Source organism: Antechinus flavipes, chromosome 1, assembly GCF_016432865.1.
Source record: "Antechinus flavipes isolate AdamAnt ecotype Samford, QLD, Australia chromosome 1, AdamAnt_v2, whole genome shotgun sequence".
Lineage (NCBI taxonomy): Eukaryota > Metazoa > Chordata > Mammalia > Dasyuromorphia > Dasyuridae > Antechinus > Antechinus flavipes.
This window is the reverse complement of record NC_067398.1, coordinates 80,396,812-80,625,583: the sequence shown is the minus strand read 5'-3', so window position 1 is coordinate 80,625,583 and position 228,772 is coordinate 80,396,812. Positions and strand designations below refer to the sequence as shown.

The 228,772-nt window shown below is 42.3% G+C and overlaps 3 protein-coding genes and 1 long non-coding RNA gene across 10 annotated transcripts in view; 3 read left to right on the top strand and 1 right to left on the bottom strand.

Moving 5' to 3' along the window:
• Nucleotides 1-1,611, top strand: part of LOC127554096 (uncharacterized) — a 3,160-nt gene extending 1,549 nt beyond the window's left edge. Inside the window, exon 2 of the long non-coding RNA XR_007951897.1 lies at nucleotides 799-1,611. This is a non-coding gene — a long non-coding RNA (uncharacterized LOC127554096). The remainder of the gene's footprint in view (nucleotides 1-798) is intronic.
• A 15,381-nt stretch (nucleotides 1,612-16,992) lies between these two features.
• Nucleotides 16,993-165,260, top strand: DNAH1 (dynein axonemal heavy chain 1). Its single transcript, XM_051985319.1, has 78 exons — nucleotides 16,993-17,089; nucleotides 23,633-23,823; nucleotides 26,579-26,651; nucleotides 31,365-31,539; nucleotides 33,068-33,224; nucleotides 35,596-35,728; nucleotides 41,528-41,689; nucleotides 42,288-42,540; nucleotides 42,999-43,156; nucleotides 43,730-43,941; nucleotides 45,543-45,841; nucleotides 49,914-50,064; nucleotides 50,893-51,086; nucleotides 53,772-53,997; nucleotides 57,514-57,633; nucleotides 61,136-61,218; nucleotides 61,497-61,638; nucleotides 62,507-62,662; nucleotides 66,645-66,843; nucleotides 67,064-67,317; nucleotides 67,736-67,948; nucleotides 75,346-75,510; nucleotides 80,166-80,287; nucleotides 80,755-80,860; nucleotides 81,387-81,566; nucleotides 84,022-84,162; nucleotides 84,928-85,091; nucleotides 89,674-89,787; nucleotides 91,096-91,284; nucleotides 93,850-93,955; nucleotides 94,511-94,624; nucleotides 96,483-96,632; nucleotides 99,697-99,783; nucleotides 99,942-100,128; nucleotides 100,601-100,692; nucleotides 101,704-101,858; nucleotides 102,107-102,284; nucleotides 103,154-103,348; nucleotides 103,888-104,007; nucleotides 110,815-110,973; nucleotides 111,623-111,730; nucleotides 113,078-113,218; nucleotides 113,358-113,518; nucleotides 114,850-115,007; nucleotides 115,139-115,312; nucleotides 115,828-115,866; nucleotides 116,905-117,083; nucleotides 119,596-119,826; nucleotides 125,048-125,244; nucleotides 126,380-126,515; nucleotides 127,050-127,258; nucleotides 128,997-129,168; nucleotides 129,788-129,979; nucleotides 136,842-136,952; nucleotides 137,042-137,227; nucleotides 139,524-139,715; nucleotides 148,098-148,265; nucleotides 149,730-149,921; nucleotides 150,636-150,767; nucleotides 151,564-151,689; nucleotides 151,929-152,048; nucleotides 153,166-153,315; nucleotides 153,885-154,045; nucleotides 155,006-155,231; nucleotides 155,369-155,564; nucleotides 155,809-155,960; nucleotides 156,380-156,576; nucleotides 156,850-156,994; nucleotides 157,770-157,928; nucleotides 158,027-158,158; nucleotides 158,262-158,432; nucleotides 158,732-158,911; nucleotides 159,342-159,518; nucleotides 160,447-160,617; nucleotides 161,192-161,322; nucleotides 162,088-162,439; nucleotides 163,767-164,001; nucleotides 164,705-165,260. The coding sequence occupies exons 2-78, from the start codon at nucleotides 23,665-23,667 to the stop codon at nucleotides 164,824-164,826; spliced, it is 12,624 nt and encodes a 4,207-aa protein (XP_051841279.1). The 5' UTR covers nucleotides 16,993-17,089; nucleotides 23,633-23,664; the 3' UTR covers nucleotides 164,827-165,260.
• Nucleotides 165,261-167,152: 1,892 nt separating this feature from the next.
• On the bottom strand, nucleotides 167,153-179,491 carry BAP1 (BRCA1 associated protein 1). Of its 2 annotated transcripts, none has more exons than XM_051985143.1 (17): nucleotides 179,266-179,491; nucleotides 178,130-178,159; nucleotides 177,293-177,347; nucleotides 176,385-176,517; nucleotides 175,917-176,036; nucleotides 175,430-175,491; nucleotides 175,200-175,342; nucleotides 174,653-174,731; nucleotides 174,186-174,309; nucleotides 173,526-173,673; nucleotides 170,700-170,884; nucleotides 170,048-170,181; nucleotides 169,049-169,527; nucleotides 168,777-168,931; nucleotides 168,506-168,598; nucleotides 168,339-168,411; nucleotides 167,153-167,837 (listed from the first exon to the last, which is right to left on the bottom strand). In XM_051985143.1, the coding sequence occupies exons 1-17, from the start codon at nucleotides 179,300-179,302 to the stop codon at nucleotides 167,704-167,706; spliced, it is 2,184 nt and encodes a 727-aa protein (XP_051841103.1). In that variant the 5' UTR covers nucleotides 179,303-179,491; the 3' UTR covers nucleotides 167,153-167,703. The 2 variants fall into 2 exon arrangements, with proteins under 2 accessions (XP_051841103.1, XP_051841094.1); XM_051985134.1 differs by having other exon boundaries at nucleotides 168,777-168,934; nucleotides 179,266-179,489.
• Nucleotides 179,492-179,935: 444 nt separating this feature from the next.
• PHF7 (PHD finger protein 7) lies at nucleotides 179,936-210,693 on the top strand. 6 transcript variants are annotated; one of them, XM_051985156.1, is made up of 12 exons: nucleotides 179,936-180,048; nucleotides 185,688-185,897; nucleotides 186,321-186,373; nucleotides 201,874-201,965; nucleotides 202,381-202,506; nucleotides 202,814-202,938; nucleotides 206,271-206,430; nucleotides 207,079-207,185; nucleotides 208,767-208,883; nucleotides 209,392-209,504; nucleotides 209,752-210,032; nucleotides 210,551-210,693. In XM_051985156.1, exons 2-11 carry the CDS (start codon nucleotides 185,857-185,859, stop codon nucleotides 209,997-209,999), a joined length of 1,182 nt encoding a protein of 393 aa, XP_051841116.1. In that variant the 5' UTR covers nucleotides 179,936-180,048; nucleotides 185,688-185,856; the 3' UTR covers nucleotides 210,000-210,032; nucleotides 210,551-210,693. The 6 variants fall into 6 exon arrangements, with proteins under 6 accessions (XP_051841116.1, XP_051841124.1, XP_051841132.1 ...); XM_051985164.1 differs by lacking the exon at nucleotides 210,551-210,693 and adding an exon at nucleotides 210,283-210,410; XM_051985172.1 differs by having other exon boundaries at nucleotides 179,937-180,048; nucleotides 202,405-202,506.
• The last annotated feature ends 18,079 nt before the right edge of the window (nucleotides 210,694-228,772 follow it).

The following is a 228,772-nucleotide window of genomic DNA, read 5'->3' as shown; positions in this document are numbered from 1 at the left end:
ATAATAATATCGTGTTAGAAAATTAAAGTAAATTGAGGCACACATCTCTGAACAAAAGCAGTTTGCAAACAGTGGTGAATTGTTGTTGTTTGTCGTTCCTAGTGCTATCTCAGGATGGTGTCTTGACCTGTTTGAAAACTGGATATAAGTATTTGGAACTATGCCATTTGACCCAAAAGGGCCATTACTGGGTCTGTGTCCCAAGGAAATCCTAACGGACCCACATATACAAAAATGTTTGTGGCAGCTCTTTTAGTGGTAGGAAAAAATTGGAAAATGAGTAGATACCCATCAATTGGGGAATGACTGAAAAAGTTGTTCTTTTGCTCTATAAAATATTATTTTATATTGCTCTATACTATTACTCTATAAAAATGATGAACAAGCTGATTGTAGAAAGGCCTGGAAAGATTTACACAAACTGACGCTGAGCAAAGCAAGCAGAACCAGGAATACATTGTACACAATAACAGCAAGAATGTCCGATGATCAACTATGAAAGGCTTGCTTCTTCTCAGTGGTTCGGTGATCCAAAGCAATCCCAATAATCTTTGGACAGAAAATGCCCTCTGTGTCCAGAAAAAGAACTAAGGAGCCTGAATATAAATCAACACATGCTCAGTTCACCTCTTTTTTTTTAATCTCTCCCATGATTTTTCCCTTTTGCTCTGATTTTTCTCTCCCAACATGATTCACAAAGCAATGTATTAAAAATAAATACATTTGCTAGGGAAAAAAAAAGAGAGAATTGGATGCAAGTGAAGCAGAGCTGTACAAAATTGTCATTCTCTCTTCCAGAGTCATCAAGGCCTATTGTCAAGACAAAAGTCAAAATAATGGCTCGTGGTCCAGGATGCAGTGGAATATCTCCGTGTCTCTGATGTCTGCTCAAGCTATGAGACCTCCACAGGGTCTGGTTTGGCTGTCTTCATGGTGGGCTATTGCAACAAACTATTTTCACCGCCCATTTTTTGGCTGAAGTCTTCACATGATTTTTGTAGACTTCTTCCTAACTCACCAGTGGGTTTGGTTACTCAATCCAGCTAGGATGGTTTGTTATGCCATAGTTCTCTTTAACTGTCCTGACTCAGTTTCCCTTGTCTCAGTTTTTTACTGTTCTGTCTCAATTCCCTAAGCTGTAAATCCCCGTCTGGTCCATTAAGACTGAGGACCAATTACTCTAAGGTTCTAAATTGTTAGCACAAGCAAGATAAACAAGAGAGTAGGCCTCCTGACTCTTTTCTGTCCTCAAGAATTTACAATATCCCTCTAAAATATTCCAAGATATTTCACTGACATTTTTATCTCTGTGTATTCAGATATCCTGTTTCTGGGTTTTTTTAGGTTTATGGCCTCCCCTATCCTGACAGAGGTTTTCCCGCCTTTTCCCTCTTCTTTGTCTCCAAAAGGTGCTTAAAGGTTTGAGATTCTCCCATTCATTGCTGGAGGCTGGCAGCTGGATTCTTTGGGATGACAGTCTCCTCCAGCCCTGCGACCAACATGGATTCCTTGGTCCCAGTATACTTATCTCTGTCTGACTGGATAATTTGAGACAGAGTCCTGTCCATCCAATTTTACTCTCCCATTAATAAAATATTAAAAACTCTCTAATCTCTCTCCTGCCTCAGTTTCTCTGGCATTACAGGTTTTACCCCAGCTGGCCACTGTGTGCTCTACAGTTTCTAGGAGCCTCAGGTAAAACTTAAAGAAAGTAGGTCAAATTGGAAGTCTCTCGTAAGCCTGGGAGCTCAGTAAGGGCTTTTAAACTTCCTTCCAATGGGTCTGTCAGTACACCATTTGCATTTCCTCAGACAAAACCATTCTGATAGGTAGACATTTTAATGAGGAGATGGAATGAGGGAAGTTAAGTGAGAAGTGAAGTTGGTTATAAAGATAAATAATACAAAGATGAAGACTCAATGACAGAATTGAATCTTGAATGGAGATAATTAAGAGACAAAAGTTTGACCTTTAGGCAAGTTTCTCTAGGGTTATAGGTGAAGGGTGGAATTCCAAAGCTAATTTAATTCATGAAGGCTCAATTAAGTCTTAAAAATTGAATTAAAATCAATTATCAATTTTAAAATAGCTAATCTAGAGGATAACTTTCTCTTCCTGTTGTTTGCAACCAAGTCAGTCCCTAGAGGAGACAGGTTTCTAAAAACATGACTTCTCTCCCTCTTAGGGAGAACCTAGGTAACAAGGATGCTCATTCAGGCTTAAGGGATGTCTTTATTTAATTAATTTGTCCCCTTGGAATTCTTGATTGAACCCGATGAGCCACTCAATTACCGCATGTCAAGTCCATCTCTGGTACCTCTTTGGGGCTTAATGATGCCAAAAAATAAGAGCAAGAAGGGTTTTCTAAGGATCAAAGGTCTCAGAGCTGGTTAGTATTGGCCTGACCCCCTTATTTCATAATTGAGAAAACTGAATCCCAGGGAGAAGAAATGACCCAGCTCTTAACTCTCATTTTAAGAATGTTCTTAAGACATGTTCATTTATGATGGGAAATGCTATCCACATCCAGAGAAATTACTGATGGAGTCTAAATGCAGATTTAAGCATAGTTTTTCACTTTATTTTTTTCATGTTTTTTTTCCCCCTTTTGTTCTATTTCTTCTTGTGTAAGACAATAACTATTAACCCAAAATAATTCAAATAGATGATTCTCAGGGTCAGAGCAGAAAGCAGTTTATTCAGTTCCTGCAGGAAAGGGACACTGCCTTCTCTAAGATCTAGTGAAGGACAAAGGACAGTAACAGAGTAGGCTTTTTTATACCCTAAAACAACTTTATCATACCTTGGGACATTAGTACCAAGGCTCACAATCTGTACTCCACCCTCAGGGTACAAGAACTGGGGGATTGTAGATTGATTACAAAGTAGTTTGTATGTACAAGCAAGGGGGAGGTTTCTTGGAAGTGTGGGCCCAAACTATGGCAGGGGTTAGTTTTCTGAAAAAAATCTCATGTCCTCTGCATCCCACTTAATCCCTCCTCTTCTGGTGTCCATTTGAGGACTTCTCACACCAATCCTGATACAATTTTTCAACTTCTATATCTTTCTCAGCTTCAGGACTTCCCCTATCTTCTTGACTTATTGACTCCCATCTCTGATTCCCCATTAATTGGATGTTACAAAAGTTACAGGAGATGAATCTCTACCTCTTATTGCACATCCAGTCCCTGCTTCCAAGGAACTTACATTATTTGGGGAGAAAATAAACTTTGCCCTCGTTTATTCCTTGATGTCCTTGGGAGTTTGTTTTCTAATTGTTTCATTTTTCCAATTTGATTTTCATAACTGTGAAAAATAAATGCCCATCCATTTTTCACAATTTTACTTTTTTTCTTTTTAATATTTGGTTTCCACATCCTTTTCTAACCCCTCACATTTGGTGAAAATTTCTTAGATTCCCCTTCATAAAAGTCTGTTAACCCCTGCACAAATCTCCTTACACAGGATGGATAATTAATCCCTAAATTTTCTGCTAATTATTCTGATAGGACTGTACTAAGAGTGAAACTATTGAGGTTCAGAAAGAGACTCCAAAAGGTTGGGGGTCATAGACCAGTATCCCAAGGTGTCTTCAAAAGAATTGTCTCTTGAACCCATCTCTAAGTCAAGGGGCAAAGTTTATTATAATTGTAATGCTAATAGAAGTGGGCTAAGTTCCAAAAGAATTGAGCAAGAAGACAAATTTATGCAATTCTTCATGTCACTTTTTTGGTAATTTTATGGCTTACAGATAGATTTGAGGAGTAGTCTATTCACTATTGTCTGAGGAACTGTGTGGGATGGCAAACCCCAATTAAAAAAAATACTCAGAGATATCTCGGAGTGAAGAACAGAAATTTTATTAGGATCTTTCAAGAAACAGATAGTCCTCTCACTGAAGTCTCAGAGGGAGGAGGGTCGCTTTCACAAAGTTTATGAGAGAATTTAAATGGTCAGTGAGAGAAAAAAAAATTACCCACCCATTCTTATTAATCCTCCTAAAATCATTGACAAACTTGACTTTTATTCCTTTATTTGTCTCTGATAGATAGATAGGCTTTTTGTGACACTAGAGTCTTGGTTATGCAAGACTTGTTCCAAAAAAAGAGTTTGTTCTGCTTCTAAGGTTAATAATCACTTAAAATGGTGTAAGGAGATTTGGTTTTACGCCAGGCTTTTCTCAATCAGCCACTTTGTAGACTCTAGGACATTAAATAGTTAGTCATAGTCTTCTCTAAGTAGTTATGTAAAGCTCCAGGAAGTTATCACAGATGTTGCTGCTAGAAGAGTAAGTCTTTTGCTCTTCTTCCCAGAGCCTAATGATTAACAGATTGTTAGAGCTAAATCTGGAATTATCAAGTGATTATTCTGAGAAGTCCTCAGTTTCCCATTTCACTCATCTCTAACAGATTCTCTATCCGACAGTCAGCAATGTTTGTAGGACTATTCTAAGACTTTAGAATCGTTGACAGATTGTTAGAATAATAGCATCCAAAGGTTGGGGGATCTCAGGATCACTAATATATCTTCTTTAAAACCTAAGGGAAGAAATATTATTTTATATATATATATTATATCCCAAGGCCAGAAGACCTTTACAAACATTGACAGACATATTATTAGGACAATAGCACTCTGTTGGGGAACCTCAGGATCCTTGAATTCTAAAGCCAGCAGACTTTAGAATCATTTAGATTTAGATTTAGAACAAAAGCATACTTAGGTCAGAGGATCTTAAAATTATTGCTATATTTCCTCTAGAAGCTGCACCCTATCAAAGGTACTTCCAAGTATAACACATGTTCCTCTTCTTCCTGCCAATAACCTTTCTAGAGTCATTCTGTTTTCCCATGCCATTCTGCTAGTGGCATCTAACTATTCTGTTATTCCCTTCACTGCTCCTCTGTGTAATTGGTGAGTAAATATCCAACAATATTTGTTCACCAGAGGAGGAATGACCCAAATCCAGAACTAGATTTAGCTGTGAATTCTTCAGTTACTCTGCTTGTCTTAATTCTTCCCGATTCAATCTTTCTTACTCCATCAAGTGCCAAGATAAAAGAAATAACCAATTTGTTTGATGCACAGATGCCCACTCAGTTGCCAGGCAACTCTAATACCTCCCAAGGTTTGCTTGGGGTATGTTCATCCATGAGAATTTGCCAGACTCGGATATCTGACACTAGAATCCCTAGATTTTGGAATCTTTCACCCTGCTATGAAAGGCAAGCTGATTGATTTCCAGAGATAAGGGATTAGTATAAAGCATTGCAATGCTCCCTGGAAATGTTATTTTGGGAATAGAAGGAATTCACTTTCTTGTTTTTCCATACCTAAGGGGGATGGTACTTTCTGGACATGAGACAAGCTACTGTAGCACAGATACAGAAATTGCTTTTCCCTCAGACTTTTACAGAGTACTTTGCCAAATCTTCCTAAGAGATCTATACTTATTACATGTATAACCAACTTTTTGATCTGCATTTTCTAAATGTCCCAGCCCTTGTAGCAAATAAAACACTATTCCAAATTGGACAGATAGTTCCATAAAAACCTATTACTCTATGAGGACACAACTGTACTTTTCAAGGCTAGTCAAGGCTCTACAATTTTATAATTTGACAAACATCAAACTGAATTGTTTATACTATGCCCTTTCCCAGTAATAGTAATCTTTTAAAAAATTTTCATTTAACTTTTTTTTTTTGCTGAGGCAATTGGAGTTAAATGACTTGCCCAGCGTCACACAGCCAGGAAGTGGGAAGTGTTAAGTGTCTGAGGTTAGATTTGAACTCAGGTCCTCCTGACTTCAGGGCTGGTACTCTACCCACTGCCCCACCTAGCTGCCCTTATGTATTTTTAAAGATAAATATCCTTATAACTGAACAGGTTTCAGGAGAAGGAAGTTCAATGTCATTTTCAGAAGTCAAATGGGCTCCTAGCCTGAGACCAGTGAAAATTGATTTCACAGGACCCTTTGTAGTCTGTTGTAGACTTAAGAAGTTCCACTGGCTTAGCTCAGGGATTAGAAACTGGCCTGAAGGTGTTTAAAAACCACTCAAATTTCTATAAATTTTCTCATTGATGTAACAAAACATTCCATAAGTTATTTCCCTCTAAGAAAACTTGAATACACTAAAATCCTCTTCTCCAAACCCAAAATCAATAAAATAACAGGTCTCACAGGCAATTGTATCAGTTGTTTTTACCTTTATATAAGGTACTTAAAGGACCTTATTTTATACGGACACATACATCTAGCAACAGATAGACGACCAGCAAAATATTCATTTGTCTAATTAGAAAATATAATGACTACATATTTTCATATTGAAAATAGCAAAATATTACATACTTGATCTGTGTTTATGGCTTTTGTTGACCACTTACTCTGATTATAGACATTTGCTATAAGAGGAAAAAGCAGGGGCCTAATTATGATAGCATCAAAAGTGACCCTTCAGGGCTCAATCTGAGGGCACAATTGACAACCAATCATGTAATAACAATCCCATAATTCAATTCTCAAATGGTATGTTACTAACTTAATAATTCATCAGATAATCATTCCCAAATTCAAAACTCAAAACAATAACAGTTATAATCCCAAGAGATTTCATCTCAACAACAAGAAAGCTACAGATTTTATTCATTAAACAATGAGAACATGATGCACTTAATAAATAGTAGATAATTTTGCTGAATAGGTCTTTGCTGAATACTCATTTTCAGAGAATTTGCAGTTAATCAGAAATCTAACAAACTTCTCTTAGAAATTCCTTGCATTGCTAAGCAGTAGAACCTTTGATATAGCATCACTAATGACTTTACCGTAAAACAACCATCGAATAGAAGAATTGAACATGTTTATTAATATGTATTGGATTATTTGTCATCTAGGGAAGGGGGTTGGGGGCAAAGGGGAAAAAATTTGTAACACAAGGTTTTTCAAGGGTCAATGTTGAAAAATTATCCATGCATATGTTTTGAAAATAAAAAGCTTTAATAAAAAAGCCACAGACATAAAAAAAAAAACCATTCAGTAGTTATTCCTTCAAACAATAAAAGCAATTAATGTCAAAGTAATTTCATTTAATCAGCAAGTGGGGCAGAAGAAGTTGGGGGGAGGGTGAGCTCCAGTAGTGAGTGGATTTGTTTTCTCATTTCTAAGAAGCAGCCAGATTCAGTGGAGGAAGGGTGGACTAAGCCTTCACCTTCCTTCTCAGAGCAAAATGGCAGTGATTTCTCCCTAAATTTTGTATTCTTCCCTATGAACTGCTGTTCCAAGCCATATGATGATAGACCACACCCTTTTACAGACTCCAGAGTCCCCTAAGAAGTTGGGATTCTAGGGATTCAGAACATAGAGACCTGTTTAGAGTGAAATGGAGGCTGACTCCAGAACATGGGGTTTTGAGGGAGTCTACCTTTCTTTGGGAGTCTACCAGGCTGGACTGGACATAAGTCCACATGAGGCAGCTCTGTTCATTCCCAGTCCCTTCTAGAGAGAAAAATCTGAAAGCTTAAGAAAAATTCAGGTTATTTTGCATCAAGATTCACAAAACAAGTGTTTTTAAATCCTAAAATGGCCATTTCTTTTACTTCGTAAAAGGAAAAAGGAAAAAGTCAGTTCAGTTAACTGAGAAAAACATGGAAAACAAAATACAAACTTACATTCACACACAAACACAAACTTCTTTTGGAATTCCTAAAGTTTTGTATAGGAGCTTTCTTCTGAAAGGCTCCTTAGCATTTAATATGAATTACCCCAAACTTGGAGGATTTGTACTTGAGCCCAATAGTCTCTCCTCTTAGATCATGTTCTCCCCATATGGAGCAACAATATTTTATCATTTACTTCTTATTTTTTAAGTTATTTCACACTTTAATACTAAATTTGATACAAGCCCATTACAGAGGGGTTGCCCCTTCCCTGAGGCACACAGAGTGGCTTACTGGGCCCTTTCACTGGATCACTCTCTCCGATGAGCCCAGGGTCCCTGTCCAGCTCACCTTACTAGGTGATGTTCCTCTCAGGGACTCCTTTCAGCTTTCCCTGCAGGTATACATATGAATCTTGCATGACTGTTCCTCTCACCAGCCAGTTGGGCTTTCTATTTATTGGAGTTTTGATTTTTGCTCTGGCAAGGCCGTCTCTTCGGGCTCCTACTTCCCCACAGCGGGATTCCCCGACCCCCCCCCCCCATCAAATCCAAAGATTAATGGGTCGGCTTCCCAGACAGGCCCCTGCCTTTGGGAGTGATGACAGTCACCAGTGAGATAGCACAGATCCTGGACGAGCCCCCAGAAAATATGGGAAGTGACCATTGACCCAAAATAATTCAGAGGTTTCTCAGAGCCAAAATAGAAAACAGTTTATTCAATTTCTGCAGGACAAGGCACATGGCCTTCACCAAGATCTTGTAAAATAAGACAAAGGGCAGGGAACAGAGCAGGTTTTTTAATACCTCAAAACAACTTTATCACATCTTGGGCCCCCAGCTATCCCTGACTTAGTATCAAGGTTCACAATCTGTACTCCAAGAACGGGGTTGGGGCCTGTAGATCACAAAGTAGTTTGTGCAAGATTAAGCAAAGGTACAAGTGAGGGGGGGGGGGGTTTCCTGGAACTGTAAGCCCCAAACTATGGCAGGAGTCAGTATTTTGATAAGATCTCATGTCCTCTGCATCCCACTTATTTTTATACAACATAATTAATATGAGGTGATGGTAGGTACCAAAAGTTGGGGTTGGTCATGCAAAGAATTCACAAGAGCCATTCTCTTTGGTAAAAAGTAGACTTAATGAGGGATGAGCTTACAGAAAAATGAATGGATACAACAGACACCAGGAATGGTAAATATGAAAGAGTGGGAGAACCTATGAAAGACAAATTCCCCAGTGGAACTCACAATTACCCAATAGTAAGGGAGCACCCCATGACAGGAACCAACCCAGTCTCTGAAGGGAGGGACTGTGCCAAACTAACAAGTATAAAACTTCTCCTGCTTCTGTGCTCAGGGCTCTCTCTTCTGAAGAAGAACAGAGCCCACTTCTGGCCAGAAATGTTAAAACGATTCCGTAAGATGCTTCTTTAATAAAATTTTCTTGATATCTGATTTTCAGTTTCAAGAGTGTGTTTCTAACATCCTCAACAAGTGGGATGATAGATGAAGTCCTCTTAGTATTATAAAAATGTTTATACCAGAAAAGTATCTCTAATTCCGAAGGGCTTGGAATATCCTGCATCCTGCCTAATAAATGAAATTACTTTTGAGAACTAGAGTACATCATGATCATAACACCATACTTCCCCTAATAGAAATTAAAAAGTTATCGAGACCTCCAGACTAAAAGGGAAGTGGTTATCACCTCATCATCTGGTGAGATATGTTATGGAAAACATACATTGATTTTTTTTGCTTTTGTGCTGAGGTAGATTTCTACCTCTATGATAGAATATTCTGTTCTAGAACAGATTCTACCTCCTGAGACCCAGCAGATGGGTTGAAGGGAAAATGGGGAGGGGGAATTTATGGTTTTCTGAACACACTCGAGCACTTCTCTCTTAATAACACTTTGATGTTCAAAGAATATTCTTTCCCAAGAAAGTTAATAAACTTTCCTTTTTACTACACTTACTCTGAGGCTCTGGAATTATTGGCAAGCGACTTTATGGCCCACACAGTTAGATATAAGGAAGAGAAATAGAGTTGGGAAACATAATAGGGTTAGGGGAGATGCTACAAGGATTGGTGGTGTTAGGAGACGTTCCACATGGCCGGGAGGAAGGTGTAGGGGAAAGACACCATGAGGCAGAGTGCTGTGGCAGACTGATCAGGACAGCAGCAGCAAAGCCATGGCCCATAAATTGATTTTATAGGGAAAATTTAACTGCAGGTTCATGATTGGGATTTCTGAAAGGGCATGGCAAGGGGAGACTGTTAAAGCTCAAAGGAGACCCCAAAAAGTTGGGGTTGCAGACCGGTGTTTCAAGGTCTCTCCAAATAATTTTCAGACTTGAACCCATCTCCAAGTCAAGGGGCAAAGTTTATTGTAATTGTAACACCAATTGAAACGGGCTAAGTTCCAAAATAATTTAGCAAAGAACCAGGAATAAGAAGATAAATTTATAGGTAAAAATTAGAGATGGGTGCTTTATGTCACTGATATGCTAATTTTATGGCTTAGAGGTAAAACTGAGGAGTTGTCTGGTATGCACCTCATTATTGAATTTTATGGGTTAGTCTGGTATGCACCTCATTATTGTCTCAGAAACTTTGTTATTGCTGACCAACAGATTATTATCTGTCAGTCAGCTCTGTTTGTGGAACTGCAGCATTCCCAAGGCCAGGGGTCTTAGGATTACTGTCATATCTCCCTTAGAAGCTGCACCCCATCACCGGACTCTTAGAGTAGGCACTCTCCTGGGAGGGTGGGACCATGGAGCTATCCTGATTTCCCTCAATGTCTTCTCTCTGCTTGCCTCAGGGATTCATCTTTATCACTTCTTCTTGATGGGGTACGGCTTCTAGGGGAGATGTGACAATAACTCTAAGATCTTCTGGTCTTGGGAATGCTATAGTTATACAAACATTGCTGGCTATTAGATAACAATCTGCTGATCAATAACCTTAAGATCCCATAGCCTTGGGAATTCTGTAGTTCCACAATTCTGGCAGTCAGATAACATTTTGTTGGTTAGTGATAATAAAGTTTCTGAGAAGATAATGAGTTGCATACCAGACCACTCTTCAGATCCACCTGTAGGCCATAAAATTAGCCTAGCAGTGATATGAAGCACCTGATCTCTCCTTTTTCTACAAATTTATCTTCTTACTCCTGGTTTAGTGCTAAATTCTTTTGGAACTTAGCCTGCTTTAATTGACATTACAGTTATAATAAACTATGTCCCTTGCCTTGGAGATGGATCAGAGCCTGCAAATTCTTTTAGGATATCAGTCTGGAAACCCAACCTTTTTGGAGTTTCCTTGGAACCCCAACACTCTGCTAACCATATTCAATTGAACATATATAATCTATACCAAATAACTTAGCATCTTAGGAAAGAGGTAATAAAGGGAGGAAGAGAGAAAATCTGGAACTCAATTTTATTTATTAGGTGAATGTTAAAAATTGTCTTTACATGTAATTGAAAAAAATAAAATGCTATTTAAAAGAAAAAAGGGACACTTTCTTCAAATTTCTACAAGGCAGGTAATATGATATTATCCCAATTATTGAAAGTTTTGTTGACTAAGTTACTCAATGTTCAGGCTTGTTAACTTGTTAGTATTCAGGATGGTCTAATGGGGAAAGAAACATCAAATCTGCAGGCTTTTCTATCACCTGCTTTTTTGTTATCTACTCCTACCTGCAAATTGTTAAGTTCTTGTTATTTTGGAGAGGAACTGAAATACAAGGGCTCAACTTTTTTTTTTTTTTTTTTTCTGAGGTAGATCTATTTGAATTGCCTTAAAGTTATCTGTAAAAGCTGTCCCCATCTTGGAGTCATTGCTGATTATCAATGATTAGCCCATTAATGTATTGCTACCTTGACTTATGATAAAATCCTTTTAATTCTATTTGTCCTGAATTTTGCCTCATTAATCAGGGTAAAAGCCCAAATGAAGAGTTTTCCTTTCAACATAATTTTGCAGATGAAGAAACTGAGGTAGTTATTTGCTCAAAGTTAATAAGTTTAGAATGAGGTCTCGGTCTAGCTCTTCTGATTCCAATTCCATTGTTCTTTTTCCTAATATTATACTGCTGTTACATTGTCCTATTTTATTTTCACATCTTCCTTGAGAAGTAGATAATGTAAAGATGATTGCTCCCTGTTTACAGATGAGGAAACTGAAATCCAGAGAAAATAGGACTTCCACAGTGTTCAGCCTGGCTTTCAGGGTATTTGGTCCATTCTCCCATTATCATTATGGTGATGATGTAATCATTGCTAACATTTCTATAATGTTTCATCAGAAAACCAAAAATTTTTGTTTTATATATATATATAACTATATATATAACATATGTCTTCAAGATTTGCAGAGACCTTTATATGCCCTCTTTCACACACCTTTCACTTTAGCCTGATGGCTACCCTGACCCACCTTCATTCCTGATCCTCTCCCTTTGGGGAAGAATATTCTCTTCACTTCTAGACCTTTTCCAATCCAAAAAACTTAATTGAATTTGATTTCCCAATCTTCCAATTCCCTTGGACAAAAATTCCAGGGATAGAGGGTTTTCTCTAGGATCCATAATAAACATCCTCCAGCCTTGAGAGAAATCCCCTTCTGGCTTGCTCTTTCACTAAAGGAAAAAAAAAGGAGTATTGATATCTTAGGTGTGTCAGAGCCAACAAGGATCTCAGAGACCCTTATCAATTCTAGTCTAGCTTCTTCCTGATCAGGAATCTCCTTTATAGGGAGTACTTGACAAAGTTATTTAATTTATATAAAGACTTCCAGGGAGAGGAAACTCAACCTACCAATTCATCCCATTTATATCTTGCTTGTGCAGGTGCTTAATAAATGTTATTTGACTAATTGAGTAGAAGCAGGTCATTCTACTTTGGGGGTATATCTCAATGTTAGAAAATTTTATCTCTATAATTTTTGCCAACTGTTTCTAGTTAGAACTAATTTAATCTCTCACAAGGAATCCCTTCAAATCCTTGAAAACATTTTAAGTCTTCTATTCTTCCTAGTTATTGCAAAGAACTGGAAACAAAATGGCTCCCAATAAATCAAAGAGGGCTGAACGAATTGTGCTATATTATTACAGTGGAATTTTGTGTAAATTGATTCAGAGTGAAATGAGAAGAACAAGATCAATTTACATGATGATCATAATAATAACTTAATAGGAAAAGACTTCAGAACTTTAAACTGGTTACCAACTGTAAATTCAAAAGATACCGATATCTTGTACCTCTTAGTAGAGAAGTGATAGATTAAAGAGTAAGAATCAGATAACAAATTCTCCAGTATGGCTAATATCTTTATTTTTTTCCCCTTTGTTATAAGAGGATCATAGATATGAAGGGGGTAAAAGGGGTATCAACCAATATCTTAATGTGTGTTTTTTTTTAAATTCCTGATTCCTTCAATTGTTGTTTTTGATGAATTCTCATGTCCTGTGATTTCTAGATATCCTATTTTATGCACAATCCCAGCTTATCTGATGAGGTCGAGGTAGCAATACCTAATTTGAAATAAATATGTGACAAATTCACACTGGCCATTCTCTTTGCCAATAGGAAGATTTATTCAGGAAAAGAGTTTACAGACAAAAACAGGAGATAAAATAGGCACCAGGAATGGCAAATATGAAACAGTTATAGCGTATAATTAGAATTTATAGTTTATAGTTAGGAAAAAGACAAGTTCCCCTGGGGAACTAACAGTTAACCAGGAGAAAGGAAGTACTCCATGAGGTGAAAGCAAGCCATTGTCTGGCAGGTTATATGCCCAGAAGAGTTTAGCAGACTAACCAGAGTTAGAGTAAGTAGAAAGGTACCACTGAAAGGAAGACACAATGAGGGAGAGAAGAGGGTACCTCACAGTGGGCTTAGTCCTGAAAGGGACTTTCTTAACCAAATAGGGGAAATGTAGCCTTGGGGTTTCTCAAGTGCAAAGGTGGGAATCCACCTGCCAGATCAGCTCCCCAACCTGTCTAAAGATCTGCCCATCAAGATAGTCTGGGAATCTAACTTCCTTTTTGTATGCAATCATGGTTAATAGAGTTTATAACTGTCTTAACTTATGTATTAAGACAGTCTGGGAAAGCTGCATTCTATCAAGGTTGTCTCAAAGGTTGTTGTGGATGTGAATTTAAAGACAGCTAGGCTCGTTGTTTAAAAGTACTAATGATATCATGATTTTTCTTCCCCTCCTCTTTTCATGACAACTTTGGGGGCCAGAGCACTGGGTGGGTGAGGGTTGGGCTTGAGCATGAGAGCTGGACCTGGTCAGATCAAGGAAGACTGGGCTCTTTCTGGATGTATTTTAACCTGCTACCTCACTTAGCCTCTGGCTTCAAACCGAGGCTCTGAACTTGACCCTTTTCCTGCCCCCCCAATTAGAATGAGTAGGTCTGCCTCCCTCCCAGACTTACTCTCCTAGCTAAGTCGGTGGCTCTCATGCATTGGAACTTGAAAGGCGCAAAATACCCTCCCCTCCTGCCTCTCATGTCATTATGACCAGTCACAAAAGCCTGGATTGTGAGAAGACAAAGGGATGGGGAAATGAAAGTCCCAGTTGCCTTGGCAACATAGTCCAGTTACTGGTGGACTTACAAGGGGCTCAGCTTTGTACTCTGCTGCCACATTTGCACCGTGGGGCCCCAAAACTCTGGGGACAGATTCTTGGGATCCAAGTCCTAGCTCAGAGATGTTGGGGCTAGAAGGAACAGCGTGAACTAGCCCTTGAGAGCCCAGTAGAGGAGCTCTAGGACCCCCTATACCTCCAGCCCTGTTAACCGTCTAGCCTCCCTGCTGCCCCATTAGCCTCAGATCTGTCTGGCAGCTGCTTGCCAGCCTTTCCATCTGTCTTAGGTCCTCCTATCCAAGGTCCCTATTGCACGGTGCTCCCCTTCCCATAGACGGCCGTGGGATCCTGGACAAGCATTTCAAGCTCTAGTTACCTCAGTTTCCTGAACTGTAAAATGCAGAAAATAATAAAGCCTACCACCCAGGATTGTTGTGAGGATCAAATATTAATAAAAGCCCTTGATCACTATTTCTTACACATAGTAACTCTATATAAGCGCATTCCTTTTTCCTAGTCCCTTCTCTCTCTGCTTTGGAGGGCTTGTATCAAGGGCCATACCTAGCTTTGAGAGATCAAGATCCAGGAACTTCAAAATCCCTTCTATTCTTAAAAGATCTGCACCGGGAAAGAGAAAGGAACAATTATTTGCCTATTCTATGCTAGGCTCTGTGCTGAGTGTTTTACAAAAATTATCTCACCTTTTGTCCCATTCTCTCTTTTAAAAATTTAAATAAAATTTAAAAATATTTAATTTAATCATTAAGCAATTAAGCTATAATTCTATCTTCTAGCTACTTTCCTACTACCTTAGCTACTGAGGTGGAAGGGGAGGGAGTAGAGGAGTATGGTCTGCATGCAAAAAAATTAAAAAAGAAATGCAAATAAATTCAGGAGGGAGAGAGTTCAGATAACTGGAAGGCTGAAAAAAAGACACTTTGCAGGGGACCAGGTCCTTGAAGGCTGATCTTTGCAGGAAGCTATAGATTCTAAGTGAGAGCAGAGGATAGAATGTGTTCCAGGCTTGTGCCAGAGACCTGGAACCTGGAAGAAGCATAATGAATTCAAGGTGCAGTCTGATAGGAATTTAGTCTGGATGAAGGGAAAGGACCCAGGGAGGAAGAGGGATTTGTTCAGGGTTATACAGAAAGCTAGACCGAGGGATCTCAAACCCTTATTTGTATTAGGAGCAATTGGTCAAAGACAGAAAGGTTTGAAATAACAGTTCCCAGACAGAAATGTTCAAAAATAGAACAGGCTGCTTTTTAAGTGCCCTGGTGCTGGAAATCTTCAAATGGGGGGTAGCATCTTGGGGATTTTGCTGAGGGAATACTCGGGCACGGGTTGGCCAGCCGGGGTCCCAGCCCTGAGAGGTGATGATTCTAAGATGGCATAAGGAACAAGACTAGGGTTTGAGTCGGGAGGCTGGGCTCCCCAGAACCATCTTAGGCAAAGCCCCTCATTTCTCTGACAGGTTCCTCTAGAAACTCAGGGATTAGATTATCTCTAAGGTCCTTTCCAGCTCTAAATCCTATGAGCTGATGATCCTTTTTTTTTTTCTACAATGTAGGATACGATTTTAAGGACCTTGGAAAACCTATTTTTTCCTTCTCTTTCCTCTTCCCTCTCTTTCACCTTCTCTTTTTCTCTCCTCCTCTTTCTCCTTTTTCCTACTGGGCAAACCTCCATGGCACCCTTTAGCTGCTTCCAACGTTTTTAGATTTATATTTAATCTTTGCAGTTAATACCCCAATCCCCGCTCCCTCTGAATTTCTTGCTCTAAAGACCCAACCATTTTGGTATTAATTTCACGATATCACGTGATGATGGTGAAAATGAATAATTTTTAAAAAATAGAATGGTGAATCAAATCAGAAAAACAAGGGGCGCACCACTCAGCCCGCCTAGACCCAGCGGCCCTCAGCCACAGGTGGCTTCATAACTTGCCCTTCAGGGGACCTAAAGGGTCCCGCAACAAAGGCGGGAGAGCAGGGTCGCTGCTTCTGTTGTGGAAGGGGTGAGAACGGCCGGGGCTCGCCCGCATCCTCGCCAAAGCCCTGCCGCGCCAGGTGGGAGATCAAGCTCAGTGTCTCCAGGCTTAAGACCCCAATTATCAAAAATTGTCTTATTTCCGAGAAGAATGGGGAAGAATGTCTCAAACACCACGAATGAAAAAATAAATAAAAAGTGAATGGAATGAGCGGCTAAAGGAAAAAGCCATGTCTTTACTACGTGCAAAGGGTTGGAACACACATAAACAAGCTTTGCCCCTCACTCTCTGGGGCAGGTCCCCCTTGTGTGAGGAGAAAAAAGGGATTAGGACCGAGCGATCGCAAATCTTCTCCCGGTCCTCAGGTAACCAGCAGGGGGCGCTGTAGGAGTGTAGCGGAGGAGCCCCATGCTTCAGCACCTCCGGCACTTGAGCGCCGTGTCCAGGCAGGCGCAGTTACCAAGGGAGATGGGACTCATCCTGTGGTGGGAGAAACCAAATAAAAAGGATGGGGAAGAGAGCAACCGCTTTTATGTAGATCACTTCTTTTAGTTACTCTCTGACAAAGATAACAAGCAGAAAGGTATTTTAGAAATGTTATTTGTAACTCTCCAGGTCGGGATTGATAGAATTTGGGATGTGTTTGAGAAGTCTCTGCGCACATAGAGGAGTCCCCCCCTTTTCTGGACTCTAATGGATCCTCTCCTTAGCAACCGGCCGCCGCGTCCTCCCTTAGAAACAGGTTGAGCCTAGCTTGAGCTCCTTCTCCCTCCGGTGGCCGTTGCTTCCCTCGGCTACCCCCCGGACCGAAGCTTTTGCGGAGCGGGTAGGCGTGGGGCGAGCCAGGTGATTGGTCGGGAAGTCCCGGGCCGCTTCTTTAAACCTTCCTCCCTCCCCCCCACCCCCCCCAGTCTTAGGGAGCGGAGGGTGTGGAAGCAGGAGAGGAATGGGGGATGTCTTGTGGGGGTGTCTCCCCGGTCCCTGCCCGGGCACGGAGGGCAGGCCTGGGGGAACTGGTCCAGGTGGGCGGCGGGGGAGCCCCAGTTAATTCTACTTTTCTCCTTGGCTGAACTTCAGAAGTGCACCTCAACTCAGTGATCAGTGAATTCAGCTCCAGTCTCTTCAGTTCGACTCGAAGTGATTTGAATTAATTCAGTAAACATTTATTAAGCGCCTTCTGCATGCCAGACACTGTACCAAGCGCCGAGTTACTTCCTATCACTTCCGGCCAAAACATTTAAACACTTAACCTTTGGGGACGTCAGTTTCCTTATATGTAAATTGAGGGGGTTGGATTAATAAAATGAAGGACCTCTTTTAGCTTTAAATCTTGATTCTTTGAGCTCTTCGGCTTAAGTGAACTCACTTCACTTCGTCTCACTTGCCTTCGTTTCTAATTTTTCCCTTTGGTGCCATGGTAATAATTCTTGGGTGCTCCTGGGATCTAGTTCCTGCTCCAGTGGGGTGATTTTGGGCAGTGTAATGAATTATTATTTTAGCTTAGTGTTGTGACATTTATTAAAATAATGCTATAGGTTAATAGAAACAGCAAAAAACCAAAGTATTAAAATGCAAGCTATGTAAAATGCGAACTAAAACCCAATGCGTCTACTGTATTCATTCGGTAGCTAACTAAAAGCTAATATTCTAAATATAATAAAGTGCTGCAAAACAATTGGCAATTTTCAGTTATCAAAATTGTGGAGTTTGCATTTTGTATCCCGTTTTCAATCAGAAAAAAATTCTTTAGTAATGTTATATAACATACATGGAAAACAAGGTAGAATGATTGATTTGTAGAAAGGCTCTGATATCCTAGAAGGAACCTTGGATCTGGAGTCAGAAGACCTCAGGAAAAAGAATGAAAAGTAGGGACAGAAAGGAGAGGGAAAGAAAAAGGAAAGAGAAAAGAGAGAAGAAAGATATAATCTGGCCATTAATTCTATGTAGTGGGCAAATTGCTTAATCATTTGAGACTTCAATAGTAATAATTCCTGCCTCCCTGCTTCATAGATTTATGTGGGACATTTTATAGGATGTACAGCACTATGGACTGCTGTTATTATTCTTTGATTTTTTTTTTGTTTTTAAAAAAAACAAACTTTAATCCAAAATTGACTAAAACTTTTTTAGTCAAGTTTTGCAAACTTTTTTCTACGAATGGGATCACTATTACCAATCAAATGAATCCAAATATGATTGTTTTTCTGGGGAGTAGCAGATTGAGTTCAGTCCAACTCAACAAATATGTACTTTGACTTGAACCATAAACCTAAGGAAAATAGGGTTAGCAAAGAATTTTGTGCTGGGAGAAAGATAATACAGATGAAAAACAAAATTCCTGTCTTCAGGGAGATCATAGTTAATGGGATGAGGATATGGCATGTGCTTGTATAAATAGGATACGTGGTAAGTACAGAGAAGAGATAGAAATTTTGTACTAAAAAAATTTGATGATGTGGGGAGAAAAGAATTAACTACTTCATCTTGACACAGCAACTTTTAAGATTTACAAAACTTTTCTCACAATAGTCATGTTTGGTAGTATTATCTTCATTTTATAGAAACTGAGGTTTAGAGGAACAAAACGATTTGCCCATTATCATGAAGATAGTTAAGTATCAGAGCCAGGACCTAAGCCTCCTGATTTCTATATGAGCTCTAGGCTTTGGTACATTCAATGTTCCAGTCAGAGAGTTGTGCAGCTAGTCCTATAAGACTTGAGTTGGTAATCATATAAAACCAATTGTTTTTATAACTAGAGATAAAGATTTGACCTTGGAGAAAAAGTGTCATTTTGCCTGAAATTTGGAGATTGGATTAACATATTGTTCTGAATATAGTCCACACACCTAAATGAATTATCTTTATTTTTAAATAGCATTTTATTTTTCCAAATACATGTAAAGATAGTTTTCAACAAACTTTGCAAGATTTTGTGTTCCAAATTTCCCCCCCCCCGAACCCCTTTCCTCCTCCCCAAGACAGCAAGCAATCTGATGTAGGTGAAACATTGCAGTTCTTCTAAACATATTTCCATATTCGTCATGCTGTACAAGAAAAATCAGATCATAAAGGGGGGAAAAACCCGAGGGAAAAAAAACAAATGACAACAAAAGTGAAAATACTATGCTTTGATCCACATCCAGACTCTATAATTCTTTCTCTGACCCTCTCCATTACAGATCTATTGGAATTGCCTTGAATTGCCTCATTGTTGAAAAGAGTCAAATCCATCACAGTTGATCATCACATGATCTTGTTGCGTATAAAATGTTCTCTGAATTCTGTGCACTTTACTCAGCATCAGTTCATGGAAGTCTTTCCAGCTTTTCTTAAATCAGTCAGCCCACCATCTCTCTCTAGAATAGTTGAATCACTTCACAAAAATGAGTTATCTTTGAAAGGAAAGAAAAATATATCAATTAGAGACTATGCTCAGGTTTTACATAAGCTAGGTTTTTTGAGGAGATTGTCCTTTATATTTTTTCTTTTAGTGATATTTTATTCTTTCCCAATTGTATGTAAAAACAATTTTTAATACCCATTTAAAATTTTTTTGAGTTTCTCTCTTCTTCCCCTTTTCCTCCCTGAGATGGTAAACAATTTGATATAGGTTATACTAGTGCAATGATGCAAAACAGTCATGTTGTGAAAGAAAACAGACCAAAAAACTCCAAAACAAAACAAAACAAAAAAAAAACATGAAAAAATAAAAAGAGAAGGAAAAATGTTATACTTCAATCTGTATTCAGACCATCAATTCTTTCTTTGGAGATGGACAGTATTTTTTCATCAAGAGTCCTTTATTGTATTGCTGAGAATAACTGTCAATTATTGTGCACCAGTGTTGTTACTATATACAGTTCTGGTTCTGCTCACTTTACTTTGCATCACTTCACATGAGTTTTTCCAGTTTTTCTGAAAGCATTCTGCTTGTCATTTTTTATAGCACATCAGTATTCCATTACTATCATATACCATTCCTCAATTGAGGGGCATACTTCCAACTTCCAGTTCCTTGCCACCACAGAAGGAGCTACCAGAAATATTTTTGTACAAATAAGTTTTTATCCTCCCACCTTTTGAAACAAAAATCTCTTTGGGATACAGACTTAAAAATCTCTTTGAGATATAGATTTACTAGTGATAGTGCTGGATCAAAGGATTTATACAATTACTGCCTTTTGGGCATAGAATTTTGCTTTCCTGAATGGTTGGAAGAGTTCATAACTCTACCAACAATTTATTAGTGTCCCAATTTTCGCCACATGTATTATTTTTCTTTTTAGTCATAATTAGCCAAACTCATGGGTATGAGGTGGTATTTCAGAGTTGTTTTAATTTGCATTTCTCTTCAATAATAATTTTGAGCATTTTTAATATGATTATAAAGTTCTGATTTCTTCATTTGAAAACTGCCTGTTTATATCCTTTGATCAATGATCAATTGAGGAATGATTTGTATTTTTATAAATTTGACTCAGTTCTCTACATATTTGAGGAATGAGGACTTCATCAGAGACACTTGTTTCCCAGAATTCTGCTTTCCTTCTAATCTTGGCTGCATTGGTTTTATTTGTGCAAAACCTTTGAAATTTAATATAATAAAATTATCCATTTTACATATTGTAGCATTCTCTTTCTCTTGTTTGATTATAAATTCTTCTCTTTTCCATAGATCTGACAAACTATTTCAAGCTCCTCTAATTTAACTATGGTTATCACCATTTATGTCTAAATCATATAATTATTTTGACCTTATCTTGGTATATAGTATGAATGTTGATCTATTCCTAGTTTCTGTCACATGGCTTTCCAGTTTTCCTAGCAATTTTTGTCAGATAGTAAGTTCTTGTCCCAAAAGCTCAGATCTCTTGAGTTTATCAAATACTAGGTTATCATGATCATATAAATTGATCCACAGCTCTTTTTCTTAGCCAGTACCATACTGTTTTGATGATGACTATTTTGCAATATAACATCTGGTACTCTGTATAGTTTTCATAATTATTCCCTATATACCTTTACAGTGTCCCTCAATGCATTTCCCTGCAGTGGTCTATTCTGCTTACAATCTTGTTGCAGTGTAACAGGAATTTAACTCCAAGGAAGAGTTAACATGTCTGACCCTAATCTCCAGTGGCTTCTTAGTGGATCCAGAATTCCCAATCCCAGCCCAATCTCACCTTCTAGCCTCATTCCTTTTCCTCTCATATTCTGAGATTCAGCCAAACTGGACTCTGTTCCGTTCCTCTCCTAAAACCCGCTTCTCTGTGTTTGTGACCCTGGCTCTCCTCGGTGCCTGAAATACACTTTCTCTTCTCATTCATCACAAAGCACTTTGCTGCCAGTTATCCAGGGACTGTCAAGCAGGAAAGTCTAAGGCTATAAAAATGTGTGTCTATTGATGGTAAACTCAAGTGAAAGTCCAACTTTCAGCTATATTCCTATGATCATTACTTGGTCACGTGTGTTTTACAGGCTACTGTTATTCCTTTCATGGGAGTCCCAGGGTTTTTTGGGATAGGACTCTGTATCCACGTTAGTTTTTCTGACTTGTTAATCACTCTGAACTCATACTTGGCTATTGTCGGGATTAAAATTATCCAATCCACATTAAAAGAAACTGAGCTCATGGCATTTTATTAATAGCCTATGGGGGAAAGAGGGGATAATTTGGAACAGAAGGCCTTGCAAGGGTCAATGCTGAAAAATTATCCATGCATATGCTTTGTAAATAAAAAGCTTTAATTAAAAAAAAAAGAATACTTAACAGTTGGGGGGCAGTTAGGAGCTACAGTAGAAAGAACACTGGCTCTGGAGTCAGGAGAACCTGAGTTCAAATCCAGTCTGAGACACTTAGTCTATGTAACTCTGGACAAGGCAGTCCTGATCACCTAAAAATAAACCAAAACCAAAACCAAAGAGAATATATAGCAGTTTTTTTTTTACATTTGACAGATCATGCTAATGTATGTAAGTAACACAACTGGTCTAATCTGTTTCAGTGGAAAACTTTTTTCTGTACAATTACAGTTTAGGAAAGCTATAATGTAAAAATATATAAAAGGAAAAATATATCTATTGAATTCTTTAGTCATGGCTAGTGATTGGACCCGTGATTTTACAGATGGGGGAGACTTCTTTCCTTTAATGCACAATTTTCTCTGCAGTTAGTCTGAGAAGATTTCTTAGAGTAGTGAGCGATAGAGTGGGCTGGCCCAAAGTTCTCATGGCCAAGAGGAGTCCGAGATGGGCATTGAAACCCAGGTCTTTATGCTTCAAAGTTAGCTTCCTATTCATTACATTTTAGCTTGATCTGGTACTTTAGAGGAAGGGGAAATAAGCATTTACCAAGCATCAGCTCCATGTTGGTCACTGTACTAAGTCTTTTCTAAATATTATCTCATTTGCTCCTTAATAACCCAATGAGGTTGGTACTATTATTATATTATTATTATTAAAATAATAGTTTACAGTTGGAGAAACTGAGGCTGAGGTTAAATGACTTGATAAGAGGCCAGATTTGAACACTTGGAAGGCAAAAAGCAGATAGCCAGCAGTTAAATACAGCACACACAAACACACTGCCCGTTAAGGAGAGACTTTTCAGATCACTTAGCCCATGGCACTCCCTAATAGCTCAATGACTGTGTCTAGACTCTGGCAGTCCCCAGCAAGCTGGGCAAAAGCCTGGTCACCTGTCTTGGTCTTCTGTGCTTCCTCCTCTTCAGCAGGAGCACCTTCCTGTCACCCCCTTTTCTGCCCAGAGTCCATCCCCTGCACCGCCACTTAGCTGTGGGGAGGAGGGGACTGGCTGTGTCTAATGTCCAGCAGCTGCACCCAGACCACCGAACTGCTTTCCTGTGCAAAGGAAGACTTCCCAGAGCTGAAAATAAGGCCTCAGAAGGCTTGTTCTCGAGGAGTCATTAATGTCTTTGCCAGAGCAGCGCTGAAAACTCCAGTTCAGAGGTTAAAAAACTGGCTCAGTTTGGAACGATCCATGTGGTGGAACCCACTGTAGACCAGTGACCTTGCTGGTTAGAGAAGTTAGAGAACAGGTGACTTAGAAAAGAAGGGGAGGTGGGGCCTGCGGGCCAGCCACAACCTGAAAAGGAAGCTGGAGCTGATGAGGAGGATTAGGGATGGAAGCTACCCCAATAATGATGATAATAATAATAGCACAGTTTAGGAAATACAGGCATGGTGATGGAATGCAGTGCCTCACACATAGTAGGTGCTTAATAAATATTGATTGATTGAATTTATGAAGAGGAAACTCTCAGAGGGGTCTATAATGCTAAGAATAGAAGGATGACCGAAGATCTTTCACTAGAGATCAATCACCTTGTGGATTTTCTTACAGGACGTTTGGCCTCCTTTATATGAGAAGGCAAAATGGATAAGAACAAAAAGGAAAGACCGGGAACCTCCAAGAGCCCAGATGCTGATGAGGATGCTAATTCTCCATCTGACAAGTCCAAGATGTATCCAATGATTAAAACCCGTGGGTTTTATTCTGAAGTTCTTACTCCTGGGACCTTAAATATTTTAGGGGTAAGTATTTCCAGACTTTTTCCTGGCTATTGTAAGTATGGTGAGCTTTTAAAAATCCCATCAATGAGTTTCTCTCTATCTATTACAAATGGAGTTCTCAAGTGAGTTTGGTAATTGCCCATATTGCTTTGCAATCAGTCTATATGTACATCACTTCCACTGCCTTGCAGAGGAGGGGCATTGGAATTTAGGCCTGCTTTTCACACTTGAAATTAGATCAATTAAGTCATGGAAGTTAGTCTTCTGATTGTTAGCAACCTGCCTTTGTGGAGCATTTTAAAATTAAAAAACAAAAACAAACCACTTGATTTGTATCCATTCTCTTTATCTTTCCCTTAGCCCTATAAAGGAAGCAATGCAAGTTATGAGGAAGTCCAGAGAAGGGTCTGCCTCTTGCCCCTCCTTTCTCACCTAAGGTTGCCCAGCTTGTAAATGGTGGAGCTAGGGCTTGAAGCTTGGGCCTCTGATTCCAAGTGTGTCATAGCCCCATGTGAAAATGGGGTCTTGATGATTTCCTGAAGGTACCAGGAGGAAGGATCAGCATAGGGTCTTTTGAGTAAACTTAAGTAACAAAGCTGAGGAGAGGAAGAGTAGGTTCCTTCCCTTTCTTCTCCTTCCTTTTCCATGTGCTGGGCTTGGCAAAGGAGATATTACAAGTGTGACACAGTTCCTGCCCTGTTGGGAATTAAAAGTCCATGGGCACAGGAGGTCAGATAAAACAAGAAAATACAAAGGATGTCGGAGGAGATGGAGTGGGGTGAGATCTGCAGACAGGGGGTGTTAGACCAGAAGGCTGGCTGGGGCAGGAGGGACAGAAGGAGGGAAGCTGGAGAATGGTGGGGAAGTCAGGTCTGGTGGTTTGTGCAGGGAGGCTTGGGGAGGAGAACCACCACGGCTGCCGTTTGCTGTTTTTATTCCATATGCCCATTCCCCAGATTATTCTCTTGCTCCTATGGAGCCCTAGAGAGATCCCATCCTCTTCCAGGCAAGTTCAGCCACTGGCAAATCTGCCTCTAGAGCCTTCTTCCCTTCCAGCCTCTCTAGGACATAGCACCCTTGCCTGCTGTTGGGGCCTGGAACCAGACTTGGGAGAAAAATGGGTTTGTGGGTACCTGCGAGACCCAAATGCCAATTATGTGGTCCACCAAGGTGGAGGACAGGAGGTCTTTGTTCCCTCCTTCCTGCCAACTTCTGCTTTCCAGCTTGACCCTCTCCTCCTTGAAATGCTCATAACTCTTCCTCTTGGGCTGAGTGCGTGCGGTTGCCATCTGGGGACACAGTGATCCAGAGGCTTCCTTGGCCTTTTTCTCCTCCTGTCTAGACAGAAAAGGGCGCATGCCGCTGGGAGTTGGGGGAAGGTGGGGTTGGTTTTAGTTCGGTTCTGCCCTACCAACCTGAGTGTAGAAGGGTCTTGTTCATCTTTAAAATGAGGGCAGTGTATCTCCACAGCCTATCTCATATCTAAATCCCGTGATTCCATGAGAAATCCAGTAAGATACTTGAAGAAAATTTGAGGAGTGACAAGTAGAGGGAAGGATCTAGGAGGAAATAACATAAGCTCTCCATTCATTTTGAGATCAAAACAACCAGTAAGACTTGTTTCTAACTAATGTTTTTTTTTTTTTTTGGACCAGGGAGTGGTCTGAAAAATCATAGTTTCTACTTTTTGTTCTTTGTCAATTTTTTAAACAATTATATATTTTTATTTTTATTTTTTTACTTATCACAAATTTTTTGCCCTCTTTCCTACCTTTCTCCCCAATTTCCCCCTACCCCAGGAAAAAATAAATACAAATCCCTTGAGATGTATAAGCACAGTCAGGCAAAACAAATCCCTATATTGGCCAACATTCATCCTTCATATTAGTCCATTGCCTCTCTGTTATGAGATGGGCAGTATTCTTCATCATTGGCTCTTTAGACTCGTGGTTGATCATTGTGATTCAGATTTCTTAAGCCTTTCAAAATTGTTCATTTATTACAGTATTGATGTCCTATAATGTGTTCTGATTTACCTTGTTTGACTTCTTCCAGCTTTCAGTTTTCATCGCATTCCTATGCCATACTTGTTTATCTACTCCCCAGTTTCTGGGCCTTATTTCCATTTCTTTGCTATTACAGAAAGGGCTGTTATAAATATTTTTGTGCATATAGGTCCAGTTCTTCTTTTTAAAGAAATCTCTTTGGGATATAGTCTTCATGGCGGAATTGCTCAGTCAAAGGATATGCCCAGTTTAATAATTTTTATTGTTCCAAATTGCTTTCCAGAATGGCTGTACTGATTCACAGATTTATCGGCCTTTTCCTTTATGGGCCTGTTTTCCCACAGTTCCTACAATATTTGTCATTTTCCCTTTTTGTCAACTTTGACAATCTGCAGACGTGAGGTAGGACCTCAGAGCTGCCTTAATTTGCACTTCTATATGTATTAGTGATTTGGAGCATTTCTTTAATCTGGCTATAAATACTCTTCATATTATTATACATATATTGCTTTAAATAATTTCTTCCCTGTCATATAGTCCCATGACTATTCATGAATAAAAAATGATGAAATAACAGATAGGATAGACTCAGTCATCCTTGAAGGAGAGGTATTTGTAGTCCTGGAGGCCCAGGGCTTTGGTGGAAGCAGTGACCTGCTGCTCATTCTCCTGCTCTTGGGTCTGCTCTGGAGGGAGTTCATTCTGCCCCCAGTGAGGTCCTAGGGAGCTGCCCCCATTCTTCAGATGATGCTCAGTGTTTCTGATTTCAGAATGTCAGCGGCGGTGCCATTGTACACAAAGACCTCCTCCGACAGGCAGACCTGGATGAGTACACCCCAGATGGTAAGTCTTGTTCTGGGGACTTGGTGGCGTGCCGGGCGGGGGCAGGGGCTGCACAGGGGAGCTCTTCCTGCCCACCTTGCCTTCAGTTTGTTCAAGGCTGACGCCATGTTGGAATTGACCCGTGTGCTGTCTGAGTGTCCTGAGGTACCTCCTGGTGCTGAGTAACTTTGAGGAATCTAGGGCCGTTTCCCCTTTTAGGGACAAGCTGGGTTTCAGTTCCTGCCTCTGGAAAAGGAGGAAATAATCCCTGTATCTGGGTATGGAACCAGGCAGTGTGGTCTCTGTCACGAAAGCAGCTCTTGTTACCATCATCCTGAAGAAGAGCTGCTGGGCCAGGTGATGGGGCCTTTCCACCAGGCGTTCTGGGCCCTCACATTCACCTGGATTCAGTGATTCCCTGTCGTGTTCAGCAGCTCCGTGTCCTGGAGGCTTCCTGAGTCTCCTTGGGCAAGTGGAGCCAAGAGTTGCCCATCCTTGCTTCCTGTAGAGGGACAATAGCCTGGAGAAGCTGGGGAGGGTGGGCTGTCCCTAGGCTATGCTGTCCACTGTGACATTCAGGCCTGGCTTGTGGTTCTAGAGCCCTCTATGACCACGGCTAAGGCAGAACCAAGGTGCTGTGATAGGAGGAAGTGGGAGGCAGATTTTAGCTCCATAAGTAAAAAATTCCAAACATTTAAAACACATCCAGAAGGCAAACAGGTGCCTTGGGAAGTAGTGAGATCTGAAGGACTTTGTCAGGCCCAGGGGGGCAGATTGGACTGGAGATCCTCCCAACTCTGAGGTTCTGGGAAGCATGATTCTCTTCCTTGAACCTGAGATCCTGAATCTGAGAGGAAGGGAAATGACTTTGCCAAGATGACATACTGAGAGTTAATGGCAGAGGTGGGACTTCAGACCTGTCAGGGCCAGCCAGGAGTGACCAGGACGGATCCAGCTGCTCCTGCCCAGCAGGCCCAGCGCTTGGGCCTCTGTTTCTTCCTGGCAGCTTCAGTCAGAACAGTGTGACCAGTATACCAGGGAATGTTGTATTAGAGAGACACAGATAAAATGGAAGCCCAGAAAATAGCTCCAGTCACGTTGTTCTGGGTTCCCAGATCTGTTTGAAGCCCCTTCTTTACAGGCTGGGGTCTCCTATACAGATCTGCCTCACTCAGACCAACGCTGGGCTTCCTCTACTGTCCCTCAGTCTTGGCAATTGCCAGTTGCAGGCCTCCTTTCAAGCTGTTAGTGGGGTACAAGAGCCCGGGCATTCTGCTTTTGGTCCTATTTGGGCCCCAAAGACCCAGGCATCCGGGGACCTGTGACATTTTTGGACACCTCAGATTGTCTGGAGTTTTTCTCTCTCAGCAGTTTCTGCCCTTTGATGCCCTTTGGGGCTGACTGGAACCGGTGCTTTTTCCTTTTTCCATCTGGTAATTCTTCAAGTAATTGAACCTTGTCCCCTACTCCAGCCCAAATACTCCCAGTTGTTTCTTCTAGTGCTTGTGCAGCCTCTGGCATATTCTTCAGCATGTCATTGGCTTTCTTAAAAGGGAACGCCCAGAAATAAACCCAGTGCCCCAGCTAGTCCGACCAACGGGACTCAGCAGGAGAGCCACCAGGAGAATGGTCAGGAACAGAGGCTAGAGTCTTTCCTGTGGCTCAGTCTGAATCTTAGTGCAGGAGGCAGGAGAGCCACCAGGAGGATGGTCAAAGATGGAAAGTCTGTCTTCCAGTCCTTCTCTATGCCTTACTACAATTACATCCTCACAGCACCCTGAGTATGTGTGACCCGGAGAACTGTTACATCCCCAGGCTAAGTACTAAGTGTATATGGGAACGAGAGAAGCATCACCTCATCCATCACACTGCGTTAACACCTTGTTGCCAGCACACTTCTCCAGAGTTCCCACCCTCTGCACTTCCTAATTTCTCTCTGGTCATTTTTCGGTGCAAGGACAGCCCTGGTGGGGAGCCGCAGCACCTAGCAGGGCTGGCAGAAGGCGGAGACCCTCTCCCAGCTGAGGAGGGAGTAAGAGTGGGGCCTGCCACCCCACCCCCGGCTCAGGGCTGAATGGCTTCACTCCGTGTGAGTCTGGGGAGGAGGTGGCAGCAGGGAGCTCATGTATCTTTTCCCCATTTGGCTTAGGCAGCCCAGGTACCAAGGAAAGCAATGCTGGGTAGGAAGGTTTAGGGCCTTTGGGAAGTGGAGCTTAGGCTCTGGGACCCTTGAGACTAGTGGGGTGCTCCTTCCTGCCCTGCCTTGCAAGCTGAGTCAATGCTGGGGATATGCTGCCCTGAACCTTTTCTCTCGGCTCTGGCTGGGTGCTTGGTCTTCAAGCATAAGACCCCATTAAGTTGGCTTGGTCCCCCCCATGGACTGGGTCTGAGTCACAATATTTAGCTAATTCAATTTGACTCATGCTAATTTCAAGCTAAAGCTAACTTGGGGTTCACTCTTGCTCTGTAGGGGTAGCTCTTCCCTGGAAGTGCCCGTTTCAGCACTTTTATTAGTTGTCTCCCCCACTTCTGGTTTTGAAGCAGATCTGATCAATGCAGTCAGTGCCTTCCCTAAAGTCAGTGATTTTAAAATCACCGCCCTGGGATGTACTTCACCTGGGACTTGGACCACTCATAAATGACTTCTCAGATCCACCAGGAATAGAGGAAAGGCTCGAGGCTTGCTAAAGGTGGACTGCTTTGTGACCGTGAAAAAATCGTATAAAGGTGTTATTATTATTCTTACTGCTGCCCTTCTTAAATTCTCACTCTTCCTTTACCAGTGTTGGGGTCTGGGGTAGCCAGGTTGTCTAAGCACAGAGCCTAAAACAGTGTTAGGATTATAACTGAGGCAAGAAGAGAAGCAGCCATGTGATCATCTGAGTTTTAAGTGGGCTTTTGTTCAAGAGGACTTTTGAAGACAGTCCCACCCCAGGTGGAGATCTTTAGAAACCTCACCTTTACAAAATCTAACCAGAAAACCGAGTTATAGGTCAGCCTCCCTCTCCCCCCTCACCTCCCATTATGGTTCTCCTACAAAAGGTCTGCTCATACTCTGCATCTTTTTTAGGGCTAGATCACCATGGAATATTCCCTCACCATGGCATCTTCCTCTTGGTAAATTGTGAGTTCCACTAGGGAACTTGTCTTTCCCCTTGTTAACTGCTAAAATCCCTTTTCCTTGCTAAAGACTGTTATTTGTGGATTTATCCAGCTCTTAGCAGTGTAATAAAATTGTGGCTCCTTGAATTGGATAAAATCTTTATTTTGAAAATTCCAAAGCTATGAATAGTGTAGCCTCAGGGGCTGACTTTGAATGAAATGCCCCATTTGGCTCTGATGCTGTTTTGTGAGAGGGACATTTAAAGAGAGTTATCAGGTTTATAAAAATGCTTTAGGAAGCCAGCAGGACATCAGAGGTGGTGCAGGCAGTGCCCCAGCCGGTGGTGGCCCCTGGGAGAGAATGCTGATGACCCGGCAGCTGCCGCATGGACCCCAGGTTTGGCCTGGCGATGGGTAATCCAGGAAGCCAAGGCTCTCTAGCAGTCCGAGTACATGATAATCATTGATCACCTACAAGTACAAGGTGCTACCGAGATTGTGGTATAGCCAGAGCCTTTCCCCATGCCCCTCCCTTGTGACCCGGAGACCTAACTCTGATTAACAGACTTCTAGGTACTGGGAGCCACAGGAATGACAAGGAGATAGAGAGGAAACCCTGGGGGAGATTGTAATGCATTCGATGTTTGTAGTCCAGTCTTTACTTGAACAAGGAAGCCTTTCAGAGGATATGAAGTTGGGAAAGATACTAAGATTCTTCTGGTTTGGGGATAAGGCAAGGGAATTTTGATGGGATTAAATCATACTCTTAGATTGTACAGTAACTTGGGCTGCAGTCTCCATTGACAGTAAGCACAGTATTCAAGATTAGAACTTTGGAATCCCTCGGCTGCGTGGTGGAAAGAGCCTGGACCCCCACATAATGGCTTCCCTATTTGGGATTGTCCCAAGCTCAAACAAAGGAAGTTTACATCATCTTTACTCAGTACAGGCCAATGGTTCAGGCTTGGGAGAAGAACAAAATGAAACACTTATAGACCATCTAATAGTTAACAAAAGGAGATTTACTTAACAATAAAATGGAAAGGCTATTTTTTGGGGGGAGGGCCATGGCTCCCCTGTTTCTGTCTTTGCCAGAATATGTGCCAAACCTAAGGGAGGATCTCTAGATTTTGATATATAGGCCATAGGGAAGCCATGTCAGTGTTATGAGCTACATCCAATGGTCTGTTCAATCAATTAAGTCTTGAGAAGTGTGCTATATTGCCTTTAAGAGAAAAACTAATGTAGTCCGTGTGGCAGGGATCTTAGCAGAGATTGTTCCTACCACTCATGACCTTAATATAAAAAAAGAGGGAGGTTGAAACAGATGACCTTTTAAAGACCTTTTTAGTTCCTAAATCTATGATCTTATAATCTAGTGACTTGGGGGAGAGAAAGTTTTATCTTTTAACTAGAATCTAAGCTTTTAAAAGTTGTTAAAGCTTCTTTGAGGAATTTAATTTATCTGGTAAGCAGATGTAAGAAACAAGTTTTGCAGTAACAAGGAGAAACCTGGGAATCTCAGGCTTCCTGTGTGGAGTCTAAGGTCTGCCCTGTATGGTTTATTGACACCCTCTTTCCCAGCCACAATTCTCAGTCTTCATGTTTGACTCATAATTTTGTTTCCCCCAGCTTTGACTTTCCAGACTCCTGAAAATTTTGAAGAGCACTTAACTGAGGAAATGATTGGAGCTACCACTGAAATCTTGGTGAAGTCAGATTTTCCTCTCAAGGCTTTTGAACCCAAAGTTCAGGTGCCCTTCCAGACCCTTCCTGGCCAATGTCCAAGGAAGATTGAGATAGAGAGGTAACTCCTGGGGCCAGGCACAAATTGCTATGGGGATTGGGGTAAGAGTGGGGAAAAGAAGGAGAGTTCAGGGATTGGAAAAACACTTCTTTGACCCACAAATATTACTTCAAAATCTGTTCTGACTTTAATTTTTCAGATAGTCTGAAGGAAAAGGGGAGAGGGAAACCCACATACACTCATTTCCTTTCTTTTTTTTTTTTTTTTTTAAAGCTTTTTATTTTCAAAACATATGCATGGATAATTTTTCAACATTGACCTTTTCAGCACCTTGTGTTCCAAATTTTCTCCCCTTTCTTTAGGTGGCAAATAATGTTAAAATATATGTTAAATCCAATATATGTATACATATTTATACAGTTATCTTGCTGCACAAGAAAAATCAGATCAAAAAGGGGGAAAATGAGAAGGAAAATAAGATGCAAGTGAACAATGACAAAAAGAGTGAGAATGCTGTGTTGTGTTCCACCCTCAGTTCCCACAGTTCTCTCTCTGGGTGTGAATGGCTTTCTTCATCACGAGATCATTGGAACTGGCCTTAGTCATCTCATTGTTGGAAAGAGTCACACATTTTTTTAAAAGAAAAAGTCCTCTATGTGCCCTCTAGCATCTATAACCAAGTTCCCACATTATCTCTGGGAAAGACCTGGTAACAGAGGACTGGGAGGGATTAGGGCAAGAAGTAGGGTGTCCCCCAGGGCACAGTGCTGTCAGAAGTGAGCAGCAGTAGGAAGCTTGGAGGCAATGGAGATCCTTCTAGAGGGCTCCTTGGTCTCTTCTCCAGCCCACCACCCTGCCTTTTAACTCAAGCCAGAACCGTTCTCTGGAAGAGTCAGCAAGGGTATAGAAGTAAAGTTTTGGGGAACTGGCCAGGGGGTCAGAGCACAGCAGGGAGGCTCAGGGTCACCCTCCCTCCCCTCCCAGTCGGGCTGAGTCATGCCTTTGGCTTGGAGTAGGCTGGCAGAAGGCAGCCGGGATGAGAACACCCTACAGGGATGTTCCCTGTGGCTGCTGTTAGAAAGCAAGGGATCCACAGGTGGGGCCAGCAGCCCCCGGCCCTGCTTGGGAAGCTAGCAGCTGATCCTCCCATGACATCCACTGCTCCTGAGAAGGCCCCGGGCAAGCTGTCAAGGCAAAGGGAGGGACCCTCAGCAAGCGCTGCTGAGGGGAGCCAGGCGCCTTCCAGAGGGGTGTGTTTCAGCTGAGCAAAGTCCCCTGGCCTGAGGGTCGTAGTGTGGATCGCCAAGCACCAAATGTGTGCACGTGGTTTTTGTTTTAGAAAGCCAGACCCGTCAGCCCTTGGCTTCATAAAGCGCCCACAGTACTTTAGGGAGCAGAACTGGATTTAGATGAGAGAGACCCAGTAGGATGAGTGAGTACTCTGGGGACATCCCGGGGGCTCGCCCGTCTGTTCCTGGGCACCTCTGCTGCTCAAGGCCCGTTACTGGTCTCGCTGGTCTCTGTGAGGCAGTCGCATGAGTGACTACTGCAGTCAGCAAGGCTGGTCCTTCTACTCTCTCCCTTCTAGGAGGAAGCGGGAGTATCTACAGCTGGACATCCACAAGCTCCTCGCTGCAGAGGGTATAGACTCAAATATGCTAATGCCCAGACACCCTGATCCCAGGAACATACAGACCATTGAGCAGAAGCGTGACCCTCTCTTTCCCAATTATCTTCCATTGCAGGTGAGAAAGCCATTCCAGTGGCTGAGAAGGGTTGGCTCGGGGAAGAATTTAGCTGCTAGGGTAGGAAGCTGTTCTGAGATTTTGATGATGATAATAGGATGGCTCGGATGGCTAGAAACTAGGGCCTTTAGTCCCCTTCAGAAAGGAATAAGGCCAGTTAAAAATCAGCAAGCGTTCATGACACTTGGAGCTTATAGTTCACAAGCTTTCTAGCCCCTGAGCCTTGTGAGATCAAAGACTCTAAGACAGAAACATGGCTGCGGAATCTGTTCTCAGAACTCTCCCAAACATTAATTGGAGTTTCATAAGCAACAGAAAGAGTTATATGCAAATGAGGAATCTGGGAATCCAAGAGGTCACACGAACCCCAAGTTTTTCTCTGCCCTTCCTATATTCCTGGTGAGAATCTATGAAGATGACTCTATGCACCCAGTCCTCCTCTCTCCTTATCATCACATCGCCAACTGCCTGCCATCTTCACCTCTGCTTCTTGCAGCACAGTTTTAGCATCAGGCTTTCAAGACACTTTTTGTCATCTCTTGATCATTCATCCATTCATGAATTCATTCAACAAAGCATATCAGACACCCACTAAGTACAGTGATCTCTGTGATGGCACTAAGGAAAGAAAGTCCCTATTTTAATGATGCTCCATCTAGAAGGGGAAATAAAGCACAGACACAGATGAGTAGAGTGCAGGGCTCATTTGTACTAAAACTCACTTTGGATCACGTAAGTAACAGCCAGCCCTCACATTAATCTCTAGAGATTCAGGGAGCTTGCAGAGCCTAGTGGCTGCTATGGATTCGTCTGATGGCCAATAGCAAAATATATGCTATACTGCTTGATTTTAAAAAGTATATATTGAATTTAACAAGGTAGTATTAAAACTTTCCTCTTCTGTGTTTATTTTTGTTTTCTAATGTGTATTTTTAATGTTTTATTAATATTCTTGTTTCTCTCTTGAAAATCTCTTTATTATTTCCCATTATCTGTCATCCTACTATCAGCCCTCCCAACACTGTTATGTGCCAGAACATGAAACCAGTTACTAAGTCGAATTGAGGAGACAATGGTTAAATGTGGTTTAGCATTGCTTTAATCCTACAACAAATAATGGTTTCCTAGTGATATAATGATTGGTATATACTTAGTGTGGAATATATAAGGAGGAGCTCTCAGGGCCAAAAGGACAAGCGCTCTAGAAGCTCTTGGAGGCTGAGACAGATTCATCCCATCGTCCACCTTTGTTGTGGCTGGAGGCTGAAGCACAAACCTTTGGAAATTGAGGAGATTCAGAAGCCAAGGAAGGCAGTCGCGCAGAACTAAAGAAGACAGAGAAGTGGTGGCAGGGTGTCCTGTGGAGAACACTGAAACCAAGATCCGGAAGGTCTCCAGAAAACTGGCTGAGCCCCAAGTGAAGGAGATAAGATTTTGAAGGAGACAATAAAGGATTAGGACTTTAATCCCTGGCTGCACTTGTGATTATTGAACTGAAACAAAGGCTGCCTCCAGAAGCCCCCCAAGAATATTATATTTTAGAGAAGAATATTACACAACGCCATTTTAAGATTTTGTCATTTTGGCCAATCTGGTATGTGAGAGGTAAAATCTCAAGATTTGCTTTAATTTGTATTTATTATTATTATTATTATTTTTAGTATTAATAGTATTTGTTAGTATTAGCATTTTATTAGTAGTACTATTTTGGAGTTTTATTTTAGTAAATGTTATTAGAAATTTGGAGGGGTTTTTTAATATGGTTATTGACAGCTATATTTCATCTTTGGAAAACTGCTCACTAATAAACTTTGACCACTCTTATTATTCTTATATATTTGTATGAATTCTTTACATGTCTCAGTTGTAAATTTCCTTGTAAGAGAGATTTGTTGGAAAAACTTTCCCATTTAACTGCTTCTCCCCTAATCCTATCTGCATTGATTTTGCTTATACAGGAGCTGGATATTACAATTGTTCATTTTCTCTTTTTGATCACCCCTAGCTCTTGTTTAGGTAAGAATTCTTCTCCTAGAAATAGTTTGGTAGTTCTTTGAATTTTTTCTGAGGAGTGTGAGCTTGCCTATCAGGTCTAGGATTCTGCTAGCTCTATGAATTTGTCTTGTTTCAGGTACACACAAAGTTTGCAAAAGAAGTGTCTGGGTCCAGCTGTCCATGGCACATAGGGCAGCCTATCATTAGCATTCTGCCCCTCAGATTTCTTTGGGGTTAAATCCTGTTGTGTGACCAAGAAAATCTGATCATACATTTTAGTTTCCAGGTCACTTTTCCCCCATTTTCACTTGTTTGGTGGTTGTGAAGGCAGGGGAGATTCCTCATCCCCATCACTGAGTCTTGGTTTTTCCCCTAGGTATTTGACGATGAGGAGTTTGACTGCCGAACCCCTGAAGAGTGGATAGCAATGGGTCTGGAGCCAGAATGTGAAGACAGAAAACCAGTTCCTGGAAAAGCCCTTTTACCTACAGATGATTTCCTCGGTCATGGTAAGTGACCACAACAAAGTTGCCTCACCAGCTCTTACTCACAGCCTTGATAGGAGGTTCAACTAAAATAATGGCTCTGAAGGACTTTGTATATTTTAAGGTCAGCTGTTATTGTTACCTCCAGACTTTGGGCTGGATGATGTAGGGTCTTAGACTGCTGGGTCGGTCCAACCTCTCATTTTACAGGTCGGGCCATGGAGGGAAGAAGGAGGCTGTGACTGCCCGAGTTTCCACGGGTAGTAGACTCTCAGGCTTCTAGAGTTCTGCTCCAAACTCAGCCTTTCCTACCTCAGTGCAGGAGCCTGTGGTGGTTCTGGGGAGGAGGAACAGGCCCACAATAGCCCACCCTGCCTTGCTGAAGCTTATTGGCTAGTAAGAAAAAAAGACATGTCCGTAAAGTAACCACAATTCAGATCAGAACCAGATTAGTACATAGGAAAAGGGACACGCTGGAACATGCCACACGAGCAGCTGTTGTGCAAATGATAAACATCTAACTTGGGAAAGAGGAGGAGGAGGAGGAGAGAAACTGGCCTGTTCTTGGTCTCAGAAGGCAGAAGAAGGAACAATCTCTTTGAGAGAGAGAGAGATTTTGGTCAAACAATCAGAGCTGCTCAGCAGTACCCAGGGCTGCCTCCAGGTTTAGTGCATTTTGTTCAACCTGAGTCCGCAGTTTCCTGTTGAAGTTGTGGAACAAAAGGCTTCTGTGCTGGACAGTGACTGGGCCTGAGGACCTGCTCAGATGCCCCACATCACGTGCCCTAGTCTGAGGTCCAGGACTCTCTGGACGGAAGGAAGGAAAACCATACCTTCCCATCAAGATCTTCTAGTCAAAGACCAGCAACATTTGCACAGACCATAGGATGAGTGGACCCAACGCAACACATCCAAGTGAGTTAAGTGGAAGGCTAAGTCACACTCCTTATCTGCTGGCAGAAGAATAAGTGCATTAATAAGATAGTGAAGAAATGGTCATATCAGTTGCATTTAGACAGGGTGTGGCTTAGGCTGAGATTTCCTTCCCCTCCCCCCCATTTCCTCTTTAAATTTAATACTAGTATCAAGTTGTTGAAACTAGGTAGAAATGTCCCTCCCCCCAGACTGTGTATCTTAAATTTTTAACATAATTACTCAAATGATTTAACTTAATTGTTCCATTTGTTCTCTGATCCTGTTTGTTAAATCTGAAAGATTTGGTTCTTCTTGTATACACTGTTTTTAGACCAGCTTCCTTTCAAAGAACTTGGGCTCACAGATGTTCTTTGGACTAACTCTGAGCCATCCTTGATCATTAGTAATGGGCCCTTCTATGATGTGTGGATTAATTGAAATGACTAAGGTATTTATTTGTAGGTAGGTATTTATTGCTAGAGTATGCGATGGCACAGCAAATCAGGACCAGTTCCTCTGTGCTAGACGCTGGATCCCAAATACAGGGGGAGACAGATTTTTATGGATTAAAAGAAAACAATTAACAGTATATCAACCAAAATACAAGATTGGGTAATGTGATTTCTAATTGCAGAAAAGATTAGAGATTTTGCAAGTTGGGAAGGGAAGAGCAAATAGGTGCAATTCCCTGAAATAAGACAGAGTTCCTCCTTCTACCCCCTCCTCACATGTCCCTCCTCCCACTTCACCCTCCTCCCCCAATCAAAGGAACAAGGAAACAATAGCTGATTGACCAGTATGGGGCCAATTTTCAGATAAGATATTGGTTGCTTGAGATGTATAATTGTCAGAAACTATCAATCTTCTGGTCTGACTGGGTTTTGGATCAGCAAAAATTGTCTTTAAGCAATAAGTAAAGGTGGCCCAGGTTCTCAGTCACATAGGGCTGACTTCAAACAATGCAATAGTTTTCTCACAATTCCCACAATTGAATAAGAGTTTCTCACAAGACAGAAATGGAACCACACCCATAACTGAATAGAAGGGGCTAGATCCAGAATTGAGACACAAGATAGAGCAATATGATTCCCTCAATTCTCACAATTCCCATACTTCCACATTTGGGTTGCTGAGCTGGTGGATCATCTCAGGAAAAGGTTCTGGAAAGCAAGTATTTTAGCCAAGGGGAGCAGAACTCTTTCATAGATTGCTTTTCTAGACCACAGAGCAATGGTGTTACTTTCTGTAAGAGTTTGTCTCCCATAATTCTCATTTATCTTGGAAGCAGCCTCAGTGGAACCAATCAGTGGGGTTTTATGTATCCTTTTCCCCTTTTGATGTGTCCAGAGTTAGGGTTTTTAGTCGGGGTCCATAGACTCCTTAAGGCTTCATGGAGAAATCTCAGGAGGTTTGTGAATTTGAATGAGAAAAAGTTAGATTTTCATTTTCACTAATTTCTCATTGAAGTTTAGCATTTCCTTTAACTATGATTTTTTTAGAAACTATTATTCTAGCAACATCCCCAGACAGTCAAAGGGAATTAAAACACAAAGAAGCTTAATGAAGTCATTAACTTGGGAGACTTGTCAACTTGATTAAGGTTTCCCTTGATCAACTCTGAAAACATGGTTTCTTCTTCTGGGAAGTATTAGCTGTTCCAAGAAATCAAACTTGGGTGCTTTGGGGCACATTGGTCCATATCTCCAATTCTGAATGGTTCTCAGGGGTTCTGGAGAAGTTTAAGTACTATCCCCAGTCTCAGGAAAGACACTCCCCAGATTAGTGTCCTTTGTGGGTACAGACCTCCCATTGGAAATTACATTTAGCTCCAAATACATGATCATGAAATTTGAACAAAGGAACCTTTAAAAAATTATAGAATCTGAAAGTTGGAAGGGACCTCAGGGGCCATCCATTTCAACCTCTGAACAAAAGGAATTCCCACTATGACACAGCTGACAAATTGTCATCTGGCCTCTTCTTGGAAGCCTGCAGAGCCTGCCAGAGAAAGGGTTAGGGAAACCTAACCATTTTTAAGAGAACCTGTATCAAATTGAAACTATTACCACTCATATGAAAGAGTGTTCCAAATCACTATTGATCAGAGAAAAGCAAATTAAGACAGCTCTGAGATACCACTACACACCTGTCCGATTGGCTAAGATGACAGGAAAAAATAATGATGAATGTTGGAGGGGATGCAGGAAAACTGGGACACTGATGCATTGTTGGTGGAGTTGTGAACGAATCCAACCATTCTGGAGAGCAATCTGGAATTATGGCCAAAAAGTTATCAAACTGTGCATACCCTTTGATCCAGCAGCTTATATCCCAAAGAAATACTAAAGAAGGGAAAGGGACCTGTATGTGCCAAAATGTTTGTGGCAGCCCTGTTTGTAGTGGCTAGAAACTGGAAATTGAATGGATGCTCATCAATTGGAGAATGGCTGGGTAAGAGAGGACTGGCGAGACTTACATGAACTGATGCTAAGTGAAATGAGCAGAACCAGGAGATCATTATACACTTCGACAACGATATTGTATGAGGACATATTCTGATGGAAGTGGATTTCTTTGACAAAGAGACCTAACTCAGTTTCAATTGATAAATGATGGACAGAAGCAGCTACACCCAAAGAAAGAACACTGGGAAACGAATGTGAACTATTTGCATTTTTGTTTTTCTTCCCGAGTTATTTTTACCTTCTGAATCCAATTCTCCCTGTGCAACAAGAGAACTGTTCAGCTCTGCACACATATATTGTATCTAGGATATACTGCAACATATCTAACATATATAGAACTGCTTGCCATGTAGGGGAGGGGGTGGAGGGAGGGAGGGGAAAAATCGGAACAGAAGCGAGTGCAAGGGATAATGTTGTAAAAAATTACCCTGGCATGGATTCTGTTAATATAAAGTTATTATAAAATAAAATAAAATATATTAAAAAAGAGAGAGAGAGAACTTGTATCATTTTTGGACAGCTCTGTTTTTTAGGAAGCTTTTTCAGTCTAAACCAGCTTCTCTGCTACTTTTACCCATAGCTTCTTGTTCTCCTCTCTAGGGCCAAAGGGAACAAGTCTCGTCAGTCAGCCAGTCTATATTTGTTAAATGCCTACTACCTGGCAGGCATTGTGCCAGGCCTTGGGGATACAAAGAAAGTCAAAAAACAGGGGAAGAATCCCCTTCACATGACAGCCCTTTCAATACTTTTAAGGCAACGGTCTTGTTCCTCCTGAATCATCTCTCCTCCAGGTTAAAAGTGCCTATTTTCTTCAATCTGTCCTCAAAAGACACAGATTCAAAGCTCTTCACCACCTGTTTGTTTTCCTCTGATCATTTTCTGGTGATGACCTGTCTAGGTGCTTGTAAGGGCTTGCTTCAATTAAAAATAATTAGAAAAGTGGAAAAAATAACAGTTAATAATGGCAAGAAATAGATAAAATAAATAAAAGGGAAAAAAACCCATGCTTCTCTTCATAGGGTAAGTCCCAATGAATTTCTAAGGATTAGGCTTCTCAGAAGGGGACTCGCCACGTCCACACAGTAAATTATCAGCAGGAGTTGAGACTTGAACCCAGGACTTTTTTTCATTAGACTGTCTTCTCTCTCTTCTTGAAATCTCAAACTCTAATCATCACCCGGTGCATTACAGCACCCAGCTTATCACCCAGAAACATTAAAACTGAACAAGGTTCTGATGTGTCTGACATCTGGCAGAGACAGATGCTGTGACGGGCCAGGACTCAGGTTTCAGCTGGAGCTGATGCTAAGGGATGGGGAGCCTCCTCGAGCCGGTGGGTCAGCAGTAGTCAGAGGGCACCGCTGGGAAATTAGCTCTTTCTGGAAGAGGTAGATGAGTGTTCTCCAGTTTGCGAGGAAGAAAAGGAAGCTGATTCCAAGGAGACAGGCTAGCCTGGTCAAAGGGACTGAGAAATTAGGAGGGCATGAACTCAGGGATCTGAGTTCCACCATGGTCATCCTCAAGGAGCCGGCCACGTGTGGGAAGCCAGAGGGTAACAAGGCTCATCTCACAGTTCTATCAATGACCAGAGCAGAGACAAGACTAACTAGCCATTTTATATGCTAGAGAATAGTGTGTACTGTCCTCTGTGGAAATATCATCCAAGCTGATGCAGGGCAAATCTGTAAACCTCATCCCTGACTAGGCTCCTTTTTCTTATGGTACCTGCTAAGTGAAAATGCTGTGTCTCCTGATCAAGTGATAGAAGTGTTAGCTCAGTCTCTGCTTGGCCTGCAGTGATCAGTAGGAAAATGCCTTCCCATGCGCAGTGCACACAAGGACAAACAGCTCAGAACAATAAGGCTTAACGTGACTTGGAAACAGCCTTAAGTTCAGGTATTTATACTCAAAAAGAGCCCACAGCCTTCTCTCTTAGATGATTTGTCCTTCACCTGAACCCTCGCTGATTCAAAAAACATTTTAGTGCCTATTATGCATGAAACATTTGACTGGGGCTTAGGGACACAGAGACAAAAATAATGTCATCCCTGCCCTTAAGAGGCTTACACTCTATTCTGTAGAGATTGTTGCGGTCCCTTCCCGATGTCAGAATCTATAATAAGCAGAGTTGTGTGTTTCTCTGTAATTAGGATTTCTGTATTGTGGATTCTCCAAGGCCCAAATGGGGCTGTTTCCATTTACTTATTCCAGATGAGTTAACATGTGCTTCCTTCCCCTTCTCAGAACACATATTAGAAGGTAAAGAGGAATCAAGAGCTTCCTATATCTTGTTGCAACCTCTAGAGTTGTCCCACCAGTGACGATGCTCCTGCCCGTCCTGTCCCCCGGCACCTGGAAGGCTTCCCCTCAGAGAGGGCGGCACCTGGGAGCAGAGCTTCTCTGCCGTGGGCCTGATCTTGGGGGCGGGGCTCTCTCTTTCTAGCGGATCCCAAGAACCGCCAGCTGGTTTATAAATGGAATCTTGTTGGGGTTCTGGACTACGACCCTGACAAGAAATTGTATCTGGTGCATAAGACAGACAAGAGGGGCCTGATTCGGGACGACATGGGGAACCCCATCCTGAATGGAGGCATGACTCCAGAAGGTGCGTACCTGGGGCTTCTTGCAGGGCTGATCTTTTAGGCAGCAATCCCTCTTTTCCTAGGCCCAGGAAGGAGGTGACTTTTCTTACGACATCCTCCTGTTCTTCCAGATTTTGGGCAAAGGATTTCTGGGGTACCAGGCCCATAGCCATAGGTGGAAAGCAGTGTCTGAATTCTGGCCATTGGAAATAGGAAAATCTTGGGTCCTCCCTCCCCTTGCGGGCTCCCTTTGCTCCTTCCTTCCGCCCCTACCCTCAGACTTTGTACCTTGAAAGCCCCTGGCCTGGCCTGCCCTGAGTTTTCAAACCACTTCTGCATATAGGAATTTGTGGTTCTCAAAACAGCCCTGGGACGGAGTCGGGGCAGTGCCCACATTACCAAAGATGAGACGGAGCCCAAGAGATGGGAAAGGAGGGGCTCAGTCCCACAGCTGTCGAAGCTGGAGCCCCAGTCTCCTAACGGGGTCCAGAGGCCCTGAGTCTCGCTCCATGGTGTTGGTCTGAGGCGCCATGGCACCTGCTCCCGAGAATTGCCCCTTCTGGAATTCTCCGAGGCCCCGGCTCTGCTCACCTGTCCCTCCTGGTGTATGTCTTCCCACAGGCAGGTCCCTCCTCCTCCCTTGCCAGTACTGGGTGCCCCGGATCCAGCTGCTCTTTTGTGCCGAGAACCCCTATGTGTTTACAAAGCGTGTGGTCTCGGCCAACTCCCTCCGCAAGAAGACCGAGTCCCTCCTGCTGTATAACCTGTATGTGGACTGCATGCCCACTGAGGGACTGAGGGTGCTCAACGAGGAGTGCCTCAACATGATCAAGCAACGGACCTTGAGTACCCCCAGGATACGCAAAGGGCCCTTGTAAATATTGGCTTCCTTCTGCCCCCTGCAGGGGTGGGACGAGCCGGCCCGGGTTGGGGAGTGTTCCCTGAGCATCCCGAGGCAGCAGGCCCTTCCTCCGGGCTGCCAGATCCTCCAACAGGCTTGAGCCTAAAGTAACGGAGTTAGAGGCCCAGCCTCCTAAAGATGGGGCAAGCTGTGCCAGAACAGAGCCCCCTAGAAGGGAAGGTTCCACCAAAGCCACTGAGTGTACCTTCTGTGGGAGGCACTGAGGCCGGAGGTTCCCAGCCTTGGCTTTCCTGGGGAAGACACAGGCATTATCCGGCTGTGCCCCAGCCGGCATTGAGACAGCAAGCTCACTTCTTGTCCAGTGGCCCTTACTGCTGCCCCTCAGAGAGCTCCCAAGGCAGTTTCAGGGCAGGCCGGGCCAGGGGGCAGAGCTCCTTCCTCCCCTCACCAACTTTTCTCTTCTGTCACAGAGTTGTGGAGCAAATAAACACCTTGGCCAAGGAGGCAAACCTGGACTATGAACGGACCATGAATAAGATCAATTTTGATGAGATTGTGGCCTCCAAACCAGAAACGTTTGCCTATGTAACTTTACCAGATAAAGTGGAGGAGAAAGTGCCTGAAAAAGGTATGGGGCCGCCCCTCTTTCCATTAAGGGGGTCAGTTCTGAAAAGCCAGCAGTCGAGAAAACATATGGATGGGAAGGAGGCAGGAGAAATTTATGGGATCTGATGTAGCCAAAGGGTAGAAAAACCTGTTTGTGCCCACCTTTAGGGGTTCAAAGCCTTCCCTCAGCCTCTTCTGGCTTGTCAAAAACTGCTCTATAGGCCCTTCCTGCAGCTGGATTGAGCAAGGTTTTGAGCATCCTTACGCCCTTACTCCAGTCTTGGACCTGGAGGCTCATTCCTTCAGGTGGCAGAGAACTTTAGGCCTTGCACATTCGTGCTAAATAAATGTTTGTTGAATTGAATTGAGTTCATGTAGTCTTTTGAGAGAGTGCTGTTTGCCTGATGCCGTTCTCAGTTCTACTTCTTTATCATTTCAGGGAAGATCATTTTTTCCCTTACTGTCTTTGACCTCTCATTCTTGTATAGCTGAAAGATGTGTGCCTCTATGGTCCCAAAGGCCGCCTCTGGCAGCTATGCCGAAGCTCCTCCCCAGGCTACTTCCCTAAGCACCCCTCCCTCTTTCTTCTCCCCAGGGCTCATTCCTATGCCTAAGTATCCCTTCCTGGAACAGAAGGAGGCCTTCACTTTTGTGTCCCTGCTCACCCGGACAGAAGTCATCATGGCCCTTGGCAAAGTACGGGCTGAGTGTAACAAGGTGACTGCTATGACCCTGTTCCACTACACCCTGTCCAAGTCCGGGCGTCTGGAGGAATTTGAACAGATTCAGTCCCAGATGTTTTCCCAGGTGAGCCAAGAGGTCTAAGGAAGGTGAATGAAGATTGGTGGCAATTCATTCTTCACCTCTGTGAAACACCTGTGTCTCCCAGTTTGCATGTCATCCTTGAAGACTACTTATTCAATTGGTCGCTGAATTCAATCTATTTTGTCTTTGTGATAGCTCTTGTATATGTCCCCTTCTCTCCTCTGACACTGCATAATCTCGTGTAGATCCATATCACCATATACTTGGACCATTGCAATAGCTTTTTGGTCTCTACATCAAGTCCCTCTCTATTCCAAAGCATTTTTTACTCAGCAATAAAATTAATCATCCTCAAAACAAACAAACAAACAAACAAAATACATATAATTGGGATAAAATCAAACTTAAAAAAATAAAATTTATCACCTAAAGTGTGTGCCTGACTTTGTCACCCCTTCTCTCATCCTCCACTCAATAAATTCTAGTGGCTTCCTTTCATCTCTTTCAGGATCAAATATAAAATTCTCTGTTTGGCATTCAAAACTTTTCATAACTTGGCCCTCTCTTACTTTTCTAATCTTATACTTTGAGCCTCCCATATACTCAGTGATTCAGGGGGATAAAAATAAAATTTAAGAAATAGAACTGGGGCTGTGGGCTTGGTGAAAAGAGGTGGTATAGAGGAGTACAAATTGACCTTTTCAATTGAGTATTACTAGGGCTGAGCAGGTTCTTTTTTTTCTCCATTCCATAATTAGTAAAGAGGTATATGGAAGGAAAAGAAGAAATAGTAAAAGAGACCATGATGGAGAGAACTACATATAGTTAACAATCCTAACAGCGAATGTAAGTGGAATGAACCCACCTATAAAGCAGAGGAAGATAGCAGAACAAATTAGAAAGTAGAATTCAGCAATGTTTATAAGAAATATATTTCATATTTTACATGATTGAACATGTATGACCTATGTGATATTGCTTTACATCTCAGAGAGGGGACCAGGAGGGATAGAATTTGGAACTCAAAAAATTTTTTTAAAGAAAACAAATGTTAAAAAATGTTTTTATATTTGAAATATATATATATATATATATATATATATATATATATATATGACAATATAAACATAAAAATCCACAGGATTAAATTGAGGAGCCAAAGTAGAATTTATTATGCTTCAGATAAAATTTTTAAAAATCAAAGGAAGTAATCATGATCTTAAATGAGGCAACAGTGAACATAGACATAATTCAAAGATATAAACATAGAAACCACCAATACTATAATCAGTCAGTAAGCATCCAGCAGCGTCATTTTCATCATTACATATATGTGATATATATGATATATATAATATATATACACATATAAACACAATCATAACCAATGAATATTTCTATTTCTTCAAGGAGTATTTTGTAATTGTATTTCTATGGGTTTTAAGTGTGTGTCGGTAGGTTGGTTCCCGGATATTAATTTTGTAGTTATTTTAAATAGGATTTCCCCCCCATCATTTTCTTTTGGTTTTTGTTATTTCTGTTATTTTGTTATTTTCACATAGAAATACCCATCACTTTTATGGGTTTATTTTGTATTGGGGTTGCTTTCATTATATCTTGTTTCCTCTGCCTCTTTCCTCCAGGTCCAGATGTTCCTAAAGGACAGCTGGGTCAGCACTCTAAAAGTTGCCATCAGGAGTAGTTTGAGGGACATGAGTAAAGGCTGGTATAACCTCTATGAGACCAACTGGGAAGTATACCAGATGTCCAAACTTCACAAACTGATGGAACTGATCAAGTACACTTTGCAAGACACGATCCGATTCCTTGTCCAGGACTCTCTGGTCAACTTTACCCAGTTCATCCTGGACGCCTGCTGCAGTGTCCTGCAGTGTCCTGAGGACATGGTCTGGGGTCCTGATCTCATCAACAGTCCATACAAGTGAGAAGAGGGAGAGTGGCTCATTGTGTCTGCCTGCTTCCAGTAGGGTTAACAGAGATGGAGCGTCCCACATGGGTGCTGCTGGACAGCACTTTAGCCCTGGCGTCCAAAGGCAGGGCCTAATGTGGGAAGATAGAGGCAGCTGTGGTCCAGAGCCAGTCAGGTTTGGACGGCCTGAGAAAGCAGCAGCACCTAAGGATCCCAAGGGACTGCCAGGGTTGGGAAGGGGGACTGTGGAACCCTGACGGGACCTCTCCACCGGAGCTTTCTCTAGTGTCTGATGTCAAATGAGAGTCTACTCTTGGATTTTGCCAAATAGGAAGTTCTTCCTCAAGTAGCTTATGATTTTAAACACCATGTTACTAGAATTTGAACACTCTGCTGCTTGAGCCATTTCTCTCATCTTTAGAGACCTTGCTTCTGCTAGGCCTTTGGGGTACTTTGGGCTTTCTGGAGCTTTAGAGCAGGGCATTTCCTTTACTTTGGGGGTCCTTATTATTTGCTCATAAAGGGAGAAAGGTGGAAAGAAGCTTGAGTAGGGAACCTAGATCCCAATAGCTGTGAATGCCACACAAAGGAGGACTAGCATCCACCCTTCCCTCTGCTTCTGGAGAGGTACCAGCAGACACCCTAAGCAGAAAGGTGGGAGCAGCATCTTGTTCTTCTCTCCCCCGTGTGTGTGTGTGCATGCGAGATTAAGTAAAGATATAATCATAGTGAACCCACGTTGGGGGGAACCCATGAGCACAAGTGATCTAACAGAAACAATGCAGGATTTGAGGAACTATGCTTAAATTGTTGGTTAATCAGTGTGAGATCTTGTACTTTGCTCTTCTAGGTCTCATTTTGCTCATCTGTAAAATGAGGTGGTCAGGCTATATAATTTTCTAAAGTGCTTTCCTCCTGGTATGTATAGTTCAGTGCGATAATCACAGAAAATAGTCCCTCATTCTGCTGTGGCCTCCCTGGAAATTTCTTTTCCATGAATAACCTTTAGGAGGTTTACATCTTGTCCTAAGACTCCTGGAGGGAATCTGCTCTTGTTTGCTGCCTCTGCAGCCATCTAACTCCAAATTGTTATATAACCTCCTAGGTTAGTGGGTGATGAAATGTTCTCTTGTGATTCCATAAAGCTGAAGAACAAGTCCTGGCCTGGGGAGGGAAAGTCGGAGGTTCCATTATTGCTGGAATAGCATTTCCTTCTTTGGGGATTAAGGCAGACAGGTTAAGTGACTTGCCCAGGATCACACAGCTAGTAAATGTCTGAGGTCCCCTCGCTTCCAGGCTCAGCAATCTATTTACGGAGCCGCCTTGCCACTTCACAGGAGGCTGTCACAGGAAGCCTGAGGCCATTTGGTGATCCTGGGTGTAGGGTGATGGGCACAGGCCCACAGGCCATCTGCTGTAGCTCAGAGGTCTGTAATCAGCTAGCTTTCAGTGGCTTGGAGCAGAGAAATAAAGCTGGCATTAACTTGCCCATGAGAGATGCAGGCTCTGAGAGTGGGATTATGCTTAGTGTCTGAATCATCGAAGAGGACGCATGCTTCTAGAAAAGGGGGAACCAAACATCAACAACCATTCTGGGAGAACAGGATCGTTGCCACACAAACCCATGACACTTGAAATACATGCACTTTATAGGCCCCTGTGGACGATGACTTAGCAGAGCTGGTAGGACCCACTGACGTTTTATGTGCCCAAGCCAGGTCAGCTCGCTTTATTAAGAGCCTCCTAGATGCTAGGTTTGGTGAGCTCTGGGGAGCTCACAAGAAAAGGCGACAAACAGGAACTCACAATCCAATGAAAATTAACTTACAGCTACAAACTAGAGAGACATGGAATCTATTAGGAGAGTCTCAGAGGGAAGAGCACTGAGATTAAGGAGGACTAGCAGCTGGAGTGTCGTGGGCAAGGAATAGGAAAGGGGGAGGCCATTGTTACTGAATAGCAGAGTATATGGAGGGGAGGAGGAAAGGGCCAATGTGATGAAAGACTTTAAAGGTCAAACAGAGGAATTTATTTTGGATGAATTGTATTAGGGAGAGACTTGAGACCACTCAGGCTGCTGCAAAAGTCTAGGTGAAAGGTGGGAGTGCAGTGCTTATAGAGTTATAGACTGTTGAGGGGATGAGTGGAAGGGGCCACCTGCAAAGGATGTCACAAAGGTGAAAAAAGAGGACAGCACCTGGCAACAGATGGGAGACGGGGATGCCGTAGAAAGGAGTAGAGAATGACAGCTAGTTTGTGAGCCTGGCTGACTGTCAGGATCCAGGACACTTACAGAAGTTTGGAGTGGTGGGGGAAGGTTTAGGAGGTTTAGTTTTACACATGCTGTGTGAGAGATGATTATGAAACATGTGGTTCTAAATGTCCAGTTGATAGTTGAAAATGTTAAGCAGGTTAAGCAGGATGAATACAGAGAGGACTGGCGAGACTTACATGAACTGATGCTAAGTGAAATGAGCAGAACCAGGAGATCATTATACACTTCGACAACAATATTGTATGAGGACATATTTTGATGGAAGTGGATTTCTTTGACAAAGAGACCTGAGTTTCAATTGATAAATGACGGACAAAAGCAGCTACACCCAAAGAAAGAACACTGGGAAACGAATGTGAACTATCTGCATTTTTGTTTTTCTTCCTGGGTTATTTATACCTTCTGAATCCAATTCTCCCTATGCAACAAGAGAACTGTTTGGTTCTGCAAACATATATTATATCTAGGATATACTGCAACATATCCAACATATAAAGGACTGCTTGCCATCTAGGGGAGGGGATGGAGGGAGGGAGGGAAAAAAAAATCGGAACAGAAACGAGTGTCAATATAAAGTAATTATTAAATAAAAATTTAAAAAAAAAAGAAAAGAAAATGGACTGGTTAAGAGAGAAAATAATTTAAAAAAAATTTTAATACATATATTTTATTATTATTATAGCTTTTTATTTACAAGATATATGCATGGGTAATTTTTCAGCATTGACAATTGCAAAACCTTTTGTTCCAATTTTTCCCCTCTTCCCCCCGACCCCTTCCCTCAGATGGCAGGTTGACCAATATATGTTAAATATGTTAGAGTATAAGTTAAATACAATATATGTATACATGTCCAAACAGTTATTTTGCTGTACAAAAAGAGTTGGACTTTGAAATAGTGTACAATTAGCCTGTGAAGGAAATAAAAAATGCAGGTGGACAAAAATAGAGGGATTGGGAATTCTATGTAGTAGTTCGTAGTCATCTCCCAGAATTCTTTTCCTGGATGAAACGGTTTCTATTCATTGCTGCTTTATTGAAACTGATTTGGTTCATCTCATTGTTGAAGAGGGCCAGGTCCATCAGAATTGATCATCATATAGTATTGTTGTTGTTGTGTATAATGATCTCTTGGTCCTACTCATTTCATTCAGCCTCAGTTCATGTAAGTGAGAGAAAAGAATTTTAAGGAAAGGGATTCTTTCTCCATCTTGACAATCTTCAGGACTTGCTGTAGAGCCCATAATTCTTCCACATCCCTGGGAAATTTTTGGGCAGTTACTCAAAATCATCATCATTAGACTTGGATTCGGGAATTCAAATCTGGTCTCAGATACTTACTAAGCTATATGACCCTGGGCAGGTCACTTCATCTCTGTTTGCCTCAGTTTCCTCTTTTATAAAATTATGATTATAGTATCATAAGGATCAAATGAGATTAAATACATTACACATGCTTTATATAGCATTCTATAGTAACAATGTTTTAATTTCAAATAATAACTTATACTATAAATACATACATATATATGCCATCATACCTATATATAATTTAAATATATTTGTATTTTATATTTAGATATACATGTATATATATTGCCATTTTAAGAATGATAATATAAATATATTATAAATGTAATTTATAATATCTATAAACACATTTATGCATGTATTTATTTATTTTTATGCCTGCATACATAATTTAATATGGATTTCTGTTGTTTTTATAAATATACTTATATATATTTATTATATATTTGTATACATATTTTAAATATTCATTTCTGTTGTTTTTATTATTTTTTTTAGGCCCCGAAAGAATCCCCTTTTCATAATGGATCTGGTTCTGGACAGCAGTGGGTCACACTACAGCACCCCTTTAGAGAATTTTATGGCATCTTTGATGACTCTGTTTGACAAGGGCATTCTGGCAACCCACTCTGTACCTCAGCTAGAGAAGGTACGTTGTTGGTAGCTGGCCTGAGGCCAGAGGAAATGCAGTTTGCATGTGTGTGTTGACATGTGTATGCGTTCCAGGGTTCAGCTGTGAACTCTGAAGGGACAGAGAATGGCCCTGTTGACCTCTCATTAAGCCCTAAGATTAGCTAAAGATGGTGGGGAAGAAGCCAGTTTGTGCAGAGGATTGAAGGTTAGAGTGAGTATGATGGCAGAGGAGTTAGGGTAGAGATCACAAGTGGAGCAGGTCTTCCTGGCAAGGAGCAAAGACGAGGGGAGAGGATGGATGAAGATGTGTGATTCTGGGCTATGCGTGGATGGAACAAGGCAGGCGAGGGAGCGCCTGGTGGCCAGTATAACTCTCAGTAAAGTCAGAGCTGAGACTCTCTGCTGAGACAACAGGGACTGACCCTGGGAGCTTCAGAGAGTTTGGAAGGAGGCCGAGGGGCATGGTGACCGAGTGTCCCTTAGGGGCTCCTCCAGCCACTCATCGTCTGATGCTGTCATCTGGGGGTCAGTGCCTCAACTGGCTTTTCTTTCTCTCTGTGTTCACGGCCCTGAATAAGGATGTGTGTTAGAGGGAGTACCGGTCGTGAAGCTCTTCCAGGTTCCTGTTTCTCCATCGGTGGCGGTTTCAGCCCTGGGATGACCTACGAGGGCAGACCAAGCCTGGGGTGGTCCAGGGGAGGGAGGGACTACATGCTTCTGAGGTTGGGGTGACTGCTGTTTGGGGGCCGGGGCTTGTCCTCCCTCCTTTGCAGGAATGTTCTCCCCTTTCCTTCTCCCCTTCCCCTTCTCTCACTGCCTCTGTCTGTCTGTCGCTGTCCCACAGTTTGTGATGGAAGATATTTTTGTCAGCGGCATCCCTTTACTGGAATCGGTGGGGCTGCATGAGCCGCTGGTGGAGGACCTGCGCAAGTCTCTCTCCACCGCCATAGAGAAGGCCATGATACCCCTGTCCGCCTACTCTAAAGAGTTCGCTAAGCATTTGGATCTGAACAACAAAGACATCCCCACCTTCCTCAAGTAGGTAGCATTTTAGTGCCTGAGGATGCCGGGCGTCGGGTTCCAGGGGTCTTTGCAACAGTGGGCCTGCTATGGAACGGTCTGGAAGCTAGGGCCTCCAAATCGCACGGGGGCCGCTCGGCGCCTGCCATGGAAGGCTGCTAGACTTGAATGGCCCCTCCTCTTGCTATCTGAAGTTCATGGCGCTGATGATAAGCACCAAGGGGTACCCGGGTGCTGATGTTTGTTTGGCGTTGGGGTCCTGCCACCATTGATTCCCAGGTGGGTGGGGCTAACCCCTTTGCCATGGCCTATGACATTTTGTAGAGTAGCGCTTGTGGAGATGAAAATTCCTTCCAGGTCTTGGGAGGACGCAGCTTCCTCTGCTTCCATTTAAGATTCGCTTCTGGCATGCAGTGCCTGCCCCACCTGTTCTTCTGTAGAACCTTACCTGAGCATTCTCACTAGCCAGCCAGGCAATAAACACTAAGTATGGGTCAGGTGCTGTGCTAAGTATTGGGGATACTAAAAGAAGCAAAAATAATCCCTGCTCTTAAGGAGTTTATAATTTAATGGGGGAAAGGATTAGCAAACAAATATGTGCAAACTCTGTATAGGATACATAGAACTATTAACAGAGGGAAGGTACTAGAATTAAGGATCAAGAAAGGCTTCCTGGAGAGGATGAACTTTTAGCTGGGACTTGAAGGAAGCCAGGGAAAACAAGCAGCTCCATCCCAGATAACTCCTGTCCATGTTTTTCTTCAAGTCCTCAACAAAGGATTTATTTAGCACTCTAGAAATCTTCCTCTAGTTATGTAAGCACCCACAAGATAATAGAATTTAGGGCTAAAAACATACCTAGAGTTCAAGTCCTTGAATTTTTTAAAAAAGAGTTTTGTATTTTTTCCAATTATAAAGTAAAGGTAGTCTTCAACATTCTTTTTTTAATGGAATGTTGAGTTCTAAACTTTTTCTCTCTCCCTTCTTCCTCTTCCTCCTTCCCAAGATGGCAAGCAATCTGATGTAAGTTATGTATGTGTAATAAGTTATAAATGTGTAATCTTGTAAACATATTTGCCTATTAGTCACATTGGAAAAGAAGAAACAGAAAAAAAGAGAAAAAGTGCAACCTCCCTCTCTCCCAATAAAAGTGAAAATAGTATGCTTTGATTTGCATTCAGATATCATAGTTCTTTCTCTGGATATGAATAGCATTTTCCATCATGAGTCTTTTGGAATTGTCTTGGATCATTGCATTGCTGAGAAGAGCTGAGTCAGTCATAGTTGAGAATCATACGATATTGCTATTACTGTGTGCTGTGCTCTCCTGGTTCTGCTCATTTCACTCAGCATCAGTTTGTATTTTCCAGGTTTGCTGAAATCCCCCCTGTACATTATTTCTTATAGCACATAGAACTCCATCACAATATGGACCACAACTTGTTCATCCATTCCCCAATTGATGGACATCTTCTCTACGTCCAGTTCTTTGCCAGCACAAAAAGAGTTGCCATAAACATGTTTGTACATGCGGATCTTTTCCCCTTTCTTGTGATCTCTTTGGGATACAGCAGTGGTATTGCTAGAGCAAAAGTGTCACAGTTTGGTTGCCCTTTGGACAGGAAACTGAGATGAGGTGATTTACTGACTGAGGCAGTAAGTGGCGAGCTGGGCTACGTGGCCAGGCCCTAGGACTCCCTTTGCACGACAGTAATCGAAGACAAGCTTAAGGGGATGAACTTGTCACCCTTACCCAACTTATAGAAGAATGTGAGGAGCTAGTCCTTGTCCCCTTGACACCAGTACTTGACAGTGATGGGGACGGGGCAGAAACCTCTTAGGTGTATCACGTACAGATCTCTGTCCTAGAAAGGGGGCTAAGGAGAAAGGGGAGGGGGTATGTATAAAATGGGGGTGGAGATCGGAAAGGCAGCCAGAGGGCTTTCCAGGACACTCTAGAAAGGGTAAAGGAAACTCTGCTCTTCTCCGATCCACTGGGAAGCTGTGATACCTTTTGAGCATGTTGAGTGAAGGCTGGTGCAGGTAGAACAGAGAGTAGGAAACAGGTTTTTTGGTTTGATGTCAGTAGAGTTGTCCTGGTACCCCTGGGAAACAAAGTTCCCTCTCCAGCTTCAATTCCCCTTCCCAATGACTCCTGCCCAGCCTCTAGCAATGGAGTATGCTCTGCTTCTCCTTCTAATTTAGACCCTCACCCAGAAGCCTATAGGAAGCCCCATCTCCCAGATCAAAGACCCCATCTTGGACATGGAGGTGACATGCTGTAAGGGAAAGAAAACTGGGTTTGGAGTTACAGGACCTTGGATCATCTAACATGTATACAACAAGCATTTATCAAATGTCTGTCATATCCAAAGCCTCAGATAACTTTGCTGTTTCCTAATACTTTTAAACGCTAGTCAGTCACTTCAAGAAATGATCTCTGGGGATCCCTTCTAGTTCTAAATTTGTTTCATTCGTTTTAGTAGCACTGTTTTTTCAATTGTTGAATACGCTCCTCCTGTAATCTTGTCTATTATAATTATATGTGTTAACATTTTGACCCTGCTGCCTTCCTGTAAGCTCACAATTTTAGAGATAGAGTCATGGCTAAATTTGCCCAGCGCTGTGCTCTGAATAGAGTAGGTGTTTATTGAGCATTTATAGAATGAGTAAATGAATGACTATGATGTTCCATGTGTCCAGGGAATATGAAAAAGTGTGTCCTTCGGCTGCTGAAGTGAGGGAAGTGGTGATGAACCACCTTCAGGAAAAGGATATCCTGGATAGCTCTTTGCCCAGTAACATCATCATCGGCCCCTTTTTTGTCAATGTGGAAAATACAAAGCAGAGCCTCTCCAAGAAACGCAGATCCCTGGCCAACTCCATGTTGGATATCCTGGCAAAGAACCTGCACCGAGAAGTGGACAGTGTGAGTTTAAAACGAGCTCCCTCCCTCCATTTCCTTCGTCTTATTTCTCATCTTTTCTTTATATTAGGGGCTCTTGGTCCATTGCTTGTTAAGATAGAGAGTTGTAGGAACATGGTGTCTTTGATGAGACAGCTCTAGAATGGTGATCCGCTGTCTTCTGACTCTGGGTCTCTTAGCTCCCCCAGGCCTGAGCAAAGGTATCCCTCTCGCTCCCTCCCCAGTGTTAGCCGACAGCCTGTAGTGAGGGGAGCTGCTACCTCCCCGGAAGCCAGTTTCACTTTGGGGTGGATCTCATTTTGCTCACTGGGTCCCAAGCAGCCTGAGCCAAATTCTGAGCTCGTATCCTTGCAGACAACTCTCCCGGGCCCTGCGTCTCCTCATCTTCAGGCTCAGCAGCTGCAATTTGCTCCCTCAACCCTGTTATTCCTCTGTTCAGGGAACTTCCTCCAGGGGCTTCCTGTTGGCTCTAGGGGCAAATAGAGACTCTGTTGTTGGACACTGAGAGTTCACACCTTGGCCCTGGGCTGCTTCCCAGGCCTGTGATGGATCTCTGCCCCGCTTGTTTCACCTTCCATCCCAGCCGGCCCCTCCCTGGTCCTCCCTCTGGACAGTCCCCACATGCTGTCCCTCGTGTGCTCCTTCCTCCATTGCTCCTGCCAGATGTCCTGGTCTCCTCCAAGCCCTCGATGCAGTGTCCCCCTTGCCCCAAGCTTCCTTGTCTTTGATGTATGTTCCGTCTGCTCTGTGGGTGTCCTCCATCAGAACGTAAGCTTTTGGAGGGATGGGTTCTTTCCCTCCTGTTTGTATTCCCAATATCTGGCAAAACTGCGCAGCAGGAAATAGCCAATTTGTGTGTTTGCTGATGGATCAGGAGTGCCTGGAGTTGTCCCGGTCCTGGGAGCTTTGTTCTGCGTGCCCTCTAGCTCGCATGCGTTTTGTTAGGTGCCTTCCCTCCAACTGAAGGCCGTTCTCCAAGTGGGTTCTGACTAGGAGAGAGGGTGGCTGGCGGCCTCCTTGTCCGGGATGTGGGGCCTCTGGAACGCAGCTTGGGGGAGCATGAGCACTGCTGACTGCCCCACCCTACCCTCGACTCATCGTGACTGCAGTCAATAAACGTTTTCTAGGCTAGGATGTAGGGAATACAAAGACCAAAGGGCTTTTAGTCTGTTTTAGTCAGTTCTGTTTGAGTGATGGGGTCAGAAGCCAGACGGCAGAGAACTGAGAAAGGAGAGAACGTGCAGATGGTGAGTGTGGATAGCTGCTCCTAGAGGAGAGATCAGAGAACAGCTTGAAGGATAGAGTGAGGTGTCTGGGTTTTTTAAAGATAGGAGAGATCAGGGTGTTTGAAGGTAGCAGTAAAGGAACCAGGAGGTGGAGAGAAATAGGAGATATGAGAGAGAGAGAATGGCAGCCAGGACACGTAGTGTCAGAACCTTCTTTGATTACCTGGAGCCCAGTTTGCCACAGGGGACTTGCTCCATGTTTTGGAGGCCCTCCTCCCTTCTTTTTGGGGTTACCATGGAGCAACTATTCATTCAGACAGGAAGAAGTGCGTTCAAATCCAGCCTCAGACACTTAGGTGCTGTGGGACCTTGGGAACCTCATGCAAACTCTTAGTTTGCTCATCTTTAACATGAGGATCATAACTGGTGGATTTGGCTCTTCTCAACCATGCAGTGATTCGAGGCAATTCCAATAGACGTGGGATGGAAAATGCCATCTGCATCCCAGAGACTGAATGTGGATCAAAGCATAACAGTATTTTCATCTTGTTGTTGTTGTTTGTTTTCCTTCTTATGTTTTTTTCCCTTTTGGTTTGATTTTTCTCGCACAACATGACAGATAGGGAGATGTGTTTAGACAAATCGCACACATTTAACCCATAATAGATTTCTATCTTTGGGAGGGGGAAGGTAAGGGAAGAAAGGAAAAAAATCTAGAACACAATCTTAACAAAAATAAATGTTGAAAAACATCTTTACGTGTATTTGGAAAAATGATTGGAAAAAAAATGAGGATCATAATAGTACCTATCTCCTAAGGTAATGTTTTAAAGACCTCAAAGTGCTATGTAAATAAACAGATGATGAGGATGATGTAGGGATGTGACTATGGGGCTGTCTGTTGGAGATGGGAGGAAAAGAAGGAGTGGGATAAGGGATACATGTAGAGGAGTTGACCCTGGAAAGAAGGGCCATTTCTTCATCAGAGATTGGACTTGAAGAGAGAATGGGGTATATTTTAGGGGTTGTGACATAGATCGGGGAAAAGAGGGAGCTCCAGCTAAATGTCTATTTTCTCAGAACATTTTTTCTAGCTGTTCACTGTCTATCCCTGTAATGGATTATAGAGTCCACTTTCTTTAAATTTTTTTAGAATACTTGTCCCTTTCTAGTCTTGTGGCATCTCTCTTGTTTTATATTTGTCTTTAGTTTATATTGTCTTTAGTATTCTTTATCTTGCAGAATTGTTTCTGGAGTAACACAGAACAGGGATGGGAGCCCCTGTGTCACTGGAGATATTCCAGAGTATTTTCTTCAAAAGTGTTTGGGCAGGTTTGGGCATAAAAACCTGAAACCTGCCCAAACACTCTCGTTAATATTCATTCCATCGATGGAGATTGTAACTTATTCATATCTGTGCTATGGTATTTATACTCTAATCCATGTTCTTCAATAAACTTGGACAGAGATCCCCTTAATATGTTCTTTCCTCATATTTTCCTGAGGTTGCAGGGATACTGAATAGAATTATAGAATCCTAAAATGTCAAAGTTGAAAAGACCTGTAGAGCACAGAACATTGTATTTCAAATCTGGGGGGGATTTTGGAACCAACCTATTTAACTGCTGTCCCCCCCAAACACATCTTCCATTTTACAAATAAAAAAACAGGCTCAAATGGAAAAGGGGCTTACTTACTCAATTTCACCTAGCAAGTTAATGGCTGAACCAGAGTTAGGATTCCCAACCACAGGAAGGTCTCTACTTAAAATGGTATAGACCAATAGGCATTCACTCATTCTCCTAAAAACAAATTTTCATCTACTACATAGTAGTATCCAATGATACTGGGTCGTAGGGCTAGGCTAGATTCAGTAGAATCTACTGAAGACTATGGTTAAAGCCCCAAGGAAGGAAAGATCACATCCTTCCCTAGGTATCTTGATGATATAATCCTTCATACTTTCCTAATTGACTATTTATGGGAATTCACAGATCCCTTATTACTTTGCATCAATTCCCAGAGATGAAGTTAAATTGTTCAGGGAGCATAGAAGGAAGGCTAGTGGTCAAAGGCCATGATCATAGAAAGCCCAGAGCCCTTGAAAGAATTAAAGTAATTTACTTATTTTGCTCAAAAAGGAAGAAGGGAAGTCCTATGACCCAGAAGCTGGGAAGAAGTCCCCTGGAAAAAAGTATGGAGGAGGGAAAGATAGCTCTCTGACTGGGGACTAGCATCTGGATAAAATAGCAGCAGTAAGTCTGAGATCTGACTTGGCTTTTTCCTCCTGCAGATTTGTGAAGAGTTCCGGTTCATTAGCCGGAAGATTTATGAGAAGCCTAACAGCATTGAAGAGTTGGCAGAGCTCCGAGAATGGATGAAGGGCATCCCTGAAATGCTGGTGGGACTGGAGGTACTGACCCAATCCCCGAGTCGGCAGGAGTATACTGGGATATCAGAGGGGCTGCGTGCGCATGGGAATGGACACAGTTATGGATGCATCTTTGAAAATGGAAACTTAAGGGGCAGCTAAATGGTGCAGTGGATAGAGTACTGACCCTCAAGTCAGAAGGACCCGAGTTCAAATCCAGCCTCAGACACTTACTAGTTGTGTGACTCTGGGCAAGTCACTTGACCCAATTGCCTAGCAAATTTAAAAAAAAAAAAAAAGAAAAGAAAAGAAAAGAAAAGAAAAAAGAAAATGGAAACTTGGCCAAGAGTCACCTCTTGGTTGTTCTGAACTTATTCTGCCTGCAAAGTTTCAGCTCCATAACTCAGACTTGGCTGGGAATGTGAACAATGTCTTAAGTCCCAAGAAATGGAATGAGCTGCCTGTATCAAACACTCATGCCTTGGGTGTGCTGGGGATCCTAGAGACACATCCCTGGAGCAGGAAGGGGACTAAAGACAAGTTGTAGTGTCTTCCCTTCCCATCCCCAAATGCATCCTCCTTATGACGACTATGGATCTTCAGGGAGCGGTCTTCACGCAGGAGATCTGGGGGTGGGCCAGCCAGAGCTGCCTCTGACCCTACTTGGGAGAATGTGTGTTTTCATCGTAATTTAAGCGCTCCCCCCATTTCTATTGGGTTTTACACAGAGTGCTTTCCTCCTAGACTTCAGCAGAGTGGTTGATGCATGTGGCTGTGTTCTCCATTTTAGATGTGAGGAAAATCGTCTCAAACAGTAATTTGTCTAAGGTCACATTGTCCTTTATTCTCAGAGACGCTCAAATGACATGACTTGGTCAGAGTCAAGTCAGCGTGTCCCACTGAGGCTGATCAGACTAACATGAGCTCGGAGTGTTCTGCCACAGGCTGGAGCCCAGTAGCCCCCAGAACCTCTGGGCTGGACTCTCTGACTCTGCCTATCTTGCGTGGGTTCTGGGCTGATTCGGTTCTGAATGAGGGCACTTTCTCTGATGAGGGCATGCCGTGCTGGGCGGACCTGGGCCAGTGATTCCTGTGTCAGAGAGTCAGTTCTAAAGTTTGAGAGACCTTGAGAGCATGTACAAGCTCTGACCACGGTGTGAGCCTTCACCATGTGGGAGTTCTCCAAGGTGGAGAACACTTTTTGGCAAGTGTACATTGGCATCGAACAGCGTGGCCAGCTCGATGGGGCAGTGCTCTCTGTGGTTGCGCTCCACAGAGAATCTTCCTGAGACAATTCAGATGGAAGCATACAGTTTCCCGGCATGGAAGACTGTCCAGGTTTCACGGGTGAAGAGCAATCAAGGACCCATAGCTGGGGCTTGAACCCAAGGCTCTCTTCTCTAGACCCGCACTTCTTCTTGTGGGACCTCCCATGTCACATAGCATTGTGTGCTGAGAAATAGTCAGTAAATCTTCTCTCCTATTTGGCCCAGCCGCTGCCTGGAGGGTCATCCTTTTGCTCAAAGCACCCTCTTGTGAGCTAGCTCTTGATTACATGGGAAGATTTTGGCTTTAGCCTGCTACCCATTCCTTGCTTTTTAGGATATCAGTGACTACTTCTATAGCATCACAGAATGCTATAGTTTTTGAATAATAGAATACAGAATTTTAAATCCACAGAACCTATGGATCTAAATATATAATTTTACATATACATATATATATATATATATAATTTATATATCCTCAGAGAAGGGAAGGGACTTGTAAACTGAGGCTCAGAGAAGTGTCAAAGAAAAATTCTAATTATGCACTTTGCATTTTGGCATCAGTCTGCTGAAAACAATCTCATTTAATTTAAAATTAGAGCTTGAGAAAGTTATTCAATGTTGCAAATGTCCCTGCCTTCTAACATGACTCTTTTTTCCGAGCCAATTTAGGTAATATTGATAGGAATCTTGAATAAACAAAAGAAAGATATCTTAAAAAACAACCTGTGTTAACACTCCCAAACTGAGCGATCATATCTCTATCTCTGTCCTCCTGGACCATTCTTCTCTTCAGGAGGAATCAATGAGAGTCCTTCACAGATTTGTTTAGAGAATTCAAATTGAATGGTAGGTAGTTTGGTTGTCTCTTTGAATGAAAGAAGTTAATTCCCATAGGGTAGATCCCAGACCAGTCCCTAAAGAGAATTGCCATTAAGATAAGTCATATGGGTCAATTTACAGGTGGGGAAAAACAATATTCCTATCTAGATCAAAGGTATTCTTTGTTAAGTTTCTTGCAGGAATGGATATTATAAACAATATGGACATTATAGTGACTGGGATGTATGGTTAATAGAGTTATGAGGAAATGAGATAATATTGTAAAACATTTACTACTAGTGCCTACTATATAGTAGGTATTTTATAAATGTTGATTTCCTTCCTTTTCCTCAAAGATATTTTGAATTTTAATGCCCATAAACAACACAGGTCCCTTGAAGACAGGGGATGGAGAAGTGAAAGATATTTCTTAATAATGACAGAAATGGAGGATGGAATGTTTTGCTATGTCAACACCCCTTACCTTACAGCATCTAGGGCCGTCTCCAGTCGTCTTGATCTATATCTGACCACTGGATCCAGATGGTTCTGGAGGAGAAAGTGAGTCAGGTGACTTTGCCCAGTCCCACCTCACTTCGATCCATTCACTTGCTATGTCATAGCATTATCTCCCTGATACCATGGTTCTCTTACAAGAAGAAAGACAAACAACAGTTTTAGTTCCTTAGTTTTCACTTCAATAAATTCATTTAATGAGATTCCCTTTTTTCCTTTTGTCCTGACCACCTTTTTTCCCCATCCACCTTTTTAAAAGGTTTTCTTCATTTATGTGGAAAAAGCTTTGGAAAAAAGTGTTATTTCTTCATATTCTAGAGAAATTAAAAAAGATATTTTAAATATGTTTCCCCAGAAAGACAGGGACCTGTTAAAAGTGGCCCTGAGTTTTCATGAAAAGTCTCCATCCTCCCAGATGTAGGGTTCTTTCTGCCTTACCCCATTGTCTGAAAATTACTCATAGCACTGCATTAGTGACACAGTTGTGTCTCTACTGAGACCAATAATTGGGTGGCTTGGACTAAAAGTTCTGAGTCTGACACTCACTTGCTATCTTAGCAGCCCCTTTTCCATTCCTATAGAATAGGAAGAATAAACCTGTGTTCCTGATGTCATCTCCACAATTGCATTCTTCCCCAAGATATACTTCAGGGCATTAGGCTTATTCATTTGTTCTGGGAAACACTGACCATCCTGCCAACTTTTAGTCTGTTAAACCAATAGGTTCCTCTGGCCACCCTCTGCAAACACGATCCCCTCCTTCCTGCGCTTGAGACAAGCCTTCTACATTTCTGACTCTGGACGAGGTTATCCAGGCTGTGGACAGGGCAAAACCTTCTCTGGGGAGCTGCCGTCCACAGCCATGTCTTAAATCTGCGTGATTTTGGTTTTAAGAATGGCTTAAGCTGATGGAGCCATGTTCTTGTCTGTCTTTGCAGGAAAGGATAGTGAAAGTCATGGATGATTACCAGGTCATGGATGACTTCCTTTACAATCTTCCTACAGAGGATTTCAATGACAAGTAAGTGAGAGCTTAGAGCCTTTCCCCTTAGTGTAGATTCTTAGTTTTTAGTGATGGAAGCCACCTTGCATTCTTTAGGTCCCTCTCTTCCTCCTACTCCAGAGTCCCAAAGACATTAAATAATGACTTTGACCAAGGTCCCACTGCTCAGCAGCAGCAAGGCTGCGATGTAAACCGAGATCCACTTTTGGCTCCAAATGCAGGGCTCTTTCCCCTGCCTCCATTGCCTTTTCCTTTAGGTCCCCTGAAGGATGAATTTCCATTTTCCTTGCTTTCAGATGGGCAGCAAGTGGCTGGCCCCACAAGATCCTTGGACAAATTGAGACAATTCGGGAAATGCACATGGAGGAAGAAGAGAAGTTCCACAAAATTCAGCTTATGGATCAGAACAACTTTTGGGAGAAGCTGGATGGTCTTCAGGTGCTCCTCTGGGACTGCAGACATCCTGTCCTCCAGGACCCCTCTCTAACCCTGACATTTCTACAACCACCCAGTGGCAATGGCTGGCTCCATTCAAGTAGCACCAATGTGTTCAGAATACTTTGGAGTAGAGAAGAGGTTCCCTATAATTGGGGATGGGTTATCCATGCACCTTGAGCACTTGAGTATTTGACTTGAGTACATACTGTCACACAGAGAGAGAGATAGCCACTCCTTCCATCAAAGCGTGAGGACATTGGCCACCTGTTCCCCCAGCAAATGGGGGCGGAGGGGAGGGCTTCAGTTTCTGGGAATGGCGTACTAACAGACTCTCAGGCTCACCAGCCTATGGATCATTCCCACTGCTGGGACATGCCCACAGACAGAAAGTTAATGGCCCTGCTTGAGGAGCTGAGATTTGGGAAAGGATTTTGATCAACCCAAGGAGGGTTACCAAAAAGCTGAGTCTGGATCACTTGAAAGAACTCATGGTGTTTAGCTTGGAGAAGAAGACAAGCTTTAGACTAACATGAGAAACAGCCTCAAGTACTTTAAAGATTTTCATGTGGAAGAGGGATTGACTTGTTAAGAAATAGAATTAGGAGAAATGGGGGGAAGTTGAAGAGAATAAGATTCTAGAATAGATTCAAGGAAAAACTTTCTGACAGATTTTTCCCAAATAGAATGGGCTACCCTGAAAGCAACAAGTCCATAGATAAAGGCAATATGTCTATTTGTTGGGTATATTGTAGTGAGAATTCCTTTTTGGGTGTGGATTGGACTAGATGGGCCATTGCAACTTTGAAATTCTGTGACCTTCTGTGGCCTAGTAAACTCTACTTACCATTGGTGTCCTTCCTCCCCTTAGTTGGTGGTAGCTGGATTTTCCATTTACACGGAAATTGCACGTGCCCATGAAATAGCCAATGAAGTAAGGAGGGTCAAGAAGCAGCTGAAGGAATGCCAGCAGATGGCCATGCTCTATAATAATCGAGAGCGGATTTTTGGGATGCCCATCACAAATGTAGGTGATACAACTAAGCCTTTCCTTCCTGCTGCTCATCTCTTTCTCCCCTTCTTCCTGCAAGATGCGCTTTAGTGAATGTACATTTTCTTTGATTGAGGTTGGAGGGATGGGTTCACGATAATATTTTCTCCTGACTGCTTTATGAAACATCCTGAACTCTGTGCTATATTTTTGCCATAAAAATGGCTTATCAATTAATGGAGAGTTTCATTTTTTCTTTTTCTTTTTGTTCTTTCCATTTATGTTGTCATAATTTTTGTATATATTCTTCTTCCAGTTCTGCTTGTTTCATTTTGCAGCAGTTTATATAAAATCTATTTTTGAATTCCTTGGGGTGTGTATATCTGGGACCCAATCTGCTAAGGCACCATCAAGATCATATAGATAAAATCACAAATACTCTTTAATGGAATGCAGAATGATTTCATTAGTGGGACAGTTTGTGTTTTAAGACTAGATATGCCAATATATCAAAAATTAAAATATTATCTGATTTGTAGATTTAATGTTACATAGTATAAAATGTTATAAAAATTTAAAAATTGAAATAATGCTTTTAGTTAAAATGACTGAGTTTGTCCACAAAGAAAAGGTATGAGAATGTAACTTCCTTTGTTATTTGTAGACATGGGGGACTATGGGAGTGAAACAATCAGTTAATCAGCATTAAACAGGTATTAAACTGCTATTTACAACAGGCTCTATGGTATGTGCTGTGCGAAATTCAAAGACAAAGATGAGATCGTTCTTGTCCTCAAGAAACTTTCATCCTATGGGATGGACAATAGGTACATAATTAAGCATATATAAAATTAGTACAAGTTAATAGGGGAATTAGAAAAGATTTCATGTAAAAGTTGGCTGAGCAGAGTTTTGAAGGGAATTAGGGGTCTAAGAGGCAGAGTTACATTTCAGGAATGGGAGACAGCTAAAATAAAGACACAGAAGTGGGAGACACTGTGGGGTGGGAGAAACAACCAGTCAAGTCAACAAATGGTTATGAAGTACCTACTATGTGCCAGGTACTGTGGATACAGAGGAAGGGGGAAAAACAGATCCTGCTTTCAAGGGGCGCATAGTCTAATAGGGGAGGCAGTATGTGAACAACTGTATATGAATAAGATGGAGAAAGGATCAAATGGGAGAGTGTCAAAAAGAAAGCACAAAGATGGAGGATTAGGAAAGGCTTCTTGTAGAGGCTGGAACTTAGGTGATAGAGAACCATTTGTTGAAAAGGGTCAGAACTATGCTTTGGATCAGTTTAGATCAGTTTGATAGCTGAGCAAAGAATGAACCTGAGTGGGGAGAGACTTCAGGAGGTGAGCCTCTGTGCTATTGCCATAGTCCAGTTGTGACTGAACAAGGAGCCACACCAGGGTTTTAACAGTGCCAGAGGATTGAAGGAGGCAGGGAGAGGGAAGCAGAATCCTGGGGCTCTGGTGAGCATTGGATATGGGAGAGAATAAGGACACAGTCGAGAGTGGGCCAGTTGTGGGGCCTGAGAGCCTCCCGGGAAGGTTGTGGGGCCCTTGACTGTAAGGTGGAAGAATGGAGGAGCCGGTTTTGGACTTGTTAAGCTTAAGTCAAGATGTTTTATAGGTTCTTGGAGATGCAAGAGGGGAGATCAGGAGAGAAGCTGGGACAGGACAAATTGGTCTCAGAATTATCTGCAGGTAGTGTTTCTACTGGGCTTATACCCCAAGGAGATACTAAAGAAAGGAAAGGGACCTGTATGTGCCAAAATGTTTGTGGCAGCCCTGTTTGTAGTGGCCAGAAGCTGGAAAATGAATGGATGCCCATCAATTGGAGAATGGTTGAGTAAATTGTGGTATATGAACGTTATGGAATATTATTGTTCGGTAAGGAATGACCAGCAGGATGAATACAGAGAGGACTGGCGAGACTTACATGAACTGATGCTGAGTGAAATGAGCAGAACCAGGAGATCATTATATACCTCAACAATGATACTGTATGAGGATATATTCTGATGGAAGTGGATCTCTTTGATAAAGAGAGCTAATTCAGTTTCTTTTTTTTTTTTTAATTTTTATTTAATAATTACTTTATATTGACACTCGTTTCTGTTCCGATTTTTTTTCCCTCCCTCCCTCCACCCCCTCCCCTAGATGGCAAGCAGTCCTTTATATGTTGGATATGTTGCAGTATATCCTAGATACAATATATGTTTGCAGAACCGAACAGTTCTCGTGTTGCACAGGGAGAATTGGATTCAGAAGGTATAAATAACCCGGGAAGAAAAACAAAAATGCAGATAGTTCACATTCGTTTCCCAGTGTTCTTTCTTTAGGTGTAGCTGCTTCTGTCCGTCATTTATCAATTGAAACTCAGTTAGGTCTCTTTGTCAAAGAAATCCACTTCCATCAAAATATGTCCTCATACAATATTGTTGTCGAAGTGTATAATGATCTCCTGGTTCTGCTCATTTCACTTAGCATCAGTTCATGTAAGTCTCGCCAGTCCTCTCTGTATTCATCCTGCTGGTCATTTCTTACAGAACAATAATATTCCATAATATTCATATACCACAATTTACCCAGCCATTCTCCAATAGATGGGCATCCATTCATTTTCCAGTTTCTAGCCACTACAAACAGGGCTGCTACAAACATTTCTTTAGTATTTCTTTGGGATATAAGCCCAATAGAAACACTGCTGGATCAAAGGGTATGCACAATTTGATAATTTTTTGGGCATAATTCCAGATTGCTCTCCAGAATGGTTGGATTCGTTCACAACTCCACCAACAATGCATCAGTGTCCCAGTTTTCCCGCATCCCCTCCAACATTCATCATTATTTTTTCCTGTCATCTTAGCCAATCTGACAGGTGTGTAGTGGTATCTCAGAGTTGTCTTAATTTGCATTTCTCTGATCAATAATGATTTGGAACACTCTTTCATATGGGTGGTAATAGTTTCAATTTCATCCTCTGAAAATGAGCTAATTCAGTTTCAATTGATCAAGGATGGACAGAAGCAGCTACACCCAAAGAAAGAACACTGGGAAATGAATACAAACTGTTTGCATTTTTGTTTTTCTTCCCGGGTTATTTCTACCTTCTGAATTCAATTCTCCCTGTGCAACAAGAGAACTGTTTGGTTCTGCACACATATATTGTATCTAGGATATACTGTAACCCATTCAACATATAAAGGACTGCTTGCCATCTGGGGGAGGGGGTGGAGGGAGGGAGGGGAAAAATTGGAACAGAAACAAGTGCAAGGGATAATGTTGTAAAAAATTACCCTGGCATGGGTTCTATCAATAAAAAGTTATTTAAAAAAAAAAAGGATATATGGCACAACAGTGGACAAAAAGCAGAAATGGACACTAAATAAAGGATTAACTTTTAAGTTAAAAAAAAAAAGAATTATCTGCAGGTAGAGATGCAGCCTTGGGCACTGATGAGATGACCCTCCAAATAGTATAGAGGGGGAAGAAAAGGCCCAGAGTAGAGCCTTAGGAGTCACTTGTGGCGAGCAGACATGGCGTGGGGGGACCGAGCCATCCAGCAGGGAGAAGAACCAGGGCAGAGCAGGGTCCATATCCGAAAGATGAGAGTGATCAGTGTCTCAGGCTGCAGAGAGAGAAAAAAGGGTTAGAATTGGGAAGGGATGATGTGACTGCAGCTTCCTGCTCCTAGCAGGAGGCTTTGGGAGACGCTGGCCTACGTAAGAGTGACGGATGCTCCAGTTACTTGCTCCCATTCCCCAGACAGGTCATGTGGTCCCGGGGCTTCCTGTGGCGGGCTGCTGACAACAAGGGAGGGTCGAGTGGGGCAGTGTGTGCACCTTATGGCCGAGGGACGGAAACAGTGAGGGAAAGTGACAGAGGTCCCTGGCTGGAAGCAGTGGGAGCTCCCGGAGCTCTATCCGGGCCTTCTCTACAGAAGGGCCCATGGCGGTGGTCAGAGTGAGGATGGGCCCTGAGAGGGCATTGTCATCTCTCCTGCACAGTATGAAAAACTTTACAAGATGATCAAGGATTTCCAGCCTTACTACGACCTGTGGACCACGGCTTCTGACTGGTTACGTTCTTCAGAAAGCTGGATGAACGACCCTCTGTCATCCATCGACGCTGAGCAGCTGGAGAAGAACGTGATTGAGGCCTTCAAGACCATGCACAAGTGCGTGAAGCAGTTCAGAGATGTCCCAGGTAAGGCTCCGGTCAGCCTTGGGGAGAGACGGGGGCACACGAGCTCGGGCTTTAGATACCCGAGGGAGGGCGGTGGGGGAGAGGGGGCCAAAGGTGGCCCGCGTGGCGTAGGTGCAGGAGCGGGCAAGTCCCGCAGTGGGCAGCAGCGTGGGGAGCGGGACGATCGCCCCCGGGCCTAGCCCTTCCTCCCAGCCTCCCCTGCTCTCATTTCTCTCTTCAGCCTGCCAGGAAGTAGCCGTAGACATTCGGGGCCGAATCGAGGATTTCAAGCCCTACATCCCGCTGATCCAGGGCCTACGGAACCCCGGCATGCGGAACCGGCACTGGGAGATGCTGTCGGAGGATATCAACATGAACATCAAGCCCAAGGCCAACCTCACCTTCGCTAAATGTCTAGAAATGAATCTACAAGATCACATTGAGGCCATTGGCAAAGTCGCCGAGGTGGCGGGCAAGGAGTACGCCATTGAGCAGGTGCGGAGCGCGGCCGTGGGCCAGCCAGTGGTGACCAGGCTGTGTGGGGAAGGCCTGATCCTCCCCGAGCACTCAAACAGTGGGCAGGGGAGCCCAGCCCGGGCAGCGCCTTAGACGAGCTCACCTGGGAGGTCCCTGCCAGCTGCGAGAAGTGTCTGTTTTGTAGCTGAGGGGCTGGGAGAAGGTTCAGAAGCGGGGGATCCTCTGGGAAGGCTGGGGCTTGGAGGAGACAGTTCGGCCTCTGACAACGTTTAAAGGCTCCTTTCCTTGAGCGGGAACCCTTCCCTAGAAACCGGGCAGCTTTGCCCGAAGGCACCCTCAGAGGACCTTGTGGGTGGGGTAAAGGGACTCCACGTGCCATGAGGTCTGTGCTCTCCTCCTAATAGCTCCCACTCAGCCAATGCCTTTCCACTTGCAGGCACTGGATAAGATGGAGAAGGAATGGGTGTCTGTTCTGTTTAACGTGCTGCCCTACAAGGAGACCGAGACATTTATCCTGAAGAGCCCGGACGAGGCTTCTCAGCTCCTCGATGACCACATAGTCATGACCCAGAGCATGTCTTTCTCACCCTACAAGAAACCATTTGAGCAAAGAATCAACACCTGGGAAACCAAGCTGAGACTAACCCAGGTAATGTTGACCCCCATCTCTTCTTCCAGTAGAAACCCCCTCCTCCCACCTCCTTCTCTTCTTTTTATCATCTAGGTGTAGAGTGCATAGAGGAGGCCTGTAGCCATCATGGACCCGAGTCCAAATTCATCCTCAGGCTCGTAAATAGCCATGTGAGGTAATAACTTGATAGCTGCCAGCCTCCATTTTCTTTATTGTAAAATGAGGATAATAATAGCATCTGAAGGAGATAATATTAATAAAGTGCTTGGCAAACAATAGGTGCTGTATAAAGAATTGTTTTCTTCCCCCTAGCTTCTTCTTTCCCTCCCTCCCTTCCTTCCTTTCTTCCTTCCTTCCTTCCTTCTTCCCTCCTTCCCTCCCTCCCTTCCTCCCTCCCTTCCTCTTTCTTTCCTCCCTTCCTCCCTTCCTTCCTTCCTCTCTCCCTCCTTCCCTCCCTCCTTCCTCCCTCCCTCCCTCCCTTCCTCCCTCCCTCTCTCCTTCCCTCCCTCCTTCCCTCCCTCCCTCCCTCCCTCCTCCCTCCTTCCCTCCTCCTTCCCTCCCTCCCTCCCTCCCTCCCTCCCTCCCTCCTTCCTTCCCTCCTTCCCTCCCTCCCTCCCTCCCTCCTTCCCTCCCTCCCTCCCTCCCTCCCTCCCTCCTCCCTTCCTCCCTCCCTCCTTCTTCCCTCCTTCCCTCCCTCCCTCCTCCTTCCTCCCTCCTCCTCCCTCCCTCCTTCCTCCTCCCTCCTCCTCCCTTCCTTCTTCCCTCCTTCCCTCCCTCCTCCCTCCCTTCCTTCCTTCCTCCCTCCCTCCCTCCTTCCCTCCCTCCCTTCCTTCCTTCTTCTCTCCCTCCCTTCCTTCTTTCCTCCCTCCCTCCTTCCTTCCTCCCTCCCTTCCTTCCTTCCTCTCTCCCTCCCTCTCTCCCTTCCTGCCTTCCTCCTTCCCTCCCTTTCTCCCTCTCTCCCTTTCTCCCTCTCTCCTTCCCTCCCTCCCTCCCTTCCTTCCTTCCTTTCTTCCTTCCCTCCTTCCTTCCTTCCTCCCTCCCTTCCTCCCTTCTTTCCTTCCTTCTTCCCTCCCTCCCTCCTTCTTTCCTCCCTTCCTTCCTCCCTCCCTCCCTTCCTTCCTTCCTCCCTCCCTTCCTTCCTTCTTTCCTCCCTCCTCCCTTCCTTCCTTCCTTCCTTCCTTCCTTCCTTCCTTCCTTCTTTCCTTCCTTCCTTCCTTCCTTCCTTCCTTCCTTCCTTCCTTCCTTCCTTCCTTCCTTCCTTCCTTCCTTCCTTCCTTCCTTCCTTCCTTCCTTCCTCCCTCCCTCCCCCCTCCCTCCCTTCCTTCCTTCCTTCCTCCCTCCCTCCCTTCCTTCCTTCCTTCCTTCCTTCTTTCCTCCCTCCCTCCCTCCTTCCTTCCTCCTTCCTTCCTTCCTTCCTTCCTTCCTTCTTTCCTTCCTTCCTTCCTTCCTTCCTTCCTTCCTTCCTTCCTTCCTTCCTTCCTTCCTTCCTTCCTTCCTTCCTTCCTTCCTTCCTTCCTTCCTTCCTCCCTCCCTCCCTCCCTCCTCCCTCCCTTCCTTCCTTCCTTCCTCCCTCCCTCCCTTCCTTCCTTCCTTCCTTCCTTCCTTCTCCCTCCCTCCTTCCTCCCTTCCTTCCTTCCTTCCTTCCTTCCTTCCTTCCTTCCTTCCTTCCTTCTTCAATGTACTTCAATTAGAGTGGTTTTCAATCCCAGATAATAATAATAGCACTTCAAATTTTAATATTAGCAATCATTAGCATATGAAGGTGATGTTGCCTAATTGCTAAAGAGCTAGTCTCAAATCCAGGAAGACTTTCATCCAGGTACCACCTCTGATGAACAGTCTCTGACAGGAATGAATGCTTCATTTTGTATCATAGGATATTAGGATTATAGATTTAAAGACTATAATCTTACAAATGAAAATAGGGATTTGCTCAAAGTTATAAACAGTAAGCATCAGAGATGGGGCTTAAACCCATTCTTTCCACTGTCAGATTCTCCTATTTTCTTTTAGCTTCTGTTTTTTGAATAGCTAATAATTTCTCCCTCTTCATAATTGTAACTTTTCCCCTTATTTTTATGAAACAAAAAAAAAAGTTTAACCATTTGGAAATATACAATTTACTGTGTAATAGTGAATTTAGAAATCTTGCCTTTACCTCCGTTCTTAGTAGAAAAACCTCTAACATTTCTCTATTATATAATTCTAACTCTTAGTCTCAAATTAATACTTATTATCATGTTAATAAAAATCCTTCTATTCCATTAAACAATTGTTAATATGATGAGTGATATGTACTATAAAGGCCTTTTTATATTTATTGATATATGACAAAATAACATTACATAATTGTTTTTATTGATGTGAATTATTTTGCTAGGTTCATAATGTTAAATCTTTCTTGCATTTTTGGTTTAGATTCAACTTGATAAATAATTTCGCTCTACTGTTATATTCTCCTTCTCAGTATTTTATTTAATATTTTTGTATCATTATTAATGATATTGAATCAGAACCATATTTGCTTCATTAAATGAATTCGAAAGTACGCTATCTGTCTTTGAAAATAGTTTCTATAGTTTAGGGATTACTTGTTCGTTTAATGCTTAATAACCTTTACTTGAATTCATCTGGTCCTGGTGCCTTTTTATGTGAAAGTTTTTTAATGGCCTGTTTTAATTCTTTCTTCTGAGTTTTGTTCATTTTGAGTCTGACTTATATTCTGAATTCAAATATACCAAGGATAAGTCAAAAAAAGAACTATAACTATAGGTCAACATCATTAATAATGATGCAAAAGTATTAAATAAAATTCTGGAAAATAGAACATAGCAAATCAAAATTAAGTAGAATTGATCAATAGATATGTGTTTGTGTTTATATGTAAGTCTGTACACATAATATAAATATGCACATACACACATATCCATCCATACATACTCCTGTGGGGGTATGCTTACAGCTACAAAAGTTCTTGATTTTTTTTCTTGGCACTAAGAAGTTTTCTCCAATAACTACTTGAGTAGCCACACCTGGGTAATCCACTAGAGGACACTAACTCTCATCTTAATTTCACTTCATTAGTAGGAACTAGCTGCACAATGCTAAAATGCTTGTGTACCTATGCAGCAGGTACATGCTTCAGACCGATAGTGCTCAACTTTTCCTTCTTGTGCTTCAGTTAAGGGCTCTGTCTAGATATATTAATAAAAATTCAGAAATCTCTCATGACTTGGCCCCCATCCCCATGAAATTTTTTCATCTTTTTTCTCAATTTAATGTAACTCCAGAAGATTACTCACTCACATATAAGGTCTAGTGTCTATAGTGTCTCATATAGATTACTGTGTGCTTTACTAACATAGAATCTCACTTAACAAAGTATAGTAGAGATCTAGAGCAGCATAGCTGTTCCCAGCTAGAGCATCTCAGCTTCCTTTCCCCCCATCTACCATACTAGAGACATCCAGGTCAAATGAGATAATTTTTTTTAATTATTATTTTCTAATTTCCTTAACTGCAAATTACATTTAATAATTTTCCTCTTTTTTTCTTGTTAGTATTCATTCAGAAATGTTAACATTGTTTGAGGATATAAATGTGCCTCTGAGTCTGATTTATTATATTCTTTTGGGATTGGTGGTAAAGTCTCATTTAGTGCTTTTCTAATTCTATATTTAAAATAAACATTTAATTAAATACTATTTGGGATTTTTTTTCTCAAGATTTTTTATTTTTCCAATTAACATCTAAAGATAACTTTCAACATTTGTTTTTGTAAGATTTTCAGTTCTAATTTTTTTTTCTCCCTCTTCCCTCTTAACTTTTCCCTTCCCAAGATAGCAATAGGTTATATATGTGAAATCATTTTAAACATATTTCCATATTTGTTATGTTGTGAAAGAAAAATCAGAACAAAACACGAAAAAGAAATAGCAAATAAAAAAGAGGTAAAAATACTATGCTTTGATCTGCATTCAGTTTCCATAGTCTTCCCTCTGGATGAGAATGACATTTTCCATCCTAAATCTGTTGGAATTGTTTTGGATCACTACATTGCTGAGAAGTACCGAGTCTGTTGTAATTGATCATCATACAATCTTGCTATTTTTGTATACATTATATTTCTTCTTGACTACTTATAAAATCATCAGCTTCCTATTATACTTTTAAAGCTTGCCAATTATGAATCTGAGGGAATTAAATTAGGGAGTCTATCTTATTGATATCCTGTGGATTCTATTGATTTGGTATATACTTTTTGTTTTTTTAATATTTCTAGTAAATTAATAAGGAAATTTACTAGAAATGCTGAAAAACAAAAAATGTTAAGTGGTAAGATTATTTTTTAGACTTCATAATTTTTGAAAAATATCATAATTATTGTATTTTTTCTCCCTGAATTGTACTCCAGATTGATCATTTTTTTCTATATACTTTAAAAATTTGTTGACTATTATGTAATATTTGTATTCATTTTTTCTGTTGTTTCTACCATTGTGTTCCCTTTTAGAATAATTCTGCTTTTCATTAAATGTATATTTTTTTAAAATTTATATCCTTCACAGGTATTTCTTAACTGCCAGATTTCTTCAACATTATTTTGTCTTGAAATTTTTTAGGAAATTCCTTTTTTAAAATTCACTTTGTGGATTTTGCTGATTTCATTCCTACTTTAATTTCTTCAACATGCTTATTGTTTTGTTTTGTTTGTAAAAAAGTCTAGTTTGGGGTTTTTTCAGGACATTTTTCTCTGGTGTTTTGGCTTTGATTCTATATTTTCAGAGTACCAAAACTTTTATTTGTTTATTTCTATGAGTATTTTCTCTCTCATGAACAATTTCATTTCAAGAGATTTTGGTGGTTTTACTTCTTTTTGTTCTTCTTTTGATACTTTTTATGGAACCTTTGAAACAATAGGCTCTCTTATGATTCTTCACTTCTTCATCATCTTAGAAATCTCCATTTAATGGTGATGATTTACAAGCATCATTTCTTTTTTTCTTTTCTTTTTTTTAAATAAGTTTTTATTGATAGAACCCATGCCAGGGTAATTTTTACAGCATTATCCCTTGCACTCACTTCTGTTCTGATTTTTCCCCTCCCTCCCTCTGCCCCCTCCCCTAGATGGCAAGCAGTCCTGTACATGTTAAGTAAGTTACAGTATATCCTAGATACAATATATGTGTGCAGAATCCAACAGTTCTCTTGTTGCACAGGGAGAATTGGATTCAGAAGGTATAAATAACCCGGGAAGAAAAACAAAAATGCAAGCAGTTTATATTCATTTCCCAGTGTTCTTTCTTTGGGTGTAGCTGCTTCTGTCCATCCTTGATCAATTGAAACTGAGTTAGGTCTCTTTATCGAAGAGATCCACTTCCATCAGAACACATCCTCATACAATATCATTGTTGAGGTATATAATGATCTCCTGGTTCTGCTCATTTCACTTAGCATCAGTTCATGTAAGTCTTGCCAGTCCTCTCTGTATTCATCCTGCTGGTCATTCCTTACAGAACAATAATATTCCATAACATTCATATACCACAATTTACCCAGCCATTCTCCAATTGATGGGCATCCATTCATTTTCCAGCTTCTAGCCACTACAAACAGGGCTGCTACAAACATTTTGGCACATACAGGTCCCTTTCCCTTCTTTAGTATCTCTTTGGGGTACAAGCCCAGTAGAAACACTGCTGGATCAAAGGGTATGCACAGTTTGATAACTTTTTGAGCATAGTTCCAAATTGCTTTCCAGAATGGCTGGATGTGATCACAATTCCACCAACAATGTATTAGTGTCCCTGTTTTCCCACATCCCCTCCAACATTCCACATTATCTTTCCCTGTCACTCTAGCCAATCTGACAGGTGTGTAGTGATATCTCAGAGTTGTCTTAATTTGCATTTCTCTGATTAATAATGATTTGGAGCATATTTTCATATGTCTAGAAATAGTTTCAATTTCTTCGTCTGAGAATTGTCTGATAGTTTGATTTCTTATAAATTAGAGTCAATTCTATATATATTTTGGAAACGAGGCCTTTATCAGAACCTTTGATTGTAAAAATGTTTTCCCTGTTTATTGTTTCCCTTCTAACCTTATCTGCATTTGTTTTGTTTGTACAAAAACTTTTCAATTTGATATAATCAAAATTTTCTATTTTGTGGTCAATAGTGATCTCTAGTTCTTCTTTGGTCATAAATTCCTCCCTCTTCCACAGGTCTGAGAGGTAAACTATCCTATGCTCTTCCAATTTATTTAGAATCTCATTCTTTATGCCTAGGTCATGAACCCATTTTGACCTTATCTTGGTGTACGGTGTTAAGTGTGGGTCAATGCCTAGTTTCTGCCATATTAATTTCCAATTTTCCCAGCAATTTTTGTCAAATAATGCGTTCTTATCCCAAAAACTGGGGTCTTTGGGTTTGTCAAATACTATATTATTAAAGTTATTGGCTGTTTTGTCCTTTGAACCTAACCTATTCCATTGATCAACTAGTCTATTTCTTAGCCAATACCAGATGGTTTTAGTAATTGCTGCTTTATAATATAATTTTAGATCTGCTACAGCTAGGCCACCTTCATTTGATTTTTTTTTCATTAATTCCCTTGAAATTCTTGACCTTTTGTTTTTCCATATGAACTTTGTTGTTATTTTTTCTAGTTCATCAAAGTAGTTTTTTGGGAGTCTGATTGGTATAGTGCTAAATAAATAGATTACTTTAGGTAGTATTGTCATCTTTATTATATTTGCTCGCCCCATCCAAGAGCATTTAATATTTTTGCAGGCATCATTTCATTGCCTCATTGCAAACAATCCTAAAAGGGAATGTTTTTTTTTTCAGATTTTTTTCCATTTCTGAAAACAATATACCTGTTATCTTAAAAGGGCAATGAGATTGCACAGGGCATAGAGCACTGGGCCTGGAATCGGGAAGACTCATCATCCTGATTTTAAATCTGACCCCAGATACTTATTAGCTAAATGACCCTAGGCAAGCCACTTCACTCCATTTGCCTCAGTTTCCCCAACTATAAAATAAAGTGGAGAAGGAAATGACAAACCCTTCCAGTATCTCTGCCAAAAAAAACCCAAATTGGGTCACCAAGAGTCAGATAGGATTGAAAAGCAACTGAACAAAACTAATATCGTTTTAAAATTATTATGCCCATTTTTTAAGTTGAGAAAGCTGAGAGTCAGGAAAGGCAGGAGGCTTGTCCAAAGAAACTTGGGAATTACCAGAACTGAGACTGACACATGTCATTTTGATGAAGTTCTGAGTATCATAACACATAAATTTTTCCATTCAGTATTTTGGGGAGGATTTGTAAATAACCCGAGGTGCTCAGTGTGAGCTGAAGGTTATCCTGCTCCTGCTTGGATGTTCATGATTATCCCCCTTCTGCAGGAAGTTCTTGAGGAGTGGCTCAACTGCCAGCGCGCGTGGCTGTACCTGGAGCCCATCTTCAGCTCAGAGGACATCACCAGACAGCTGCCCGTGGAGAGTAAGCGCTATCAGACAATGGAGAGGCTCTGGAGGAAAATCATGAAGAACGCCAATGAGAACAGAGAGGTGGGCTTGGCTTACAGGGACCAGGGATCCTCCCCGGGCTAAGGGAGAGGTAGAGCCCCACAACTGGGGTGCAGCCGGGAAGACATCGACAACATCTCTGCTGAGTGCAGGCCTCCAACTGCCTGGGCCGTGTGTGCCAGGGGCTCTTGAGAGCCTCAGGAGGGCAGACCCACTCCTGGGTGGGAGTCATCTTGCTTTTCCTCAGGCCCCATACTGGCCTCTTATTTTTTTTAAAGTTTTTTTTATTATAACTTTTTATTTACAAGTTATATGCATGGATAATTTTTCAGCATCGACAATTGCCAAACCTTTTGTTCCAATTTTTCCCCTCCTTCCCTCCACCCCCTCCCCCAGATGGCAGGTTGACCAATTATGTTGTTAAATATGTTAAAGTATAAGTTAAATACAATATACGTATACCTGTCTATATAGTTATTTGCTGTACAAAAAGAATCGAACTTTGAAATACTATACAATTAACCTGTCAAGGGAAAAAATAATGATGAATGTTGGAGGGGATGCGGGAAAACTGGGACACTGATGCATTGTTGGTGGAGTTGTGAACGAATCCAACCATTCTGGAGATCAATCTGGAATTATGGCCAAAAAGTTATCAAACTGTGCATACCCTTTGATCCAGTAGTGTTTCTATTGGGCTTATATCCCAAAGAGATACTAAAGAAGGGAAAGGGACCTGTATGTGCCAAAATGTTTGTAGCAGCCCTGTTTGTAGTGGCCAGAAGCTGGAAAATGAATGGATGCCCATCAATTGGAGAATGGCTGGGTAAACTGTGGTATATGAATGTTATGGAATATTATTGTTCTGTAAGAAATGACCAACAGGAGGAATACAGAGAGGCTTGGAGAGACTTACATGAACTGATGCTAAGTGAAATGAGCAGAACCAAGAGATCATTATACCCTCGACAATGATATTGTATGAGGATGTATTCTGATGGAAGTGGATTTCTTTGACAAAGAGACCTAATTGAGTTTCAATTGATAAATGATGGACAGAAGCAGCTACACCCAAAGAAAGAACACTGGGAAATGAATGTGAACTATTTGCATTTTTGTTTTTCTTCCCGAGTTATTTTTACCTTCTGAATCCAATTCTCCCTGTGCAATAAGAGAACTGTTTGGTTCTGCATACATATATTGTATCTAGGATATACTGCAACATATCTAACATATATAGGAGTGCTTGCCATCTAGGGGAGGGGGTGGAGGGAGGGAGGGGAAAAATCACCACAGAAGCGAGTGCAAGGGATAATGTTGTAAAAAAAAATTACCCTGGCATGGATTCTGTCAATATAAAGTTATTATTAAATAAAAGAAAAAAAATAATTAACCTGTCAAGGAAATCAAAAATGCAGGTGGACAAAAATAAAGGGATTGGGAATTCTATGTAGTAGTTCTTAGTCATCTCCCAAAGTTCTTTCGCTGGGTGTAGCTGGTTCAGTTCATTACTGCTCTATTGGAACTGATTTGGTTCATCTCATTGCTGAAGATAGCCATGTCCTTCAGAATTGATCATTTCACTCAGCATGAGTTCGTGTAAGTCTCTCCAGGCTTTTCTGAAATCATCCTGCTGGTCATTTCTTAGAGAACAATAATATTCCATAATATTCATATACCACGATTTATTCAGCCATTTTCCAATTGATGGGCATGCACTCAATTTCCAGTTTCTGGCCACTACAAAGAGGGCTGCCACAAACATTCTTGCATATACAGGTCCCTTTCCATTCTTTAATATCTCTTTGGGATGGATCAAAGAGTATGCAGAATTTCATAAATTTTTGAGCATGGACCCACAGTTAACACCATATACCAAGATAAGATCAAAATGGGTCCATGATTTAGGCATAAAGAATGAGGTCATAAATAAATTAGAGGAACATAGGACAGTTTACCTCTCAGACTTGTGGAGGAGGAAAGAATTTGTGACCAAAGAAGAACTAGAGATCATCATTGATCACGAATAGAAAACTTTGATTACATCAAATTAAAAAGCCTTTGTACAAACAAAATTGATGCAAACAAGATTAGAAGGAAAGCAACAAACTGGGAAAACATTTTCACAGTTAAAGGTTCTGATAAAGGCCTCATTTCCAAAATATATAGAGAATTGACTCTAATTCACAAGAAATCAAGCCATTCTCCAATTGATAAATAGTCAAAGGATATGAACAGACAAATTTCAGAGGATGAAATTGAAACTATTTCCACTCATATGAAAGAGTGTTCTAAATCACTATTGATCAGAGAAATGCAAATTAAGACAACTGTGAGATACCACTACACACTTGTCAGATTGGCTAAGATGACAGGAAAAGATAATGATGAATGTTGGAGGGATGTAGGAAACTGGGACACTGATGCATTGTCGGTGGAGTTGTGAACGAATCCAGCCATTCTGGAGAGCAATCTGGAATTAGACCCAAAAAGTTATCAAACTGTGCCTACCCTTTGATCCAGCCATGTTACTACTGGGCTTATACCCCAAAGAGATCTTAAAGAAGGAAAGGGACCTGTATGTGCCAAAATGTTTGTGGCAACCCTGTTTGTAGTGGCCAGAAACTGGAAAATGAATGGATGTCCATCAATTGGAGAATGGTTGGGTAAATTGTGGTATATGAATGTTATGGAATATTATTTTTCTGTAAGAAATGACCAGCAGGAGGAATACAGAGGCTTGGAGAGACTGACATGAACTGATGCTGAGTGAGATGAGCAGAACCAGGAGATCATTATACACTTCGACAACGATACTGTATGAGGATGTATTCTGATGGAAGTGGATCTCTTCGACAAAGAGAAGATCTAATTCAGTTCCAACTGGTCAATGGTGGACAGAAGCAGCTACACCCAAAGAAAGAATACTGGGAAATGAGTATAAACTGTTTGCATTTTTGTTTTTCTTCCCAGATAATTTTTACCCTCTTAATCCAATTCTTCCCATACAACATGAGAAGTGTTCTGTTCTGCACACATATATTGTAGGTAGGATATACTGTGACATGTTTAACATGTATAAGACTGCTTGCCATCTAGGGGAGGGGGCAGAGGGAGAGAAGGGAAAAGTCGGAACAGAAGTGAGTGCAAGGGATAATGTTGTAAAAAAAATTACCCTGGCATGGGTTCTGTCACTAAAAAAGTTATAATACAAAAAATGATAACTTTATGAGCATAGTTCCAAATCATTCTCCAGAATGGCTGGCTGTATTCACAATTCCACCAACAATGCATCAGTGTCCCAGTTTTCCCACATCCCCTCCAACATTCCGCATTATCTTTCCCTGTCATTCTAGCCAATCTGACAGATGTGTAGTGGTATCTCAGAGTTGTCTTAATTTGTATTTCTCTGATTAATAATGACTTGGAGCATATTTTCATATGGCTAGAAATAGTTTCAATTTCTTCATCTGAGAATTGTCTGTTCACATCCTTTGACCATTTATCAATTGGAGAATCTATAGATTTTAGAAATGAGGCCTTTATCAGAACCTTTGATGGTAAAAATGTTTTCCCAGTTTATTGCTTCCCTTCTAATTTTGTCTGCATTAGTTTTGTTTGTACAAAAACTTTTCAATTTGATAAAATCAAAATTTTCTATTTTGTGATCAATGATCTCTAGTTCTTCTTTGGTCATAAATTCCTTCCTCCTTCACAGGTCTGCGAGGTAAGCTATCCTGTGTTCCTCTAATTTATTTATAATCTCATTCTTTATGCTTAGGTCATGAACCCATTTTGACCTTATCTTGGTGTACGGTGTTAAGTGTGGGTCAATGCCTAGTTTCTGCCACACTAATTTCCAGTTTTCCCAGCAGTTTTTGTCAAACAATGAATTCTTATCCCAAAAGCTGGGGTCTTTGGGTTTGTCAAACACTAGATTATTAAAGTTATTGACTGTTTTGTCCTTTGAACCTAACCTATCCCACTGATCAACTAGTCTGTTTCTCAGCCAATACCAAATGGTTTTGGTAACCGCCACTTTATAATATAATGTTAGATGTGGTACAACTATGGCCTCTTACTTTCTTTTCTTTTCTTTTTTAATAGCTTTTTATTTACAAGTTATATGCATGGGTAATTTTACAGCATTGACAATTGCCAAACCTTTTGTTCCAATTTTTCCCTTCCTTCCCCCACCCCCTCCCCCAGATGGCAGGATGACCAGTAGATGTTAAATATATTAAAGTATAAATTAGATACACAATAAGTATACATAACCAAATCCTTATTTTGCTGTACAAAAAGAATTGGACCCTGAAATATTGTACAATTAGCCTGTGAAGGAAATCAAAAATACAGGTGGGCAAAAATATAAGGAGTGGGAATTCTATGTAGTGGTTCATAGTCATCTCCCAGAGTTCTTTCACTGGGCGTAGCTGGTTCAGTTCATTACTGCTCCGTTGGAACTGATTTGGTTCATCTCATTGCTGGAGTTGGCCACGTCCATCAGAATTGATCATCATATAGTATTGTTGTTGAAGTATATAATGATCTCCTGGCCCTGCTCATTTCACTCAGCATCAGTTTGTGTAAGTCTCTCCATTGCCTCTTACTTTCTACATGGATCCTTGAGACGGGAGCAGCCTCTTGCTAAAGATGCTAATCCTGCATCTTTCTGCTTTTCCTGTGACTTCTAGGTGATTAACATATGTGCCGATCAAAGGCTACTGGACAGTCTCCGAGACTGCAATAAACTACTGGACCTGGTTCAGAAAGGCCTGAGCGAGTACCTGGAGACCAAGAGAGCTGCTTTCCCCAGGTGGGTCTGGTTCCTTTTCTCCTGGTCTCCTTGTTAGGAGAGAACAGGTTTGAAACAAGCACTGTGGATGCTCAGGGCTGGGAAAACCCACTGCTTGGGGCTGGAATGACCTAGAGAAGGCTCCTGGGCTGGTTGTGTGCCTGTTCTGGATCTAGGCTCCCCAAGGGGGGCCAGTCCCATGAAGTGACTGATCTTTGGGCAAATGAAAAGAAATCCTCAGGATGTCTTTGACTTGACATTTGGGGTCAGACACACCAAGACAAACCTCTTAACAGGGAGTTAGAATGTCGAAGTTTTTCTGCATCTATCCCCTGCTTCCCTGAGCTATCCCTGAGGGCCACCCCCCCCCCCGGGCTCCTCACTGGGTCTGGGGTCTAGTGGTTAACCTTAGGATGTGGATTGACCCCAAGGCATCTCCCATGCGGACCTCTGGGACCTTCATCCCTCTGCCTCTGCCTCTCCTGCAGATTCTACTTCTTGTCTGACGATGAACTGCTGGAGATCCTGTCCCAGACGAAAGACCCTACAGCTGTGCAGCCCCACCTCCGGAAGTGCTTCGAGAACATTGCTCGGGTAATTGGGACTGGGGGCATCCTATGAAGGATAGGAGAGAGAACCTGGGAACGGGGGTGTGTCCATTGAGTACAAAAGACAACAGATCCCCCCCAAGACAGGAAGGAGCCCCGCCCCCTCCTTGGACATGGGACTGAGGGACCTGGCTTTGGGGGCACCTATGGAAGCACAAGCCCCCTTCTCCCTCTGCTTCTATGTGAAAAGAGAGCTGTGGGCTGTCCCTGCTAGGCTGCACTCTAGTGCAGCCGGACTCCCTCTGTAAAATGGGATAAAATGGACCCCGAGGACCCTCTGAGCTCTTTCCGATTCTGCCTTTGAGACTACGAAGGCCTGGGTTCTGTTTCCTTTCTGACTCCTGAGTGAGTGCGGCCAGAAGCACTCCAAGCTCTGGAGGCTCAGCAGGCCCACGTGGAGCCAAAAGCCTTCACTGAGGGAGGAGTGGGTGTGGGCTTGCAGTCAGGGTCCCCTGGCCTGGGCATGGCAGAAAGCAGCATCCCTGCTCCCCTTCCTTCTCCCACTCCCCCAGCTGCTTTTCCAGGAGGACCTGCAGATCACCCACATGTATTCCGGGGAGGGCGAGGAGGTCAGGCTCTCCTTTTTCATTTACCCCACGGGCAATGTGGAAGACTGGCTGCTGGAGGTGGAGCAGAGCATGAAGGCCAGTGTGCATGACTTCATCGAGCGGGCGATCCAGGCCTACCCTCAGGTGAGCCTCCATCCCCCCACCACCAGTGGGAAGGCCCTCCTTTCCTTCTCTGCCTGGGCCACGCCGGCTACTTTGTCCTTGGAACTCTCACCGATGGAGGAAGTGGCAGTAATAGTAACAATGAGGAGAAGAAGGACTCTTCGTTCTATGGCACTTTGACATTCTCTTTTCTCCCCATGAACTCATAAGGCAGGGAGGATGAATATTTTTTCATTTGATTTTATGGTTGAGAAAACTATAACCAAAAAACTTAATATGTGTCAGAACTGGACTCAACCCAAGTCTTCAGCTTCATGCCTTGACCAGTGCTCCATTTTAGAGGTTTCTTGAACATCTCCCTTGGGAATCTGGAAGGTCTTTTAAAAAGGAAATTCTAGAAAGTTTACAAATTTGGGGAGAGATGTCAGGGTACAGGGTATTTGAAGTCAGAAGACCTGGAATAAAATCTGGCTTTGCCACTTATTCATTGCTTATGTGCTTATGGACAAGACACTTGGGCCTCCTGCCTTCAGCTTCTGCATCGGTAGAATGAGGGGAAGGGACAAACTTTTCCAGCACTAAATCAAAAACTTACTAGCTTTCTAAGAATTTCTGGAAGCTCCTAAGAGTCTTAACATGAGCCTATTTTTCATGAAGACATGGTGGCACAAGAGTGAAGTGGCCAGTCACACAGCAACTTGAAAGAAAGAGGTCTTATGGGGAGGAGAGTTAGTGCCAACAAAGCTCATCAATTCTTTGTGTGTGTGTTTCTATTTTTGACAAAATTTTATTTTCCCCAGTTACATGTAAAACAATTGACATTGGGATTTTTTTTTCATTTAAAAAAATTTTCTTAAGAATCATGTTAGGAGAGAAAAGAGAAAAAAACATGAGAGAAAAAAAATAATAAACAGAAGAAAAAAATTGAACAAAGCATATGCTGATTTACATTCAGTCTCCATAGTTCTCTCTCTCTGCTGTTTTTGGATGATGGTTTCCTTAGAAAGTTTATTGGGATTGCCTTGGATCACTGAACTGCTTGAGAAGAACCAAGTACATTATAGTGTACATAGCTATTGCTGTGTACAATATTTTTCTGGTTTTGTTTGTTCATGTATCATGTATCATGATCATGCTCAGCATCAGTTCATGTAAATCTTTCCAAGCCTTTCTTAGCCTGTTTACCATTGTTAATAGAATAATATTCCATTACTTTCATATACCATAACTTGTTTAGCCATTCCCCAATTGATGGGCATATCCTAATTTTCCAGTTCTTTGCCACCACAAAAAGAGCTGCTACAAACATTTTTGCACATGTGGGTCCTTTTTTCTCTTTTATGATTTCTTTGGGAAACAAGCTCAGTAATGGCACTGCTGGGTCAAAGGATTAGAGTAGTTTTTTAAAAATTTCTTTATTTTTACTTTGAACTTAATGGCAAAATGTATATTTGCATGTTCTTTTTAAAAAATAATAATAGCTTTTTACTTTTCAAAATACATGCACAGATAATATTCAACATTCACCTTTGTAAAACCTTGTGTTCCAAATTTTTCTTGCCTTCCTCTCCACTTTCTCCCTTCCCAGACAGCAAGTAATCCAACATAGGTTGAACACGTGCAATTCTTTTAGACATATTTCCATATTTATCATGATGCACAAGAAAAATCATTTCAAAAGGGAAAAAATAAGAAAAAAACAAAGCAAGCAAACAGCAAAAAGGGTGAAAATGCTAGTTGTGATCCACATCAGTCTCCACAGTTCGCTCTCTGGGTACAGATGGCTCAACACAAGACCATTGGAACTGGCTTGAATCATCTCACTGTTGAAAAGAGCCAAGTCCTTCAGAATTTATCATCACATAATCCTGCTGTTGCTATGTATAATGATCTTCTGGTTATGCTCATTTCATTTAGCATCAATTCATGTCAGTCTCTCTAGTCCTCTCTGAACTCATCCTGTTGATCATTTTTTATAGAACAATTATATTACATAACAATCATATGCCATCAGTTGGGTATGAGTATCCACTTAGTTTCTAGTTTCTTGCCACTACAAAGAGTGCTGCTACAAACATTATTGCACAAGGGCATCCTTTTCTTGCTGGATCAAAGGCAATTTTTATCAAAAGCAGTTTTATAGCTCTTTGGGCATAATTCCAAATTGTTCTCCAGAATGGTTGGGTCTGTTCATAATTCCACCAACAATGTATTGGTGTTCCACTTTTCCCATAATCCCTCCAACATTTATCATTATCTTTTCCTGTCATCTTAGCCAGTCTGATAAGTGTGTGATGGTACCTCAAATTTGTTTTAATTCGTATTTCCCTAATCAATAGTGATTTAGAGAATTGTTTCATATGACTATAGATAGCTTTAATTTCTTCATCTGAAAATTGTCTGTTCATACCCTTTGACTGTTTTATCAATTGAAGCTCATCGATCCTTGATCAGACAAAACATGCTGTTTTTTCAGACCCCGAGGACTGAATGGGTCTTGAATTGGCCAGGTCAGGTGACCATTGCTGGCTGTCAGACTTTTTGGACAAAGGAGGTGTCAGAGGCCCTGGAGGCCAAGGACTTAGACAGCCGACTCTTCCCCCAACTCTCGGCTCAGGTAGGAGAGCGGCAGCCCTCCCTTAGCCTCACACTCTTGGGAAGGACCCTGTTCTCCATTGGCTATCATTATCCTAGAAATAAACTACTTTCTCTGTAATGACACTCACACTGCCAGCCCTCTCAAAAAGTAAATGAAAGAAGCCATTCTGTCTATTCCAATCTAAGTTGGCCCCCATTCACTGAGCTACTACTGTGTATAAGACCTTGTCTTGGACTATGGGTAACCAAGAGGAAGATGATAGACAGACCTGTTCAGAGAGACCTGTATCTGGCATGGACTCAGTGCTTGATAAAAGCTTGTTGCTATATACTGGTATAGGAAATGGTGCTTGCAGATCTTTCCAGTTGTGGTCTGAACCTTGGGAACACTTAAAACTAAAGAAAAGGACAATCCCTCATGGTTCTGAATAGTGAGAATATCAGGGGAAAAGAAGCTAGCTCCTTGAAGGCCTTTTTCTTCCTGCCCCAAACCATACAATTAGCATCATCTCACCCACGTAGGAAAATGCAGCACTCCCTTCCCATCTCTCTTCTTCAGCTGTCCATTGTCACAAATACAAACCAGTGGACCTGGTGCCCCAAATGCCTCCTGCCCATTCAATTGAATGTCTATTGACTCCCATTTTCTGTCTTTTTGTACTTCCAAGCCCTATCAGCTTGGATGCTCCAGAAATAGAGATGGGACGAGTGGATGGAGCTGATATTCCCTTGACTGGCATCAGGAAAGTGGCTGAGTGACCTCTGTTTCCCTCTAATCCCTTAGCTGCAGGATCTGGTAGCCCTCGTCCGAGGGAAGCTGTCTAGGATGCAGAGAGCTGTGTTGTCTGCGCTAATTGTCATTGAGGTCCACGCTAAGGATGTGGCTGCCAAACTGATAGATGAGAAGGTGGTCAGTGTGAATGACTTTGAGTGGATCTCCCAGCTAAGGTAAATAACCACCTTTCTTTTTTTTATAATAGCTTTTTAATTTCAAAATACATGCAAAAATAGTTTTTAACATTCTTCCCCTGCAAAAACTTATGTTCCAAATTTTTTCCCTCCCTTTCCCTCTCCTCAAACAGCAAGTAATCCAATATGTTAAATATGTGCAATTTTTCTAAACATATTGTCATATTTATCATGCTACACAAAAAAATCAGATCAAAAAAGGAAAAAAATGAGGAAGAAAAAAAAAAGCAAGGAAAAAACAAAAAAGGTGAAAATACTACATTGTGGTCCACATTCAGTCCCCATAGTCCTCTCTCTGGGTGCAAATGACTGTCTCTCTTATCACAAGTCTATTGGAATTGTATATCACCTTATCATTGAAAAGAAAGTTGTCTATCAGAGTTGATCAAGGTATAATCTTGTTGCTATGTACAGCGCTCTTTTGGTCCTACTTACTTCACTCAGCATCAGTTCATGTAAGTCTCTCCAGGCCTTTCTGAAATCATCCTGCTGGTCATTTCTTACTGAACAATAATATCCCATAATATTCATATACTGCAATTTACCCAAGCATTCTCCAATTGATGGATATCCACTCAGTTTCCAGTTTCTGGCCACTACAAAAAGGACTGCGACAAACAGTTTTGCACATGTGGGTCCCTTTCCCTCCTTTAAGATATATAAGCCAGGCTAGGCTCACAAGACAGAATAGTCAATTATAGCAATCTAGTGTTTGACAAACCCAAAGCCCCTAACTTCTGGGAAAAGAATTCATTATTTGATAAAAACTGCTGGGATAATTGGAAATTAGTATGGCAGAAATTAGACATGGACCCACACTTAACACCATATACCAAGATAAGATCAAAATGGGTCTATGACCTAGGCATAAAGAACGAGATTATAAATAAATTAGAGGAACATAGAATAGTTTATCTCTCAGACTTGTGGAGGAGAAAGAAATTTGTGACCAAAGATGAACTAGAGACCATTACTGATCACAAAATAGAAAATTTCGATTACATCAAATTAAAAAGCCTTTGTACAAATAAAACTAATGCAAACAAGATTAGAAGGGAAGCAACAAACTGGGAAAACATTTTCACAGTTAAAGGTTCTGATAAAGGCCTCATTTCCAAAATATATAGAGAACTGACTCAAATTTATAAGAAATCAAGCCATTCTCCAATTGATAAATGGTCAAAGGATATGAACAGACAATTTTCAGAGGATGAGATTGAAACTATTACCACTCATATGAAAGAGTGTTCCAAATCATTATTGATCAGAGAAATGCAAATTAAGACAACTCTGAGATACCACTACACACCTGTCAGATTGGCTAAGATGACAGGAAAAAATAATGATGAATGTTGGAGGGGATGCGGGAAAACTGGGACACTAATGCATTGTTGGTGGAGTTGTGAACGAATCCAACCATTCTGGAGAGCAATCTGGAATTATGCCCAAAAAATTATCAAAATGTGCATATCCTTTGATCCAGCAGTGTTTCTATTGGGCTTATATCCCAAAGAAATACTAAAGAAGGGAAAGGGACCTGTATGTGCCAAAATGTTTGTAGCAGCCCTGTTTGTAGTGGCTAGAAACTGGAAAATGAATGGATGCCCATCAATTGGAGAATGGCTGGGTAAATTGTGGTATATGAATGTTATGGAATATTATTGTTCTGTAAGAAATGACCAGCAGGATGAATACAGAGAGGCTTGGAGAGACCTACATGAACTGATGCTAAGTGAAATGAGCAGAACCAGGAGATCATTATACACTTCGACAACGATATTGTATGAGGACATATTTTGATGGAAGTGGATTTCTTTGACAAAGAGACCTGAGTTTCAATTGATAAATGACGGACAAAAGCAGCTACACCCAAAGAAAGAACACTGGGAAACGAATGTGAACTATCTGCATTTTTGTTTTTCTTCCCGGATTATTTATACCTTCTGAATCCAATTCTCCCTACGCAACAAGAGAACTGTTCGGTTCTGCAAACATATATTGTATCTAGGATATACTGCAACATATCCAACATATAAAGGACTGCTTGCCATCTAGGGGAGGGGGTGGAGGGAGGGAGGGGAAAAAAAAATCGGAACAGAAATGAGTGTCAATATAATGTAATTATTAAATAAAAAATTAAAAAAAAAAAAAGATATATAAGCCCAGTAGTAACACTGCTGGGTCAAAGGGTATGCACAGTTTGTTAACTTTTTGAACATAGTTCCAAACTATTCTCCAGAATAGTTGGATCCGTTCACAACTCCACCAACAATGCATCAGGGTCCCAGTTTCCCCACATCCCCTTCAGCATTTATCTTTATATTTCCCTGTCATCTTAGCCGATCTGAGAGGTCTGCAGTTGTACCTCAGAATTGTAAATGACTACCATTCTCAGCTGGACCAACTCCTCTCTGTTGCCGTAGTGAACTGAGTAGACAGAGCTGGTAACAAACCAGCAAATAAGGTAGATGCAAGGGGAAGGTTGGGCCAGAGGAACCAAGGTATGACCGGGGCAGGGGAGTGAGGTGATGGGCTGGGCCAGGCAGGAGAGAGGGGCTGGTGATCCAGATGTCATCAGTCAGAACAAGGCAGTGGTCAAAGCTGGGAGGCAGAAGCCAAGAAACCAGGGAAGTAAAGCGGACAGGATAGGGACTGCATTGTTGTTTGACTAGTGTAAGGAGACTCGCGCTCTTACATCAATTGGCACTTTATCTGTGATGCCCAATATGCTGAGAGGTTTGCTGACTTTTTCAGAGTTACACAGTCAGAACTTAGGTTTTCCTGCCTCTGAGGTTAGCTCTCTATCTACTAGACTGTGATGCTTCTCTTTTTTAATTAAAAAATCTCACCACCACCCCACTTCTGAAACCAACAAAATCCCCAAAGTCCCAATTTAGCCACACAATTTAAACCATTTCTAATAATGATATTTTTATCCAAAACAGTAGCTTTTCTTCTTTATCCTCACCTTTTTTCCTTTTAGGTCTAAAAACTTGTCTGACTTTTTTTTTAGTTACAGTCAGTGTATAGGTTTTTGTGATCCTGCTTTCTGTGCCTTGAGCATTCATCAAAATCTTGCCATACTTCTTTGTTTCCCTTCTATTTGTTATTTTGTAAGGACAAGCAGTTTTTCATTCTGTGGATACATCAAAATGTGTTTGGACATTCCCTGATTGAGGCTTCTTCCATGCTTTATATGGGGCAGAAGCCAGTTTTGGACATAACCTGCAATATAGCTGTTACCCACATCCAGCAGACCCTGCTGCAGACCCAGATGGCTTCTGGCCTTCTTAGTTATCTTTTAGTGCCATTCCCGACACAGCTATTCAGTGGTTGGCAGTCATCAGTGATAACTGATATTTTCTTGGTGCCATTTGGAGCCCCCCTGGACCCTCCATAGGGTAACCCAAGAATGCTCAGGATGGTCTGAGTGGACCAAAATGATAGCATTAGAATAGGAGGAGTGAAGAGGCAGGAGCTCCATCCCACAGAGCCTGACCTAGATGAGGATTTTGGCAATAGCCTGCTCACTACCAAGAGGATCTTGACATGTGAGAAATGGAGGATGATTAAAAACTCTCAGAGGGAATAGGACCAGGCTCTGTACTCCTCTAGAATTCTGCCAGTTTGGGACAAATGCAGTGATGTATCCAGCCCACGAAAATAATTTAGCCCACTTTATACCCCTGGCTTGCATAAAAATTGAGGAAATTTACCTTGTGGAACATATCATCTGGCTGTTATCCTTAGTATATCACCTTGAAAAGGTCTAGAGTTAGGGAACCAAAATGAGATTGGGGCTTCTGGTGGTCAGGGAGTTAAATGATAAGGTCTAGTGGCAGGTTCAGAGTTCAGGGAACCAAATGGAGAGGTTTGGCTCCCCTGCACCTCCTTGGGATTTGGCACAAGGATAGGGAGTTTTGAGTTCTCCCTTCTGGTGGCACAGAGGTTCTTTGCAAAAGAATTTACAGACCCAAAAACCTAGCTTGATAAAAGAGGTTTATTACAGGGATTGGGAAGTAAGGTTAGAAATCCTGACAGAGAGGCATAAAGTCTGGCTAGAGAAATAGGTGAGGATAAAGAAAGGGTGGCACTGGAAAAGAATATTATTCCAGTGGGCAGATCTATGGAAAATGGAATTTTGCACTGAGGATGCAGTCTTCAGTGGACAGAAAGTCCTGGCAGCAAAAGGAGCTGCCAGGGTCCATCTGCAAAGGACTTTAGTTGATGGAAGCTGTTATATTGAGTGTCTTGGTGGGGGTTGAGATAGCCCAAGTTGGCTTAGCTCAATCTGGGTTTCAACTTGAGCTGAATTCGAATTCAATGAGTTTCTTTCTAAATAACAGAATGGAACTGTTTGTCCCTTGTTGGGGTCCCTCAACTTTGAGGCAGAGTTTAAGGAGAGTTTCTCCTTCAAGGATTTTTAAAGTTTCGGGGTCCCCTCTTCAACCTGACTGTGCACCCCAAAAAATCAGATCAGTTTCTGATGCTACTCCTTCTCCTTCCTTCAAGATGACCTTTTTCTGCCCCAGAATCTGAACTCAGTCTTCTAAATCTCCAGGTACTACTGGACCAAGAATGACTTATTCATCCGTGCAGTCAATGCTGAATTCATCTATGGCTATGAGTACCTGGGCAATAGCGGGCGCCTGGTGATTACCCCGCTGACAGACAGGTAAAGGAGGCCTCTATTGGCCCCCCTCTCTTGAGCAGTAACTACCCGGCTGCTTTTTTGCTGGCTTTCTCTCTATCTCAGAGGTTTCACCTCACTTTCTATAACACCTTGGTTCCTAGAAACCTGGCTTATAGGAGATGCTAGTGTCAGCTGGATCTAGTGAAGCCGGTGGCTAATAGGAGCTGGGGTGCGGAGTGAATGATTTCTAGCTTGGGGAACAGGAAATAGCCAAAAGAAGAGAGGTTCCAGCTTAGTTGAGGTCAGAAACTTGATGTCCCGAGACAAACCAGAAACCAGGCAGACAGCTCAGTGGGCAGGAGACAGGAATCACCACCAGAAATCCACAGCAGTGCTCCCGAGGAGGTCTGGTGGGTTGTAGAGGGCTGAAACTCCACAAAGGTGTGCTTGAATCAATGAGAGCTTAAGGCTAATTACCTATTCCTGTGAGAGAATGACTCTAGTAGCATGTTTGGATAAATGTCTCTTCTTGGTGCTGGCTGAATGTTGGTGTTAAGATAATGAGGGGCAAGGATTGGAGGGTAGAGGGACAGAGGGCAGAGGCACTTGGCAGCAGGACCAGGAGGAGAGAAGTTGGTGACTGGACTCCAGAATCCAGGATTTTGCTTGCTTGCCTCCTTCACTTCTCCCCTTAAAGACCAAGGACTCCTGACTCTGGCTGACCCCAAGGCCCTCCAGGGAGCTAGTCCATATTTTACAGCGGGTGGAATGTGTTGGCTTCCAGGGGTCTGGTGTTAGATGCAAGGATCCAAAGTAGAGAGAATGATCTTGGGGAATGTGTTCTAGGATGCCAGACTGGACCTTGTCCTTGAGGGACTCCCATTTAGCACAAGAGCCTCCGTGCCATCGCCACTTTCAGGCTGATTCTGTAAATCAGCAGGACAGTAGATGTCTCTTTCCCGAGCTGGAGAGCCTGATTCCAAGCTCTTGCGGGTCTTGTCTTTCGTCAGTCTAGTGATGGAGTTGGGTCAGATGGTCTCTGAGTGTGGGCCAATTTGGGCCCTCTGAGTGGCCTAGCCATGAATGGCCAGGAATGAGCCAGGACAGAGAGCTTTGGGGGCCTAAGCCCGTGTGCAGGCCTCGAGGAGCAGGAATGGCGGCTTGGAGCCGTGCTCAATGTGTACTGCATTTCCACTGAGTGCTGTCAGAGGCAAATTGCTGAAGCTCTCTGAGACCCACCTTTTACTTCTGAGAGGAGGTACAGATGGGAAAGGTGGGCAGCATACCCTGCAAACCTCAGTGTTCTCCCCCCACGTCACCTGATTATTCTTTGCTCTTTCCTTCCTGTAGGTGTTATCTGACTCTAACTGGGGCCTTGCACCTCAAATTTGGGGGCGCTCCTGCTGGCCCGGCAGGGACTGGGAAGACAGAAACAACCAAGGACCTGGGGAAAGCCTTGGCCATCCAGACAGTGGTGTTCAACTGCTCTGACCAGCTTGACTTCATGGCCATGGGCAAGTTCTTCAAAGGTCTCGCTAGGTGAGAGTCCCATTTTGGAGGAGTAGGGGGAGAAGCCCCCGGGAGGTGTGCCCCTTAGAGCTTTGGCTGAGGAGGCTGAGGAGTTTTGTCCCAGTGAAGCAGAAACAGCAGCCAGAGAAGGAGACATTGCAGGAGGGGAAGGGCAGAGGGCAGGAGGGAGGAGACTTCTGAAGGGTCGCACCTTCCCTCACTCGAGGAGCTGTCCCCCAGAAAAGAGATAAGACATGTCCTGGTGGACTGATGGGTGGGAACTCAGCGCTATCCCCTGCTTGCTTGTCTTCGAGTCCAGAGAGGCCACAGAGGGCTCGATGTTCCTCTGGATTTTTTCCAACTGAGATTCTGGGACTCTTTCCTTTGGATCGATGCCCATGACGTGTGTATAAAAGACAGCATGATTGGTCCCAGGGCTGTTGCCACGGCTGAAGGATGAGGAAAGGCTGACCCCTTGTCCTGCTTCCTGGCCCAGCACATGAGAGAGTGTGGAACCCCACTGGGATGTGCCATTGTTCTAGATCGCTGGGTCTCGTCTGCATCGCACTTGTAATTGTGGCTTTAAATTCCCAGGCTCTGGGGATACAAAGATGGAAAAGAAACTCCTCCAGTGAGGAGGAGGAAGTAGCGGAAGACAGACCTAGCCCCAGATAGTTGTCTAGAACTAGCCTGTACTAGGCTGTGTGGAGGAAAGTGGGAGCCAGGCTGTGGATGGCCCGGCCAACTCCTCCGCCCCCCGCCACTAGCTCAGTTATAGGTAAATAGGAACCATGAGAAAAAGGCTACATGTATTTTTCATGCAACCTTCTTAAGGTTTGCAAAGCGCTTCCCATCTGCTGTCTCCTTTGATCCCTACAACAACCCTGTGAGGTGGATGCTCTTGTTATTCCCATTTCACAGATGAGGAAGCTGAGGCTGAGAGGGGCTGAGGGGCTAGTGTCTGAGACAGCTCTGAACTCACCTCTCCCTGTAGCCGAGTGACCCCTGTCATGTGCCCGCCAGCTGACCCCGGCTTTCTTAGTTGGTAGCTGTGTGAGGGGCAGCAAGTGCCCGGATAGCAGTCAGGGCTGAAGCTGAGGAGACCTCAGTCCCACTCTGGCTGGGCTACCCCGGGCAAGTCACCTGGCTCTGCTTGCCAGAGTATCCTCCTCTGTAAAATGAGCTGGAGATGGACATGGCACTTCCCTCTAGGATCTCAGCCAAGATGCCCTCAAAGGGGGTCCTGAAGGGTCAGGCAGGACCAAAACAATGAAGAGGGGAGAACTGGACAAGAGAGCCAGAGGACACTTGGTGGTCAGGGACAGAACTCCAGCCCTGCCAAGCAAGTGGAAGCATGGCCCTGCCGACCCTGACTGCAGGGAGCACCAGACTGGGGGCACTGTCATTAGAAACATCCCCCCACACAGGAGGGACTGGTTCTGGGCCCAGCCATGGGGAGCCCAGACTCCCCACCCTCCCTGAGGGACAGATCGCTGTCCTGGGCCTCTGGGAGAGCCCCCAGGGAAGCTCTCGGACCCAGCGGAGGTTCTGGCTCCTGTCCCTCCTGTCCCTGCAGAGAAGGGAAGAAAGGCGCGCTTGGGGCCAGGGTGTGGGGGTAGAGAGAGCGGAGCTGGGCGGCCAAAGGGAGGGCAGCTTTCTCAGCACCTGCTTTCTTTCCTGGGACCCTGCACCAGCAGCAAACAGCGTGGTGTCCCCTAGTTGGCAAGAAGAGTCAGTCACAACAGAAGTGTGGGGCTGGTCTTCGGGGCTGCGCCCTCCTCCCCGGCCTGCGCCCTCCAACCCGGCCTGCGCCCTCCATCCCAGCCTGAGCCCTCCTCCCTAGCCTGTGCCCTCCTCCCAGGCCTGCACCCTCCATCCCGGCCTGCACCCTCCTCCCAGGCCTGTGCCCGCCTCCCAGGCTCTCGGTCTTCCCCACTCCTCTTTGTTGTCTCTTGCCCCCAGTTGTGAGCATTTCTCCTCAGAGCTCTGGTCAGAGAGAGTTGGCGGGGACCTGAGTTTGGATGCTGGCAGGGTGTGGAGAGAGAGTCTGGGCTGGGGAAGAGCTGGCAAGAGCCGGTCTGCAGCTGTGGCCGAGGAGTGCGCGGGCCGCGGGGAACGAGGTCCCAGGCCGGGTGGTGGAGGGGCGGCGGCACAGTCCCACCCAGGGAGCACTGGGGGCTCTCCACTGGAGACTGGTTTAGGAGAGGGGTTTCAGAGGCTGGCTGGGAGGTCTTGTTGCAGAAAAGGGCGCGGTTTCTCTTTGTACAAAGACTGGGCATCGGCTCCATGGCTTCCTGGCCCGGCTGGGGGGAGTTTGGTGCCCCAGGCCACAGAACTCAGTAACTATAGAGTAAATCCCTGGTCAGCCTGTACTCCCGGGTGGATAGGGCGAGGGGCAGGAGATACAGAGCTGGGCTAGGAGCCGCCCAGGGATGGAGGCGCATCCTGGTGGCAGGCTCTATCCTGGGGCACAGAACTGCAGCAGAGCCCTCCGCGACAGGGCAGTCCCATCTGCCCGAGCTGAGCTGGGGGACGGGGGGGGGTGGCAGACTCAGGGTAGGGACACTGCCCTGACCAGGCTCACTCTGCACTTAGCTCCGGGGCGTGGGCCTGCTTTGATGAGTTTAACCGCATCGACGTGGAGGTGCTGTCTGTGGTGGCTCAGCAGATCACGACCATTCAGAAGGCTCAGCAGCAGAGAGTGAGTAGGGGTGCCCTTGGAGAAGACCCCTCACTGCATCTTACAGCCTCTTGTCTCTGGGGGTTACTGGAAACCTCTTTATTTACAGACACCCCAGCTCTCGACTCCCCCGGCACTCCCTTCTCAGTGAAATTGTCTTAAAAGGGGAATTCGGCTTATTGGCTCACGTGCCCGTCCTGCAGACGTTGTCGGGCACCCCTGGGTGTCCCGTGCCGTGTGGGGCAGTCCGAGTAGTTGTGGGAGCAGGAGCAGGGGACAATTTTCAGGCAGAGAGCTTGCCTAAAGGGGCTCCTACATTTTTCTGCTGGTGCATTTGGAGCGTCTATATCAGCACAGAAGTGTTTAAATTGTTTAGGGAATCTGAGTATCTCGGAATTACCCTCTGAGGGTCTGTGGGAAGAGGCTTGGGAGGAAGCGGTCACACAGAACGGTGGGAGGATGGCGGGTGTCGGGTCACTTGCCAGGGAGTGACCTTGGTCCCTGGCAGATGAGCGGGCTTCTCGGAAGCCTTTCTAAGGGCCTTCCCCAGGAAGGCTGAGTGTGCTCTCTTTGTAGGTAGATCGCTTCATGTTTGAGGGAGTTGAAATCCCTCTCGTTCCCTCATGCGCCGTGTTCATCACTATGAATCCAGGCTATGCCGGGCGCACTGAGTTACCGGACAACTTGAAGGTAAGTCCCGTGAGTGCTGGTGCCCCGGAGGCAGTGGGCTTCCCCTCCATGCTGTGCCCTGGCAGGCTCTGTGGGCCGGGAGGAGGCACCTCTTCTCTGGATCAGTTCCCCATTTATTTAGTGGGGAATCACGTCAATAATGATAGTGTCCTTGGTGATCTCATGGGCTTTATATAGCAAGAGAATGGATTTGAGGGTAATTCAAAAAGCATGTTATGACTCACTCGCTCAGCCTTCCTGCTCATATCTCTTCCTAATTGGCTTTCCCTGTTGGTATTTATGGATTAAAATTCAACACAATTTCCTTCTACAGATATTTATTTATTAAGGATCTCTGCTGAGCACAGAGACAAGAATGAAACTTTTGCCATCAAAGAGTTTGTTATATTCCACACGTGGGGATGCAGGGTGGATTTAAGTAAACAAACACAAAGTATCCACAGAACTACTACTAGTAGGTCAGAGTGCTAGTAATTCGGGGAAATCGAGAAATCAAGAAAGGTCTTGAGTCGGCAATCCTGGGGTGTGTGCTGAGCATTGAAGGAATCCGATGGGACATAAGAGGAGAGAGTATTTCAGATGAGAGGACCCACGTGGGGAGTGGACTTGAGACATAAGATGCAATGTCTTGTACAGGGAACAGCTGTATTTGGGTTAAAAAAGAAGTTTTATGGAGGAGATGAACATGAAATAACACTGGGAAGGGAAGGTAGGATGCAGATGGGAAGAACTCTCAGTACATCAGGCTGATGATTTGTACCTTACTCTGGAGGCAATTAGGAAGCTAGAAAAGATTTTTTGCTGCGTGATCAAGTTGCTTCACCCCATGTGCCTCAGTTTCCTAATCTATAAAATGAATCAGAGAAGTAAATCGCCAGCCACTCCAGTATCATTGCTGAGAAAACCCCAAATGAGGTCAAAATGTCAGTTGTGACTGAAATGACTGAACAGCCATGAAAATAGTTTTTGAGCAGGAATATTAATTTAGCAGCAGGGTGAAAGAGGAGTGAAATTAGGAAGCTATTACCACTAGTGGAGGTGAATGGGAACCTGAGCTGTGGAAGAACTGTCTGTGTGGAGAAAATGGGGCAGATGGAAGAGAGATTAAGAGGGAGGCTCGGGCAGGCTTCTTGTCAGCTAACTGAGGGATGGGGAAGAGGTAAGAGGGACCCACGATGAGACTTGGAGCTCCTAAAGGTCACAGACTGTCTTTTGCCTTTTTTTTCAACTTCTCGTGCCAAGCACAGTGCCTGGGACACAGCAGATTCTTAATAGATGTTTAGGATGCATTGGCGTTGGATAAATGGGGATTGGAGGCATTTTCACTGGGGGCAAGCCTGCCTTTCCTTGGCATAGGCTGTGTGCAGACCCGTGTTCTTCTGACCACTCCAGCTGCTCCTCAGTAACTGCCTGGAACTCGGGTTCCAGGATCAGCAGCACCCTGGCTGCTTCCTACCTTTGCAGGCTTCCCTCGCCTTGCTCCCCTCCCCACAGGCTGGGCTGCAGCTCCATCATGACACTCCATCATGAGTAATCTCCAGGCCTCCGGCTTCTGACACACCTGCTGTCCAACGCCACTTTTTCTCCCTCCATCTGAACAGCACCTTTTTGAGCCTGGGGGCTGCTTCCTTGGGTGCCGGGCCCATGCTTGTTGATTGGGAGGGTTTGTGGCACAGGATGGGTAGCCTTAAGCTTCCTTGAAGGGCAGACCTTCCCCGGTCAGAATGGGCCTTGAGAAGAGTCACACTGCAGGCCCAGGTGTAGGATAAGCCTCTCCCCTCCTCCCCACCCCATGCTGGTGGTCTGGGCCCTGCTGGATGGGCCTGAGGGCCTGGCCCTCCTCTCTGTGCTCCCTTAGGCCCTCTTCCGCCCCGTGGCCATGATGGTCCCAGACTACACCATGATTGCCGAGATCTCCCTCTACTCCTTTGGGTTCAGCGACGCCAAGGTCCTGGCCAAGAAGATCACCACAACATTCAAGCTGTCTTCGGAGCAGCTCAGCTCGCAGGTGAGCCCGATGCCCCAGAGTGGTGAAGGGAGCCGGCCGAGGGCCTGGCTGGGCCCAGTCTCACTCCTCCAGCTGTCCCATCCAACTCTTCCCAGAGGCTGGGGGCCAAGGGGGATACCCCCACCAGAGCTCCCACAGGCCAGGGGATAAGGCTCCCAACAGGTAGGTTAGGAGGGGAACGACGGCTTCCAAAGAGAAAGCCTGAGACTGTTCTAAAGGGAAACTTCCCAAAGTAAAGCTCAGCTAAAGGTAACACAGGTGCATGGTCTAGCTTCTCAGTTCTATAGTAAATGTGATTTCATTTAACTCAGTGATCAGACTGTGTTTGAATCCCCAGCTGATGTGTCTCTGCCTGTTTTTTCCATTTTTAAAAGGTGGAACTTAAAAAAAAATCACAATATTTCCTGATATTCTCCTCTACACCTCCCACCCCCCTGCACTGAAGCCAACAATTTAACAGATCTGAAAATCAACCAAGACTGACAACTGAGAGAAAAGATACATGTTTCCTCTTCTTCCTGTAGCCAAGATTATTTATTGTACTTACTCTTGAGTCTAACTCCTTTAAATTTTGTCTTCATTTATATTATTTTAGTCATGAGATATATGGTTTTCTTGGCTCTCTTTTTTTTTTCATTTTGCATCATTTAATTCAAGTCTTCCCATTTTTCTCTTAATTCTTTTAAATTTGTCCTTTTTTACAACACAGCAACATTCTGTCATATTTATAAATCAAAAATTGTTCAGTCCTTCTGTAATCAATGGACACCTTCATACTTTGCTTCTAGTTTTTTTTTTTTCTTTCCCACTACAGAGTGTTGCTAAGAATATTTGTTTTATATCAGACTTTTATTTCAGTCTTAAATTTCTTTGGATCATGTTCTCAGAAGTAAGATTTCTGGGTCAAAGGGTATAAAGAGTGAAATGATTTAATTTAATAATTCCAAATTGTTTTAAGAAATGGCTCCACCAAATTTCCTCCTATGCCTATCTCTGTATAGCCCTGTAATGGTGATTGTTCTCAAAATCGGCCAAATAAAAATAGTATTTTATTTTTCCAATAACATGTAAAGATAGTTTTCAACATTCATCTTCATAAAATTTTGAACTCCGATATTTTCTCTTGTCCCTTCTCTCTTCCTTTCCCAAGATAGGAAGCAATTTGATATGTTATATGTACAATCATGTTAAACATCTTTTCATATTAATTGTGTTGTGAAAGCATACTCAGAACAAAAGGGGAAAATCACGAGAAAGGAAAAAAAAAACAAAAAACAAAAAAAGTGAAAATACTATGCTTTGATCTGCCTTCAGACTCCATAGTTATTTCTCTAGATGTGGACAGCATTTTCCTTCATGAGTTCCTTGGAATTGTCTTAGATCATTGCATTGCTGAGAGGAGCAAAGTCTTTCATATTTGATTATTACACAATACTGCTTTTATTGTGTATAGTGTTTTCCCGGTTCTTTTCACTTCAATTAGCAATAGATCATCTAAGTCTTTCCAGATTTTTCTGAAACCTGCTTGCTCACCATTTCTTGCACAACAATAGTATTTCATTGCATTCATATGCTACAACTTGTTCATTCCCTAATTAATGGGCATCTATTCATTTTCCAATTCTTTGCCAACACAAAATTGCTGCTATAAATATATTTGTAAATATGGGTCCTTTGCCCTTTTATGATCTTTTTTTTTGGTTACAGACTTAGTAGTAATGTTCCTGGATCAAAGGATATGCACAGTTTTATAACCCTTTGGGCATAGTTCCAAATTACTCTCTAGAATGGTTGAATCAGTGCAATGCAGTAATGTCCTAATTTTCCCACATCTTCTCCAACATTTTCCATTTTCCTTATTATATTAGCCAATTTGATAGGTTCACCTCTATGGTGGTATCTTAGAGTTCTTTTAAGTTGCATTTCTCTAATCAATAGTGATTTAGAGCATTTTTTTATGTGACTATGGATAGCTTTAATTTTTTTTTATCTAAAAACTACTTGTTCATATCCTTTGACCATTTGTTAATAAGGAAATGACTTGTATTCTTTTAAATTTGATTCTGTTCTCTATATATTTGAGAAATGAGGCCTTTAGCAGAAACATTGGCTTTAAATATTGTCTCCCAGTTTTCTGCTTTCATTCTAATCTTGGTTGCATTGGTTTTTTTATTCAAAACCTTTTAAAATTTATTGTAATAAAAATCATACATTTTATTTTTCTTAATGTTTTCTATTCTCTTCTTCATAGATCTGACAGATAAACTATTCCTTGCTCTTCTGCTTTGCTTATGGTATCATTCTTTATGTCTAAATTATGGACCCATTTTGATCTTAACTTGGTAGGGTCTGTGAGACATTGGTCTAGTTTCTGCCAAACTATTTTCCAATTTTCCCAGCAGTTTTTGTCAAATAGTCAGTTTTTATCCCAGAAGTTGGGGTCATTGGGTCTATCAAACAATACATTACTATAATCATTTACTACTGTATCTTGTGTACCTCACCTATTTCAGTGATCCACTACTGTTATTTTTTAGCCAGTTCCAAATAGTATTGATGATTGCCACTTTATAATGTAGTTTTCCATTTGGTACAGCTAGGTCACTTTCCTTGCATTTTTTTTCATTAATTGCCTTAATATTCTTGATCTTTAAGGTGAATTTTGTTATTATATTTTCTAGTTCTATAAAATAATTTTTGGTAATTGATTGATGTGACACTGAAAAAGTAGATAACTTTAGGTAGAATTGTCATTTTTATCCTATTAACTTAGTCTACCCATGAACAATTGATATTTTTCTAGTTGTTTATATATGATGCTATTTGTGTGAAAAGTTTCTTGTAATTGTGTTCATATGGTGCCTGTTTGCTTTGGCAGGTGGACTCTGATACAGTTTGTATTGTTTACAGTTATTTTAAGTGAATTTTTTGACCTATCTCTTGCTGCTGGATTTTGTTGGTAACATGCCCATTCCCTCATATGTAAAATGGGCAAGTTAGTGCTGCTGCTTCTATGACCATAAGAGATCCTCGAGATTCAACACCTTTCTTCTCATGATAATAGGATCATTATGACTTTGGGATGAGAGCTGTGAAGACCGTTATCTCGGCAGCTGGAAACCTGAAGCGGGAGAACCCAACCATGAATGAAGTAAGTGTCAGTGATGCAGGGTGGGCTGTGGGCTCTGGGGGGATGCCCCAGGAGGGAGCCAAAGAATAGGGAGACATGGACTTTGAGGTCTGGGGCTGGTGGGAGAGGGTCGGGAGGGAAGGGAGCCCCTGAGGGAACTCCATGTGGCTCTTTTGTAGGAGCTGATCTGCCTGCAGGCCATTCGGGATGTGAACGTGCCCAAGTTTCTGCAGGATGACCTCAAGCTTTTTTCGGGCATCGTCTCTGACTTGTTCCCCAACATCAAGGAGGAGAGGGTGGACTACGGTATCCTGGATGAGGCCATCCGCCATGCCTGCCTGCAGGACAATCTAAAAGATGTGGATGGTGAGTGAGCCAGCCCTGGAGGAGGGCCAGGTGCGCTGGGAAGGTGGTTGGACTGTGACTCAGGACCAGGGCTCAGGAGAGAGAGGAGGAGGTCTGGGAGGGAGGGAAGAGCCCGTGGGAACTGGGGAAGCCTCGGTGGGTGTGGGGAGACGGGAGAAGGAGACGCAGGAGAGAGCCTCGCCCACTGCGATTAGCTGAAGCTGTCCCCAGTTCTTCACACTGACATCATCCTGCCTGTATTCTAGAGCAGCTTCCCCTTTGCACGACAGCACCCAGCCTATCGGTGCCTGAGTGACTGGCAGACTGACATTGTAAGATCCGAGACTCACTACTGTAGGAGGCCTTGGATTCTATCTCATCCAATCCCATAGGAAATGAGATGGGAAAGGATTTGCCCAGAGTCACCCAAGAGACAAGTCCAAGCCAGATCCTTTGTTTCCAAGGACAGTGATCCTTGTCTTCCTTCCTCCAGGCTTTCTGACCAAGTGTATCCAACTGTATGAGACCACGGTGGTGCGCCACGGCCTCATGCTTGTAGGGCCCGCGGGCTCTGGGAAGACCAAGGTGAGGATGGCCCCTGACCGAGGACCAGAGATACATCCCATTACCCGCCCGGTCTCCTCTACTGACCATGGGTGGCAGCTCTGGCCAGAGAGAGGCTTAGTGGTGGTGTCCTGTGGTTTTAGCAGGGAGCTGGAGACCTGGCTCAGAAACTCTAGCAACCGTCCCATGATTTGAGTGCTTTGGCCGGCAAGTGAGGAGGAGTAAGGGCGGGAAGCATGGTTATCTGTGTGTTTTTAGGAGTATTTTAGTTTTCCAAATATATGGCAAAATCTTGTGTTCCAAATTTTTCTCCTTTTCCTTCTCCCCAATACATCAAGCATTTTGATATAGATTGAACATGTACAATTCTTCTAAACATACATCCATGAGCTTATAAGTGATGGGAAGTTGAAGGAGCCATTGTAGTTGTTCTGGGTACTTGGTTTCTTCTTGCAGATAACTCCTCCAAGGTCAAGGAGCAGCTCCCCAAAACCTTACTTTATTTTTTTGTGAGGCAATCAGGGGTGTGACTTGGGCAGTTAGTAAGTGTGAAGTATCTGAGGCTGGATTTGAACTCTGTTCCTCCTGGCTCTATCAGAGCTGGGGCTCTACCTGCTGCACCACCCAGCTGTCCCCAGAGCTAGAAACAGAGAGAAAGAACCTGCTAGATTGGCAACTTCCTGCCGAGCTGGGCTTACCCAGGGAATAAACCCCAACCCTGAGAGTAGTTTGCAAAAACACAGGCCTGCTGAAGGGCCAGAGAGAGCCAGTGAGTTCTGCAGTAGCGGCTCAGGAAACCAGAAATGGCTCCGGGGAGCCTGGCAGCCCCTGGAAGAAGTGCTTGGAGCTGCCTCCCCAGCCCAGCTCCCAGGCCTGGAAACCGGCCCGGCTCCTTTTCCTGGCGCATGGAGGGCCCTTAGAGTGCCTGTGGACCGGCTCTTCCCCTCCCGACGGGGAACCTGAGGCCTCCTGAGACAAGGCCCCCCTTCTGCCTGGCGGCGGCCAGACTTTCTGCTGCCTCTGTCTCCCCAGTGTTACAAGGTCTTGGCAGCTGCAATGACATCCCTGAAAGGCAAGCCTTCCATCAGCGGCGGTGTGTACGAAGCGGTCAGCTACTATATCCTCAACCCCAAGTCCATCACCATGGGTCAGCTGTACGGAGAGTTCGACTTGCTGACACATGAATGGTAAAGCTCTGGCTCCTCAATCCTTCTTGGGGTGTGGGGCCCTTTAAAAGGGCAGCTGGGCTCTCAGTGGGCTTCGTGCTCCCCAGCAAGCCCGAGCCCCCTCTCAGCAGCACTGCGAAGCTGACCCCAGGCCCAAGTTTCCTAGTTCCCCCTGCTCCTCTGCTCTTTATCCTGGTGGCCGTGCTCCGCCGCAGGACATCGAGGGTTTCCTAGTCCTGTCTTTGCTGACGTTCTCCTCGCTTTCCCAGGACTGATGGGATTTTTGCCTCCCTGATCCGGGGAGGGGCCATCTCCTCTGACAAGGACAAGAAATGGTACATGTTTGATGGCCCAGTGGATGCAGTTTGGATCGAGAACATGAACACTGTGCTGGATGACAATAAGAAGCTGTGCCTCAGCTCTGGGGAGATCATCAAGCTCACGGAGGTGCCGTCCTGGAGGAGTTGCCCACCCTGACCAAGTCTGCCCCCTGCACCCAAGTTTTCTAGGCTGATGCTCACGGAGCGCCACCCACCTTTGGGCTTGTCCCCACAGGGCTGGCGCTGGTCTCCAGGGACACCAGTTTCTCTTGGATGGTTTCCTTTTGTCCTTCTCTCTTTTTCTGTTCCTCTTCTGGCTTGCCATAGACCCTTGGAGCAGTGCAGGAGGACTAGGGAGCCCCATGGAGCCAGCCCCAAACTCAGTGTGGGCCCTGAGGATCTGCTGGGAGAAGAGTATCCTCTGTTCAGTTGCTGGGCATCTCACAGCAGTCTTCAGGCTTTAACTCTTGAGACTTCAAGTACCCTTCAAGCTGGGGCATAGTGAGCGGGGACCTGGGAGTGGGCTCTGGCTTACTGGAGAACACAAATCCCAGTGAGAGCTCAGCTGCCCTTTAAAAGGGCCCCAAACCCCATTTTACAGATAAGGAAGCTGAGGAACAAAGGGTAAAAAATGAAATTTGAGTAAATGCTGAGTCTCCCAATTGGGAGGTTACCAAGTGAAAGGATCACTAGATTTGGAGTTAGAATATCTCAGTTTGAAGCTCTGTTCTACTTCTAGGATAATGTGCTTGTTTCTGGCTTCCATTTCCAAAAGCTGAGGGAAAGCTGGATTTGACTAGACTTTGTCCTGCCCTTTGCAGAGCAGCCCTGCCTTTGCCCCACGGCCCTTCTCCATCTCTGATCCAGGGTAGCTGCTGTGCTCTTTGCAGCATGACGGGGGCCTGGCCCTCCTTGCTGCCCCCCTTCCCATTTCTTTCTAAGGTCTCTCTGGGAACCCCCTTGTGACATGGCTTCTTTTGCGTTTGTGTCGTACAGTCGATGACCATGATGTTTGAGGTCCAGGACCTGGCGGTCGCCTCTCCTGCCACTGTGTCCCGCTGCGGCATGGTTTACTTGGAGCCCAGCATCCTCGGAATCATGCCCTTCACGGAATGCTGGCTGAGGAAGATCCCCAGCTTTATAGTGCCTTTCAAGGAGAAGTATGAGAGCCTCTTCAAGAGATTTCTGGAGGTGAGTGAGGGCTCCCCAGGCAAAATCAGGCCTCCCAGAAGGCCCCCCAATGGCCTTGTCACTCCTGCTCCTGTCCCATGGCCTGGAATGACTTCCCTCCTCACCTCCACCTTTCACCTTCCTTGGACTCTTTCTGTCACACTGTCTTGGAGAGTCCTTTCTCAGCCTCCCTAGACCCCCCTCAAAAGCGGGGGCTTCTTCCCTCTGAGATCACTCGCCATTTATACTGCTTTTATCTTGCATATACCATTTCTGGTTTGCTGTCTCCCCCTAGAGAGGAAACTTCTTGACGGCAGGAGTCATGTTTTTGTCTTCCTTTGTATTTTAGCACTTATCAGGTCTTGACATAATAAATGCTTGTTGACTGACTGATATAATTGACATCTGTTGAGCATGGGAAAAACCCATTCTATAGAAAATTGCCATTTTATATACAAGGGAGAAGGTAGACTGCAGCTCAGTAAACAAAATTGGAAATTCCAAAGGTGACTGTTCCCATACAAGATTTTTGTCTGGCTTCTCAACTTGGTCTTTTCTAGGAATCTATTGAGTTTGTCCGAGGTTCAGTGAAGGAAGTGATTGCCTCCACAAACAGCAACTTGACCATGAGCCTCCTCAAGATCATGGACTGCTTCTTCAAGCCGTTTCTGCCCAAAGAGGTAGGAGTGTAGTTCTGTGGCTCACACCCCTAGGCCAAGAAGAAGGAGAGTGAGGAGCCAGCCAGCTGGTGTAGGTTATGAGACTGTGGCATTGTGGAGAACTTATAGTTTTTATTCTTAAAACAAGTTTTCCTAATCCCTTTCATCTTAATGTTGCAGTCACCTCCTACCCTAGAGACCCGGGCTCATAGGTGCCATTCAAACTGGAACTTGGGTTAGCAGTGGATGAAGGCCTTCAGAAAGAGAGAGAAAAGCATTTCATCATCAGAGTGTAGGAGTAGGGTGAAATTGGGGAGATTATCCAAGCTTGAAAGAGAGCCAGCTAGACAAAGATCTGGGCTGTCAAAGGCTAAGCTATAAAATGTTGGTCAGCAAGTTGACTAAGCTCAAGCATCAGCCACAACAGAATTTGAACTCAGGGCCCATGATTCCAGAGCCAGGGACTGTAATATACTGACTACTGGAACTCTCAAACAAAAGTTCTCCCCTCCTCTGGATCAGGCTAGATATCCTGTAATTATGCTGTTCAGTCCCATTCTAGATCGGCTGTACCCCAAGCTCTGCTCTTGATGGTGTAAGATAGGTATGTCTTTGTGGGGTGTTCAGAACGGGGCTCCTGGGTGGCAAGAATAATTATATCTGAGATTTTTGTCCACCCCTTCAGGAATCAGGAGAAGGATCTTGAATAAGTGCTTTTTCTCTAGCCTCCAAGAAGGGTACTAGACTAGAATTGCACCCATTTCCTCCTACACATATTGTTGGTCTGTGGGCTGGGATTATTTGAGGGAGTTCAACTCAAAAGGTACTTCCTTAAGAGGACAGGGTAGCCCCAAGTGTATACCTCAAATGCTGATTACATCACAAATAGCAAATAGCAAACCTATTTATCCCAGCAAACAGAAGTAACAACTAACATTTAAATAGTACTTACTATGCTTCAGGCATTGTTGTGTCCTGCTTTTTTCTAGAGCCCCCAGGCCGGGGTGACTAAAACACACCATGTGAGTGGAGAAGTGATGAGACCAGACTCCCGAGGATGGTGGAAAAATGGAGTCTGTTTATTTCAAGGACTGTCCCCTTTTATACCTTAATATCCTTATGTAACCAAAACAACACTAGGCATGTGCCCAGAATACACTGCGCACCTGGGACCACATAAACAACTTGCTGTTGTATGTAGTTTGCCACCAGGTATCATTATGCCTCAATCTCCACACAGGTTGTCACTGCCCCTCCCCGCCCCCCATCCCCTGCCCCTTCTCTGGAAGGCTGAGAGCCCTTAGGGGAGATGAGGAGCCGAACCAGACATTGTCAGCAGATTCCCTCTGGGCTGAAGGGTCTAAATACCTCACCCAGAGGTTCCCTCTACTACAAGGCATTAATCAAAAAAGTCATACAGATTGAAATACATCAGAAAATACACAATAATGGATAAGCTTTTCCCTGGGAATTGGATGAGATCTCAATTCAAATTAAAAGAGACTAGTCTTTGATCTCACCAAAGTGGGAAAGTCTCCAAAGTTTCTAGGGAGTCAAGCTGGAAATCACAGACACATCCTCCAACATGAGTACAGTTTCTGAAGTCTTTCTCTCTCCCCCAAATACATACATGAATGCACAATGTCCCAAACAGGAATGAAAGCCTAGTTATGTAGGAAGAGGTTTTTTCTATGTTGGATGACAGGCTGAGCATGTTATTGTTCTTATTACATGTAATTTTTATTGCATCATGATGTGAAAAGGATGTGTTTAATATTTCTGCCTTTCTGCATTTGATTGTGAGGAGGCCTTAATACAATTTTTATGTATGTGCCATGTACTGCTGAGAAAAAGGCATATTTCTCTCTTTCCCCATTCAGTTTTCTCCAGAGGTCCATCTTAACTTTTATAAAATTCTAGTCGCCTTATTAACATTTTTTTTGGTTTATTTTTAAATAAACTAGATTTATCTAATTCTGAGAGGGGGAGGGTGAAGTCTGGCACTAGTATAGTTTTTCTATTTCTTCCTATAACTGATTTAACCTCTCTAAGAGTTTGGATGTTTTATCATTTGGTGCATATATGTTTAGTCTTGATATCACTTCATAGTCTATGGTATTTTTTAGAAAGAGGTAATTTCTTGTCTTTTTAAATTAGAGTCTATTTTTAATTTTGCTTTTGCTTTGAGATTAGGATTACTACCCCTGCTTTTTTTTTTTTTACTTCATCTGAAATAATATATTATGCTCCAGTCTTTTACCTTTATCTTGTATTTATCTTTCTGATTCAAGTGTGTTTCTTGTAAATAACATCTTGCAGAATTCTGGTTTTTAATTCACTCTGCTATCTACTACCATTTTATGTCAGAGTTTATTCCATTCGCCATTCACAGCTATGATTACTGTATTTCCCTCCATCCTATTTTTCCCTTTGTTTATACTTTTCTGTCTCCTTTTACCTTGTTCCTGTTCACCAGTGTTTTGCTTCTGCCTCCTTCAGTCAGTCCCCTTTCCACTTTTCTTTTTCCTTTCACCTGCTACTTCCTTATAGAGTAAGATAAGTTCCTATACTCAAGTGAATGTATATATTATTCCCTCTTTGAGTCAAATCCAAGAAGAGTAACATTCAAACAATGCTCCCTCTCTCAATCTCTCCTTTCCCTCTACTATAATAGGTCTTTTGCCCCCTTGATGTGATGTAATTTACCCTATTCTGCTTTCCCTTTCCTCTTCTCCCAGTACAATTCTTTTTTTTCTACCCTCCAATTTTTTTTATATCATCACATCAAAATCAATTGATACCCACACCCTCTGTGTATTTATACTCCATATAACTGCCCTCATAAAGCTCTCAAGAGTTACAAGTATCATTTTTCTGTATAAGGATGTAAACAGTTGAAGAACATAATTTTTTTTCTTTCCAGTTTACTTTTTTATGCTTGAATATTGTTTTTGAAGATACAGTTTTCTGTTCAGCTTTGGTCTCTTCATCAGGAAAATTTAAACATCTCCTATTTCATTGAATATCCATCTTTTTCCCTGAAAGATTGTGTTCAGTTTTGCTGGGTAGTTGACTCTTAGTTGTAATGTAGAAGCTTCTAAGTCTTGTGTAATCCTGACTGTGACTCTTTGATGTTGTGTTTTCTCCTTGATGTGATAATTTTGGAATTTGGCTATTTTCATTTTGGGGTCTCATTCAGTAGATGATCAGTGGATTCTTTCAGTGACTATTTTACCCTTTGGTTCTACGCTATATGGTAGTTTTCATTGATAATTTCTTAAAAGATGCTATCCAAGCTCTTTTTTTGATCATGGTTTTCAGGTAGTCCAATAATTCTTAAATTATCTCTCTTGAATCTATTTTCCAGGTGAATTGTTTTTCTAAAGAAGGATTTTATAATTTCTTCTATTTTTCATTCTTTTGATTTATTTTGACTGATTCTTGATGTCTCATAGAGTCATTAGTTTCCATTTGCTAGACAGACCCCTGAAGAGGCTGTGATCAGAACCTTCAGATCCAGAAGTAGAATCCAGTGAAAGAGAGGTTAGCACGTGAACTCAGGGGACTCAAGTGAGACCAATCAGGGTTGACCATCCTACTCAGAATGGATAGGAGCAAGGGATGAAGTACAGTCCTGAAACAAAGGTCCAGTTCAGGAACAAAACTACAAAGAGAAATATATCAAAATATCAACCTGCCTCTAAAAAAGTGCAAATCTAACTATGACAACCACAGAGACAAAAAGGAAACGATTTTTGCCAGTACCTAAAAGAAATGACTCAAGAGATACAAAATTAAACAAAAGCTCTCAAAAAAATAATTAGAAGAATAGGTAGCTTATATTAGAAAGTGGTAAACCTTACTCAAGAAATGGAATCCTTGATAACTTGAATAGACCAAACAGAAATTAATGACTGCATGAGTCAAAGGAAGCTGAGAACAAAATCTAAAGACTGAAAAAATGGAAGAAAATACTGATATAAAACCCAATTGGCTTGGAAAATAAGTCAACGAAGGATAATTTTAAGAATCATCAGCGTAGCTATGAATAAAAAGAAACCTGCACGTTGTGTTTCAAGAAATAATAAATAAACTTTGCCTCTTAAGGCAAAGTAAAAATTGAAAGAAAATATCCTTGGTACTTTTAGATAGTTCAACATTCAGAAACTGATACCGTTTTAATAGTAGAAATGACATGATGAAAGAAAAGTTATTACTGTCAGCTTTGCCACTATACCGTAAGGACCACAAGACTTTTCCATCTTACTTGTAGTTGAAATCTTCCTTATGTGTTGTCTTAGTAACTAATAATAAAGATAATAAATAAATAAATGAATTTAAGAATATAATAATTTCCTGAAAGCAATCCCCAAAGGCAAAATCCAAGGAATGTTATGGTTAAAGTCTAGGACTCTCACATCAGAGTAATGCTTACAACCAAGTCAAGCTGAGCATGATCCAATCCTACAGGTGGGAAAATAGATCCATAATGGAATAGTGGATTTTTAAACATTTCTGAAAAAAAGACCTGGGTAGGAACTGAAATAACAAACATAAGGCTAGAAAGATAAATTTTTTCAAGCAATTTTAAGTGAGCTATATGATGACACAGTGCTAACATTTTATTAGGGGGAGAAGAAACAAGTGCTTCTTTGGATTCTCAATATCTTCAAAGAGTATTGAGAGTGGAAAACAGAAGAAAACAGAAATAGATTGGTTTTTGTTCTGAGGATCTTAAGAAAGAAAAGGATGGGTAAAAGGAGGAATTTATTAGTGTAGAATAGAGAAGGAAGTGGGGGATCATGCTATTTCTTGTAAATGGAGTTCATAAAATAAATATACAAATAAAGTGGCAGGGGTGAGTAGAATGGGCATCAAGTCAAATCTGAAATTTGCAAAGGAAGATTGAATATGCACAAAAACAGTTTGGAATAGAATTACATCAAATTTCATAGTGAAACAAATGGGGGAAGGGAGCAGGATTTAGGATAACAGCTGGGAGGGAATGGTCAAAAGTGGAACAAACTTATGTGATCCTGAAGGTCGGATTAAAAGTATAGGGGGTGAAGAGAGAAAAGCATCAAAACCTATGGGGATATCTTAGATTGCCTTTTGTACATTTGGGGAATGGCTGAACAAATTGTAGCATAAGAAAGTAATAAAATATTATTGTGCCATAAGAAATGAAGAAAGATGATTGCAAAAAATCGCGGGTAGAATGAAGAAAGCAGAACTAGGAGAACAATTTGTACTCAGACAACAACATTACAAGGAAAAACAGCTTTGGATGACTTAAGACTTCTGATCAATGCAGTGACCGGCCATGTTTCCAGAGAGCTAGTAATGAAGCCTGTTACCCACTTCCTGACAGAGAAGGCAAGGACGAAAGGAGCAAAGACGTATGGGTGAAGATGGCTGCTGTGTGGATTCATTTTGCCCAACTGTGCTTATACATCACAAATTTGGTCTTTTTCCCTCTTTCCCTCAGTTATTTTAACATTTTTAAAAAATTCACTGAGCTAGACCAAAAAGAAAAGTTTTGAAAGGAATGTGGATAATTCATTATATATAATTTAAAACCAAGCAGCATTTAACAGAGATTTACCATTTCATGTAGAATTTGTTTTGTGTGTGTTATGTGTATGAAAATGATCCTTTTTTAAAATGTTAAATTCGGGATAAAAAAATTGAGAACGGAGCCACACTCTTTCCCTTTCTTTTCTCTCCTTTAATATTCCTAATCAAAAATTTCATTCTACATTCCATCCTCAGTCAGTGAAGGGGTAGGAATTGTCTTACTTCCTTGAAGTCTTAAGAGGGGCACTTAAAACACTCTCAGGTGCAGGCATCTTCAAATATGATCCAGGTTAGCTTGACACAGTAGAGTAGTCACCTTCAGTTTTATCTGTAAATTCCTCCATATTTCTATCCTCAGCTCAGACTTGAGCTTTTTGCAGGTTACCAAAGTTCAGTTCTTTCCATTTGGTGTCTATGGGTCTTTGAGCTTGAAGGCCAAGTGAGGTTGCTGAGGGTCCTTCATCCTACCATCCCATAGAATTCTAAGGGCCGCCACTCATAGAATAACTCTGAGACTTTACCTTTCTAGAGCTAACAGCTGTTGCTCAGGGTCCCTTAATGACTGCTTCCTTGTTCTCAATCCTTGCCTAAAAGTTCCCTGTCTCCTTGAATCCAGGATCAAATTCTTATGCTCAGGTTTTCAGTTTTCCAGGCTCTGCCTTTTAACCTTCCATCAATTGAGTTCAAATATTTATGCCTCCATTGGCATGCCATTCCTTAGCCAGCATGTCATTTAATTTTTACTTATTAGAACCATCATAAAATTACATTCTTATTGTTCCTGCCTCAGGATAGAGGGATATACTTAGATATACACATTTGTTTTAGATACACACATTTTAACGATTTTTTTTCACTCTGCATCAGCCTTGGCCGTGGTTAGGAAATGGTTATTTCATATCCATGCCTGGTAGAACATACAAGCTTGAAATTTGGACCTAAAGTGTCAGAGGGAGAAGGAACCTTGGAAATAATAGAATCATTTTGCAGAAAATAAAGTGAGTGCCTCCAGGCTATCCTGTGAGTTAGTGGTAGAATAAATCTGGAAAATCAGTAAATAAACTGAATATTGGAGTTGAACTGAGGACCAGCACTTTACCTTATTTTATCTGCATAGATTGTGCCATGATATGAGTTAAGTGTGTGTAACCCTGTGGAGTTACATATGCACTGTATGCTGATCTCTGTGTGGGTCGCATCCTGAGCTGCAGAGCTCCCATCCTAAGCATCTTTAATTTTCTCTCTCCTCAGGGTGTCAAGAAATTCCCTCATGAGAAACTGGTTCGAATCCCGGAGCTTGTGGAGCCTTGGTTTATTTTCTCCTTGATATGGAGTGTGGGAGCCACGGGAGATGCCGACAGCCGGAAGGCCTTCAGTACGTGGCTCAGGGAAAAGATGAAGTTACAGGAGGTGAGCAAGGAGATGCATACACATGACATGGGCAGAGAATGGGTGAATGAAAAAGCATTCACCAAGCATTTGCTTTGTGACAAACATTTTGCTAAATGCTGGGGACAGAAAAAAATGAAAAAAAAATCCCTGCCTTCTTAGAACTTGTGTTTTATTAGGGGGATAAACTACAAAGCAGGTTCCAGGTGTAGGTCACTCAGGAAGCAGCAATGGAACAGATAACGGTACAGCTTTTCTGAGACTATAATTATGTGGGATGTTGAGCCACATGACAGGCAAAGGCTTGGGAGATGAGAATTTTCTTTTGGGATCTCTAGTAGTTGCTTCAGTGGCTGCTGAGGAGGTAGGGACTGCAGCCCGGGCTAATGCCCGTGTCCTTAAGATCTGGGGGTGAGGTGGGAGGATGCTGGGCCGGCTGTGGCCGTTTCAGGTGTGGGGAGAGTGCTGTATATCTCCCCCCGGATGAAAGCAGGGGGTAGATCTGAGGCAGGACCATGGACAGGGACTAGGGAGGAACAGAGGAGAGCCTGAGCTCAGTGCCAAGTCTCTGGAAGACATGGCTATTCCCAGTGCTCTTGAGTGGACCTGCCCTCAGGGGCAGCTGGTCTGGAGGGAGACCCAGGGTCAAAGTCTGTTTTTCTCTCCCTAGGTAGGCTTGCTGTTTCCTGAAGATGGCTTGGTGTTTGATTACCGCTTAGATGATTGTGGCATCAGTAGCTTGGAGGATTTTGAGGAAGAGGAAGATGAAAACAAACAGGTGAAGACTTTTTCTCCTCGGACTGAGAGGCTAAATCGGGGGCAAAACCTCAGTCTGTGGAAGTGAGGGAGGCATCAAGGGCAGTGAGTACCCCCTTGCAATTAACATCCGTGCTCCCCAGCTCCTCCTCAGATGCTCCTTGACAAAGGCTTGGGAGTTGGGGTGATGGGCAGACCTTTTTTCTGTTGTGTGAATCCTTAGGTCTGGTTTTCACTATCACTCGGCACTTCTAGATACTGCAGATGTCCCTAAGGTTCACCCACTAAATTAACTAACAAACCAAGCCCGATATTACCAACAAGGCAGCCCCCTGGGGGAAGGCTGAGCCACAAAAAGAGGAGACTGGTGGGATATAATTACTGCTTTTAGGTTTTCCTCATCTTTCATGATGAGGAAGCAGATTAGTCTGTTCTGCTAAACTTCAGAGGGAAGATAGAATATTAAGATAATATTAATTAGTGAATTAGTTAAAAAGATAACTAATATTAACATAATAAGATAGGTAAAAATATTACAGAGGCAAATTTCAGCTCAAAATTAGGGAAAAATAGCATATGCAACAGTAAAATAGGCTATTTCAAAGAGTGGGCTCCTTGCCACTGGAGATGTTCAGACCAAAGTTGGATGGCCTTAGTTGAGAATGTCCTAGAATGTGCCAACCTGGGTGATAGTCTTTTTGAATGCTAAGATTCTGGGATTTTGTCAGTGGTTCAGGGGTCTCCTGATTATAAGTATTACATCCATAGATACAGATCATATTCTAGTGTTTTGTTTGCCATCTTATAAAATTCTTATCCACATTACAGAGAAGATACTGAAAAATCAGAATATAGTCCAAAATGAAATGGAAAAGACCTTTGGATTATCTACTGTTGGGAATTACCTCATAAGCATTCCTAGTTGAAAGACTATAATGATATTATTCCCTGAGGAAAACACTGGGAAGTGATTTGCCCTTAGATCCAGAGGCCCCTTCCATAGATAAAGACCCACAGACCAATTATGTTGCAGGAGAATCTAAAATCAGATCTTTGGTATCTTGTCAATCTTTGCTAGATTCATGGCCATTCAGCTGTGGCTTTGCCAAGTCTTTGTCCCCCTGCTACTCTGTCCCAACCCAGTGAGCTGCCTTCTAAAAGCTGTGAGGATTCTTTCATGTTGCTGCCCTGTAGCTCCAAAAAGCCACTACTTAGGAGTCTAGAGCTTGGGAAATATCCAAGTTTGACCCTCAGCAGGGGAGATAGCATCATTCCAGGTTCAGATATCCAGGATCCTAGTTGAGCCTGCTCTGCTGCAAAGGGGATCTGGCTGGCCAGGCCTAGTCTCTGAGGTACCTGTGTCTTCTAGGTGAGCTGGGTGAAGTGGATGGATATATCAGCACCTTTTACCATGGTTCCTGATACCAGCTATTCCAACATCATTGTGCCCACAATGGACACTGTCCAGATGTCTTTCCTCCTCGGGATGCTCCTCACCAATAAGAAACCTGTAAGTCCCCAAACTGCTCTTTCCTCCAGAAGTAGGAGTAAGAACCATCATTTCCCAGCTTCATCTCTCTCCCTGAGCTCCCCAAGGGCTGGCTTTGGAGGCCCAGAACTGCCTAATATCTTTACTCCTTTCCTCCTAGGTCCTGTGCATTGGGCCCACGGGCACAGGGAAGACCATCACCATTTTTGACAAGCTCCTCAAGAACTTGCCTTTGGAATACATCACTCACTTCATGACATTTTCAGCCCGAACTTCAGCCAATCAGACCCAGGACCTCATTGACAGCAAGCTGGATAAAAGGCAAGATTGCTTTTTTGGCTCTGACCTTTTTGTTCCTCTACCCTTAAGATTTTATTTTACACAGCTTTTTAAAAAGTCTAGTTGTTACTATATCTGCTGCTGGGGTACACAGAAACACTCCTATAAAATGACGGGAAGCTGCTCAAGTTACACTCAGAGCCTCAAGCCCTGGGATAATGGGAGGAAGGGAGATCTCAAAGTTGTTTCAGGAATCCTCTGAGGGGCAAGAGTTGGGTCTCTTGGGAGATGTCTCTTGGCCACTGTTGAGATTTGTTAATCATACTGTTCATTCACATATGCATTTATGCAACAGATATTTATGGAGCACATATTGTGTGCCAGGCTCAATGTTAAGGGCTCTGGCTGATAGAGATATGCAGTAATAATAAAGGATGCTTTTAGAAAAGTACTTTTATATATACTAATTCCTCTCCCAGTTCAGTTCCCCTGTCTGGTAATTCAAGCATTTTATATCAAAGGAAGGAAACTGAAGCCCAAACAGTCAAGCTAGCTTGGCCATGAATTTGGCAGAAGCTGGCCAGGCATTCGGATCTGCTGATGGCAGCTCAAACACTCTACTGGACCACACTGTCTCATCCAGTATAAGACCCAGTCCCTACCTTCAGAGGAGTAGAGCAGAGTAGAGTTGAGGTAGAGGGCACAAGGCAAATGGATTGGAGAATGGAGCTCTCTAGTAGTAGAGAATGAAGATGAGAATTGCTATTCAGGGGGCAAGGTGCCAGCCCCTGCTCTGCCATTGCCTTCCTATGACTTTGAGGAATTCTAGCACTGCTAGACACTCTCAGTGTCTTTATTTACAGCATGAGGGGTCATCTCATGTAGCAAGGCTCAGCATGGTAAAATCCCAGACAGGCAGTTCCAGAGACAGAATCTGTGCTGTGATTGTGCAGAGTGGGGAGAGCTGGCCAAGGAAGGCCCAAGAGTGAAAGGCAGTGTGGCCTAGTGGATGGGGAGCTGATCTCTGCCTCTGATCCAGACTGGCCGGTAGCTCCGGGTGAATGGCTCTGTCCCTCAGTGCTCCAAAGAAACTCTGTGAGACAGACATAGAGTTTTTGCTTATCTTTGTCAAGGGAAGCTTCCTTAGTGGCAGTTCTCCACACTGATCAAATGCCAGGTCTGGATTAAAAAGGCAAAATAAAAAGAAATACAAGATTTTAACTGAACAGAAGCTCTCTTGCGAGTGGCTGAGAACCTTTTTCTAACCCTCCTGGGTGTATAGACTAAAGACTAGCTGGATGCTTGTTGAATTGGTCCCAGATGGAACCTCCTGTGACTCTGTGCTTGCTCATAGAAGCCTTTCCTCTCTGCAGACGAAAGGGGGTGTTTGGTCCCCCCTTGGGCCGATACTTCATATTTTTCATTGATGATCTGAATATGCCTGCTCTGGAGACCTATGGAGCCCAGCCTCCGATTGAACTCCTGCGTCAGTGGATGGACCATGGGGGCTGGTATGACAGGAAGATAATTGGTACGTGGCCACCCTTTTCTTAGTTATAAGGGGTTGTTTGGAAGACCCAGGATTTAAATCCAGAGACTGAGTTCTTAAGGAATCCCACAATGACTTTTCTTTGTCCTCTGACCCCTGGTGATATTCTGTAGGTATGTTCAAGAACCTGGTGGACATTAACTTTGTCTGTGCCATGGGACCTCCTGGTGGGGGCCGGAATGCCATCACTCCCCGCTTTACCCACCATTTCAATTATCTCTCATTCATTGAGATGGATGACATGAGCAAGAAACGCATCTTCTCTAACATTTTAGGAAGCTGGATGGGTAAGTATCTGGGACAGAGGCCTCCAAGATCAAGGTTGCCCTTCCCACATCTGTCCTAGTGGATGGTCAGCTGAGACAGAATGTGGGAATCTAGCTTCCTGCACTCTCCAGTGGGCATTCACCAGTGAGAGAGGCTGAGTACTTGGAGGTAACAATGAAAAGCAGGTTCTAGAATAAAGTAAAACTAAAAGAAATAAAGATGTTGGTTAACAGCTGCCCTCTTAGAATAGCTTTACTAATGGTGGCCCCAGCCTTTTAAGTGAGCTTTGGGAAATGGCCAGTGAAGGCTTCCCTCCCCCTGTTCACCTTATAACATTTCATGATCAAACAGTCAAAAGGTGTGACAGGTAAAGCCCCAGTATTCACTCCCAATTCAATTCCTGAGGTCTGAGAAGGGCAGTAACTTCTGGTACAGGAAATGTGCACTTCTTTAGGCTTATTTCTCTCCATACTAGCTGAGATGGCCAGTGGCTGTATGAAACAGGATTGAAAAGCTTCTTCATTTTGTTTTATAGCTGGACTCCTTGGAGAAAAGAGTTACAGAGACCCTGTACGTAAGTAAAGCACTGATTAACAAGACTCTATGACTGAATGAAAAAACAAATATCGATTAAGCACCTTCTGTATGCCAGGTTCTGTGCTGGCCACTGTGGAGACAAACACGAAAGTTGCTCTTTCCCTCTAGGAGGGCACATAAAAGCTATATAGAACTCCTCAATGAACTTACATCCTAATAGATGAAGAGAATACATGTGGGGTGGGCTCCAAGGAAAGGAGTTTAGTGAGAAAGGGCGTGAGAGGAAGGAAAGTTGGCTCCAAAGGGGCTTGTAGGAAGGGCACTTGAGGGGCAGCTCGGTGGCACAGTGGATAGAGCAGCAGCCCTGAAGTCAGGAGGACCTGAGTTCAAATCTGGCCTTAGATACTTCCTAGCTGTGTGACCCTGGGCAAGTCACTTAACCCCAATTGCCTTGGCCAAAAAAAAAAGAAAGAAAAAGAAAGGGCACTTGAGAGCAGGCTAGGTTGGGGAGGTGGAGATGACGAGTTCCATTTTGGGCATATTAAGCTTGAGGTGCCTGTGGGACATCTGGGCAGGGACGCAGTAGGTGATTGGCAGTATGGAGTTCTAGAGAGGGAGAAGGGCTAGAAGTTAGCTCTTGGGAGTCATCTGTGTGAGGATCATGGAACTCATGGAGTTGATGAGATCAGAGAAAGACAGTAGGAGGCAAAGAGAAGGCGCAGGACAGAACTTGGGCCAGCGAAAGATAGCCAAATAGGTCAAAAAAAAACCAGGATCAGGCCATGTCCCAGAAGTCAAGGAAGTTTCAAGGGGAAGGGAGGATCACATGTTCTGGGTGTAGGGAATTCTGCAGGTAGATACCAAGGCATGAGAGTAATGCATATTTTTAAGTGTTTTGTCTGTGTTGTGGGGAGAGTAAATAAAGGAAAGACGGGACTGGAAAAATAAGAGAGCACGAGATTTTAGTCTTTATAGTGAAAAATGGCCAGGGCCGTCTCTGTTCAGACAGTGAGAAGGTCTTTGTCAGTCTTTTGGTCCTGGTCCACCCTGACTGTCTTGTATTCTCTCCCTGTAGCGGGAGCCCCTGACGTGATGGACTTCAACGAGCCCCTTGTGTTAGCCACCATCCAAGTGTACGCCACCATCACCTCTCAGCTCCTGCCCACTCCAGCCAAGAGCCACTACACTTTTAACCTGAGGGACCTCTCCAAAGTCTTCCAGGGCATGCTTATGGCTGAGCCTGCCAAAATTCAGGTGAGCGCCCCTGTGCTGGAGCATCAGAGTGACCCCATAGTTTTAATTCCCCCAGAACCATGCTGGCAGGAATTCTAGAAGAAAAAAAAGATGGAAAAGAATTAGAAGATAATTAATCTTTGAAGTAAAAATTTAAATAAGGTCACTTTAGGGACCATATAGTGTAGCATAGTGAGGAGCTTGGTAGGCTTGGGTTTGAGTCTCAACTCTGCTACTGATTTGCTATAACCATGAGTAAGTATCTTGTGGTATTTGTGTCCCAATTTCTTTATAAAGTCAGGACGTTATGCTATTTTCTCATTGTCAACTGACACTCTAGGAGGATGATGAAAAAAAAGGTCTTTTCTCAGTCATGCTGGGTCCTTCCTCCATAGAAGTCTGTCCAGGTGGAGATGACCCTGAGTTTTCAAAGCCTCTCTTAGCAAGAAGATCATAAACCTTGGAAGGTCAGATTCAGCTCCAGCATTGGACTCGGTACCCACTCAAGAAGAAACAAGCATAGCTAAGTGCAGAAGGATATCACTACAAGGGTGGATGTGGGCCACAGCAACCAGGATGCAGGCTTCCATGGGTGTGTGGCATCTGTAACTTGGTGTTTAAAGTTGATAACTTATTTCTATCTAATTGATTTCCTTTCTAATCCTTTGTATTTTGTTTTATATCTCTAAAAACATGATCTGAGTAGGGGTCCATATGTTTTACTAGACTGCTCAAAAAGTGAAGACCCCTGTAGAGAGTTGTAATCTGTATTGGTGGGAAGAATAATTGCATGGGCAAAATCCTGAATCTTTTGTTCAATCCATGAGTATTTATTTGGTTCTCTGGCACCTGGCTAAGGAGACAACAGATAACTGTAATAGTGGGTAAAACAACAAACCCAACAACTCACAACATGTCACCTTTATGTTGTCATTCCCACTGATGGTTGATTTGCAATGAGACACTAGAGATGACAGAAAAGATAATTTGTGACAAAGTTAAAGGAGGAGATGATGTTTGAATTTGTTGACATAAGCATTTTTCCTTATGCTGAATTTTAGCTTCAAGGTCAAAAGATACAATGTCTCTGTAACTGCTCTTCAGCTTTAGGGGTTTACTTGGTAGGGAACAGTGGACACCAGGGACAGTCCTTCCCGGCTCAGTCCTTCGTTTCATTCTGTGACATATCAAAAGTCTGAGAGACACCATTTCTGGGTAATTAATCATTTTGAAAAATTTTGCTATTGGATAATTGATAAAAAGGGTCAGTGGCAATCTCATTATCTTCCAATCTCATTATTAGCAATGTCCTTTAAATGCTGGCTTTGATTCAATAGAGAATGAGGAGATGGGAAGGGGAAAACCTGAGATCTCCCCAATAATCTGTTATATTTAATAATCATTTCTCTCAGTCCCCCAAGACAGGATTGATTTAGAAACTGATCTGTGGCAAGAAAATAATTATTGGGCCAAAGAAGGCACAGAGCTAGGATGGTCATTTCTCCAGAGGCTGAGGGCTGGCTGGCCTCCTAATTCTCTCCCTGGGCAGGCCAAGTATCTTGGGCATCCTCCCAGGGCTCTTTGGGTATCCTATCTAGTGCCCAGAGAGGAGGGGAAGAGGGAGGCCTCCTGCCCCTCTACTGCTCCCCACTTCTCCAACTTCTGGATCACATACATTACTCAGATTCTCTGGTTCGCCACGCATCTGGGCTCTTCCTCCGGGATTTGTGCTGCAGAGGTTTGAATAACCTGAGAGATCTGTCTGCCTTGGAGCTCCATGACACTGTCCCAACTTTTGTCCAGGAGTGGTCACCCTTGCTTGGCATCTGACCTGGGTCTTCCACTCTCTATTATGGGATCCAGGAGAGCAGGAACAAGAATTAGACATATCTGCCCGTCCTGAGCAGCTGATAGAGAATCCCGGAAAAGTTAGGCTCCTGGATTTTTTGCTGAACTGAAGCGAGAGTAAGATTTCCAACACAGTGGGCCCCACTTGGCCCTACATTGACTATCCCTGAATCCATAAGAAAATTCTGATTCAATTCCTCCATCAAAAAAACATTTGTCGAGCACCTGCTGTATGCACAGCCCTGTATCAGGCTAGGTCGGGGGAGAGGACAATGTGGGGAGTCGCCGTCACTGGAGCCATGGCAGGGGAGGCAGAGAAGCCAGATGGGGGCCAAACCCCACAGACCAGAGCACTTCAGGAATGCTGGAGAGAGGGAGCGACTTGGATCCTCCAGACCCAGCTTCTGACTTATTGGCTGGGTGACCTGAAGAATCTCTTCATCCCCTTTGGATCCTAATGTCTTTTTTCACCATCTCCTCCTTGGGGTCATGGGGGTATCAATGGGGGAATGGGGGAATGATGCTTTGAGATCATAGAAATGTGAGCCAGTGTTGTTATGTTACATCTTGCTTTACTATGGCCTTTAGTTTTTGTCTGGCCCCAGACCCAGGTTAGACCTCCACCAGTTGCGGGGGGAGGGGGAGAGTAGGCTCCCACTGAGCTTCCTCCTGTTTGCTTCCTCAGAACAAGGTCCAGTTGCTGAGGCTGTGGTACCATGAGAGCTGCCGGGTGTTCCGCGACCGTCTGGTTAACGATGAGGATCGGCTCTGGTTTGACAAACTCATGGAAAGCAAGATGTTGCAATGGGATACCACCTTCTCTGAGGTCTGCCCCTATCAGCCCATCTTGTACGGAGACTTCATGCTGCCGGGGGCCGACACCAGGATTTATGAACTGATCATCGACCAGGAGAAGGTAAACAGAGGGCCTTAAGTGCTCTTGACTTGGGTCTGGCTTTCCTTCCCGGGTCTGACCAGTCCTTCCCTTTCCCCAGTCCACCGGGCTTCCCACCTAGCTCTGTTTTATTTGTGTGGAAAGGACGAAGCTGTTCTCCTCTCCTTCCCTCCCCACAATCAGCCATAGAACCTCTTGTCAGAGAGATAGAGGAGTTCCCTAGCCAAGGAGGGATTCAGCTAGATGGCCTCAGAAACCCCTTCCAGCAAGGGATTGTGGGATTTTATAATGCCAGGTAATCCTGTCCTCTTTGAGTGCCAGGCTGAGATCTCCAGGAGCAAGGAGGTACCTAGAGCCTCCAGGCAAGAGAATCCAGAGCAGGTGAGGGAGGAGGGCAAAAGGAAAGGACAGAGAAGTCGTGAAGGACAGAGCCAGAATTCCTATCAAGACCAAAGCCAGTGCAGTGCCCCGACACTGTCCTATGTCTAGCCAGAATCACCATCTTCCTTACTAGGATGACAGTCACTTAGGACAGTACTCAGATTTTTTGTTTGCTCATTTGTTTATTTTTTCAACTTACATTAAGGCAAATTTTTTTGTCTTTAAAATTTTTTTTAAAAATAACAAATACAAAGAAAAGAAATAGCAGAACATAAGATTCAAACCATGCAGCAATAAATTTGTATTTCAAGAAAGCTTATATAACAATAGAAGACATTGTATTCAGAACTATCCACCTTTTCTTTGCTTCCTTGTAGGTTTTCTTTTGTTCTGTGCTGTGTTCTTTTTACTTTATTCTTTTTTCCCCTTTCCCTCCTCCTAATTCCCCAAAGCAGAATAAATGAAGTACAGATATATTTATACATATATGCATATTACATATATGTATGCATATATTATATATTATATATGTTTACACTCATCACAGACCATTTCTTTTCAAGTGTTTGTGCCTTATTCCTCAATTATACCATGAGCCCCTTGAGACCATAGGGGATGTGCTCCTTGTGCTCCATAGCCTAGCCTGATACAGGGCTGTGCATATAGCAGGTGCTTGACAAATGTTTTTTGGATGGAGGAATTAATCAGAATTTTCTTATGGATTCAGGGATAGTCAATGTGGGGCCAATATGTTTGTGTATTATGTATGCCTATGTATATATATATAAATTTATTTTTTTTTAAATTTTTATTTAATAATTACTTTATATTGACAAAATCCATGCCAGGGTAATTTTTTTTACAACATTATCCCTTGCACTCGTTTCTGTTCCGATTTTTTTCCCCTCCCTCCCTCCACCCCCTCCCCTAGATGGCAAGCAGTCCTTTATATGTTGGATATGTTGCAGTATATCCTAGATACAATATATGTGTGCAGAACCGAACAGTTCTCTTGTTGCTTAGGGAGAATTGGATTCAGAAGGTATAAATAACCCGGGAAGAAAAACAAAAATGCAGATAGTTCACATTCGTTTCCCAGTGTTCTTTCTTTGGGTGTAGCTGCTTTTGTCCGTCATTTATCAATTGAAACTCAGTTAGGTCTCTTTGTCAAAGAAATCCACTTCCATCAAAATATGTCCTCATACAATATCGTTGTCGAAGTGTATAGTGATCTCCTGATTCTGCTCATTTCACTTAGCATCAGATCATGTAAGTCTCGCCAGTCCTCTCTGTATTCATCCTGCTGGTCATTTCTTATAGAACAATAATATTCCGTAACATTCATATACCACAATTTACCCAGCCATTCTCCAGTTGATGGGCATCCATTCATTTTCCAGTTTCTAGCCATTACAAATAGGGCTGCTACAAACATTTTGGCACATACAGGTCCCTTTCCCTTCTTTAGTATTTCTTTGGGATATAAGCCCAATAGAAACATTGCTGGATCAAAGGGTATGCACAGTTTGATAACTTTTTGGGCATAATTCCAGATTGCTCTCCAGAATGGTGGGATTCGTTCACAACTCCACCAACAATGCATTAGTGTCCCAGTTTTCCCGCATCCCCTCCAACATTCATCATTATTTTTTCCTGTCATCTTAGCCAATCTGACAGGTGTGTAGTGGTATCTCAGAGTTATCTTAATTTGCATTTCTCTGATCAATAATGATTTGGAACACTCTTTCATATGAGTGGTAATAGTTTCAATTTCATCCTCTGAAAATTGTCTGTTCATATCCTTTGACCATTTATCAGTTGGAGAATGGCTTGATTTCTTATAAATTTGAGTCAGTTCTCTATATATTTTGGAAATGAGGCCTTTATCAGAATCTTTAACTGTGAAGATGTTTTCCCAGTTTGTTGCTTCCCTTCTAATCTTGTTTACATTAGTTTTGTTTGTACAAAGGCTTTTTAATTTGATGTAATCAAAATTTTCTATTTTGTGATCAGTAATGGTCTCTAATTCATCTTTGGTCACAAATTTCTTTCTCCTCCACAAGTCTGAGAGATAAATTATTCTATGTTCCTCTAATTTATTTATAATCTCGTTCTTTATGCCTAGGTCATGGACCCATTTTGATCTTATCTTGGTATATGGTGTTAAGTATGGGTCCATGCCTAATTTCTGCCATACTAATTTCCAATTATCCCAGCAGTTTTTATCAAATAATGAATTCTTTTCCCAGAAGTTAGGGGCTTTGGGTTTGTCAAACACTAGATTGCTGTAGTTGACTATTCTGTCTTGTGAACCTAACCTTTTCCACTGATCCACTAATCTATTTCTTAGCCAATACCAAATGGTTTTGGTGACTGCTGCTTTATAATATAATTTTAGATCAGGTACAGCTAGGCCACCTTCATTTGATTTTTTTTTTCATTAATTCCCTTGAGATTCTCGACTTTTTATTGTTCCATATGAATTTTGTTGTTATTTTTTCTAGATCATTAAAATATTTTCTTGGAAGTCTGATTGGTATAGCACTAAATAAATAGATTAGTTTAGGGAGTATTGTCATCTTTATTATGTTCGCTCGGCTGATCCAAGAGCACTTAATATTTTTCCAATTATTTAAGTCTGACTTTATTTGTGTGGAGACTTTTTTATAATTTTGCTCATATAATTCCTGACTTTCCTTTGGTAGATAGATTCCCAAATATTTTATGGTATCAACAGTTATTCTGAATGGAATTTCTCTTTGTATCTCTTGCTGTTGGGTTTTGTTGGTGATGTATAAAAATGCTGAAGATTTATGGGGATTTATTTTGTAGCCAGCTACTTTGCTAAAATTATGAATTATTTCTAATAGCTTTTTAGTAGAATTTCTGGGGTTCTCTAGGTATACCATCATATCATCTGCAAAGAGTGATAGTTTGGTTTCCTCATTGCCTACTCTAATTCCTTTAATATCTTTCTCGACTCTTATTGCCGAGGCTAGTGTTTCTAATACGATATTAAATAATAATGGTGATAGTGGGCAACCTTGCTTCACTCCAGATCTTACTGGGAAAGGTTCCAGTTTTTCCCCTTGCATATGATGCTTATTGATGGTTTTAAATATATGCTCCTGACTATTTTAAGGAAAAGTCCATTTATTCCTATGCTCTCAAGTGTTTTTATTAGGAATGGATGTTGGATTTTATCAAATGCTTTTTCTGCATCGTATATATATAAATTTAGACAATGTGTTTATACACACATTTATAAAAATATACACTATACACACACACATACACACATACACACACACACATATATATCAAAAACAATATTAACATGGTTTCTCTCTCTTGATTGAATCTTTTGCAGCTTAGACTCTGCCTGAGATCAATGATTATTATCGCCTACTTTTTAAAAAATTAATTCCTCTCAATCACTGTTACTGTACTTGTGTAGATCTCATTTCCTATTCCTATTCCTCATATTCCTATCCAATTCCCTGCTAATTTTTTTTACTTTACTTTCACCTTGCCTAGCTTGCTTTGCTGTTACTTAAACTCTCCTTTCCTTACCCTTCCTCCACTACCTGAAGCATCTCTCTTATCCTCATCCCTCACTCTTTCCCTCCCTCTTTATTGTATTCCCATTATTCTACATTCCTTATCTCACTCCATTAATTAATCCCTTCAGCACTCTGCCTCATCATATTCTCTCCCCCTCTTACTTCTTTATAGATTTTGAAAGGTTTTATATCCTTCTGGATATATATTGTTCCCTCTTTAATCTATTCCCAATGTAAGTAGGATTTTAAAACTACCAGCCCTCCTCCCCCAATTCCTCCATGTTTTCAATTCTTGCTATTGTACCTCATTTGTTTAATATAATTATGGTTTTTACCTTTTCCTTTATGATTCTTTTACTTTTTAGAATTATACTCAACTCTATCCCAATCTTTCTTTTGGAATACTCAATTATTAATAATTGTCTTGGTTTACATTTCCATGTATAAAACATAAACAACTTTGTTCTTATTAATTCCCTTAAAATTAGTCTTTGATGTTGACTCTTATAAGTCAAATTTTCTATTAAGTTCAGGTTTGTTTGTCACAAAATCCTGAAAATCTGACAATTTTTGGAATATCCGTTTTTTTATAAAGTAGTTTTTTGCTAGATAAAATATTTTTGGCTGCCATCCTAGTTGTTTAGATGTTTGATATATAGTATTCTAGACCTTCAGTCTTTTATTGAAGCCACTTTAATAGGTCTTGTAGGATTCAGATTCTGGCTCTAGGGTATTTGAGTTGTTTTTGTTGATGTTAATTGTAAAATTTTCTCTTTAATCCGGGGATTTTGAAATTTAGCAGTAATGTTCCTGTAGGTTTTCCTTATTTCTTTCAGCTGGTGATTGGTAGATTTTTTCTATTTATAATTTCCCTTGTCATTCTAACACTTCAGTGCAATTTAATTTTTTTTATTATCATATCCAAATTGTTTTTTTTGGTCATAGCTTTCAGGTATTAAAGCAAATTTATTATTTTCTATTTCCTTAGAATGATAATTTATCATTATTTTAAATATTTAAACATCTGAATTATTATTCTTTGGAAGGTCCAAAGTACTCTCACTCATCCTACTTTTAATCCCCAAATCCATGTCTTTCTGAACCTTGGAGTTTTCTAAGTGGTAGCCCAGGTGGGTTCTAGTTCCGATTTTGACAGAATTCAATATTGTGACCTTGTTGGTCAGGAGCTCCTGTGAGCTTGGGCAGAGTGACCAAGAGACTCCCACCCCCCTCCCACCTCCCTCAAGGTTCCAAAAGGCTGATTTGTAACTCCTTTCTTGTGCCCACTTTGGCCCCAGATGCAGCATGTGATTGAGGAGTACATGGAGGAATACAACCAGATCAACATGGCCAAGATGAAGCTGGTGCTCTTCATGGATGCCATGAGCCACATCTGCCGCATCAGCCGCATCCTGCGCCAGTCGCTGGGGAACGCCCTCCTCCTGGGGGTGGGGGGCAGTGGCAGAAACTCCCTCACTCGGCTTGCCTCTCACATGTACGAGACCACCTGGGCAGAGCGGGAGAGGGGCTGCGGGCATCAGAGAGGGCCATTTTCTAGTTGGATGGCCTTGGGCAAATGCCTCTTCCCCTAGTTTACCCTAATTGATGAAATGATGGTAGTTCTCTGCTAATATTTTCCAGCAATGATAGCAGGAAAAGGCTTTGTAAACTGTGAAACACTTTGTCACTTTGAGTTGCTATTATTATCATTATTATTATCTTTAACTCTCTAGCTACAGCCTCTATTCCCTTCTTCCCTGGCCCAAGAGAAAAGTGGGGGGGAGCCTAGCTGGAGAGCAGCCTCCCTAGTGCTTGCCTCCAGCAGCCCCACTCTTACCACGCCCCCCTCACGGGAAGGAAAGGTTGGCCTTTGGCCCCAGAGGTAGTGGTGGCGATAATAGTGGCTCTGTTCAGCTGTAAAGAAACAAGGCAGGCAAGGGCCGCTCTCCCAGGTGGGGTCCAGACCACTTTTCTAGCTCAAGTTCTATAACGCGGGGTACTGTAGAATTCAAGAACTCACTGCTGCTTTTGCTAGACATTTGCAATTTGTTGTTTTACTAATATATTCTGGATTTTGTCAGGAATTTGACTGGCTTTGCAGATAGTATGATTTTAGAAATTATGATGTTAGCCCTTATCAACTTCTGTGGCAATTCAACTTTTTTCCATTATCCAATTTTCCATATTTGTCAAGGACCAATGACCATAGCTCAACAAGTGCATAGAATTCTTTAAGTATCCTTACCTTTTCCTATTGAAGTTCCTCCCTTCCTTCAATGAAAGAATTAGTTAGGCAAAAATGGATATGGAGAGCCTATTCCAGGTATGTGGGACAGAGTAAACAGGGACAGGAATAGTATGAAGACATGAAGAAGAATAGTAGGAGATATGGCATAGCGACATGACATGAGATATGACAGGATTTTATCCATGATTTGATAGTAAATAAAGAACCTTGAAAGTTTTTGAATGGATAATTGACATGATCAGAGTTATGCATAACTCTGCTAAAGCTCTTTTATCTTTCTTGACCATTTGTGGAAACTAGGGTGATGAGAGGGACTCCCTGGGCTCCTTGGCAGGGGAGAATTCCAGCCAGTCTCATGTCTCACCCAGCTCACTCTTCCCAGGGCTGACTACGAATGCTTCCAGATTGAGCTGTCCAAGAACTATGGGATGTCCGAGTGGCGTGAGGATGTCAAGAAGATCCTGCTGAAAGCTGGGCTGCATAAGCTCTCTGTCACCTTCTTGTTTTCTGACACACAGGTGCCATAATAAGACAGGACAGGTTAAGAAGTAGACATCAGTGCTCAGGATAGGAAAGGGTGGAACCCAGAAGGAGGGACTGAGAGCTGAGCCCCAAGCCTGGATTTTGGGGCACTCTACTCATCTCCTTCCCAGAGGCCAGCCCTTCTCTGGTAACATGGATACTGAAATGAGAAGACATCCTCTGAGTCTACCATTTTTCAGAGATGGAAATTGAGGTGTCAAGATGTCAAGTATTTTTTTCCGTAGTCTCCTGATTAACCAGTGGCAGAATTAGGATTTTAATTCAGTCTCCAGACTCCCTCATGGATGAATGAACTTTCCAAAGATGAATAGGGCTCAGAAAGAAGGGTCAAAGGTTTGCTCTAATCTGACTCCTGCTTCCTCTCTCCATTAAGGGGGCTTACCCTTTCCCTAGATCTTTGTGTCTTCTCCAGAACACACAGATAGTCCGAGATGAATGATTTGGCCAGCTGTATCCCCTCCAGAGGGCTGGGCCTGAAGAACCTGGGCTTTTTTCTCTCCCCCACTTAGATTAAAAATGAATCCTTCTTGGAGGACATCAACAACGTCCTGAACTCTGGGGACATTCCCAACCTGTACTCCCCTGATGAGCAGGACCAGATCCTCACCAGCATGCGGCCCCTCATTCAGGAGCTGGGGCTGCAGCCCACCAAAGCCAACCTGATGGCCGCCTACACGAGCTTTGTGCGGAGCAACATACACATGGTGCTGTGCATGAGGTAGGGCCCATCCTCCTGCCCCTCGCTTCCTCCCTGCGCTTCCCAGGATCGGGGAAGGGGGAAGGAGCCTCTGAGCCCAGACTTTAGCCCCCGCCTCCCAGTGAAACCTTTTCCCATAACTGCCAACTTGGTGCCATGACGACCCCTCGCTGTTCCACCTTGTCCCGTTTCTGCATCCCTGGGAAGGTTTTTCCACTATGGACACATGGGCTCTTAGTTGGGGCACAAAGCCACTTTTACAGCTTCTAATATGTTTGTAGCCTCTTATTTCTCACAAAACATATTTACTGAAGTTTACTTACATATTGCCAGAGCCTTGTGCTCAGGGCTTGGGGGGATACAGAGATCAATAAGCCATGGTTCCTCCTTTCAAGGAGCCCCAGTCTTGTATTAAGGGGATCAGACAAGTATTTATTCATCCCCCAAAATAAGGAAGAATGTGATAGCCATTAGTGTAACAAAATCATCAAGTTCAAAGGAGCAAGAAATCTTTTCTGACTGTTGGATCAGAGAAGACTTTTATGAAACAGATGGCACATAAAATGAGCATTGAAACATGGGCAGATTGTGGCTTGGTAGAAGTGGTGGATTATCCAGTCAGCAGCAATAGCGAAGGGCAGAAATACGGCGTGTGTCCAGAACTGGAGAAGGGCCAACTCTGGTAGACTGGAGGATTTCAAATGTCAGACCTCGAAGCTTAGTTTTAATTTGCTAAGAAGTGGCCATTTAAGGTTTTTGAGCAGGGAGGATGATGTATGTAAGCTTTATTATCTGAGCTGTGCCTTTAGGGGCCCACCCTGCTGTAGGATGGATTTGAAGAAGAAGGCTGGGGCACTGGAATCAAGCTAGTTTCTAAGGGGCTATGAGAATAATCCGGGTCCGAAGTAGGGAGAGTCGGAGCTCTGCAGAAGACTGCAGGGATGAAAAGGAAGGGGTGCAGCTGAGAGAACTAGAAATGACAGAGGTGGGGCTTGGGGAGAGGAAGGGAAGAATCAAAGAAGAGCACTAGGGACACTTTAGATGTTTCGAGTCAGAATGACTGAGAATGTGCTGGTGCCATGAACAGAAACAGGAAAGCCGAGAGGCAGAGCTGGTTTTGTGAGGAAGATAGTAAGTCTTGTACATGATTGACTTCAGAAGCCACTAGGACACCGAGGCAGAGATGGGTTGGGAGACTGGGAGAGAAGTTAGGGCCTAGTTGGAAATCATCTACACAGAGGTGACAGTTGACTGTAGAGACCCCAGGAAGAGCAGTTTCGCTCAGAAGGCAGGAAAAGAGGGGGCACAGAATGGAGTCTGGGAGTTAACAAGTGAATAGGTTGTGGCTACAGTAACTAACTGGTTTTTTTGGGGGGGAGAACTTGACCAAAAAAGAGGAAAAAGAACAATTGCTTGAACATAGGTAGGGTCAAGGGAAGGGTTTTTTGTGTTTGTTTTGTTTTTAGTACTGAGGAACATGAAAGAGAAAGGAGCCAGTGGAGAAGGGAATCAATGATGGAGTACATCCTGAAGGAATTAGAAGGAACTGAGTTTATACATTAAACTTTACTTCATCACAACTTTATTCCACCTCTCCATTCTTCCTGAATCCAATTTTTGTGATATTCAGGACTAGGGATGCTGGGAGCCCCATTCTATCTTACTATGGGCTTCATTTTTGTTTATAGTTTGTAGGGGTCTGAGCCTAGGTTGGTTACCATACCTTTAAGCTGACTTCTAAGCACTGATTACTCCCCAGCCCTATTGGAGAGGTCTTTCGAGCCCGCCTGAGACAGTTTCCCTCATTGGTCAACTGCTGCACCATTGACTGGTTCAACGAGTGGCCTTATGAAGCCCTGGAGTCTGTGGCTTCCAGATTTCTGAAGGAGATCCCTGACCTGGACACCACAAAGAAGGCATTGGATGGCTTGGTAAGTTGCCTTCTCCTGTCTCTGTCTTGGATTTTATTCACACAAGGAGGTGTTCCTTCCTTCTCTGATGTCAACCCAGAAAAGCCCCCGGCAAGGGGGATTCCTGACCCAGACTCAAGCTGTCCTTGCTTTGGGAAAGAGAGACTGTGTCAAGAAGAGGTAGTGATCATCTTAAAATTGAGAATTTTTTCCTTCCAAGGTCAAGCAACTTTCTTCTAAAGCGAAGGCGGAACAATGCAGGGGAATAAGGAGACCTGGGTTCTAGTTGTGCCCTATATTTGGCTTGTTCTATGACCTTAGACAAGTCTTTCCCTTCTGTGTAGTGGAGGAGGGGAATTTGGACCAGATTATCTTTAAAGCCAAAGTCCCTTCTAGCTCCGATATTCCCTGTTTCTATGGACCTGACCCTACCCTACCCTATGTAAGAGGACGTAAAGGATTGTGAGCTAGTGCATATGCAGAGACCCTTTCTTGATAAACCTACCAGGTAGAAAGCATCAGGGCTACACCTTCCCTGTAGTATACACAGCTCACCCTCTACCCGTAGGAACCGCTTCTTGGTCCCCTCACCTCCTGGGGAGGGTCATCAAGTCCTGGCAGACTTTTCTGATCCCTGTAGATCAGCGTGTGTGTCAGCATCCACCAGTCTGTGGCCAAGAAGTGCATCGACTACCTGGCAGAATTGGCCCGTCACAACTATGTCACTCCCAAGAGCTACCTGGAGCTGCTGAACATCTTCTCTACCCTGATTGGGCAAAAGAAACAGGAGCTAAAGACAGCTAAACAGCGGATGAAGAGTGGCTTAGATAAGGTGGGTCGTTTGGAGAAGAGATTCAGGGGGGTCCCTTTATGCCCTTAGGCCCAGCATTAGCCAGCCCTCATGCAGGCCATTGGCCATCACTGAAGGACGTATAGCATGGGCAGTTTTCTGAGTAGTGTGCCTAAAATTCTGATCACCAACTTGGGCTTGGCTTCCCATTCTAAAAATATATGTATATTAAAACCACTGGGAAAACTGGAAAGCAGTCTAGCAAAAACTGGGTCTATACCAACATCTCATACCATATATCAAGACAAATTCCAAATGGATATATGATTCAAACACAAAATGAGGATATCATAAACATATTAAAGGAGCATGGAAAAAATTATCTGTCAGCTTTATGGGTAGAGAAGGATATAGAGAAGTCCATAGGAAATAAAATGGACAATTTTAGCTTAGAACCTAATGGATAGGGAGAGAAGAGAATGCAAATAATTAGAAACTCTGGGGTGTTCATCAAAAGGAATGACTAAATCCACTAGTTCTCTCAGGAGATGATATGGGTTGAAGTTTTCCTTATAGAATCTTTGGAAATGTCTTGGATCATAATTTGATCATGGTAGCAAAGTCTTTTGCAGTTGATGGTCATTATTTAATATTGTTGTTATTGTAAACAACATTTTGCTCACTTCATTTTGCATCAGGTCATGTAGGTAATACATCGTTTATATGGTATAGTGAGAAAAAACTCTGAACTTAAAAGTCAGGAGACCTTAAATATATTTCCTTAACTTCTTTCTTGTTGATTTTTTGGTTAAATTTATTAAATTCTGAGAGAAGAAAGTTGAGCTCATTCAATAATATCATCTTATTCTCCATTTTCTCCTGTAACTCATCTAACTTTTCCTTTAAGAATTTGGATGCTATATCATTTGAATCTATATTTAGCATTGATAAGTAATCTTTGTTGCAAGTGGTACCTTTTAGCAAGATGTAGTTTCCTTCCTTATCTCTTTTCATTAAATCTGAAATCTTGATTGCTACCACTGCTCTTTTACTTCTACTGTGTATTTCATGTAAACATGTTGTTGGATTCTGGTTTCTAGTTTATTCCACTATTCATTTCTGTTTTATGGGCAAATTCATCCTATTCATGTTCTCAGTTTTTGTGACTGTGTATTTTCCCCATTTATCCTTCTCTTTTTCTCTGTTTTTACCTTGTCTTTACTCAAAAATCTGTTTTGCTTCTTTTTGCCTCCCTTAATCCACTCTCCCTTTTAACAGTCCCACCTACTTCTCTTATCCCTTTCCCCTGTTTCTCTGTAGGGTAAGGTAGATTTCTACTGCTAACTGAGTATATATGTTATTCCCTTTTTGAGTTAATTCTGATGAGAATAATGTTTAAACATTGTCTGCCACCTTTTCTCCAACCAATTTTCCCCTCCATTGCAAAACCTCTTTACTTTCTTTTTTTTTTTTTAATGTAAAATAATTTTCTTCATTCTTCCTCTCCCTTCCCCTTCTTCCTAGTACATCTCAGCTCACTCTTCAGGTTTGTTTTTTTTTAATCATCCTATAATTATCAGTTCACACCCATGCCCTCTATGTATATTTCTTCTAACTGTCCTAATAATCAAGTTTTGGAGAAGGGAATAATTTATAACCAAATAAGAAATGGAGAATATTATGAAAGGCAAAATGGATAATTTTGATTACACTAAATCAAAAAGGTTTTGCATAAACAAAACCAGTGGAACCAAAATTAGAAGGGAAGCAGAAAGCTGGGAAATAATCTTTACCACCAGTGTTTCTGATAAAAGCATCATTTCTAAAATATATAGAGATGTGAGTTAAATTTATAAGAATACAAGTCATTCCCCAATTGATAAATGTCCAGAGAATAAGAATAGACAATTTTTAGATGAACAAATTAAAGCCATCTATAGTCATATTTTAAAAATGCTTTCAATCATTACTGATTAGAGAAATGCAAATTAAAACAACTCTGAGGTACCACCTCATATCTATCAGATTGACTAAGAGGACAGGAAAGGATAATAATAAATGTTGGAGGGGATATGGGAAAATTGGGACACTAATACATTGTTGGTGGAGTTGTGAACTGATCCAACCATTCTGGAGAGCCACTTAGCACAATGCTCAAAGGGCTGTAAAACCATACCCACTACTGAGTCTGTATTCCAAAGAGATCATAAAAGAGGGAAAAGGACTCACGTGTGCAAAAATGTTTGTGGCAGCCCTTTTTGTAGTGGCAAAGAATTGGAGAATGAGTGGATGCCCATCAGTTGGGAAAGGGCTGACCATGGTATATGAAACTAATGGAATATTATTGTTCTATATGAAATGATGAATAGGCTGATTTCAGAAAAGCCTGGAAAGACTTACATAAACTGATGCTGAGTGAAGTGAACAGAACTGAGAAAACACTGTACACGGTAACAGCAAGATTGTGTGATGATCAACTATGATAGACTTAGCTCTTTTCAGCAATTCAAGGCAATTACAATAAACTTTGGATGGAAAATACCATCCACATCCAGAAAGAGAACTATGGAGATTGAATGCTGATCAAAATTATTTTCACCTTTTTTAAAATTGTTTTTTCTTTCTCATGGTTTTTTTCATTTTGTTCTGATTTTTCTCTCCCAATATGACTTATATAAAAATATGTACAAAATGAATGTATATGTATAGCCTAAAAAATATTAAAAGGAGAAAAAAAAGAAAATCAAATTTTCTATTCAGCTTTGATCTTTTCATCAGGAATGCCTCTTATTTAATTAAATGACCATTTCTCTCTTCCCTCTCCTCACTGCCTCCTTCTGCATAGAGGAGTATACTCAGTTTTGCTGGTTAGTTTATTCTTGGTAGTAATTCTACTTCCTTTGCTTTCTTGAATATCATTCTAAGACTTCCACTTCTTTAACATGGAAGCTGCTACATTTTGTGTGATCCTGACTGTAGCTGCATGTTTGAATTGTTTCTAATTGCTTGCAAAATTTTCTTTCTTTTTTTTTAATTATAGCTTTTTATTTACAAATTATATGCATGGGTAATTTTACAGCATTGACAGTTACCAAATCTTTTGTTCCAATTTTTCCCCTCCTTCCTCCCCACCCCCCCAAGATGGCAAGATGACCAATACATGTTAAATATGTTAGAGTATAAATTAAATACAATATAAGTATACATGTCCTAACAGTTATTTTGCTGTTCAAAAAGAATCAGACTCTGAAATAGTGTACAATTAGCCTGTGAAGAAAATCAAAAATGCAGGTGAACAAAAATAGAGGGTTGGGAATTCTATGTAATGGTTCATAGTCATCTCCCAGAGTTCTTTCACTGGGTGTAGCTGGTTCAATTCATTACTGCTCCATTGGAACTGATTTGGTTCATCTCATTGCTGGAGATGGCCACATCCATCAGAATTGATCATCATGTAGTACTGTTGTTGAAGTATATAATGATCTCCTGGTCCTGCTCATTTCACTCAGCATCAGTTCATGTAAGTCTCTTCAGGCTTTTCTGAAATCATCCTCCTGGTCATTTCTTACAGAACAATAATATTCCATAACATTCATATACCACAATTTAATCAGTCATTCTCTAATTGATGGGCATCCACTCAGTTTCCAGTGTCTGGCCACTACAAATAGGGCTGCCACAAACATTTTGGCACATACAGGTCCCTTTCCCTTCTTTAGTATCTCTTTGGGGTATAAGCCCAGTAGAAACACTGCTGGATCAAAGGGTATGCACCGTTTGGTAACTTTTGGAGCATAGTTCCAAATTGCTCTCCAGAATGGCTGGATGTGTTCACAATTCCACCAACAATGTATTAAGTGTCCCTGTTTTCCCACATCCCCTCCCACATTCCACATTATCTTTCCCTGTCATACTAGCCAATCTGTCAGGTGTGTAGTGGTATCTCAGAGTTGTCTTAATTTGCTTGCAATATTTTCTCCTTGACCTGGGAGATATGGAATTTTGGTATATTTCTGCTAGTTTTCATTGGGGATCTTTTTCAGGAGATGATCAGTGAATGATTTCAATTTTTATTTGGGCTTCTGATTCTAGGATATCAGGATAGTTTTCAGTATGATGTTTAGATTCTTTTTTGATCATGGCTCAAGTAGTCTAATAATTTTTGTGTGTGTTTTGTTTTGTTTTGCTGAGACAATTGGGGGTAAGTGACTTGTCCAGGGTCATATAGGGAGTATTAAGCATCTGAAGTCAGATTTGAACTGAGGTCCTCCTGAATTCAGGGCTGGTGCTCTATCCTCTGCACCACCTAGTTGCCCTTAGCCTAATAAGTCTTAAATTATTTCTCCTGGATGCATTTTTAGGTTAGTTGTTTTTCTAATGTGATATTTTACATTTTCTTAAGCTTTTCAATTCTTTTCACTTCATTTTATTATTTCTTACTGTCTCATGGAGTTGTTACCTTCCATTCTACCTGCCCAGTTTTTAAGAAATTAATCTCTTCAATGAATTTTTTAGCTCCTTTTTCATTTGAGCTATGCTGCTTTTTAAGAAGTTCTTCAATGGATTTTTGGGCCTCTTTTATCATTTAGCCAATTCTATTTTTTAAGGTGTTATTTTCTTCAGCATTTTTTGGTTCTTCTTCTTCTTCTTCTTTTTACCAATCTGTTGTTTCTTTTCATAATTTTCTTGCATCACATCATCACATCCCAATTTTTCCTTTACTTTTCTTATTTGATTCTTAAAATCCTTTTTGAACTCTTTCAGGAATTCTTGTTGAGCTTGTGTCAAATTTCCATTTTCTCCTCAGGGAAGCTTAGCTTGTGGCTGTTTTGGATTATCTCCTTGCTCTTTCTGTCACCATAATAGATTTTTGTGATCAAGTTTTTGTTTGTTTGTTTGTTTTTTGCTCATTTTTGCTATCCTGTTTCTTGACTTTTAACTTTATATTTAAATTGGGCTTTGCTCCTGGGGTAGAGGGAGCACTGTCCCAAGGTTCAGGTTTTTCTTGTTGCCCTTTTCTAAACTAGTTCTGGGGGTCTGTAAGTTTTCTGTGCTTCCAAAGTGGTGTAATATAAGTAGAAATGTGGTCGCTGCTCTTCTGGTATATACTCTGCTCTTTACCCAGGAAGGGGCCTTATTTCCTGGTAGCCACAAGTGCTAGTGTTTCTCTTGGACTTGGAACTGAGACCAAAGCCCCTGCTCCCTTGTAAGTGAGCACATGTCCTGTTCTCCACTGTGGAACTGCGACCAGGACTTCTGGAACTGAGGATGGGCAGGGCAGCAGCATCTGCAAGTCCTTTCTGAGCCGAGCCATTGTCTGACCCGTCACCATCCGTGGGCTGAGAGCTTCCAAAGCTGCTGCTGCAGTGCCCCAAGGCCGGCCACCACTCTGGTTTAAGCATCTCTCCTGCTGACTTCCTAAGTGATCTTGGATAGGAAATTGTCTCACCCCAAACTTTTGTTGGCTCTGCTGCTCTGGAACCAGACTTGAAGCATTAAAGTGGTTTGGAGGATAATACTAAAGTGGTTGGAGGAGTGGAGATGAGTTCTTGCCTCTCTTCCACCTGGCTCCACCTTCCTTGTTTTCTATCCCAGAGTTTTCTGAAGAAAGAATTTCATAAACCTTAAAGCACTCTGTATCGGGGAGCACTTTGGTCAGCATATAGAGTTAGTAGTTATAGCTGTAGGAATGAATGAGATTGCCATGGAGGGAGCACAGAGAGAAAAGAGAGGTACAAAGACAGATTCTTAGAAAATGCCTCCAAGTATCTTCCTTAGAGCCAGAAAAACATGAATGTGTGATGGTAGATTCGTTGCTTAACCTCTCAGCATCCTAGGACACTCACTAAGACTGTAAGTAACAGAGAAGGGACAAGCTTTCATTGAGAGGAGTCTCTCCTACACCAAGGCAGATCAATATTTCTTCTGCCTCTTAGTTTCAGATAGTTGCCTGGAACACTTTCAGGTTAAGGAGCTGGCCAAGAATTATGAAGCCAAAATGTCAGGAGGACTTGAATCCAGTCCTGACTCTGGCCAGTGTGCCTCCATACCACACCTTCTCCTAACTGGTAGTGGACAGATGCTCTCCAGCCTATTGCCTAAGTCATGAGTAGGATGCCAAAATTTGTAGTTTAAATTCTGAGTTTATATTAGATTTCCATTAGAATATAAATTCCTTAAGAAGTGAGACTTTCCTTTTCTTTGTTTTACTAGCATTTAGCACAATTTAATAAATGTTTGTCAATTGATATATTATATTCCCCAGTAGAATCTAAGGGCTTCAAAGAAAGCAAGCATTGCATTTTTGTTTTTCTTCCCGGGTTATTTATACCTTCTTGGGCAAATCATTTAACTCCAATTGCCTAAGCAAAAAAATAAAAAAAATAATGGCAATTAGAAATAATATAAATTAAAAACAGAAATAACATATACTTTAGGAACTTTAGGAAACTATTCTCAGGTTAGGGGAGACCTGAACCCTCTCTCTACATTTTAGTTTGGTTGGACCCTCTCTCTACATTTTAGTTTGGTTGGATACTTGTGGTAAAGTTACCTTTCCTTTCATTTCCCTAATTTTCAGAGACCTCGAAGGAATTATACCCTTCAGATATGGCCCTGAAGCTGTAGCTGAGAGTACCATTCCCCAGTGTGCCAGCAGTTTGGGATGGAAATGTTAGTTTTAGCATGGCTGTCCGTGGTAGAAGCAGCCAAGACCCGAGGCAATTAGGGGAGCCTCCAGTAGCAAGCAGGCTCACTCTCAGGCCACCCTGCGGGGCCCTCAAACCCCCAGGGCTTCTCCCTCCTTTACCCCAGATAGCCTAGCCAAGCCCTGGCCCATTGCTCCATCTCTACTTGAACACGCAGCTCCCTTGGCTCTAACTCAGAGGTTTCCTTCCTCGCACAGCTGCTCCGGACTGCAGAAGACGTGGCCAAGATGCAGGATGAGCTGGAAATCATGCGCCCGTTGCTAGAGGAAGCTGCCAAAGACACTATGGTCACCATGGACCAGATCCAGGTAGGGAGCGGCCTCCCTCCCGTGGTTTGGTGATCCCTGGGCCCCGGGGCCTCGCCACAGTTCCTGAGGGGCTGCATTCTGCTCCCCAGGCGGACACGGCCGTGGCCGAGGAGACCCGGAATTCTGTGCAGGAAGAGGAGATGAAAGCCAATGAGAAGGCCAAGCGGGCACAGGCCATCGCGGACGATGCCCAGAAGGACCTGGACGAGGCTCTCCCAGCCCTGGACGCTGCCCTGGCCAGCCTGAGGAACCTTAACAAGAGCGACGTGACTGAGGTGAGAAGAGGCCTGGCCTCCCCTTGGAGGCTGAGGGAGCGGCTGCTGGCCCAGGGACAAAGGCCAGGGCCAGAGTTCTTGGGGATGAGACAGGAAGACGGGGCTCAGCTCCTGAGGTCTCCATAATGGGAGAGACTCCTGAGCTCAGGGAGAAGAAGGCCTTTCCTCTCCCTGCCCTGCATGACACCCATTCCTCAGGGCCCTGGGGGGTGGGAGAGCTGCCAGCTGGCTCCATGTCCCGTCCCCTAGTATTTGTGAAACAATGGGCTCCTGGCTGCCTCGTTGAACAGTAGGTGAAGCCCTGGCTTAGGGGTCCCCGCAGGGTCCAATTAAGCTGGCCTCAGGAGAACCACAACATTTCCCCAGAATCTTGTGAGCTTCTGGTCCAGACCTTGGCAGAGGGTGGGGGATCCCAGGACAGAGGGACAGAGCGTAATCTTGTTGTTGCCGTATACAATGTTCTCCTGGTCTTGCTTCACTCAGCATCAGGTCATGTAAGTCTCCCCAGATGTTTCTGAAATCCTCCTGCTGAACATTTCTTATGGAACAATAATATTCCATAATATTCATATACCACAATTTACCCAACCGTTCTCCAATTGATGGGCACTCACTTCCTTGCTACTATCAATAGGATTGTTACAAACATTTTTGCACATACAGGTCCCTTTTCCTCCTTTATGAGCTCTTTGGGATATCATTCCAGTAGAAACACTGCTGGGTCAAAGGGTATGCACAGTTGGATAGCTCTTTGGGCACAATTCCAAATTGCTCTCCAGAATGGTTGGATCCGTTCATAATTCCACTAACAATGTATTAGTATCCCTGTTTTCCCACATCCCCTCCAACATTTATCATCTTTTCCTGTCATAGCCAATCTGAGAGGTGTGAGGTGGTATCTCACAGTTATTTTAATTTGCATTTCTTTTATCAATAGTGATTTAGAGCATTTTTTCATATGACTAGAAATAGCTTTAATTTCTTTGTCTGAAAATTGTCTGTTCATATCCTTTGACCATTTTTTCAATTGGAGAATGACTTATATTCTTATAAATTTGAGTCAATTCTCTCTGTATTTTAGAAATGAAGGCCTGGCACATAAGATCATGGGGGTGTGAGAGAGCTCAGCTTATAGAGTCTGCCCTTGTCACCCTTACCATGCCAGGAAATACTGTGACCAAGTCAAGAAAGCAACTGATTCTTTATCCTCTCCCTCTGGTTCAGTGAAGCTCTCATGTGCACTCATCTGCTAATTTCACTGGGGATCTTGAAGGAAGGGCAAAGGGCTGGGATGGGCTTGCAGGGACCTCCTAGTGCCCACAGCTGGCCTTTTTGGTGTAGCTAAGGATAAAAACAGGAGTGAACCCCAGCGGCCATTTTATTCAGTCCCTTCCTATTCCCATAGAGGAACCCCCAGAGAAGAAAGCCCCTAGCAAGTCAGTTGCAGAAATGAGACAGGACTTCTTACTCCCCAGGATAAGGTCATGATACAAACTGAACCTGAACTTGAGAGATTAACAGCTGTCCTGCCAAGTGGGTGGAGGAAGGAAGAAAGGGCAACTGTCTCAGAGCTGTAGCCTTTCTTGAACTCCTGGGCACTTTTGCCATTTTCCCAAGCATGGAATGAGTGGGCTGTCCCCTGAGCCACTGTGATACCTGCCAGGTCAGGTCCTCCCTATTAGTGACCCATGTCTGAAGGAGGAATCTATTCACAAATGTGACTCCCTGAAACCTAAAAGAGCACCAAGGGGGAGGAGGGAAAGAGAATAAATGCTTCTTAATTAAAAAATAAAATTTCAAGGAATAAAATAACATTATATATAATTACATATTTATTTTTGTTATATACAATAATTATGTATCACATTAATATGATATTGATAAAATCTTTATTAATAATATACAAATATGACATTTAATGGAATATAATAAGGAAGAAAGGATATAATAAGATAAGGATTATTTTGTTATATATAACAATTATATATCACATATTGATAGGATATTGATAAAATCTTTATTAATAATATACAAAAATGACATTTAATGGAATATAATAAGGAAGAAAGGATATAATAAGATAAGGATTATTTTGTTATATACAATAATTATACACCACATATTGATATGATATTTATATCATTAGTTATTAACATTTATTAATATTTTATTATATTAATATTAATAGTTATTAATAATATACAAAAATGAAATTTAGTAGAATATAATAAGGAAGATAAGGATGTCTTATCTTCACTTGCTTTCTCTTTTGCCTTTGTTTCCCCTCCTATTCCAGGTTCGTGCAATGCAGCGTCCACCGCCAGGTGTGAAATTGGTCATAGAAGCTGTCTGCATCATGAAGGGGATTAAGCCCAAAAAGGTGCCTGGAGAAAAGCCAGGAACAAAGGTGGATGACTACTGGGAGCCTGGCAAGGGGCTGCTTCAGGACCCGGGCAAGTTCCTTGATAGCCTCTTCAAGTTTGACAAGGTCAGCCAACATTCTACTCTACCTGCAGCTATTGAGAAAATAAGCCTCTCCACAGAGTCTTTAGAGTGGTGATTGTCTTGTGATAGAGAGTAACCACATGCTTTATCTCTGACTTTACAAAAACTGGCTCTTAAAAGAAAGGCAGCCCAACATAAGAAATATTTATTAAGCACCTTTTAGGTACAGGGTACTGGGAATGCCAAGAATAATAAAATATAAAAAGAATGAAGGAAGAAAGGAAGAAAAAAAAGGAAAAGGAAATATGCTTCAATCTGCACTCTGCATCTGTCAGTTTCATTGCGAGTTCTTTGGAGTTGTGGCTGGTCACTGTGTTGATGTTAGAAATCTTCCAAAGTTCATTGTCCAATATTATGTTATTGTATAGATGGTTCTCCTACTTATATTCACTTTATTTCGCATCAGCTCATACAAGTCTTCGCAGGCTTTTCTGAAGCCATCCTCTTCATTTCTAACAGTGCAATAGTATTGTGTTGGTTCAGCCATTCCCCAATTGATGGGCATGAAAGGGAGCTACATAAAATAAAATTGAAGAATAGATAGGCGCTATAGTGTGTTATCTTCATGGCAGCAGAGAGCCGTTAGCAGTTGGGCAATAAAGGATGACATGGCAAGATCTGAGTAGGAGGACTGTCCATTTGGCAGCTGTGGGGTTTGATTGAAATGGGCTGGGACTGGAGCCAGGGAAGCCAATTGGGAGTCATGATGGAACAGGTGACAGTGACGAGGCTCTGGAAAAAGGCAAGAGCCTGAGTGAATGGAGAGAGGGGGACAGATAGGAGAGATGTGATGGAGGCAGGGTCAACAAGACTTTGGCAACTGAGGGGTTCTGGGTGTTGAGAGAGAAGGAAAAGTTAAGGACTGGTGGAGTGAGTAGAGACATAATAGTGCTCTTAACAGAAGGAGAGGACTTTGGGGAAGGAAATCTGAGTCCTCTTTTTAATTTGATTTTGAGATACTTATAAAACATCTAAGTAGTGATTTATTTATTTATTTTTATTTTATTTATTTTATTATTTTTTTATTTTTATTTAATAATTACTTTATATTGACAGAATCCATGCCAGGGTAATTTTTTTTTTACAACATTATCCTTTGCACTCATTTCTGTTCCAATTTTTTCCCCCTCCCTCCCTCCACCCCCTCCCCTAGATGGCAAGCAGTCCTAAGTAGTGATTTATACCAAGCAGTTGGGAATATAGGAATAGAATTCAGGGGGAAATTGTGACTAGATAATTCATTTGAGAAATATCTGCAGATTGAACCCTCATGGAAGCTGATAGACCCATGAAGGGAAGGTATAGACAAGCAAAAGACGAAAAAGACTGAGGAAAACAAAGGTTCAATGTTTCAACCATACCAATTTATTAAATAACACATGTCAATTGCCTAACAAAGTGGTACCAGGCCCCCTCCTCAACTTAGAGCTGCACCCTGAATACAGGGGTCTGAATAAGACATTTATGCATTAAAAAGAAATAAAGCCAATTGATTAAAAGAAAAAAATACATTAGGAAATCGTATTTCTAATTAGATGAAAGATTAGGAACTTTCTAAAAGTTGAGAGGAGGAGAGCAAACAGTTTCATTTCCCTGAATTCAGAAAAAGTGGTGCCCCACTCACCCAAGTGTCTAAATAATTAAAGACATGCAAACAGTAACTGATTGATCAATATGGGACCAATTTTCAGATAAGACATAAAAGTCACTTGAGATGTACAAGTGTGAAAAAACTCCTTGCATCAATCTTTGGATCTGAATAAGTTTCTGGTCGGCATAATCTAGGTGTTGGGTTAAAGATTCCTAAACAGCCGGGAGAAGTAGTCCAGCTTTCAGCCAGGCCAGGCAAGATTCAAACAATGAAATAAGGTTTTCTCCCATTTATCACAATTGAATAAAGTTTTCTTGCAAGACAGAATTTGTTCTAGACCCTAAATGAGAAGAAACTAAGCTAGTTCCAGGAGTGAGTCACAAGTTGGAGTCAATACTGTTCACTTAATTCCCACAATTAACTTGCTATCCTAATCCTTTTGGTTCCATCATAGAGAAAGAAGGGAAGAGTGCTTAGGACAGATACAGTGGATACTATGGAGTCCCAGAGCTGTGAGCCACTGGCACCTTATTAAAGAGTCCATGCCCCCCAACTAATGAAGTGGACCTCAGATCTTCCTCATGCCTTCCTCCTTCTTACAGCACCTTAGTTTTGTGTTTGATTCCCAGACAATACAAATGAAGCAAACTAAAAATACAGTCTCTCGTTGGTTGACAAAGGGACTGATGAACAGACCTTGACAGAGTTATCTTGACCTTTCAGCAGCAGGCCCATAACTTGGACTGATAAATATCTCAATACATCTACATGGGCTGATGGACAGGCCAGCAGCCAAGGTCACTCACTGTCCAAATGCTCATAGAGATTTCCCCATGTTGGACAATAGTGGGATGATGAGGATGGATGGGTAACAAAACCAGCTGGGGGACTTTCCATGGAATGGAGTCACCTCTGCTCTGCTGGACTTGGTCCCCACAAGAAGGAAAAACAAGGCAAAAAAAAATCCTATGATTAAGTGAGTGAACTTAAAATCTGCAGTTCACAGCTCTAGGGCAAACATACAGAACTTATAACCACCACCTCCCACCCCCATGGAATCAGATCAAACTTATAAATACTGATTGGAATAAACAGGGGTCTAATCTATCAAAGTAGGAGCAGTGAATAAGCCTGAGAGCAATGGACAGACAAATAGCAGATCCAAGAGTGAGCAGTATCTTATTAGTCAAGGGAGAAGACAGTGTATTGGAAAAGGTATTACTTATTAATTGTTAAAAGACAAAAACTCTTGCTCTTCAATTTACATTCTACTGGGGAATACAACATATAAACAAAATAGAGGTCTATTCCCAAGAATGGTCCCAAGATATCTCTATAACACTGAGCATTGCAGGAGTGGAAAGGAAACAGCCTCTACATAAACATGGATATGAGAGGGGAAATACTGAGTCTGGGTAACAGTAGATGGGCCATTTTGCACAGAAGGTAGACCCTATGAAGGGTTTTCCCTGTCTATGCGTAAAGCATCTTAGGAACAGAGTCCATCTCATGGTTGTAAAGCTTTCATGGAGAGCCAGTTTAGTGGAAAAGGTAGGGACTCATCTGAGTGCTCCCCAAAACTTTAGACAATGTCCCAAAACAAATTCTGGAGCAGCAGAACTCACAAAGGACGGGGTAAAATAATTTTCCAGCCCAAGATAGCTTAGAAGGTTGGCAAGAAAGGTCTGTTGCACCATGGTGAGAGTAGAGTGCAGTCCAGGGCAGACTGTACCCCAGAAAATCAGCAATAGGTCTTAGGGATGACTCATTCAGTGTTATGGCAATGGTGCTTTTCATACCTCTCAGCCTACAAATGGTAAGGGGGGCAGATAGCTGGTCAGAAGATTTTTAAATCTTCTCTGGCACTTTATTGTGCACTAGAGACAGAACTCTGTTGTGCTGCCCATACTTGGATCTGGGTCACAGTCCTGAGTCATAGTCCAGGGCAAGAAGTAACCACAGCAGAGCTTGTGGCCACAGGGGAGGAGGGAACTCATAGTTTCATAGTGGAAAAGAGTGCTTGTGATTGCTCATAAACACAGTACAGGTCAGGAGAGTAGTAAACACATTAGAAGAATTGAAAGCTGCCAAAAAGCCCTGAAGTTTGGGGCAGTGCCCTTCCACTCCAGAAGCAGAGACCCACTTTAGCATAGAGTTAAAAGTTAAGAAATTGGCTGGGGAAATGAACAACAGCAAAAAAAGATCCTGACTATAGAAAGTTACTAAGATGACAGGGAAGATCAAAACAAACTCAGAAGAAGACAACAAAGTTAAAACTGCTACATCTAAAGCCTCAAAGAAAAATATGAATTAATCTCAAACCATGGAAGAACTCAAAAAGGATTTAAAAAATCAAGATAGAGGAAAAATTGGAAAGAGAAATGAGAATAATACAAGAAAATAATGAAAAACAAGTTCAACAGTTTGATAAAGGAAGCACAAAAATACTGAAGAAAATATTTTTAAAAAAAAACAGAATAGATCAAATGGTCAAACAGACACAAAAATCTGATGAAAAGAATGACTTGAAAAGCAGAATTGGCCAAGTGGGAAAAAAGATAGAAAAATTAACTGAAGAAAAGAAATACTCAAAATAATTCCTTAAAAATTAGAATGAGACAAGTACAAACTAATGACTCTGAGACATCAAGAATCAATCAAACAAAATTAAAAGAAAAGTAGAAGAAAATGTGAAATATATCCTCTTGGAAAAACTAATATAGAAAATAGATGCAGGAAAAATAATTTTAAAATTATTAAACTGCCTGGAAACCATGATCAAAAACGGAGCCTAGACATCATTTTTCAAGAAATTATTAAGGAAAATTTCCCTGATATTGTAAAATGAGAAGGAAAATAGAAATTGAAAGAATCCACTCATCACCTCTGGAAAGAGGTCCAAAAAAAAAAACCCTCCCAGGAATATTATAGCCAAATCCCAGAGCTCCTTAGTCTAGGAGAAAATAATGCAAGCAGCCAAAAAGAGACAATTCAAATGTAACAGAGTCATAGTTAAGATAATGCAAGATTTAGCAGTTTTTATGTTAAAGGATCAGAGGGATAATTCAGAGGGCAAAAGAGATAGGATTACAACTAAGAATCACTTATTCAACAAAACTGAGTATGCTACTTCAAAAGAAAAAATAGACATTCAATGAAATAGAGGACTTTCAAGCATTCCTGATGAAAAAATCAGAGCTGAATAGAAAATTTAATTTAAAAATACAAGGCTGAAGACAAGCATAAAAAAGTAAACAGACTAGAGAAATCATAAAGGATTCATTTACATTCCTACATAAGCAAATTATACTTATAACTCTTAAAACTTTTGTTATTAGAGCAGTTAGAAGATACATAGAGGGCATAAGACTGAATTAAATGTAATGGGATAATGTAAAAAAAATAGGAATGCATTGGGAGAAGAAAAAATTTTCCAATAAGGTGCTCTAATAAAGATCTCAGTTCTCATATATAACTAAGTCAAATTTATAGCTATAAGACCCCATTCCTCAATTGACAAATGGTCAAAGAATATGAACACAAAATTTCCAGATTACATAATCAAAGCTTTCTTTAGTCATATGAAAACATGTTCTAAAAAATGATTGATTAGAGAAATGTAAATTAAAACAATTCTAGATTACCACTCCACACTTTTTAGATTGACTAATATGGCAGAAAAGGGAAATGATAAATGTTAGTGGGAGTGTGGGAAAATTGAAACACTTATGCACTTTTGGTGAAATGGTATATAGATTCAACCATGTTGTAGATTAATTTGAAATTATATCCAAAGGGCTAGACAACTATGCATACCCCTCGACCAAGCAATACCACTACTAGATCTGTATCCAAAAGAGATTAAGAACAACAAAAAGGAAAAGAACCAAAGGTACAAAAATATTTAAAACAGCTATTTTAGTGGTGGCAAAAACTTGGAAATCAAGGGGATGCCCATCAACTGGGAAATAGTTGAGCACGTTGCGGTATACAATTGTGATAGGAGACTATAGTGCTATAAGAAATGACAAGTAGGATACTCTCAGAAAAACCTGGAAATACTTTGATAAACTGATGCAAAATGAAATGAACAGAATCAGAAGAATATTATATACAATAATAGCAATATTATACAATGTGAGTGACAGTTATCTCAGCAATGCAGTGATTCAAAACAATTCCAAAGGACTAATGATGAAAAATTCTATCTACATAGAAGGAACTGATGAAGTCTGAATGCAGATTGAAGCATACTTTTCCTTTACTTTTTTGATTTTTCTTTGTTTTTGTTTTCTTTCACATGAGTAACATGATAATATGTTTTGCATGACTCCACATATATAACCACACAAAACCACACAATTTTCTTAACTTCTCATTGCGGGGGGGGTAGAGGGAAGGAGAGAATTTGGAACGCATACATTTTTTAAAAATGAATGTTAAAACAATGCAATTGGGGAAAATTTTAAGCATTATTTTTTTTAAATGTTGATGGCTTTGATGGCTACAAAGCTTCTGTGGAGCTGAAATCTGCTGTGTACCTGCGCCATGCTTGTTGGTCCCCACTTCTGTTTTCTGGAGCTAAGCACAATAAATCTAATCTCTCTTCCGACTACATCCTTTTACATTTTTGAAGACAATGATCTTTTTTTTTTTTTTTTGGTTTAGATCATTGAGGTTTTTTTTAATATATTTTATTTTATTTTATAATAACTTTATATTGACAGAATCCATGCCAGGGTAATTTTTTTTACAACATTATCCCTTGCACTCGCTTCTGTTCCGATTTTTCCCCTCCTTCCCTCCACCCCCTCCCCTAGATGACAAGCAGTCCTATATATGTTAGATATGTTGCAGTATATCCTAGATACAATATATGTTTGCAGAACCAAACAGTTCTCTTGTTGCACAGGGAGAATTGGATTCAGAAGGTAAAAATAACCCGGGAAGAAAAACAAAAATGCAAATAGTTCACATTCATTTCCCAGTGTTCTTTCTTTGGGTGTAGCTGCTTCTGTCCATCATTTATCAATTGAAACTGAGTTGGGTCTCTTTGTCAAAGAAATCCACTTCCATCAGCAAACATCCTCATACAATATCGTTGTTGAGGTATATAATGATCTCCTGGTTCTGCTCATTTCACTTAGTATCAGTTCATGTAAGTCTCGCCAGTCCTCTCTGTATTCCTCCTGCTGGTCATTCCTTACAGAGCAATAATATTCCATAACATTCATATACCACAATTTACCCAACCACTCTCCAATTGATGGGCATCCATTCATTTTCCAGTTTCTAGCCACTACAAACAGGGCTGCCGCAAACATCTTGGCACATACAGGTCCCTTTCCCTTCTTTAGTATGTGAAGACAATGATCTAATCTCCTTTTCTCCATGTTAAATATTTCCAGTTTCTTCAACTGTTTCTCATGACAGAGTTTCAGGTCCCTTCCAACCTTTTCTGTGAAATGAGAAAATAAGACTCAACTAAAATTCATGACTTAGATACATGTACATGTTGTGTGTAGTGAGAGATACCGATGTGGAACAGTCCCCAGTTGTAGTCTGCAGATTGTTCTCAGTACAGTACAAGAAGGGGGAACTACAGAAGCAGCTCTTTAGTTGGGAGATTTGGAAGAATGAGAAAATCTTTATCAATGGTTAGGGTGAAAATGGTGATGGGGGACATTAATCTTTTCAGAGGTTAAGAATTTGTGAAATGATGGTGACCATCAACAACTGGCCAACCGTTAGTCAGCATTTATGAAGGACCTACTGTGTGTCGGACTCTGTGCTAAGGCCCTTTAGGTGCAAGGTGGCCCAGTGGATGTGGTGCTCAGCCTGGAGTCAGGAGGATCTGAGATCAGACTGACCTCAGGCAGATGCCAGCTGTGTGACCTTGGACAAGGGAGTGAACTTCCACTGGTCTTAGTTTTCTCATCTGTAAAAAGGGGTAATAACAGTCCTGTTGTGAGGATCAGAGATCATAATTGTAAAATGCATGGCACATGGGAAACTATATAAATATTAGTAATTACTATAGTTATTATTGAAATGTACTGTAGATCTACTAAATTAAAAAAATTACTGAGGTAAAGCTCAGTGGAAGTCATCAGGATCTTCAAGTCCAATTAATATCTAAATGTCTTCCCTCTACAACATCTCCAACAAGGGATCCTTCTGCCTCTGCTGAAGGACTTCTATGATGGGAAACTCACTCCTATTTGAAGCAGCTTATATAACTTTGAGGTAGCTCTGGTTGTTCATGTTAGATTAACAGTCAATGGCTTCTGTTCTTGTCAACAGAATTCACTAGGACTTTCTCCTCTTCCCAGGGCCAGTCCTGAATGACTAACTTTTCAGTGCTGCTTCTCCTCGTATATTATATGCTCTCTGTAAACTTCCTCTTTTTTCCTGATAAACAGATATTCTTGTTTGAAATTTAAAAAATGGGGATGGTAGAGCAAGAGAAAAATAATTGGAGCCTTTAGCAATTTTGGGGGAAAGAGCCTAGAGGGACAAGATCAGAATTTCATCTCTGAGAAGGCTGCTTCTGACTTGAGAGGTCAGGGCTTTAAGCCAAAAGTGAATACCTGCCACGACCAACCTCATCCGTATGTCCTTGACCCCAGGCGTCCATGCCTGCCCACCCCACAGAACTCCCTTCTAACACACAGCCCGAGAAGGCGAGAGAGCTCCCAGATAGGCAGGGACTCCGATGGTCAGTCCTTCTCTTTGGCTCACTCTGCTGATTCTTACTCATGCTTCTGATTTCAGGACAACATTAGTGACGCGGTGATTAAATCCATCCAGTCCTACATCGACAATGATGAATTTCAGGCCTCAGCCATTGCCAAAGTGTCCAAGGCATGCACGTCCATCTGCCAGTGGGTGCGAGCTATGCACAAGTACCACTTTGTGGCCAAGGCTGTGGAGCCAAAGCGGGTGAGTAGGGAAAGGGGAAGCGGAGAGCAGAATTTGGAGGTGGCAGCCCTCTGTCTGTGACTAGCCACGTGGCCAGCTTCCTCAGGCCCCACTTCTCTCTCTTTTTTTTTAAAATAACTTTTTTTTTGATAGAACTCATGCCAGGGTAATTTTTACAACAATTTATCTCTTGCATTCACTTCTGTTCCGATTTTTCCCCTCCCTCCCTCCACCACCTCCCCCAGATGGCAAGCAGTCCTTTACATGTTGAATAGGTTACAGTATATCCTAGATACAATATTTGTTTGCAGAACCGAACAGTTTTCTTGGTGCACAGGGAGAATTGAATTCAGAAGGTAGAAATAACCCAGGAAGAAAAACAAAAATGCAAACAGTTTACACTCATTTCCCAGTGTTCTTTCTTTGGGTGTAGCTGCTTCTGCCCATCTTTGATCAATTGATACTGAATTAGCTCTTTTTATGGAAGAGATCCACTTCCATCAGAATACATCCTCAAACAGTATCATTGTTGAGGTATATAATGATCTCCTGGTCCTGCTCATTTCACTCAGCATCAGTTCATGTAAGTCTCTTCAGGCTTTTCTGAAATCATCCTGCTGGTCATTCCTTACAGAACAATAATATTCCATAATATTCATATACCACAATTTACCCAGCCATTCTCCAATTGATGGGCATCCATTCATTTTCCAGTTTCTAGCCACTACAAACAGGGCTGCCACAAACATTTTGGCACATACAGGTCCCTTTCCCTTCTTTAGTATTTCTTTGGGGTACAAGCCCAGTAGAAACACTGCTGGATCAAAGGGTATGCACAGTTTGATAACTTTTTGAGCATAGTTCCAAACTGTTCACCAGAATGGCTGGCTGTGTTCACAATTCCACCAACAATGTATCAGTGTCCCTGTTTTCCCACATCCCCTCCAACATTCCACATTATCTTTCCCTGTCATTCTAGCCAATCTGACAGGTGTGTAGTGGTATCTCAGAGTTGTCTTAATTTGCATTTCTCTGATTAATAATGATTTGGAGCATATTTTCATATGTCTATAAATAGTTTCAATTTCTTCATCTGAGAATTGTCTGTTCACATCCTTTGACCATTTATCAATTGGAGAATGGTTTGATTTCTTATAAATTGGAGTCAGTTCTCTATATATTTTGGAAATGAGCAGGCCCTACTTCTCAACAGCTTCTCTCGGCTGTGACTGTTTCAGAGAATCCTAAAACATTATAGCTGAAAGGAGGGTCCTTTTGATCGTCCAAATCCCTTCCTTATACAAATGGGGAAACTCAAGTTCAAAAGGGCAGACGTTTGACCGTAGTCACACAGCTAACCAGAGGCAGCTCAGGCACTGGCACCCAGATTTCCTGGTTCCCAGACCAGTATTCAGTACTGCTTCTTCCTGGCTGTTGGCAAAAGTAATATGACCTTAAGTTTACTCAGGCTTATTTTGTCCTCAGCAAGCCCTGCGTGAAGCCCAGGAAGACCTGGATGCGACTCAGAAGATCCTGGATATTGCTAAAAATAAGCTTCGAGAAGTGGAAGATGGCATCTTCATTCTCCAGACCAAGTACAGGGACTGTGTCGCCAAGAAGGAAGAGCTTGAGATGAAGTGTGATCAGTGCCAACAGAGGATGAACCGGGCTGACAAGGTGAGGGCCGTGTCCTGTCCAAGCCCCAGTGGCCACGGCTCAATGGCAACTGTTGGGTGGGCTGGTGCACGGTGCCTGCTCAGGGCAGGGGCAGAAGGCACTGACCTTTCGAAGGTCAGCAAGAGAAGGATCATTTGGTTATACCCTGCAAAGGATGTCTGGAGAGCGCAGCATTGGTGCGCAGGCAAAACCCCAACATGGAAACACTGCTGGGGAGAAGAGGCCATGAACCTGGATGATGGATCTTTGGGGGCCCATGTCCCAGCTCCCTCTCACCATGTTTCCAGGCCATGTGTAGTTTTCTCCTGGAGATATCTCAATTTCTTTGCCTCATTAGAACTTCTTTGGTATTTTTATTTGATGCATCTTTTGGCTTGAAAAGTCAGAGCTTAGTTTCAACCACTAATTCATCTGGCCTCACCATTTAGTTCCTAGCTCTAATCTGCCTTCAAGCTAGATTTATCCCAACCAGGTACCCTCCTGTACCTCCATCAGCTGTGGTCTGTCCCTGTGGCAAGGTCTCGTGCCCTTCCTTTATTCCCAGGGCCCCCCATGCAATGGTGGTGGCAAGAGTAAGAGAGTAGTCAGTTGTTTGAATGGGTATTGCAGTAGGGATCTGCAGGACAGCCTTTGGAGAATGAGGAGCAAGGCCCCAGACTCTGGGATATAACATCATGGTTCTGTCTGTGACCTACCTGGCTTCCTTTCCCCCAGCTGATCACTGGACTGGCCGATGAAAAGGTGCGCTGGCAGGAGACAGTTGCAAACCTAGATTACCTGATGAACAATATCTCTGGTGACATCCTAATGGCAGCTGGCTTTGTGGCCTACCTTGGGCCCTTCACGGTGAGGAAGACCAGGAAAATAGCCTCTGTCCACACCATCTTCCCTATCCCGGGTTTGATTCTTGCCTAACTTAAACACGACCCAGACCCACACAGGCCCTTCCTGGCCCCACCCGGTCCCATCTGCCCCTCTGGCTCTCCCTCACCCTTCCCCCACCCCAGTGGTGAACCCCAGAGAGAGAGAGCAGCCTCGTTGGGACCTTCTAGGAAGAGATGACATTTTAGCATCCTTCCAGATGTATCCGTAGGTACCTTCTACAACATGATGAGTCGTTTTCCAGATACCAAACCACTGCCCAGCCTGCTCTGCTTCCAGGCTTTCCTGGATCACTGGGTAATGAGCACGGGGATGCCTGGGGTCATTACTGTCTTCCTGTGTCTGATCTCCTATAGTGTGGAGGATCAGCCAGTCAGAAAGCTCTCTACAACTCCAAAACTTGCTGCCTGTATGGGGGGACCATGAGTGGAAATCTTGGTGACTCCAGGGTCATTGGCCATGCCCTGCTCTCTGGTCTCTACCTCTGGGTCAGATATTGGCCCGGCCTCTCAAGGACGCTGATTCCCGCTCACCCTCTTGGACCAAAGGCAGACATCTCCCTTTGCAGACCTTCTCCCTTAGCTGTCAGAGAAAGCTGCTGGAGTCTCCCTGGGTTGCTATTAGGAGCATCTCTAAATCATTATCCCTGTAAAATTCTCTGATGAGCCAGGGTTCCATGAGCATTCCGAGAGGAACACTGGGAACTGCAGGCTCCAGTCCTTCGTGTTGGCCCAGGCCTGAGGTCTCCGTCTCTCGGCAGGGGCAGTACCGAACGTCGCTGTGCGAGATGTGGTTACAGCAGCTCTCGAAATCGGAGGTCCCCCATACCGATGAACCGACCTTGATTGGGACGCTGGGGAATCCGGTGAAGATCCGGTCGTGGCAGGTGTGGTCAGAGTGGACCTGCAGCTCCCTAAGGGCTGCCCAGGGAGTGCCAGCCAAGCAGGGCGGGCCCAGGGTTGGGAAGACCTTCCCTGTCAGAGCAGTACCTGTGCTCCCATGGGTACACAGATACAACGGGACCCTATTGGGGATATGGGAGACCGCTTTGGGAAGGGTCTTCTGCAGGGTCCGGTTGGGGGGGTTGCCCAGCAAAGTCCCAGACGTCAGTCTTCTTGCTCCTAGATTGCAGGCCTCCCCAATGACACCCTTTCTGTGGAAAATGGAGTCATCACCCAGTACTCTCAGCGCTGGACCCATTTCATTGACCCTCAGGGACAGGCCAACAAGTGGATCAAGAACCTGGTAAGTAAGACTCACTTCGGTCACTTAGAGACAAGCCAGAGGAGGACAGGTACTTGTATCTGTGCACAAACTCCCTTTCTATTTCCAGCCTGGTCTCTCAGCTTAATTATTCCATCCTCTTTATTTTCAAGCTCACATTAACTCCTGCCCATTCCCCCAGTCCCCCGTTAAAATGACCAAATGCAATGTTACCAACACGTAATGCCAAACAAAAATACACATCAGTGTGTCCTTTGAGTCCCTCTCCTCTGTATGACGAGGGAGAAGACAGCATGTTTCATTATGAGTCCTCTGAAACTGTGGTTGGTCAGTGTGCTGATCCGAGTCCCTAAATCTCACAGTTGTTTGTTATTACAATATGGAACTTATTCTATAAATCATTCTCCTGGTTCTGCTCACTTCAGTTGCATTCAGTTCATATGAGTAAGACTTCCTATGTTTCTCTAAAACCATTCTCTTAATTTCTTAGAGCACAATAGTATTCCCTCACATTCATATACCATGACAGTCATTGCCTAATTGAGGTATCCTTTTAGTTTCTAATTCTTTGCCATGAAAAAAGCTACTATAAATACTTTTGTATCTGCAGGTCAGCACCTTCTCTACTTTTTTAAGGCTTGGGAAGTCGCCCAGAACCCTGAGATTAAGTCATTTGGTCTGGGCTTCGAGGCAGGACTTGAATCTAGGACTTCCTGGCCTTTTGATCAGTCTGCTATATGTTTTAGCATTCTGGTCCTCCTCCTTATGTTTATAATATTCATATTACACAGAGTTCTCTGCTGCTGTTGGTTCTTGGACCTCTCCCCCTTCTCTGCAGAACTCTGCAGACCTCAGCATTCTGGAGAAGAGAGTCTTCTTCCCTCCCTATGCTCCCTTCTCTTTGCCCTTACACAAGTGGGAATGGGGGAAGGAGAGAAGACTAAGCTGATCCTGAGAGCCCTGTCATGTGCCTCTCATATAGTAATTGAATCAACATTTATTGGATTGAATTTTCCTCCATGCAAAAGACAAAGCCAGAGGAGAAGAGGGCTGCTTGTCCTAAGCTGGTGCTTTCCTACCATGTCAACATCTGGATTCAGGATTGTTCTTTGACTTGAACTCCCCTCTTGTGTCTCAGGAGAAGGATAACGGTTTGGATGTATTTAAGTTGAGTGACCGGGACTTCCTGCGTAGTCTGGAAAATGCCATCCGTTTTGGAAAGCCATGTCTATTGGAAAATGTGGGGGAAGAGCTGGACCCAGCTCTGGAACCTGTGCTCCTGAAGCAGGTACCGTGTTGGCTGCCTGTTCTGCAGCTGGCTGGCTGGTTAGTTCATAAGCTCAGCATGGGGGGTGCAAGAGAAGGCAAAAAACAGTTCCTGCTCACAAGGCACTTCTTTTCTAATGGGAGAGACAGCATGTAAATCCCCTCATGCACAGAGGTGATCTGGGAGGAGAAGGCTTCTGCAGCAGAGAAAATCTGGCCAGCTTTGGCCTGGGGAAGGGGAGCAGAAGAGAGGATCAGGTATGATCCTATCTGGGGGTAGGTAGTCTAAGGGGTTGGGCTCCCTACAGTAGGAATTCATTTTAATAGAAGATTCTTGACAAAGAAGCTTTTAAGACCCTAAGAAATGAACAGTAGTATAACTTTTAACTTAAGTGGTAATAGTATAACTTGGGGGGGGGGTGGTTTGAGAGTGCTGCTTGTAATGACCTTGCACTTCCCTGTGAAGAAGTGCCCTAAGCTGGGGTATTATCCATAAGGCAGCCTGCTTGGGACTGTTCTCACCCCGTTGCCGAACATCTCTCCATGCTCTAATTGGCTCCTCTCTGGCTCCCACCCCCTCCTCTCTCTCAGACTTACAGGCAGCAGGGCAACATTGTTCTGAAGCTTGGGGACAGCGTCATCCCTTACCATGAAGACTTCAAGATGTACATCACCACCAAGTTGCCCAATCCCCACTACACCCCTGAGATCGCCACCAAGCTCACGCTCATCAACTTCACCCTGTCACCCAGGTGGGCAGCGGGGGGCTGCAGAGGGGGGGAGCCTTTCTGCAGAGCTGACCCCCTCCCCGGTCTCCCCCCAAGGGCTTCCCTTTTTCTCCCGGGCACGTCCTGGGCATTCGGTCAGACAGCCAGGCGTGGTGCTCAGTGTGCCTGGTGGCCCTGCATCTCGGGCAGAGTCTGGGCAGGATGTGCAGGTATCTTTGGTCAGATTTGGAAATCACACCTCCACAAGGGGAGACACTGCGTTTCCCCCGATTTACCAGGAAATCCACCCCCTTCTCTTTTTTGGTGTCAGCAATTTTTGCATCTATAAAAAGTCAGGTTGGAAATGCTGCTCGTTGCACCCATGGAGGGTTTGTTTCACTGTGGAGGGCATTACCCTGCCTTGTGTCTGTCCTCCAAGGGTCCTCGCTTCGGCTGGCTGAGTCAGCCATCCACCTCAGCATGCGTGGGCCCAGTGGGATGCTCCATCAAGTCCTGCTGAAATGCTAGCTCACCCTGGTCCCTTGTCCCCAGGACCAGAGCTGCCCCTCTTTCTGCCTCCAGTGGAGCCCCTCCTGCCAGTTATCTGCAGGGTTAACTCTCTCCTGGGCCTGACTCTTCCTACCTGCCAACATCATTCCTGGGTGTTTAGTACAACCCTGGCACTTTGCCTCTGTGGCCCTCACCAATGACACCTTTTTCTTCCTCTAACTAGTCCCAACCCCCTTATTTTCCAGAGCCCAGACCAAGAGCCAGGTCCCCCCAGGAAGGCTTCCCAGGCCACCTCAGACCTCCTTCACCTCCCACATTTCCTGGAGGGTCCAAACTTGCATTGCTGTTTGGTGTGAGTGGGTCTTGTTCCCCCAGCCCCCAAGGGCAGGAACTGTGTGTCACAGGCCCAGCTCAGGCTGGGTGCGCATTTGTCAGACGGAGGGCCTCTGCCCCAGCCTCGGTGGCCCACCCCGTGACTCTGGCCCTTCCCCACAGCGGCCTGGAGGATCAGCTTCTGGGCCAGGTGGTGGCCGAGGAACGGCCCGATCTGGAGGACGCCAAGAACCAGCTTATCGTCAGCAACGCAAAGATGAGGCAGGAGCTGAAGGACATTGAGGATCAGATCCTCTTCCGCCTCAGCTCCTCTGAGGGGAACCCTGTAGATGATGAGGAACTCATCAAGGTTCTGGAAGCCTCCAAAATGAAGGCTGGGGAAATCGAGGTTGGTGTCTGTGTCCCCTCACCCCCAGCTGGCAGAACTGGGAGTTCTGGTACCTGTGCCCATTCCCAGCCCGGCCGGCAGAGCTGGGAGTTTGGCAGCCAGCTCTGAGCTCTCCTTCCTTCCTTTGCCTGATTCAGACCAAGGTGAGGACTGCGGAGCAGACGGAGAAGGACATCGACCTGACCCGCATGGAGTACGCCCCCGTGGCTGTGCGCACCCAGATCCTCTTCTTCTGTGTGTCTGACCTCTCCAATGTGGACCCCATGTACCAGTACTCTCTGGAGTGGTTCCTCAACATCTTCCTGTCGGGCATCGCCAGCTCGGAGCGGGCAGGTACCTCGGGGCCTCAGAGCTGGCTGCCACTCTGCGGGCCTGGGGGGAGGCCCTTGAGGTCAGGCGGGGGCTGGGGCCTCCGGTGACTCCGGAACACCTGGTGACCGAGCCCTCCCTCAGGCCCTACCATCTCTGGCAGACCCTGGGGAGGCCACATCTAGGGGTGGGGGAGGTGGGGGTGCTGAGGGCCTGGGGCAACTGCAGTTCACTTGTACCTGCCCCTGCTGGGGCGTGTCCTGTGCAGATACCTTGAAAAAGCGGATTGCAAACATCAACAAGTACTTGACCTTCAGCCTCTACAGCAATGTCTGCCGCAGCCTCTTTGAGAAGCACAAGCTCATGTTTGCCTTTCTCCTGTGTGTACGGATCATGATGAATGAAGGGAAGATTGACCTAGTGAGTAAGGGACCAATCAGGGACCAGCCTGGCCCCCTACCCTTGCTTTCCCCTTCCCACCTGTCACCCCAACCTTCTGGGTCAGCTAAGGCCTGGGATTTCAGCTGTGGCCATGAGGATCTAATAGTGGTTATTAGGGACCACTTATGGGCAGTGACTATCCCTGTGGGCCACTGAAGTGGACAGGAGCGGAGGACGTGGGGGTCTGGCCTGCGGTCCAAGATCCCTCTTAGCTCTAACCCCAAAACCCAGTGGGGAATGCTGAAGGAAAGGGAGTTCACAAATGGATTGTAGGGAAAGGGGACTTGGGGAGTGTGGGGGAGAAAACCTGCATTGGCTGCCCTCTCCCGAGGATGAGGGGTGGGCTGCTGGGTGGCCTGCGGGAAGCCTGAGTGGGGCGTCCTTGTTCTCTCCCTCAGGGGGAGTGGCGCTACCTTCTCGCTGGGGGCTCCATCAAGGATGAGCTGGCGAACCCAGCGGTGGACTGGCTCTCAGACAGGGCATGGCGGGACATACTGGCCCTCACCAATCTTCCCCACTTCTCCACCTTGGCAAAGGATTTCATTACTCACTTGGATCAGTTCCGTAGGATCTTTGACAGTGTCGAGCCCCACCGGTGAGCACCAGCGAGCAACCAGGCCTGAGCCTGGAAGGCTGTGCGGGGAGCCAGGATCCAGAAGCCATCCCAGAAACTTTCCTCTCCCTTCTCAGGGCTCACGTGCACCTGGAGAATCAAAGCAAAGGTTACCCCCTCTCTGACGGACAACTTGTCCCAGTTTACCCAGCAGGCCACAGACCAGGCTGATTCCCCCAGGGCCCACATGGGTCTGGGCACTGAAGGTCTTGGGGCTGCTCCATGAAGACAGTGGATGGTGATTCTTGTTTCCAGGGAGCCCCTGCCAGGCATGTGGGAACAGCATTTAGATCAGTTCCAGAAGTTGCTGCTCCTGCGCTGCCTCCGAGGGGACAAGGTCACTAACGCCATGCAGGACTTTGTGTCCGCCAACCTTGAGCCGCGGTTCATTGAGCCTCAGGTACCCGGTGCGGCTTCCCCTCTGCCTGCTCACACCCTTCTGGCTCCAGGAGGCTCTTCCCCACCCCTGCCTGAGAGCCTCGGAGGAAGCTTTGTTCTTAGTTTGGGGAGTGAGTCAGCAAAGGATCCCCATCTGAGGGCCCCACTTCAGTTTTCCTCCCCATGACCCTGAGCCTTCGCCTCCTGCCTCCCATCCCCAGGAGCTCGAGCATGGGCTGGCCACGCCCCTAGGGTTGGTGTGGGAGGCCCTGAGAGCCCAGCAGCATCCAGACCACCACCCTGCTGTCCCGGGCCGCCTGAGCCCCGTTAGTCCCGGGCCGCCTGAGCCCCTTTAGTCCCGCCTGCCTGAGCCCCGTTAGTCCCGGGCCGCCTGAGCCCCTTTAGTCCCGCCTGCCTGAGCCCCGTTAGTCCCGGGCCCGCCTGAGCCCCGTTAGTCCCGCCTGCCTGAGCCCCGTTAGTCCTGGGCCGCCTGAGCCCCTTTAGTCCCGCCTGCCTGAGCCCCTTTAGTCCCGCCTGCCTGAGCCCCGTTAGTCCCGGCCCGCCTGAGCCCCGTTAGTCCCGGGCCCGCCTGAGCCCCGTTAGTCCCGGGCCGCCTGAGCCCCTTTAGTCCCGCCTGCCTGAGCCCCGTTAGTCCCGGGCCGCCTGAGCCCCGTTAGTCCCGCCTACCTGAGCCCCGTTAGTCCCGCCTGCCTGAGCCCCGTTAGTCCCGGGCCGCCTGAGCCCCGTTAGTCCGGGGCTGCCCCCAGCTTCTCCTCTCTCTGGGTCTTGGCTTGCAGACTGCCAATCTCTTTGCCGTGTTCAAAGACTCCAATTCCACCACCCCGCTGATCTTCGTGCTGTCTCCAGGGACAGACCCAGCTGCCGACCTCTACAAGTTTGCAGAAGAGATGAAGTTCTCCAAGAAGCTCACAGCCATCTCCCTGGGTCAGGGCCAGGTACCCGCCAAGCCCGGACAGTTGGTGCCAGGGTTAGGAGGTGGGGAAGGGTGGGAGAGCTCGGGGGGCTGCTGAGCACGACTCTGCCCCCCACCCAGGGTCCTCTTGCCGAGGCTATGATGCAGAGCTCCATGGAGAGGGGCAAATGGGTGTTCTTCCAGAACTGCCACCTGGCCCCCAGCTGGATGCCCTCCCTGGAGAGGCTCATTGAGCACATCAACCCCGACAAGGTGAGCCCCCTCCGGACACTAGGTTGAGAGAGGGAGAGGGCTGGGCAGCCGCTCCCAGCCTTGTCCCATGTTCTCGGCAGTCATTTCACTTGTGTGGATGCAGGTACACCGGGACTTTCGCCTTTGGCTCACCAGCTTACCCAGTAACAAGTTCCCAGTGTCCATCCTTCAGAATGGCTCCAAGATGACCATCGAGCCCCCTCGGGGGGTGAAGGCCAATCTGCTAAAGTCATACAGTGGTCTCAATGATGACTTCTTGAACTCCTGCCACAAGGTGAGGTCCCAGCCAATTGTGCCCCTGTCCCACAGTCCCCTCAGCCCGGGCTGCTACAAGGGTGCTCAAAGACCAGTGATTTCTTGGTAAGGATGGAGAAGCCATCCTCGGACACCCAACTTCAGGCCTCCTTCCTTCCGGGGCCTCCGTTTGCCCACCTATAAGGGAGATTACACTGAGTGATGGCTAAAGGCCCCTTCTGGCTCTGTAGCCTTCTACGCCAGGGCTCCCAGAGGCCCTTGTGGGAGCTGACTCCCTCCTTCTGTCCCCTCCCTGGCTTCCTCTTCTGTGACAAGCAGCAGTCTGAGTTCAAATGCCTGCTTCTGTCCCTGTGCCTGTTCCATGGCAATGCGCTGGAGCGGAGGAAGTTTGGGCCCCTGGGCTTCAACATCCCCTATGAGTTCACGGACGGAGACCTGCGCATCTGCATCAGCCAGCTGAAGATGTTCCTGGACGAGTATGAGGACATCCCCTACAAGGTGCACCCTCCCCCAGTGCGGGGGGTTCCACGCTGAGCCCAGAGTTGGGAGGCCAGATCCGGCTCCATGGGGCCCTGAGCGTCCCCAGCTCCCGCTGGCTCTCACCAGCATCGTTGTAGGGACTGAAGGCGATCGTGGGCGCAAGCTGCTGGTACAGATGTGGGCACAGACATGTTCATTCCCATCCATCTCCCCCACGCCAGCCCACTCAGCCATGGAGCGGAACACCAATGCCCGCCTTCCTCGAGCCTGGCTGAGAGTGGGGTGGGAGAGGAGGCGGGACCTCCCCGGAAGTGACTAGTGCCCTGGCACACCACCCCATGGCCATGCCCTCCCTCCCCAGGGCCCGGGCGGGCGCAGCAAGGCGGGAGGGTGGGGAGGGGGCAGGGCCTCCCTGGGGTTCTCACCCCGAGCCTGCTGGTCAGAACAGGTCCTCAGGTACACCGCCGGAGAGATCAACTATGGCGGCCGCGTGACTGACGACTGGGACCGTCGCTGCATCATGAACATCCTGCAAGATTTCTACCACCCCATCGTCCTGGAGCCCGAGCACATTTACTCCGAGTCCGGCATCTACCACCAGATCAACCCCACCTATGACATCAATGTAATCACCCCCTTGTGTAATGTGACGGCATCATCTTGGATGCCCTTGGTATTGGGACATCAGACTCCTCCCGCTGAAGGGGGCGCCTTCGGGAAAGAGATGGGGAAACGGATCCTCAGAGGAGAGAAGTCTGCCTCAGGTCCCGTAGCAAGTTGGCAAGTCGAGGGCTGCTTCCCCTGTGCCAAGCAGCTTCTCGAGGGCCCCGGAGGGCAGAGCGAGCCCGTGGGGGAGGGCCAGATGCGGGACCAGCGAGCTTGGCTCCCCTCTAGGCAGAGTAGCAATTGACTGGTAAAGGTCTAGACAGAGGCAGCGTGAGGATTCTGGTCCCACATCCCAGCCCTAACAGTCCTCAACTGTGGGTAGCAATTTGGACCCCAATGTGACCCTTCTGGTTTCCCAGAGAGGTTCCCTTAGGGTCCTCTTCCCAAAGGGGGCTCTCCTAGGCCCCTCTGCATTTGACTGTGACTTCCTAACAGGGCCCAGTCCCAAACCAAGGTCTCCCCCTTTAGGCCCAGCTCTAGCCCTGGATTGTTAGCATGTCCTAGCTTAGAGTCTGGGAGGTGAAACAGACTTGAGCCTGGCATGGGGTGCCAGGGCCTGATAGAGGCAGAGCTGGGCAGCGCCAGCCAGAGGCTGGATATTCCCCATGAATATCCCCACCCAGGTCTTTTCCTTCAGTTTGAGTTTGGCCCAGCCCTACTCTGCCCATTCTTCCCAAAGTCAGGATCCAAGCCATTGTCTATTTCCCCCCCATAATTTGACAATAACTTGTTGCACCTGGGAGTAATCGAGAAAAGATTCCAGCCAGTTTCAGCCATTGGGGAGCTTCTGGGTCAGTACTGGGCTTATTCAGCTCAGGATACAGCGGGCCTGATCCCAGAGTCCCCAGAGAGCTCCCCCACGGCTCACTGTGAGTCTCCTTCCACAGGGTTACTTGCAGTACATCAAGAGCCTGCCACTCAATGACATCCCCGAAATCTTTGGTCTGCACGACAACGCCAATATCACCTTTGCGCAGAATGAGACCTTTGCCCTCCTCAACGCCATCATTCAGCTGCAGCCCAAGTCATCCTCCACAGGTGGCCAGAGCAGAGAAGAGGTCAGAGGCTTCCCTTCCAGACCCCTTGCTACTACCCACACACTAACTCAGCCAGTCCAGGCAACCTAGGAGAAGGGACAGTGGCTATATTCCAGGGTTTTAAATTCCATCGAGTCCTGTTTTAAATTTATTAGGGAAAGTTCCACTGAGAGGTTTCCTTTGTAATATGAACTGGTAACTTTCACATATTGAGCTCCTTTTAATTTACCTGTACTGTGATGTCATAAATTTATTTGTTCATAAATAAACTTCTGAGAGAGAAAATTCCTATCATTTGGCACTCAGTAACCCAGTTGGGGCCTTGATCACTAAGGATTTGAGTAGCTATTGTGATGTTTTGGATAACAGATTTTACAAACAAAATTCCTCTTCCTGGACCTTGGTTTCCTTCTGGGTACCATGAAAGAGTTGGTTTAGAAGGTTTCTGGGACCCCATCCAACTCCTATGTTCTGGTGCCCTCTGTTCCCCATCAGGGCAGATTTTCTTCCCAAAGGAGTAGGTGGAAACAATGGCAGAATGGGCCTGGGGCTGCTGTTGGTCCAGCCTCTCTCATTCTCTGGGGTGGGCCCCTAGATTGTGGAAGAAGTTGCTGGGAGCATTCTGAAGAAGATCCCAGATCCCATTGACGTGCACCAGGTGATGATAAAGTACCCTGTGCTCTATGAAGAATCCATGAACACTGTCCTGGTGCAGGAAGTGATTAGGTAATTGCCCAGCTTTCCCAGGCTGAGAGGGGAAGGAGGGAGGAAGGAAGGAAGGAAGGAAGGAGGGGAGGAGGAATGGAAGGGAGGGAAATAGGATCCCTCGCAGGCACTGGGCCTGCTTTCTTTATGCTGTAGGGAGACAGTTGCTCCCGAAACTGGCTCCATGATCAGAAGCAAGCAGTGTGGGAAGGGGGCACAGTGGAGAATCAAGAGGGCTTGTGGTAGGAGTGGATGTCTAGACCAGACTGGCATCCAGACATGCTTGGCAGCATGATTGATTGTCTCTTGCCTTGGTTTCCCCATCTATAAAATGAAAGCATTGTGCTTGATTAAAAGTCTAAATTCCATATTAAAAAAAAAAGCAAAAAACAAAAAAACAAAGTTAGATTTGGATGGTTAAGCATACTAGAAGAAACTCAAGGAAACTTGAACCTTATTTGAACTTACTTCAAAAAGCAGTCTTTATATTAGAGCCTCCTTCCACTGAAGTCAGTCTACCCCTGCTGAGATCCATGAGAAAACATCTCTTGGTATCAGAGACTAAGCTAAATTTCAGCCAGATTCAGACCATTTCTGGACCTGCTGGGGCGAACCATCTCTGTGTGGCCCAGACAACACTGTTGTACCCATGACCCATCTCTCTTCTAAGTCTCCTTGAGCCAGACCCGCTACTGGAGAAACAAGGCCTTGCTGTATGTAGATGGGGGGAACCCCTTCTGGAGTCCAAAGGCTCTAGGAATCCCTTCCCTGTGATCTACCCCTCAGATACAACAAGCTACTCTTCGTGATCTCACTGTCGCTCAAGGATGTGCTCAAGGCACTGAAGGGCCTGGTGGTGATGTCCTCACAGCTGGAGTTCATGTCCACCAGTCTGTACAACAACGCGGTGCCAGAGATCTGGAAGGGCAAAGCCTACCCTTCTCTCAAGCCTCTGTCTTCCTGGGTCATGGACCTGCTGCAGAGGATTGACTTTATACAGAAGTGGATCCAGAATGGCATTCCACCTGTTTTCTGGATAAGCGGCTTCTTCTTCCCACAAGCCTTCCTGACGGGGACTTTGCAGAACTATGCTAGAAAGCGTGTCATCTCCATTGACACCATCTCTTTTGACTTTAAGGTTAGTGAGCAAAACTAATTCTCCAATTGACTCTGTCCAAAAACAAGTGTCTCCGTGCACAGGAAGTCCTTAATCCGAGTCGGATTCCCATTTGGTAATTTTGATGATCAGTTCTTGTCTTTCAAAATGCTGTTATTGTATAACTTGTTCAGTGGTTCTCATCTGTTCACTCCGGATCAGTTCATGACAATTTTCCTCTTTTAAACTGTACCTTTTTGTCATACTATTCCAATAACATTCACATACCACATTTAATTCAGATGGTTCCCAATTGATGGGCAGTCCCCACTGTTTAGGTTCCAGTTTTTTGCTACCAGAAAAAGAGCTGCATATTTTTTCTTCTTTCTTTGGTTTCTCCAGAGTAGAGGTTTTTTGGTGGTCTAAAATCAAAGGGTATGTGCAGTTTACGAACTGTTGGGTCATAGTACCAAATTGTTTTCCAGAAAGGCTTTGTCAAGAGTGTATAAATAATGTGCCTGTTTTCTCAAATCCCCTCCAACATTTGCCATTGGGTGTTTTTGTTAATATTGGCTTTCATTTGGGTGTGAGGTGAAACTTCAGTGTTGTTGTTTTTTTTTTTTTTGCTGAGGCAATTGAGATTAAATGACTTGCCCAGGGTCACACAGCTAGGATGTGTTAAGTGAGGTCACATTTGAATTCAGGTCCTCCCGACTTCAGGGCTGGTGCTCTATCCACTGCGCCACCTAGCTGCCCCTAACTTCAGTGTCTTATTTGAATTTCCCTACTTAATGATGACTTAGAACAGTTTTTTTTCATATAGCTATTGATGATATCTTGTATTTCTTACTTTGAAAATTCAAAATGCCATTGAAAATGGTCATATCCTTTGACCATTTTACAACTAAGAATTCCTATTTGTGTAAGTTTAAATCCATTTCCTTGGAAAGGAAATGATAGCTTTATCAGTCAAAGGAACATTTATTTTGCAAAGAAACCCCCCCCCCAGTACCCTGTTTCTGAAAGGGTGAATCAGAAGAAAAGCAGCAGGATTAAGGGGTACATCGCTCAGGCATCAGGAAATTGGCGGCATTGAAGGTATGGAGCAAAGGTAGCTAAAGGATGGGTGGCAGGGGGAGGTGAGCCACCGGCTTGCTTTCTGAGCCTCAGAACTCTGGCTAGTCCTGGGAGGCAGTGACCCATCTCGGAATGTCCAATGGAGCAATGAGATGTTTGCAAGAGATACTTGCCAAGGCAGCCAACCTCACCTCCCCCAGTCTTAGGGAGGGCTTACTGCGGGGCTTTCCAGCTGCAGTTTGGACATCCCATCACCTCACCTTAGGCCACTGATCTCTCTCCCAATCTCTAGGTAGTAAGGCAGTCACTGAATGAGCTGACTGCAAGACCAGAAGTGGGCTGCTTCATCTACGGCCTGTTCCTGGAGGGGGCACGCTGGGACCCCGACAGATTCTTCCTGGCCGAGTCTCGGCCCAAGGAGCTCTACACAGAGATGGCCATCATCTGGCTGGTTCCTGTGCCCAACCGCAAAATCCCACTCAGGGGCTTTTATGTTTGCCCCATTTACAAGACACTGACTCGAGCTGGTATGTACTTGTCCCGCCTCCTGACCCGTGACTCCCTTACACAGAACGTGAGGGAGAGGGGGAGGAAACAGGAGGTGAGACAAAGGGCCAGAGTCCCTGGCATAGCTTCTTTTGGCTCCAGCTGCTGCACTAAGGCATCCCTGCCACTTCTCCTATGTCAAGTGATAGGAACATGTCCTTGGTTTGTGGGACCAAGACCTGACCACCCCAAAGCCTAGAGACCTTGGCAGAGATTGAATGGAGCGTGAGCCCCAAGTCTGTTACGAAAGCTCCCACCCCCATCTTGAACTAGCTCACATTCCCACGGCCGTGCTGATGGTGCCTGCATACAGTTATCCTTTGAGGGAAATGGTGTAACTGTTACCAGGTTTATACAACTCTTAGTGCGAGGCACCTGTTGTGTCAGGGACCCTAGAATTTCATGGTTGAAGAGGGCCTCTTGGGGTCATCTTGTCCAGTCCCGATTGTCCAAGGGAAGCTCATCTACCCTAAGCAGCAGTTGTAGAATGCAAGCAGCCATCTCCAGGGTAGCCTTCAGCAAAGATTTCCTTAAACCTTAGAGCACCATAGCAGCAGCAGCAGCTGAGGGTTCGCCCTGGATGTCCTCCCTCATGTGAGCCAGGGGTGAGGAGGACTAACAGGTGTTAAGCACAAGGGGATCCCCAGGAGCCTCCTTTATACAGCCTACTTCCATTTGTCCTAGGTACCCTGTCAACCACCGGCCACTCTACCAACTATGTCATAGCCGTGGAGATTCCCACTAACAAGAATCAGAGACACTGGATCAAGCGAGGGGTGGCCCTCATTTGTGCTCTGGACTATTAGGCCCCCTGGGGTCAAGCAGGCCTCCACCCTGGCTCTCAGCTCACTGAGGCCAAGATTATGATGCTCCTAGAGCTGGCCATGCCAGCTCCCCTTCCCCAGGAGAGCTCAGAGCTGTATTGGGGGGGAGGGGAAGAAGGGAAAGGAAAGGGGAAAGGGAGAAAGGAGCCTGTGGCCCATGGTCAGAGGGAATAAATTTTTTTTTTTTTTAATGTTGTCTACCTATTTATACTGCAGCTTGCTCTGGGGGGGTCTCTGCCAGTCAGAAAAGTGGGGACCGGTCTTTGGAGCCAACTCTTGCCAACAGGCCTGGATTCCTGCTGGCTCAGCAGGAAGCCCCCTTCTCTCCCACCCCTCTAGTTATACTGTTAGAAGTCTTGATAGTCTGCAAGAGGTCAGCTGAGACCTTTCCCAAATTACATCCTAAAACGCTACAACTGGAAAGGATCTCATCTTACCAGGAAAAGTGGAGACCCAGAGATGAAAGGACTTGTCCAAAGTCACATAGCAAACAAGTGGCAGAACTAAGAAGAGAATGCAGGTCCCCCCACCATTCAGGGTTCTGCCACTGCACATACGCTGCCCGAGTCCTGGTGCCATGGAGAATGCCCAGAACAGAGAAAATGCTTGCACAGCACAGTACACAGTTCTTTATTCAGCAAACATCTAGCCAGCCAACACAAAGCATATTAAGTTACAGGAAAACTTTATTCATTCAGGCAAGACTGGTATTTATTTACAAGGATGGACAGGCAACAGGCAAGGGATGGCCTGAGCCCCAGCCTGCCCAGGTCTCTTATATACAATAGCTTCAGTTCAGCCTTCCCCAAGACACCTACATTTTATTTCAAGTTGATTCCTGTCTCTTCTGAAATTCAGTGCAAGCAGAAGAACAAATTCATCTGCCCTACCACAACTTAAAACAGCAATTGTGGTATATAAAGAAGGGACCTTCACTTTCTCCCAGGGGCCCTTAGAGGGGGAACAGGTAAAAAAGGGTGGGGTGGGAAGGGAGAGGGTTGGGGTAGCAACAGCTACCTTATGGTCACAAAGAAGCAAACAGACTCTGGAGGGTGGGGAAAGGGCAGAGACTGGTCCCCAAATGGTGACAGGACTTTGCCTCAAAGTCCTTTCAGGGCACAGGATGGCTTAAGCCCAAGTGGAAAATGCCCATAAAACGGAAGCAGGCAGGACACCAGCCCTCCCCTACTTTATGCTCCTATATGAGGTGCTAAGCTCAGGAAGGAAAGAAAAACAGCCCCCATAAGAAGTTCCCTGTTCCTTCAGCACCAACAGCCTGATAACTTGTCAACTCATCACTCAACCTTGCTCCCCAGAGAGCTACCTCTGCCCTCCCAGCAGGCTTGCTGAGGGAGGGAACCTCCCTAACACTAGCAGGCACAGGTACCACCTCCTCAGAGCCTCCACAGAAATCCACCCAGGTCTCCACCCACTCTGGACACCCCCTGAACACACAGTCCCATTAGAGCAAGCTCAAGGCTAGGAAAGCCAGCAAACACTTTGAAAATCAGCCTTCTCTCCAAAGGAAAAGCTTGGGGACACCTTGGCACCATGTGTTTCTGGAGCAAAGCCTAACCCCGCTGCACAGGCCTTAATAGGACCGAGGAGCTAGGCCCAAAAAACCCAAACACCTTGACCTCATATGTACTCCCTTTTTGGGCCAAGCCAGGGAAGGAAGAACAAGTTATAGGAATCAAAAGAACCTAAAAACTTAAAACAGCTCCACTCTTAAGACTTGATAGCCCAAGTAGCTGCTCAGACCAATTCTGTAACAAAGCTACGTATTTCCATGAAACCCAGAGAATTCTGCCGCTCCCCACCTGCCCTACTTCTCATACTGATCCTGAGCAAGCCTCGATTCCTGAGTTTGGAGTTCTAACAAATAGCAGATGTGCAAAAGTGCAGGCCCAACCTCTCCAGGAGACGGTTGGGGGATCTCACCAGGAGTGCTTGTGTGGTCTGGACTGGGCTCAGACAGGGGTGAATGGGGGAACCTGGGCAAAAGCACCTCTGGCCCTGGTCACACATCCAGGAGGTAAGTGGTTGTGACCCTGAAGTCCCAGCTCTGCCCTCCAGCTCCCCAGAAAGGGTTTAGGGGAGAATACACACACACACACACACACACACACACACACACACACACACACACACAAATACATACACACAGAAAATGGATGAGGAAGAAAGCCAGGGGAAGGGATGGAGAGCCAGATCTGGACAAGCTTTGTCCAGAAGGCTGCTGTGTAGGAGGCAGTGGTATTCAATACAATGGTGGCAAGATTAGTCAGAACCAAGAAAAAAATAGACATTTCTCATATATAAAATATATATTCTGCTGTCACTGAGGCAGGGAGCCAGGGCCCCGGTTGTCAATGGGGTCCATGTACCCTTTGGGGTGGATGATCCACAGCCAGCTGTGGGCAGGCTCAGATGACAAAGGGGGGAAAAGAGGATAAGAGTTCCCACTACACCAACTCCAGCTGCTGCTTCCTGAGTGGTCCCTGCACTGACTTTGCGACAATCTCTGGCTTACCTGCCCAATCCCCACTCCCAGCCCCAACCCTCCAAAGCTGAGAATTTAAGTACTGACTTAAGTATCCTCAACAGGAAAGGGCTTAGAGAGCCATGTGACCAAGAAATCTCCCTTATTTCTAAAGGGTCAGCGGGAGGTCTGTAGTACAACCAACACACAGGAACCTTCGCCTGTCCACTTGAGAACAACGTTCCCATTTTAACTGTACAGTAATACTGGGTCCAAGGGGAGGAGAGTAGGTGGGGGCCGCTCTCAGCTGTGTGCCCTCAGAACGCCCTCTGATTAGGGGAACACATGGAAGGCCCAGCCCTGGGCCAGGAGGTCCCTCACTGCCGCTTGGCTTTGTAAGGACGGGAGCGTTTCCGTCTGTCAGGCTTCCTCTGTTTGTGGAGCCGGCCAATGCTGACGCCCTGTCGTCGCCGCACGGAGATGTTCTGCTCCACAAGGTTGGCCAGCATGCCTAGGAGAGGGCACAACAGACTGAATGGGCAGCCTGCGCCCAGTCATTTTTGGTAGAGGAGCCAAACTGAGACCCACAACACTCCTCTGTGTGGCCCAAACCAGAGCAAAATATAACTGCTAAGTATATGACAAAAATAAGAATACAATAGAACAAAGATAATGTAACATAGGTGCCTATAAGGATTCTTATGACTGGTTTAGTGGCCCCTCTTTCTCCTTGGATTTGACAGCATCTGTCTACAAGAGCGTCAAAGATGTGAGCTGTCCTGGGTGATTTACGAGGCCACACAGGAAGGAAAGCCCAAGAAGCTGGGCCAAAAAACAGCCTGTTTCCCCCAATCCGCACAAGCTTTAGCATCTCTGCTAGGGTGCAGACCTCGCTTCAGGGGCATGGGTCTGTCTGCCTGGGAGAACAGGCTTCATTTCCCTTCCAAAAAGTGGGAGCACCTCTCTAAAAGCTGCCCGGCCCCTCTGCCTGGGGTCCGCATTCCCACCTCACCTTCCTGAGCCAGCATGGAAATAAATGTGCAGATGAACTCATCGTAGTTGTGGGTTCTTCTCTGGTCATCAACCTAGGAAGGAAAATACAGAAGGAGGAGGAAGAGGATTGGCAGCTAAACTTTTGGCATCAGAAGTCACCCCCCAAATGCAGCACCAGGAGCTCACCTTAAATTTTTTCCTCTTCTCCACCTCTTCCTTTAGACAGGCTTCATAGTTTGCAATCTCTGCTTCCACACACTTCAACAATGCCAGCAGCTCCTGGCAAGACCAAGAACTCTGGTGACATGGCTGCCCAGGCAGGAGGGGGACCCCCGAAAGAGTACAGTACAGGACTCCTGATGCCACTGCCTGTAACCCACGCCAGGTGTGACGCCAGTAGGACCAGAAGAAAAAGGGAAATGGCAATCTTCCCTGGCCCCAGGAAAAGGACACTCACTTTGGGAGAATACTTCTCTCCACACAGCTGCTCTGGGAGCCGGCTCAGCCCGGCTTTCTCTCTGTCACTCGGTTCAGGGGCCTCCTTCTCCTCCAGGGTGACGCTGATCTGGGCGGTCTGGCTCTGTCTGGCAGGCGGCGAGGAGCCTTTCCCACCTTCTAAGAGGAGCACACACGTGAGAGAGCTAGAAGCAGGGCAAACTTCCCTGGGGCTAAGGGTCCTGCCAAACCCTCTTCTGACTGAGCAGGCCCCTGCTCCCCTCCTTCCCTCACCTGTGATGGTGAGAGGGCACAGCACCCCATCCTCCGAGAGATGCAGAAGGCCCGTGCTGATGACGGGCCCCAAGTCGCGCACAGCACGGTTGTAGCGCATACAGTCCACTCGCAACAACCCATCGTCCTCCCCAAAAAGCACCTTGGAGATGTGGGAGGTGACGGGGCTGGAGGGGCGGGTGGGGTTGGCAGAACGGATGGGGGAGCGGAGCGGGGAGTTGAAGGCACTCCCGATTTCAGACGCCGTGTCAGTGCTCTCATTGCTGGGGGTGGGTGAAGGCTGAGAGTGAGAGGGCACAGCTACAGCTGGGCTCCCGGCCCCCCCACTGGTTTTGATGGACAGAGGAATTGAGAGGTCTTTCTGGGACTCTTTGAGCTTCTCAGCCAGCACGTTGATGGTGTTGGGCTGCAGGACACAGAGCTGCCCATCAGAGGAGGGAGGCAAGGGCTCCTGCTTGACCTGCCCTTTCCGCTTGTACCTGTGCAGGCCCAAGGAGAGAGAAAGTGAGCCAGAGGAGAAGACGGGCCTGTTCCCAGAAGCACTTCCCAAGCCTTCTGGCCCCACAGCTGGCCGAGCAGCAGTCTCTGAAAAGCCTCTCCCCCAATTCCAAGAACTAAAGAGAAACTTTTAAGGAAGACAACAAAGTAGGACAGGAACCAGGACACTGAACTTGACTCCAGAGTTCTGACACTGTGTGACCTCTCTGGGCCTGAGAGAGCTCCCTGCTGTCTCTCCCGAGTCATACGACGGGTTTGGTCTGCAATCGCACGTCCTTCCTATACTTGAGGCAGGAAGAACAGATAGCATCTTTCTCTCTTCAGCCTTGGCACCAGCAAGACATGTGAATCCCAAGGTTACCTGAGAGGGCCTGGCTTCTCTTCCAATGCCCATTCTCAGGGGATATCTGGCAGTCCCACTTCCTCTCCACAACATTTAAATTACAGACACAAAAGGCCAGAGGTTTTCGGTATCCTATGTCCTGGGGAAAAAGCAGCTACCTGATGGCAGAATTTGTGTTCCGAACATCCTCCTCCTCCTCCTCATCATAATCATCCTCATCATCTGAGTACTGTTGTGGTGGACGAACTGGGACCCGGCTGCGGCCCACACCTGCTGCCAGGTCCTCTTCTTCCTGGAAGAAACAATCCCAGATTCAGTGGAAAGAACGGGCTGAGCCAAACGGGGAAGCCTGGCAGCTCCAGGACAGGCTACATGGGCTGCTTCTTTCCCACTCCTAGAATATGACAGAGACAGATACTCCTCTGGTGTGGCATCTGTCCCACACATCCCTTCTAAGGAAACAGAATATCCAAAGACTTTGCCTTAATTACACTGGCAATTAAGACTTGATTAAGAACATATCCCATGTTCACAAGATCATAATTCTGGAACCAAGTAAATGATCAGGAATCAGGAAATACTTGGATTTCCAGAAATTCTCCTGAATTTCTGAGATTTTCTAATGACAAAACATTCAACACCAGACTAAAAAAAATATTATGACCCAAAACAGAAATACAAGATATTCTCAAATAGCTACCAAATTCCAGGGTCAGTGAGAAACCACCCACTCAAAGCACTCAGTACCAAGAACAGCCGTGGCACTAAGTGTTAGACTAGAGATGCACCTGTTGAGCTCTAGACACGTACTTGCATGGGAGACTTGGCATAGTTGTGGTTATCCAGGAAAGCTGGGAGCCGCTGAACAATGGGACTGGGATTTGCTGGGACTCCATTGAGACTGTTGACTGGAGGCTTCACTATGAGTTTGGGTTTGCTGGGTGGGCTATGTGTTGGGGCTGGCTGGCAAGGTCCCGCCACCTCTTCAGTTCCCTCTTAAAGGAAGGAAAAATAATATGAATTATGTCTTCAGAACCAGCTATGGGAGTTGCTGGTAGGAAGAAAGAGGGAACTATTTCCAGACTTCTAACCATGTGATAAAACAGCAGTCAAAACTCCTTTGCTTAAAAAACAGGCAGAAAAAGATCAATGGGGGAGAATCAAAAATAATTCAATGTTTGATAAAACAGAAATCATAAACGACTAAGTAAAGCATTCTTTAGTGGATAAAAAGTGCTGGAAAACTAGAAAGTAATATGTCAGAAATCAGACTTAAACACTTTACACTATATTCCACAATACAATCTAAATGGATACATGACCTTAGTTTTAAGAGAGCATAACCTTACAATTCCAATATACTTGTGATAGAAAGAGCCATCTGAATGTTCAGAGAGAGAAGTGAATGTGGATTAAAGAATAGTATTTTTACTGTGTGTGTGATGGTAGTATTGGCTTGGTTTTTTCCCCTTTCAAATTTTTTCTTCTTTCCCTTTTAATCTTATTTTTCTTGTACAGCAAGACAAATATGAAAGTATGTTTAGAAGAGTACACATGTTTAACCTATAGTGGACCGTTTGCTGTCTGGGGAAAGGGGGAGGGAAAAAAATCAAAACACAAGGTTTTGCAAAGAGGTGAATGCTAAAAACTATCTTTGCATGTTTTTTTGGGAAAAAAAAGCTATTGTCCCCTCCCAAAAAAGAAAAAAAAAGAGAGTGTGTGACCTTAGTTTTAAGCAGATTGCCTCACAGGTATAGAAAAATGTACCTAGGATAAGACAGGAAATGGGGGAAAAACATCTTTGTACCAAATTTCTCTGACAAGGGTTTGATATTCAAGATATATGAACAATTCATAGATATTTATGATCAAAATCCATTCTCCAATGGATAGGTGGTCAAAGATATGCACAATTTTCAAAAGAAATGAAAACTATTCACAACCACATGAAAGAAGATTCAATTTAAAATCAAAACAATCCTAACACTTTACTTCATATCCTGCAAATTGTCAAAAATGACAAAAGATGAAGATAGTCAATGCTGAAGCAGTTATGGGAAGATAGGCACCATAGTGCATTGTTGGCGGAACACTGAACCAGTATGAACACTTCGGAAAGCAATCTCAAGTTATACAAATTCAATCATTAAAACATTCATAACATAACCTTGGGGTCAGAGATGATAAAAAGAAAGTCTCCCTATACAATATTTATAGCAGCACTTTTTGTAATGACAAAGAACTAGAAATAAAGTAGATGTCTAATGATTAGGGAACGGCTAAACAAAGTGTGGTACATAAATGTAAAAGAACACTACTGTGCTGTATGAAAGGATGAATGTTTTGAATAAGAGAAGGAAAGAACTGCAAGAGCTGATGCAGAGCAAAGTAAGCAGAGACAACAAAACAATCTACACAATGACTACAACAATATAAATGGAAAGAAAGACCACCCATCAAAAAGATCAAAATTACAAAGAATAAGCATACCTATGAGCACACATTCCTAGTCTTTTCAATGCAGAGGTGGAGGGCTCATGAAGGCTGCACATATTTTCAGACTTTTTGATATACAGTCATGCTGATTTTTTCCAATTTTTTTTGTCTTAAAAATTAACCTATTATATGGGATCGTTCTCTGGGACAGAGAAGCTAGGGTAATACTATTTTTAAAAGTAAAAATTCTAAACAATTTTTTTTTTTTAACAGGACCAGGTACTTGACTTGCACCTTCTTCCATTTAACACTTCCTAAAGAATCAGCTCCTGCTATTTCCATCTTTCAAAATCAGAGGATAATATTCTCTGACTCTGAGAAATTCTCAGCAGGAATAAAAAGAGAACTAAGAAAAAAAAATAGGAGAAAGGAAAAAAAGGAGAAAAGTAAAGGAACAAAGGAAGGGAGATAATCTATGTGGTGTAAGGGACATGAAAGGAAGTAGAGTATTATAGGCTTTCTCAGTTTTTACCTTGATTACTCATTTCAAGAATGCAGACATTTCCCAAATGTCTAGAATTCCACAATTCTCCATGGGAACAAGAAAGTCTGCAGGGACCCCCAGGAGGCCAGCCAGGGTTTTTTCTCTCAGACTCTCCAGCTGGCACTTGGTGAGCTACATATTCTAAAGTCATTGGCTCAAATTTAGAAAGGGCCTTTAAAGCCAATGAATCTAACTCCTTCATTTTACAGATGAAGAAATTGAGGCACAGAGAAATATAAATGCCCAGGGCTACACAACTGCTAAGTGTCTAAAAGAGGATTTGAACTAGGGTCCCCTGACTCTAAATTTCCATTCCACCATGTTGCCTTTCAATGAGAGCACCTTAAGTCCCTCTACACAAAGGTTCCTTAACCTGGGGCTCATCAACTTTTTTTTTTAAATGCTCTAAAAACTGCATGTAATTGGTTTCCTTTGTAATTTTATGTATTATATTTTATGCATTTAAAAACATTTCAAGAAGGGGCCCATAGGCTTCATAAGACTACCTGAGAAGTCCATAATATCCAAAAGATTAAAAAGTTTTATTCTACACCAACTCTGAAACAGCCAAGTCCCATTTAACTGAACCCTCTCCCAAAAGAGGAGTTAAGCTATGTTCAGGCCTCCTGGGGTCCTGTCATTCAGGCATCTCATACCTGTTTGGGAACCCTCAGAGGCCAGTGGGGTCTTGCTTGTTTCAAGCACCAGAGAGGGCTTGCAGGAGGCCGGCTTGGAGTCCTCAGGGGGCTGAGACTCTTGGGACTTCTGGGTTTGAATCAGTTCTGGCTGAGTCACTCGGATCAGCTGAAACCAGAATAAGGAGTGCACTGAGCAGTGGAACTAGCAAAACTATACTTGCAGGGACACAGACTCACTGGACTGTGCCCTCTCATAGTTCCTGCCAAGTATGCCCTAAGGGAACAGCACAGCCAGCTGTTGCCTAATCATACCACCATGAAATGGGAATACTAATGACTTCATTTTAGGAGTCAGTCCTCAACCCAACTTAAATCTTTCCCATCTCCAGGGAGTTAAAGAGGAATAAGGAAACATCCAAAGCTAAGTGGAAGAACAGAAAGGAGAGAGATAAGAACATGGAAAATCCACCAATTACTTGAGCCCCCAAATAATCAAGCTGTTTGAAGAAAATCTGATACCAGAATGCTAAATCAGAGGAGAAAGAACACATGCAGAACAAGAGGTCACGAAAGATAAGTGGCGCTCTTAATAGGGAGGGATTTCAAGTACCCATAAACAAGACAAACACCAGGGCCTACTCTCAGCACAGGAACAGTTTGAAATGTGGCCTTCCCTACCTGCTGCAAAGCCTCCAACACCGTCTGTCGGTTCATCTTCAGGACATGCAGCTTAGATTCATACTTGATCCTGCGGTCGGGCACTACCGCCATCAGGTTAAATCGGATGTCATGATATGGCTCCCTGTGGTCACACCCACCGGCCACCTGAGCTTCAGGTCTTCTGGAGCCACACCCCTCCCTCTGTGCCCCTTCTTCCCCAGCCAAATGATCAGTACAAATTACTTGATACCAGGAACTTAAAATTCAGTGTCCTGGGTGGAGCCAACAATTAACATATATCATGCCTTGATATGAGGCAAAAAAAGGAAGCCAATTTATTACCAAAATGTTTTTTTTTTTTTAAAATACTCTCACCCCATTGTTTAGAATGCCATAATTATCCATGGGAAAGAAAAAGACTGAAGACAGTCAAACTGCCATTAAGCTTTCCAGTGCTGTGCCCACCCCTGAGTTTGGACAGTTACCCTGCTGTGGCCAGGCCAATCCGTTCCATGATGACTCGGCGGGCTTTATCTGTCCACTCTTCATCTTCCCCCCAGGGCCCTAGGAAGAATAAGGAGGGAAAGGGGAAAAAAAAAAAAAAAAAAAAAAAAAAGAGGGTAAAATCCCAAGTCTGGAAATGTTGGAAAGTGATGAAGACAGAAGCCAAGTGGGCTGGAGGATGCCTATGGTCAGAATTCAGACATTCTCGGGAGTCAATTTGCATATACAGTAAGAAGCTCTACAAATATGTTTCACTAGTTTACTGTCAAAGACCATACATCAATGTGGTCAGCTGCTCAACTAAATAATTTTACTATGAAATATCTAACAATCATGTCACCAAACATAGAATTCAGAATAAGTGAGAAATAAAACAAACCAAAATTATTATGATCAGATGACAAAACTATTATGGTCAAAAATCAAGGAAAACTAGTCAGGTTATTTAGGGTCTCAAGTCATTTCCCTAGTAGGAAATATCAGCATTTAGAGCTTCCTGTCCCAAGGAACTCAAAGTATGAACCCTACCATGGTCGATGGGGTACACTTTCAGCCCATCTAGTTCAAAGAGACGTCCTTTAATGGGGACATAGCTGACAAAGTGGAATGCTTCCATCGTCCGCACAGCGCTGATCCCATTCTGCTTCTCTGGCAGGTGTCGTGGCTCAGGCCTGCAAAGGAGACAGGTTCAGAAGATTGATTCCGGAGATTCCCTCCCTTACTGATGATTATTTTGTCTCTTATTCCATTATATATACCTGGCATGGCTATTATGTGCTTTGGCCAACTCTGGAGCATTCCCAATGGCATATCCCTTGCTCTAGAAAGAAGATATAATTGCATGTCAGTGTCTATGTAAAAAAGAGGTAGAGAAACTGATAATTTAATATAGATAAAAGGAAGAGTGACAAACTCAATGGAAGCTTCAGATGACCTCAACTACAACTCAAGCACCTTACTTGTTAAGTAATGATTGACTAAAGCTACATAACTTCTTGTCTATAAAATAAGCATGGCCATATGCTCTACTCAAGTCACAGGGTTGTATAAAGGAATCAATGAAGCCACAGGACCAAATAATGTGAAAAATTAAAATCACCACATCCACTCCCAATACAGGGGAACTTCATTCTCTTGAGAGAGCAGCAGAGTGGCACCTGGCTAAGCACTGCATACATGTCCATCTAGTTTGCAAAGAATGGACACATAGCAACCTCTGTCAGGCAAGCAGGGGCCTCAGAATACCTCTGGGCTGAAGCCCGTGGTGAAATCCTTCATGCGGCTCAGCGTTGGGCCCAGGTCCACATTGCTACAGTTCAGAAGGACACTCAGTAAGGCATGAGTGGCACAGGAGTTGGGAATCAGCTGCAGAACCAAGAACAGCCATTTTTATCCATGATATACATCTTGTTCCAACCTCCCATATACCAATGAAGCCTTATTGATAAATCTGGTACACAGAAAAAAAGGCAGTGTGTGGTCTGGCCAACTGCCTTAGTCAGAACTCTTTAAACCTTAGGCAAAAGAGCTATCCGTCTTGTGCCTCAATGTAGAAATTGTAGAGAAACTCTCTTGGTCAGAGTACTTACATTCTAACACTACCACTTAGATTTTGTCTATTTTCTCCTAAAGCAGAAATATTAACAATGCTAAGCTATTTTGTGGCGCTTGGGCACAAAAAGTCCACCCTCAGAGCACAGAGAATGAAATAACCTGATGGGCGAAAAACATGTTATTCACAATGTCATCATCGATCACAGAAGTCTCGTCCACCAGGGTGGAGACCTTGCGTCGAGACCGACGTTCTTCGATCCATTTGAAGAGGAAGATGAAGCCATACACTGGACTGGAGGAAAAAAAAAAGTTATTAAGTGTGTTTGACCAGGCTGGAAGGCAAGGCTCCCCTTTCTCCTATTTTTCTTTTCTTTTTCTTCCCCTTAAAATTGCTTCACCACACAAGCAGGAGAGATTCTCAAACTACTACCTATTGTGAAGACTACCAACTCAGTTTAAAACAGAAGTATATGTACTTCCTAAAGTACCTCTACTCTATCTTTGCCCTTAGAATCCATAGGGAAGGCACCGACCCCCTTTCCCAAGTAGAATCTCATAATTACATGCCACCCCCCCCCCAAAAAAAAAGGTAATTCACTGCCCAGAGGATCATCTTAGAAGATGCCTCAGGATAAAAGCAAAACAGAGATACATAAAAATTCTGTTCCAATGAGAAGTTCAACCAGTGATTCTTCTATCAGGGGACTCTAGCACAATATCCTGAGCTAATTAAATAAAACAAGTCCACACTCAAATCAGCTCCTTTTTTCCCCCTAGGGAGAAACTTTTAGCCTTGCTATCATGACCCTGATATTTATAGGGGTTAACTCCTACTACATAGGCATCCAAGCAAAGCCTTAGCATCTTAGACAATAAAATACTTAGCACTTTGAGAAAAGCCAGCCAGTCAGCCAAGATGGGGCCTTCCTGAGTTCTCTAAATTAAGTTTATTACCAAGTAATCTAAGAGCTTTCAAAATCAATGAGATCTAATCAGAAAAACAGACTTGAGATACTTTCTCAAACTATCTTAGGCCAATGATAGCGTTTAATAGAGAAGTAACTTACCCCTGGCATTTGCTCTGAAGATCATAGATCTCCTCAACTTGTACCCCTTTAACACCTAAAGAATATCATAAACATTTATCATACAACTTTTGTGTTCAGTGCTAGAAATGTGAAGCTAGATACATTAAGCATTCCATTACTAGAGTTTACAATCTAATATGGTGAAGGGGGAAAGTAGCATGGAGAGGGGAAAACCACATACCAATAATTGGTGAAATGGATAGGTCTAAGTAGAATGCTGACACATGAACAAGGCAAGATCCTTTTAACGTTATGTGGGAGGGAGGAGCTAAGGTTCAAGGAAAAGGTGGTACTTGAGAAAGATTAAAACTTTAGAGAGCTATTTCCCAGGCATGGGTGTTAGCAAAGCAAAGACATACACACAAGCAAAAAAAAAAAAAAAAAAAAAAAAAAAGAGAGAGAGAAAAGCACTAAGTCCATATTGTTGAAAAACAGTATACATAAAGGAGATTATGTGCAATACTAGAAAAGTCTATCATAGGACTAGTTTGAAATAAACCTTGAATTCCAGAATAAGGAATTTATAATTAATATGTGAGACAAAGCGGAGCCAAGGAAATGGTAGGAATAGAAAAATGATAAAAGTCAGAACAGAAAATTAGGGAGATTACTAAAGTAATGTGAGAGAGAGGCAGGGAAGATGATAGAAAGGAAGTAGGAAAACCCTTTAGAAGTCTGTAATCTATATGAGAGTTAACAAGATTCTTGTCATCTACAGTAGTTACAATAAGGGGGATGTTGTAAGAGATTTTGCAAAGGTAAATTTGACATAGTTTGATGACATCATACAAAGATGAGTGGAAATTTCATACTTACCAAAATCTTCTACCAACAGGGTAAAAAGGCCTGAGTTGGAAAGGATTGGAAAAGGAAGGAGATAACAGAGAAAGAAAAGAAAAGCCGTCATTTTATGATCAAAATTACATTAAGCTAGTAACTCTTAGTGAGAGAAAGGAGACAGAACTACAGGTCTCTGGGATGTTTCCCACTCTTCTTGCAGCTGATAAGGCCCCCCTCTCAAGACAACTCCTTTTCTTAAACCCAGGGCTTAGGAAGTTCAAATACGATCTGTGATGCTGTTTGCTTATGTAAAATGGCAACAATCACAGCCATCTCTCAAGAGATAACAACTGTCCTTGGCACAGCGCCTGGCACGTAGTAGGTTCCCGTAGCATGTGAACGCTAGCTACCATCATTATTATTTACTCTCTGCCTGAGTTCCCTTTAATACCGTGCTCGAGTCTGCTCCTCTCTTCTCTAAAAACTGACACCAGGCCAGAATGTCCTTGTACTCTAACAAGCCAAAGTCACCGTGCAGCTTTTTCCTTCCCAAGGAAGGCTCACATCTGCTGCGGAGTGGGACCACCTGCAAATTTGAGTGGACCGCCTAGCGCGGTCCCGGGCTGCTCGGCTACCACGCTGACAAGTGCCTGCGGGGGAGGCCTGGCCTGGAGGGCGTGAGCCCTCCCAGAACAAGCGCGCCCAGAACACCGGTGGCAACTCGCCGAGGCTTCGCTTCGGCCGGACAAGAAGGCTCCGAACAATTCCGGAGGGATCCAGAAGCAGAATGCGGGGGAAGCGCTTCCCGAGTTGGATAACCACTTGTTGGGGTTTTGGCACGGGCGTTTCCCGCACACGCCACTCAAAGCTGCAAGGCGCTCACTTTACAGAGGAGGCTGAGCGATTCAGAAGACGGCCCTCGTTCCTGCCTCCAGCGCTGCACTCGGAAGCGCCCTCCAACTCCCCGGAGCGCCGGCCCTCACCCCTCCAGCCCCCGCGCCCACCACAGCTCCTCTCAGCTCTCGGGATTGTCCAAGATGCAAGAACGCTCCTTCTTTATTTACACCCTTCCCCATACCCCCTTCCCCTCCCCCATTCAAGGCCCTCCTGCCAACCTTTCCTTCCCCTCCCCCTCCCCCATCCTGCCCCGCCCCCCCTTTCTCGCCCCTCACCTGGGTCGCTCTCCAGCTCCAACCAGCCTTTATTCATCTTCCCCTGGAACGGCCCCTCAGCGCCATGTCCAAGCTCCGCCGCCGCCCCTGCGAGCCCCGCACTCAAGGAAGCCCGGCCGGCACCGGGCCCCCACTCTCAGACGCCCAGACAACGGGCCCGAGAGCCGCGTCACCGGAGCGCGACGCGACGCGGCGGCCCTGACGTCAACGAGCGCGACGCCGCGCACTCTCCAATTCCCCCAATCCGGCTCTTTTAAGAAGACGATGCAAGGTAAGTGGGCGGACGGAGATATTGCGCGGAGTTGCGCCGGAAGGACGTGCGCGCCGCCGCCACCACCGCCCACGCCAGCTTTTCCCGAGGGATAGGGAGGGACCCTCCCTGCCCCCGCTCTTCCCCTCCCCCCTTGCTCCTGTGGCTGGCGGGGAGGAGGGGCGCGAGCGCTGCGCGTGCCCGCCGTGCTGGGCTCGCCGCCGTTACTGGCAGTTGAGGGAACTCATGAACCCGCCTTCAGTCGCCCCGCTTCCCAGCCTCCGCCCCCTGGAAGGCGGGGCCGGGGCCGAGCGGGCTCGCGGCGGTTACTGGCCGTTGGCTGACCCGCCGCCCGCCCTAGCGGCCCCTCCCGGCCCTCCCTCCCTCCCTTCCTCCAGCTGTCGGGCGGCCTGGCGGCAGCGCCGCGGAGGGCGTGGCCGAGGCGCGGCGGGCCGGGGTCCGGCCCGGGCCCCTGGCGGGCGGGCGCGAGACGCGGCCCGGGTTTGGAACAGCCCGTGCCCGGGCCCTCGGAGGTAGAAGCAGCCCCGCCGGGCCCTTGATCGAGGGTGGGGGAGGGGGGAGAGGAGCAAAGACACGGGAGTGTATGTGCGTGAGTGTCCGTATGTGTGATTATGGAACCTCTTTCGATCCCCAGTCCAGCCCGCCGGGACTTAGCCGAGCCGCTGCCCCACCCTCAGCGTCTGGGAATGCCTACTCCTCAAGCTCCAAAGTGTCAGAGGCAGAACTTGAACCCAGGTCCTGCAGGCTGAGGGGGCCATCCGCTGCCATCCTGGGGGACGGCTGCGTAGAAAGGCGGGGGAGAAACGAGCATTAGTTAAACGCCTCTTGGTTGTCAGGCACCGCGCTGGGCGCTAGGGTACAAGTACTAGCCAAAAGGCAGCCCGTGCCTTCTCGGACGAGAAGGTAGGGGGGAGAAAACAGGCCGAGAAGCGGTTTCCCCCTCCACCCCCGCCCCCTTGTTACAGTTACAGGCCCCGGAAGAGCAACTGTTGAAATTATTTGGTTTGGGAACGCTTGGTTGATAGAAGAATTGGCATTTCTGGACTCTTTGCTATTAGCATGAAAATGGGAATTAAGTATTTGCCTAAAAGATACCAAAACCTTTGGAAATTTTGTATAAAAAAGTCCAAGGTTGGTCCCTCAAATTTTTTGTTATTGAAAAAAAAAAAAAACCCGAAATCCAACACCCTAGGATTTTTTGGGTAAGACCATTTCAAAGACCAACAGGTCAAAATTCTCGTTTAGAGATTTGTTTGATATTTTAGCAACTGAAAGAAGTCTTTTAGAAGCACATATTAAATTTCTGTTGGCTATTTGTGTCATCTTCTGACACTCCCAGTGCACAGTGATTTCTTCCAAATACAGAAGAATTTGGTCCAGCTATGCAGAAAAGTTAAATTTCACGGTTTTCAGTTCTTTTACAGAGCAATTGGCATGCTCATCATATGAAGACTTGAATTTATCTGAATAAGTTTTTGTCTGTCAGCACTCCGGCTGATTATCTCCAGTTCTAATAAGCATCTTTCTTCTATTCGAAATTTTCTAATTTGTCATTGAGAAATGTAAAGTCTGTGGCAGACTTGTATATATTACTAGTTAGTGCTCTTCAGAAGTTGGCAGAGGAGATATTGTGTAAGCAAGTGTACATGGATACAATATGAAAACATGCCAGAAAAGAAAACCATAAGTGAAATGGGTTTGGTCTTCATTGGAGCAAAGATAATTCAATGATAATGGTATTTTAGACAAATACTGATAATTACACAATTGCAACTTTACCAATGAAGAGAATATTCACCCATATTGTAATCAAGAGAAACATTATTCTTTCAGGAGCCCTAGTAGGGAGACTACATAGAAACAAGGACTTGATTTGGTCTCTGGTTACTAGACAAATCTCTGAGCCCAATTTGATGCTTTGTTGTTTTTTACTTTAGAGACTTTTATTTTTTGAAAATAAAAACAAAAATTCAATAGATGCTATCTCCTCCTCAAGACTGACAGATCCCAAATACCTTTGTCATTTTAGAGTAACTTTTACTTCCCCAAAAGCCTAGATAGAAAAATCAGTAGTAATAATGACAAAGGAAAAAACCTGTACTCTTATCTCAACAAGTGGTACTGCTGATTTTCTAAACTGTTAATACTTAACACTCAAGAAAATAACCTTATTCTTCTCAGACCCCATTTCCTTTCTAGCAAATAGCTTTTTTTTTTTTTTTAAGCATCACTATACTTAAGTAATTTCTTTCTCAGTTTTAAGTCAAAGCAGAATGTTCTGTTTCTCAAACTGAAGGTGGGACAAAAGCCTATAACTCTCACAGTTCTTCCATAGAGATCTTGTAGAGGGAAAACAGTTCACATCTTGGCTCCCCTTTTCTAAGGGTTGTCTCTGTGTGACCCATGAAATAAAAAAGTCCATTAATGTTAAACCTTTGCTTCTGCTGAGCCAACTTGCAAGAAAGGAACCAGGAAATGTTTTTGGTAATTGTAAGTGAATGGCTCTTATCTCTCACCACAGATTTAACTGTCCTGAGTGGCCTAGTCTGTTGTGTTCTATTGTGGGTTGGAATTCTCCCTTTTCAGTGCACATTTTATCAGTACCTACTAGATGCTAAGGGGATACAAAACTCAGTAAGTTAGGGTTCCTACTTAGTGTCCCAAAGAGAAAATAGGACATTTAAACAATTGCACTACAAAAGTGCATAATTAGTGCTTATGCATGATATAAAACTATAATTAGTCAGAGGAAGGGGTTATATTTTCATCTTCCTCATAGGGAAGGCATCATGGATTATGTAATACTTGAAATTGAATTACCTAGATAGAATTAAGGGCCCAACTATCCTGAGTCAATAAATTTCTTTTATTGGGTATCCTATTCAATAAATATTTGCTGGTTATATGATATAATGGTTCTCTGGAGTGGTTAAAACAGATTGCAACATCTGGGTTCTTATATGTGGAGTAGAAAACAGAGAATCACAGAATTGTAGTTGGAAGAGATCATAGCAATCATCCAGTCCAGTTTATACCTGAAGGAAATCCTTAGTATAATATACCTGATAAATTTTCATCTAGTATTATGAGAATCCAGAAGTATTCATCCCTTGATTATCTTTAGTGACTGGGGAAACAGGTTGTCCACTTGAACAGCTCTCATTGTTAAGAAGTTCCATCTATTGTTCTGCCTTCTAGATCCAAAGAGATCAAGTCTAAACCCTTTTCCATATCACAGATTTTCAAATTCTTGTCTGAGCCTTCTTTTCTCCAGGCTAAACATCCCTAAAACCTTAATTGATCACCATGTAACAAACTCAAGGCCTTCCACTTTTTTGGTTTCATCTGGATATTTTATTCATTAAAATCTATCCTAGACTGTGCCTTCTAGATCTGATCAGAACATTCCAAATGAAGTATGAGGCGAGTGATAGTTCCAATATGTATTCTATTCCCTTATTCTGGGAAGCTGTAAGTCTCTTATTTTATGTGGAATGTGTTAACTACTCCAGAGAACCACTACATCAAGAAAACAGTATTAGCTTTTTTGTCTGAAGCAATATACTACTAATTCATTTAGTCTATAATCCACTAAAACCCCCAAATCTTTTTCAAAATGTTTCCCACCCTGCCTACCTCCATGTCGTTCTTATAAAATTACTTTTTTGTACTCAAATATAAGACACCACATTTTTTCCACTTGAATATCTTTTTATATTCAACTTGGTTCTCTAGGCCAGTGGTGTCAGACTCTCCAAATAGAAATGTTCTGCGGGCTACATTTTTATTTAGAATATCACAAGTTAACAGCATCTAGGTTGTATTGTGTTTTCATTTTTTGTTAAACATTTCCCAATTACATTTTAAATCTGATTCTACTACATTATGCTTTCTCTAACTTAACAAGAATTTTTTTGGATGCTGACCAAGTATAAATCACTGGAAACATCCTACCATGTTAACATTAAGCCATTACAACTATTCTTTGATTGTATCAATTTTCTTTCTTTTTTATTTATTTATTTATTTATTTTTAAATTTAATTTTATTTAATAATAACTTTGTATTGACAGAATCCATGCCAGGATAATTTTTACACAGCATTATCCCTTGCAATCACTTATGTTTCGTTTTTTTCCCCTCCCTCCCTCCTCCCCCCCCCCAAGATGGCAAGCAGTCCTATATATGTTAAATATGTTGCAGTATATCCTAGAGATTGTATCAATTTTCTAAATTAATTGTATTGTTAAGGACCATGCCTAAGTGAAGCAGCAGGTCAATTCTCCTAGAGCCTCCACAGCTGTTAATCATAACACTTAAAGGAGTTGCAAAGTGGCCTTAACTGATGCAGATGTTCCTTATGGATTGGGAATGAAATAAATTGAAGGCAAGAAGTAATAGGAAAAAAGTCAGACAACAGCAACTGCCTCTTAGTCTCCTTGTATCATCATCATCCTCTCACATGAAGAGATCCATTCTACAGGTCTGAGTTAGACCTCCAGCAGCCACTGGCAGGTGGCTCCTGTATTGCAGTACTGTATTATCAACTAGTTTATACTTCTCTATCTCCATAAGAGATAAGAAAAAACCTAGGTATCTATAGCATTCTCCTTGTCTATCAGTTTAGGAAGCCTGTCCAAAAAGGAAATGACATATACTTGATGAAACCATGCTTTCTCTTTGTAATGACATTTTTTTTTCCATTCTAAACAATTTGCTCTTCTCCAGACTTAAGAGTATTCCTCCTATTTTCTATGATCTAGATATTGATAGTGAATCAAATCACATCTGCACTTCTTTACCCTGCATTCTGTAGGGTCAGATGTAAATAAGTTCATAAAGGGCATACTAGATGATCTTTTACTGTCTTATCTTGGATATCATCTTGCTAGGGATTTTCAGTGATGTAGATGACTTTTCCAACACAAAGGTCATTATTTAGGGTAGGGGAGGCTTTCTTTGTGTTTTCCATTGTCATAATCCCACCTACTCCCTCCTTTAATCTCATTCACCTCCTCCCTATATTATTTTTATTGTCTTTAGCTTCCAGCACATTTTGAGCTTCAACAATCCTGCCTATGTTTTTAAAGTAGTAATTGTGTCATTTTCTTATATTCTTCCTGTTGCCAGGACTTACTTCCATCTTCTGTGTATAGTTGGTTTGGTGAGATCCCTGTCTCCTTAGAACAACTTCTATTTTTCTTCATTAAAATTGTATCTTAAGAGCTTCCCTTTTCTTATTCCTTAGTGTGAAGGTCAAAATAAATAAACTGAGATACAAAGTCCTAGCATAATCAATTTATTAATAAGATGTGAACTTATCAATAAATAGGTGCTCAGCTTAAGACCCTAAAGTGGGGAATAGCTACTCTTTTTAAGAAAAAGCAGAACAAAGAACAGGACTTTATAGCCAGGGAGCAAGTTCTGATTAGTTAAAAGAGCTCAATATCATAGATGGCAAGGGCAGTATGATCGGTTATTATTGGTGACAGAACTGAGGCAGAGGGAACAATATGATTGGTTGAAAAATTAGAAACGAGGGGCCAGGAATAACCTAGTCTCCTTCCCTCTTATGAGTAAGCAGTATCCATTATTTGAGTCTACTCGCCAGGTTAGTGTCCCAGACTTGCTTGGATAACAAACCAGAAATTCTTGGAGAATAGCTTGATGGTAAAAGAAATTAGACCAGACTCCCTTGTTTGCATGTATATTCTTCAAGAGTAGCAGATTTTCTTGATATAAAATAAAACAGTGATTGACAAGAGGATTGGATTTCTAAACTTATAAGACAAGGAATCTTGAAAGAATTAGAGAACAATTTTAATTAACTTTAAGTAGGACTAATTTAAGAGACAGAGTTAATGTATTTCAATCATTTCTCACAAAGAAATTGGTACAGTCTTTGTAAAGGAAGCAATGTGGTGAAGCAGAAAGAGCATTGAATCTGGGGTCAATAAGCAAGCTTGAGTTCTGCCACTGATTAGTTCTGTGTCCATGGGCAGATCACTAGCTTAACTTTCCTGTTCTGTGGAATGGAAATAATGTATTTTCGATTTCATGGTGGTAGTGTGCAAATGAAGTGGGATAATGAATGTAAAATGTCTTGTAACTATAAAGCATTGTATAAAATAAGCTATTTTTATTGTTACAGGGCTATGAACAAGGATAGCATCACATGTGTTGGAAGGTGCTGGATTTCATTCCTCAGACCCTATGAGACCTGAGAACAATTGCTCTGAGGCTTGTTAATATTTGTAGCTGGAAGAGTCTATTTTTAAAATTACAGAGAGATTCCAGATTGGAAAGGGAAGCAGTGGTTAATGAGAATTGTGAACAGAAAGGGGAAGACTAAAGGACTGAGGTAGAGTTGGACTACTTCAGAGAATTTGACTATTGTTGAGTGGGCTATGGATTATTCCTTCTTTGTACTTTTTCAATGGGTGGAACTGGGGGGAGGGATAATAAAAGAGTCAAATAACAAAGAGAAAGAGTCTCTTGCCCCCAGCTTAGCAGAAGAGGAATTTATTTAATCTATTTGTGAAAATTGACAAACTCTTAATTGAGGGAATGGGGCAGAAAAGAAAAATTAGGAGGATTACTGGGGCATTAAACAGTATGGGCAGTAGACATATTTTAGCATTTTTTAAAAATATGAAAAGAAATGATATTCTTTGGAATTTCTGGTTTTGTTTCTGAGATAGTGGGATGGTGAGGGAAAAGCCACCAAAAATAGAGAAGGGTGACCTCAAAGGTCATTTTGTATTTTTTCTTCCTTTTTATACAGAGACTCAATTATGTCTTGGTGGACCGCACAGATGCAGCAGTCTTCAGGGCCTGGTAAGGTGGGCAGAGGGACATATCCTTTTTAAAATTACCTTTGCCTGGAAAATCAGAGTAATTACAGAATTGATTCTGGAACCATCATGATAGCTGGGAAGAGTGCTGAATTTGGAGTCAAGAGAGTCCTGGGTTCAACTACTGCCTCTGGCAAGTACTAACCAGTGCTTAGCATGAGATCTGGCACATAGTAGGTACTTAATAAATATTTGTTGATTAATCGTGGGCAAATCACTTTAACTTCTCTGAGCTTCATTTTCATCATTAAAATAGAGTTAACACCTTCCTCACAGTATTACTATGAGGACTGCCTATGATAATTTACTTTGAGAGCTTTGCAAACCTTTCAGCACTTTATAAATATTAGCTCTTATCATTTAGGGGAGCTCAAAGCATTTTCCATACATTGTCATCTTGCCATTCAGAAAAAATAAACTGAGGCAAGTTAAAAAAAAAAAAGTTCTAATTGTATTAGAGGGCAAACTTGAATACATCTCAGATTCTGTTCCATCTCTCCCTACCAGATCCCACTTTTTTCCCAGGGTAACAAATTGTTCCTCTAAAGACTCAGGAACTAAAGATCTATAATAAATTTTAGTTCAAAAATTTAATAATTATAACTGGCAACATAGCACTTTATGGTTTACAATGCACTGTGTATGAATTAGTTCTCCCATAACCTGAGAGTTAAAAAGAAATATTATTTTCACTTTCTGATGAAGAAAGTGAGACATAAAAATGTTAAATGATTACCCATTGTCACATAAGAATGAATATCAAAGGGATTCAAACTCAGAACTCTCTTGATTGCAAATCCAGTATAGAAGGGATGAAATTAAAAGAAGCAATAGTAACAAAGAAAAATATATTTAAGAGGGTTATAACAGTGAGTAAAATAAAAAAACAGCAGTTTGCATGAAAAGCCTCCATCTCATACTCTTTTTGTCAAAGTAGCCCTTTTTCTAAATCCTGAAATCCCTTTTGTGTTTTGGGGGGGTAAGATAATTAGGTTCACCTTTATATAGCCTGAGTTTTAGGAAGAATTTTAGTGCCCCAGGGAACCAATATACACAAAAGAGAGTCTTCAAACCAGCTTTGTAATTTGTGTTGTAAAAATTGTACAAAAAGCAACTAAAATAAAACATACAATTATCAGTTACATAATTAATTTGTGCTTACATATGGACAGTATTAAATTGAATGCATACAATCAACAAAAAGTCAACTAAAACAAGAACAACAAAATCACTAGTACTGGTTCAAGTCAAAATTACAATTTGGAACTGCTAAACAAACTAACAAATTATTTTAGAGAAAAAGTATTAAAAGTGACAGAAGATTCTGTAATTTCCTTCCCTATTTCGATACCTCTGAATTGTATTTAACCAGTATGGCTCCTATATATCATTTATATTTCTTGAGTTAAAAAAAAGTCACATTACAAAGAACACATAAAATTCCAATAACAAAAGAAAAAAAGTTTCATTTCTCACAATTTAACTCTTCAAATTTTACTTGTAGCAAAACTTACTTAGTTTAAATTGATTTTGTTTGTAATTTGGTTTTTTATTGAGTGTGGCCATATTAGATTAATTTTCTTGAGCAAGAGAAGATCTTAAGTATGTTTTTATTAATTTCAGTTTACTGAAAGATATCTCACATGATGCTACAGTTGCAGGTAAGGTTAAAAGTATCCTCATTGATGTTTCTAGGCTTGTATAAGATTCAGTGAGTTCATATCCATGTATTTCAGTAGGTCTAATGTTACTGACTTCAGAATTGGAGGATTACTAGTGCCTGATGTTTATATCTTGCTGATAAAAGAGCTGCCTTTTTTTTTTTTTTTTTTTTTTTGGTCATTTCCATTATCTTGGCTCATAAATCAGTTAAATTCATTGAGAAAAATTTGCTTCTCAAAAGAAATTTACAATTAGTGGTAATTTCATTTTATTTGTTATACCATTAATCAAGTTGAAACAAAATTAAATCCTATATCTTTCTAATTTTAGCTTTATAGAACTATTGGACTGAAAGGTGATATATTTTTTCTTGTGACTCATAGACTTTCTGTTTACAACATAGAACTCTGAATAGACATCCATATTTTAAACCATTATCTAAGTGTTTTAAAGTATAGTCTAATGGATTTTCTCTCTCTCTCTTTTTTTTTTTGGACTCATGTGTCATTCTATTCACTTGAAACACAGTTATATTTTTATTTTGCAAGGCTTTGGCTATTTTATCCATATGGCTAAGAATATCAACCATGAAAATTATATGAAAAAGTATACTTAATTTATATACTATGTCATAATAGTGATTTTTCAACAATGGTAGTGGAACATTTGATATTTACACAATCCAGAATTCCGTGGATTTAGTTTGTCTTTACAAAGTACTTAAGATATAACTTCCCAACAGTTTTCATTTATGAATTGCTATGTCTTTTCAAGGTTATTTTCAAGATTAAAATGATATTCTATTTACTAAAAGGGATATTTAAAAAAATATAGATCTTTTAATCTGGTCTATCAAAAGATATCATTACTGGACTTATAAAAACTCAATGAGTAATAATGTACATGAAATTAAAATAACTGCCTAACACTATTTTAAATTCCAAAAAATATTTTAAATGCATTATCATAGGCTTGTTCTTTAGCTCTTTTTATATGAGTACTTTTGAAATTAGTGTACTCATTATTTTGGTGGTTGTACATATTTTTCTGATTTGTTTCAGTGCAACTAATAAAACTTTCTTCAGACTGCATCCAGCATCAAGATGGATATATCTAATAGTATGACTCATTTATCTGTGGTATAAAATGTCAGTTAAACTAAATGTTAGAGAAACTGGTTTTCTTTTTACCACAAATAATTTCCCACGATAAATAGTGAAATCTACTTATATTTTGTATTTTAGTTGACAAGAACTTTTATGGTTCTTTTTAAATAGTCCAGCATGTGCTTTTTTAATTTTTTTATAGCACTATCATAGTGACTTGTTAATTCAAGCAAATTTAGAAGTTTCCAGTTTCAGGACTACTGATTGTTTCTTTAGTCCGTCTAAGAAGAAGATTATTTTGTACAAAAGAGTAACATTTAAAATAACTCCAAAATAAGTTGCCATTTTTGTTTCTCAAACAGAGAAGCTTTTTCAAAAGCATTATGTATTACTTTACCATTTTTCTTTTTCATGAACTTGGCCCTGATATATTTCTAATCATTGAACTGTTTTTATTTTTTGCATATGTTTGATCATAATAAAAAAGAATCTTTTGAAAACTATATGCAAGTGAATAAAAAAAAATTCATCTACATTTCTGATTACCTACTACTTACAAATACTATCAGTGTTAGGAAGTTAAGTAAAAAAAAAAAAGAAGAATCAGAAAATATACATTTACCTTTTCAGTTTCTTTGATTGGATGCATCTTCAGTATCCCAAACCCCTAACCATGAATAATCTATAAGCCCCCATACATGGAGGTAGCTCTGCTCTGACTCTTCTCTTCTCTTGATGTACCCTCTTTTTTGGTGATCTCATAGGTTCAATTTTAACCTCCCAGATGTATATAACCAGCTCAGTTTCCTAACCTCTCACCAAATACCTGTTGGACATCTCTATTTGAATGCCCTGTAAGCTCCTTAAACTTAGCATGTCCAAAATGGAATTGTCTTCTCCTTGCTCAAAGCTGCTACTTCTTCAAATGTCTTTTTTTTTTTTTGAACGTGCCAACATCTTTTTGAAAGTCATCAGTATTTCACAATCTCAAGAATCCTTAACTCCTGCTTCACGAACCCTGTTCAGTTTTCAAGTCTTGTGCTTCTACTTCCCTTTGAGAATCTCTTGTTTTGTTTACTCAGACAGCCACTGATACAGTGCAGGTCCTTATGGCCTCTCACCTGGACTCTTTCAGCAGCCTCTAAATGGTTGTGACTTCTCTCCCCTCTCCATCTGGTTTTCTGCACGGTTGCTACAATAACATTCCCCAGAGTATGTCTGACTGTGCCACTTTCATGCTCAAGAAACCAAGGGCTCCTTGTGGCCTCAAGAAATTAAAACGATACAGATTCCTCAACTTGGCATTGAAAGTTCTTCATGGATAGACTCCAATGTATTTCCCCATAATTAGCCCAGAACCATCCTTTTTGCTGCTCCCTGCTCTCGTGGAAGCTGTCCTCTAATACCCTAGAATGTATTCCTTTCTTTCTTTTGCCTTATAGAAATACTTAAAAGCACATTTTATGTACTATATGTTCAGGAAAGTCCTAATTCCCCTGAGTCATTTGTACTAATTCAATTTCCCTCAAAGTAGCATGTGCTTACAACTGCGCACATATGTATGCTCCCCATAGAATTTAAGCTCCTTGAAAAAGAAGACTTTTTTTCCATTTTGTGTATTATTGTCATGTAGCACAGTAGCTTTAGCATAGAAAATATTTAATAAGTACCTATTGGTTTGGGTTATATCTTGGGATGTGGAATTCATCAAGTCAGAAACCTTGATGTGGTCTAGCCCATGGATGATCAGCATAATTCTTATGTAATTTCAATACTTGATGCAAGAGAAGGAAATAAACACTTAAGGACCAGTTATATGCCAGGCACTATGATAAGTGTTTTATAATATTCTCTTAATTGATCTTCACAACTCTGGGAGGCAGTTGAGGAAACTGAGGCAGATAGGTTAAATGACTTGCCTAGAGTCATCCAGTTAGTAAGTATGTGAGATGAATTGAACTCAGGTTTACCTAGCTGCCTCATGAAAGAGAATATAGGTAACAAGAATTTAACTGCTGCTGTGCTAACCTATTATCCTTAAACTTAAAATTTCCTTTTGTGATTTGCACATTAAATGTTGAGATTCAGATTTGGAGATTTTTCAGTTTTTAACAAGCCAAAAGTTATGAATGTTTATCTTTTGATTGAAAAATGTAGAAGCAATCTTCTTTCAAGGTTGTCTATGAAAAATTAACTGTTTATTTTAACAGATGGTAGTGTTTGTAGGTGGGCGTGTTTAGTTTCCTCAGCATTGCCTTCCACACTCCTTATGTCTTCTTAGTGGTTTCTGTTTCTTTTGGCGAAAACTTCATCCACTTGAAAGTCTTTAAGATACTGAAAATTACTTTTAATTAGATTACGAAGCAAAACAAATAATATGAAAAATGCCCAGCAATTGCTTTCCAAGGTCAAGGTTCTCCACCCCCATCCAGTTTTTCATATATTCCTACTCCCTGCCCCACTTCCATGACCATGGGAGTAGAAGGCCAGGAATTCTGTTGTTTCTCATAAACTCTTTCTCTCCTCCCCTTCTCTCTCTGTGTCCCTCTGTCTGTCTGTCTCTGTCTCTATGCAGGAGAAGAGCAGAGTAGTTCATTGAAATGGTTTGGGGATCAGGCTATAGTTTTGGGCTGCACACCATACCGATTGTTCTGATTCAACAGAATAAAAATAAAGTTCTACTTACCAGCTCAGGCACCAGATTGTACTGAAGAGTGATTATTAATGATCCTACTCCTGAAGGCAAATGAGTCATTTCAATAATTGAGACAATTTCCACACTTTTAACCTCCAGGTTAAAAGGGATAGTTTGCTATCTCATGCCTATTCTGTTTAAGTTCCAGGGTCCTCTATCTTTCCTTTTTCCAAGTAGCTGACTGATCAGCTTTAGTTCTCCTGCCTCAGACACAAATAAGCCTTTTGGTCAGAGGAGACAAATGAAATATTCTACTCCTATGTCATTGGGAAACACCATTTAGAGAAATCTGGGGTCACAGCTATTCTGAATAAGTATGTGAGGTGGATTGAACTTAGGTCTACCTAGCTGTCTCATGAAAGAGAATATAGATAACAAGAATTTAACTGCTGCTGTGCTAACCTATTATCCTTAAACTTAAAATTTCCTTTTGTGATTTGCATATTAGATGCTGAGATTCAGATTTGGAGATTTTTCAGTAATTAACCAGAAGTTATGAATGTTTATCTTATCCTTCAACAATTAAAAAAAAAGTAGGCATTTACTATAAATTATATGGGATACAACAGGACATTTGTAAGGATGAATTTTAAGTGTATCCATATAGAAATGGAGGAAGCTAGGAGGACTCAGTGGATAGAGCACTGGTCAAAAGTTAGGAAAGCCCAAATTGTAACATTGTGATCCTAGGCAAATTACTTAATCTGTTTGCCTTAATCCATTGGAGAAAAAAGAGGCAAAGCACTCCATATCTTTTCCAAGAAAACCCCATTGACAGGATTGGCATGTTATGGTCCACAGGGTCATGAAGATTTGGATACAGCTGAACAGCAGTGATACACATAAATGAATATATAACAATCACAGCTAGTTATCCCAGATACCAGTGCCCATACAGGTAGGTATATAGCACATAGAATTCACATTGGAATTACGTTCCATAATCATGCATATACTTGGAAAGAAAATATCTAGCACATAAATCCAAAGAACATGCGACCACATTATTTTACCACAGAGCAAGTACACAAATCTATGCAGTCCTGAAGTATGATATTACATGACAGGATTAAAGATACAAGCATGTACAAGAACTTTTTCTTATAGCAAAAGTTAATAATATGGCAATCACAGATATGGTTATAAACAAGTATACATTCCATGTGAAACCTATAGTCCAGTGTATTTCACAGGACCAGTTTCTGTTAATGTTAATAGAAGATGAGACTGCAAGTGCCAAACCTGGGTAAGCCACCAGGTGGCAGCTGAGCTTTGCGCAGCCCCAATTCACTCACTAAGAGCACATAATCACTCAAATGGGACTTGACTTTCTCATCCCTTGATTTCTTAGCATTTTACTGTCATCTCACCTGGCAAAGATAAAAAGTGTGGAAATTGTCTCAATTATTGAAATGACTCATTTTGCCTTCAGATAAGATTCTTACCTTCTTTCCAACTTAACATGAATAAATTACCTCCTGAAAGGATTACTTTTCCACATTATAGATTAGGATATATTTCTTGAATGATTTTTAAAAATAGCTTTAAAACTCCCAGCCAAATGAATTTAGCCTATCCTGTTATGGTGCGAAATCTTCATTTCGCTCTACCCAGAGTTTAGAACCTATATCAAATATGCTCTAATGTTTTTTTCCTAGGGAAATATTTATATACCTACTTTCAAGGCCTCCAAGGGGGAAAAAAACAAACAAACCAAGATTAATTTTACTACCATACAATCTTAGCCAACCAGCTAGTCTTCTAGAGCTTTAATGCAGAACTTTCCAAGGTAAAAAATAATCTCATTTCAGGAATCATTGCTATGAAACTTATCGGTTTCCTGCTCAGCATGTTTGTTATATACTATTCCTCCTCTAGCTTGTTTCTAATATATCTCTCATTACCCAGAATTGCTGCCAGGCTTAGGATGGGAGTGGCAGGTCCTCAGTCTAACAAACAGAGCTACCCACACGCACCATTTTGCAAGCTCAGCATATGATATCTCTGCTTTGTTTGCCATTTTCCTACCATAATGTATACTGTTCTCTTTCTCTCTTTTACATGACTACAGATAATAGGATTAGGCCACAGCAGGGATGGAGAATAACATGTCACTGTAGAAATATCAGAACTATATGGCTGGTGACTAAGCTAATTTATGATGATCCCAGGGCTAGCTCCAGTGTTAAAACTAATTATCTTTTGTAGATGATGAGGCAAGAGTTGTGGAGACGGGGTCAAGGATGTATGCTGTTCATTTCTAGTGGGGATCTGCTCAATTAAGGTCAGAGTAGGCTGGCCCTATGGCAGAGATTATTCTGATAAGAGAATCTTAAGATTAAACCCTGCTCTGACTTTCTTACTACATCCCTAAAACTATAGTTCATCAGCTCTTGTCAAGAGTAGCTAGCTACCCCTGTCTGGGCAAAAACGTGTTGTTTGCCATGTGCTTCTCTCAAAAACTGCCATTTTTTGCTCTTGGCAGGAAGAATCTTCTTTCCTCAATTTTCATGCTAGTCTGAAAGTATAAGGAAGACAAAGTGGGCAGGTAGGGAATATGTCTGATCACACTGCTGCTGCTCCGACAAGAATCTGTTCCTCTGTCCCTCAGTTTACCAGTCATCAGGAAGTAAATTTATTCTCTGAACCCTAGTCAGTAGATTTCTTGATTAAAAAACACCCTGCTTTATATGACTGTACACCCTGTATCACTCCTGCTAAATTTCATCTCCTGCTAAATGTAGTTTTTGTGCTCCATTATCCATTTGGAAATTTTTTTCTTCATTCCCAGATCCATATAACCTGCCCTCATCTCACTTATTTTTAAAATGTTGACCCTGTTGTTAGCAAGTTCTATTTTACCACTGTCTTCTGCCCTTGAATTTGTCCTGCCATTGCTTATCTCTTTCCAAAACCTAATCTACTATTAACTCTATACACACAACATGGAAAAAAAATTGAGACTTGGAGCGCTTCAGTTTTATATTTTATGATTTTCTCAACATCTTCCTTCATTCTCCTCTTTATTTCATCTCAGAAAAAATGGCCATTGAAAATTCATCTTCCTGTGTTCAGATCCAGCCTCAGACACTTAACTAGCTGTGTGACACTGGCCAAGTCACTTAACCCTGTTTGCTTTGGTTTCCTCATCTATAAAATGAATTGGAAATGGAATAGAAAATGGCAAACCACTCCAATATCTTTGCCAAAACAAACAAATAAACCAAAATCCTTAAACCTGGGGATCTTACTAGGATACATGTAGCCTAAGGAGGTCAAAGAAAGTAAAGTCCCATATATACCAAAATATTCATAATAGTACTTTTTTTGTGGTAGCATAGAACTGAAAGTAGATAAAAAGCATTTGGAAAACAACAAATCATGGTTATATATATATATATATATAATGGAATCTCATTAGACTCTAAGAAGAGATGAATATTAAAAATTCAGAAAAGAGATTTGTGAATTGATGTAATTCAAAGTTAGCAAAGTTAGCAAATGAAAAACAACATACATAGTGACCACAACAGAAATGAAAAGCATACTGGAACTGAAGAGTTTGTAATCATAATGGCCAGGCTTGGAGCTAAGAAAATTTCAAAAATTTAAGAAAACAATTTCTTCATTTCAGTGCTAAGGTCTATATACATGGAACTGATATGTTGCTTTGGCCAAACTATTTTTTTTTCTTTTTATTAAATTTCTGTTATGAGGAAAAGCTTACTGGGCAGTGAATAAGTGAGAGGATTACACTCAAAAATAAATATAATGTAAAAACAAAAGTCAATAAAAATAATACTTTCAAAATTTAACAGTAATTGTGACTCTCACTCTTACCAGAGTCAAGTTTATGTATTCATTTTTGGTAACATAAATGTAAGAATGGAGGTTTCTGTCCCAATTACTGTAAATCATGAATGTCCAGATTTCTTGATTGATTTAGTCAAAAGGTATAAATTGGGTGGAACAAATGTTAATCATTGTGGGAGGAGTGAAGTACTTGGGTCATTGAATGAAAGGAAATAATACTACGTAGGAAATAGTTTGTGATGTGGCAGAAATCGGACACATCTCTGGGCTTATGCATAACGCAGCCAACAAGTTCAGAAGAACCCAGTTCATCATCAAAGCAGTCAAGCTTCGGTAACTTTTAGATTCAGTAGCATCTTGAAAAGTCAGACTTTGTTATCTCTACCAGAGAGTACTGAAGGATTGGGGTAAGTGGGCAGTATCATACTCCCTCTCCCCCACTGACATAGACTGGACTAGTATAAAACAAATCCATAGCAGAGAGAAGCATATCAAACAAAAAGACTTGGATTCAGAAAGCTATCAAAGGAAATATAATTTCAAGGTATTGGAACCCTTAGAACCAGAAAAACAATGTTGTTATAAACTAAACTCAAGGGCTTTTTATAACCAGGAATTGTATTTACCCTTGGGCCAAACACATTATTTTCTTTTTATTAGTTTTCATTATTAACTTTATGTTTTAATTTCCATTTTTCCCTTTCTTCCTCCCCAAAATAGCAATCTGATATAGGTTATATACATGTATAATCACTTTGGTCATATTGTAAAAGAAAAATCAGAACAAAAGGGGAAAAACATGTAGAGATAGTTTTCAACATTCATCCTTGTAAGACTTTGTTCCAAATTTTTCTCTCTCTCTTCCCTCCACCCCTCTCCTCCAGACACCAAGTAACCCAATATCAATTAAACATGTGCAATTCTTTTAAACATATTTCCATATTATATTGTGCAAGAAAAAATTAAACCCAAAGGGGGGAAAAGCATGAGAAAGAAAAAACAAACAGATAAATAGGTGAAAATACTATGCTTCCATCCATATTCAGTCTTAATTCTTTCTCTGGATGTGAGATTATTAGTCTATTAGAATTGTCATGACTCACCACATTGCTGAGAAAAGCAAGACCATTATAGTTGATCATCATATATTCTTTTTTTTTTCATTTATTTTTAATACACATTGCTTTATGAAAAATGTTGGGAGAGAAAAATCAGAACAAAAGGGAAAAACCTTGGGAAGGGATAAAAGAAGAGAATATAACATGTGTTAATTTATATTCAATCTCCATAGTTCTTTTTCTGGATGTAGATGTCATTTTCTATCCAAAATCTATAGGGATTACCTTGGAGATCATCACATACTCTTGCTATTACACGGTGTTCTCCTGATTCTGCTCACTTCACTCAGCATCAGTTCATGTAACTTTTCCAGACTTTTCTGAAAGTCTACATGTTATTTTCTGCATATCATTTCTTATAGAATAATATTCTATTACATTCATATTCAGCCATTCCTCAGTTAATGGGCATCCATTCAATTTCCAATTTCTGTCCACTACAAAAAGCATTGCTATAAACATTTTTGTATATATGAGTCCTTTTCCCTCTTTTATGATCTCTTTTGGAATAAACACCCACTAGTGACACTGCTAGATAGCTCTTTGGGCATAGTTCCAAATTGTTCTTTAGAATGGTTGGATCATTTTACAACCCCACCAACAATTTTCTAATCATTTCTTATAAAACAATAGTATTCTATTACATTCACATGTAATTGTCCATCCTTTCCTCAATTGATGGGTATTCCCTCAACTTCCAGTTCTTTGCCACCACAAAGAGAACTGCTATAAACATTTTTATATGTCCTTTCCCCTTTTTTATGATCATTGAAATATAGACCTAGTAGTAATATTGCTGGATCAAAGGCATAGTTTAGGCATAGTTTCATTTCAAATTGCCCTCCAGGATGGTAGGATCAGTTTATAACTCCACAATGCATTAGTGTTCCAATTTTCCCACATTATCATTTTCCTTTTCTGTCATATTAGCCAATTTGATAGGTAAGAGGTATCAGAATTGTTTTGTATTTCTCTAATCAATAGTTTTCATAAATGGCTTTAATTTCTTCATCTGAAAATTGCTCATATCTCTTACCTTTTATCAATTGGGAAATGACTTATATTCGTATAAATTTGACTGTGTTTTAGAAATGAGGCCTTTATCAGAAATACAGCCATACATATTCTTGACACATGTATCTTAATATCATTGTACTTTAAACTCTCTTCCCCCAAACTCTGGGACAATAAAGAGTGCCATAGACTTTTTGGGGGGAAATATTTTAAACCAGTTATTCTTAGTGAATTAATAAATATCTTTTTTCTAAGGGAATTTACTAAGCACATAGGTTTACTTCAAATTATCAGGTGTATGACTAGTAGAAATCCATTGACCAATGATGAAACCCTAAGGAAGAAATTGTAAGCTAGAGGAAATAGACCCAGAAGATAAGCTTCATTCAGGTACTAGAGAGATCATATTCTGATCCCTTGAGCTTTATGCTCATATCTCTGGGTCATGAATAGACTTTTTAAAGGACTTGATTTACTACCTCATACATGTATCTGGGGTAGTTTATGCAAGGTCAAGTAAGCCCCTTATACACTAAAGTCTCTCCCATGATATACAGTGGGAAGAAGGAAGGAAAACATGGTAAAGCACTTTACAAGAGGGAAATTTAACAGTTTCTAGTGATTTTACTTCATTTTATTTTAATAAACTATGTGGTTATAATGTGGATTGCCTGCATAAAATTAAAAGGTTGTCTTCTTGGGGAGAGAGGATTTTACAAGTAATTGAGATACTGTAGTAGGAATGTTATATCATTTATCCATTAGATGGCACTACACTCAACCAACCCAGTTTTTTTTTTTGTCAGAACAGATTCTGGGCTGCAGGATTTCTGTGGACCAACAGATAGCTTCTCTGCTTATAACTTAGTTTTCCTCATTCCTACCTTCCATTCCAAACATACAGATTATAATACACTGATAATTGTATTTTTTTAAAAAAACTTTTTTCTTTTTTTGTGGGAACTGGATTTTTACTATGACTTTCCTGGGGGTCCCTTTCAGGAAATAATTGATGAAATCTACTTTTTCCCTTTGGCTTGAATAGATTTAAAGTTTTCATTAGTGATATACTTTGCCCTTTGGTCCTAATAGAACTGTATAATTTTCATTTATGATTTTTCCAACAATATCGTTTTGTAGGCTATATTTTTTATTCTGATTTTCAGAAGTTCCCATCATTCTTGTTATCTCTCTTTGACTTGTTTTCCAAGTTTTTTTTTTTTAATATCAGATATATTACATTTTCTTCTTTTTTAATTCCTTGATTTTATTCTTTCATGGAGTTACTGATTTCCATTTATTTTATTCTAGTTTTCAGGGTTTCTACTTCTTCAAAGCAAATTATTCCTCCAATTCTTATCCCAACAATCTGAAACCTTCAAACCAGATTGCTTTTTTTTGCCATTCTGATTGATCAGTTTCAACCATATATAAGTTATTCATTTGGAGGCTTTGAAATGGTTCTTTGTAAATTTTGATAATCATCTTTTCCTACATAATTCTTTAAATTTCAGTTCTTCAGATAATGGCCAGTTGATAATAACTACTTTCTTTTCAGATTTGTACTTACCCTCTGCTGAGACACTGTGTTACCCAAATACTTGACAGAGGCACTGAAGAATAGTGCTTGTCCTTTGACAGATTCAGACCAACTAGGTAACTGTCATCTTCTTTAGACATGTTCTGAGGTCTCATGGTCCCTAGATTTGTCTCATAACATTTTCCAGACATCTCCACACCATATTGCTTGTGGCTCCAGCCTGTCCTTTCCCATTCAGTTCTATCCAACCCTAAGTATATATATATTGTCTTCTCCAATTAGAACATATGATAGATTTACAGCCAATATGGCTGCCTGACCAAAGGCAAGCAACACGGTATCCTTATATCTACTCTAGGATTTTGAATAGTGTTGAAAGGAGGAAGAGTGAGTAGAATTTATTTCTTATAATTAGGGTATATGAGAAGAAAACCATACAAATATGAAGGAAAAAGTAGAGGGAATGCATATTACATAAACTTCATTCTTATCTGAAATGGACAAAGGCACAGTAACATGTAGAATATTTTGTTTACTTATTTTAAAAAGTAAGCAACATAAAATGGATGGTTTCATATAGAATTTTTTTGTGTTCTGTGTATGTGGAAATATTCTTTTTGGAATAAAACTTTTGAAAAAATAATGTAAACCATTTGAAGGCAGCAATCATCTTACTTACATATTTGTGACTAGCATTTAGCATAGTATGTAGCACATAGACTTAATAAATGCTTTTTTGTTTATTTATTCATGTATAATAATAAACATGTCTTCCTGACAGTATAACTTTTGTTAGGTCTTTTCTCATCTCTTCTAATATTTTTCAAAGATCATACAGTTTATACAGAATTAAGAGACAGCACTTCTTCTGTTGAATAGCTAACCATTTTTTCCACAAGCCATGGAAAAATGAGCAATGCTTCTAAAATTCCTTAGGTTATATTCTCAAACTAGTAAAATCCAGCTGGGCAAGAGAATCAGGGAGGTAGAGTGGATGGAAGGCTGGATTCAAGCTCTGCCTCTGACCCTGGACAAACAGGAAGCTCTCAGAAGACTCTTTTAAGTCACTGAGAGATATCAGGCTACACTGGTGAAGGGAGTTTCCACAACAGAAATTTCCATAACACTGAAAATTCCCAGTTTGTACTAAACAGTGTCTTACTGTGGATGTTCTGCAACAAGCCATTGGGTAACTTTAATTAAATTATTCTTGCTAATTAAGCACAAAACTGAGGTGTTTCTATGTGCAAAAAGAATGCATAGTTACATTGCTTTTCTATCAAGAATAGTTGTAGTGCTTCTAAATGTTTGGGATAGTAGGAGGTGTTGCTTAGCTGCTTTAAAAAGTTGTAAGATGGACAACTATTTATCTTAAGTTAGAAATTGTCTAAGACTTGACTCTTTTCAACCATGAAATGATTCAGGCCAATTCTGATAAAATTGCAACATAGCGAGCCATATGCATCTAGAAAGAGAGGATGATGGGGATTGAGTGTGGATCAAAGCATAGTATTTTCACCTTAGTTGGTGGTGGTGGTGTTTTGTTTTGTTTTTTTTTCTTTTTGATCTGATTTTTCTTGTGTAGCATGATAAATGTGGAAATGCATTTAGAAGAAGTACACATGTTTACTTTATATTGGATTACTTGTTCTCTGGGGAGAGAAGAGAGAGAAGGGAGGGAAAAAATTTGTAACACAAGGTTTTGCAAGGGTGAATGTTGAAAACTGTCTTTGTATATATTTGGAAAATAAAAAAGTTATTATTAAAAAGAAAAGAATTTTAAAGCTTGGGGGAAAAGAAGAAATTGGCCAAGAACGATTGTTCTGCATAGGTGGAGAGAGTTTCTTTACTTGGAGTGCCGTATATGCCAATGAAATCACAAGTTTGGACTAGAAGGGGAAATGTTTAGAGGGCATTATGCAAGAGTGGATAGAGCTCATGTCCCAGTCACGATGATTCAGGTTCATATTCTGCCTCCCATACATACTTGGCTGTATGTCTCTGGGAGTTAATTCTCTCTCCTAGGCAATGTTCTATGTGTTACAGATCTTCAATTCATATAAAAATGCTCCTATCTACATTGTTATGGTATTTTCTTCTATACCATTAAAATTCCAAGTCCAAAATTGTGGAGGTTTTTAGAGAAGTGGTTCCCTTGTATTTTAAAAAAATGCATAAAAACATTTCATTTTATTTTTTTTTTCCTGAGACAATTGGGGTTAAGTGATTTGCCCAGGGGTCACACAGCTAGGAAGTGTAAGTGTCTGAGACCAGATTTAAATTCAGATCCTCCTGACTTCAGGGCTGGTGCTCTATCCACTGTACCACCTAGCTGCCCTGAAAAAAAAAATTATTAAAAAAAACAAATATGTCAAAAACTTGTATCATCAGAGAAAAATGCATGTGTTCACTTTTGCACTCCCCAAATGGCCTGCCTTGGAACAAAATCTCACCTACTTTGTCTTAAAATTTGTGGTTCTTCCCTTGAGTCAAATTTGTATTCTACATTAATTCTTCTTGCCTGATCTTTTCTAGTTTGCCGAATGTGCCTCCAAGAACCAGGAGATCCTGAAAAGCTGGGGGAATTTCTGCAAAGAGATAACCTCCGTATCCATTATTTCTGTCTTGTGAGTATATTCCCTTCTCTCCTTTAAATTCCCAGTGATTTTTGTTTATTATTCCTCACTTATTTACCATGCCTCATTATATACTTGATCCCATTATGCTAGCTTTTTCCTTGCTTCCTCAGTTTAAGAAGTGGTAGAAAATCTTCTGGCCTTGTGTTTAAGTCCTTTAACATTTTATTAATTATGTGAGCAAATGATTTGACCTCTCAGTGCCTCATTTTCTCAACTGTAAAATGAGTATTATAATATCCATGCCAGTACTGCCCTCTCATGGTATTATTTCAAGAACAATGCTTTATAAACTTTTAAAGATCTTATTATATATATTCATATGCATTATTATCTATCATTATATACAATAATAATAAACCCCATCACCACATCCTGCTATCTTGTTTTTCATTGATGATTGTAGTATATCTGTTCTATGGCCCCTCAGATACTGTCCAGTGGGTTGCCCCAGCGGGGCCGGGCCAGTGATGGCTTCCATGGATTCTTACCTGAGGACATCAAAAAGGAGACAAGCCGTGCTGCTAGGAAGGCTAGAAACCCAGAAATAAGGGCCCCTGCCCCTTCTCTGTCCCTTTCCTTCTTCCCTCGCTGGGTCCAGGGTACTTTTGGGGCACGGTGCCTTTCCTGTCTGCTCCAGATTCTGGTGGGCTGAAAGTCCTGAGTGAGAGGGAGCAGCCTTCAGCGCAGATAGACCCTAGAGCTTTCTCAGGCAATGAGCCTCCCCCTGACAGGCAATGGGGTTGAAGGCTGTTGGCTCTCTGCCATTCCTAGCGTTCTTGGGGGCTGTGGTTTCTTTTTTCTGGGGCTGTGAGCACTGTCTGGGGTCTCAATTACAGACCTGCTTTGTGTGCAAGAAAAAGGGAGCTGCCATCTTCTGTCAGAAGGAAAGGTGCCGAAGAAACTTCCACTTACCATGTGGCCGGGAGAGAGGCTGCATCTCTCAGTTTTTTGGAGAGTACAAGTGAGTGTTTGGGAAGAGTTGGAGCTGCCCATTGCGATGGGCCTGGTGGGTGTGAATCCATCCTTGGATTGGTTCAGCATTGTTGTTTGGGGGTGAATGCGCTTCCAGCCAGTGAGGCCTTCCCTGCTGATGTCACACGTCAGACCCTTAGCCAGACCTCCAAGGGTGCTCACTTGGCTTCAGGCCTTGTAGGAAATGGCATGACATACTTCCAGAAAAACTGGGCAGTCCCTCTACTATAGACTCACTGATTGGTATGTAGCAATCACAGTAGTAGCTATGACCTCCCATATTGGAGTTGTATTCAGCACACCCGACAAATAGATGACATACAGAAACATGTAGCAAAATTGCATGTAGTCGGCCAAACCCCAAAGTCACATAATGCACTTCCCACCACGCTACACGTCAGGTTGCTGTGGTACACAGTATCATATGTCAAAGTCACTTGCAGAATATACACTGTCTACCTTCCATGAATACACATTGTCTGACTACATGTATATATGTATAATCATCTTTCTCCTTATCCACATGACATCATGTATCAGCTGGATCACTGACCAGTCAAGTCAGCTACTCCCATGGTGGGTGACTCACCGTCCATTCTTCAACCTTTGCATCCTCAGACCCACTGACCCTCTGTGTCTCAACCAAGCTGCTATTTCTAGCACCTAATGAGTCAGATTCTATATGTGGCTTTTCTTCCTTGGAGCTTTCACAATTGGAGCATTAGGCAGAAAAAGGGCAGCTACTGAATCCATTCCTTCTTTCTTATCTCAGCACAGGCACAGATGGTAAGAAGGCCCCATGTTTTTCTGTCCCATGAGAAGGTAGGTTCTTCATCATCCAAATTGTTATTTCAAATCTTTCCTGGACCATCTTCTGGCTCCAACTGTCCATCTGCAATTGGTAGATGCACCATGCTAGGACTTTTCTTGACTGGTTCTACATTTCTTTTGTCCTCCTGGTTGCCAGGGAGTTCAACTAATAATTCTCCTGTGGGCAATAATATCCTTTTGGATGGGCCCCAAGCATTCTTTTGGGCTTTGTAGTAGATTAGCAAATTTCCTAGACTCTGGGGAGTACTTGGTGTGGGATAGCTCTGCATTGGTATTCACTACCTTGTGCTTTCTCTGGGTACCAAGACCTCATAGCATGCCTCTTCCCCTCAATGGAGTTCTTGACAGTTAAACCATTATTTCCTCCTTTTGAAGCTCAGTCCATTACTTGATATTAGGCTCATCTGCCAGCCAAGAACCATATTAGTTGTGATTCTATTCATCATCTTCATCTTCTGAAATTCCAAAGCATGGATCAAGAAATAAGTGTATTACTCAAACTTCAGCAGGCACAGATGGTGTCATTCTTGGTGGCATTACATAAATGAATTAGAAAGACCACATTCTAATTCCACCAAGATTTCCATGCAGGCCTCAGGGTCCTCAGTATGTTTAGCAGGTATGATGAAAACAAATCTCTTTGAAGGTGGTAATTGCAGACTTCTTTTAATGATGTTTACCACCAGAACTTATACCTCCTTAGTTAACTTGTTCTCAGGATATCAGCCTTAATGAAAAATAGAATGAGGGCTCTTAAATGTAGTACCTTTCTTTGCTAGGATGTATTGTGACTATCTTGTAGTGATATCTATTCAAACTATATGTAGAACCCAGACATGATCAGTAATGTCACTGTGTTCTGAATTCTCTGAAAAATTTGGGGCTTAGCCCTGAGTTTTTTGAAAAATATATTCCTAATTAAATACTCCTTGTATAGAATATTATGTTTTAAGTAACTTAAAAAGTTTACAAGGATTAAATGTTTGCTTCATTCTCTGACCTTGAGTTATGAACAGCTGGCATTCTTTAACAACTGTTTAAAACCAAGTCGGTGCTTTCAGAAATGAGGAAATATAGGAACTGGCTAGTTTGGCTTTACGATAATAAAATGCTAGTGAGAAGCAATAAGACCATTTAAAAAAGATATTTTTGTTGGTTTACTCAGGTTTTATGTCATCTTCATTTCTGAATATATTCTCTCCATACCTTTTATCTAAAATATCAAACCTTTTAAGGAAGATTTTTTTTATCGTTCTTAGTTTTTACATTATTATAGTCAGCAGCTATATATTTTTGGTTCTGCTTCATTCTCAACTCCATATGAGATTTTTCATATTTTTCTGAAATTCTTTATTTTTGCCTTTCCCATCAGTGCAGCTATTCTATTACATTTATGTATGACACTTTATTTAGCCATCCCTTAGTCAATGGACAGCTACTTTGCTTCCAGTTCTTTGCTACTACCAAAAAAAATGCTTTGAATATTCATTCCATCTACCTTTCCAGACACATACAGGAACTATATGAGCACAATTGCAAAGTATTCGTTGTGCAAATAAAGACAGATCTAAATAATTGGAGAAACACTTATTGTTCAAGTAACTGGAATTAAAATGGCAATATTTGATTCAGTTCCATATCAACCAAATCCCAAAAGATTACTTTATAGAACTAGAAAAAATTATAACAAAGTTTAGCTGGAAAAATAAAAAGGCAAAGAATCTCAAAAGAATTAATGAAATAAAATGGGAAAGAAGGGAACCTAAGATATCTCATCTCATGCAGTACTAACAAAGTCCTAATTGTCAAAACATTTTGATACAGAAGTTGATCCTTGGAACAGATTAGGTACATAATATATAGAAGTAAACAAGCATAGTAGCCAAGTGTTTGATAAATCTCAAAGATCTCAGATATTGGGACAAACATTCAGTATTTGACAAAAACCATTGGGAAAATTGGAAAGAAATGTTAGAAACAGTGTGGACCAACTTCTCACATTGTATACCAAAATAAGCTCTGTTTAGGAACATGTCTTAAAGGTTAACATTATAAACATATTAGAGGAGGAAGAAATTAACCTGTCAGATCTATGAATGTAAAACAGTTTAAAAAAATAGAGTGAAATTAACAAAACCAAGAAAACAATGTATACAATAAATATTGTAAAGACAAACAATCTTGAAAGACTTGGGAATTCTGATGAACACAATGACCAACCACAATTCCAGAGGACTTAAGACTCCAGATAGATGGACACAGATTGAAGATTGAAAGTTGTTTGTTTGACATGCATGGCCAATGAAGGAATTAGTTTTGCCCAACTTAAAATAAAATTTTACCAAATTTTACTTTTAAAAAATACAAACATAAAAATGTTTTTTTACATAAAACCAAAAAATGTTTTAAAAGATTTTTATATAGAACAGGCCTAGAAACAGTCCTGTTCTGTACTTCTATTATTAGAATTCCTCTCTTCCTCTGTTACAGATCATTTTGTGAAAAACATCGCCCAACACAGGATATTCAACCAGAGAAACCGGCAGAAGAGGACTGTATCTTGTGTTGTGAAAGCTTATCTGGAGGAAATAATGATAACATTCAGAGTCCATGTTGTAGTCGTATGATATACCACCGAAAGTGCATACAGGTGGGGAGCTTTACCTGCCTTAGGCTCCCCCTGAGGTCACTGTCTGATCTGGAAGCAAAAGCATCCAAGTGAATGCCCAGGTAAACATCAGCCTTCTGCCCAACTCTGGAGGCCTGTGTGGTTTTGGCCCAGACCTAGCAGTATAGATAGGAGTCTGGGCGGGTCAGGGAACAGTTTTAGGAGCTTCAGACTTTGGTCTCTAAGACCCACACATAGCCAAACTATTTCCAGGACCATGCCAAAAGTTTAAGAGAGATGCTTAACCAAACAGATTCACAGGATAATCCAGAACCAGCTCAGGCTCCAAAAATGAAAAGAACAGGAACTACAGCCATACAGGTAGTTAGTCCCAGTGAGAACCATAACTGCACAGGCCTCCAGGATTAGGGATGAAAGCTGATATTAGCTAGGGCATTACTTGGGCACCCTTGTTTCTAGGTCAGACAGTTGGGCTTCTAACATATGCACTTCATCCCACCCAAATTCTTAAGGGTAGATCTTAGCTAAGATTCTTCCCATTTGTGACCAGCTTCACCAAGTGCCCAACCTAGATCTTGCAGCAGGCTATTATTGTTCTAATGTGGTGGTTCTAGGGTATGTATATGTATGGAAGGTGTTTATGAGTCTTTACCCCTGTTTCTTTTACAGAAATATGCCCATTCATCAGCAAAGCATTTCTTCAAATGTCCTCAGTGTAATAATCGAGAGGAATTTCCTAAAGAAATGTTAAGAATGGGAATACATATCCCAGACAGGTAACAGGAACTCTTTAGACAGAAACCTAGTACAGAAGCAGATGTCTAGAGGGCAGTATAAGAGATTAGGAGGTAGCATAAGCATATATACTGCATTGAAAAAGGCTTTGATTAAAGAGAAGGAACAACTATTTTGAAATGATTTGCACAGTGACTTTGAATTATTAGATTTCTTAGATTCTGGGGTGATACTGATCAGTATGAATGGGATAAATCATTTTATTCCCACTCATGGGGTTTTGGGTATAGATTCTGCCCTCCCAGCCCTTCTCCCAACTATTGTAGTATTTTTTTCAGCAGGCATTTACCTCTTTTCTCAGTTCTTTCCCCATCTGTCTGACTACTACTTTTCAGTCTCCTTTGCTGGATCATCCATGAAACATCATCCATGTCCCATTCCCTGTGTGTGGATATATGCCAAGGTTTTTCTCTTCCTACATTGTTTCTCTTATTGGATCACATAAACTTCCAAGAATTCACTTAGCATCTCTATGAAGATGACTTCTAAATTGACATATCCATTCCTTATTTCTCTCCTCAACTCTAGTCTCATATCACCAATAGCCTGTATTTCAATGTGGATGACCTGTAGGCCTCTCAAACTCAACATGAACATGTATAAACAGAATTAATTAATTTTCCCCTTTTTCCTATCATTCTTCCTTCTCTATTTTTGTGCAGAACACTATCATTCTTTGAATCATCCTGGTTCACAACTTAGGAATTGTCCTTAATTTTTCATCCCTACTTACCCAACTACACTTAATTGAATCTTCCTCTACAAAATCTCTGGATTTCATACAATCCTAATTCAGACCCTCATCATTTCTCCTTTGGACTCCTGCAACTGCTTTCTGATTGGTTGCTGAACTTCCAGTTTCTCCTCTCCAGTCTATCATCCAAACAATTACCAAATTGATAGTTATAAAATACAGCTCTGTTCATGTCACTCCCTTCCTCAAAGAGCTTTGGTGTCTCCTTATTATCTCTGTATAATACAAACTTCTGCTTTATACTTAAAGCCATTTAGCTCTACTCTCTCTCTCTCTCCAGAGTCACATTATTGACCCTTAAGCAAGGGTTTTTCCTGCACATTAGCCTATTGACTGTTCTCTAACCTACTTCCTTTCCTATCTCTTACCTCCATACCTTTGCACTGGCTATTCCTTGTACCTGGAATGTCCCATTTCTTTGCTCATTTCTGATTCTTTAGACTCTATAGCTCTATGTAAAACTCAGCTAAAATTCTACTTCTGATAGGAGGTCTTTTCTTTTCTCAACCCCAAATTACTTTGTATTTATCTTGGATATATTTTATATTTGTGTACATGTTATTTCTTCCAAGTAGAGTGTAAACTCAGAGGATAAGGATGAATGAACATTCTTGTCTCTGTATTTTCCCTGCCTAGCATAGTGCCTGATACATGGTAGGCATTCAATAAATGCTTGTTAAATTGAATTGTTTTCTGTGTGTATAGCACCTTGCTTCACTTCAGCTCCTGGCTCCTGGCCAAGTAGCCAGAGATTCCGAACCTTTGTACACTAGGTATCCCTTGATCACCACTTCTTCTCTCTCTGCAGAGATGCTGCTTGGGAACTTGAGCCAGGAGCTTTCTCAGAATTATACCAACGCCATCAACATTGTGATGCTCCAGTTTGCCTTTATAAAGATGGCAGAGACAACTTTGAGAATGAAGGGTAGGTACAAAGCTACTTTATGGTTTGTAAGTCCCTTATATTACTATTTTTTGAAATTTATCTTCAGTTCCAGAAGCATAAAATTCAACTCATTCCCCAAGCTTCACAGCCTCTTCCAGGATGTTCACAGCCCATTAGGGCAGTGATCCAAAGATCCAAAGAATCTGAAACTTTCAGAGACTCTATAAATTCAAAATTAGTTTTTATTTCTAATGTAGTACATACTTGTAAATGTCACTCACATAAACAAAAATTCTTTGGACAGATCCTCAATAATATTTAATAGTATAAAGATACTGAGAATAAATATTGTAAAGCCACTGCACTAGAGACCAGGATTCTTAGGTTTCATTCCTACTTTCATCACTGGCAGTTACTTAACTGTCTTTTGATATGTCTTTTTACTTTATTGTGCTATTTCATTTTTTGTTCATTGGTGAGATTTTCTTTCTAACCCAGTCTTAAGAATGGGTACCACTTAACACCCCCTTTTTGATTCTCCTTCTAGGAGGTGGAGCCTTATTTTGTGTACTACTTGTGGATCCCAAGGAACCCACAGAAATTGTTCCTCTCTTAGAAGCAACTCTAAGAAGTGGGAGTGTGCAGAGTGTATATCAACAGGTATGACTGAACATCAGAATTCTTTTGTTCTGGGGATAAAATAAATTTTGGTCTGAACAAAAAAACTAGGAAGTGCTAGAAAGGAAATAAGAACTGATGATGAGACCAGGGGACTTGAGGTCCATAATCCTTTAGTTCTCCTCAGTGGCTACCTGAGAATTTGTTGACCAATTTTGGAGACTGCAAAAATTGGGTTTTCATTTCACACAATCTCTCTTTAACATAGGCTGTATATTTAAAATCTTAGGTGAAATCCCTGGTTGCAGTAAAACTCTAAGTCCCAGAAAGGATTTTTACAGAGAGACGGGGCAAAATGGTTCCCAGGAAGAAGATCCAGGGCCTTCTCTAAGAGAAAGGCCAGGACCCTCCTTTTTACAAGAAAGTTCAGAGATCTCCTCTCCAGAAAAGACAGAACCTTCCTGTTGGGAAAGGAGAAGATCCACATGGCGAGCAAAACGCCTCAAAATCTCCAAATACCGCAAAAAAAAAGAGTAATATTTCATCAGGGGAAGATACCAAGCAAACCAGGTATATCTGTTTTTTTCCTTAGCATTTGCTGAGAAATAGGATCCCTGGGTTCTGGGAAGAGGTTGGAAAACTATAAATTAAATAGAGCTGTCCAGGCAATAGTTCCCCTGAATTCTAAGGGGAGGGGAAGAATTAGGGAAGAGAGGATTCTAAGTTCAAAAAGGGGAGCAACTATATACTTTATATAGATTTTTGTTATAGAAGTTATGGCCCTCAGAGTACTTCTAATTTTTTTCTCCCTTACTTTCAGGGATTTCTTTCTCTTCTTCTCCTACTGTGATTTTTCCAGTCATTCTGATCTCGTCTAATTCTCCTCAATCTTTTCTTACTTTAAATTCTGTATGTTAATATGTAAATAAACTTGATTTTCTAAAATCACCTCTGAGTAGCTACATATGCTTTGCTTTGGGATTTGACTGGGGGTCCCTTCCTTAGAGGGTAGAGTATGAGCACATTAGCTCTTCTAATCTCTGTAATTTAATGAATTTATTTTATTTTTGGGGACTACAATTACTTAGGTTCCTGCTGGACCACCAAACAGACAAAGCAGTTGCCTGGTGACACTAAGTAGCTTGGATTGACATGCACTGGTCAAATCCAGAATTAATACAGGTAATGAATTGGGATGTTGCTCAAAATATTAAAATATGAAATTTCCTAACTGTATTTTTCATCATTATTGTGACTTCTACTCCTGTCGTCCCTCATTTCTTTCTCAGACCATCCACTCTGCATTGACTACTCTTTTTTCCCTTTCCCATCCAGACCTCATGATAAAGCATTTCAACTCTGCCCTGTCCTCTGCACTTGAATTCCTTGCCCCTTTGTCCTATTGCAGATCATGTTGCTAAAACCTAACATTGTATTGCTATTGTCTTTAATGTCCATTGCTATTAATGTGCTGCTGAAAGGAGCTAGAGAATATCACAAAACTATGCTGATGAGGATTATTACAAATTTATACTACATAATCTCAGATAGCAAGACAATCCTTTCATGCCTTCCCATTCAATACAGAAGCTATTCCAAACTTTTTTCATGCCTCCCCAAATCTACCCTAGCAACCCTTCCTCATAACCTCTCTGCTGAGAATTTTCATACTTCACAAAACTGCGGCCATTAAGAGTTTCCTCTTCTCTCTTCTTCTTCATACTATTGCTCAGACATCTTCCCCCTACTCTTTCCTACTTCACCTCAAAGCTTACATAAAGAAATTACCATCTTCTTTTTGCCAAAGTAAACCTCACTCCATTTATCCATGATCCTGTACCCTTCCATATGCTCCCACAGATTTCCTTCATTCCCTCTCTTTAATCTATCCCCATCTATTGACTCTTTACATACTGTCTCCTAACATACCCACCTTTGGTTAAAAACCCCTCCTGTGGTCCTATCCTCCCTGCCAGATTCTGGGTTAATCCAGCCTCATTCAGCTGAAAGTACACACACACACACACACTCTCTCTCTCTCTCTCTCTCTCTCTCTCTCTCTCTCTCTCTCTCTCTCTCTCTCTCTTTCTCTCTCTCTGTCTCTCTCTCTCTCTCTCTCTGTTTCTCTCTCTCTCTCTGTCTCTCTCTTTTTGTTCCTGTCTGTCTGTCTCTCCCCCCACCCCCATCTTCCAAGGTTCATCTATCATATCTGTGCCCATGATTCCCAGATCTTCATATACAGCCATGGTCTCACTTTTGAGCTCCAATATATCACTGACTACATCTTAAACATTTCAGGTTGGATGTTCCATAAGCATCTGAGATTTGGCATGTTATCTTTCCCCTCATACTTTTCCTTTCCAATCAGAAATCATGTCATCTTCAACTTTTCACTTCATTTTCCAGTTGTTGTAAAATCTTGTCATTTTGCCTTTACAGTGTCGTGTGTGTGTGTGTGTGTGTGTGTGTGTGTGTGTGTGTGTGTGTCCTTCTCTCCACTCAGATAGCCACCACTCTTAAATGGGCTTTCATCATCTCTCTCCTGCACTATGGCAAGTAGCCTAATGGGTCTCCTTGTCCCAAGTCTCTCTTCTCCACTCCACTAAGCTACCAGAGATATCTTCCCAAAGCACAGGTATGACCCTGTTGGTTCCCCCTCTACTCAACATCCCTCATGCAGAAGTTCTCAAAGTGGGGTCCAGGGATCCCTAGAGTCTCCAGAATCCTTTCATGAAGTCTTCAAGGTCAAAGCTATTTTCATAATACTGAGATGTTTTCATTTCTAATACAGTAAATATTGATAAATGTAACCAGGGATATGCTGGTAAATATTTTAAAAAACAATTCTTCAAATCCAGGACATGCTTTTGAGTTGAATCAGCATTATCAACATCATATTCTTAAGTCTACATAATCAACAAAACAAAGTAAAAGCTGACTTATAGCTTTCTCCATTTTTCAAGTTATAAATGTTCACATTGAAAATTTAATAATCAATTCTGTTAAGCCAGTTCGAACTGATTTCAGTATATTTATATAATCAAAAGCCCTTTGAGGTACCCTCAATAAAGTGGTCCTGAAACCAAAAAGATTAAGAACCACTACTCTTAATGACTCCCTATTACCTATCTTGAGAATCAAATAGAAAATGTTGTGCTTAGAATATTAAACCCTCTGCAGGTTTGCTCCTTCCTTTCTCTATTCTTCTTATGCTTTATTCCATTTCATATACCTAGTGATCCAACTACATTGGCCATTCTATACACACAGTATTGCCAATGCCTGGATCTGTGCATTTGCACCATCTCTCATATCTGGAATTCTCTCCTCCTTTTCTACCTTCTGGCTTCCCTGACTTCTGTAAGTACTCAGCTCAAATTCCTTCTTCCGCAAAAACCTTTCATCAGTCGGTTGTTATCCCAGGTGCCTCCATGCTCGTTCCTCCCTTTGAGATTACTATCCTCCATTTGCACTGTATGAATATTTCTGTAAATACAGTTATTTGAATGTTGTTTTCCCATTAGAATATGAAATCCTTGAGAGTAGGACGTGTTCTTGCCTTTCTTTGCATCCCACTTTAGTTCATAGAAAATGTTTAAGAAATCCTCATCGACTAATTGATGTGATTGTTCCCTAGCTTATGGTACCCCTTACCATTTAGGTTCTCTTCTCCCAGTTCATCATGCATTTCATTCAAAGATTCAACAAAGATCATTATGTAGATATGTACGTAAAATTAAAGAAAAAGGAAAATAGATCAATGCTACTATATGAAAGTATCCACTTCCAATCATCTCCTAGACATTTTTTCAGTTGTCCTCCAAGATGCCAGGCCATATTTGTGAGAATGGAAATAGGGGAAGAGAAACCTATCCCTTATTTCAGGATCATGGAATAGAAATTTAAAAAATAGTGAAGACAGTAATTGAAATCAGCTCTGCTGCTCAGCAGCCCACAGAATTCATGGTAGTCTGTCTCATATAGGCTGTACTGCAGGATTGTATCAGCCTCTAGGCATCCCACTTTGGTAGTACCAGTGACCTTTCTGGTCTTTGTAGCATCTTGTGTCTTTTGGGCACTGCTCACTCTCTTTTCTCCCCCTCCTGAGGGAAAACAAAGTTTTAGAAAGAAGTTAGGAAATAGTAAGTGTCACCAGCACAGAGATCTCATCCTCGTGAGTAGCTTCTGGCCCCAGGACACCCACAAGGCATGGTGCATCTTGTCTGTGCAGAATAGTTTACATGTTCTCTCCCCAGTTAGATTGTGAGCTTCTTGAGGGGAAGCACTGGCATTTGCCTTTTTTGGTATCCCAATGCTCAGCACACTTCCTGGCACACAGCCAGGGCATCATGGCTGTCCTTGTATGTATAAAGAGCCAAAATAAAAATACCATACAATATGTTTCTTAGCAGGTATAACAGAATTGAATCCATTGATCCAATATCCAGGATACGTGCAGAAGTACAGCAAATGGAGGTCTAGCAATAGTATATACATACCAGTCAATCAGTTAACATTTATTATGAAGTTATTACATTCTAGGCTTTGTACTAAACTTTAGGGATAAAGAAGGGGAGATAACATGCAAATATCTGCATTCAAACCAAGAAGTAAAATAGCTAGCATTTAATGTTTGCAAAATTCTTTACAAGTAGTTGTAAGGGAGGTGCTGCTGGTAAAAGGAAACTGAGTTTGCACATAGTAAGTTTCTGAGAATAGATTTGAACTCAGGTCTTCCTGCTCAGTGCTCTATCCTCTATGTTCCCTAGCTGCCTATCATTGAAAACAAAAATGTACATCAAAAAATTGACCAATTGGTCAATAATACATACAAAACATTGTATATCAACTCTTGTAGACCAGGCCTGATTCAGGCTTTTCTGGTGGTCCAGGTTTTATATTGCAACAAAATAAGTCTCTCATAGGCCACCTAAGAGTTAAGTAACACAACAAAGTTAACTTAACCAAAGTATGGAAAGGAAATTCAAACAAGAATATAGCATTCATTCATTTGAGTATGAATCCCTTTTTTTGCATTGGACATATTAGTCCACTGGTCAGAAGCCTGAGCAAAAGGCTTCTGATTCTTCAAATCTTGGGTTTTGTACTTAGGCTGCCAGAAATCTATGTTAATGGTTCAAGCCTTAATTCTCTGTGTCAAGTCGAAGTTTCAATACCTTTAAAGGAAAAAAGAGCTTATCCTGCATGGGCTAGAAAAAGCTAGCTCCCCGCCTATATTGTGAGACCTTATGAATTATTACTCCTAAATTCCTAAATTGCTCCTAAATAGTCACATCAACACCACATTTATATTGGTAAAACATAAAACAGAAAGGACCCATCACATAGCAAGGCACAGTCTATACAACACTGAATATATTGCTGTGAATACAAAGCATACATGAGCTATATTACATACATGGGCTTCTAGTCAAATAAATAATCACTTCCATATTTCCTGAGCATTCTAAGTATTGCTTAATTGCTGGCTGAATAGGAAGAAAGAAAAGCTATTTTAAAGCACATACTATGGATCTTAATAAACTCCCTGGAAGAAAGATGTTATTAGACAAAACCAAAACAAACCAAGGTTGAGTGACTTGTCCACTTGTCCACATACAGCTAGCAAATATCTGAGGCCAGATTTGAACTTGGGTCTTCCTGACTCCAGATCCTTTTTCTTAGTTGTACATGACATTTTTTCAAAAACTGAATATTTGTTAGGGTATAAACACTCACAACCAAACTCAGAAAGATAAAAATATTATACATATTTTTCAAACCATAATTAATAAAAATTATTTTCATAAAAGACCTTGGAACTATAGATTAAAAGCAGTTGAAAACTAAATTAAGAAATAAAATTTAAAAAGTACTTGAAAACTAAGAGTGGGTCCAAGAGTAAACAATTTAAAGATAATAGCAATGACACAACATCGCCAAAATTTGGGGGTTCCGGCCAAAATAGTACTTAAGAGGAAAAATGTTTACATCAACAATAATAAAAAAAGATCAATGAATTGTACCTGCAGCCAAAAAAACCAAAAGAACAACAACTTCAGAATCCCCAATTATATACCACAATAAAAATCCTGAAAGTCAAAGATGTTACTAAAATTAAAAGTTTGAAAAATCATTAAACTGGTTGTGTTTTCTTTTAAATACAAAAGATAAACCATCGATCCTTATCAAAAATGAAAAGGATGAATACACCATTGATGAAGATAAAAATCAAAACAATTATCGGGAACTATTTGCCCAATTATATACTAGTAAAACTGACTATCTTAAGTGAAATGGATGAATATTTACAAAAATAAAAATTGTCCAAATTAACAGAAGAGAAAATTGAATACATATATAATCCTATTTTAGAAAAAGAAATTGGACAAATCATCAATGATTTCTCTCTCTCTTTTTAAATTTTATTTTATTTTTTTTGCTGAGGCAATTGGAGTTAAGTGATTTGCCCAGGGTCACGCACTAGGAAGTGTTAAGTATCTGAGATCACATTTGAACTCAGGACTTCCTGACTCAGGGCAATGATTTCTCCTTAAAAAAAATCCCCAGGGCCAGATAAAATACCAACAGGAAACTCAGCTCTCCAAATTTCCTTCACAAAATTTCTTCCATATCACCTTAGAGCAACCGAAATAAACTCAGGGTAAAACAGTTGTCCTCCTCAAATAATTTGAGAAGATTCCAGGAAAGACCTAACCTCCAATGGGAGGTTTGGCCTGAGCGAAGAGCAAATACCTCCAGGTTGACTCTGCAGAATCAACAAACAAGCCTGGGAGCAGTTGGGTTGAGAAGTAGCTCAGTCTTAGAAACCATTTTACAGATCTATGAGAGTCTGGCAGCTGAGCAGAAGACAGAAGAACCTTCTACCGTCAAAGGATACTAAGCACAGCTGTGCTGACCAGATTCGACCCACGCTGTGGCTTGGGGGAGAATAGGCTAGCACACCCCTGGTGAGCGACAGATGGGGAACCCTGTTGATTCAGACACTTGTAGGAGATTCTTGGTTTCAGTTCCAGTGCAGAGAGGACAGCTGTAGTTTGCAGCCATCAGAAGTACCACCAAAGGGAAGATTATTTGTGGGGTAGTGTGGAATTTCTGGCTGTTACTTAGAAGTGAAGAAATGAGCCCAAGATTGGATTCTGAGACAGACTTCAGAAAACAACAGTAAAAAGAATGAGACTTCAGGGATCATTCCTCACGCTTTGGGAGTCCAACTTGATTACACTTATAGCTACTAAAAGCAAAAGAAAAAGAATAAGCAAAGAAGAATCCAACCATTGACAGTTTACTTTGAGGATAGAAAAGATCTAGGTTCACATTCAAAAGAAGGTAACAGAAATGTCCAATGTTCTTCAGCACACACAAAAATAAAAGTTCTTGGAAGAACTTTAAAAAGATTTTAAAATCAGAGATTAAAGAAAGCGCAATCCTAGAAAACCCTAAAAATTAGAAGAAAGTAAACCAACTTGAAATATAAAATCAAAAACTTAAGGAAGAAAATGATTCCTCAAAAAATAGAATTGGGCAAGGGAAAACTGATTCTAAGATGCCAAGGAATCAAAACAAAATCAAAAGAATGAAAAAAATGAAAATGAAAAACTCAAGAAAAACAATTGGTCTAGAGATTAGATAGAGGAATCACATATAAGAAGTCAGATTACCTGAAAAATGTGATTTAAAAAATACTGATACAATATTACAAGAAATTATCAAGGAAAATTGCCCTGGAGTTCTAGAACAAGAAGGTAAAGCAGAAATAGAAAAAAAAAAAAATCCACTAATCATCACCTTGAAAGAGATCTCAGGAGGGAAAAAAAACTGCACTATCATGACTCAAGTGTAAAAACTCCCAGATTAAGGAGAAAATATTGGAAACAAGAAAAAAAAATGATTATAAAAAGACCTAGTAGATACTGCATTGAAGAACCATAAATCTTAGAATACTATATTCCAAAGGGCAAAAGAACTGGGGTTGCAACCAAGGGTAACTTACCCAGCATAGTTAATTATAATCCTGAATGAAAAAAAAATGGATATTTAACAAGCTGAAAGACTTTCAAGTTTTTGTGTCATACACCTTTCCCTTTCCCTTCTCTCCCCCTTCCCCCCCCCCCCCCAAAACTTCAGGGAAAATTCAACATATAACATTTAGAAGAAATAATAAGGTAAACATTAAAGACCAATTATAAGGGACTCAGTAAGGTCAGATTGTTTACTTCATTTATTTGAAAATATTAGTGCTGTTATGATTGCCATTACTATCTAGTTTGAAAGAAAGGCATGGGCTAAATTGATTATGATAGGATGAGTCTAATATACACACAGCCATTTAGATATACAATTGTGTGTAAACACAACTGGAAGGAAAAATTAAAAAGTATCTCATAGAAATGATGCATAAAAGGAAAAATTGATACAGGAAAAGCTAGTAGATGAAAGGGGGCATAGAATATAGAGAACTTTAATTGCAAATGGGATAGATAAGTAGATAGGTATATAAAAGTCTTTTAAATTGAGAAGAATAAGAGGGCAAGAAGATAGGGTGAGGGGACAGGGTAAAGTAGGATGGATAGGTTAAGAGATAAGAGGGCAAGGTAGTGGGTTGAATTAAAGCAGAGAAATAGAATAGGTGAGAAGGATATTGAGGAAAGATAGAAGGAAAATACACAAGTAATTGTTTATGGATGTGAATGGGATGAATTTACCTATAAAATGTAGATGGGTAACAGATTAATGTGAATTCAATTATATGGTGCTTTCAGGAAACATAAAAATGAGAGATACAAACATTAAGAGCAGGAGTAGAATTTATTATGCAAAAAAGGTTACCATCATGATTTTCAGACAAAGTTAAAAGTTAAAATTTAATCAAAAGTAATAAAAGAACAGAAATTGCATTGTATTAGTAATATTACCTAATATAGTTTTAGATCATTTAAAATTCCTAGACAGCATAAAATATCCGAACATTTATCAGCCAAAACACACACAGGAATGTATATGAACATAAACATGAAATACTTTTTATACCAGTATTTCAGATTTTTAAAATTGAACTAATATTGTTCATGGGTAGATAAAGGCTATATAACTTTAAAATGACAAGTTAGCTAACCTATTTATTCAATGCTGTTCCAATTAAATTACTAAAAAATTATGTTACTGACTTAGAAACAATAACTTCATTTTTTTTGTTTTAGTAATTTAAACTATTTTCTAGGAGAGCACTGTTGAAGTGTAAAAAGATTAACTTTTGATTATTTAAAATGTAAAACCTATGTAGCCAAGAATAGAAGAAATGCAGAAAATTGGGGGGAAACTTTCATGGACAATCTCTCAGATGGGATGTAATTGCGTTGGAATACTCTTGTAGTGTAGGAAATTATCTGATTGATTTAAAAAAACATGGAAAAACTTGGACCTATGAGAGAAGATGCTATTCATCTTCAAAGAAACAGATAAAAGGTGGATAGTATGGTATGATCTCATATATATGTATGTGAGTGTATATGTGTGTACTTATAGATATATATGTATATATTATGCTTAATTGTAGCCTTTTTAAGGTGGGGAAGGGGAAAATAAAGAAAATTGTGCAGCCGAGAACAAAAGAAAACCAACAAGGAAGCAAAGAAAATCTGGGCAGCACTGAAAACAATATAGTATTTATTAAATAGTTTTTTTTAATGAAAATTTATTGTTTTATATTGAATCCTCTCATGATCTGCTGTGTACATGGCAATATTGGGTTTTTTGATGTTGTTTTTGTTTAAAATAAACATTTTTTAAGTGAATTCTACCAAAAATTTAAAGAACAATTAGTTTCAATATTGTATCAAGTATCTTGAAAAGTAAAAGAGTCCTACAAAATTCCTTCTATGACATACATATGGTTTTGACACTTAACCAAGAAGAGTAAAAAACATAAAGAAAATTATAGACTGGTTTCCCTAATGATAAGGAATGTTGGGGACTTCCGGTTAAGATGGCGGAGAGGAGGCTCACAGTTGCATAAGCTCCGCGCTTTCTCTCACTATCCACTTCATTACAAGCCTCTGAATCAATGCTTGACTGAAAAAAACCCACAGGTGGTTACCAAGAGAAGCCATCCTTGAGATCTGCCAAGAAAGGTCTGTCTTTACTGGAGGGCTGGGGCGGTTTTAGATCGGGCGCAGGCTGAGGGCAGCGGCAGTGAGAGCACGGGAGCAGACTGGAGAGGGGGTGGGGAGTGATCGTGGCCGTCTCTGCGGGGAGAGCTTCGCTACAGGTTTGGAACCTGCAGCAAGTCAACAGCCCAGCAGAGAAGCTAAAAACACCGGGGCTGAAGAACACAACCGCAAACAGCTGGAGTCTCTCAGGACCTGGCCGCCCCCCCCTTCCCCCCCCTCAGTGACTCAGCACGCTCTGGGATCTCAGAGCGCAGGCGCAGCACAGTCCTGCTAGTGCCTCACTGCTGCCCCCTGCAGTCTGTAGAGGAAGCTCGATAACACACCCAGCCCCCCCCCAAAGAAAGACTCCAGTTTTTTCTGTTTTTCTTTGCTAGTTTGTCTCTGATTAATAGACAGAATGAGCAAGAAGCTGAAGAGGACTTTAACCCTTGACAGCTTCTATACAGATAGAGAGCAGACTCTAAATCCTGAGGAGACTAAAAACAGACAGTCCCCAGGTGATTCCCCAAAGGAGGAGAGCGTCTGTTCCTCAGCACAGATGAACCTCATAGAAGTGATTAAAAAGGCTCTCACAAGGGAGCTAGAAGAAAAGTGGGAAAAGAGCCTGGAGAAGTCAGTTAAAGAGAGAGTGGATAAAGAAGTAAAATCCTTGAAAAATAGGATTAGTGAACTGGAAACAGAAAACAGCTCTCTAAAAAACAAAATTGGCGAAATGATAAGGAATGTTGATGCAAATTTTTAAAATAAAATTCTATCAAGAAAATTTCAACAATATGTCACAAAGATCATATACTATGATCTAGTAGAATTTATACTCAGCATATAGCATAGCAACTCAGGGCTGATTGAATATTAATAAAACTATCAGTACAATTGGCCATATCAATAAGAAACATATCAAAAACAATGTCAATAGATGCAGAAAAAGTTTTTGATAAATTATAATATCCTATAAGAAATTGTAAAAATAAATGAAAGCTTTATTAAAATAAGTAAATATCTAAAACCAAGAGCAAGCATTATCTGTGATGGGGATACATGAGAAGCGTTTCCATAAGATAAGTGGTGGTCTATTTTCACCACTATTATTCAATAATTTACTAAGAATGCTAGCTATAGCAGTGACAAGAAAAAGAAATTAAAGGAATAAAAATAGAAGATGAGGAAAACTATAATTACAATATGATTAGAGAACCCTAGAGTTCTAGTTGAAATAATTATCAACTTTACCAACTTTGCAGGATATAAAATAAACCCATCAGCATTTTAACATGTTACTAATAAAATCAGCAGGAAGAGAGAGAAATTCTATTTAAACAACTTGCAGATATTATAAAATACTTCGGAGTGTCTCTGCCAAGATAAACCACTTATGAACACAACTACAAAATATTTTTGACAAAATAAAAGATATCTAAACAATTAGAAAAATATCAGTTGTTCATAGGTAGCTGAGCTAGTAAAAGATGACAATTCTACCTAAGTTAACTACCTTGTTCAGTGCCATATCAATCAGAGTACCAAAAAATATTTTATAGAGCTAGAAAAAAATGAAATTCATTTGGAGGAATAAAAGGTTAATATCAAGGAAATCAATAAAAAGTGAACAAAGGCTTAATAGTATCCTATTTCAAACTATATTACAAAGTGATAATTACCAAAGTAGTCTGATACTGGCAAGAAATAGAATGGTAGATCAGTGGAAGAGTGGAATAGATTGTTTATATTTACAGGAATAAACGACCATAAAAACCTAATATTTGATAAACCAAAAGATAAGGTTTTTAATTTATTCTGTGATATGCCAAATTAACCAAAGAATTACTTTGTGATGATGGACAGAAACAGCTACACCCAAAGAAGGAACACTGGGAAACGAATGTGAACTATTTGCATTTTTGATTTTCTTCCCGAGTTATTTTTACCTTCTGAATCCAATTCTCCCTGTGCAACAGGAGAACTGTTCGGTTCTGCAAATATGCATTGTATCTAGGATATACTGCAACATATTTAACATATATAGGACTGCTTGCCATCTTGGGGGGGGGGGTGGAGGGAGGGAGGGGAAAAAACGAAACATAAGCGAGTGCAAGGGATAATGTTGTAAAAAAATTACCCTGGCATGGATTCTGTCAATACAAAGTTATTATTAAATAAAATAAAATTTAAATTAAAAAAAAGAATTACTTTGTGGAACTAGAAAGTGTATATATAAAATATTCTAAAATGGGTATATGGTTTAGACCTAAAGGGTGATAATATAAGCAAATTAGGGGAACCTGCAAAGATATAGGAAGAGTTTATGACCAAAGAAGGAAAAGAAAGGGTCATGGGAAGTAAAATGGATAATTTAAATTTCATTAAATTAAAAAATTAAATTCAAAAAAATCAATGCAGCTAAGATTAGAAAGAAGGAAAAAGGAAAGGGAGCAGGGATTTACCACAATTTTTTTTTCTAAGGCCCCATTTCTTAAGATATATAGGGAACTGAGCCAAATTTATAACAAAAATGCTATTCTTGAATTGATAAATTACTAAAGGATAGGAACAGGCAATTTTCAGGAAAGGAAATCAAATCTACCAATAGTCACCTGAAAAATACTCTAAATCAATATTCTTTGGAGAAGAGAAAATTAAAATAACGCTAAAGTACTACCTCATCCGGGAACAATAATGTATCATTTATTGAGTTTGAATTAGTCCAACCATTCTGGAGAATAATTTGGAACAGAAGAGCTATACCCAGCAATACCACTAGTAGGTCTATATAACAGAGATCAAACAAAAAGGAAAAGGACATATGTACAATATTTATTGTCTATGATTGTGTGTATGCGAAGAATTGGAAATTGAAGAGATATTCATCAATTGGGGAATGACTAAAGATATATTCTATAGTTGTGATGGAATATAATTGTCAATGAGATGATGAGGGGGATGGTTTCAGAAAAAGATGAGAATATATGAATTGATGCAAAGTGAACTGAGTAGAAGCAGAAAACATTGGATATAGCAACAGCAATATTGTATAACAATGATTGATTGTGAAAGACTCTGTCTGCTACTCTAATCAATACAATGTCCAAGACAATTCCAAAGAACCCATGATGGGGGAAAAAAAACAAAAAAAAACACTGTCTGTATCCAGAGAAAGAATTGATGAACTCTGAATGCCGATTGAAGCATGCTTTTTTCACTTAAATTTTCATGCTTTTTTAGGAAATACGTTATGCATGACTCCATATGTATAACTGATTTCACATTGGTTGCCTTCTGGTCAGAGATAGACTGGTGGGAGGAAGAAAACTGAGAACTCAAAAAAAAAAAAATGACATGTTAAAGTATAAGAAGAATGAATTTCAACATTGCTACCAGATGAATCCTTGTTTCAGCTACTGCTGGACTAGGTCCTGAAGGTCATTCATTATGACTTTGATGCTAAAACTCAGCATGGACTTAATTCTTAAACCCCCAGGCTCCTAAAGTCCCACATGGATAGCTCATCTTCTGACCTTTTAAACTCGAAAAGGTCATAGTTTCCAATTTTGTTTACCTAGAGTGGAAGAACAAATGCTAAGGCAGGCAAAGAAGGAAAGCTCCTATTCATGGGGGCACATCAACCTTTGGGTGCTTGCCAGAATTTGCCAGAGTAATTATTCTATATATCATCCAATGACTTAAACAGTTTACAATTTTATCTGGTCTTCCTTCTGTAGTTGTGGCTTCTGGGCTGCTCATCTGGACTGCAACATCCCATCTAAATGTTAGCATACACATCTACTCCGACCCTCAGTTCTGTGCTTTTGTAATAGTTATCCCCTGTGTCTGGAATGCACCCCTTCTCCCTTCCATCTCCTGAAATCTCTGGTTATCTCAAGATTCAGCTCAAGTACCAGCTTCTTCATGAAGCCTCTCTTGGATCCTTCTGGCTGCCAATACCTTCCTCTATTAGAGATCATCTTTTATCTGTTTTGTATTTTCTATATGTGTACAGGTTGAGTTTCTCGTATTAAAACATAAGCTTCTTCAGGACAGGAATTTTGTTTTTTGCCTTAATATCCCCAAACTCTCAGTGCACTGGACAAAATTCTGCCACCAAAATGGCCAAAAAGGTAGAGGGAATTTATTCACCTGGGGATTCCCAATAAAATCAGAGGTCCAGTCCAACAAATCTACCTTAATTTAATGATTGCAAGAGTATAAGAAAATGGAAAATCTTCCATGAGGGGTAGTATTTTCCATGAGGCAACACAAATGACCCATTCCAGGACATGAGTCCTTGCCAGCTGTCTTAACTTTTCATAATTGTTCGTGTTGATAGTGAACTTAGAAGATGAATAATAGAAGTTAGGGTTAGGTGCTGGGAGTTTTGGAAACTCGTCGTCTTTTGTGTTTTGGCTAATCCCAGTTTTGTAACTCAAACACTGAGAGGGCTTCTAGAAATTCAGGAATACTCTGCCAGTCTAGGAAGTGGGTCCAACCAGATTGGCTTTAGAAGGCCTTTACAACTCTACCAAAGGTGGTCTGGTTGATGTAGTATCATACAGTCACCGATGGGAAAGTCTTCCTTATAAATACATATCTAATCAGCTGAATTGGATTAATTTTGTATAAGAAAGATAACAATTAGCTGGGATAGGCCGCTGTGTTTCGGCAGAAATTGGGTGATCCCGTGGCCTGTTTAAAAAAAGTTCTGAAGCACTTAGAACTCTGGGTATAAAGACCCAGCATCCGGTTCTGACGCTGGACACTAGAGGGCAGTGTCATGTTGCATCCTTGTTAAGCTTCGAAGACTCTGTGATCTGATAGATGTAGGTATTTTGTTCTGAATCTGGTCCCTTCTTATTTTATGCACCTTTGGTTCATGTTCTCCTTTAAATCCTCCTGAGGAGGCGGAGGGGTCACAAATTGTACATGCTGTGGGACGGGCGAATGGGCTACAATCCCGAAGGTCATCTCTTGCCTTGGAAAAAGTTCATGCCCCCTCAGCAACGTTATGTTTTCATTGCTGCTTCATTTGTTGGAGACAATTGCATGTCTATTGTTGTCTTAAAAAGCAAGAGGTGAGGGGGGCATGAGGAGCAGAAGGGAGCGCCACAAGATGCAAACCCATTTCATCACCGTGGGCCAGCCTTTTCCCCTTGTCAGTCACCTGGAAAATCTCTGTCCTCAGGAGACAGATCAGAGGAATCACACCAACTCAAATCAGGAAGAATCATACCTCAGATTTACACAGCAATCGGTCGTTTTCTGTGCCCTACATGATTTCAGTGGACACAACAGCCCAAAGTAGTCAGGAAACTATTATTGCTTAATGCATGAGGAAGCAAGTTTTAGGAAAAGGGTAAGGATCTTACTGAGAGGGCTATTTATTGGTAGATCTGGGGAGGGCATTGGCTGTGCCCGGACCCCTCCACCTCTGCTGAGGTTGCTGTATCATGCTACCTCAGGCCCTCTCTATCACAGGTCAACAGAGACCTATTAAGCGCCTGCTCTGTGCGGGTGGCGAGGTCCTGAATGGTGGATGTGGCTGGTAGAGAGAAACCGAAGAACTGATGAACGGATCTCTGGGGCAGGCAGGGAGAAGGCTCTGCCTGAGAGCTCTGTGAGGGTGGCCCGGTCAGAAATCCCAGACCCCTGAGGCTGACCCTCCGTAAGGGTGGCCACGGCCTGTCAGAAATGGCAGTCACGTCCCGGGGTTACGCTTCCTCTCTGCATCCACCTGGGCCCCACACTTGGGGCTCTCCTCTGCCACAGCACTCTGCCTGGCAGTCCTTCCCCCGCCATGGGGTGCCTCTTTCTAGCTGGCCCAGCACTTTCAGGGTGCTGAGTCCCTTTCAGGACTTAGCCTGCCAGCTACGAGCCTACCCCAACCTCATGGGGTGTTTCCTTACCCCGGGTAAATCATTTCCATCATTATTAAAACCCCTCGCTATGCTCTCCCGACTCCTATTTCATATTTACCGTTCCTGGTATCTATCATATCCCTTTGTTTGTCTGTAACCTCCTCTTCTAAATAAATCTTGCCATTTCCAAAGAGAACGGCCATGGTGAATCCTTCACATGGGTGTTTCTCCGGTGCCCACCGTCACCTGCAGTGACATCGCAAGGGCACTCCGTGTCACCTAAGGAAGACGGCTGGGACATTGCTATCACAGACACAATTTTCTTGCTGTTGATCTTGAGGAGTGTTCCATCAATTATTCCCATTGCATTATGCTGAATTTAGGAGCTGGGAACGGGACCCAGATGAGTCTCACCATATTTAGGGCAGGATACTGAGCTTCTGAGAAATGGAAATGCACCCTTGGATATTCAGGTCCAAACTTGGGGTGCTGGCAGCCTTCACCATGTTTGGTAAGACCCTCATTGTTTCTAACCGCCTCAGAGTTGAGCACGTTTTGCCCAGAGGCAGCATTCTAGTCGGAGGATTTTCTGTTCATTCTAACCACAGCTATAGAATGTAAAGTTTTCAAGGGGAAAAAGATAAAAAACAGACATTCCCTTCAGCCCAGGGGTCCCAGAACAGCATGTGTGGTGTGGGTGGAAAAAATGAGACTTAGTAGTCTCTGCCAACTTGTCTCTGGCCGAGACGGGCTTCTGGTCCCCGCCCTGAAAGCACCCCTGATAAACAGGAAAGGAGCCATGATATACAGGGAACATCCCTTTGAGCACAGTGTCTGAGACATCTTCTGTCATCAAAGCCATCTCCTGTCCTCAGAGGAGGTGACAGGGGAGATACCAGGCCCAGGGAAACAATTCCCCATTGTGCTCTCCCTACCCTCCGTGGCAGGCAGCTCTCCGAAAACCCAGAAAGTTTGTAAATAACTTCCACGGGTCCTGCCTGGGCTTTGTGTTTGTATGTTATTTTTTCTTTCCATAACAATGTCCTTCCCAGCCTAGTCTGCAGTTCACACTATTGTCTGGAGCCTCTAGGCTACAGGAAGCAGAACCAGATTCTTATCGGCAAGGGAGGGAGGTTTAGAGTCAACAAATGAGATCACATCCATAATGTCAATTATTTCTCTATCATTCTCCAATTTTTTCTCTCCAGTTAGCCAGTTAGCTCAGAGACCTTTAGCCCCAAAGGGAATGGACTTCCTAGTAAAACTCCTAGCAAAAAGGTGCCTCAGATCGGATATGCTCCCAAAAGAAAAAAATAATAATCCAGTTGTGTGGTCACACATCTGGATTTGAGACTTCCATCGCACTGATTCCCAGAGTGATTCCTTAGCAACTCCTCCTCCTTCCCTGGTTTATCCCTTTATAAAATGAGTATATTAATGTCGCTAAGTACTAAAATACTTAATTAAATGTGTAAAGAATAGAGCCATCTCTTTCAGCCCAAAATATGGACGATTAGAGCACAGGGAATCAGACTCCTAAAATTTATCTCAAGTGCACAAACGAGGCAAGATTAAATGAGTTCCCTACGTAGGTGTTAACAATGGAGTTGAAGGATAGCAGTAAAGTAGCACAGTGTGTGAGGTGAAAAAGGGCAGTATGAGGATGATATCCCTCTGGAGACAGTAGCATTTCCTGTTCTCAGTAGAGATTTTTTTAATCAGTAATGTGATAAAAATAAATAAACCTGTGCAGAGGAACCATATGGTTTTCTTTCATTAACAAAGTCCAAAAGGAAAAGTGAATGACTTCGATTCTATAGTACTCCTTAAGGGTCTTCCAAGGTAATAAGAAGGTAGAATAAATTATAATTTGGTCAGTGGGAGCAGAACACATGGAAGAGGGTACCGCTTATCAGTTACACTGTGCCCTGGTTAGGGATATGGCTTGGAAAAGCGCAAATGGATGAAGCCATTAGGCCAGGTTCAAGAACAATTTCCCCCCATTTGTTCCCAGCCCTCCGGGCAACTTCAAAGCCAAATTTGTGGCCATAGAGACTGAGGACCCTTAATGGATTGACATTTTACCTGCTTCCTGCCACAGGAAGGAGCCCTGGAGTCCTTAGGTTTTGCAATTGGGTCAGGGAAAGAGGCCCAAGGAGGCAAGAGAAGCCTGGGTGCCCGAGTCAGATGGCGCGGACGGGCGCAGCTGTCTCGTTCCCAGGAAGGAACGCCTCTGTGGGATGAGTCCTGGGAGCCCCACGGAAAAATCTCCAACCACTGGAATGCTCCTTCCCACCTGCTGCTACTTCAGACGGATTTGGGAAACTGTCTCATATGCCCCAGGGTTAAATGATAAAAGGGAGGAGAAAGGGGTCTGAGGAAAGCCAAAGAAGGTGAAGAATTCCTTCTCAAACCCTACTCCCTGATCCCAGGGACTTAGGGACTACAGGGAGAGGAGCCTGTAGGTTTGGGGTGCATTCCAGCCCCAGAGAGGAGCTAGTGCCAGAGGTAACACTGGCCGTGGGAGCCTGGGCAAGTCCCTCGTCCTAGGCCACGGAGAAGGGGCCGATTCTGCATTGAGGAGGAGAATTTCCTCCCTGAGCTCCATCCCAGGCCCAGGCCCTATCCTTGTCCCCCGCAGCAAGAACTGGCGGCTAAGATCCGTATTCTTTAAGTAACTGGCACTGCCTTCCACGTCCGGGGAGGGTCAGGAAGTTCCCATGTAGTGCAGCCAGGCAGGGAAATGACACCGAGCGAATTAAGGAGCGAAAAAAGAACAGAAAAGGAGAGCAGGAGTCCTGGGCCTCGGCTCTGTCTGCCTAAGCAGCTGTTGGAGGGACCCAAAGAACGACCAGCAGTAGAAGCCTTGAGTCACCTGCAAGGTCACTTTCTTGCCATGGTTGGACCCTTCTTCCCCCCGAATCAGGAGCCCAGTGCTCATTCCTGCCGGGCCAGGGGAGCCAGACTCATCCATGGGGACATAGATCCTACTTGGGCTCCAGCGGAGAGAAGACCCCAGGCCCCACTGGGATAGCCGGCCTGCCGTTCAAGGCACTTCTCTCTCTCTCCTCCTCTACCCTGTTACAGGAGTCCTCCTGCCTCACTAACCCACATCCCAGGCTCTGCCCCAGGGCTGCTGCTCCCCACGCCCCCAACTCCCATGTCCTTCCTCAAAAGTCACCTCTCCTAGCACTGTATGTGCTGCCCATCTCCCTACCCACGCGGGCCAGCCCTGGGAGGGCAGGGGCTCCCACTGGAGGCCTGGGGCACCGTG

Excerpts from the sequence above, each read along its gene's own strand:
- DNAH1 (XM_051985319.1), top strand. The coding sequence starts at position 23,665 with ATGGATAAGAACAAAAAGGAAAGACCGGGAACCTCCAAGAGCCCAGAT. Across the intron at positions 41,690-42,287 it reads TGGAGGCATGACTCCAGAAG|GCAGGTCCCTCCTCCTCCCT; the intron begins GTGCGTACCTGG and ends GTCTTCCCACAG. Across the intron at positions 66,844-67,063 it reads GCAGTTCAGAGATGTCCCAG|CCTGCCAGGAAGTAGCCGTA; the intron begins GTAAGGCTCCGG and ends TTCTCTCTTCAG.
- BAP1 (XM_051985134.1), bottom strand. The coding sequence starts at position 179,302 with ATGAATAAAGGCTGGTTGGAGCTGGAGAGCGACCCAG. Across the intron at positions 174,310-174,652 it reads ATTGGCCTGGCCACAGCAGG|GGAGCCATATCATGACATCC; the intron begins GTAACTGTCCAA and ends GTGTGACCACAG. Across the intron at positions 173,674-174,185 it reads TGTTGGAGGCTTTGCAGCAG|CTGATCCGAGTGACTCAGCC; the intron begins GTAGGGAAGGCC and ends TTCTGGTTTCAG.
- PHF7 (XM_051985156.1), top strand. The coding sequence starts at position 185,857 with ATGAGAATTGTGAACAGAAAGGGGAAGACTAAAGGACTGAG. Across the intron at positions 185,898-186,320 it reads GGGAAGACTAAAGGACTGAG|AGACTCAATTATGTCTTGGT; the intron begins GTAGAGTTGGAC and ends CTTTTTATACAG. Across the intron at positions 209,505-209,751 it reads TGCAGAGTGTATATCAACAG|GTGAAATCCCTGGTTGCAGT; the intron begins GTATGACTGAAC and ends TTAAAATCTTAG.